Source organism: Anopheles stephensi, chromosome 2, assembly GCF_013141755.1.
Source record: "Anopheles stephensi strain Indian chromosome 2, UCI_ANSTEP_V1.0, whole genome shotgun sequence".
Classification (NCBI taxonomy): Eukaryota; Metazoa; Arthropoda; class Insecta; order Diptera; family Culicidae; genus Anopheles; species Anopheles stephensi.
In genome coordinates this window covers 83,839,804-84,087,399 of record NC_050202.1, presented here as the reverse complement: position 1 = coordinate 84,087,399, position 247,596 = coordinate 83,839,804, and the positions used below count along the sequence as shown (strand labels likewise).

The 247,596-nt window shown below is 48.3% G+C and overlaps 24 protein-coding genes across 45 annotated transcripts; 11 read left to right on the top strand and 13 right to left on the bottom strand.

Moving 5' to 3' along the window:
• Window positions 1-32,966: 32,966 nt before the first annotated feature.
• On the bottom strand, window positions 32,967-34,949 carry LOC118507592 (chymotrypsin-1-like). Its single transcript, XM_036046259.1, has 3 exons — window positions 33,979-34,949; window positions 33,338-33,912; window positions 32,967-33,257 (listed from the first exon to the last, which is right to left on the bottom strand). Exons 1-3 carry the CDS (start codon window positions 34,043-34,045, stop codon window positions 33,048-33,050), a joined length of 852 nt encoding a protein of 283 aa, XP_035902152.1. The 5' UTR covers window positions 34,046-34,949; the 3' UTR covers window positions 32,967-33,047.
• A 29,172-nt stretch (window positions 34,950-64,121) lies between these two features.
• Window positions 64,122-65,371, bottom strand: LOC118507587 (insulin-like growth factor-binding protein complex acid labile subunit). Its single transcript, XM_036046250.1, has 2 exons — window positions 65,200-65,371; window positions 64,122-65,133 (listed from the first exon to the last, which is right to left on the bottom strand). Exons 1-2 carry the CDS (start codon window positions 65,235-65,237, stop codon window positions 64,179-64,181), a joined length of 993 nt encoding a protein of 330 aa, XP_035902143.1. The 5' UTR covers window positions 65,238-65,371; the 3' UTR covers window positions 64,122-64,178.
• A 16,423-nt stretch (window positions 65,372-81,794) lies between these two features.
• LOC118507583 lies at window positions 81,795-83,759 on the top strand. The gene is made up of 2 exons (XM_036046244.1): window positions 81,795-82,960; window positions 83,026-83,759. Exons 1-2 carry the CDS (start codon window positions 81,884-81,886, stop codon window positions 83,098-83,100), a joined length of 1,152 nt encoding a protein of 383 aa, XP_035902137.1. The 5' UTR covers window positions 81,795-81,883; the 3' UTR covers window positions 83,101-83,759.
• A 13,622-nt stretch (window positions 83,760-97,381) lies between these two features.
• On the bottom strand, window positions 97,382-99,165 carry LOC118507584 (FAM172 family protein homolog CG10038). 2 transcript variants are annotated; one of them, XM_036046246.1, is made up of 5 exons: window positions 98,953-99,165; window positions 98,661-98,820; window positions 97,934-98,598; window positions 97,769-97,853; window positions 97,382-97,598 (listed from the first exon to the last, which is right to left on the bottom strand). In XM_036046246.1, the coding sequence occupies exons 1-5, from the start codon at window positions 99,007-99,009 to the stop codon at window positions 97,447-97,449; spliced, it is 1,119 nt and encodes a 372-aa protein (XP_035902139.1). In that variant the 5' UTR covers window positions 99,010-99,165; the 3' UTR covers window positions 97,382-97,446. The 2 variants fall into 2 exon arrangements, with proteins under 2 accessions (XP_035902139.1, XP_035902138.1); XM_036046245.1 differs by having other exon boundaries at window positions 98,661-98,823; window positions 98,953-99,161.
• Window positions 99,166-100,050: 885 nt separating this feature from the next.
• Window positions 100,051-105,076, bottom strand: LOC118507578 (integrator complex subunit 3 homolog). The gene has a single exon (XM_036046231.1). The coding sequence runs from the start codon at window positions 104,706-104,708 to the stop codon at window positions 101,100-101,102; it is 3,609 nt and encodes a 1,202-aa protein (XP_035902124.1). The 5' UTR covers window positions 104,709-105,076; the 3' UTR covers window positions 100,051-101,099.
• A 291-nt stretch (window positions 105,077-105,367) lies between these two features.
• On the top strand, window positions 105,368-106,943 carry LOC118507588 (vacuolar protein sorting-associated protein 37A). Its single transcript, XM_036046251.1, has 3 exons — window positions 105,368-105,778; window positions 105,857-106,049; window positions 106,115-106,943. Exons 1-3 carry the CDS (start codon window positions 105,735-105,737, stop codon window positions 106,838-106,840), a joined length of 963 nt encoding a protein of 320 aa, XP_035902144.1. The 5' UTR covers window positions 105,368-105,734; the 3' UTR covers window positions 106,841-106,943.
• A 957-nt stretch (window positions 106,944-107,900) lies between these two features.
• LOC118507591 (calmodulin) lies at window positions 107,901-124,932 on the top strand. 3 transcript variants are annotated; one of them, XM_036046256.1, is made up of 4 exons: window positions 107,901-107,983; window positions 116,160-116,690; window positions 122,637-123,327; window positions 123,421-124,932. In XM_036046256.1, exons 2-4 carry the CDS (start codon window positions 116,688-116,690, stop codon window positions 123,576-123,578), a joined length of 852 nt encoding a protein of 283 aa, XP_035902149.1. In that variant the 5' UTR covers window positions 107,901-107,983; window positions 116,160-116,687; the 3' UTR covers window positions 123,579-124,932. The 3 variants fall into 3 exon arrangements, with proteins under 3 accessions (XP_035902149.1, XP_035902148.1, XP_035902150.1); XM_036046255.1 differs by having other exon boundaries at window positions 107,935-108,083; XM_036046257.1 differs by having other exon boundaries at window positions 107,948-108,043.
• Window positions 124,933-125,083: 151 nt separating this feature from the next.
• On the bottom strand, window positions 125,084-126,477 carry LOC118507590 (serine/threonine-protein phosphatase Pgam5, mitochondrial). 2 transcript variants are annotated; one of them, XM_036046254.1, is made up of 4 exons: window positions 126,282-126,477; window positions 126,011-126,214; window positions 125,535-125,931; window positions 125,084-125,451 (listed from the first exon to the last, which is right to left on the bottom strand). In XM_036046254.1, the coding sequence occupies exons 2-4, from the start codon at window positions 126,190-126,192 to the stop codon at window positions 125,173-125,175; spliced, it is 858 nt and encodes a 285-aa protein (XP_035902147.1). In that variant the 5' UTR covers window positions 126,193-126,214; window positions 126,282-126,477; the 3' UTR covers window positions 125,084-125,172. The 2 variants fall into 2 exon arrangements, with proteins under 2 accessions (XP_035902147.1, XP_035902146.1); XM_036046253.1 differs by having other exon boundaries at window positions 125,084-125,454; window positions 126,282-126,476.
• Window positions 126,478-126,700: 223 nt separating this feature from the next.
• On the top strand, window positions 126,701-128,074 carry LOC118507595 (dihydropteridine reductase). 2 transcript variants are annotated; one of them, XM_036046263.1, is made up of 4 exons: window positions 126,730-126,993; window positions 127,095-127,615; window positions 127,690-127,777; window positions 127,932-128,074. In XM_036046263.1, the coding sequence occupies exons 1-4, from the start codon at window positions 126,910-126,912 to the stop codon at window positions 127,938-127,940; spliced, it is 702 nt and encodes a 233-aa protein (XP_035902156.1). In that variant the 5' UTR covers window positions 126,730-126,909; the 3' UTR covers window positions 127,941-128,074. The 2 variants fall into 2 exon arrangements, with proteins under 2 accessions (XP_035902155.1, XP_035902156.1); XM_036046262.1 differs by having other exon boundaries at window positions 126,701-126,993; window positions 127,690-128,074.
• Window positions 128,075-128,946: 872 nt separating this feature from the next.
• Window positions 128,947-130,882, bottom strand: LOC118507596 (polycomb group RING finger protein 3). The gene is made up of 4 exons (XM_036046264.1): window positions 130,609-130,882; window positions 130,350-130,502; window positions 129,993-130,276; window positions 128,947-129,908 (listed from the first exon to the last, which is right to left on the bottom strand). Exons 1-4 carry the CDS (start codon window positions 130,712-130,714, stop codon window positions 129,783-129,785), a joined length of 669 nt encoding a protein of 222 aa, XP_035902157.1. The 5' UTR covers window positions 130,715-130,882; the 3' UTR covers window positions 128,947-129,782.
• Window positions 130,883-130,976: 94 nt separating this feature from the next.
• Window positions 130,977-132,763, top strand: LOC118507585 (cyclin-J). Its single transcript, XM_036046247.1, has 2 exons — window positions 130,977-131,429; window positions 131,496-132,763. Exons 1-2 carry the CDS (start codon window positions 131,228-131,230, stop codon window positions 132,344-132,346), a joined length of 1,053 nt encoding a protein of 350 aa, XP_035902140.1. The 5' UTR covers window positions 130,977-131,227; the 3' UTR covers window positions 132,347-132,763.
• Window positions 132,408-133,939, bottom strand: LOC118507586 (threonine aspartase 1). Its single transcript, XM_036046248.1, has 3 exons — window positions 133,782-133,939; window positions 132,779-133,716; window positions 132,408-132,665 (listed from the first exon to the last, which is right to left on the bottom strand). Exons 1-3 carry the CDS (start codon window positions 133,807-133,809, stop codon window positions 132,585-132,587), a joined length of 1,047 nt encoding a protein of 348 aa, XP_035902141.1. The 5' UTR covers window positions 133,810-133,939; the 3' UTR covers window positions 132,408-132,584.
• A 246-nt stretch (window positions 133,940-134,185) lies between these two features.
• Window positions 134,186-135,586, top strand: LOC118507589 (ADP-ribose glycohydrolase ARH3-like). Its single transcript, XM_036046252.1, has 3 exons — window positions 134,186-134,497; window positions 134,571-135,250; window positions 135,311-135,586. The coding sequence occupies exons 1-3, from the start codon at window positions 134,335-134,337 to the stop codon at window positions 135,515-135,517; spliced, it is 1,050 nt and encodes a 349-aa protein (XP_035902145.1). The 5' UTR covers window positions 134,186-134,334; the 3' UTR covers window positions 135,518-135,586.
• A 310-nt stretch (window positions 135,587-135,896) lies between these two features.
• Window positions 135,897-184,203, bottom strand: LOC118507575 (1-phosphatidylinositol 4,5-bisphosphate phosphodiesterase epsilon-1-like). Of its 9 annotated transcripts, none has more exons than XM_036046225.1 (16): window positions 183,930-184,203; window positions 180,922-181,156; window positions 156,905-157,968; window positions 149,321-149,467; window positions 149,012-149,157; window positions 147,426-147,549; window positions 146,683-147,336; window positions 144,420-144,564; window positions 143,473-144,328; window positions 143,262-143,395; window positions 142,976-143,202; window positions 142,612-142,849; window positions 142,324-142,535; window positions 142,105-142,262; window positions 141,893-142,029; window positions 135,897-141,820 (listed from the first exon to the last, which is right to left on the bottom strand). In XM_036046225.1, exons 3-16 carry the CDS (start codon window positions 157,574-157,576, stop codon window positions 139,197-139,199), a joined length of 6,474 nt encoding a protein of 2,157 aa, XP_035902118.1. In that variant the 5' UTR covers window positions 157,577-157,968; window positions 180,922-181,156; window positions 183,930-184,203; the 3' UTR covers window positions 135,897-139,196. The 9 variants fall into 9 exon arrangements, with proteins under 9 accessions (XP_035902118.1, XP_035902119.1, XP_035902117.1 ...); XM_036046226.1 differs by having other exon boundaries at window positions 184,023-184,203; XM_036046224.1 differs by having other exon boundaries at window positions 180,922-181,159; window positions 184,037-184,203.
• A 9,089-nt stretch (window positions 184,204-193,292) lies between these two features.
• Window positions 193,293-194,068, bottom strand: LOC118507598 (probable trafficking protein particle complex subunit 2). The gene is made up of 2 exons (XM_036046268.1): window positions 193,787-194,068; window positions 193,293-193,714 (listed from the first exon to the last, which is right to left on the bottom strand). Exons 1-2 carry the CDS (start codon window positions 193,874-193,876, stop codon window positions 193,382-193,384), a joined length of 423 nt encoding a protein of 140 aa, XP_035902161.1. The 5' UTR covers window positions 193,877-194,068; the 3' UTR covers window positions 193,293-193,381.
• Window positions 194,069-194,245: 177 nt separating this feature from the next.
• LOC118507577 (girdin) lies at window positions 194,246-201,501 on the bottom strand. Its single transcript, XM_036046230.1, has 8 exons — window positions 201,002-201,501; window positions 199,040-200,052; window positions 198,675-198,972; window positions 196,831-198,600; window positions 196,495-196,733; window positions 196,342-196,417; window positions 195,988-196,271; window positions 194,246-195,921 (listed from the first exon to the last, which is right to left on the bottom strand). The coding sequence occupies exons 1-8, from the start codon at window positions 201,050-201,052 to the stop codon at window positions 195,426-195,428; spliced, it is 4,227 nt and encodes a 1,408-aa protein (XP_035902123.1). The 5' UTR covers window positions 201,053-201,501; the 3' UTR covers window positions 194,246-195,425.
• Window positions 201,502-201,548: 47 nt separating this feature from the next.
• Window positions 201,549-202,244, top strand: LOC118507599 (small integral membrane protein 8). Of its 3 annotated transcripts, none has more exons than XM_036046269.1 (3): window positions 201,549-201,671; window positions 201,819-201,987; window positions 202,061-202,244. In XM_036046269.1, exons 2-3 carry the CDS (start codon window positions 201,886-201,888, stop codon window positions 202,214-202,216), a joined length of 258 nt encoding a protein of 85 aa, XP_035902162.1. In that variant the 5' UTR covers window positions 201,549-201,671; window positions 201,819-201,885; the 3' UTR covers window positions 202,217-202,244. The 3 variants fall into 3 exon arrangements, with proteins under 3 accessions (XP_035902162.1, XP_035902164.1, XP_035902163.1); XM_036046271.1 differs by having other exon boundaries at window positions 201,570-201,670; window positions 201,802-201,987; XM_036046270.1 differs by lacking the exon at window positions 201,549-201,671 and having other exon boundaries at window positions 201,687-201,987.
• Window positions 202,242-205,002, bottom strand: LOC118507580 (eukaryotic translation initiation factor 2A). The gene is made up of 2 exons (XM_036046236.1): window positions 204,881-205,002; window positions 202,242-204,492 (listed from the first exon to the last, which is right to left on the bottom strand). Exons 1-2 carry the CDS (start codon window positions 204,909-204,911, stop codon window positions 202,574-202,576), a joined length of 1,950 nt encoding a protein of 649 aa, XP_035902129.1. The 5' UTR covers window positions 204,912-205,002; the 3' UTR covers window positions 202,242-202,573.
• A 390-nt stretch (window positions 205,003-205,392) lies between these two features.
• Window positions 205,393-206,589, top strand: LOC118507597 (UPF0687 protein C20orf27 homolog). 2 transcript variants are annotated; one of them, XM_036046267.1, is made up of 3 exons: window positions 205,393-205,541; window positions 205,607-205,853; window positions 205,963-206,589. In XM_036046267.1, the coding sequence occupies exon 3, from the start codon at window positions 205,972-205,974 to the stop codon at window positions 206,506-206,508; it is 537 nt and encodes a 178-aa protein (XP_035902160.1). In that variant the 5' UTR covers window positions 205,393-205,541; window positions 205,607-205,853; window positions 205,963-205,971; the 3' UTR covers window positions 206,509-206,589. The 2 variants fall into 2 exon arrangements, with proteins under 2 accessions (XP_035902160.1, XP_035902158.1); XM_036046265.1 differs by having other exon boundaries at window positions 205,457-205,853.
• A 334-nt stretch (window positions 206,590-206,923) lies between these two features.
• Window positions 206,924-217,729, top strand: LOC118507574 (mediator of RNA polymerase II transcription subunit 12). Of its 2 annotated transcripts, XM_036046219.1 has the most exons (11): window positions 206,924-209,193; window positions 209,269-209,960; window positions 210,056-211,756; window positions 211,962-212,018; window positions 213,033-213,117; window positions 213,188-213,916; window positions 213,989-214,176; window positions 214,242-214,524; window positions 214,588-216,061; window positions 216,129-217,316; window positions 217,383-217,729. In XM_036046219.1, the coding sequence occupies exons 1-11, from the start codon at window positions 207,304-207,306 to the stop codon at window positions 217,541-217,543; spliced, it is 8,448 nt and encodes a 2,815-aa protein (XP_035902112.1). In that variant the 5' UTR covers window positions 206,924-207,303; the 3' UTR covers window positions 217,544-217,729. The 2 variants fall into 2 exon arrangements, with proteins under 2 accessions (XP_035902112.1, XP_035902113.1); XM_036046220.1 differs by lacking the exon at window positions 211,962-212,018 and having other exon boundaries at window positions 217,383-217,698.
• A 276-nt stretch (window positions 217,730-218,005) lies between these two features.
• LOC118507582 (coiled-coil domain-containing protein 1-like) lies at window positions 218,006-231,574 on the top strand. Of its 5 annotated transcripts, none has more exons than XM_036046239.1 (5): window positions 218,006-218,146; window positions 218,407-218,507; window positions 229,066-229,155; window positions 229,242-229,478; window positions 229,545-231,574. In XM_036046239.1, the coding sequence occupies exons 3-5, from the start codon at window positions 229,077-229,079 to the stop codon at window positions 230,555-230,557; spliced, it is 1,329 nt and encodes a 442-aa protein (XP_035902132.1). In that variant the 5' UTR covers window positions 218,006-218,146; window positions 218,407-218,507; window positions 229,066-229,076; the 3' UTR covers window positions 230,558-231,574. The 5 variants fall into 5 exon arrangements, with proteins under 5 accessions (XP_035902132.1, XP_035902133.1, XP_035902135.1 ...); XM_036046240.1 differs by lacking the exon at window positions 218,006-218,146 and adding an exon at window positions 218,294-218,312; XM_036046242.1 differs by lacking the exons at window positions 218,006-218,146; window positions 218,407-218,507 and adding an exon at window positions 221,837-224,879.
• On the bottom strand, window positions 231,324-233,753 carry LOC118507581 (cell cycle checkpoint control protein RAD9A). The gene is made up of 4 exons (XM_036046237.1): window positions 233,640-233,753; window positions 233,348-233,554; window positions 233,048-233,283; window positions 231,324-232,972 (listed from the first exon to the last, which is right to left on the bottom strand). Exons 2-4 carry the CDS (start codon window positions 233,379-233,381, stop codon window positions 231,659-231,661), a joined length of 1,584 nt encoding a protein of 527 aa, XP_035902130.1. The 5' UTR covers window positions 233,382-233,554; window positions 233,640-233,753; the 3' UTR covers window positions 231,324-231,658.
• Window positions 233,507-234,668, top strand: LOC118507593 (3-oxoacyl-[acyl-carrier-protein] reductase FabG-like). The gene is made up of 3 exons (XM_036046260.1): window positions 233,507-233,631; window positions 233,696-234,291; window positions 234,367-234,668. The coding sequence occupies exons 2-3, from the start codon at window positions 233,739-233,741 to the stop codon at window positions 234,582-234,584; spliced, it is 771 nt and encodes a 256-aa protein (XP_035902153.1). The 5' UTR covers window positions 233,507-233,631; window positions 233,696-233,738; the 3' UTR covers window positions 234,585-234,668.
• On the bottom strand, window positions 234,609-235,597 carry LOC118507594 (3-oxoacyl-[acyl-carrier-protein] reductase FabG-like). Its single transcript, XM_036046261.1, has one exon. The coding sequence runs from the start codon at window positions 235,474-235,476 to the stop codon at window positions 234,718-234,720; it is 759 nt and encodes a 252-aa protein (XP_035902154.1). The 5' UTR covers window positions 235,477-235,597; the 3' UTR covers window positions 234,609-234,717.
• Window positions 235,598-247,596: the final 11,999 nt, after the last annotated feature.

The following is a 247,596-nucleotide window of genomic DNA, read 5'->3' as shown; positions in this document are numbered from 1 at the left end:
TTCGAACGGTGGAGTGGGGATCGAACCGTGGGGTGAAAGAGAGAAGAAGGACGCTGTATGCGAGAAAGAGCGCGAAAGAGTGAAGGGCACAAATCGAATTAGACGGGAAAGCCACCCTGTTTTACTCCTCGTGAGCTGGGGTGATTTGGGGCCGGGAGAGGTAGATCTGTGTTTTCCACGGTGGAGTGTCATGCTCTATGAGCTTTTCCGAGAGCTCCCATTTTTTACTCCCTCCAAGCGGGTATGCAATGCGTGGTGTACGTGTCCTGGCAAAGGCCGATGTTCTCTGGTCCTGGAGGTCCTCGGGGTCCAGCTTGGGGTTTGTGAACTTCCTCCCCCAAACGGTCCCGTTTTCTTGGCTGCCGTCCATCATGGCGCCTGGCCTGGCCAGAGATGGACATATCCCTGCTTATCTCACCTCCTTCAACCTTCATTCCGCCCTCTATCCCAAGTAGCATTTAAGCCTGCTCCCGTCAGGAGCCATTTTTTATTTGCTGTTGTTGTTGCACTCTCGACCGGACCGGACACGGAAATGGAAATCCTCCCGTTTTTGGAGCATGAGGACACCACCAATCCCACTTTCCTCAACCCCTTTTAGAGCATGTGTGATTTATACGCCCGAATCGCGCGGCCAGGGAATGGGGCTTCGGATTTAATTTTGCCTCTACTCCGGTTCGGTTTGTGTGATGGCAGGTGATGGAATTTTTGTTTTTCCTCTTCAACCGTGGACGCGCACCGCATCGCGTGGCCTTGCTTCGATTATCCGGTCAACGATGTGTGCGCCCCATGTCGACACGTCGCATCGGACCAAAGGCATCACAGGCTCGTCCACTTTGGCTCCATCATCGTATATGGGGCTGGGGAATTTATTCGATTCGTTCGCTTTTGTTTTTCACAACCCTTAAAGGCTGCTGCTGCTGCTGATGATGATGATGGAGCTGATGATGCACCATTTAAACTTGTTTCTACAAACCTCACACACACACACACACACACACACACATTCATCCATACAGAGCGCGACAGTTGGGACACATTTCCGGCGAGGGAAAAAAGGGCGCCGGCACGTTGGACGGTTTTGTTTGCAATTTTCCTAACGTTTCCGTTGCCACAAACCGGGAAGAGATTATCCGTTGACCGGGCAACCGACTGTTTTATGGGTGCGGAAACCAAGGGTGGTGGAGAAACGAATCTTGTTCTGTTCGTTTTTTTTTTGGGCACAAAAATTTGGCGCCATTTGTGTGGTCCAGATTTTTCTTCCCTCTTTTCGAAGCGCCGGAAGGGGCATACGTTTCTTTTTGTTCTTCTTAGTCACTCACTCAGTTTTCGGGTGCTTGTTGGCAAGGCTTAGGATATAGGTCTTTGGGATTTACCAGAAGGCCATTCTTTCCTGTCTATTTCGGTCTGCCCGTTAAAACGAAGCTAAAGGCTCCGCTCGTGACCGATATCAGTGAAATCGATCGAGTGGTGTCGGTTTTTTGTTGTTGATAATTCTACTGGCGTTTATAGTGCAAGGTTGTCGGCTTAAAACAAAAATTACCTCACCACTAAAAATAACTCCCATGCTCCCTCCGTTTCAAGTTGCTTTGTCATTTTCGATTCGTTAATGTTTAAAATAAAAAGAAAGAAAAGGGCAACTAATATTCCGAGGTATTATCGAAATTCAGCCTCTAGCCCGCTGACACATTCACGCCTTGGGGTCGTGTCATTCGATGGACCGCGGGACCAACAATTACCAGCCCGAGAGAGCTATCAGCTTCCCTACCAACCACTCTGCTCCCAATCTCCTACCCAGCCTCTGCCGGTTGAGGTGCGATAAGGGGGCACGGTCCACTTTTTGAAACTAGCGCGAAAGAGAGAAGCCTGCAGGAAAAACGGTGACCGACTGAAGCGTACGTGCTCCACTGATAACGGACTGTGACGGAAAACAATCAATGCCCCACCCGGCAAAATCATAAACAATTGTGGGTTTTTTTTTTACTCCCTCTATGTGCTACGAAGAAGCTTTGGGAAAGACCTTGTAGGGTTGGAAAATTTTGTCAGAAGTCGCGAAAAACAGTCCTCGGATATTGCACAAAGTCTAGGCAAGAGCAGACAACAAAATGGTGCCCCGGTCCAATGTGACCGGTCTGGTGTCGAGGCGACAGGGATCGTCTGCTGACCTCGTGTGACATCCGACAAAACTGCTCCACCCCGGGGACCCGCAGTAGTAGTGGCCCGTGAAAGTGTAAACGATATTTAACCAGGCCGGAAAGCCTACGACTGCTGCTGTTAGTTCGATAACGAACCGTTGTTGAACCGACCACGCGAAGGAATGGTCGATTCGGAGATCTCCGCGCAGATTCCTGGCCTTGTCAGAGTTGCTTGAATCAGGCGGCTAACCTTTTTTCCTGGATAACCAAGAGAAGTTTTTAGCGGCGGACTCGCACAACACTAACTCGGCGTGGACAACGGGAATGCCGTAGCTCGATCAGACGATTAGCCTTTTTTCCTGGATAACCAGGAGAAGTATCTAACCGTGGTTCTTGCTTGGCTTGATTTCGCCTAATTCTTCCGACGGAGTGGGGAGACACCAAAGTGCGTAACCAATTTCCGGAGGGAAGGCAAAGGTGAAACTTTCCCGATTCTGTAGGATACCCAAACAATGAAACACAAGTTTCTTCGTTGAGGTTTGGATTACAAGTCAATTTTTATTCTCAAAAATCCTATCTTATATACTAAAATTCCGTGGGAAAAAGAACGTGAAATAGCATTACATCGATCTCCTTTTTCCTAATTCGGTATGCTGATGCGTTGACCCCTGCCAGGCGTCGGCTAGTGTAGGAGGTCTGTAATGTTACAATATCTGGCAATTGTTACCCTATCGTTTTATGACCACGGGTAATGCATCGCGCATCTGTGGTTCAAGTGCGTATGCCTATTTTCGTATCGCCTATTGCCTGCGCGTCGTTTATTCTATTCGTCAAATTGGTCTTTCCTTCACTGCCCTACGACCGTGCCTTGATCTTCGCGTTGATCGTTTTTAATCGCGCAATGACAATGTATGCATTGTGTTCTAATGTTTACCTCGTTCAGCCCATGCTCTTCACTTTCATTTTTATTACACGGCTTGAGTTTATTTATAGTTTTCATATGTCTGGATATTGTCCCCTTTCTGATATTTCCAATAACGCACCATACTTTCGTTTTCCTCACGGTATGAGGCCTCTCTGTGACTTAAGGTTGTTTTCCTAAGATAATATTTTCCGGTGAGAATTTATCCTAAACAAAGATATTTAGTTATTTAAAGTTTCTCATCTAACTCTTGCATGCCTGTCAGTTTAGCTCAATTTTATTTTGTCGCGTTCGCAACATTCCGGCCCTCGTAAAACTACAAGTTTTACCAAATAAACGCGACGTATTACTACCGAGATAAAATTTAACTTCTCCTTTTGAGTTGATTTTCCTTATATTTTAATCAATTGAATTGTCTCGCGCTCTCATTATACGACACCTGATTTTAATTGCACGCATTCTGCCGTTGACGGTTCATCGATGCTTGCAGTTGGTTGTAGAAACGATTTACAGATGTCTAGCCGGTGAGGATGCGTTAGTGCTTGTAGGTTGTCGAGGCGATGACGAAGGAGATGATAGTAGTGAGGCATAATTCACTGTTGTTTGTATATTGGACTACTCGTAGGGCTGCGCGTTGGGCGTTGAAGCTCAGATACGATTTCGATTGACACGATTTTCAAAAATCTCTACAGGGTAAGAGATGTTGTAGTTGCTTGTTGATTTCACACGTCTTCGTCTTTAACACGATGACTTCAGTTGGGCGATTTCTCAAGTGGTTACGATGTGAAGAATAGTCGTCATTTTGATGCTGGATTTTAAGATTTAGATATCGATAGTTGAAGATGCATTGTAATCAGCTGGTCGACCAAGATTATAGTTTAGACCGCAGTAAGGCGTTATGCGGAAACTATTGTAGACTTGGGTGTTGTTCAGCTCTGATTTAGTTGCACAGAAGAAGTGATTCTCTCATCACTTTGTATAGCAGGTTTTCATCTTCTGGAGATCTCAGCATCTTGACCTTGCTTTCCATCAGACTCGGCCCATATGACCAAACAGTAGTCTCTCGATGGTGTTAGCAAGACATATAGCATTTGTTCGACCTTGAACGTTTGATAGTTGAACATTAGCTAGCTTTCTTCGTAGATTATAGTTGTGACTTTGCACACCCTTTGAAGTTCCACTTTTTTGTTGAGATAGCCAAATTCGTATCTAAGCACTAGCCAACCGCATATTACCGCTTGGTAGTTCCCTTCGACGTTGACCGTTGTCATCTAATTGTTCATAGCAGACCAACTGTTTCTGCCGGATGAAGAATAACGCTCTGAAGACTTCTCTGATGCTGGTTGAACTCAGACGTTACTGATGAAATACCTTGCCCTTGCGCGGTTGCGTAGCAATTACAAGACTTTTGATATAGAGAGTCATAGTCGATTTTTTCTAACGTTTGAGCTAATCTCTTCACTACTACTCTTTTAGAAAACTAATGTGTATTTTTTCTCGCAATGTCCATTTGACGATCGTTTTCTACTTAGAATTTTTGAAAGTTAAAATACTTGAACGCTTCATTTGTGTCGATTTGATTTGATAGATTTTCTTTTCTTCTTATATCATTTGTGGCATGCAAGAAGCTATTTTCTTTTGCGAATAGTTTGTTGGTTGCAATCAAATATGTAATCAATCCCGCTGGTATATTACCCAAAACTTCAGCTGAAAAGAGAAATAACATGATTAATATAAAGGTCGATAAATTGTGGAACAATACCCTGAGGCCTTTGATTAAACCAATAAACCCTTTTACCATAGGCTTAATCGTTTGTGTGATTGCAGTAGCTTTCGTTGAGCTGGTTGTCAAAACCTCGTAGTTCCATGCATCAGAAATTATTTTCTTACTTTTCATCTTTATTGTCGGTAATTCTTTATCAATTACCTCTTCAATTATATTTTCTTTATGAATTCCTATGAAACTACATTCAATTGGTCCTTTATTGGGTAGCCTTTGTTTCTTGTTTAACGGTGGTTCAAACTTTTGTTTGCCGTAAACATTCAAATCCGCCAGTTCATTGACTGGACGGCGGTATTTCCCGTGTAAAGTTTTTACAGGTGTAGATCCTTTTCGATCTTTTTTCATCTGTACTTCCATAAAAAAGTTGGAGTTTGCGTTGCAGGTAGAAATCCTATTTCTTTTCTTTTTTGTAGTTGATGCCTGAAGAACTGAATTTTCATTTATTAATTTGCAGCCCTTTTGACGAATCTCTCCGGATTTGTCTCTTTTTGACCCATGGCCATTGATATCTCTGCAAATCGTTTTTTCAGATTTTATTTTCCTTCTTTTTGCTGATTGTTTTAAGCTTGACTTTGCAATATCCGTAGAAAGAGAAATTTGATCACCTGGTTTTAATCCACACTTTTCTACTGAAAATTGGTTGGATATTGGTTTACGAAAACTTTCTTTCTCTTGTACTATCATGGAATATTCTTCTTCTTGGCTTTCGGTTGTTTTTCCGTAAATTAGCCAACCTAATCTTGTCCTCATTGCTATCGGTTCTGTGGGTTTACCATATTTATGTTTAAACCCCATCAATAAATGATTGTTATTCAAGCCGATCATTATAGTGGGTCGAATATTTTGGAATCCTGAAACTGGAAGATTAGCAAGGTGAGAATATCTTTTGCTTAGATTATCATAATCTAAAGATTGAACAGGTAATTTCAAATCTTTAACCGTTCTCACATTCTTCAGTTGAAAACCCTTTTTAGTTGGACCCTTGATTCTTAATTCCACGTTTTGGCTTTTAACGTGTTCAGTTTGTTTGCCTTGTGTCCATAGTAATTGGAGCGGTTTTACTTCCCCATTTAGGTTAATTTGTCGCGCAACCTTTTCTTCTAATAGGGTCGAGGATGAACCTGGGTCTAATAGCGCATAGGTTTTTATTTTGTGATTGCCGTTTATCAATTCAACTGGCAACACTTGGAAATGCGTTGATGACGTTGCTTCTAGTTCTTGATGATTGTTTACTCCTGCGATTTCAAAATTTTGAGGTACATGAAGCATTTTATGATGCCTATCGGTGCATCCATTTATCCCGCATATTTGCGCGGATCTACAATCATGTATTGTATGATTGTTAGATTTCAAGCAACCTAAACATAAACCTTTATTTTGAGCAATTTTTATTCGCTCAGATGGCACCTCATTGACCAATCCATAACATTTGATCGTTTCATGTAGCTTATTGCATATTAAGCATTTGCTTGCTTCTTTCGAATTCTGTTCGAAATCCTTACCCCTTTTAATTGGTTGTTGAAAACCTTTGTATGGGATTTTTTGTTCGTGAAGATGAACGCCTCCACGTTGGGTATGTGCGGATATTGTTTTTAACATGTTTGCCGTTTTAGCGAAAGGTCTCAACCAATCGCATAGGTTATCTAAAGTCTGAACCTTTAACGGTGATTCCGCTTCAGCCATGTACTGGGCTCTTTTTTCCTGAATTTGGTGTGGTAGCCTAGCAGTCAACTCCAACACCAGAGTGTGATCTTTCAGGTAGTCCGGTTCCCTCATCAAGTTTACTGTTTGAATGAGGTTTTCTAAAGCGTTTACCATTTCCACGACAATGCTTTTGGAATCTCCTCGGATTTTATACAGATTATTACGTAGTTCAAGATACACTAAATCTGTTCTCCCGAAGGAGTTCTTTAAGCGTGTCATTATTTCTGGCACGTTTGAAGAATCCAGCATTAGTTGTTGAACGCTTTTGAGGGCTGGTCCATATAAGGCCTGTTTAAGGCGGTTTAAATTCTCTAAATTAGAGAATCTTCCCTCCTCATTAGTATCATCAAATGTTTGCTTAAAATTTGGCCATTCTACAGGATCTCCTCCAAATCTCGGCAACTGCATAAGCGATTGTCTTTTCAATAGCGTTTCTATGTGCGGCGATCCTTGTTTGTCGCCCGCAATAGTTGTTACTGCTTTTAAAAATTCTTGTAACCGTTCCTTTGATTGTTCCTGTTGACCAATCAATAGTCGTGTGAACATAGCCTCTGTATCCTTACTAGTGGATTTCTTGGGCAATCTATTAAGTTCATATGCTATCTTTTGACATTTTACGCAAAGCCAGCATTCTTCCGGCTTTGGTTTACGTGTTAGTTTGGCACATGTTAAATGAAACCACCTATCACATTCATAGCATGAAATCATGCTTTCTTCGGAAGTGTCTTCCGCCACGCACAATCGGCAACTGCCGGAAGTGTTCGTGGTAAATTTGTAAGGCATCTCGGCGGATCTTTAAAATTCCTACTCTGAGCTATAGATAAGAAAGTTTGACTTACCGTTTTCGGTGTTACCTTTCCTTGACGTGCCCGATAGTTCAATGTGGTCTCGATCTCGCTGATACTTCACTCCGGAGTCGTACTAAAAAACCATCTGCGCCGATGATCACTGACTTACTCCGTTAAGATACGCCTTACGAGAACTCTCTCCCACGTGCTTATTGCTGATAAGCTTCTTTTATGCACTGGTGTTTATGTCCTCAATTTGTTTAAACTCGAGCACTTCAAAACGATCGAAACGTCATTAACTCGGTTAACTTATTATTCCGCGGTTGTCCACGTACTGATTGTTAAACACGATTTCTTTCGTAAGCATAGACGTCTTCGCTAAACATTTAAAGTTACTTTCGAGTTTGTTTCGGATGTGAACTTATTTCGTTAACTCCGGAGCCGTATTGTAACACTATTGTTCTCAGATAGTAAAATATCGTACTCCTTTTAGTTCTACCTTTTTGGAAGAACTTTATTACCCTTTGGTATGGGTTAGTTCGGAGCCGTGTTTATTGCTTATATATAGCTTATATCACGCACTGGCACTCACTGATGCTCTCCGATTTTGTTCTGCACTTGTGCACATTGATATGATCGCAACGGCACTCGATCGGTTCACTTATAGCACTGTAGTTCTTACGTGTATTAATTGTAAACCGTTTCACTTGCTGCAATTCACTTTATTTTTCACGAGCGCAGAAATTGAATCTGAACCTTTTTGAAGCACTGCTTGGTGCAGGTTCAGTTAGAGGCTGTTCTTTTGGCGACAGCACACCACGAACGTAAGTTCGCTCGAATGAGTTGTTAACGCGCGCGGATATTAACAACTCCTCTCTGGAGCCACCATTTGTTAGTTCGATAACGAACCGTTGTTGAACCGACCACGCGAAGGAATGGTCGATTCGGAGATCTCCGCGCAGATTCCTGGCCTTGTCAGAGTTGCTTGAATCAGGCGGCTAACCTTTTTTCCTGGATAACCAAGAGAAGTTTTTAGCGGCGGACTCGCACAACACTAACTCGGCGTGGACAACGGGAATGCCGTAGCTCGATCAGACGATTAGCCTTTTTTCCTGGATAACCAGGAGAAGTATCTAACCGTGGTTCTTGCTTGGCTTGATTTCGCCTAATTCTTCCGACGGAGTGGGGAGACACCAAAGTGCGTAACCAATTTCCGGAGGGAAGGCAAAGGTGAAACTTTCCCGATTCTGTAGGATACCCAAACAATGAAACACAAGTTTCTTCGTTGAGGTTTGGATTACAAGTCAATTTTTATTCTCAAAAATCCTATCTTATATACTAAAATTCCGTGGGAAAAAGAACGTGAAATAGCATTACATCGATCTCCTTTTTCCTAATTCGGTATGCTGATGCGTTGACCCCTGCCAGGCGTCGGCTAGTGTAGGAGGTCTGTAATGTTACAATATCTGGCAATTGTTACCCTATCGTTTTATGACCACGGGTAATGCATCGCGCATCTGTGGTTCAAGTGCGTATGCCTATTTTCGTATCGCCTATTGCCTGCGCGTCGTTTATTCTATTCGTCAAATTGGTCTTTCCTTCACTGCCCTACGACCGTGCCTTGATCTTCGCGTTGATCGTTTTTAATCGCGCAATGACAATGTATGCATTGTGTTCTAATGTTTACCTCGTTCAGCCCATGCTCTTCACTTTCATTTTTATTACACGGCTTGAGTTTATTTATAGTTTTCATATGTCTGGATATTGTCCCCTTTCTGATATTTCCAATAACGCACCATACTTTCGTTTTCCTCACGGTATGAGGCCTCTCTGTGACTTAAGGTTGTTTTCCTAAGATAATATTTTCCGGTGAGAATTTATCCTAAACAAAGATATTTAGTTATTTAAAGTTTCTCATCTAACTCTTGCATGCCTGTCAGTTTAGCTCAATTTTATTTTGTCGCGTTCGCAACAGCTGCTAATCTCACTCGCGCGCGCGCGCCGATAGTGAGACGTTGAGACGGTGGACGGATTTTGCAGGCTAAAATGTCTAGCGTTACCTCCCCCCCCAAGCATATTAAATTTACTGCAAAATGGGATTTGGTTTGCTGTTTTTGCTTGTTTCACTAGACTTACACTTGAACGCATGTGTGTCTTAGACAAGCGCACACGCCGTGGAGGCAGCTAGTGCCACGAGCCGACTCGAGAATGTGTGAGACTCTCTATCTATCATCACAGGGGTGTTTTTTTGTTGCTTTTAATTGAAATGACCTAGAAAATCGTCACAGAATGCTCGGGGTACAACAATGTTAGTGCCGTGATGATGAGTCGCCGATGATTGTGATAGTGGAAGGTTGGAATGACGAAGACGTTTACTGCGCTGATGGTGGTGATCAGATGGGGCCTAAGATGATAGACGTGACGTGAGATACCAGCTCTCTCTCTCTCTCTCTGTCGACTTCGGTGGTGCAAGTGCAAGTGCTCGCCTCAGAACATCATGAACTTTAATTCCCTTTCATTTTCGTTTGTTGCTATTTAATCTCCGGGAACAATTCCAGAAGCATTCATTTGGAGCTTTAAATTCTATTACAACTCCTCCATTGCTCGGCAAACCGAATGTCTTCTTCCAGCGCTCCCGTCCACGATCACTTCAAATCAAAATGGCCATTAAATCAATAGAATGCAAATAAGCGGAGTCTCGCCAGACCTGAGGGGAGTTGGGGGGGGGGGGGGGGTTAGCCGCACAAGCTCACCAGCAAACGGTGACATCAATCAACGAGTTGACGTCGTTATCATTTCCGACTTTTGCCGTCCATTGGGCCGCCCGTTGCCGACATGTGTGCTTTCAGGGACTTGATTGGCTACGGAACGTGCTGGTGATGGAGAGCTGGCGTTTGAGTGTGTGCGTGATGTTAGTTTCTAGACTGTGATTTTTTTTCCCTCACTTGGCGCCATCTACAACCCGGCAAGTGTACACTATTGTTCCCTAGGTATGGGCCGCTTGTCTTGCATGCCCCGTTCTTTGGTTTGGTTTGGTCGTGAGAAATTGGCCGATCTCGCATACACGCATCCACCACCGCGTAGAGTGCGCAAGACGAATTGGCAGGAATAAATTATTCGATTGGAAACAACAGTGGCCGCGCAACTGCATGCGTCGTCGTCGTCGTCGTTTGCGCAATTCGTTTAATTAACACCTCGTTTTGAAGGTCGGTTGACTAATGAGCGCGCCGAGTTTCGTATGGTAGGTGTACGAAAGGAGCCAAAGGGTGGCAGCCATCTCATGATTGCCGTCGCTAGAAATCGGTTTGGTAGCGAGCTCTTCTACGGCAGCTCATTAACGCAAGCGCACGGTACAAAAGTAGTAGATCAAACAGCTCTCTAGTTTGCATTTGCGAGAATATGGATTCATCAATGTCCTGGCTGCCTGTGTGTGTGTGTGTGTTTATGAAGCTAAACACGTACACTTAAATCTTACGTCAGGTGGTTAATAGTCTCGGGCAAATGAAATCATTTGTAACCGATTGAACTATTGCGGGAGACAATCGACAATCTGTGTACGCGTGAATGAGTAGGCGGCCGAGGTGCTAATTTATGCCGGGCAATGAATGACAAGAAATGGCACGTCGCGTTACGTTACGGCTTGAAATTAAAGCTGATCTGGTCATGGTCCTGGGTTGAGTAGAGTGAGCTATTAAAAAGCCGACGCCAAAGAGAAGGAGACTTAAATAAATGTTTGTCTTTAATTCTTGTTAGTTATTGAAGTGCTAGTAATAAGTAGATGAGAAGGAAAAATTTATTATTTCAAGTGTGATATTGTTTAACATAAGAGCTTAAGGAATTCGAATTCGAAAAACCCTCAAACGAAGTAACATTGGTGATTTATTTGAAAACGAAGTTCTAGCCGATCTTCGAAGTTCTCGAAGTTCTAGTTGAAGTCGAAGTTCTAGTCGAGCTCATATGAAACTTTTAGAAATGGTTAAAAAAGAGTCGTTACCTGCGTTAGGAGATCGTCGACGATTCTCCGCAGTCCAATCCTAAATTATTAAACAGATTTATCATGTTTTACCAATTTTAATACTTTTTTTCTACATGTAGTCTACTGTCTTTCCTCGTTTTCTTATGCTTGTGTAGGGTTATTTGCGAGGTAATCCGGTGGCAGAGGCGATAGCAGCGCCGGACTTCACTCGAGACAGGACCGGGGTTCAAATCCCATCCAGTGTAAAATCAAGTCACAGGAAGCCAGAAATGGCAGGCCGAAACCTTTGTTGGAGTTTTTTAGTGCTATCGAAGAAGAAGAAAAGTTATTTGAGTCGGTTGAGACAGTCCGATGGCCGAGGCAATGAAGCCAACAAGAAGAAAACAGTACGGATAGTTTATGATGAACGTTTACTCCGTTCTACTGATTTTAAGTATACTTAAAAAATCTAAAAAAAGCAATAAAACGTTATTTTACCGTGTTCTGCTCGCCATAAACTAATGCTAGACGTATTAATTAATATTAACTAATGCCTTACTTAAGACTATCCATCGTATTTTCCAAGGAATTCTGTCCAAATAGTTTATGCATGTATCGATGAGTTGTCGTTGGATTTGTGGACGTTTGCAAACAAAGTATTAATATCACATCAGATGAAGAACATTTCCTAGTAAATCTACAAACATCCTAATTTATGCTTCACCGATCGCTCGCTGTCGCGCTGACCTGTTGCCGCCGTACGTACTAAACAACTCCATGCATCGTTAGTGAATGAGTAGAGATTTTCCTGGTAGCTAGAAATCAAATTAAGCTTTGTACCGTGAATCACAAAACCAGAAACATCAATTCACAAATCGAATAATCCAGTATACGCGGTACTGGGAAAACCACAGTGAAAGCACCCGGAAAATGGATGCACTACACTCCCGTTCGGCGAAAGGCCACAAGGCAACGTCTCTCTAATCACAGCGGTGTGAAAAATGTCGCCCTTTGTGTGTGTGTGGAAAATAGGAAAAAAAGGAAAATCTTTCGCCCAGCAAGTAATCCGAAATCGAAATGGTATGGAAACCCCCCGAACTATATACAGACACACCGACACACCGAGGACACACCTAACGCTGCTAACCTTCCCCATCTCGTCAACGATCTCTCAACCCGAAATGGGTGGCAATGTCTGACCTTTTGACATGCGCGCGTGAATTTTATGCATCGTTCTCGCTCTCGCATTTGCTTCTGCTAACCTAGCGTTACCCACCAACGGTCGACGACGGTCGTTCTTTTCTCACTTAATTTCGAAACCAATCCGATGGTTGGTGGTGACTTACACACACACACACACGGGGTTTGTTGATCCACAGCAATCTCTCAGTTTGTGTGTGTTCGTTGTGTTGGGTAACCGTTTAGTACACCCAGGATCACCCCGGTAACGTAACGCCTTGCTACTTCGTTCGCCCAAGACGTGAATGACATTTATGCTCGTGCTTTACGTTTTTCTCTCACAATTTCCCTCTCTTTTAGCATACACACACACACAGACACACAGTAGTGCTCCACTTGCAAGAAACAGGTGTAGCAGTGTGTCTGTGTGTGTGTGTGCGCGCATTTTTCTTACCACCCAAGCAAGCAAGCAAAGGGTGAGAAATGTTAACAGTTTTGTAGGGTGGATACATTTTTTTCCTCACTTTCATCAAATCCGATACCACCTCAACACTCGCACACACACTCGCTTTATTGGTTTCTCATGTTTTTTTCCCCTAACCAACCTCCCCCCCCCCCTGCCATTTGATGGCTACTAAGATGGCGCAGCTTTGCCACCATGAAAATATAACGCCGAACGAAAGAAACGAGCTCTTTACCCGCTACATACTTTCTTATATACACAAAGGGGTTCTACACACACACAGAGTCGCAAAGGGTAGAAACAAGGAAAGAAATCATCTCCTCCATCCCCGGAGTGGGGGGGGGGGGATGTTTGGGGTGCGCAGACGACGGGTGGCAGGGAAGGTGAATCGCGAAGGTGGAGTTCAATCGGAGCAGCAGAAAAGACCGAGTCCTCACGAACCCCGGGGGCGAGCTTGGTCGAGTCATACCTGGGTGGGTCCTCCTTTGGCCTCCCGGGGGCGAATAGTGGGTGACATCATCGAGTCGTGGACGGTTGCTCGGAGAACGGGGAGGCTGAGTCTGGTGGGTGAACCCGAATGCTGGTAGTAAATAGGAGTAGCAAACTCAGCGCAAAGTATCGCTTAAGTATTTGAGCACTTTTTCCTTGGTTTTAGGGGATAGAAGAGGTATTATGAAACTTTTCTTTGTGTTACTAAAAGAAAGAAAGTAGATTTCAAACAATTGATCATTTTTTTTAAAAGAGCTTTAGGACTTCATTTTCACTGTATAAAAGTAGATTTGTAATTTTTGTTTGTATCGGTTGGATTTTTTTGTGAATTATTCTTTTGATTTTTTATGACTTTCTATATATTGTTTAAATTTTAGTTTTGATAATGATTTCTAACATTCTGTTTGATAAGATAACAATTGACTATCCTTTTTTTATATTCTTCGTTTGGCAGTTATGCTTTTGACCTCTTTTATTGTTTATTTTTATGATTTATTTAATCTAACTTGTACTTTTGTTTACATCTTTTAATAAATATGAAAACTGTTTCCCTATTAGAATAAAAATTTTAACATTGCAACTAAAAGTGTAGCTTTTTGCCTTACAACAACAACAAAATAATACAAGTTTACAGCGCACATATCGATTTCTTGAAACACAACGTCGAACAAAGAAGAACAAACGTTGCCAACAGCATCGATTATATACGATTTGACCGCCCCGATCTTCGTTACTGGGAATGTACGCTCCCGTGCACATGTGCCCTTATCTGTCCTTCCCCGAGTGCTCCACCAATCGTGTGGGCGTTGGCATTCGATTACAGCTCGAAACTTTCACCACAAGCTCACTGTGGCAAAGGCAGAAAGAAGCAACGCAGAATCTTCCTTTCGAGCAAGTATCGATTGAGGAAGGATATTATAGCCTAAACTTCCAAGTAACGGTTGGGGCACTGTGTCCTGTGGAATTCGATTCGACTTGACATCGAGAGAGATAGAGGGGGAGAGCTAGGGGAAGAAAGAAGCTAGGGTTGGGGTAAGCCCACAGCTTAAAAGCTTAATGGTGTCCTGTCCGTGCTCTTGTGTGTGTGTGGCTGACAGCCTCTTAGCTTTTATGGGGAGGTTTGCTGCCCGATAAGGGTAAACTGTGAGCGCGAGCTCAGCAGTGCTAGAGCAGGAGAGCGCACTTAAGCCTTGCAGGTCCTGTGGCCTGGCCTGGCCTGGCTTGGCCTGTCACTTTTTCCTCGCCAGTTTTTGTTGGCTCCATCGCTGTTCCACCGCTCCTTGGGGAGTTCAGATGGTTCGGTTCGGTTCGGGTCGGGTCGGCCAAGGTTTCGCAGCCTTTTCGGGTTGGGCAAAGTGACACGAACCGAACGACCGCCGGAACGCGACCCAGTTAACCGAAGGGAAACTTCAAGCTATCTCCCGCTTTAATTCCTGGGAAGCAACCGGTAAGGAGGGCTGGATCCTTCGGGGCGTGTGTTCTTTCTTTTACACGTGAGTAAGAATTAAAAGGAAGCTTCGCCCGAGCTTGCCTAGCTAGTGGCCGTTTGTGTCTCGCTCTAGCGGAATGGAACAAGCCGGCAGGCAAGATGAATGATAAACAAGAAAAGCAACACTTCTCAACAGCGTTTTTCGTCCTTTGCCCCTGCGCTGGTGCGTGCTGGGGGTTCTTCCGTGATCTATTCCCATTGGTGGAAATTAGTATCGCTGGCAAGAGCCAGAGCTTAGAGTTCGGCTTGGGGTCCTCGTGTCGCCACCCCCGGGCCAACCTGACGATGTAACGAACTGCGAACACCGACACACACATGCACACACAGTTACAGGAGAAAGGAGACGCCTGGTTGGGACGAATCGCGCACCAGGCCAGGCCAGGAAATCCATTCTCGATGATGTAGAGCTGCTCCAACCTTGGGGCTAACGTCATCATCCATCAATCCACGGGCGGAACCGAGTGCGCGGGTGTGTGTGTGTTGAAAGCCTTTTCCCAACCCCCCAGCAACCGCGTAGAGAAATGGGCTTTTCTCAGTTTACAACAGCGCACACACTCTCTTCATCTATTCGCGATGATTTTCTTGCCCCGATAAGAAGAGAGAGAGAGCGAACGGGTGGACGTGCGCGAAAGAGAGACCTAGGCTGTGGGAAAGCAGTGAAACGGATTCTGTGGTAATTTCCGAGCAGCGCGGGAAAAAGAACCCCGCGCCACACGTCCGTCCTGGTCATTGCGAAAGAGCGCAAGAGAGTCTAGGCAGTAAAAATGATTTATGAAAGTGCAAATGATAGGAACAGCGGTGTGGGAGTCGTAACGCTGAGTCTTCCCTGTAGGAGGTGATTCTATGAGTTCTACGACTTTCCTCAACCGGACTGGAGATCTGGTGATGCCGATCCTCGATCCCATTGCGACCTTTCGGGTTGGCAGAAAAGGGCCAAAGGACAAGCAAATTATGATTTCTCTCGATGATGCCACGCAAAGGCGCACGCAGTCATGTGTCACATTTTTCGCATGGCAAAGCTGTACAAACTTTCAAACGGTTTGTTAATTATTGTGGATATGGACTCATCACGATAAGAGCTGTTGTGCCCGCCCGGTTGACCCACTAACCGAGTGACAGATTCGTTTCCAACGGACCATCCATATTAGCTCGCCAGCGTCTACCAAGTTGGTTGGGTGAAAAAGATGACAACCAAGTGTAAGGCCCCTCCCGGCCCCATATCAAGCCACCCAATTAGATCACTATCTGAGTCGTTTTCTGTGTCGGTCGGTGAAGCAGAATTTGTTCCTCTTTCGTCACGGCAAAACAGTTTCGTGCAGCTGCCTGCCAGCAACCCACTACCATCTAAGCGCAAGCTGAGAGCATGCTGAGAACTGTGACAATTAACCAGCTCCAAGCCAGGCTCTACTCAGGCGGTCGTTTTTTTCCTGGCTACGCTTTTGCTTTCGACTGCATGATGCATGCGGAACGCTAACCTGTGCAAATGTTTCGTATGAGTTGTGTGTGAAACTAGAACTGCAGAACGCTGTTTTACCCTTGATGATGAATCACATTTTGAGTGAAAATCACTCTCACGCCGGAAGTATTGTGCGCCATCCCCTCCCGGGGTTTTGATTCGAGTGTAGAAATGGATTCTAACTATTCTTTTTGTCCTTGTGAAGAGTTGGTGCGTTTGTCGCAAGCATTACGGAGTCTTATTGCGATGCAAACCTGGTGAAAGAAGGCTTGAGGTTGGCAGAAATAATTAGCGATTGCATGCTAAATGCGTGCTGTCATGTTGGGTGGGCATAAATCCGTTTTAGAGTCAAATGTTGTTTAGTAGAATAATATAAAAAGCTAATGTTCCTTGAGCTTCCTCAGAGAGAGTCTCTTGAAGATCGTGAGAACTCTTGAGATATTAACTCTTATTTTGGGTTATAAGTAGGGAAGCTATTTCTCAAACTTAAAGCTTAGGACAACTATGTCTTTTCTTTCACATTAACTTCGACAAGTCACAATCGTCTTCGCTATTAGTCGCCTGTCTGATCAAGCGAAACCAATCGCGCGGCATCGTTGCCTTTTTTCCCAATATTTTCAAAGTCCTCAGCCGCAGTAGCTAAACGATCGTCCGCAATATCCGCGCCTAATGCAGTACGCAAACAAACGCACCATTACGTCGAACTGCTGTAATGATCACGTCCGTCTAGGAAGGGTAGTAGCTTCTGTTTTCAACCATCACCACCACCCCTCACTTCCCACGAGCTGGCCATGCACTTAAAGCGCGCAAAGCGGGGGAAAAAAATGTGTCACCGCGTGGCGGTATCTTTGCGCGAGGAACATAAATCGTACCGAGTTATGTGCAGGTTATGACCGGGTGCTGTCAGTGTCGTCAGGAGTGGATGGGCGAAAAAGAAGTGCACCACCGGTGTCATGGTAATGTTAATGGGGTCTAATTTACGGTTGGGCCGGACCTCTCGGGGCCAGGTAGTTTCATCCGTTACGCGTTACGCAACGGGATGGTGGGTGGGCGCGTTACGCGCCAGGTGGGTGCCAGGTGGAAAACTAACGTTAACGGCTAGCTTTCGTGTGTGGCGGTGGTCCATCTGCCCGGTCTTGACGGTGCGTCGGTTCTGGCAAATTGGGACAAGCGGGATCGTAGTAGCGACCAAGGCGAGATGCGTTATGATATGCCACTCGGGAAGATCTTACTGCGTAATAGTTTATTTTTAACACCAAGTTTGTAGTATTTTGTGATGTTTTGGTGGATTTGTATGTACAGTATCTATGCTCTGGTTGGGATGGATGTGTAACTGTCAAAATAACCAAATAAGCGTCGGCAGCCTATTTTAAGCTCTTCTGCTGATTAATCGCTGTAGAGAAAATGGTTGCTGTTCAAAAACGCCTCAACCGTCTTCCTGTTCTTACATCTAGTGTTCTAGTGTTCAAATATAATCATGTCTACTAATAAGCGGAGGAGTTCATAAAAGGAGGTCGTGCGCCTGTTAAACAGCTTAAAAGTTCACTTTAAGAATACAACGACTTTCAAAGAGCCTATTTCGTTCAAGCATAGGATTTATTATCCTCCATAACTAAGATGCAGTTTACAGTAGAATTTCTTCGGACTATTCCAATAAGTCTTTGAGATTTGATCTGTAATAGAAGTTATTCGGTAGAGCATTCAAAATATTTTCTTATCTTTTCCCTTTGGTAAAAGAAAGTGAATGTGTGTGATGCTTACAATGTGACGTCTTCGGAGTTTGGTTGTACTTCGCTCAAGAAAGCGGAACCGTACAGTGTTCACAACTCACCAAAGTGTTCACGTGCGCACTCTTCACATCTTCAACATCCACAGCTCGGCCGTTTTGTGAAGTGCCAATTGCCAAAAGTGGAAACAAATCACTCATCAACTTGAATTCGACCAAAAAAAAAAGTGAGTCCCCCGTTACATCCCATCGGGCGTCGTTCATTTAGGTGCAATTCAACTCGCTAAAGTGGCCTCTCATCGATCTTCCAACACCCCCCCTGTGCCGATCAAAGTGCTCGAAACACACACACACGGATTCCTTGGTGTTCTTCCTCACCGGGGTCTAAATGGCGATCGATTGGCAAGGTTCGGGTGCAGTGATTCATGCCTTGTTGAGCCAAATGTTCCGTACGAAACGGTACCCGCAACCGGAGGCCGGCTAAAAATGGACTCAAATTTCGAAGATTTGGTGTGTGTGTGTGTGTGTGTGTGCGGGGCGAACGCCACACGGTACGCCGCGGCACTTGTTTCGCGCGTTTCGAGTGTGGCAAGAATGCCAAAAATGTGGAATTTTGCGTCACGTCTTGTGCAGCCGGCGGTCGGTAGGGCCGCCGCTGCACAGACAGGTTGGATCCGCGGCGGCTCCAACGCACACACCACCCTGGAGGGTCATATTTATAGCGGACGGCAACCGCGGCAAAGGCCCCAGGGGGCGAGAGAGAGGCAGTTTAAGGTCTCTGCGAGCCGTTTCGATGTACCGTACGGAATGTGGAGCCGCTTTTTTCGCTCTATCTATCACCACGGACATGTTGTACAGCGATTGATTTAAAGCCTTGAACGGGTGGAGTGGGTTCCCTGATAGGATGGGAATGCTCTTGCCAAGGGTGGCTAAATTTAGCTGCTATCGACAGCGGTTTTAATTACTTTTTATTTGTCGATTGCGAAGAGTACGTTCGTTTAGCTCTTGTTTTTTGTCAAACTCTCCACGGCTTTTGGTTTATATTTATACACTACTCCATCAACACGCTGTGCGTTGCTTCCTCAATGTCGCAGCCGTGTGCAGCACAATACATTATTTCTGCTTATCCTAGCGATAGCACATCGGTAGACGATTGGGAAACCTTTGGCTGAGAGCGCGTAGGTTGATGAGATCAGGGCTGATGATAAATCCAACCCAAAGCGGCGGCTCAAATCAAGAGGGGCAATCCGAATGGTAAGCCTCACCTTATCATGCCAAAGGACACGATTGCCCGGATCCCTTCACTCGTCGCTCACCATCCAATAACTCTCCGTCCCTTGGGGATATCGCGGCCGGATAGACGCAATTTCGGAACCCACCGTTATGACGACGCTGAGAGTATGATGATGATGATGATGATGATGAGCCGGTAAGGCCACACACAATGCGACTCCAATATCATCTCCCATGGGACGATTGATTTGACGAGCGGAAAAATAGTTGTAAAGATTCGCCGACAGCATTCGCCCCCATTTTTGGGCTGTGTTTTGATTTCGAGTTGCGAGGGACACTTTTGTGTGAAGCATATCGAGAGGACTCTGCGTCGATTTTAATAATTTTCCAACAAAATACTTTTTTTTATTGAATCGTCTAACCGCAAAATCTGGCCTCCGACAAAAGTGGAAACCCGCCATAAACTTCAATACGCGATTGGTTCGAGCGAGTAGTGAGGACACGAGGACCTACCCAAATCCTCGCCCAAATTACCAAAAATCCGTTGGCAAACAAGCTCTTTCCTGTGAATCCGGTACGGTTGAGCTGTTGCAAGAGGAACCGTCCCAACCAACGTGCTCCAAGTATTATGTGCCTCAGTAACGTCCGCTTTGGTTGGGAGTTTTGGCGAGAGCTAGTTCCCGAAGGCCACCTTCGTCTAGTTGTCGCTATCGATAGCTAATTACCGAATCCACAATTTTATCTAGCTCGGCTCGGTTTTTCCGGGTACGGTCTCCACGGCAGCAAAAGGTCACACGATCCGGTGATGTTCCGCTTAATTACCAAAAGCGATGGTGGTTCTCGGTGTGTGGTCTGTTGTCCAGTATTCCAGAGACCAGAGTCCCGAGAGTTTGCATGCTGCGGTCGAGAATCGACCACAAAGTAAAGCGTTGGGGATTTGCTCTTTTGATCGTCGAGAATCGAGCCGTTGCCGGCCAGGGTTTAGGTTATTGGACGCTGGCAGCTGGAACGGGATTAGGATGTAGTTGTAATTAGCAGCTACGAGTTTGACCACTCGTACCACATGCCCTGGGGGGAAAGGAAAAGGATTAGGGACTCATTGTTTGCGATGTTATCCAATTATTGTGGCGTACTTAATTGAATTGTAAAGATAATTTGGTGGCCTTTTGCTGAGGTTGCTGAGCGCTCGTGGGGAGGAGGCTTATTTGAATGGCGCATCTTGACATCTCTTGACTGGGGGGAATTCCTGAAGCTCTGCAATAGCGAAAAAAATACTTCCATCCAACCAGGAATGTGAAGACAACACTATCGCCAACATCTCGTCTCACGCGCACACTGTTGTTGTCTAGTGATTTCCCTGGTCGTCTATACCTGCCAGCGAGTGAGATGCTAATCGGGGTATAATTTCTATATTTACACGCCGTGTCAATTAAACAACAATAACTCACTTAAAACCAATCTTGCCTCGCGCTGTGAGACTTGGTTTGGCGGCGGCTCTTGACATTCTCATTTCGCGAGCTAATCACCGGCCAAGATAAAAAGGGGGGTGGGGGGGGGGAGGGAGGAAAGCGAAGGAAAGTTTCTCATACATTGTGAGACATTGAAAATGTGGCTCAAATTAATGAGCGTTTTATATGCTGATGATGTGTTGCTTCCTGAGCTAATTATGCGTTACGCGCACGGGAAGCGACGAATGACGAATCGTGGATTCCCCACACTTTGTTTGGGAGGGTGTTATTTGTTTTCCCGGAAATGGATACGGTAGTGGAGATTGCCTTTCGGGGGAGGTATCGTATAACACAGGAAACAACTAGCAATTCCGCTTCCGGTTGAGTGAGTATTTGGAGGAAAAATAATTCAAAATAACCAATATTTTATACTTTGTGAAATAAAGTGAGCTGCTTTATGCCTTATTTTTTGCCATCAACATGGCTGACTTCCTTTACAAAGAGCCTTATTTAATGCTCACTGACGCTCGAGCACTGCTCACCGCTTAACCACTTCAGCTCGCTAAGAATAGCCGCAGCTTAATTTACGCTCGCTCGCGTACGTACGTCGTTCCCGCAGTTGCGCTTGGCTTAGAATATTAACCTTTTCCCTATGACTACATTAACCCTAATTTAAATTTAAGTAGCGCGATACTTCTGGCTGGCACGGTTCAGCCGGAGCGTCTCCCGAATCGGGTTGAGGTCCACACGCGACTCGCTATATGGCGATGGATGGATGGATGGAGTCTTTGGCGCGTTAGTGGTCCACAGCAAAGACAAAAAGGCCCCCCCCCCCCCCCCCCCCCCGTTCGCATATGTTGGAGCGGCAGGTCAAAGTGCTGGCATGACTGCCAGGAGTAGCATAAGGGCGCACAACAATTGGAGAAGTTGAGAATGCATGAGCGAGTCCATTTGGTGGTCCAACACGAGCAACGACCAATGCGACTTTTTGCCCTCAATTTAAATAGTTGTGTTTCTGTAATGCAAAAGCTAATGGATTGAACTTCAACATAAAGTAGTTTTAAGCTGCTTTGATTTATTAGCAACAAAGCTGACTATTGGAGGACTGTTATTCCTCGAAAAGTAGTAACAAACTGAACCTTATAAAAAATCGAACCAAAAACGGAACCCCTTCAAGCGTATTAGCTTTCAGAAAGAGAGTTAAAAGCGTGAGACACACATCGTAACATTGTTTGCACCTGCCGGTCGTAAAACGGAACTCTCATCGGTTTATCGGATTTCACCTTTCCAGTGGTACAAGCTCTCACACACATCCTTCCTACACTTCCACGCAAGACGTAAAGAAAAGGCCGAAAAATCAGTTTACCAGTTATGATGGGTTGGAAATGTGTGCTGCCGATGAAAAATGGCTTGCCTGATGGTTGACGACGCGTCCGGATGACATACAAGTCGATGGGGGAAAGGAGTGCGGAAGGAGAGGAGAAGGGGGGCCATAACTCTTCCGTCTTGGGGTTGTGTAACGAGTGGAGAGAAAGAGCGATACTCCCGAATATGAAATTATGATGTTTACAAGCACGATTAGAAGCAGGGACTGTTATTTATAGGGAGCGACAGTAATACAGAACTGGGGGAAAAATTGTCCAATGTTCGGGAGGGGTTTTCCAACCAACAACTCCACCGAGAGTCGCGTGACGATCGTGTCGCAAAGATCGAGACTGATAGGATGGGTAAAGTGAGCAATAAAAGGCTATTTATACAACGATCAGATCGTTCGGGGAGCGTTTGAGGAGCGACGGCCAAGAGATGCTGATCACCTGTAAATGTCCACTCAAAGCATTTCTGTAATAATTTTCACACAGCTAAAGAGGTTGTAAGTTGCACGTGCTCCGTTTCGCAAGCTGTTCGTCTAAGTCAGCTGCAAACCCCTCTCGAGTTAATCAGTTCTTTCGGGAGCGTCTCACTAAATCTCGACTCTTGAGTAAATCGGCTTTTTTATCGGGAGCAATCCTTCCTTCCGAGGAAAACAAGTGTGGTAACGGTTGAATTATGCTCAAAAGGGCGCATCCTTCTTTTTTGGTTTGGCGGTGAGTGTCTGCCGACTGCGAGAACAGTTCCAGCTGAGCGCCTTTTTGTGTGTGTGTGTTGTTGCTCATAATCCTGTGGAATGCTTTCCGGGGTTGGATGGATTACATGAGCAAATCAGGTTCCGTGAAGCGTAGTAGGAACTCCCGAAACAAGTCGCACAATAAAATGTGATAAAGCAGCCGCTTAATCTTGTTCGTACGAGTGAAGCAGACCTGAGCTGGCGCTGAGGATGGGGGTTTGGTCGGAAGAAACTACCTCCGGGAGAGTTGAGCTGAAAGTTGTGCTGAGCGTTACAGTGAGTTGCTCCTTTTATTTGGTGTCTCATACAGGATTGAGTTAAAGTTGGGGTAGAATTGCAGGTTTTATTCAACATTTTATTTGAAATATTTTTTTCAAACAATCTATCCCATTTTTTGAGCATCCCTTCCCTTCACTCACAAAGCCTTATTGCACTTGATCACGGTCCACTTCTACCGCCAGCCCGATGATGAGTTGCAGTTCCCGCGAATCATCTTAAAAATGGGCCAATGTTCCCATACACACTCGCACAATCCATTTTCTCGTACCATCGCCAACCCTTCGGTTGCGGCGACGATGATGATGAATTAGTGATGCGTCGATGCGTCCGATGAATGATGACAATCCGCACGGAAAGCGAGCGGGAAGGCAACGCAAAAAAACAAACGAACAACAGGCACCCCACAGCAAAACGGGGCGCACCACGCACTGACAAATGAGGAGGAAGCCGCAGGGAGTGAGCGCCGTCGTCGGTATGCCGAGATGAGAAAATTAAAGGATTTTTCATCCTCGAGCAGCACGCCTGATTACATCGTCAAGTGGCGCGTTGGCCGATGGTGGATGGTTGATAGAACCCGAGTTAAGAGTCCGTGCTGTCGGGAGGTGATCGAGCGTAGCAAAGACGGTGGGGGTATTCATTCATGAGGTGCGAGAGAAATGGAGGATGAGGTGCTGTAATGTGTTGGTTTGCAGAGCTTATCCGGTGCTGGGATACAATGTTTCAATTGGCTGGCGAATGTTCGGAGCGAGTGAAATCGGACGAGAAAAGGTATGTAAATTGTGTCCTGAAATATATAAACTTCTTATGTTTGTCGCAATTCTTATTTGTTTTGTTGTATCTTTTAGGTTGGTGATGGCTAGAAATGCGGAAATGATTGTCGAGTTGCAAGACCTCCTAAAACTGACGCGAGAAAAATGATGATCACGAAGAAGAGACGAGCTGTGCGAAGAATCGTCAAGTCCTTGTCAGTAAAACGTCCAAACCCATCAAAGCTATTGACGCTCAACTAGGCAGAGAATTAGTGGATGTAAAGGATATTTTCTTAAAAAAATTTATCACAGACGCATCCCCAAGAACTCTTCTTCATATCACTCTTCCAGGAATGAATTCTTCTTCCTGTTTGGCACGAAAACTTCACACAGAGAGTTCTTTCGTTAATTCCTCAAGGCATCAAGTAGTCCTCGCTCGTAATTCCTTGTACTACATCAGCCCTAGCTGGATGAGTTCTTATCTCGTAATTCCTTGACTTGACTTCCTTGTTATTCTCAAAACTGAGTCTCAGCTTTTCTATTCCAAAAGCACCGTATTCTCAATAGCATTCCCTTACTGACATGATAAAAAAACCTCTTTTACATGCGTTGGATACTTTCTTGCTTATCAAAACGGAAATCTTGATGTCATCAAACCATAAACCCCATGCTCTTTAACTGCTCTTTCCAGGTAACGGAACATATCTAAGACTCACTCGGTTACCGATCGGTTAGCTTACCTACCAACGCATTATTGCTCTCCCACCATCGAAAGACCACTTTCTGTCCACATAAATTCATCCTTATCCAAATAATTACGACCGACACAGGAACCCTGCCACAGGACACCGCAAAACGACAAACGAATCGAAGCTAAACTAATGAAAGATAAACTTTCTTTCCGTCCGACTACCGGTCAAACAAAGGGCGAAGGACCCCTTGCGCCCGGCATCCTTCGGGAGGCGTCGGTGTCAGGGTCCTTTGTTTCGGGAAGAGTGATGTACTTGAGTGAAAATATTTGTATCCCTTTTTGCGGTTAACGGTTTGCTTCGGTCGGTTCCTTGCTTGCTATCGACTCCCGCAACTTTGCACGAGGGTTCGCCCGGTGTCCGACCGTCCGTGCCGGGTGCGAGTTGATCAATCACACGCCACATTCGGTAAGCCTCGGGACAACCGTAGGGATCTCGTAGGAAAGGACATCTTAAAGTTAAATCACGTACCTTGTTAGCGTGTGTCTTGTCTTGCGGCACAACAACCACAGCCACAACAGCTCACCATGTCTCCGTGGGTGATCTTTTGTGTGCGTCGAGTACGAACGCTGTGGGTCCTTCGGTTTTTGGACATTGGAACATTGGAACTGCGGTCGCTAATCAGACCCATGATTGATCTGGTTGCGGTACGGAGTTCCTTCCTTCTCTCGGAGGCGCTATTTCCCACGCCTAGGGCAGCACCTAGGCTGCCATCTGCTCGGCTTGCGTTGAAAGTTTTGCACGCCGGGAACACTCGGTGCGAAGGTACGGGGGCCTCAGAATTTATTCATCGGCAATATACACCCATAACTGCGAGCGAGCTGCAGTGAGCACTGCAGCCACAACCAAGCGCCGCCCGTTCGCATCGCCAAAGAAAACGGGGTGGAATATGGAATTAGGCAAGTAAATCAATTTGATTATGCAAATTAGCCGAAGGCAGAGGTTTGATCTTTTGTGGTGGGCGAATTATTGCCTTCCGCGTTACTTTTGTGCGGAAGAGGTTTGGAAAGGGTATTGAAAGCGATCTTACGGTTGGTGTAAAATTATGAGCAGCCCGACTTCAACAAGCCGCGCGCTTAAGACAAAGAAAATTAACCAACAAAGTTGTGTCCACAACTTCAGTTCTTAAATCAACAGCACGGATAAAATCATAATTTAGCGCGTAAGTTGATATCGCAACGACCGGAAAGCAAACAAAAATGTTCTTTTCCCTCAGCGGTGTTCCGCCGGAGGTACTTCGAATTTTAACCGTCGCCACCCTCGCCAGGATTCACGTTCGGGTCAGGGAGAAAGGTTTTAAATTATTAATTTATCACTGTCAAGTAGCGTGGGGAGAGAGCGAGCGGGAGAGAGGTTCGGTGAAAGCGACAACAACTCTCCGGTTACGTACGTGCCAGCCAAGGATTTGAATTATGCCCAGGAGACTCCTCCGGTTTGCGGTCGCGGCTACAGAGCTGGGTGAGAAAAGTTTAGAAGTGATAACTAGCGAGGAATGCCTGCGGTAATTGATACCGGTGCAAGCCCCTAAGGGTCCCTTAAAAAGGGACACTCGCACACGAAATTATTGTCACAAGTCTAATTACAACTTTGTTTTAAAGGTTGGCAGAGAAAATGGATAAGGTTTTCGGGGCTTTAATTGAAATATTAAACCTCGCTTCGGTTTGTATTTTAGCGATCTTATTATTAACTCTTTCGTAGTCTCACTGGGAAACGCTACAAAACAGTGACAGCGCAGGACGTTGGTCATTAGTTAGGAAAGTTTCTCAAATGATCGATGCGAAGGCAAACACAGCTCGGTTCTAAACTGCACAAACTGCGGTTGATGTTGGTGCGTGTGTTTTCGCTCAAAATAGGCTCGAATCGGACACCGATTTTCCGAAATCCCTACAAGACATTCTAATTGCTCTAATCCTTCTCATTTGCCATCTCAGAACGTGCTAGAACAAACAACCGGGAAGCATTAGTTCGCCAGCAAAGGAAGGCAGCTTTCCTTCCTAAACTAAACGATTTCCCCGATTGTTCCACGTTCTGTTCTGTCCGAAAGCATCGCCTAATCGCCTTGGATCGATCCGTTCCGGTGTGGTGTTCCGTTTGCTTCCACAAGCCACAAGACGTCATTCCCGGCACTCCGAACGGCGGAGGAAAAATATTTTCTCACGCAAATGTGTTTGGCGCATCACGGCATTTGCACGGTGTCCGGGTGACCGTTGAAAGGATCGCCTTCGATATGCGCTCGTCCCCTTCGCAACGGGCGAAGATCGGTATCGAATCGACCAGACCGAGGGAGCTGAAATAGATGGTCAGCCTGACAAATGCCTGACGATACGACGGTTCTTCGATGGGTTTTTGTTTTCTTTGTGCCGTCCCCTGTACCGTTCCCCTAAGACTAGCGAGTCCTTAGGGATGGAGAGCATGGACAAGCAACCCGGGGATAGAAACAGACTGACCAGTGGTCATTCGGAACATCAAATAAAGGGTCCTCGTCGCAAAGCCGTCGTCTATTCTACGTCGTCCCGATTATGCAACTAGCTTTTACTGCAACTTCAAGCAAATCTTATTTATGTTTATTTTTCTCTACCTTCTCTCTTCGCGCACTCCGACGAGCCGAGGGGTCAAACTCATCGTCGCTGTTGCATCTGCAGTGCCTCAAACTGCGAGGCAAAAGAAAAGCATCAAAATTTGAATGCAATTTAAATATTTCCTGCGTCCCTGATGTCGCGTTACGACGGACACACAGATTCACCAGGGACTTCCTGGCCAGCTTCCCAAATGCAAAAGCTTGACAATAAGAGCGCGCGCGCACGCGTGTTTGTATGCGTGTTGACCCCTATTGTGCTCGGGATGTCATCAGCGCGCGCTTTCTTCATTTCTTCGCAGGACCAGTTCGGCGAAGATATTCTAATTTATCACTTCGGCATGATGACCGTCTCTTGAGTCTCGCTGGGGAACTGGAAGAGCAGGATGACGATGGTGATGATGCTGTTCCTGCTGAGATAAGGGTGGAAAGATGATGGGGGGGACCTCGTCTTTCGACGGAAGCTGAAGATCACGAACTTATGTTGAGTAGCCAGTTTTGGGTACAGGAAGATGTTTTACCGGGCGAAAGGTCGTTGTCCAGAAGCTGCTGCATGATCGCTTGACCGGGTGTTCGGTCAACGGTTATGACCGAACCACCCGGTAATTGATGTCAGGATGAACTCCAGGGGTTGATCGGGGGATTTTTTAGATGCTGTTCTGAGAGCAATCTCCCGGTTTGAAGAAGTGTCTGTTATTTTAATGTTTGCATGCATCTCGCTTGATAGGTCAGTGTGTCGATTTGGGAGGAGGACGCGTAAGAAGAGGTCAATCCGGTAGCTTGCGCATGTCCGGTTTGACAGCCAAAAACAGGTTCCCTTTCGAGTGCAAACAAGCACAGATGCTTCAGAAACTTTGTCCATTTGGCCGTTATTGAAGACCGTGGAGAAATGAGTCGTTCTAGTAGTTACATCCAAGTCCAATTACCCCGAAACTGTTATGGCTGGGGTAAAACACAAGCTAGCCAGTCCTTAACGACACGACGCTCTAGGTGCGATCCAGAACATTCAGCATAATAAGAGTGAAGACATAACATTTTATCGCTTTACGTCTGGAGAGCTGCCACCGTAAAACAAAAAAAAACCAAAGCCCGAGATGTACATCTCTCGCTGCCTAGTTCGGTGCGGCACTCATTAGAACCACTATCGCAACTTCAAACAGCGGGTCAAACGAGTCGGGGTCTGGTGCTGCTCGGGCTATAAATTATCCAAAAAACATTAACTTCACTTGAGCTCTCGCTGTCGTGCGAGGCGAGCTTTGGCCACTTGGAAGGATGTAGAACGCTCGGAGCCGAGCAGAACCACTCAATTTGTTGGACCAGGACATCCTGGATGGAATTGGCCGAAGTTTTTTGTCTGGAAGGTTGCACCCCAAAACCTTCAAACTCGTGTCGCTGATAGCGAGTGGCAGTGAAAGATAAGCAGGATAATTATTTTTAATTTACGACCCCCGTCGCCGATCTTCTTTTGTTTTGTTTTGTTTTTGCGCTTCGCTCTGTTTGTTTGTGCCTCCGGTGCTTTACATACCGCGATACATGCTGAGACTTACCCGCCTCGTTACGGTTTACCTTAAAAAATGGAAACGGAACCACAATTCCGGCGAATCCGATCCGTTGACCTCTCCTGCTGGAATGTCGTGTCTTACGTAAGGCACCGAAGGGACGGATCATCGCGATAAGCAACGCACGCCCATTTGCTTAGCTCGTCGGTCGCCCGGCGTTGCGGCCTTTTATCGCGCGAAAAACTACGTACGGCAATCAGGGGTTCTGGTGGGGTTCGATCGATCGCGCGTTAAGCGTTCGTGATCGGGCGTTTTGCATCGGTCGTGACGGTGACCACGTGGCGCACGGCCCGGCAATGGGAAGTGGAACCAATCGAACCGCTCGCGTTACCTCATGCTGCGATGCATTTCTCGTGTGAGCGATATGGCGACAGCAAACAGCCAACAGCGCCTGCACATATCGATCTCTATTCTGCCAAGGAAAGAATTGGGCGCTTAAGTATGGCTCCATCCCGAGAGAAGGTTATCTGGTGGGTAATTAATCATGGTACAATTTTCTAGCTCCTCCGCCATCGAGCCTTAGCCCCTAGCGAACCCGTTCACAAGTGCCACTCTATTGAATGTAGAACATAAATCTTGGCTTTGTTTTAAAAGCTGTAAGCAACGAGATTAGGGCAGGGATTAGAAAGTACAGGAAACATTGTCGGAATTGGAGCTAAGAACGAATGGTTATGGGTGGTTAAGATTATCTGAGATTGGTTGATGATCGAGAGAAGAGAATGGGAATCTTTATCTCAGTAATGGCAAGATACTTACCAGTTAACTAGCCAAAGGAGGACTAATAAGAGGACGAAAGCTGTCACAAGTATCCCATACGAATTCCGATTCAAATTAATTTTATTTCTAACGGTCATTTTGAATTTTTTTAAATATTTTTTGTTTAATATAACCAACCATAAGGCCCCAACCTTATAACAAAAATACCTCCAGAGCGTCCAGACCTTAAAGTCACAGCTTGTTTAGCCGCTTTAATGCATATAAATTTGCCATGAAATTGGCCCTGTTCTGTGCTGTGCTGTCCCATTTCTCCGATGGGTTTCTCTACGTGCAACGCTGCACAGATGCATTGCATACGCGGAAATGCATTCGCTGGCAGGCCCTGGTGAAACCGCCGCAAGACATAAGGACGATAAGGGGGCAAGATTGTTATCTGCGATGGTGAGATTGGGCTTGCGCTTGTCACAGTCACACATACACACACACACACACACACACACACACACACACACACACACACACAGCAGGGTGAGCATAATGGCGCAAGCGATGGGAACAGCCCGGCCCTTTCATTTGGCCGTGTTCGCTGTTTTGTTTTATGATGTGACCAATGCATGTATTATGTTCCCTGGTGGGTTTTTCGCATGTCTTCCGTCTTGACTTCAGACTCGTCTTCCCGGCTCCGGGGAAGGGGGCTCGGGAACACGCGAAAAGATAGCTATCGCGAATGCAGTTGTGCCGGATCGTGGCGACACCTGTTGAGATGGGCCATGTGCCATCTGTGCGCTTACATTGTTTGCTCGTGATGATCGGGGTCACCGCATGTGGTGGATTGATTTTGCGGAATGGCCAGGCTACAGTCACAGCTTGGTGAGTGTCTAATAGAAATTTATTTTCTTTAAGAGTTTTCGAAATAATAATCGTGAAAGGGAATGTTCTCACGACCGTTTTCGTCGACTGTTGACGTGGATCGGAGTTCTTTTTTTTTTTTTGGTTAATGTATTTAGGACCTTCCACCTAAACCAGATTTTAAATCAAAAAGTTGTTCTTCAACTAGCCCGAATGCTTACGGTGTCCAGGGTCCGTGAGAAAGGTACCCGATTTCCCACCGACACAGGGACCAAACCCAACCCAGAGACAGAAACAGGTTAGACGGGAAAACCTTCGTGGATCGATTTTTCGGACAACATTTTTCAAAAGTTTTCATCTTTTTTGCACCCAAAACAAGCTTTCCTTTCCGAACGAGTTTTCTTCGGGGATTTCCGTTCCGTATTTTTTCTTCTTGGACACACTCTTGAGGTGGTTTGGGTAATTTTTCTTTCTGGAAGTCTCACTCGAAAGGTAAAACGTGCATGGTCACACAGTACAGCACAGTTTTGGGAAGGATTAATCCATTCCGCCATTGGACGAGGACCAGGACTTGGTGGCTCGTATCATTACCCCCTTCCCTTGCGAGTTCGGAGCTCGGAACGGAAGTTCAGGGGTTGACCATGGCGTACCGCTTTTTTTTCTTACTCCTTACTCCAGCTCCTCATATGTACCTCTTTTTTTCGGTCCCATAGGTCATCAGTGTCAGCACCGGTCAGTTTTGCGTCGAGAAGGGGTTAATGCTGTGTCCATGAATCCATTAGCACAGCACCGAGCGCGGAAAGGCTTATGGAAGTCGTGGTCGTATTTTCTGTGTGTCACATCCGCTTCCTGTGTGTTGCAGTTTTACACAGCGGGGAAAAGGGTATCCGGTCCATGCTGCCGAAAGCGATCGATCATAATATTTTAAATTAAATAGCCAAACGTTTGTGAGAAAGTTTTCAACGCGTTCCGATGGAAAGAAAGAGTCCGAGTCGGTTTGATAAGGGATAGTGAGTCTCATGTGAAGGACACACACACACACCAGAAGTCACATTAATGAGGAAAGTCTTGTAACGGATTTTCTCGATGCTCGTAAAACCTGATTTCGCAACGGACACGATACGCAGCTGGGCAAGAAAATATCATTTAAAATGTTTAAAAATTAATATCCTCCCGAGTTCAGCTTCTTCTCCCTATTTTCTTCAATCTCAATCTTGAGCAACAGATAAATTTGCAACTCTATTGTACGTGCAAAGTGTGCCAAAAAATCTATTTTCCATGTCAGCAAGATGAATCCGTAACCTGCCACGGGCCGAGTATTTTTTGTCGCTCTTTGCGGTTTCCAATTTAACCACACAATCAGGACACACCCGAACGAACCTGCGACGGTTTGGCGCATTGTGCTGCTGTCAACCTTTTTATCTGCCCTTCAAATGGTGCCGTGCAAAGGAAGCGTCGGTTCTTCATTCAATCAAAATTCTCGAGCGCGTGGCCCGGCCGACGAAAATAAAAAAACGACCGGGCCTCCTCTAACCTCACGCACGCACGCACGCACGTTTTGAGCGAGAAGAAAGGATTCAGGGGTTCTTTTTTGCATACACACACCGAAAATGAGACGCTCTCGTCGATATGCCCCGGGAGAGCATACGGTCACGAACTGACAGCACTTTGACATCTGTAACATTTTACCCAGCAGTGATGCTGCTGCTGCTGGTGGTGGAAGTCCTCGGGTGACTTTTCATCTCATTTGGCCGCTCATCTTCAAATTTTCCCCCTTTTTTTACACACCACCATTTTCATCCCGGAGGCTAGAGATGAGATTTTTTTGTGTGGTTGTTGGTTCTAGCTACCAGTCTCGATCCCTAAACCGGGCAGGCCCGGGAACCGGCAGCATCTTGGGATGTTGAGGCTCAGACATCTCATCAACCGGGTCCGAGGCCACCAAGCAACAACCACGTCTGCTCAGGGAGCAGGAGAGCGAGGTCACCAAGTCTTCCAGCAGAAAGGGGTCCACAGAAGGGTAAGAAGTCTCGCATGCAGCGCATGCAACGAGTTTGAAGTTCACCAGCTCCCAACTGCCGAAACGCGCTGACGTTAATAGGTGCAAAAGTTAGTTCTCTCATTTAGTTTCGCCTCGGGGTGATTGGTTCTTCCCGTTTTTATGCCTCCGCTCACCATTCCCATATGACCACATTTGTTTCAATTCGCAAAACACGAGCCGGGGTTGTGGGATAAAATTGAACCCCTTCGGGCGAAACGTCGAAGCGAAACGAGAACGGGGTTGAAGGTGTTGCTAGGACACCACCACGCGGTCGTTCAAATTGAAACATACCGTCAACAATCCGGGCAGGGCGCAATCCGCCGCGAACAGTCAGTCCTATTGTTCACCGCGTCGCGGTCAGAATACGCACACTGGAGCGAATCGAATCGAACTTGGGCTGTAAATTGTGTTAACTCTTGTACGAGCTAATTATGAGGCTGAAGTGCGCCACTGACGCCGTTTCGGATTGCGGCGATGCCCCGAGGTGAGTGAAAAATTGAAATATTATATTACGTTTATTAACAGCGGTTGCTTTTTTCACGCTCTCACTCTCTGACTGAAGGGTACGTTACGCGGCTTTTTTTGGAAGGGTTTGGTGAGTGTTTGGCAGATCATCACTTCACGGACGGATATATCAGCAGACGTACGGCGATCGACCTCAAGCTGGCTGTGGCTCTTCAGCCGGTGATGTACTGCTGTTGCCACCACCTCCACTGCTTCCACTGTCTTGCGTGTTTTCCTGGATCCACGAATCAAACTCCGAAACGCGCGTGTAGACATCCGGAACACCGATACCACAGTACCGCGTACCGTACGACACGACGCCAGACAGCTGATTGTTGCACACCAGCGGACCACCGGAATCACCCTGAAAGTATGCAATGTGCGTTACTAGCCTGCTCTAATTCCACTCTCCCCAATCTGTCTTCTAGCAACTCAGCCACTCACCCCACAAGCACCCTGCCCAACGCGGGTAAAGGTACAGATCTCGGTCGGGTTAACGGGCATACCACGCTCCCGGCACTGCTCGTTCGTGATCGTCGTCAGTTCCGCTTCCTGCAGATCCTTGGGCGTCGATCCGATACGGATCGGCATCGTGTAGCCCCAGCCGGTCAGCAGACACATCACACCACCGCCCACAAAATCGGACGAGTAGCGAATCGGTTGCACGTTCTCGCTGAACGCGAACGGTTCCTTCACGCGCATCACCCCAATATCGCTCCGGTTCAGCTCGATGTAGTCCGGATGGATGAGGTACGACTCGAGAAAGTACCGTGTGCCCTTCGAACTTTCGTTCCGCAGATCGTTCGTGCCGGCCACGATCGACATCCGGTTAATGTCCATCCCGTCCAGACAATGGGCCGCCGTCACCACGTAGTACTCGTTCACGATCGAGCCGCCACAGTTGTGCATCCAGCGCTTCGGTCCAAACCCGAAGAACGAGCTGACCAGCACTTGCAGCGAAATTTGGTACGGAATCCGCTCGTTCGCGGTAGTGCCGCCGACGATCTTCGAGTCATCCGCTGTTGGCGAAGGGGAAGAAACGTTAGGTCAGATTGCTTGTAGCGTGAAGCAGCAAGTGTCATTACCATGCGTTATGGAACATCCAACGGTAAGCAGAACCACCCAAGCACTTAGACATCCCAACGAAGTCATACTGCACTGACCGTTTGTCCGTTTGTTTTTCGTTTTAGGCACACTGGAACGTGATAGGAAAGCGAGCCAACAACCTGCTGCAACACACTCTTCAATCGGAGTCCCACCTTCCGATTCGATCGACACGCACGCAATGACGGAACGCAGTCGGGGTGTTACGCTTTTGTATTATATTTATATTGTTTTACGATACATGTACCGCACACGTCTCCGCCGCCCGACGACGCCGGTGCGCCCGTGCGAAAAGGGTGGTTCATTATCAAACCGCGCACCACACCGAAATACATGACGTTCGGAAGCAAGCAGTAGCGGCAGTAGCGGAGCGATATCAACCCATTCGGCGGATCCCGTTTTCCGGCGTTTCCCAGCTCTCCTTGAATTTATGGCCCCAAAAGCGGTACACATGATTAGCGCGCTGTGTTGTTAGTACTGTCATCACTAGCGGGCGTTACTTTTAATTGGCCGTTTTTCTTTTTAAATGTCCTCAAAATGGTGGCGGCGTTCATCTCGGATGTTCCGGTATTCCTTTGTTTACTTCCGGCGAGACTACAAATGTGCGGGTCCAAGCCAGGCCGGGTTTGTTGCTCTCTCCTTCCCCGCATTGGCACATGATCGATTTGGCGACGCGTGTTGCTGTGACCTCGCCCCGGTAGTGGCAGTGGTGTCAGTTGGCCTAGAATTCCACGAGTCGCCCGGAACGCCACCCGCAGGAAGGTCACGGGTAACGCACGCACGCACACTTGATTAACGCGACGCGTTTATGGGGCCAATATGCATCAGTGCGTCATCATCAAACAACCAACGTGACGGGGTTGACGGATCGGATCGGTTCTTCGCATTGTACCTTATTGGCCCCCAAGCTGTACTGCCACCCTCCGGCCGTTGTGTCTGTGCCCGCAATTGACGATATGCAAATGAGGCGTCCCTCCCTACGAAAACACAAAAATGCATCGCCAAGTGTTTCTTGCGCCCATTTCTTTCAAGCCAACAACTCTGACAAATTGCATTCGCCGCCGCCGCCACCGCCAACGTTATCGGTGGACAGCCCATGGACGGTGCGCTGCCGGGAGTTGGTTGCTTTCAATGCTGCCATTAATTACCCGTCGAAAGTGATCGAAAAATGGCAGCAACGCGATGTACAGGTGAAAAAGTAATTTGCGGCAGCGAGGTTTAGAAACGGTCGGTAAACAAACCGACCATAAATGCGTGAAGAGTGGGACCAGTCAACCAGGCTTCCTCCCACTTCTAATAGGTGTCGATTTGTGTTGTACCAGCTTAAACGCGATCTATCTCGTTGCAAACAAATGGTGCATTGTGTTTGGCAGAAATGTGGTCATAATTTAATTAGGCGCTGTGTATGTTTCGATTGTCCCATCAACCGGTTCGCTACAACTACTTGGGACGTGATTACAGATTCTTGCCATATCTTATTGCTAATTAGCGCTTGCTTTGGACGAATTCTTCTTGCTGCTTTCAGGAGAACTATTTTTAATTTATTTAAAACCCTGCCTTAAACAGCGCCCATTTTTCTGAGCAGCAATTTAATATTCAATCTTTGCTGAGTGCCTTTGTTTTCTCGATATTTCGGCGAGCACGTCTTCATTCATCTTTCACCACCCGTGGTGCTAATTTCCAAATACTTTGTGCTAATTCATTGCAGTTTTTTCGTTCCTTCCGTAATTAATATTCATGCACGCAACGCCGGCCAGTGCCATTTGAATGTCATTTCCCCCCTTCGGTTGTTGACCGGTACTTCGAAATATGTTTCCATGCCCAGCTTGATGCGCACCCCCCCCTCCTCGTCAGCTATTCGATCATAAATCGTGTTTGTTTTCCCCCGGTTTTTCTCATCCAATCGACGACCGGACAAGGTCCTGCTGCTTCCTGCAAGTGGACGCCTACAACGCTTTTGATAGGAGGGGGAGAAAAATACGCCCGGATATCTGAAACCTATACACTTCGTCGCCTACGGCAGAAGGGTAAGGGTGTGTGTGTACTCAAGTATTTCTGCTTTAAATTATGACTTCAATAAACGAGCCTGAGAAGGGTTCGTTGATTACCCCTCTTGGTCAATCCTGTGGCGAGCCACCCTTGACCGTGGTTCCGAGACCACACTCGGAGTCCGCAAACGACTACACTTCCGTGGCTACCACCTTCAACCGGTCCGACACACACACACACACACACAATGCCCCGAAGAATGGCCACGGCCATCCATCCATTCATCTCGTTTGAGAGCGACATGAATGGCATCCGGTGCGTGGTAGCCGTGCTAGAGACAAAAGAAGTCTCGAGCTCATCGAGGGGCGCATCAATCGGGTTCTGATTTCGCAAAGATGTCCCACCGGTGGTGGTCCTTTGATGACAGGCGGGGGTGGTATAGATCCTGCCAGTCTTTTGCCGGTTTGAAAAGCATTGAAACAGGATATCAGAACTGCTGCAACAACGATTGATGCGCGTAAATGAATAGGATTCTTGTGACCGGACCGGAAGTGGTCAATTTCAGTCCACGATTGCAGACACAACAGCATGATCGATGACTGACGTTGATAGTTGGTCCCCCGCCAAAAACCGAGCTCCCCTATTCAGAGCGAACTCTCTCAGCAAGGTGGCATCGTTGCGTGAATTTGATGATTATTGGAAAATTATAGCTTTTCCACCACAACAAATAGTACGACGACGACGACGTGTTGCGCAATTTGATGACCATCCGTCCGGTGACACGTAACAACAATTGCACTGTGTCGAGCCTCCTGTACGGGTGGGAAGTGCTGCGCCAGCAAACAAATCATCACGACTGATTGGAATCGTCCCTGGAATCCAGGGTGGGAGAAATAGTGCGTGCCGATAGTGAGCCAACGATTTCCTGGACAACACCACAGGGCCCACAGGTTCAGGCTTATCAGCTTTTCTAATTCAATTTCGATGGCGGACGTAATTGGCTTCATCGGGCAGGCAGGATTTGTTTGCATTAATTGTTTGCTAAATTGGATGATCATTTGCCGCAAAATTTCCAATTCGATGACAATTGCTCAAATCCTATTAAGTTATCATTAAACAGTTCAGTGGATGCGGAGTTCTGGTGTTGTTGCCAGTGCAGTGAACTTTGAGCTGCCATTCATTTGAATGTAATTTAACGGGCGCGACACTATGAGCATCGTCCCATTGACTTTTGTTCTTCAGTATAAAAACACACAGTTAACTCTATTGTTGAACTCTCGGGTTAGGGAGTTGTTTGGAAACCGGAGTCCTCCTGTGAAGTTGAGCTTAAAAATGTGACATAGGATAAAAAGAGCATTCGTCCTCTGCAAATAGTATCATGATAAGTATCGGATTTATGCTCTCCCTCTCTCCGTTGGGCTGGGCATAAAAAAGCAGGAGGCCGCACATGGCACGCGCGCCACAAAGGTCAACAACACGCATGGGATAAGATGAGGCCGAGATGAGCAGCATCTGATCACCAGTTGCGTGAAGCTGCCGGCTTTTAAAGCGAGAAGAAAAAACAACCCAACCGACACACACACACACCCCGAAGTCGTCCTCCAAGCGAAACGACCCGAACGCTGGAACCAAACAAACAAACAGGAAACCTCGATCCTGACGCCAACCTTACCTCTGGGTCCGGAACGGGAGGAACAAAAAAAAAAACGGGAGGAGAATCGAAAAAAATACACCCTGGAATGGAACGTGACAGTTCACGAGGCTGCCTTGATCACTATCGGCTCCTATTTCCGCATTTTTAGGCCGCCTGGTCCGCAGTTCCGGAGCCGAGCGGCCGGAGTACCGACGCCGGTCTATTATGTGTTTGCCGCTGACGAAGGAAATGACGAAACGAAGCAGGACGAACAAAAAAAAAAAAGTTAAACGTCACAATAGGCTGGCTGCAGCTTCGACACGGTTATCTCACATGCGGCCTGCGTCGGAGAAAAGTGAAATCTAATTAAAAAATATCAATTCCTTGATTGACAGCAAATGGGAGGCGCGCTGACTGACTGTTGGTGTCGATGTCCGCTCGACGATCTAAAAGCCGAGAATAAAATACCATTACGAGGATCGAAGATGACGGAGATTCGGGTTTCGGGAAGCGGATTGCAAAACAAAAAAGGATCTTCTTCTGGATGTTCATTGACCTGTCTCTACCTACGGGAGAAGGGAAGCCTAAGAAGGTTGCATCTCTGTGAAGCTGCACGGCTAAATCAACAAAGCCTAGAACGGGAGAAAATGGTGCATCTTTCTCCTGCCACAGAAAGCATCAAACATCATCTGTGTGTCCCTTTTTGTGACACTTGAAAAGAATGCTTCATTATGCAGGAGCCATTCAAACGCGAGCGGACCATATGCTCGTTTTTGGCGCACTTTTTCGGTTTCTTGCTCGCATGTCCAGATTTCTTCATACAAGCGGAGCATGAAAATTTTCCTATCAATTTAATTCCTTACACTCACATACGAGAACCCTTTCTGTGGGGTTCAACAAAAAACGGACTAGAACGCATAACTTTTTCCCCAAATGTCAATAAGTCAACGGAACGGTCCCGTAAGTATACCTCTCCGCTGAAGAATGTGCATTGAATTCGAGCGTCATAATAAATGACCAGTAATTTTAAACTTTACTCCGTAGGAAAATATTTTCTCCCGTCCCGCTTCATCGCTCGCTCGCTCGCTCGCCTTTCAAGTGTCCAGTGTCCGGTGTGCAATTGCCAAACATTATCCCTGAACCCGGGGGCTGGGTTTTTGTCTTCCAGCGAGCGTCTGGCAGGGACACAACGAAGTACTCGCCTCGATATGTCTTACATCGTCTTGTCGCAAGGTCTCACACACCAGGTCCAGCGATGTCCTTCCAGGGCTTTGGATCCGCATTCAACAAAAGGGAACACAAAGTCTTACCGTTTTCGAGTCGTGCCGGTCGTCCCGTTTTTGGGCAGGATGAGGATGTGGATGTGAGTGTGTCTCTTTCGATATACGCCTCGGACAATCATTGTAATGCATGTGTTTCTGTGGTGTGGCCGCGTAGATGCGAGGAGAAGGGGCCCAACTTTTCTTTTCAGTCGGTACGAGAAAAACCGGTACATCCTTCCGCCTTTCCGACTTAGGACCAGGGCCACCATTCGAGGCTTTTGTTGGTTGGGTCCGTGATTGTCTGGCTGGCTCCGATAGGAGGGGAGGGATGTCGTAGGATGGGTTTTAGGGTTATTAATTTGTGTGAATGTTTTGCCATTCCAAGCGGCAGAAATATGCTGGTGATGGTATTCCTGCGTGCATGTGATTTTTCTCCAATCTTCTCCAACAGCCACAACTCGCTTGGAAGGTGTAATAAATTGTGTGGCCTTTTAACGGCGCATCGTATCGATCGAAGGCTAATCACCGTTTTGCTTGGTGTTGCTTGGGTGAAGTGTTTTCCATTTTAATGGACCTACCTAGGCGCACACAAAAGCGGGAGGACAAACTTTTTTCCCATTGGTCAAACAGGATGCCTTCCGGGATGCGCATAAATCATTACAATAGTTTAGTCTCGGGCGCTTCTGCCAAGAAGCAGATTTATCCTGACACCACATCTCTCCCGCAATTCGATCAAAAATCACTAATGAATTCGTTTGTGTTTCCATTAGGAGGTTGATAATGTTTTCGGGAAACAACAACACAGCCGTTATTGAATTACCCACAAGTCCCACAAAGAAACCCTTTGCTTGGCAAAAAGTTACAGATCATATTTAAAAACCAGAATTTCGTTGCTAATAAATTCTAGCCTACTCTTCTTCGTTTTATGGAATGGAAATTGTCTCCCAACAGCTCGCAGCCCGACCCCCTTGTCGAAGTGCTCACAGTCTCCGGAGCGAAGACACTGCACAGTAAATCCCTTTCTGCCAAATGGTGGTAATGTCACCGTCGGCCCCCACCGGGTTGCCATTATTATGCCATAACAAAGTGCCATTAATTAGTGCGCCAGGAACTCTGGCGGAATCTGGCGGTGAACGCCGATGACAGATAAATGTTACAAGTTCGACCATCATCATCCGTCACCCGGCGAACGGCGGGAAATGAAATAAAATTAATGAATATTCAATCCACCCGGTCCCTGGACAACGGCACCCAGTCGGTGGCACACTAATTGCTGCCGGGTGCACACTTACACCAGGACGCTCGACGCCGGTCCCGGTCCCGATGATTGTCATAGATACCGCGACGGGGTGATAATTAATACTCCGTTACGGATCGTGGACCGAGTTGGTAGTGCAGACAGCAAACCAACCACCAATCACGACACATGCCGACAGCCTTTGATCGAAGGATTTTTGTGTTGTTCTTTTCCGGTGTAAAAATGTGACACTTTTTTGTGGCGCACGAGTGATGGAGTTACCACCCCCCTTATTGGGAGTTTTAAAAATGGAGGAATCGCCCAGATTCCCTTTGACACTCGATACGCTTATAGTGAGTGTGGTACATCAGGTACGTGCGCGCCTCCACATGTGCGCGTGTTTAATTATTTCTCAAAAATCCTTCATCATCACCGTGTTTGCCTGTTTCCCTGAGCGAACGAACGGAAATTATAAAATTCCCAGACCGCAACTCCGGAAAGCCGCACGACGTACCTGGGAGAGAGAAATGCTTTATCGCCTGGCTGCAGTCTCTCACATAAATAACGATTTGATATAAGACCACGGATCCACCCCCTGCACGCCTGCTTGTGTGTGTTCGTGTGTGGGGGTTGAGGTCGAACCCACTCCTATGCGAAGAAAGGTTTTTGGCGCTAGAAAGCCATAAAGTTATCGTGCGGCACCACCCGGCCGAAGACTAATTTTCAATTGAATAATTTCATACTTCATTAGGCGCGTGAGGACGGTGGATCCGCGTGCAAACGATCGGTTTGGGCGAGCCACAGCTCTTTCCAGTTTGCCATCCGGGGCAAAATCTCGCAAGGTGAGCACAATTCCTTTGGAAGTATTATGACAGCCATAATTCATTCCCCGGCTGCTGCTGGGAAGAAAGATTAAAGAAAAGGGCCCCACCACCGGCTGCACCGGGCTTGGGTTTTCTTCGGCATCCCAACCGAAGAAGAAGCACCCGGCCAACTCCCAACCCTTTGTTGTGCTGTTGAATCGCACACTTGTGAAACAAATAATGCCTACATCAATTAGATTTATTTATTATTTGCGTATGCCCGTGGCTGCTAAGGATGGATGTACTCAGCGCGCATGCATCTAGCGAAAAGTTCACTCGCCCGCGTAAGATATGTGTTGCCGACCGCGCGGGATATTAGAAAGCAATGAATCAGCGAACGGGCCCCAACGGGGACGCCCAGAATTGGTTTTGCTATCCCGACGGGCATCCGCGAACCATTCGAAACGATTATGTTAAAAGTCATAAATACGAATTGAACATCGGCGGGTTTTTTTTATTAACCCTACCCTCTAGTTGGTCCAAACACGAGTTAATGAATTGTCAACTGCAGCGGGTGAATTATGGCAACCATTCGCAGCCGGAGCAATAATCATAATAATCCGCCATCAGTGTCAGTGTGTTTGAACAAAGCAAGGCGGCGCGTCGACTAGCCGGTGTTGCCTACCTTCAGGCGTGCGGGATAAGAAAGATGTAAAAATATAAGGCAAATCAAGCCCAGAAGAAAATACCAAGAAAATCATGAATAAATTTAGCGATGGTGTGTTGTGTCAGCGACGGTGTGCTGCTTCCAGAGCGACACTCGGCAAAAAAAAATATCAATTATTGTAGATCTGCCGGTTTTTTTATTAGTAAAGAAGCTCCCAAGCAACCGAAAAACAAAAGATGGCCGGGTCGTGGCCATACGCTAAATGATAATTGCTATCATATTCTGCCTGAGTGCCACACTGACACACACACCCACCGGATTTATGATTAATATGCTAATTTTCGGTGGAAATTAATGATTTTCTTCTTGGGCACGGTGATAAATCTTACGCGAGCAGTGATGGCGGCACGAATCTCGGCCAGACAAGCGACAGTCAAGTGTGTTATTATTTTTTAATTTTGTTTCTAAATTTTTTGTTTTTATCAGCAGTTTACATTCGGGGAGTATGATTTAGACGCCGTGGCTGTTCGGCGGGTACCATATCTTCAAACATTGGCCGCTCTTTAGCGGCGGGATGCGGGCTTTCTTCGCTCGGATGCTGGTGGCTGCGAGCCGCTTATCGAGCATGTGTAATTAGTTCCACTTTTGCTCGTCACCCTGGTCCGTCCGCTGCTGTTGGGCCGGTAGTCTCAGTGAATTATGTTTCAATTAAGAGTTTCATCATCGGTCCGTGCCCCACAGTGGGGTGAGATGTTTCTTGGAGAAAATGGAACATTTTTATTACCCAACCCCCTTCCAGTGTTACCACCACCGTTAAAAAGGCCCCGTTTTAATCGATATTTATGCTTCTCTTTATTACTTGCTCTACTTTGGTGACAATTAACGAAAACAAAAAACTGAACCGTCGCTCCTCGCACCAAACCCAAACGAATTTACTCAATTCTAACTTCTGTTTCGTTCTTTTCTTTTTTCTTTTCAGCCCCATCTTGTAGGTGAAATTCAATTTGCTTCAAAATGTCAAACCAAAAACCACACAATCACCGGGGTCTAATGATTTTCCTTTTTTTGGGAAACCGTTGCAAGTCCTGCTGGCTGCTACTGCTGACGGGACCTTTTGGCATCACGTTCCGGTTACCCGCAAGGATAAAACCAGGCAAACACCAGCCAACCGCATCGACCACCACCTTCCTACCTACTCTAAAAAAAAAAACGGGGGAGAGGAAAAAAAGATTGTCCTTTAAACTCGCTGCCACACGAGCAGCAGCCAGCAGACAATTCAACCAACCTCCCGGGAGCTTGCTGGCTCGATATCATTTCACGACTGTACGCCCAATTTGATTTGATTTGTGCCTTAATTTCTTTTGATATTTCTTGCGCTCCCGACCCTGGAAGAAAACTAAAAGGGTGGATTGTGCTATTTTTACTTTATTCCCCACTTTTTTTTTTTGGTTTTTGGGAAGGTGGGTCACTCACTGGTAGCCTGGTTAAATCCCGCTTTAAATCCGTTCCGCATTAAGGGATCCGAGCCGAAAATCCATATTTTGAAGTAGATGATCGGCTTCATCATAGGGTAGCCGCAAGTAGGGATAAAAGAACATCTTTAAGAATCCTTTTTTTTAACTTTAATCCCATAGCTCCTGACAGCGCTATGCGAAAGTCACAGGGAGAACCCTACAATTTCCTCTTAGTGGATGCTATAAAACGGTGTGCTATAAATAGTGATCCTATTTGAAATTCTAATCGCACCTCAAACTGTCCGGTTTTTGTTTTTCTTTCTTCTTCGCAGCTAACGTGACACACCACCACACCCTTGCGGACATTGTTACAATCGGATGACATTTTCTGCAACTAGGAGCTCCCCGCAAGGTTAGTCACACATTTGCGCTTAAATGTACTGTGCTGATGTGTCAGCTTCTGCCGACTGAAGTCCGCCGTTTGGCGTTGGAGAAATTCGATATCCTTAAGTGCATCGGTTCAGCAACCCGGGCCTCAGTTCGGCCATTTGGACACCATCACCATCAGGCGTGATGATGGCAATGGTCACAGTTTGTTTTGCTTTTTCCCAAAAAATCGCTAGCCCCCTAACATTGTCGTTTGGTGATCACTTTCCGGTCCGTGCTATTGATGGTGACGTGAAAAACTAAACCATTCTCCAAATACAAAAAAAAACCCCGACCAACAGCAGCACTGTAAGAAAATATATTCTACACCTACCCAACTGCTAGATGGCCCTGGGCTGTTGGACGACAATAAAATGAATGGCATACCGATTCTGTTTTTTTTTTTCTTGTGTGGGCCCATTCTGCCAAAGTCCAACACTATTCGGCCCAATGTTAAATGACACTTCATCGGATCATATTTTATTGCCGTTGATCGAAGGGCTACACCGGCTGCGTAGGCACAAGGGGTCAATCAAATACACTGCCGAGCTTTTCCATTCCAGGAGGGAGGCTTGGAAGTCCTTTCTAAAGGGGGCAAACAGATTTTCCCTCCGAATGGAATCAATTTATGGTGTGGCGTGTGAGTGGTTCTGTTTTAGCAAAGTGTTTTATTTATTTGCCAGCCTTGATTTTCGATCAATTTTCTTGATTTTTTATCGTCTACAGAGAGGGATGGACGCAGCAGCAAAAGGCGCAAAAAAGAAGGTTATTGGATGGTTGTGTCTAACGCATGCAAACGTTTTGAGCACATGGCGTGTGTGGTTGAGGGTTGTGCATATTCATGATAAGACATTTGTTTTACATTTGTCTTTCCCACACACGCAACTCCCTCGTTGCGCTTATTGATTAATCTGAACGTTTAACCAAGCCCTATTTCTCTCTCACTGTGTGGGGTACAGTGAGATGCGCACCTGGAACACCTTGACCAATCATTACCAAACGGTCCAACGTGTCCTGCGTAGGACGAGAAAGAAAGTTTTCAAATCATTTTCCCAAACTTTCCCTTCCAGCTCGATGACAACATTTCATCAATCACACACTGCAAAAAGGAAAGCAATTTGCCAAATTAGCTTTCCCAACCAAACACACAGACGCCAGAAATTTCTTCCCACATGCCATCGGACGGACCACCTTCCTTTGTTATCACCGAATCACAGACAACGGCCGAAAGGCGGCCTCCTCGGGAGGCCGTTAGGAGATAGTTCTCCCAAGACGAGACCCGCACAAAGGGCCCAAAATTGCATCGCTCCTACGTGTGCAAAGCTGTTTGATTTGCATTTGATTGATGATGGTGAGGCTTTGCTTGACCGGAAAAGGAATTGTGGTGCTGTCCGTTGGTCAATATTTGCAAAGGAACCGATCGTAGCGATTGGTGGCGAATCGAAGCTCGAACCGAACCCTGGTTGCAGCTAGAAAAAAGGGGGAAACCCCGCTATCCTTCTGGTCAATCCGGAAGATAGATGTTTTCGGGTAGGCTTAACCAGTAGCAATTCAGTGCGTGTGAGCCTTCCCGAGCATTTACCCAGCAGGACAAATATTAACTCTAGCTTCGGGTTTGCTGTGGCTTTATGCAAGCATTGCAACCATTCGTCATTTTTTTCTGCTGCTGCTGCTGCTAGGTAAAATATGCACTGATTGCGGGTCCCGTAACAGGTCGCCAGCCAAGATTGGCCCTAGCTAAGAGCCGCCCGGCACTCTATAGTGTAAGGTGTCCCAAATCTAATTTACATTTGCCGCAAATTGAATATTTCTCCACCGGTGGTGGTTCGCTTCTCGTCCTCGGCTAGTCCATTGCGTCCGACGCTGTCAATTTCTGGTCCAAGTGCAACAAAACGAAACACTGAAAAAAAAAAAATACGACCAATCTACCACCTACTTCCAGCGCTGAGGGTGTGGCGGATGTTGTGCCAAATGGGCAGTGAAATGATACACCCGTGGGGGAACACCTCACCAGGAGGCGGATTGGGTTGGACATGAATAATTTATAAGTGTACACTCAAAAGTTAAAGAACTTTCCATTTTGGTACGGTGGTTGCTACTTAGCTAGAACGCTTTTCACCTTGAGAAAAGGCCGGGAAAAGGGCCATTGTTTTTTTTTTTTTTTTTGAGAATGTCCCGCTGAGCAAAACCCGTGGTGATGATTTTTGTTTTATTCTTTCTCTATCGGTTCAGTGGTTGAGGCCATAAAGTTGGAAATTGAGTTTTATGGGCGAGTGAAAAGATTGCGCGAAAAAGAAAGCATTAAAGCTTATTCTTTGGAGAATAGAGCGAGGTTCATATACTCATATCAGTACTCGAATGTTTGAGATTATTTAAGGTATTTACAATTACTTAGCTTACATACATAATATTCATCTAGACAAGATAATGAACTACAGAATGGACTCGAATGAACCCCAATGAGTAAGTTGAAAATGAGCAAAGAAATAAAGAAAATTAGTAAACATTTTCATTTCCAATAAACTTTTTTATTATACTAGCTCCCATGTTAGCGCCTAAATGTATGCAATAATTAATTCCTGCTTGAAGTTCGATTAGAATAGTGTTATTTTATACAAGTACTTCTAGTATTTCTTAGTATTTAACGTTGAAAGCCAGTCTAATTTTTTTGTGTTATTAAAAGAAAAGCTCTACATTATGAAAATCAGAAAGCCGAGAAAAAGATGTAATAGATACCACAGCGAATTCTAATTATTCCAGATAACTTCTCCTTCCCACCTCGGTCTCAATACTCATTTATTCCCATTTTGTGCGCCCTTTTCCCATCATCGTGCACACTCACTTGTAGGAAATCGCTCGTCTAAATGTTTACCCGTTTGCCGGTATTCCCCGTGGGAGTTGTTCACATGACAATAAGAAGCAATACATACGTTCAGACAAATCGTTCGCGATTTGTACTACGAGCGCGGGACACACACACCCAAAGTCCCGCGCTCCACCAAACCTTCATCGTCTTCATTCCACAATCGCCCGGAAAGGAAGTACATCGCGGTCTGATGCCTATAAATTTGTCAACCCCTTTTCAACCCCCAACCCACATACGCACACCCACCCCACACCAATGCGTGTGTGTGTGTTTACATTTAATTCGTTCCGCGGCGCATCGAACGAACCGCCAGCACATTTTCCCGTTTGGCTCAACCGAGGATGAAGCGAAGAAGCCAAACTCCACAACCATCATAAGCATAATCCACAACGCGTCTCAACCGATTTCCCGTGGAATTGGAATAATTTACATCAAACCGTCCGTCCGTCCCGCATTCGGCCACAGTCTGCCCTGCCCGCGTGGAAGTACGCCGTATGTGGTGATATCGTTTATCGAAGTGATCATGTTGAGCAGCGTCGGCAACCCGAGAAACCCGGATTCGGCGAGGCCGGTTGTAACAAATTAAATAAATAATTTCCAAGATTAACAAAGACGAATTGAAATTCAAACATTTTCATTATAAATTACCACCCCGTGCAACACACTAATTTATGGTCACGGAGGCACACGATGGCTGTGTGCTTTCGAGCGAACTCTTAGTCGCATCTGGGTGGACTGAGGTTTGCGACCATTTACACCGGCTTTTGTGCGTTCGATTGGTTTATGCTCGCGCATATAAACGTCTCGCACTGCTTGGACGGGTTTGGATGATAACAACCTTCGGGGCGAACGGTTGTGTGCGGTTCGTTCGGGTGCTAAATTCCTGATCACGGCTTCAGCGACCACAGTACAAAGCGCAGGAAACGTGTGTGACACGCGAATGTTTACGAGACGATCATAATTCTGAATGGAAGGAAAAGCACTGCTTTTCCGCGCTAGTTTATTGGGTGCGGTGAATGTGGATGTGAAGGCAGTTGTAATTGGGTGATATGAAAGGTACAATTCTATTATCCTTCGGTTTGCTTTGAAATTCTTGTACAGGGTATGTAGGTGGACATTTAACGGTGATTTAAATCTATATTGTATTTTTATGTCTGTGAAAAAGACGTTATGAAAAACAGTGAAAAAGTATCTAAAAATCAAATCTAATTGATGAATGAAAAACGATTAAAAAATAATTGAAAAAATCATCACAGAAATGAATAAATAAATAACAAATAAATAACATAATTCTTCAAACTATTTCCATATCAAAAAACCTAGAGCAAAATATAACAAAAAATCTATATAAAAGATCATAAATAAATACATAAATGTGCAACTCAAAAATGAGTAATTCAATAAATGACCGAAGAATAAAGTAAATAAATAAATGAATAAATAAATAAATGAATAAATAAATGAAAATGAACAAAAAAATCCCGGAGACATGATAATGAAGAATAAAAAATAAAAATAAATGTATAAATATGGAAATGAACAAACATGTAAATGAAAAAAGAGAAGATAAATAAATAAATAAGTAAGTAAACATAAAATAACTAAACAAACAAACAAAAACATTACTAAAAAAAGTGATTCAAGAGGTCAAACAACTCAGAAACTAAGGGCAACAAAATAATGTAGAAAACAACGAATATAGTCTCTCATTTCCTTGTATTTCGTAACTCATTTTCTTTAAAAGCAAACCCCTAATTAATGCGCAACGATTTGTGCACAGTACTGTTTTGATAATAATGACATCCAGTGCGCCCGAGTGACAATAGGACCAACCCCCCCGACCCTTTCTACCGCCAACGGAAACCGCGAAGAAAAATCGGGAAAAATGAACCCCTTTTTGCGGCTCGGTACAGTAAACCGATAGCCACCTTACCACCGGAGAAGAAGGTGTGCGCAATATTTCAAAGCTGTCACCGTTTATTGACTGTTTTTGTCCGCCGAACAGTGCCAGAGACTTGGTTTGCAAAGCGTTGGGAAGAATTTGATATCCTTTTCCTGTTCCGTTGCGGGCGGGGGGAGCGCAAACCGCGCTGATTATGATTGCTGGCTGTACATCCAAAAGGGGGAGAAACCTTTCCTGTCCTTCGAAGGGGCACAGCTCGACCTCCTTCAACGGTAAGACTGTGACTGTGTGTAAGATTAATTAATGACTAATAAGACATTTGTTAACTCAATCCTGCAATGGCGCGCGAGTGTGTTTGGGGTGTGGTGCGAGAACTCTTTCGCTTCACTCGCGGAAATTTCGAATGCTCGCCGAAGTGTTCATAATTTTTCTCCAGCAAACATTAAGATGGTGGTTTAATATCGCTTTTTAATTTCCCTGTTTCATGTTGCATTTATTGCTTGCCTTTATTATTGTTGCCTCCGTGCGGCCCCGTTTCGAACGAATAATTTTTCGACGGTTTTTGCATACAGATACCGGGAACAGTGGAACCAAAAGCGGCACGTGGAAAACTGGAAAATTTTAACCCATTTCCTACGCGCGATAATACTTTTTTTAATGGCCCGTACCGAATGGCGCTCCACTTTTCCGGTGTGGCACAAGGCACACAGCTGGCGGAAATGGCATCGCACGAGGGCGCAAACTTTTTGATTTGCAATCCCCCGAGCAATGGCAATATTGCGGTTGCACTGCGGTTGGCCGAGTTGAGTGGGACTTCTTAAAGCTAAAGCCTTACTGCGGAAGGCGGAAGGAGATTTGCGAGCAAGGATTTTCAAAGTCTTCTGCGCGGGAAACCCTGATTCGAACGAGATTGATTTTGCTCGCCGGAAATCATTGGGGGGATGCAAAGTTAATTAAAAGATTCATCCGGTCCCTGCTTTGAGCTAGGAATGCAATAAATAGCACCGACTAGTAATGCAGAGCGATAATCCGATGTAAGGATTACTCGACTGCTCCTTGACCAATCATCAATCTTCGGCTGGCACGACTGATAGGGGTGGACAGCCGTAAGGATGCGCCCATGCTTGATTCATGGCGGAATAATTGAACCTCAAAATGCTACACTTAGTTCCCAGTCACCAGTAGTCCATCTGTCAGTGGGAGAGATTTTTCCCGGCTGCGCGATGGAAAATTCGAGAGTAGAATCGCGTTACTGGCGCTCAAGGAACACACGGGGTCAATTAATCGACTGTTGCTGACCTTTACGCTTGACAGGATTTAGTTTCTGTTCCTTTTTTTTTCTCCACTGTCCTCTACACCGAATCCTTGTCAAAGAAAAAAGAAACCCCCGTGCAAGAACATGTCCTTAAGAAGGACGAAGCAACGAACTGTACATCGAAACTAGTTTCTTCGGCCATCCCCTTCCCGGGACCTTAAAGCATCGACCTTAAAGGTCATCGATGGGAATTGATAGGAGGACCGCTGGAAAAACTTGTTTATTGGCAGCCGGCCAACACCGCCCGGGTCCCGGGGTATTGTCACCGGGGATGGGCTTCGATTATGTCCCTTCTTTTTGCAGGGCCGATCGGCGCCCTCTTCCCGTCCGCGCGGTACATCTGTTTCTGAGCACCAGGAAGCTAGGCTATGAAGGATCGGTGGGATTAGAGGGCAAAAACTTGAGCCACGTCCAACGGTTTCGTTTGAAGAGCTCAAGGTGCAACGGCGGAGGGCTGTAAAGATTTATCAAAACCCGTTTCTTGTTGACCGTTTGTTTTGATAAATATTTGCTTACGCTTCCTTTATCCGTTAGGATGCTTGCTAGCTCTTGTGAGGACTTAGGCGGGGGAACTTCTAGTGACAGAAAGTTTGCGAGCTCCAAAAACTGCGTCCAGAAGTCCAGGGCTCATATCTCCACCACTAGTTCCCGGTTTGGGTCTAACGAAACGTCCGGAACATATGCTTCTCGGACTGCTGCTGGCGGACGTGTACCGGAGAACACAGAAATGCAAATGAATGGATGGACATAAATTTAAATTAAAACTTATTGACCATATCGCGTCCGTACGAATCGTTCGCCACCGAGCGTTCTCGTTCTGTTTCAACCCCTGTGCAGCCTGTGGCTGAATGTCTCTGCCTAGGGTAGGAAGACGTCTTTGTGTGTCTTCCTTTCCATGCGAAACCGATGTCCGAAAAAGCCAAAGTCCCCGAAAGAAACGGTACACACGTGGGATAGTCCCATGCAAAAACCCCCTTTGGCATCGGACCGGACCGTCTTGACCGATGTCTGTGTTGCACACTCTGCCAAGCCGTGTTTTTAGACGAGAAAGAGAGAGAGAGAGAGAGAGCCAGAGTGGCGAGCGATCCAGCAATGAAAAATCTTTGATTAGCAATTTTACGGTTTATAAATTACCGTCCGTTTCGCTTCCCCCCGTTATGGTCAGTTCTGAGGGAATTTGATGTTGGAGCAGGCAGGAAAAAACACACACACACGGTATTGGAAAAATGGACATCAACGCTCGGGCCCGTGTGCCGAATTTGAATCGTGCAACGAATGTCATCATTCGTGCAAAAGACCTTGCCATCCTTGCACGCCAACAGCTTTATCATTGTCAGCGGCATGTTGCGGCCGGCACGGCTAGTGAGACACATTTTTCCGATCGATGGAAGAAGCATCCTCTTAAACAGCGTTAAACAGGATGGCAGACATTGCCATGGTGATGTACGGAATCGGTGGTGTGTCCTGTGTGTATGGAAATGGATTCGCTGCGGACATTAAGCGCATTTCGTGGGAAATTGGAAGTGAGAATGGGAATATGAGTATCTGGAACTATTCCTTGAGATGCTCGGTTCGAGCTCTACTTTAAGTTTTATTTTAAAAAATCCTTAAATCTTTTTTTGTTTCTCAATTTAATGTAATATATTCAAAATTGAGTATTATTAATACCATTCTCAGGAATTACTGTATTTTATCTCCCATACTGACTAATAAGCGTCTTGAGCTGATGAATATTATAAAGGAAAATTTTAACGACCAGCAAGTTTTTATGAGGAAACCTTCAGGTTTAAGCCTAATCTTCCCTCTGAAAACGTCGTCTGGTGGGATCGCCTAAAAATTGTTTACTATGAGCCGCAACCAGCTTTAATAAAGCACAGCCAATATAAAATGAAACGGCAGGATTGATGATGTCGAAGGTCTCAGTGGTTAAAAAGACTTCACAATTCAAGGTCCATTGTACTAGATGTTACATAAAATTTTATCGATATCCGGTTCAAATTTGTTCATATCAGAAGTTCTGCAAGCGGATCTGTCTGGATGGTATTTGGTCCCCGCTTTTGAAGAACGCTTTTGAAGCGCCGCTATCACCTCGCTAACAGAAAGTTAGTTGAAAACACTGTCATCTCAGTTCCATCTCTAGAGGATTCTTTCCAACAATATTCAATTTGAAACCCATCATATGGGAAGTTAATCAATCTCATTTCTCAGATTTATTATCTTCATAAAAGACAAACAATTATGTCATCTGGAGCACCTTGCCTAAAAACAAACAGAAAACAAACGCCACCAGAAAGAAGAAGAAAAAACTCTGTCCCCGAGAGTAATTTTCATCCTCACATCAACCAATATACCTTCCGTTGGTGATTCCACTTTGGTTATTTTTTGCGTCTCTAATTGCCATTTTTATCCAACAAACAAAACCACAAACCACCAAACAAAAACAAACCAAAACAACTCATCTGCGGAGCAGAAAGGAACCCCTCCGCGCGAGTGTTTGAGCAGAGAAGCCAAAGGAGACCAAAAAACCCATCAATTACGCACGATTTGGAGGAACCCTTTTTCTGTACGGGTTCAACAAAAAAAAAAAAGGCACAACACAAAGGGGCATCATCTCACAACCTTCGGAGGGTTTTCTTTACCAGCCGCAGCAGCATCCCTTAATCCTGTTACCCTTTTCGGTGGTGTTTTGCCAGAAATCGTCCGGGTGCGAAGGGTTGTCGTTGCCGTCTTGCTGCTTCAAACATCCTGGGATGCTGGATTGCGTGCGCCCGATTGTGGTGTAAATCTCAACCCCGAAGCAGCCAATGGAATGGGTCAGAGCAATGCCCGTAACCCAACAGCAGCAGATCATCGGTGAAGGATGGAGGTTACGAAGATTACGTACGAGCAGCACCGTCTAAAGAGTCGGGTGGTCGGTCGCGTGCCCGAACCAAATCCTTTCATCGGAATCCGAGCTACAGCACTGATCCTAGCTGGCGCACGAGGTGAAGATGGGTGACACTATTCCTGATTCCGTTTTTTTCTTGCTGTTCCTTTCCTGTTAGGGGTTAGTTTTGTTTGTTCTGTTTATCACCTTTCGCTCAAGAACCGGGCCGAGATCGTCGCCGATAGCCGGGATGAACATCTTCCGGCATCCCCGGTAACTCTTCCATTTCCGGCCACGAGGTGGATTGCTTTGTTTGGTGGTGGCACGAGAGCTCGGTCGCGGCTCGTGCATCACTGTGGGCCCGTGTGGTCGATAATACCTGTTTGTTGATGCTAATGTGGGCCTCTAAGGATGGTGCTTATCGGTTGCGGAATGGGCTTAGCGCTTGGGCGATATTGTGCGTAAATCCTTGCAAATGTCCTGCTGCATAATGTTGATGCTATCAAATGTTGGAATGTAAAATCGGAATGTCCTCAAAGTCTTGCCCAACACAGCAACATTAAATGGCATGGCCGATGGAAGTTTCAAAACAAGGAACGAGAAGCACAACAAAATAGCCGAGAAGCACTCTCAACTGAAATATGTTTCTTATTTTATGGAAACGGCATTTTTCAACCATATTGAGTTTTCAAAAAATTGAAAAGAAATACAAAAAAGCAGCGTAAAACAAATAACTGGAACTAATTTTTATATCATTCTCTTTTCTCTCCTCTCATTCAGGGATGTATGGACGCATTGCTTAACGAATTTTTTAGTGGGAAATCAAAAGAAAATTTAAAGGTGGCCATTTTGGTCGTGAAATTCCGGTAACGGACAAACAGTATGCTCCGGAAACTTCTGCTGACACTAGGTTCAGTGAATGATTTTTTTCTGTATTTCCTTCAACTAGTCCCATTCCATTCTAGCAGCAGCTAACTAACGCTTCCAACGGTCACCGTCGCCATGGTGATTATATTCAAATTTTCAAACAAGTTTCCGCCTTTCACGCGCCAACTGTCAAACGTCGACGCAGCATGGTCTACACAGCCTTTTTCCTTTTTTTCTATCGCCTCAATCCCACAACATTTCTCAACGATTTTTCGGGATGAAAAAGTGCACATTAAAGTGCTTTTTTTGGTTCAAAGGCAAAGATTTGGCTTCCTTCGCCATTTCATCCCGCGGGAATGCTTCAACATGTCACACCGTGGCGTGAGTGAGAAATGTGTGACACGCATACAACAAAAAAAAAGGTGGTTCCAAATCACCAATCTGGTTAAGACGTTCTGTGCCGCTTGCCTCAAAGCGTGTGACGACTGTTCCACCATGATACATTGTTTTGTGTGAGAGAAAAATCACCGGTTGAAAAATTGCACACCGGAAAAAAGAAACGGCACGAACGGGACTCCAATCGACAGCGAGGCGTGAATTGCTAACGAATCAGCGCGAGCTCTATGCAAAGGACATGCAAATTGGATGTGATGGACTAGAGACACAGTTTTTTTTTTTGTTGTTGCTTGCCATCCCGTCAAGGAACGGCTGGGCTAAGAAAAGAACTAGGGTGAGGTAGCAAAAATCTTCGTGGTGGTTTTATAGGCAAGAGAAGAAACAAAAAACACGCCTCAGTGAGGGGTGATCACTTGCAAACGCAAGGAAAGCACTCTTGATTAAATGTTTTCGTTGCTCTCGAGAGGATTCCGCAGATTGACAATTTGACGAGCATCAGGCAGGATCGATATAGGCAAATTTCGGGAGCCATTTATCCCGCAGTCACTTCTCCGTGGAAGCGTGCTTGTCCCGTGACGGGAACGAACGAAAGAAAAAAAAAAAACAAGCAAATCGTCCCATTCTAAACAGTAAGGGAAGGAGACAATCTGTGCATTATTTTAACGGTTGAATAAGAATCCGGCTTGTTTGACGAGTCATGCCCGGCTAATTATCGTTACATGGCCACACTGGGACCGCCGGCTCGTTACGTTGACGAGGCAGTTAGCTGTGGAAGCGCAACAGCGCAGGAAAACAAAAAACGAACCCTTAATGCCCATCATTGGCCGTTAAATGGAAAACTGCGCGGTTTCTGGCGTTTAAGATAAAGAACAAATAAGATGTCTTACCGGCGTAGGTTCAGCCAGCAGGCTAGTTTATGGGGTGAAATTTATTTACTTATCTTTTTTTTCTCCTGTCTCTTAACGATTTTTTGATTATTTGCTTGCGAAAAGATATCAATTTTCAATTAGGATTCTTATTATTCCGTTCAAAATTAGGTTGCCTTATTTTAGTTCGTTTTTTTAAATATTCATTCGGACTTTAGAAAGTAAATTATTACATTTTAGTATAGTGAAAAAAGAATCAGAAATGCTCTGACAAATAATCGATTGAATTTTAGATACGTTTTTACCTGCTTGCTCACAGGCAGTTCAAATAGGTAAGTGAATAACGTACGACCACGCAACCCACGAGGGACAGGGTTCAAGTCTCGATTGTGTATGTGTCTCCTTCAACTTTTCTATATAGCTCTTCTTGATTGCTAAACGTGCATAATCATAAAAAATCGCCCTAAATTGTAGAAGCAATTTACCAGAAAATGTATTTTAAAGCACAATTTTTTGTCTATCTTAAAGGACATTTGCAGGACGTAAAAACCTACCCTACTTAAAACAATATCATTTCAAATGTTTTGTTTACTATTCCACAATAAAACAGTATCTGTCCCACATTTTACGACGCATTCACCGCACAAGTGCTTTCGATTGAATGCTGCTTCTCTTCTCTGGAACGTCTTCCGTTATTCTTAAGAAAGAATGCCTACGACTAACCACACGAATTCTGGGTTGTAGAACGCGTCGGATAAGCGCGGACGCCATTTTGTTCGAAAATGCGAACGAGGTAAGTAGTTCTGGCTAGCTGCGCGCTACCTTTTACCCATCATCACATCAAACAAAGGCCACTTGTTGAGAATGGTTGTGGCTGAGCTGATTGTGTAATGGGATCCGACCATCATCCATTAACATATTAACATTTTACCATTCACTCAGATTTTTAGTCCCGTCCGTCCTTAAATCCTTGCGGCCGCGTTGTGTGCCAATAGTTAGATGCATTTGTTCTGTGCACTTTTTACACCACGTGTCGGTGGCGAATCTGGCGAATGGCGAACTTTTTCCCCGTGGTTTTTTTTTGTTCGAGGCCGAGAGTCACAAAAACGCCTCTTCAAAGAGATTTCATTAAAGGGCTGGCTCACTTACACGGATCGGGATCCGGATCGTTTCGAGGTGCACCAGCCGATGCCGTGTGGATCTGTGCCACAGTGCTCATTGTGTTATATTACACCGCGAAAGTGCTGCCGAGTGAGAATCCATCCGCCAAAAAAAAAAGTGGAAAAATGCATATCAGTTGTATCCTTTTCCTCTTGACTGTCGGTTGTAGAGTTTCGTCGCGAGCACTTCACATCAACAATGCGCTTTTTTGTCACTTGCCAGAAGGTCCACACAAAGGCGAGTGTGTGAGGGAGAGGAGAGAGAGAGAGAGGGAAAAGAAGGAGGTTGACATTATGATGCAGTTTCCGCGGTTCCACGCAGATATAATTGCAGATATGCATCATCGGCCATCCGCACGGTCGGTCGGAAAATGATTTAATGGGCTTCCGAAGAAGAGGATAACGATTGCAACGACACACACACACACACACACAAAGAACAAAGTGCAACCGCTTAGAGATGGAAGGGAACGATAGACGCACAACACAACGGTGCACTTTTACTTCACTTCTCGCGTACGGTGGCATTCAAATGGGTTTATTATGAAAATCGCGCGCGCTTTCTTTGCGTTGCGTTGATCCACCGGGACCAATTTTCCCAAAGCCACTAAAAACAACGGGCCTTGGTCTTGGTAGATGCGGGAATGAAAATTGGAATCGACGTACGGTGGATTCGTCGTTGCATTGTTGCACGTGTTGCTGTGCAGGTTAAAGTGCAACCGAGCGCGTAACTGATGTTGTGAGGCGTTAGAAATGCACCACTCGTTAGAACGTGACCCGTGCAACGAGGGGGCATGTTTGCCGAAGTCATCAATCAAAATCAAAATGGGGAAAAAAGCTGGAATAAAATTCAAATGATTTGCAGAAAAAAGATCAATCACAGCTGGCAATTAAAAACTGTGCTAACGATGGGTTATAATGGTTTTTTTTTATGCTGATCGTTTTGTTCGAAATAAACGATCGTTTGATTTGATTGGTTGTGTGTGTTGAAAGGAGGACAATTATTTGCTGTGATAAATGAACTCGTTCCATGAGCAGTAAGAGCAGGGAAAAAGGGGAAACCCTAGCATAAACAAAAAAATTCTCCGCATTTTCCGCACCCGCAATTAAAAATTAATTTACTTTAAATTAGTAAAAATTTGCCAGCATTTTAAATTTCATAGCATGCTACTGAATTGAGAAAGCCCCGCACAGCGAAATCTCAATGTAACGTATGTAATGTAACGCTTCGTAACGCTTATTTGATTGAGGCCCAACGTGCTTTACCATTTTATTATTTTTATATTTTCGTTATATTAATTTGATACGTTTCAAATAATCATTTTTTTTTTGCTACAAAGAAAGCGTTACAAAGCGTTACATTTGAATTATCAACAATCTACTGTTGCCTATATATGGTTGCGGCTTTACCTTGGCTCACCAAATTAGTCTTCTTGCCCATTACAAACGGTCACATTTTATGCATTTTCAATTAACAATGTCATCTGAGGCACCGATAACGACCATACGCTGTAATTTTTATCTGTTTTATCAACATCCGCTGATCGCAACACGAAACCATCTCCTATTCCCTCACCCTACTTACAAATGCGCGTACGTTCCTTTTTTGGAGGTAATTTGACTCTCCTTACCGCACTCGCACTAGATTAGATCAGTGTAATTCCTTCCGCATACCGGTGAGATGAAGTGGATAAAGGCAGAAAAAAAACATAGAAACCGCGAACAGACGGTCAGAAGCTACGTCCACATGTCCACATCCCGAGCGGCGAACCTGATAAGTAAATGTCCCGCACCACATGTCCCGGAGGACATCCCTCAGCTTCCACCGATGTCATTGTGTTTAAGGATTTAATCATGACGGGTAATGCTATCCATCGATAGCACGCAGATAGCGACAAATCGACACAAATTCCACCATCTCCCAAGGGGGGTGTGTACGCCCAGCATTTTTGTTTGGCGCTCACCACCCAAAGGGAAACCGCAAAAATCAACGCTATCATGTTACGAGGAAAGATTTTAATTACTGGTTAATATTCAATGAGCCGGCCACATCGCGTCGGGCGTGCGCCGGATTTAAAGAGCACCACACCCCACACACACACACGGACGGTAAACCGAACCGTGAGAGACATCTGACTGATCCGGCTGAACCGAGAGGTTAAGCAAACACGGAAGTAGCGGGAAGCTGTGGCCCACCGTTGTTTGTCAGACACAGAACGGAAGCGAGCGGGATGCAAACAGACCGCGAGACACCGGTTTTCTCAACGGGCAACAACAATCGGGTTGATTGTTGTGGCAACGGCGTTTGGCCAACGTTGGAATTGTGTCTTGCCGAGCGATGCAACGATGAGAATGCACTTTTGGTGAGAAAAGTAAACAGAGGCTGGATTTACTCTCATGAGAATGCGTTGCGCTGTAAGACGCTTGGATGATCAGATTCAGCGGTGAAAAAGGTATGTAGAACCTGTGAAATTAATCTGGTTCAACTTTACTAAACTTAAATTAATTCTCTTCTTTCTTTTTTAGGATGACTCGTCCGATGTCGATCAAGAGCCAGAAAACCGTTACAAACACCCCAAATCGATCGTTTGCTAAAGATCGCATCCCAAGCCACCGCTAGAAGTTGCCCTTGTTTTGCAACAACAAATCCATTGATCCCTGCAATTTCCAGCCTGTGTATAATCCACACAAACAAAACACGGCACCCAAGGGAAAAGGTGGTCTGACTTCTGGTGCCTGCGAATGCGCGTACACCGAACCAAAACAAAAGCTGCACCGAAAATAGAATTATCGTAACATTGTTGCACTTATTAAAGCAGGGACGAACTGCAGTACGACGGTGGCGGCGATGAGGGTGATGCACAACAATAAAATGCAATAATCTTCTGCTGCCGGTTGGAAGGAAACACTCGCTAGCCAACGGTGTTAAAGGTTGCGGAATTTTATTTGCTTCTTGCTGTGCCGTTTTTTGTTTCCTTGGACTCAAGGCTTCGGCTTGACTCCTTTGTCCCCGGTAGGGGAGAACTCACCGTTGGGCCCGGTTTCATTGAGCCAGGACTCGAGGCGTGAAATAGTGAATTAGATTGCATTTTTCCTCAAGATTGCTGGTAGCAGTGGCGAGGATTCTCAAGTAGACGCAACCGACCAAAAAAATCTGGAGAGGACCAAGGGTGCAAACAAAAAAACGGTCCAGATTGGTTTCATTTGTAGCAAAAATCCAAAAAGTAGGGAGACAGCCAAAAAACGGTCTCAAATTAGCAAACCAGCATATCGCACGTTTTACGAGGTCCTGTAAGGAGATGGACACCGAAAGTCCTCTTCGGGTTTTTGTTTGAAGAAGGCGCCGGTCGCCATCCATTTTGGCGCGAACAACAAAGAAGAAGGAACGCACAACAGCCAAAGTGGCGTCCCTTTTTTTATTGAATCCCGATTCTTTAGAAATCTAGATCAGTCTCTCTGGAGGAGAGTGGTCCGTAAGGATGTTCCCTCTTGATGCAAGTGGTCTAATTTTTTACTGCGTTCTTGTTACTTTTTTCTTTTCGCATCCAATAACTCATCTTGCCGATCTTCGTCTGCTCCTGGACCTCGGGGTAGAATATGTGAATATTTATTAACAGCTAATCGGAACAATGTGACAAATCAGCCTGCCGATAGAAGATGCCCTGTGCTGGAAGGAAGCGATCGATCCTGTTCAGGCGGTCCCCTGTTCATGTAAATTAAATGTTTATGTTCGTAGATAATTGGATTTCATTGTTGTGTTGTGATCGCGGCGGGTAGGTTTTGTTTTTTTTTTCGGAACACTTTTAAATCTTTTTACTTGTCCATCTCCCTAAGGGAGTGTTGTTTGGGATTAAGTTTGGGTTTCTTTGCCTTCGGGTTTTTTTTGCGAGAGGGATTTTTTGAAAGGCGTTTATTGAGATCACGTTTTTGCTGCTACTGGTCGTTGTTGCATCTTGCATCAGCACACTGATTTACATGTGACAGTTTCGCTCGACTTTTTTTCTATTCGGTCACGCTTTTGAATTCCGTTCTGGGATGGCAGTATGGCGCAGATTAGCTAAACCAGCTGCAAACACTGCCAATTTTAATATTTATATCCCGTAGATAATTGGATGCGTATTGTTTTGGACTGTTGTTTTTTCGGGGTAAAAATGGTGGGAAAATCCAGAAACCAGAAACCGGGTCGCGTTGAGAGAAAAGCTGTAACGGAAATTGGAGCAGTAACAGGCTTCGTTTGGATATAATTATTTCCGCGTAGAGTAAGACAAAACGCTGCACAAAGAACGTGATACTGATTTATGCAATAACCTCATACAACCAAACACCTTAGAGGGTGGTTAATTCCGTCTCAACTTTACACTTGAGCCACACGACGCCTTGGGCCACAAATTTGATAAATTCATCAACGTCAATACAATCTCTCGTTCCTCCCCCAACTAGGTACCGGCGACAACTCATCCTATCTGCGGCTCATTTCCTAATGACTTCCAATCAGCTTCCATCAAACCCGACAAAAGCCACCACTAAAACTCCCTTCCTTTTTTGCCGGCCTTCGACGGATGGTGCGGATTTATCCTGTTACCACACCAACGCCGCCATTACATCAAACATTCGGCCCGCTCTGTTGTCTAGCGGCAAACAGTTTTGGGTGGTGGTGGCCACCGATCGGGTCGGGTAACTGAACCGTAACCGCATCCCTTTTGTTCGGTACGGCCTGTGTGATCCGCTTTGTAAGTCCTTTAACCGGGGCGTAATCCCATGTCGTTACGGCTGGATTACAGTCCCGCGTCCTGCACGTTCCGAACTCTTTCTTGCGCTGGCTGCTTCCGATGCCAAAAAAAAAAAGCCCGTACCATCGTTTATACGGACCGATTATACTGCAAGACACCCATCGCCTCTCGAGGAAGGATCAATACTTTCTTTTCCAATAAAGGGCGAGAACTGCGTATGTCAAGTCAAGGGTGAAAGTAACGAATCAAACCTTCTTGTGTGTGTGTGTTTTTTTTTCTTCACTCTTTCGGGCTGGAATAAGGGGTCCACAGCATCCCTTTACTCCTCGCACAAAGGGGTGCGGACGAGTGAATCAACCACTTATTGGTTAAGGAACTTCTTTTAAACTCTCTCTCTCTCCCTGTGCTTTTCTTTACCAAATCCTTAAAGAAGTCCTGGCGAGAAAGTGTTCTCCTTAATAGCACGTGCTGAGGTAGAGGAGGCACGGCAAAACCAAGAGCGCACCGCCGGAATCGGATCAATAAATATTATTAAATTTGATTTTTATGTCAAATAAATGTTTCCCATTTTTTTATGCACCCTTCCCGTCGTCGGGAGCTCGGGAGTTAAAGTGAAAAGTGAAAGGATGTTGTTGGCACTTCCGCAATCGATTCGGGAAAGGAAAAACAACACAGCCAAGATTTTTTTTGCCGCTTTTTGAGTGTGGAGTAATATGTGGTGACGTTTTATGGCCGGTTTTTTTGCTCTAGCTAGGGGATGAAGTTGTTGTTCTGAAGAAAGGGGTTATCTAGGTGGATGTTGTTATTGTTGGAAAATTGAGTCATAGTGGGTTAATATGTGAGAGCCTTAGCTGGATATTACAAGAGATTTAAGTGTAAAAAATATTTACATTTGGAATTATCTACTCCTTAATACTAATAATATTCTTTTAAAATAGTATAGCATTTTTTATAGCACCGCTTAGTAGCTGCTATAAAATCTCAACCTTTTATACCATAGTGCGCTAGCCAGTAGCACAATAAAATTTATCGCCATGATTATTTGCACGCTTCATAAACCTAGTGGAAATGTCGTGTTCGTTTCACCACTCCACAATGGTACGAACGTTGCGCGTATGACGTTATGCTTCCTGTTCGCGAAATAACAGTCTGTGGTGCTATTGGACGTTCTTCTACTATCCATCGTTGGCATACAAGCTGTTTGCAAAATTTAAATTTTGCACGAAACCAACCTCCCCTCGGCGTGGCAGGCAGTGGCAAAGGTCATTCTAATTCACGGTTGGCTACTTCCCGGCCCTCATCGTCGTACCACAATGTGTGCCTTAATGCGATCGGAATTAGATTATTCTAAGGAGTTTCTCCTTCCAAAACTACAGCCTACCCTATGCAAAACTGGAGCGGTGAGAATATTCTCACCCAACAATACGGTGCATAATTTTCTTGGCCATCGATTTCTTTTCCCCCGTCCCTTCTCCGATCAGTTCCGATCGGTTTCGTTATTGGCAAAATTTAAATCAGCAACGTTCGATTTGCATTTGCCTTCCAGTACACTTCTTCCAGTGCGCTTATTTTGTCCAATTTTGCGCCTGCTGTTGTTTAGGGCTTGATTTTGGGACATTCAAAGAAGGACAACGGCCTGCTCGAGAAAACCACCCCGGGCAGGTATGACAACAGGGACCACAGCGGCAAAGAACAACCCCTACGTATGGAGATTTATTGAGGTGACCTTTCGCTTGTAGCTACATCACACTTTCCGTGTCCGTATGTGGACCTCTCTACCGCGCTACCCTTAGGCTGACAATTTCTTCGATCGATTTCCGTCCACCGAAAGGACGAGCGAAGGGGACCTCGGGATATTCAAATCGATTCACACTCTTCTATGTCGAACCGAATCGAACCGCGTGACAGCTGAGAGCTCGCTGAGACTGTTGGCAAGGCAACAAACAAAACCACCCAGGAAAAAAAGGATAAGGGGACCCGAACGAAATGGTTACTTTGACCGAAAAATAGCGACACACTGTACGGTTGTGCACCGAGCGAAAGCGGAACAATGGACGGGCATTTATTTTCGGTAAATAAATTAAATCTTGCGCGCTCTGGATTGTCCGCACACCTGGAGATGTAGATTATGGTTGATTTGCGCCGTGTTCGGGTAAGCGGATTTTATGGAAGTGGACATTGGGTGTTCGTGGGAATAATTTGTGTGAATATTCCACCTAGCGTAGAGGTGTTCTCACACAGCTCTTCTGGGGTGTAGTACACGCAAGAAGTCATCCAGATAATTCTCAGAACTCGTAGTTCTTGCTGGCTGCAGCAGCAAATCTTTGTCCAAAATACTTTTTTAAAATTGTGATGCGATGCTTGATGGGCTTACTTGCAGCCAGGAAAAGTTTTATCTCTAAAAATGATTGAACAACTCACGAGAAGACCCTTCCTACTTGACAAACTTCCGCAAAAATCTCCCCATAAAGTAAATCTTTCCTTCTTGAGCTTTATTACTTATCATGAATTCAACTCTTTCTGGTGTTGGTTTAATTACGATGGCCGAAGTTGTTCTTGCTGTGGAAGGTTGCAACTATTTTCCACCAGCAACTCTGCACAAAACTTTTCGACTCTTTTTTTTTGGGGAAGTTCTTTGCTTTATGTTTGTTTACCATAAGAAAAAACAAACTCCCCCTAAATACCTTCTTTTTAGGACTTGGTTTTCTGTTTTGCAATGTCTAGAAGGTCCTTTTATCGGAGATAATTACGAAGAAAGAGCGGCTGTGCTCCGGGGTCTGGTGGATGTCTGTTCGTCTGCATGATGATTTCTGCTAATGTAAAGCCTGGCCGGCCGCTTTTTGTGCGCCATTCCAGGTTTGTTGATTAGTAATGAGAGTTGTTCGACACTGGTCAAAAGCTGCGTCCGAGCTCATTTCAGTAATGGAAAAAGATGGATGTAATCATGGCGACGTTACGGCAAAGTTATTCTACAGTTTGGCAGACTTTTTACTGTTTGTTTTCCACAACCGAGTTTCTTTACTTGCGGGCATGGACAAATACTTTGCCCGCCGGTCGTTAATAAAAGACGGCTTAATTAAATTCTGAGCCTAGGAATGTGAATGATTCCCGGCCGCGGTGCGATCCAATCGCACCCGATAATGGTGCTGCGGGTCTGATCGGTTTGTGCCGTGACAAATTTGACCTCCGGCAGTGCAGTACCGCGACCAGCGCGACAGAACCCGTTCGAATAATTTTTCCCAATTGATTCTCAGCACTAGACTTATGCTGGCTTTGATTGTTCCAAAAGCCAAAAAGCCCACACAGCGATCCGCTGTCCAAATCGAGCAATCAGCTAGGGGTTTTATTTTGTTGTTTTATTCCGTTCCATCTGCAAGCCCCGTAGCTGATTATGGCCCGTGTGATTGGGCCGGTTGCTTCTTTCGCTGACAGACATTCAGATTTGTGTAGCAGCTTCGTGAGGTTTCCTTTATTGAAATTAATCCATTTTTCATTACGCTCGATCTCGATCGTGTTGACTTTTTATACTCCCGGAGAATGCCCTAATGGACACTTTTAGAAGCGAATGGTGGTGGTCTAAATATGGGTTATCGCTTCAATAATCCCTTCAATTAAACTGGCGATGCTAGATAATGGTGCTGCAATTTAAGCCTTTTCCCAACAAACTTCAAACATTGGTAGCGCTCCTTAATAGTAATGTAAACAATTTCTTCAAAGGAGTTTATTTAGCACAACATTCACTCACAAAAAGATCTCCACATCACCGTACCGTACGCCTATCGGTTCTGTACTTCGATTCGATTCTCGCAGCGTGAGATCATCACCGTTTGCCGGTTGCGTTCCAATCCCTGTATCAAGCGGCGTCGAAGTCGTCGTTTGCGCTTCTTCCTCACCGAGCACGTCATCAGCGCCGCCGTAGCAGCAAAGTCCACCCTGGCGCTCGCCGGGACAATCGTAATCAGCCCCGAAAGCCGTGATCCCGTGACGTATGATGTTGGCCCGCGCCCGGTCCACCCATGCACAGTGCCACGCATTGCCTATCAAGCGCACCGTGTCTAGGGCCGGGAACGCACCCGGGAAAGCCCCGAACGAGCGCAATCGGTTGTAGCTGACCCAGAGGTTGCGGAGGCCCGCCAGCTGCAGCTCGGGCGAAGCGTCCAATCGAACAATCCTGTTCACAGACAGATCGAGATCGCGCAGCCGTTGCATCGCTCCCAACACATCCAGATCGACGTACGCTAGTTGGTTCTGGGAGAGATCCAGCCGTTTAAGGCCCACCAACAGTGACAGGTTCGATGTGAGGTGCTCGAGCTTGGTACGCGTTATCTGAAGGATCCGCAGCTTGGCGTAAGCGACTTCGGAAGGAAGCACATCGAACAACTTCAGCCCCGTCGCATCGATCACGAGTGTATCGAGCGCGTGCGAGTTGAATGTAACGGTGGGAATGAATCCACCCCGAAGCGTCAGACATTCTGTCCGCACCAGCAGTCCGAACAGTGCCGGACCGAAGTTCTCGATTAGACATCCCTCCAGGGACACCTCTCCGCCTAGTCGTCCTATGGGGGACAGCGAAGCGTTCGTGAGCGTCACATTCTGCAGACGTCCAACCGATGCAGCTCCTCGAAGCCTGTGATGCGGTACTGCTCGGCCACACACCTGACCACATCCGGTCCCCAACAGCAGGACCGCCAAACACCTGCATCGAAAGAGAAGCAAACAGACATCAGCCAAGCCAACAGTACACCGGAAAGATTCGTCTTACATCAGCATCACGTCGCGGTAGCGTGCCGTCATCAACATATTGCTGCTGCGTTCGGGTCTTTCGTTATCAATCTCGGCTCAAAAGCGGGCAGTTGACGATCGACGACGATCGTTTTTGGAACGAATCGTGCGGTTGGCGCTGGTTCGCTCTACATTGATCGCAGGGCGCGGAATTCTGGGTCTATTTATTGCCTTCGGGCTGTGGGTGCCGGGTGCCGCTGTGCTAGATTAAAGTATAATCCATCCTATCCATTGGGCGTTGTTCGGTCGGCAGCAAAACAACAACGTTATTTATTCGTTCGCTTGTTTTGTTCGCGTGTTGTTTGTGACATCTTGGTGAGGATGGCTTGCTGCCCTGGACACTGTTTGCGTCGTTCGGGTTGGGTTTGTCAAAACAGACTTCAAGGAATATCCCGATAGAATTCTCGTAAGAACCATCTCCGAATCGACTTAGTCGACATAGTCGACAAAAGGCAACTATTGATTACAACAACCCTTTAAACACCCATAATGACTTCTGCTGCATGTTTTATAAGCACTTTAAACCAACCATCTTCTAACAGCTTCTTGAGTGCTGCTATCAATTTATCTCCTTTCCTAGACTACGAACCTCATCCACCGTGGAGTGGGTGGACCGTGGAGGTGTTTATTTCATTACATTTCCGGCCAAGTTCCTCCTCATCCTTGATCAAACAACACTCGTCGCAAGATGTCATCGCTCGGTAATTAAGACAGTGTCGTTCGCCCCGGTCTGTTTGTCTCCGGTTCCTTCCCTTGGTCCTCGTGCGTGACCAGTTGTTAATGGTGAATAAATAATAGCACCGAATCAACCGAGTTGGATATCAAAGCCAGAGCAAACTCTCCATTGGAAGGAGAGATGCGGTAAAGTTTTCTTAAGATTTTAAAGATCACACAAAACGACGGTTCGGTTCGGTTCGATTCCTCCCGCTGTCGTCTTTAATGTTTTGGGGGGGCAGCCTCGAAAGTCTCGGAAGTCCTGGTGACACGCACGGAAGGAAAGGGGGATTTATTTGATTTGGTGCCACGTGACGTTGTGGCGGGAAGTTTTTGAATACTAGCGATGTCTTTTCTTTGCTAAGTGCACACACACACAAACGCGCGGCTGTGTGAGTTTGGAACAGGAAATTGAATTTTTGATTCTACACGAACCACAACAACATGGGTAGAATTTTTGCACAAACCACCACCATTCCCATTTCCCGTTCAATACTTCTTCAAATATCGATTTTGGGGAAGACGGGAAATCAAACGTTTACCCATTAACACGATACGAAATATCATGTACATGTTCGATTCTATTTCCGCCCCAACCCGGAGCTCTCGTGTAGCTGACCTCCAGAGTCCTGAGAAGTTTGAAAAAAAAAACTACCCAACGAAGCAACGAAGTTTGTACGGGGTCAAACGAACGATCGAACCCGTCCGGTCGGTGTGTTTATCGCCAACGAAACCCCGAACCATTAGCTAACAGCTTCCGGCGCCTGCGACGAGCTGCCCGAAATGTCGCATAAAACTGTCACTCGATACATGCTGCTGTCTGTCTGCCTTACAAGGGTCTTACGCCTTCTCTGCGCTTCCTTCATTCCTTCGTACCGAGGTCGCTTTAAGCCGCTCACGTCGTCCGGTCGCTGGAGGTTCTTTGCTGCTGCTGCTGCTTCCTTCCGAGCGCGGTACGGAACTCGGATCGGATCGCGGTATCGACTTTCCAATAAGTTCGGCTACTTTACGACCACCCTAAGCGGGATCAGTCGTCGAGTTTGGACGACTTCCGAAAGTGCAAACCTTAGTCGGGCCGGTGTTTCCTCTCGACGTCGGCGGGTGCCTAGAGCCCCCGTGGACTTTGTTTTGCATATTAATTAATATTTTTATTGTTACTTTATCGCACCTGCCAGCCGCAACAGCCTGCGGTTGTGGTGTGTGTGTGCCGCCAGGTGATCGTGCCAGCCCGGGGGGAGACCTTTTGCCGATCGTAACGCTTGCAGTATGCCACAAACATACGAGACACATGGGTGACGTGCTGTTCAAGGCGCGTTCGGTTAAGGCTGGGTCGTTGACAGTTTTATGCGATCCATAAGCTACCGGAGGAAATTCTTGGGCCGAAGCTTTTGTGGAGCACGGTGAAGGAGTTGCCCATTACTTAAAGTGAAGTGATCTTAACCCTTGCGGTGAATTCTGTTAGTCAGTTGATCACTGTTGAAATTTGGATTTTCTGTCAAATCTCAGAACATTTTGACAGGTCAACAACAAACCTCAATTTGACAGCTAACCACCAAATTCGGTTGACAACCAATTCGCTCTCATAGTAATCGCACACACTCCTCAAGGGTTAGCGGGAAACCATTCCCAGTGTCCACCATCAACGTCGGTTGACAGTTAACGTTGACAGTAATTGTCATTCGGTGGCGAACCGCTTTTACCTTAAACAGCACTCACACACTCACTTTGGTCTGCGACCGCGGGAACTTCACTATCTCCTTAACTGCTCACCGTGCACTTTAATCTGTCCCGGTTCTGCTTTTTATTGCAATTTTTGGCATTAACACATTAGAGAGCTTGAGTTTCGGGTGGAGAGCAAAAAACGATCCGCTCCACACACACACACAAACCCACCCTACTTCAGTATCGAATATCAATAAAAGTGATTTAATGGTATTGTTTTCCATATGGAAAAGGGATACTACTCTTAATGTGAGATGATAAGCGCACGATACACCGACCACACGGCAGCGTGTAATGCCATAATAAACAGCTTCCGGAGGTCGCACGGGTTAGTTGGATGCGTAATTCGGGGGTTTTTGGAGCGATTTGGAGAGCGAAAGAGTTATGCGATCCGGTGACTGAACTTAATTTCCCTAATGACGCTCAATTTGCTCCGATTCGAGTTTAATTGATAGTGGGAAAATGAGGGGGATATATTTTTATGTCCGTACTTCGCTTTGGAATGTTATCAAAATGGAACAAAATGGTTGTGGGAAGTCCTGCTGAGAATTTCAATTTAAAAATTAATATATCTTTTACTATCTTCCTGATGCAATAATCGACAACGTTTGTAGAATATTTTTAAACCTTAAGCATTAAAGAGTAACCTCCAATCCAAAGTGTGTCCTCATTTCATCAAACTTAGCAATACTCTTGAATGGCATTTTACATTTGTTTATCCTTCCCTCTAACATTCTCTCAACTCCTCCTCAAACCAACCATCGCCAGCTGCCCCATTCGAACGTCAAACAGATGTTGATTTATTTCAAAAAATCTCTGCAAAGGCCAACCGGTTGGTGTTCTTCTTGCCACGGCCCAGCAAAATCGATCGCGCGATCTTCGACGGGTTTGTCTGTCTAATAATCACTCGGCCGACTCTTGGTCAGGAATTCCACACACTCCGGCACGCATCAGTCATTCGTTTTCAATACATGCTCACAGCGTGTCCCCGGCGGGATCAAGCATGTGGTAAAATCAAAACAAAACCCCCGTACCAGGATCTCCCAACCGTACCAAAGGAATGCTCCGAAGGTGATCTCGACCAGCCGGATCGGCTCCACCGCTAGTGGTGGTGGTCACACCACGAAAAGGACCCAGTTCTAATCACATCCCCTCAAAGCACACGGAGCTCAGCTGAGGAGGCGAACAAATGATCGAAACAAAATTAATGTATCGTTCACAGCATCCGCCGAGGGCGTCCTCCACCCCGGCACGAACAGTCCCGGAATTCTAAACTCCCCCCGCCTTCTGGACAGTAACGAAGGTGTCCGAAACGAATAATGCATAACCAATGGAGCGTTCCTTCACCGTTTTTTTTTTCGTCTGTTCCTGTATAGTGATTGTAGATACCTTCATATGATCGGAGGCGCGCGCGCGCCAGGCGCTTCAGGCGTAATTGTTGAACGCGGCTACGAGAGAATGGATGGATTGGAGATTCCACCCGGATTCACCCTGTCCATCACATAACTCACGCAGTCGCTCGCTTCGCGGCTTCTTCTCATCAACCGTGCTGTGGGGTGCGATCGTCGGTGTGAAAACGGTGCAAAATCAACATAAATTAATCATTGCCCTGTTTGCTGTGGCTGACGGAGGAAATGAAGGGACAAAAAAAGGTTCCAAGTGTGCTTATTCTCTTACGCCTGACGGCTGTACGCTTCAAGACGAAAGTTCCTTGCGCGCACCGTACGCTCGCGTGTGTTTGTTCGGAAGCGTCGTCGAAACAGAACGAACCAAAAAAAAAGAGCCAGGTAATGGACAAAATAAAAAAAACACGTTAGCTGAAGGCTGTAGGCGATGGAATGTTCGATCACTCCAGGACGTGCTTTCATCTTACCTCACACAACACTAATGAGCAAGACAAACGACTGACAACTTGCTGTCCTCTCTTTAGCTGCTCTGATCGGTTTGCTTTGCCCGACTTGCGAACGACGACTTCATGAAGAACTCAACGTTGACATCTTCATACTTTCCCGCACCCTCGCTGCACCCCCAGAACCGTCCTGGCAAGAAGTAATTGAAGACACACGCGAAAGACACAAAACCGCCTGCAATCACTCATACACCGCCTGCCGGCTTCTACGCTCGTGCGCCATTTCTTGCTGCATCCGCGCTCAGGTGGCTCTTGACGTGGCCAAGTCATTACGGTTAATTGCGGGCGTTTCTATTTGATTAAGAGCATGTCATAGCTGTTGTTTGCTCTTGTAGTTCTGTTCGTTCTATTTTGGTTATAGTATTAGAAATTACGTTTATAATGCTTCCCTTAAGAATTTGATAGCCGACGGCATCAGTGTAGAACTTTCGAACTCCACACTATAAATCGTATGAGTAATCAGAGGACTCTGGGAGACTAAGTAATCAAGAGCCATAGGCAGTTTCAGGAGCTTCAGGAGTTGCCTTAGAGATAAGAGTCAACATGGAGAACTATTTGGAGACTCTGTATTCAAAATATAAGAAAATTATGTTCCATCTCCTTAACCGTCCGCACAAAATTCTGCTTTAATCAAGCGAAACGCGGGGTGCTAAGGACTAATGAATGGCCAACGAACTCTGCTCTAATCCTCTCCGACAGTAACCATGACCGTGATGATGATGATGACTAAAAGCTTTTACGAAAAAAATGTAACGTGAAATTAAAAGTGTACCACCACCACCAGCAGCAATCCAACCCCGGGTTCTTATGCACTACGACAACTCGTTCATCCGAGCATGAATGAGCAGGAGTTGTTGAGAGACTAGTGGTTGAATAATTGATGTACTAAAAATGGAGTTTGTCTCGGTGTTGCACACGGTGTACAGCGCAAAGGGCGGACGGCTTTGTGCTGTCGGTTTTTGGAGAGTTGATTGTCCTCTTGGCAGTTTTCCCTTTGTTTTTGGTTGGTAGTAGAGTTGCAGAATGGGGAATAGACCACGCTCACCTGCTGCCTCGTCGATCTAGATTCTAGGTTCGTTGTCCTATTTATAATATTGTTTTAGCTTTTTTTTCGGCAAAACTCCATGATCATATGAAATCACTCAAATCGATGGATGGGAAAGTGTACATTAATGTTTGGATGGGGAAGAAAATGGAAAACAAATTTCGCTTTTTTTCCCCCCACAACCACATGCAGCTAAATGGCTTAGGAGGACGCGTCACATAGCGTGTACTTAAGCCTCCGTCATAATCCCGCACTCAAATCACACACCGCCCGGGCCCGGTCCCGAGGACTGCTCATCTTCAGCCAGTCATAAATCACCTTCTATCGCGGCGGAGCCTGGGTGTGTTTGGGCCGGGAAAATATCGCCAAATGCCGGCCCGTAACCTCCGAAAGTAGATGAAGCTGTATTTTGGTTTTTTAGCTCCAGATTGGTAACGTGAACTGAAAAGTTTTAAAAAAACACACACACCAGTCGCCACCGCCGAACCAACAACTATCGTTAAGATATTTTCAAACATTTTTAATGGTCTTTCGTTCGTTCCTTTCGTTTTTTCCGTCTCTCGCAAACCTTGCACACGATCGCACCCTCGATCGGGCCGTCGCTGTAAAACAGATGTAAAACGCCTTAATGAGCTTGGAGTGGAGGGTGGAAAAACACACACACAAATTTCCCAAATAACAACACCACGCCACCCTAACTTCGTTTGATATTTCGGTGTGTCTTGGGGTGGTGGGGGACGCAAAAAAAAGACCTACGAATTTGGTGCAGCAGAAGAAGGGGAGGGCGATTTGCAGATGATGGTTTGTCAAACAAGGTTCGCTCTAATCTGTTTATTTATTTACCATTCCGAGATCGTGGCATCAGGCGGACCGACTCATGATCGTATTTTAAATAACGATAGTACCAATCCCGCTCTACGCGCCCGGTGCCTGTGACTCACTCGGAGAAAATGTTCTAAATTTTGGGCTGGCTTTGTGATGTGATTAAGTGATGGATTTTGTTTTTGTTTTTTGGTATGTAGAGGAAGCATTCGAGACCAGCTCAAAACAATATTTATGTGTTTGTGATAAACACCGTCGCTATTAGCTGATGCTGTAATGTAATGGATTTCGGTGGGGGAAATGTGGTCCATAAATTTCAAACCGACAGCTGATAGATTGCGCATCGTAAAGCAAATGCCTGGACCTGTGCAAATTTTCTTTGGAGGTTACTGTAGCAATTCACTAAAGGTATATGTGTTCAATCTTGCTGCTTATACTAACAACTTGCAAAGTGACGGAAAAATTGAGAAGAGTGATCGTGACTTAGTCGTGACGTTAGGAATCCTCTTCAGTTCTACTAAATACAGAACGCTGTACGCTGTTCCATAACTCATTGAAAAGTTGAAGAAATATTTCTGAGAGTTTCTGAGGATTGGTTCTCAAAATTAGAGCATTTTTGATTGAATCTTCTAAGAATTAGACATCGACATAATCGAAGTCTAACTCCACCAGTCCAGTCCAAGTTCACCGAATTTGGGAAAAGAGTTGCCCCTGCTACTTACTATCCTCTAGGACTCTCTAAGCAACTAAGGTGGGATTTTTACATCGATATTGTTGGATACTTCCAGATTTACACCTTCCGAAATCATATCTAATTACCTCCAGGACATAGAAGATCCCAGGATATATCCTGAAGAGGCCATGATAGGCTTCTTCTTCTTCTTCCTTGCTACTACGACCTCGAAATGTCCCGGCCTGCTATTTCTGGCTTTCTGTGACTTGGTTTTCACCCTTAGCAAAGTAGTCAGCGGACTGGATGGAATTCGAACCCCGGTCCTGCCGTATGAAGACTGGCGCTGCTGTCGCCTCGGCCATCGACCCGCCCAGGATAGGCTACGGAGGATATAATAATTTAAATTCAGGATATAGGCACTTCATCGATTTTAAGATCTTTTAGGACACATCTAAGATACATATAGAGACTACTTTTTTCGAGCAGTTTCATGTACTAGTAGGTTTGCCACTATTCAAACTAAAACGAATCTTCCTGTTCCTGTGGCAGAGCTCTCGACTATCTCAATGCAGCTCTTTTTCTTGAAGTCCTCCATTTTCTACAGCCACCAGAACTCTTCATTCCCATGATATATTTAAGAATTGATCACCATTTTTCCCCATATCCTGCATGGGTCTCCTGTCAGCATCTTCCCTTCCCTGAAGCTCATGTGTTTTCTTATGTGTGCATGCTTTGCCTTAAAATTTTCCACAGAAAACATGAAAATCTACACCGCTCATCCAGCGGCGAAAGCATTAACCGGCCGGTAAACGGTCGCGCATCACACTCCTGCCCATCGTCAGAAACTAATCCTTCACTGTCAATGAGCCTGTCATGCGCGCATCAATTGTTTACCGTAGCGCGCCAACCAGTGGTGACCAGGTTTATGATTGCTATTGCTTCAATCCCGAAACCCACCAAAAGGTTCAAAGCACACGCAAAGAAACACGAGCCCCGATGTACGCGCTTCGACGTATCGATTTTCCAGTGGCCCTTCCCACCGGTTGGAGCATCGGTTTAAAGGGTCTCTCGATCTGCTGGCAGCAGCAAGGGGTTGACGTGGTTTTTGACACATGTTTGTGTCCCGTAAAGCGACGATCAAAAGGCAGGCGTACTTGTTCCGGCGGAAAGCAATCAAGGGGAGCGATTCATACTTTTTTTTTCGACCCCTTTTTCGCTCCCCCTTTCGAAAAAGAGTTTCAAAAGAAAAACAGGGGCTTTTTGAGTATAAAATTTGTGCTCAATTTAGAAGAATGTTTCCGCGCTGGTTCGGTGCTTTATTCGGAGGGCATGGCTTGGCAGTAGCAAGGCAGCAATTAATACACAAAAAAAACAAAAAAAAAAAGCTACAAAAAAAAGGAGAAACCAACAACCATTCAAGTCAATTAACACTCACCGCCCTTGTAACACCTTTTCCGGAGGAGTGCAACTCATGTAGCCCAACTTTACGATCCCAATACTCCACCGGAAGGTGACAAACTATCAACAACTGGATGACAAATTTGTATCTAATAGATCGTTGTTGATCTTTTGTCCCCTAGTTTTTTTTTTTTTTTTGGGGTTGAGGGAATAAAATCTCGAAAAATATGCACTCTTTTTCCCATTTTCTTCCAAAAACGACGTAACCCACTCACTGCTGCAATTAAGTCGAGGAACGATCCCTCGAGGGGGTCGTACTGCCGGGGTCCCACCATTATTTTCGGCACCAATTTCCAACGGTACAAAGGGAAAGGATTTCGTTTCATAACTACGGAGTAACGGTGGGCTTGGTGAAGTAATTCAATATTATTTATTTCCTGCAAGTCGGGAGGGTCTCCTCGAGGGGACAAATGCATTTTAGATGCAATTTAAAAATAGCCGTCCGGTGGAAGGATTTTTCCTTAAAGATCGTTGTTTGCGTTTTGTAATTTATTACCAATCCAAATACCGCAGGTTGGTGAGCGCGGTTTTTGCTTGCTTATTGACTGTTTCCGTTTGTCGTACATCATAAATGATGGCAGTTGTCGTCGTGTTAAGTCATTTGCTGGTGGCTGCATTACTGGTGCACCTTACTCAGGAGCTCAATTGAGCTATAAATTGTTTGCTATAAAAACTGGGAACACGTTTAGGAATTTTAGTGAATTGGAGAGACGATATGAGTGTCTGCCACAGCTTCTTGAAGCTAGCGGTAGTCCCTTATCTCCGGAGGTGGTCTTCACACGGCAGGACTGGGGTTCAAATCCCATTCAGGCCCACCTCCCTGTACGCTACGGGTAAAATCAAGTCACAGAAAGCCAAAAATGGCAGATCGAGACCTTTCAAGAGGTTTTAGTGCCAAGGTAGAAGAAGAAGGAAGTCTCTTATCTATTGACCACTCCTTTCGGAGTAACGATCTTGATAAAGGGACATAATGTTAAATTATGGGTACAATCAAGTCCGGAAGATCCAGAAATGGCGATCCTAGTTCTTTTGAGGATCTTAGAGCCACAAGAAGAGAATAAGTATTTTGATGACTTCTTTTCGTGTATCTACCCCGAAAGAGCTATAAAGACCACAGATATGATGCTGTTGGTCAATTTTGCTATAATTGTTTTGCCATAATGCTCTCGATAGCTCATAACCTAACGCTAATACCACTATTAGTCAATAGTTATTATGAATGAATTCTAAGCGAACATGACACACCGTCCATTTGACAAAATCTATCTCCAATTACACCACCATTAGGACGCCAAAAACCAACAAATACTTCACAAAAGCGCCTCTGCGTGTCCAGCTGGCCGCCGGTAAAATCAGTACGCCGGAACGAACCTTGTGCCTTACCGTGAAAAAGGGAAGGAAACAATAAACTAACAGTGCCCAACACTAGCCATAATGGGACGTGATTCGATTCAATTAACAGCTCGTTATGGCCACTGCTACACACCGGACCCGTACCTAACTCCCTACGCACACAGCTGTTTGTGCGGCTCGGTCGGTCCCTCTGACTTGCACTTTTGCACACACGCCCCACAATGCAACAGGAACCCGCCCGAGGTGTACGGCAGAAAGTCATCCCACGTATCCCGCGGCGTGCCGTTGTCGTACACACGATCGAAACAGGCCAAACACACACACAGGAAGAAAGCGAGAGGGGGCAGAAGGACGACGACGAGAAAAAAAGGATCCAGCAGCATTCTTTAGCGGCCGTTTGAAGGCGTTACTTCCTGGCGTCGGACGCAAGGTGTGAACAAAAGCATTTTTATGACTTTATTATCTCTCACTCACAGTTGTCTCTCCTGCTGTGTTGAAGAAAAAAAAACCCAGGATCGTGTGTTGTAGAAGGCCACGAACCGGGCTTTTTCGGCCACGTGAATTTATGTGCCTCTGAGGTAGCCTCCGGGCGGGAGTCACATCATCCGGAAGTTGGAAGTGGTTCAGTGTGTATTATATCGGGCGGTTTTCCTTTCCTTTCCCTGGGGTTAGTTCGCTTCGTTTCATTACATCGGTCGCGAAACAATGCTTTCTCGCTGTGACCGTTTGTGGTCATTGTCCCTTTTTTTTTTTTTTTTTTTGATGGGCCAATGTTGGACCGTTTATGTGAGGTGGCGGAATACAATACAAATCCCACATGTCCACACAATTAACGCGGCCAGCATGTCCACTTTCCATCGTCACGCCGCTAGGATGAATGGGTGGACGCTCTTTTTCCTTACCTTTCTGCTGTGTGCCGAGGATGAGATAATTAATTTGTTAACGAGTCCATTATTAGCCACACCGGGGGTATTGGCCGACCACACCGGAAGCGTGCGTGTGAGGTGTCGGCGCGGTAAATGTTGTCCTGTCCTTTTGCTCATCCTATTGTGGTGAACCACGGAAGAATTCTGGCATGGTAGGAAGCTTCAACAATAAGGAATATATGCTCAGTTCAACTCATCGGGTATATTATTATTGCAGAGCTCCTTCCTTGCAAGTCCTTCAAGATATCCTGAACCTGAGGTTTCGTATAGTACGGATGATTATCTTAAGCTTTTCCCCAGGGATCGATCGATATTGGTGTTGAGAAGCACGTGTCCCAACGAAATTTTATCACACTTGTGATAGTAGCCGGATTGGTGAAGGAGCTCAATCAACTGGAGATAATCGGAGGCGAACACGCGTTAGAAATCGATCCATCATCCGTCTATTGCCACGGTAAAGAAATTTATGATGAAATAAGTTTATACAATATTACGCCTTTGTAGGATTAAGCTGCTGAGATAGGTGCCTATTCGAACTGAAAATTATTGCCTAAGCGCTCACTTCAAGCGAATGAACTCAAAGTCAAATTCTTAAAGTTCGTGGCGTTAGAGTTAAGCTATAGCTTCTTCACCTCTTCCAAATAAAACACTTTGCTACAGAGAGACCGTCTAGGTGATCCAGGAGTTTTCGATGCCAGATTGCCAAGTACAAGACCTTGAAGCTGTCTAGTAGTTTACTATCTAAGGTGTCCCATATAGAGGAGTCTAATGAGGCCACAGCCAAGAAAGACTCTGGCAAGAACTCTCTGGAGATCGTCACATCCAATGTCTTCAAAAAATCCGTTTCAAACAATTTTTAAAATATTTCTGAAATTCATTTAACTATATTGAGCTGCCATTCCGTTACAACTCATACAATGCGTGGACATAAAACAAGAATTGAACTGGCTATTGAAGATTTTCTTTTTATGTATCTCCTCCTTTTTATCTTCTTCTCTTTTCACCCTTCCTACGGTTCGTTCTGCTCCTAGGGTGGGCCAATTATCGCGAATTAAAACATCGCCGGCCGATAATTTACGCACCATCGGGCGCATGGCAGATCACCATCAGCATCAGGCTTCTGCATTACGGTGTCGAATTCGGCGTGCAACTTTTTTTTTTGTAACGTGCCGAAAGCGCAAAGGAGAAAACGAGATGCCGAAAAGCCATTTGAATAAGGAAGAAGCATGCGAAGAAGGGAGAATCACTCATGCATGATCAAACTCATTCTCTTCCTACATGGTGCGTGGAGTGGAGTAACTCTTCCATTAATGATTGTTTATTGAGAAGATTATCGATAAGAGAAAATATTACACATAATTGAAAGTACTGATCCGCACCAATGCTAGGCTCATAATTATCGTACTCTGTACAATATTAGGGAATTATTTTATTCCATCTTCCATTCGCTCCTTCCCTCCCATCGCACACTGTCCCGAGGAGAAGCTCCCATTCAAGCGCATAAATTTGCCCACTAAATGTCCCACCGATAATCATTATAATTATCCATCACGATCGCGATCACACACGCTGAATGCAGCGTACGGACAACGTGCAGCGTAATGGACCCACAATTGCCGACCCACCGACGCCATCGCGCGACGGGACACGATCGGCGCAGAAAGCCATGCGCGGGTTCGCGATCCTTGTCGGGAAAGCAAAATAAATACAGCACTTACCCCGGGAGGTGGATGGGTAAGGCGTTGTTTTGCGTCCATCCAAATGCACCACAACCGACTCCACGGGGAAAAAGCCACCCAAAACCTAACCAACCACACACACACACACATGGGCCGGACCGGGCACCACCGGGCGATAAATTAATTAACCCAATCAGTGGCCAACGATCGGGACCGGCCGGCCCGCGAACCAAAGCCGAGAAATTAATAGTCTTAATTGAAACGTGTAAATTTATCACCGACAATCAGCCACACACATTGTGACAAAATGATAATTTTTCTTACCTTCCAGAGGCGCACGGAAGCCGAGCTGCCGAGTTGTTCTGCCAGCGTTGGTTGCCTTGAGTCCTTCGGTGTGTGTGTGTGTGTGTGTCTTTCGCGAATGCAAATGTGTCAACACTAGTGGGGTAAGGCAGCACTTGGTGGACGAAGAGATCGAAAGCAGATTGGGCGAAAGATTTGCAACGATCTTCTCGATGCAGCAGTAAGCTGCACAGTAGCTTCCTCCGTGGGACTATGGGCACGGCTGGAAGTCAAAACTTTCGGTCGTTAATTTAAGTCATGATGAAAGTTAGTTAATATTCAAATTATAGTATTAATTTTTTATTTATTTTATTTATTTATTTATTTATTAATTATTACGCACTGATGCCGTATTGTCACCACCGCGTGTGGTGACTGTGAATTAGATTCACGAAAACAAACAATGAAAGAAAATTAACTAGGCATTTCCTCCTAGTCATTTGCCATATCCCGGGCATGCTCGGTTGAAGTATTAATTTTTTCTTTATAATAAAAATTGCTTATTAAACTGATAAAGCTTTATAGTGATCTCCACTAGTCACGATGAAACAAAAGTTGGACAAAAAAAAAAATCTAAAAAAGAGTAAAAAAATATATAAACATTGTAAAATATTGTAAAACTATTTTTAAAATTCAAATCAAATTATCAAATATGCTTCGAAGCGTTAGCTTTCCCACTATCTCACCACATCTGGGTGTCCTCTGCTCGCTCGAATGCAAATAATCCAACCGAATGCATCCAGCCGCTCTAGATGCATGCATTTTGTTTTATGTTGCCGTTTGTTTCTTTTCGACCGAATCACAATACGCAAAAGCTCACCGAGCATCGATGCACATTGGCAAACGATCCCACCCGCACCTTATCCCACCCACTCAACTACCATCACCCGATGCGAAGGAGGAAACGAAGCGAAGGCAGTAACAATAAAAGGTTAAAATAATAACATAGAGAAACGCGATTGCATCAAATTAAGATAATAATTACCGGCACACCATCGGCCGGCCGGCACGGAAGCTGGCTGGCCCAGAAATCGCATCGACCGTCCACGTTCGATAATTTGCGTGCGCGATTTTGAAAGGGAAGTGCTGGTTGACGTTTCTTCTTCTACTTCTTCTTCTGCTTCTGCAAAGGACACACCGCAAACAGTGAGCAGAAGCAAAGATCGGCAACGGGAGGGGGATACCTCGATCCTGGAGCTTCGACATATCGTGCACGGTCGATAAACTTGGTACACTTCCGCGCGCGCTGCCACTAGCAATTACTCACCGGAGAATCACGGCACCAACGGGCGAGACCTCCGCTCATCACCGGTGGTGGTCGTACTGGGTATGTATGTGATCCTCACTCTTTCTCCCCGCCGTCCAGCCCAATCTCCGTAGCTGGAGATAATTTAATTCAATTAAATAAGACAACAAGCGAACCAGAATTGGAATATTTTCGCGAGGAACAGCGAGCGCCATCTCGTTGGGTTTTCTGAATGAAAGTTACCTTCCACGGTGGCACCGGTGGTCCGCGGTCCAAAGTGCGCACAACCTTCGACGCGCGATTGCACACTGATTCGCGTAAAAAATCAATAAAAGATAGCACATGCACGCGCGATCGAGACTTCAGGTGTGGGCGCTACGCGATGTCCGGAGTCCGGAATTGGCATTCGTTTCGGTGGTGGTTTGTTTTGTCCTTCGCTGGTAATTGGTAACGCTGCACGAATCGTTGGGAAATGAAGCCATTCGGAAGCTGATCATCGTGACATCGTGGGGTTGATTTTAAAATGTTTTTGGGCAGGACATGGACCGCTCGACCGTTGGACTGTATGACCTTAAGGGAGAGTTTGAGAGTTCATTCCCATGAAGTATCCTGAAGGTTTAAGAAGATGAGATAAATCCATAAGCATCAAGTCCGCGATTATTACCAGCAATAGAGGTCCGTTTGATGTCTTGAAGTGAATATCCATAACTAGACTTCCAGTTCCACATATGAGCTCTGCTGATCGAGGTGTGAATGTGATTTCTACAAAAAATTCTTCATCAAGAAAGGACTCTTTGTGATCTAGCTAAGCACATCATGAATACAACACCGAACAATCCAATCCAAATCGTTCACTGGTTAATTCTCACCACAAAAAACCCCTATTTATCCCTCAAGGACTTTAAAATCGTACCACCACCGTTGATAACAACCAATGCCACCAATTCTTTATCCTCAATTGTGCGACAAATAAAATAAACCACACGAGCTAATGGTGAACCTCTTTCGTACGGTTTCTCCGACCGCCGGAGCCTGAAAAAGAAAGCGTGAAAAAAGTCGCTTGCTCGAGACGAGGGAAAGAAAGAAAATAAATCACCGGTGGTGAAAAGTTTGCCAAAATCTTGACACTCAGATCTCCGTCCCCCGACGTGACGCCCGGAAGTGCCCCGGACGACCAGTGTGCCCCTGGGGACTCTTCAGCTGTCATTGAGCGGTCTTATCGGGGCTGTCGATAAGGGAAAGCGTATAAAAGCCTGCTGTAGCGGCACTGCCTCCACCCAACATCGATGGAATGTGACAATCACCGAGCGATTGAGAGATTTATCGCCGGCATGCGTCGGCTGGAAGGGGAGATATCATCCGCGTTCAAGATTCGAAAGGTAGGTGACATCGTCCTGCCGTACCACGGGCGAGCTGTCGTGGAATCCTTACAAGCGTATGCCAGAAGCGTGATTTAAAATTCAAATCAACCATCAAATGTAAATCGACAAATTATTTCCACGTTTGGTGTGTGCGCTCCACTCGCGGAAAACTGTCTTCAAGATGGTGTTCCTTTCGTCCACCACTTCCCCGTACAATAACAGTTTGTGTTCGTGAAAGCAGTTCCGACAAATCTGATAGGACGGTCCTGCGACCAGAAGTCGATAACCTGCACGCCCGTAAAGGTCATCTCGCCACACCACAACTTGTCTCACGCGGCTAGATAGATCCCTGTGTATATAGTATCCCCACACACACATTCCGGAGAACATTTCGGAAAATGCCTTTTTTATGTTTCACATCAAGGATGAACTCCAACAGAGAGAAAAAAATACAACCGATGGAAACACACACGACAGACTTTCCGTGACTTCTCGGCCGGAAATGATTTATGGTGTTCTTATTGCCCGCGACCAGCGGGCACCACGCCAAAGGAATCCATAAACAGTAGAGGTAGAGTGCCCCAAAACAATAATGCATGAGCCGAACAGAGGGGTGGCAAAGAAAAACATTGTCCAAAAATCATACGTCGCATAAAACACTCACAGCTACCAGGCATCTGCCCACTCCGGTCGGTTGAGTGTGGTATCGCTGAGAGGAGCTCCAGAATTTCTGAAGGACATACACACACACGCATCGCTTAGTTTTTGTCCTACGAGTTTATTCCGGCTGCACGATGATGTATGGTTTATTCGGCTAGCAAACTATAATGCAAAAGAATACATTTTAGTTTTACAAACAAATTTTCATCTGTTTCAATCTATTAGGTTTAGCGGACTTACCTACCAGCAGCCGGCAAGACGTTCCCCTTCGCACTGGCGCATCACTCAGTGGTTTAGGTAATTGTCCAAAACATGCCCGATGTAGTATATCATGTCCAATAAATATTTATGAATTTTCTGCCCTCATCACGCGTCGGCCCACTCCAACCGAAGGGAACTAACTCCCTGTGGAGAAATTCCTACCTTAAGTGAACCACATGGAAAGGAACTTCCGCCGACTGCTTCCGAGAACGCGAGGGTACGGTGAGGTCTCCCTCGCATGACTGTTGTTGGCTGGGAAAAAAAAGTTTCATACTTTAGGGTACGTGGTTTTGATTTTTCCACTTTCCGTTTTCACTTCCATCAATTCCCTGGGATTTATCGAATTCTAATCACCTTTTCTGGTGGGTTTGGTATAAATAAAACTGTCAATCAAAAGGCAGCAATCGACAGCATCGCAGTAGGCGCTGTGGGAGTGTGACGTCGTCCTGTACGTCAGGCAGACAGCAGGCAGGTCTCATTCAGTACGAACGAAATGAACTATCTCCTGCACCGTCAACGAAGTCCCGGTGCGGTCATACCGATCCCGGAGGAGCTGGAAGAATTGATGGGTGAAATAAGTCGCGAGGTACTGCGCAAACAGCCACCGAACGTGATCCACTTCCTGGCGGACTATCTCGAAGAGAAGCTAGCGCGCCGTGAGAACGCTCGGATAGCGGAAAAGATTGTCGATAATGTGCTGGACTTTAGCTTGGACATTGTGGCCATGCTGGAGTCGGTCGGTATAGATTCCGCGCGTGCCGAGCAGGCAGTGAAGCGCATCCGGGACGAGTTTCATCGCCATTTTGAAACGAAACCGGACAGTGAGCGTTTGCGTGAAACGTTCCGAGAGCGTGACGTACTGGAGCGGTTGGTTAAGGAGTGCCACTTTAGCGAGCAGGAAGCACGCAAAGCGTCGCGCATTATTGAGCATGCGTACCAGACATTCTACTTCCGAAATGCGTACAAGGAGCCGCATCCTGTCGGTAAGGATAAGGATTGGCGCCAGGCAGCGAAACATACGCTGGGTCTTTACGCTCAGACAGGTCCAACGAAGGAGGAGATGGAAGTAGCGGCACGACGGATTCAAGTGGCTTACCGTGCGTACTACACGCGGAAGCGTCAGGAACTGGATCGGAGTGCTAGAATCATACAGCGAGCTGTTCGCAACCATCGAAGCCGTCGCTTGGAAGAAGCGGATATGCTCGGAGTTCCATCGGTAGTTCTTGCGCACGAAATTATCGATGATGATGATCTGTCCTACACACCTTCGGAAGATATCCACCACCTGATCGATGTTGCGATCGGATCCGAGGAGGTTCCAGCTCGTGTGCCTTCCACATCCAAAGACTTGACCACCGACGATGCTGCCACCTTGATCCAATCGGTGTTTCGTGGACATCAGGCTCGTAAACAGACCTTGCCAAGGACTTCCACCAAGTCACTAACCGAGAAGCCCGTAGTGGACGAGACACAAGCCGCCATATTGCTCCAATCTACAGCCCGTGGACATCTGGCACGGAAGCGTATCCAGTCGGAGAAGGAGAAGCACCAAATGGCCACCATGCTGCAGGTAAGTGACATCGGTCGGCGACATCGCACTGACCCCGAACTAATAAAGCCATCCCAACTTTACAGTCCCACGCCCGTGGTTATCTGGCCCGCAAGAAGCAACTACCGCGGAACGATCCACAGTCAGACCCGAAGCCGTGATTGTTTCGCCCTCCTCATCAGACGGTTCCAAAATTTCCCGGAAGCCATTCCACGGTGTACTTTCTCACGCTCTTCTCGCCACTCACCGTAGCATACTGGGGCGACGGGGACTTTACCTTCGGCGACACTTTCCAACTACCGTCAAAATTTAATTAATTAAACCATCCCGTCTCGGCTGCATCTGTTTGAGCCCCCGGGTATTATGTATTCCACGGAACTGTTGGGGCGCACGTCACGTCAAAGTGCGCAAAGTAGCGCGAGATCGTCCCAATTTAGGCTACGCTCATATTCGGTTTCCCATCTTGTTTTTTTCTGTCACCGCTAGCAATGCTTGGCGTTGGACTACTGGGATGATGTGGTTGCTATGGCTTTTTTCTCAAGAACATCTCCACGGGAGATGGTGTGACGGTTTACGACTTTCTGAGTGAGTTTATTTCCATTTTCATAAGTGTCCTCCGAGCCGGATGGATGTACCTGTCCGTCGGTGTATCGCTAGCGGGACCTCACGTTAAACACGCCACCGTATCATAAAGCGGCGCAGAATATCTTGTGCGTCAACATAAATAATTTAATTACCTTTCGTGTGAGAACCTTTCGGGTGGCTTCCAAGTGTTCTTCTATCCGTGTGTAACACACATAAAACCGCTGGCTGGCCAAAACTGTTTCGGTGTGTACATTCCGCTCATAACATCGTGATTCATCTTTTCATCCATCCATGTTTTCTTTTGCATTCGCTTTTATCTGCAAGTTTTATGGACGCTCCGGCAAGGAGCGCGTGTTAGATTCGCGCTAGATGGACCACCAACAACGGTGGGGCACCAAGAAGCAATATTAATGACCTCACGGCTGGACCCTCTTCGGCTGGTGAGGTTAAGGCCTTGGTCTGGGATCCTCTCCCCCGTACGTTCCGACGGGGTCAGTTCAACGCAGAAAGCTTCAGGTGTCAAGTAAGGTCCTAACCCGTCCTGTGTGGCCAAACACTGCCATCAATCGAGGGATGAGCCGGGTCACCGGTGTTTCGGTTGCTTCGCCAACCAACCATTTCCCAGTAAGCAAACAAAAACGATAAAGGTTGGTGCCATTGACTTGCTGCTTGTTTAACAAGCTCGGAAACAATCCCGGGGATACTCTGACGGCGCTTCCCGTATATCCGAACTGTTGCTCGGAGATTTATGACGACTTCCGACTAATTACGGACACATGTAGCGCCGGGTGCGTGCGTGTCGTTGCGGTTGTAAACTAATTGAGATGAGATGCGTGAGAAAGTTCTTCGGCTCCTGGGAGTGGAAGCGCGCACAGCTGGCAGATAAGCTGAAAATTATACCTTTTAAAACCTAGAAAAACATTAAACCCAAAATTTACTACCATTGTCTGTGGTATTCGGTTTGTCTCGCGAAACACTTGCTGGTGAGATTCAAAAATCTTACTCTACATATGGTAGAATTGTTATCCAAGAAACAAGGATCTCTTTTGGAAAGAAGCTGTTTCGGGGCGAATCTTTATTAATTACAAGAGTAGCTCCATTTTTGATGACTTGGGACATATCGATCAAACTAATCTTCTCCAAACTGGACCTCTCGTTTGTGGTGCTGTGTGCGGAGGTTACTAAATTGATAGTCCAATGCCACCCTAATGCCGCCAGAAAACAAATGGGATAACATTTGTCGTCTAGCTTCAGTGAAGGCCTATTCCCTTGGAAGTAGAAATTTCACTTGTCCAAAAGTCCTCCCGCTCATTGGTCAGCCAATGTCGACCAACGAATCCTGAAGGATGACCGTTGAATCTAGCCCGTCCAGCATTAGCTGGATTAATTAAAATGTCCTCCCTTTGTACGATGCCATTGCTGGTGGCATGATGTAACCCACAGTTACCGGTCGCGCTCTGTTCCATTCTTCCAGCAGCCCTCCTGGAACGTTGGAATTCCACCAATCCTTTGGAAATAAATACTGTTGCGGTAAGGTTGGAAAAACCACAAACCGTCGCCCCGCGTCACACGTGCACCATTATCTGTAAAATTTAATAAAAGTTATCACTCACCACAACACACACACACACACCAAAACCCGCCCGCTATCGATCATTGTCAACCGGAATGTAATTATGCACGGTGGCCGGAACCTTGCGCCTGCCACTGCTGGCTGAGATGGATGAGCCCAACACAAGTGGTCACCCACCATGACACCATCCTGCAGGGGGATAATTGGGATAGTCTGTTACGTACTCTCGCTGATCTGTTCTCCGTGTGGAATGTACGTGGATAGGTGTTGAAGCGCAACGACGACCCCCACCCGGGAAAAATCATCCCAAAATGGACGCGCGTATGACAATATCCGGGTACACAGCACGTGATAATTGTTATCTGCCCATTGGAACTCATAAATGTTTCATAATCACATTACGCTTAGCGGCGATGTCCTGCGAGGGGTTGGTCCCATTGTACCGAACCGACGTTCACACCCGGTCACGGTTGTTGTGCATCGGTGCACTTGTATCGTATGCCGTGTGGCGGACGTCTAGTGCATTTGTTCTCGTTTGCTGGTTGAAATTGATTTTTGATTACACCCGAAACCATACCACACAACAGACACAACGGGTAGCAGTGACGATTAGCGGACGGACCCGCAAACAGAGACACATATGGGAGGTTAAACGGAATGATTAAACTTCGTGGTTAGCCTGTCATAAAGAAAGGAGTATGTCTCGTTCTACATCAGCACCAGATATATGTGAGTATTTAGAGCTAGAACGTGTTCTGATTTTTATTCACTTTTAATTTCTTTTCATTTTAGGAAGAAAACACCCAGGAATAAGCTCAACGCCAACAGCGACAAAATCACGTCACCCTTACGCCGAACGACCCCGTAATTGGACACTCCCGGAGCAATACAACACCGGAAAATGATTAACATATTAAGGAGTCGACAGGACTGTAGACCATACACACCCCCCCACACACACACAGTTCTTGCTGTGTTGCTTTGTCCCATATTTCCTGCTCTTAAGCGTTTAAGATACGTTCCCTCTGCGCTGCGCTAGAGAAAGGAAGCGACCCAACCCGTGGAATGTGTCTCCAAGGAGGGAGTAAAGATTATCGAACTAACCGTGTAGATAAAATGACGTGTCCCTGGGCGAAACCTCGCTAGTTATGGGTATCCTCCCTGCAAGAAGCGTAAATCACACACACACTAATCGTTGCTTCCTTTTCGGCTTCACCAAAATCTCGACGAAGCGTCGGTGAACAGTCAAGTTCACACGGTATCAAGTATGCCGAACAGCCCGAACTCGGAAGCCTATCGCGCGCCGCACCCAGTAGGCAGGAACATCTGGAGCAGTGCTAGCAGTGCCCGGCTAACGGAAGAAGGTCATAGGGTCGTCGGCCAATCGGTGGTGGTAGCGATGGCACCAGAGGATGTGCTCAAGTGTTTACTGCTAACTTCCTGAATGCGATGGGAAAATAATGGTTCAAGAATTCGGAGACGACCTCAGGAAAATTGCACTCAAGTGGGCGATAATTTAGGTAGGGGTTGAGGATGGGATCGCTCAGAGTGCGTTCCCAGGACCTGCACAGCGGGGGAAGTCAATCAAACTATCCTGCCGCTGTTATTGTTGACGGTGATGGACGAGATAAGCTTTGGCCGTGTGCAAACACGTGTATCAAACCACCAAACACGTGGGTCGTTACTGGTCTTCTTTTTTTTTGAAACTATGTATCCACGATGTCAGCTAAAACCTCTTAAAAATTCACCAAAATGCTCAACTTGTATCACACATGGTCCTCGAAGCATTCAAACTCCAACATACCGCAGCCTCGCCATTTTTCGCCATCTCCGTGCTTATTTATGGCAAAGTGACTGTACTCACGGCGCCAACACCTGTGCCCTGGTTGGCTGGCTGGCGACCGTAAAGAGCAAGGACACATTACCCTCCCAGAAAACAAAACGCTCCGAATCCTAATTACAACCATTTCGGCAGAGTGTTCCAGACGGTTGGTAAAACAATTGATGCCCAAACACCACCGCAACTGTGTCGCGTGTTGATACGAGCCGTTTTTAGTGTCCTCATCACAAGTGCCGTCCGCACGCATACGCACAGACGGCGCTCGTGCTCATCTTAATGAAGCAAGTTTGAGGTAACGTTCTGTTCTGGAGGGTTTTTGGGAATGCGCGTGATAATAAATTAGCCTAGTGGCTGTTATTTATTCACCGCTTGTCAAAATTAGCTTTTAGCTTACTAAAGAAGAAGCTTTAAAAAGTCGACACACGACAAAGCCAAAGCGGGGATGTGCCCAGTGTATTGCCCGGGACGAAAATCGGCACCCCCTCAGATGGCTTCAATATCTGCTCCCCCACCACAAGGTACGATGGTCGCACCATTACAGAAGCCGCATCTCGAAAGCATCTACTGATTAAGTAATTACTCGCTTTCGCTCCACAACCACTCACACACCCGAATGGGCGTTGAAACATTTGCGATGGGCCAAACATTAATTCCGTCCAACGTTCTGCCTTCCCGCGGGCAGGAAGGATCACGATTAAAACAAAGACGCGACGCTTTTGCCAGTAGCGGTACTAACGGGAACGGTACTTAAATGAAAAATAATGAAGCGCACCAGCTGAAGAAGCACACACACACAGGTAGGATTCGAGCCCGATCTCAACAACATGGGACATGATATTTAATTCCTATTCCCCTCCCTTCCCGGTTTTTTTTTTTTTATCTCTCGCAACGATTATACACTTAGTAAGTTTGGAGCGGAAGGGACAAACGGTGGTGGGACGACGAAGAATTGCCGACACAAAAGGTCCTCGTTAATCTTTGGCTGGTTTTGTTGTATTTTTTTCTATACTCCTCCAGAGCTCACGCCGGCGTTGGGGATGTGCCCGCCCGGTGACGGACGATCCTTTCGCTTATCATAAATATTGCAACACCTCTCCACACCGCGGGAGACTTCACTCCCAAGCACAAATCATAACGTGCGAAAAGGGCGAAAAATGGCGACTGGAAAGGCATCAGGGACATTCGCTTAATGCGCGCTCTCAGTATTATTAAGTACTTAACATAATGACCATCGGAGAGAGAGAGAGAGAGAGAGAGAGAGAGAGAGAGGTTGGGTGTTTCTATCACTAAATGATGCACTGGGGTTTTTTTTTCTTTGCACCTCAAGCGACCACATGACTCGGAACTCGGAAGGAAGAAGATGCGCTATGTTTAGGGTAGAGACAAGGACACCAATAGCTCCATGAGTGACCATGGGGGTAGATTCTAGTGCGGATAGCCGTTAAATGATTATTATGATTTACCGAGCACCCCGATGTGCAGCAGAGGGATGTGTGTGTGTGCAACCTGTGTATGCCTTTAGGGTAATTATTGTAATGGTCAATTTGTCACTCGATGCTTTTGGAGGCCCCCTTCAGAACCAGCTAGTAACGGTCCGCCACAATTAAACCGAACGCGGACTAGATTAATTACCCACGGGCAAGATCAAGTGTGGGTCCCTTCCTAATTTAATAAGCTAAGCGGTTGGCGTTGTCGGGCAAACCCGTTCCTCGGTCGGTGATCGTCTCACCCACGAACCCCAACTTCGTCTACACTTGTTTTTTTTTTTTTTTGAGGTCAGCAGTGGGAGCTTTTGTCCAGGGAGCTCCTCTACCCATGGTTGATCAGCTCATCTGCTGCTGCGGAAGGCACCGGAGCACAAAACGAAGATAAACGATCGATATAAATCGCGCATCGACGACCGTAAACGTGTGCGTGTGTGTGATGATGGAGCGCGGGTTTTCCCATTCGCGCGCGCGCGCACCATGTCCAAAAACTTCACCGATCGCTTGAAGTTTGTTCGATCGGTCCTTTGTGAAGAAGGCTTGTGGGTTGTGCTACAATGAAAAAAGAGAGAGAAAGGTGTACTGATCGGTGATAAATTACCGCACAAGTAGTACGCGATTGCGCGATAGATTACCGACTGGATTAGATAACTACAAATTTGTTTTATCCAAAGCTCAGTAAAGTGGATAAAACAAACAAGCGTTATATCAATGTCTCTTCGAACCAATCGAACTTTACCCTTTTTCTGAATCTAAAAGGTTCCTATTCTATTGTGAGCAGGTTCAGGTATTATACAACTCACGCTCACCCTTACTGATTGCCATCAATAACCACCGGCGATTCCGGCCGGCGATTCGCACCTTGCCCTGTTGCTCACCTGCAGCACCAGACCCACATCGAATCGGCGTGTAAATCCAATTAATGGACTCTATTTCTAATTGAAATGTTTATAAATCTCCTTTCTCGCCCGAAACACCGAGACCCGCGTCGGTCACACCTTGCACGCTGCCGCCGCCGCCGATCGCACCATCATTATCGCCGTCGTGCCAGCGCTTATTGGCAGGACCGAACCCATCCATCCGTCTGTCCGTCCGTTTGTCTGGAGTGCGCTGGAGAAAGGAATCCGCACGCACGAATGGGCCACGGATGGTTGGGACCGGGAGAGGACGTGCAACCGATATTGGAAGACGTCAATCATTACTCATCCAGCGCGCATCCCGCGAGAGCCAGCCCCCCCCCCCCCGATCCTCCGATGCTCAATCACAGGGCACCGCCACGGCCAACAATCAAGAGGCGGCCACGACGAGCGACGCAGCGAGAAAGCAAACGAAGTGTTTTCATAAATTCATTACCGTGTATCATTTATCATTTTCTCGAATTTTAAAACGATTCGTACACACGCGCTTGCCCGGCCCCGGTGCACTGCCCTTCTTCTTGATGGCCACGGGAAGATGATTTGTACGCACCCGTGGCGAACCGTTAACAATATCAACCTTGGAAGAACACACAGCCACCAGGGAATGTTGGCCGTAAAGCGTCCAACCGTCCTGTCTGGGGAGTGGTGGTACGGTTTCCAGGGAACTGGATTCCTTTTTTTCTCTGACGGCCTGTCCGCAGCATCTCCCAATATCCTGGCTGGCTCTGAGGTTTTGTGTGGATCGTTAAAGTGTGTGTTCGTGTTGTTTTGTCCCGCGTGAGTTGTCGTTGTTGTTCGGCGGGACGGGCATAATGGCCGACGGGCAAAGGTGCGAGAATGATAATTTCATCACACGCCGGTCGCTCTAGGGGTGTCCAGTTCAATGAGAGGCCAGCCAAGGGATGTTAAGAAGGTAGCAAAGGAAGCAAATGTTCTGTCACCGATATTGATTGACAAAATCATTTGCAAGAAGGATGATGGAATGTGGTGTTGATTACAATGAAGATACGAGCATAATTGCAATACAAATACGAACGCAGGACAAGGAAATGGAGGAGTTCTTCCTTTTCTGGCCGTGAACTGCATATTATCGGTTGTATCGGAGGGTTAAGTAGTACGGTGTCAAGTTCATGACGTGATGCAGGTATCAGACATTGGTTTCTTTATTCTTCTTAGTGGCTTCAACAATGTTTGACCTTAAAACTGGAAGCTCCAAGAATTCTAACAGAAGTCTTTTAGGGTTGAGGTGTTCCAGTGTCTCATTCTAATGTTATGCGCATCTCCAGGGCCTGACCAAGCAGCTTCATTATCACACCATTACTTTTCAGGGTAGCTTCCTCACAAGTTCTTTAGAAAGAGCTCCATATACTCAGCATTAGGTAGCGTCCCCGTGTTAGACTCATACAGCAGTGTTGGAACTCTTTGAATGTTTTCGTCCTTGGCACTACAACTTTGAGAGGTCTCGGCCTGCCATTTCTGGCTTTCTGTGACTTGAATTTACCCGTAGCAAAGTAGTCAGTCCTGTGTACGGGGAGGCGATCTGGATGGGATTTGAACCCCGGCCCTGACGTGTGAAGACCGGCGCCGCTGTCGCCTCGGCCGTCGGACCGCCCCTTTGAATGTTTTGATTGGATAAAATTTCTCTGGCTAAAGTGTGGCGACGAGTTGATTCCTGACACCTTATTTAAACATCATTACCATTGTTGAATCCGAATTTCGGTCTAATCTATCTAATGATTTATGAATAAATTTTTTAACAAGATTTTTCAGGCTCAGGCTCTAAAATCGCTTACACGAGGTTCTCTTCCGTCTGCTTGCGGTTTCGGTCGTATCTCAAATCCTCTGCTATAATAGAGTGGATCTGAATAGCCTGGTAATTAATAAACTTGTAATACAGGTCTTGGAAATTCTGACCTGCGAGTCTCAGATGGCGATTTAGCACAAGCCCTTGGTGACATAAGTAAATCCTTGAGTATATCTTTCTATATGTAAGAGTTATTATCGCGTTAAAAATGAGATAACTGAGGCCAATGCGAGAGTATTTACCGCTGGAGTATCCCGGTGATAGAAGCGACACGACAGGAGAGAGGTTTAAGTCACATCATGACCGTCGTGAGGACTATCCAACTACGTGGTATCAACAAATCCAATAAGCCGGCAATGTCAGGCATGCCCTTAAGGATCGTTAGACCAAGAAGAAGATTCTTCAAAATTCTAACTCCCTGAAGTCACTTCTCTTTCCCTATTTAACCCACCATAATCGAAAAAAACCACTTCTTCCCGTCTGGAATCAATTGCTGAAGCGAAATTCGATGTCCAATGCCACTAGAACGAAAGGAAAAACATACCTTAATTTGCTCCGGTTTGTTGTTGTCCATCACCAACCGAAAGCTCCAGCTCCACACCATTCTCCACCACCGATCAATCAGCGTTTGCGCGACCAATCCTGTCCAGAGAGATCGTTTACCGTGGTACCAAGACATTCCAGCTCTTGCCAGAGGGAATTGCATCCAGTGAAAGGTAGAACTGGGATGGGCGAACTGTGCAAAAGTGCACAGTTAGCAGCTTCCAGCAAATTAGTTTGCACCTTCGAGCGACTTGTCATGAGGAGACCTCCCTTCGTTGGCACCTTTTTTTTTTGTGCGCACGGATCAACCACATGGAGGAGGACGAGCACGACGGGACGGGAAAGCGAACCAAACCATCAAAATCTGTTAATTTATTGAATAAAATTTATTATATTTTGATCATTAGTTACCAGCACCGCCACGGACCGGACCAGGCGCACAGTACATCGGGCAGCGCAGAGGAACCGGAGCTCATCAATCTTTCTCCACTATTGGTTGATTACTGAGCGCGTTCGCTTGGGTGCCTTTGGTGGTGTAGTGAGATGGGCTTTGGGCAGAATTATCGTTGGGCAGCCCTTTTCTCGCTGAAGACGCACCCGCCGGTGGACGGCCTCGTTGGTGTTGGTGATTTTCGTGGATCATCATCATTCACACACAACCTGCTCGGAGGATGGTCGGATGGTCGGGAATGGTCCTTCCTATGCTCGTCAGCAATCTCCCGTTTACTGGTGTGTGTCTGTTTCTGTGCGCCCGCGAATCGCGGAGGTTATAATCAGCACCGGAGCGGTATCGAAGCGGGCATCATGTGGCACACGGGAAGACTACTTGCTTGGCAGCAGGAAAGGTGCGAACGCTTTCGCACGCACCGTTTTGCACCGTCTCGCCCGTGCGCGCGGGAAGCCAAACGGTGATCATGTCAAGGGCAAGCCCATTTATCAGCCCACAAAATCATTAAAACTTACCGTAAGCTTCCTCTCTACCTGTGACTCTTCTCTCCCGGCGTTGTCGCTCTTCGTTCTATCACATTTTAGCTCGCGATGTGTGCAGCAGCAGCAGCAGCAGCACCGGCATTGTTTTAGGATTGTTAGCAGATCGAGGGAAGGGAGCAGGGTGGCAGTTGCATCGGGGACGATCTTCGCCGCTGCAGCAAGTGTTAAGAGCTTTTACTTATGCACATGGCCCCCAACCGAACCGGAGGGTTAAAGGTGGAAAGGCCCTGGCAGCGATCTTGGTTCGTGTGCAGTAATGAATAGGCACAAAGCTGACAAAATATTTATTTCATAGAATTATGGAACTGAGTGCAATGGGACGAGGGTACGCACGGAGGCTCATGAATCATGTTGCTCCCGATGTAGCAAAGAGGTGGGTGGTGTGGGGCCAACCTGTGCTTGCTCGAGAGAGGAGTTCGTGAGGAGATCAGCGAAAGGTTACAGAAATAATTGTTAATCGGACACTGTTGTTTGCATTGGAATCGAAGTTGAAGATCGATAAAATGTGGCAGGAAAGTTATTCGTCCAGGACTTTCTAAATCTCCAGCTCCAGTACCTTGAACTGAGTACTCTTGGAGGATTAGGGACTTTCAAGTTACCATATCAAGTCATAAGACATTACTTGAGAGCCTGTCCTTCTAGAAACTCTGCTGCCGCTTCTGATGGTCTCATTCACACCTTCAAACTGTCATTCTAATGACGTGTCTAGCCCACCAGAACCGATTGCGTCTTGTGTGCTACACTATGGAAAGATATCTAGACGCTTAATATTTTGAGCCGTCAAAGTTCTAAATACTCCCTGCTTAATCCTATCCCGAATACTCTCGCTAGAGAATTGCGGCCGTTGCTCCTGATTTCCTTGCAAACTAATTTCTATGATTCAATGGGAAATTCTCCAGAAATTTTAAGAGCATTCGATGACACTTCCAGATAATCGACATTAAGGCGATCTCGACGATCGGACAGAGATATGGAAGATCGTTTGCTAAGCTAATGGAGTGCCGTTCGAGTCTGACCGAAGAGTTGTTGAAGTGAATGTGATCTCTCCAATTTCTTGATATCGTTAACGAAATCGTCATAATCCTACTTATGCAGACGCTCAGAATTTTATTGAAGATCAATGCGGCGAAGACAAAGTATCAGTGTCTCTCGGACGGTCTTTGACCACCAAGCCACCAGCCCGAGTTGAGTTCAATTATAATGGAGGATTGCCTTTGATCAGCCAAGGAGTAAGAAAGGAGACACATATGTAGACCATGTGCAGTAGTGGCATCCTCCAAGTTTGAGGATTGTCTAGAGATACATCAGGTACTTGAACGTTGAGTAGAGTTGCTAGTTTAGCCCAGAACTTCAGAGTCCTAACTAGCTATCCCCTGTACTAACCACAACTGATTTCCCATCGCTTCAAAACTAAGCATCGCAACTACGTACGTTTCCCACGCAATCACATCCAAAAAAAGGACATCTGTCCTTAACGATTTCCTCAATCGAGGACAGGAAATGGTCCCGTACTGTCGCACCCCTTCCGTCGGTCAAGCTAATCAGTTCCCAACAGGGGTTCAGAGAAATCAAAATGTGCATCAGGAAAGTGCAACTGTGCATCAGGAAAAAAACCTCAAAGTCAAGCTATAATTATCCCACTGACCACTGGAAACAGCACCAGGGGGGGGGGGGGAATAAATTCCCACACACTGATTCCCCGGTTTGCGCCCCCTATTGTTTTAACCCGATCGTCACTTAAACGTATCCAAGCGATCATGGCACACCCTTCCCTCTCCCGCCGGAACTAGTGGCCACATAATCAAATAACATGATCAACCGTCCGATTGGATGTCCTGGAAAGAACAAAAAAACACGGGAGTACTACCCGACCGCACCGCGTAATTACACCTTTAAGCGCAGATTTAACGTCAATCGGGTAAGTGGACCGTGAACGTAAATTACGAAACATGACAGGACAACCGACGTTGAAATGGTTCCGATTTGTGTCCAAATAAAACATCCTTCACCGTCTCCCCTCCCCCCTCCGGATATGCGGCAGGATATGGCGATTCATTTTTATTCGGCGGACAACACATCCTGCCTCTACTGTCGTCGTGGCGTGGTGGTGCGTCGTGGCTGCTCAGCCACCGGAACGGAACCGGAAAAAAACGCACTCCTCGACCGAAATGCAGTTGCTGCACACGGACACGGCGAGCAGCGAAGCGTAAATTGCAGCGGTTTGGTAAAGGTAAAGTGCATTTTTTGTTTTGGTTTTTGTCGAGGACCCTCATATTCAATTTAACCGCCGGGGCCGGAGTGCGGGGGTGGTTTGTTTTTTAACTTCCGACCACTTTTGCTTCGATTAATTCTCAATTCGGTGGCAACTATCAATCCGTGGCCGGTTGCGAGTTGGGAGTAGCTGATCGTGTGAATTTTATAATTACGATTGGTCGACTCTTTTTTCTGTTTGCTGCTGCTGGCGGATGATGAATGGATTCGCTCCCATAAATTTCTGTGACACAACGCTGAAATGCGCCTGTGAAGGTGTGTGTGTGTGTGTGTATGGCAAGTGATAATTTACTGTTCAACCTTTAGCTTTTTTAGGCGATGCCAGTCCGCCATTGCAATTTAACATACATCATAAATCCTTTCTCCCCCTATTATATCCTTTCGGCGGACAGTTCTGCACACAATTATTGGCCCTTTTTTTTTGCTGTGTTCTTTTTTTATCGTCGGAATTTTAACGCTACGACGCGGCACGACAATCGCCGGGCAGTCGTTATGGAAGATTTTAAAATACGATTCAATTGACGATTTCGTTAGGTGTTGAGTGGGAGAAGAAGCTTTTGTCCAGAAGGATTGTTTTTTCCTGCCATTGGGAAGTTGTGTCTGTATGTGTGAGGTAATTATTTTATTTTAAATTGTAAAACAAATGAAGTACTGTGATATCATGAATAATATCTCTTTTTGGACCTTCGAAACCTGGACTATTACTTCAAGTCAATCTATATCCACCGTTTATGGCTGCAAGATCTCGCAGAGCTTGATAAGCGATAGGATTCCGGGGGACTACTTGAGATGTGATGCTATGCTCCTAATACCTCCTAAAACACCTCCTAAAGTGTGATGTTTTTGCTTCAAACTGTTCTTGAAAAAGAAGACTTGGAGAAAATATTAGACTCTGTAGAATTGTTCGTATTTTGGCTACAAAAATGGAATTGTCATGTCATGAGAATGGCACCGGACGACCTAGCCCGTTAAGTCTTTTCAAGTCGTCTACATGGACAGAACAGACCAAAATTGGGATGAAGTGATGGCGTTTATATGTCCACTAGAAAGACAGACGATAGCGCTAGACCATGGCCGGTTAAGAGGACTTATACAGCAGATGTTGGGAATACTACAGCAAGTAAAATAACTAGTTGGCAATTAATTTTCTTGGCATCAAGGTTACTAAGTTCGCCATATTGTCAGCCCACTCTTCTTACAGTATCTTGCCTTCATGATCTTGCATGTTAAATGGAGTCCTTACAAGTCTATGTCCTGATGAAAAAAGAAGCAATTTTACAGAAGTTGTCTACATAAGAACTGACTTGATGTAACCTTGCCATATAAATGTGCCTAGAAAATCTTTTCCTGGCTGATTGTTCTGCCCAAAAGCTAGACGAATTCACCGTACAAATCCACTCCACAACGCACCTGTCCACCCCATCTCGGTAAAGGTTACACGGAACGCGAAACCGCCACTGACTAAACGCTCAATTAGATGTCGCCCCAGGATGATTAGCATTTTTCGCCCTAATCCCCACAGCTTTGCCGCGACGATTTGTGCCACTAAATCGAATCCTAAACAAATGGGCGCGGATCTGTTACCGGCGGTCGGTTTACTAACCGAATTTTGTGTGCCGTTCTTTACCATTCGCCCGCCAGGAGGGATGCGTGTTTGTTTGTCCTTACGGAGAAGGATAAAGATAATGCGATCCGATAGCAGACGCACAGCACCATAGCGAGAGGAAGGCATCTTCGCTGTAAATCTTCGCCGAGTGGCGCAAGCCAAGCGACAATCCACAATGGAAAAACCCACACACACACACACAGGATGAGATTCTTTATCCTTTGGTGCGGGGAACCATCAGATCCTTGCGGTCTAGTAGAAGATTTTCTTCCACTACTCCATCCAACTGGAAGTAATACAATAGGAACCCGACTGCTTGCAAATTTCCTTAAGAAGATTGAGCTGCTTTCAAAATTACACCCCGCTCGACGGCACTTCTTGTCGAGCGGCACGAATAATCAACTTGTGCCAGCTGGTGGTAAATCTCGGAGTCTCAGAACGGAGGGCGCGGAAGCAAGCTGTAATCTACCATTTACAATCGGCATCAGATTTATGCCGACAAAAGCGTGGAATGTAAAATAAACTCGGATTTATTTAGTGCCGAGATCCTATTCTTGCGCTCCACAAGGTGTTGGTTGGAGGAAAGGTTAGGTTGAGCTGGATTCTTTCGCTTGGTGCGAGATTCGCTTTCGCAGGATTGATTCTTGGCGTTGAAGATGATTGTAAACAAATGCATCGATTAGAAATTATTCTTGGAAGTTTTTGCAGTTGAGTTGAAGAATGTGTAGATTCAAATTGAATTGCAGAAACGAGCTTCGGCTGAAGCTAGAGTTACAGTACTCCTTTTAAGATGGTGATATAGGGTGTTATTGAAGTACTACTTCGCGTGTTCTTCCGTTTCAATTTGAAGCCGGTTGATTTATTCTTCCGTATTCGACCGCCGCCTCTTACCTCTCACAGTTCGTCTCCCTTCGCCTTCTTCGACTGTGGTTCACTGGCGCCACCCGTATCGGTTCTCCGTCCCCGAAATTCGGTATAACGGCTCTCGAGAAATTCGAAAAGTGCACTCATGCAACTGTACGACGTCATTTCGTGCTTAGTGTGGCCTGCAAAGAGCAAGGAAACAAGCGGGCCAATTAAACCGCCGCCATTCAATCGTAGCCAATCACCATAATCTAGTTAGCCGGTGTTGCTCTGATGTGTAGCTAAATATTTTTCAAGTACCGCCTTTCGATATCGCAGCAGGCGCAGACACCTCTTGACAGTATACACTTACCAGCCGAGTGCCGGGGAATATCGTGCTTTGTGATGGTCAGCGGGGTGTCGAGTGGATCCTTTGCCGTCACCCAATTGCGACCGATCTGTGGAACGATACGGAGAAACAAACCAGCTCTTAGTGCTCTTTAGGCTAATGGACCGTCTCCCTAGAGCTACGAGCTACCTTCTTCAACACCTCCGGCACGAGCGAACTCGCGTGAACACTGTCCGTGAACCCTACGGCGAACACTTTGTCCCGGAAAAACTCCGGATATCGTTGCGCTAGCTCTACCGTTACCACACCACCGTAGCTGTGCGCCACGATCGCTACCGACTCGGGTTTGCTTGCGAGAATGACCTGCTCCAGCACCGTCACGGCATGCTCGGTCGGATTGCGACTGCCACGGATCGACTTCCTCGCTCCCTTAACCGTCCGATAGTTGTCGTTCGTGTTCAGCAACAGCACATCATACCCAAGCTCGCGTCCCTTGTTAATGTACGGAATCTGCGTGCCCGAATCGAGACAATCGTTGATGATTAAGCTACGAGCCCACTGGCCGGCTCGCACCACCCCGCTCCCATGAATCAGCACGAGCAGCTTCTTCGGTTGGTCGAGCTCTTCCTTGCTGCTAAAGATAAACGTCGCCTCCTCGCGCGGAACATCGTCTGGAACGTACAGCTTCTTCATGCCTTCCTTTTCCTCTAGCCGCTGGTACACGTAGTCCGTGATAACGTCGCCCAGCGCTTCATAGTGCGCCTGGTTTTCCGAGAGCGATGTGTACACCTGATAGTCGAAGACACGATCGGTAAGCTTCCCCGTTTCCTTATCAATTTGACGCAATTTTCCATCTGAAACGAGTAAAGCGATGCGCTTTAGCGATTATCGAAGCTCGCCAACCCCTCACTCTCACCTTCATTGAATCCGTATCCGAATCCTTCCAAAGTGGTCGGATAAGTGCGTTCCTCGGAGGCCGCCATTCGAACCGGAAACCGAACCGCAAGCGTTGTCCAACGGAGCAATCCACTCGTATGACCACCACCACCACCACCGTAGAGCGCTAGTTTGGCGTGCTGCTGGAACAGACGAAGCAGAACCCTCATAAGCTAATGCCGATGGCGCCCGGTTTTCCGGCTGCGGTTATTTCGTTTGTTTTGGAAGATTAACTTCAAACTTCAACAAACACCACTACACCAAGCACTAACGTTGGCCAACTGAAAAGCACCGAGAGCGAGCGGGATTATGTAAAGCACAGGATACATTGATTGAATAACCACCGAGGTAAGCGCCAAACCCGGGTGTGTGTACTTTGTTTATGTCCTCGAACTTTTGCGTGTGCTCTTGCCACCGCCGTCGCCGTCTTGCTGCTGCAGTTCCGCTTTCGGGTTCGCGGCTACATTTGTTTTGAAAATCCGGTTTCGTTGTGTTTTGTTGCTGGTGACAGCTGGTTTCGTTAAAAATTGTTTCGGCAAGTGACGTTTCGTTCAAAGCGAAGCGTTTCTAGCGTTAGTTCAAACGAGCCGTTACTGAAGCGTCTGCTTTTATACTTTGGGCTGGGCAAAGGACTCGTTTTAAATCTTTGCTGCAATATTCCTCAGTGGCTATCGCTCATCTGTGCTGCAGCTGCAAGGACCTTCACTTGCTTTTCAACACAGATCCTCCAGCATTGCTCCTGTATTTCTTCCCAGGGAACATTCCAACGCAAGAAGCTCATCAGATCTTAGTTAAGCTAAGGGACAAAGATAGCCATTTGAAGGACAGTAAATAAAACTCAATAAGCTATGAGTCCTGTCTGTAAAAAATCTCTCATATTTGTAGCTAATAAGCCCTCCAAAAGTAACAAGTAAGTACAGCAAATACAAGCTATTATTTAAAAAAAAACTGTTAAGGCTCCCTTTCAATATCCTTCCAAAAGGGTAATTACAACATACATGGATTAGATAAAGTTCAAACGGATTTCTCCTAAAGCTTGCCATTATCCTAGAAATGCATGAATGCATTCCCTTCATCAGTGATCCTTGAACGAAGAGTCCTTTTGCGAGGCCAGACTCCTGGAGGAAAAGCTTTATTCGAAGACGATGCCACTTGCATTCCCTGCGTACGGGATTCGATACACGGTACCTGCCGTGTGACAAATGCTACTTTAATAGCAAGAAATTAAAGATTTTCCCCTTAAATTACACCACTTTTCCCTGTTCCCTGTACACCACATAAAAGCTCCAACAGGTCGGCAGAGTGAGCGGAAATGAATTATTCAACTACTACCACTAGTGCATGCAAAGGTAGGAAATCCCCGAAGGTGGTGCATGTTTTACATCAATGTTTCGCTTTATTTAATCTATAAACATTTTTTTAGAAATACTATTACATATTTTACGCAATTTCTAAGTGTGTATATTCTTTTGTAGCCGTGTGTTTCCTCCCGTTCGTCCCTTCCCCCTGCCCTACAGACCACCCCGCTTGGATCCCGTCTTTGTCTCTGTATCCTTCAAGCCTAGAGGATCATTTGTCCGGGATTTTGATTATGCGACACTCGGCGGAGAGACACAGAGCGAGAGAGAGAGAGAGAAAGGGAAGCACTTCCGAAATGCTTCCAGGCCCGAAGGATCGATTAAAAGGAGTAGTTTGCTTACTCGACGTCTGTCCCGCCCGCTTTCCTGTCCCATCATGATTGATCCCTCACCCCCTTGATGTGTGTGATGTGTGAACAAGTTCTGCGTTGATTCCGCTGCCACGATTAAAAACAAAACTATGTATAATTTAAAACACAATCAGGCGCCATATACATACAATACATACACCATGAACATTATCACGAAGAAGAAGAAGAAGAAAGAAAGAAAAAACGAAAGCCCATCTCGTTCAAGCCGACCCCACCAAGCAGACGGTCCGTGGTACGAGCCAGTGCGAGAGTGAGAGCGTGTCCTAGTGATACTGATAACTATCTATAACGATATTTTACAATATTGCATCTCAGGTTCACCGATCCGTCCCACGCACGCCCACCGCTCCGTTTAGCATGGCAAACGGACGGCGCCGTGTGTCGTAAAGCAAAACTCCACCAAGTCCCTCGCCGATCGGCGCATCGACAACCGCGCCGAATTTAAAACAAGAACGTCCGACACCGTTTGTGGGACAGCGGGGCACAGACGACGTACGAGCGGGCGAGCTACCCCCCCCCCCCCCCACTCTTCCTCTCCTCTCTCTCTCCCTGCCCCGGCGGTTCTACTCCGGCTTCTCTCTTCCCTCAACAACACACAGGTGCGGTGGTACGCGGTAGTAGGGCCAACTGTACACAATTACCTTCCCGCCAGCAGCGACAGCAGCAGCAGCAGCGCAGCAGCGAACGGTGTCAATCGGAATCGCTTAGCGTTTTCCTTCGCTTCGAGGCTTTCTGCTTGGACCAGTCTTCGTCGCTCGAGTCGTCGCTAAAGTGAGCCGCGGCCTCGGCCGCCGCCTTCTTACTGTTGTTGGCATGTGCTGCTGCAGCGGCCGCGGCCGCCTTCTCCGCCGCCGTTTCCTTCTTGTTCGACGGTGCCTTCCGGCCCCGGCTGCTCGTACCCCGCCGGCCGACCGTGGTGGACGTTTCGTCCTCGGCCGCCAGCGCGAACAGATCGCTAAACTGCTTCCGCTGGCTCTCGGCACTGTGGGCGAACGCTTGCTGCAGGGCGCGCTGCATGTCGTTCTGCACGAACAGCCCCGTCCCGGTTCCGTTCCCGTGCCGGCAGCTGCGCCGGAAGTGTTCCAGGTGGTTGAGCAGCTGTTCCGAGGTGGGGGCCGTATTTTGCTGCGCACTTTTCGACGGCCGCTTGCGTTTGTTGGGCGAGTTGGAGGGATACTTGGACGTGAGGAGGGCGGCAATCAGCTCGGACAGCTTTTCCTCGTACTCCTGGCACCAGTAGCGCAGGACGGAGGTCACGAACGGGTCGCCCCGGTGCTTGCTTTCCGTTTCGCGGCTCAGCAGCAATCGGACCAGCTCGGTGGTCGGCTTTTCCGCGCGCAGCAGCAGCAGGATGGCGGTGAGCGCTTCCGCGTGGGCACCCGACTCGAGCTCCGGTATAATCTCCTGGAACGTTTCGAGCGGGATGTCGTGCGCCTGGACCAGCTGCCAGATGCACACCTGCTCGAACGTTTCGTACTCGAGGCTTTTGCGCAGGATGTCCACGATGCCGTCCTCGTCGAACAGGATCAGCTTGCCCTGCGTGATGCTGTAGATGATGTCGCCCAGGTTGCTCGCGTCGATACAGCCCACCAGCAGCCGCAGCACGGTCGTGTTGTTCAGCATCGTCTGCTTGAACTCCCGGTACATGTCGGGCAGGATCCACAGGAACATCTGCGTGTTGTGCTTCTCGAGCAGGTTGAGATCCTTCTCGATGCATTCGTCCACCGAGTCGACCGCATCGAGCGCATCGCACAGCACGCCGTACACGGACGACTTGAACGCGGCGCTCGAGCCGGCCCCCTCCTTCCGCCGGCTCTGCAGCTTCCCGTGCACCTTCAGGAAGTACAGCAGCATATACCCGGCCACGTTGACGCGCGTGACGATCGCGACCAGCAGCGCCATGATGCGCTTTTTGCACGACTCCTCCTGCTGGTAGAGGATGCGGTACGCCGCAAACAGCGGGTAGTTGATGCTGTCCGACAGATTGTCGTCCGTTTTCGACGCGGGGAAGTAGCTCTTGTCCGGCAGTGTCTGCTTGATCACCGATATCACACTCTCCGTGAGGTAGTTTTCCTGCTCCTGGTTGAGGGCCGCCTTCCCGCAGCTGCCCAAACACTGCAGCAGCGGCTCGAACGACTTGACGCTCTTCTCGCGCAGAAACTCTTCCAGATGGCCGTTCAGTGTGTCCGGCAGGGCGACCTTTGCGATTGCCGGTTTCTCGAGTAGCCGCACCTTGGCCAGCGGCAGATCGTCGTCATCCGACACGTCCTCCGTCTTGGTGGCCGTCGCTGTGGCGGAAGTTTTGGATGTGTCCTCTTCGTCGTCACTAAATTTGGGATCGTCCGCCGTTCCCGCTGCTACGACGCCATCTGTCCGTGGGGTGGGTGCTTCAGGTTTGGCAAAAGGCGCACCGGCAGCGGGCGCACCCGGACCACTAGGGACGCCGCCCGGACCACCACCGCCGCCGGCCAATGCCGGTCCTGCCGATCCTCCTGGTGGTGCACCGCTGGGAGGTACACCGCGCGGAACAGGCATAGGTCCTCTTAAGGCGAGCCAACCGGGCCCCACTCCTACTCCCCCTCCACCACCACTCCCACCTCCTCCTCCTCCTCCTCCTCCACTGTCGTGTGCTTTCCGTGAGGGATCCATTCGATTTAGCTGTGTGGTGGTGGTGGTGGTGGCTGTGCTGGTGATATCGGTCTGACCCGGGTGAATCATCGTATGCGCCATCGGCGGCGGCAGCGGATGCATTAGATGGGGAGGTGGTGCATGCTCTGCCGGCCCCTCACCCCCACCCAGCAGCGGATAGTGCATCTGCATCAGTTGCGCCTCCATGCCGGGCTGCGGCGGATGCGGCTGCATGTACATGCTGTTCGGCGGCACGCAAAACTCGCGGAAGTTTTCCCTCAGCATCGCTTTCAACTCACGGTCCAGCTTGGGCGATTCGAACAACGGCACCAGATTGGGGATCACCTTCATCTCCAGTATCTTCCGCAGCGAGTTGTAGATACCGGTCCGGATGCGATCCTCCCACTTGGGGTAAAAGTTCTTCATGATGCGACACAGAAAGTCGAGCAGCGTGCAGCTCACGAGCGGATGGTTCTTGATCGAGTGGTACATCACCAGTATGCCCGGCTCCACGTTCATGATGTTGTCTTTGGCCGGGTCGAAAAACAGCCAATCGTAGAACAGCGCCAGCTTCGCGTTCGCCAGCGTGACCGCGTTCGTGCACGACGTCAGCAACCACCCAATGATCGCCCAGCGCGGTATGATGTCCGAGCAGAGCATATCGTTCGTCGGATGAATCGCACTGATGATGAACCGGATCAGATCACACCGCAGGCTTTGCGATTCGGGTGTGTTAAAGTACCGCTCCTGAAACCAGTCTTGGTAGCGCTTTTGATTGCCGAACTTGACGTTGCTCGTGAGAAAGTGGATCTTGCGCTCGATGTCCGGCGTGATGCGGCCCCGCAAGAACCGTCGGCTTGTGCGCGTCTGCAGCAGCTGCCACACGCCGTTAAAGCTGGGGCACAGGGACTTCGGGTTGTACAGCATGTCCTTCCACAGCTGATCGAACTCCGGTATTCGGCCCACGTTCTGCAGCAACCGCACAAATTCCCGCCCGAGCGGTATGATGTCCATGAACCGGTCCCGTATCAGCGAGATTACAAACTTCACCTCCCTGCTTCGTAGATGCACAAACTGTGGCCCACAGTGGTCCTCGATCAGCCGCACGAACGTGTACGCCACCGTGCCGACCAGAAACGGGTCCTTCTCCAGCCACGCCCGGTGCTCGGTGAAGATGTCCAGCAGCCCCTCGATCAGGGCAACGTTTTTCGGGCTAATGTCACCGCCGCTGGCCTGCCGCAGAATGTTCCACGCGAGATTGTCCACGTTCAGCACCTGGTTCTTGATCAGCTCGCGCAGCAACCACAGCAGCTGCTTCCGGCTCACGTCCGTCAGCTTGTGGTACTTTTCCGCCACCAGCATGGCCAGATTGGCCGTCACAAAGCCGAGCCCGTCGCGGGTCAGCAGCGTCAGATCGCGGTACGTCTTCGGTGCACCGTTCGGGTCGGTCAGTATGATATACACGAGCGCGAGCGAAATCTCCTCGTGCTGCTTCTCCTTGCTGACCAGCGAGGACAGCAGATCGTGAAAGTCCTTATCGCTCAGGCCCGCCGTCGTTTCCTCGAACGTGCGGTACGCCCGCATATACTTTTCCTCGTTCTCATCGCGCGCGTCGATCGTCTGCACGAACAGCTTGCTGCCCTCGAAGGCGGCCTTCCCGCTCGGGTCCATTTGGTGTGCCGTTCGATCCGCCGCGCGTCCACCGTGCCCGGATCAATCGCGCCCTCAGTGGAGCTGAAGCCTCCCTTCTTCTTCTGGCGTTGTGTACATTCACAGACTGCCCGTGATATGTGTGTGTGGTGTGTGGCGCGCGACCAACACGGTACAGTGCACGCACGCAAGCACGCACGGCAGCACTCCTTTCACGGTACGCGTACGCGGTGAGCTGGCGTGATGAGGGCAAGCGATTCCGTCGTTCTCTCCACCGTCCGTATTCGTGTTGGCCAATCGTTGCTCGTTCCCGTTTACCAAACCAGCAGCAGCAACCCGTTTTTTTGCCGTGCAACTAGAGCTGTCAAAACGAGACCAAACCGAGAGCGATTCCGAGTAGAGAACGCGCGGTGCTAAACGCGTGCGTTCGAACTTCAAACGGCTTCGAAAACAGTCGGTCCGAATTCGAATGTCGACCATTTGTTGTCGAACGATGCAGTTTTGAAAGTGCATCACAGAAATGTGCATTTTTTTTTAAACTGTTTTGTGTGAGTTTTTACATGATTTTATTTATTTTGGAGCTAATGAAAATGATTCCTTGAGAAGAGATACTCCTGCAAAGCAGTTTGCATTGGAGTTTTGTATTTTGTCGAAAACAAATAATTTTAAAATCCAATCAAGCAATCCTGTGATGTTAACAGCAGGAGGTATTGCAGTGGTTTATAAAATACCCCATCTGCATACCCACGATAATTATTTCTCAAACCCCCCAAATCTGAAAAAAACGGTTCGAAATTCGCCGTTTGAAAAGCTTTTCGAACACGCTCACTGTCTGAACTTTGACGTTTGGCGTAAATAAAGCAACACAATGACGTCACAAACGTAACCAAAACAAACCCCAATCTTTACCATCGTTTTCCTGCGCTTCGCTTCGATCCACGGTGTGTAAATCGGATTAACGATAATAAATGCGTTTCTCGTCGTAGGCCGTACTGGTTAATCGGTGCTGGATCGTTGGCACGCCCCAGGATAGCAACATTCGGAACAATGCGTAAGCGGCAAATCGATACGCTGAAGATATTCAATCACAAGTGAGCGTTAATCATCAAGGCAGCAGCCAGGTGTGTTACCATTATCTGACGATGTTTTCCCTCCCCCTCATACGCCAGCGTACAGGAAGTGAAAGAAAATGAAGAGTATCTGGTCAACTTTGACTGCGGTGGACGTGAGATCGCTATCAACATTCTACTCGGCGGTGGATTCCCGAATGAAAAGCCAAAGCTAATCGTCAGTCCAATTCTTCGCCATCCGTGGGTTAATGGAACGACCGGAGTGATAGAAAATGCGCCCGGAATACTGAACGTAAGCAGACCAGCAATGCTCCATTTCGCTTACGTCAATTAAATGACTTTTGGTCTTTGTTTTAGTACACCATTCATTCCGATCTAGGCCGGATCGTGCAAGCGGTTGGTAGGGAGTTTGAAAAACACCCTCCCAAGTTTGTCAATGAACCCGCCACCTCTACACCGCAGCACCACCCGCAACATCATGCCCCTGCACCAGCGCATCAGGCAAGCCGAAACGGAAACGTTCAAGAGTTCGGTTCCGAAAATCGTAACGCCCTCCTATCGCCATCACACCACGAATCGGCGGATCAGTTTGGACTGCGAAATCTCACCACCGACGAACTGAACCGATTAAACACGGACGACGATTATCTGGAAGAGTTCATCACAAAGCTCCCATTCGTGCAGCACCAGAACGACGAAATGGATCAACTGCTGGCCGGGATAGAGTCGCTCGCCGTGGAAAATCTTGCCCGCAAAGAAACGGTCGAGGAGCGCAAAGCGAAGGTGGAATCCCTTGCGCTCGAGTTCAAGGAACTGGGTCAGCAGTGGGAAACCATGAATCAGCGCTACCAGCGAAAGGCGGAAGATTTTTCGCCCCAGCACATCAAGGAACTGTTGCAGATTGCCGTCTCGACTGCGGACGGCAAAAGCGACGACGAGGCACAGCGCTTTCTTGCCGGCCACAGTGACGTTGGCACGTTTCTGCAAAACTTTATCGAATCCCGCAAACTGTACACGATGCGTAAAGCCAAAGAGGACCGCTTGGTACAGCAGCTGACCGCGCTGGAGCGGGCCGCCTTCTAATGTGCGGCATGCTTGTGATAATTGCTACCTAAAGCTAATATATTATGATTTGTGAATAATAAACAATCCTGCCCGAATGATGATGCGTTCGGTGGTAATGTAATGCGTGTGTGTGTGTGTGTGTGTGTGTTGTTGCGCTGTCTGTCCCTTCACTGCGCAGTCTCGCGAACAAAGGGGGTCTCGTACTGGTGCTCTCCATTCTCGCGAAGCTTCATTAGCGATAAGCAAGTGGTTCTCTCTTCCCGAACGGCGGACACAAAGGCACCGCGTGCCGTATTGTGTGTGTGCACCCCGACGACTGCCTCCCACTGGGCGCGCACGCAACAGTGTTGTTTAACATGGTTGTCCTTAAAGGATTACGATGTGAGGACACACAATGCGTTAGGCATGTTCAGCATGGGTTAACAAAGTTGGTCGCAAAGTAATACAAAGAAAGCGAGAGAGAGAGAGAGAGAGGACGAGCGTCTCCCTTGCATGTATGCCCTCTGTCCTGTTCCGCCGGAACATGTAGCCTAATCAGTTCAATGACGCCTCAGGGATGTATTCAAACGGTATTCGAGGGGGTAACCGGTGAAGATCCTGCAACAGCTGTTATGTTTTAGAGCAAGGAATCCAACATAGAAATCCATCTACTATGAGCGAGTTAAAAAATATCCCATCGCGAGTTTAAAACACTAAAATTAACTCATTCAACCCCATTGCACCGAGACGATGAAGTTCATCATACATAGTGGACAAACTATGATGTCCCTCGCCCCAGAAGGACTACCGCTTTCATGTCGCTCCAACGACTGTATCCCTGTGGGAACTTCTCATCGCACAAACACACACGGTTCGCTCTCACACTGCACGAAGCTTCTCGGTAGGGGCCACCGACCACTCGGGGCGAGGACACACACACACACTCCACTCTACGACCTTTGGGAGGATGCATACCCCAACCCCACCCCACCCACATCGAACCACCGAAGCTGGGGAGAGCTGTGCGAGAGCTTCCGGAGAACGAACGAGAAGAGCAGCAGCAAAAAAAAAACAGCACCTCGGGCAGGTCGTCGGGCAGCCAGCTTTATAATAAACAGTCCCCACTCGGGTTTGATGCTCATTCACGGTATAAAGTGCGCGGCGAACGGTGGCCACACCACAGTGAGTTGTTCCACGGGAGTTGTTCCATTCAGTACCTCACCAAAACCGGAAGCGCATCCAGTGTGTGAAGTGATAGCAATCGGGGGAGGCACAGACACAGGTTGTCACCACCGTTTCGATTAGCTTCAGCACACCTTGGCACCTTGGTGTGTGTGAGAAGCTTGATGAATTTAGGGACAGCAGGATGGATTCCGCGAGGATTTGTTTTGGAGCCAAGCGCCAGTGTCGCCGGAGCACAGGACATCGTAGAATCAGTGTCAAGTGTGTTGACTGTGTGTGGTGCAGGTGCAGAAGAACTCACGGAGCAAAAACAAAGGACAAAAGCACGTGAGAAGTGGTGTGCTGGAACTACAACAAACTCGCAGAACGCTTGGCGTTGGTGTAGTGGAGATGCAACTCCTATTAACCTTCGCCAGTGTACCAGTGATTTCAACGTCGAAGTGACATTAAAAAGGAAGGACACCCGCTTCGATGCTGATGAGTCTGGGGGGCAGTGAACATCTCGTGCCAGAATGGAGGAACTCGCCTTCCACCCAGAAACAGGAGAGCCCACAAACAGCAGCAGAAGGGATGCTGCAGTGTAATGAAATTCAAATCAACCTTCCCTCTACAGAGCAAGTTCTCGTCTTTCTGCTGCGGTGCCCGTTTGTCCCCAATTAGTCGGTGTTTGGGCCTTCCCTAGAGGCATATCTCATTGCTCTAACCGCTTTGCTTTCTCGGTCATGTTTTTTTTTATTCTCTCCTCCCCTTTTTCCCTAAACCCTAGCCAGCTAGTATTTCTTTATCTTCGTGGAAAACCCACAATTTTCGCCAACCAACAAACGGACAAACAAAACCGGACCATCTTTTTACGGCCATTCCGAGCAAGGCAGCAAGGGCCACAACAACAACAATACGAACAAAAAATGCCTCCGGATGATGCCTTTAGCCTTCTGTGTGTGTGTGAACAGAAGAAGAACCTTTTTATGCAGCTGTAAACGAAGGCAAAAGCGTAAAATACCATCCACGCTTGTTGGCCACATTATGCCGTAAAACGGTCCGCCGCGCTTACCAAGCATCCTTTCTCTGCAAAATGAATCCAACTGGGGGGAGGACAATTCGTGGATGGTAATCGCATCAAACTGGGTGTCCGATTCGTGCTAAGGACGCGCTCTGGCAAACTGCGACTCCCAAAAGTTCCGACGGAGAAAAAAAGCTGGACGTTGGGGGACGTTAGTCTTTGTGTATGCACTTGTGCGGGTAATCGTTTTCCCTTGGCTTGGGAATTTTATGCATTATTCAATCTTGCAAGAAGCAAACGAAAAACATTCTTGATCATCATCAACCAGGGTTTTGTGGCATTTTAAGCCTTCCCCGAGGAGGCATTCCTGATGCGCTTTCTTGGAGAGCATAAAAAACACATCCTTGCACGTTTGCGTAATTTTTATCCAAAAAGCATTCTCGTCGCTTTTACCTTCAGTCGTTATCGAATTTAGTTGACTCGAATTTCCTGTCCCATATCCTTCAGTCGAACGCGCCCCGGGAGAACAGCAACCGTTCGCACCAAACCCACCAACAGACGGCGGTGAGGCCTGCCAGATCGCTTAAGAGGCTGCGAGCAAGGCCAGAAGTTTCTTTTATTAAATACCCCATACCCATGCCCGCCGTGCGGAAAACGGAACTTACGGGTGTTGCCGTAAAATCCGCCGCATCCCCAGCCCTCGCTCCGGTTAATGCCATGCGAATCTTTCATATCTTGCGAGTGCCGCTTTGTTCCGGCAGTAGTAAAGATAAAGTCTCTCTTATTTGAATATTGACTCTAAACCCCACAACGCCACCATCTGTACCGGCTTCCCACCTCCCCCAGGGTTATATGCTGGGTAGGGATTTTAGTAAGGTTGTTGTTTTGCGTTTCCGTTACATCTCTTAAGACAACAACCGAGCGTCCGCTTCTGCCACCTGCCAGCAATTTGCCTAATTTTCGGATGCGAAACAATCACGGCAGCGCGCAATCACTACCGCTCTTTAGTCAAGTGGTGCTCTGCTCCTTATTGTGTTTTGCGATGATGTCCTTGCCTTAGTCACTCGCTTTTCCACCGTTCAGCACAATTAGCTGCTCGGCCTCTTTACAACAAACATTTGCTTCCCATAAGGAGTAAGTAACAGACCCCGGATCCTGACAACAGGAAGGATATCCAATCCCCAACCGTAGGAATCTATTACGAATCGCCGTTTTCCCCCTTTTGCCCGTGGCCAGTCAAGTTTGTTGGCTTATTATGATTGATGCTAGCCATTTTTAATCGAACCCACCCACAGAGTGCCACCACCGTGGGGGCAGTAACAACACGAGCCACGCTTAAACTCTTTGTTCGACTTGTGCTCGTCTTGAAGATGCGGGTTCACCCTGCGTTTTTTTTTTCCTCTACATTTGGCATGATAAATGACCGTCCGCTTTTTGAGCTTATGACGAGGACGACGACGATACCACAAAAAGAAGGTTACCATTCATTTCCACCATATTCCATTTCATCCATGCAATGCAACAGCCTTATTTCTGCTGTGTCATAGATAAGTGTTGCGATATGGTGTTGCGTCTGGTGCTGTAACAATAGATTTAGAGGGTGTTTGATGTACTAACATTTGGCTTATTAGTATTAGGAAAGTGTGGTTGTCTGGTGATATTCACATGGCGTGACCATCAGGTGAAACAACCATATAACTCCGGACGGATTCATAAGCCCGATTGCATGGTGTATATCTCATTACGTGCCTCAGAGACTCCTGACGTCTGAGTCATATTAGAATAATTTGAAGCAAAATTAAGAGATCTTATTATCCCTCGCTTGTTCCTTTACAATAACGAGCTCTACGAACTGTACGATGATGTCACCTTCGGGCAGCGAATTAGCCTCGCCACGCTCTGGTGGGCTGGTCACGTCATGAGAATGACACCAGACGGCCCCACACGGACAGAGGAGGCGTGGTAGGCCGTGATGATTGATGAGCGGTATCGAGGATTGTTGCAGCAGGCCAAGACCGTAAAGCGGTTGTAGCGCCTGAAAAGTATTCCTATATATGCTTCGTCGGTCTAGATCAAAGAACTTTTGGTCTATGGTGGTCAGCCTTAGAGCCAAAGAATTAAAACACTCAAGGTTCCAATATCATTTCTATCCAATCCCTAAGATGAAGACAACCCGGTTGGAAGCAAAAGGGGTTTTTTAGTTCCAGCTAAACCAGACACACAACGTTGGTCGTGGTCATTCTAACACGCCAATTGCTGCAGATTTTTCCGCTACAGTTTGTTCCTCTACATCGACACTAATAAATCGTGTGACCAATATCCCGTACACGTAATCGTATGATCGGTGTCCACGGTAACTTTGTAGCAGAATGTTTGTTACTCCAGCAGTTAGTTACATTCACTCGATAAAACTCAATCACAGTTAACGCATCATCGAACCCTTCGTCCACTATTGCTAGCTTTCCTGCCAGCTACCATCCCGATGGTCGTAAAGCAATGGCCCCCTTGCCTCCCATTTCTTCTTCAAACGGAAAGAAAAACTCCCAGAGAAACGCAACACAAATTTTCGGTTCTGCTTGACCGGCGTGTTAAATCTCATAAGTCCTGTCGAAGCAGATAACTCGTGGTGTTGGGGCTGTTATGGTGAGAAAATGTAGCATCGGACGCATTTGCGAAACTTTCCTCGTTTCGATTTTTCGGCACCAAACGAACGGCACCACAAACCAACATGACGGTCACAGTCGATGGAATGATAAATGTGCGACAGCTGGCTATTACGGCGAGACAAACATCAAACAGGTTCGCCTTCTGCTGTGGGGACTCAAATTTTTCCTCGACACGCAATAAAATCCCTCGTGGACACGTGGACATGTATGCCGAGCTAAGCTCACACCAGCTAATACCGGGGGCTCATAATCAAAAAAGGTGTTGACAAACTTTGATCCCATGAATAGTGTGGATGCTGTGATGCTGATGATGGGGGGGGGGGGGGGGGTTTGGTGGGTGTGCCTCTAGGAACATGACAGGAACAAAGTTTGATTACATCCTTCATCTCCCCGTCAACTCCACCAGAGGTTTGCACCAGCGAAGTGTCTAGATTCACCAGGGCAGTAAGATAAAAGTGTGAAACGAAATGGCGGTCCGAGTGTCGGACGAACGTAGGATAAGTGTCCAAATATGTCAACAGTGACGGTGACTCGTCGATGAACTTCTCGTCGGAAAAGGAAGGATATGGCCTGTCGAGTTGTTTGACAACACGAATCACGTCATTGCCGACCTGCCTTTGTTCGAGCTTTGTTAAGAGGATTGACAAATCGACAAATCGAGATGCTGCAGCAGCACGGGAACACATCTCGCCGTCGTTCGTAAGGATATTTCTTACGAAAGAGCACGTTCCGCAGCTTGGGACGTGGGCGAGCAACTACTAGCAGGGCGAACGATTTATGACTTCTGTTGTCGATACCGATGATGGAGTTCTTGGCAATCAAAGCGGCGAGTCTCTCAAAGCAGCATCAAAGACATTGCATGTGCTTCCTCCGGGATCGGGATTATGCTAGGGCGAAAGTTTGCTTTGATATGTTGGGGGAAGCAGTATTCTTTACGATAAAGGAACAAGTCCATTTATGAATCTCGTGCCCTTGGAATTCTCATCCTCACTTCTTCGAATAAAACTCAAGATTATAGAACATAAATATTAGTATAAACTCAAAGCGAAAACCGGGTCCACCAAAACCAATTTTCCATTTGCCACGCTCGACAGCATCAGTATGAATGGGACGGTACACACACCGGCGGGTTGTCCAGAGTTTAATTTTGTCCTTTGTCAGGTGGCACATAAGTCAGGCGCAAAATTCTGCGATATTAGGATTACCTTTCTTGCTACCTCTACCACAGCGTTCTTTATACACTTCAAGCTAAAGGTGGAAGGTTTTTCGGGGGTCACAAACACCCCGAAAGTCCTTCTCGTTGTGGATGATAAATATCAAACTTAAAATTGATCACAAAACTTTATCCTCTCTACTACTACTACTACTACTGCTGCTGCTGCTGAATTCATCGTCACAGATAAAACACAGCCTAATGCAATAATCGTAACTTCATTTTGTAATTTTATCAACTTCAAACTTCGCCAAATCTACCTCCATCGGCGTGGCGGCGTGGCTCGGTATGTTGGAGTAAGTTAATTTATCCCATTTGTTTCGGCAATAAAATTTGCACGAATAGAGCTCTGTTGCTCGATTATATCGCCATCGTCTGTACGCGAGTAGCTGAGAAGCAATTGAATATCCTTGCGATACGCGTGTGAACTAGCACATGTAGATGGTGGCGGTTTTGTCCAACAGGTTTTGAATTTATAGCTCTTTTTTAAATTTCCTTCCTACACAGGAACTCCAACAGATTGTCTATCGATCCGGGGAACACCGTTTTGCCCTGCTCGGTGCGATTGCGAATCCAACTGGGTCGATCACATTCCCGAACGGACGCAATGATAGCGCCCTGGGAGCAAGTGCACAACCGAAGCCAGAACGAAATGGAGACGAAGCGCAATAAATTGTAGAGATGCAGCTTTTTCTTTTAAATGTGCATCACGTTGCATTTCTTCTTCTTCGTTTTCTGACCAACAATCGAGGTTAATGCAGCTCCGGGGCAGCGATGTAGCTGAACGTTGGAAGGGGCGGCGCTGCTTACATTGCACCCTGCTGTTGCTGCTGGGCAAATCGGATTAAAGCTCCTTTCCCAGTGACAAATTGACTTCAATTGATGTTAGTGGGGGGGCAAAAACGATTGACACTGCACAAATCGTTTCAGTGCTAAATCAATGACTGTCAATGGGCTATCTCGCTGCGAGCTTTTAACCCGCCGCTTCACAATGTTTCATGTCACCGTTTGTTTGACCCCGGCCAAATGCACTAATTCCGTAACAAAATCACACGAGCAACAATTCCACGTTTGTAATCCTATTTTCCAGCTTTGTATGTACTTTGCAGATGCAGCGCTCACCACAATTCAATTGCACCGAATCGACAAACCAAACTAATCGACCAGCCACCGTACCACCCGACCCGAAATTCGTCACGCTTTAGCACCGTTGTATGCGCTGATAGATTTGAAATTAAACTATTGTATCCCCGTTCCTTTTCCCATTTTCTCTCTCTCTCTCTCTCACACACACACTCTCACTCCAACATTCCCTTGAATGTCCATGCGTCGTCGGTCCGATCGTTCCACCGCGGCCCGTCCCTGGTCAGAGGACGGTGGATCGCACTACTCCGCAGACGACTGTCAGGTAACGCCCGTCATCCACGTGCTCCAGTATCCGGGGTGCGTGCCGAAACCCATCCCATCCTTTGCCTGCATCGGCCGGTGCGCCAGCTACATCCAGGTGTCCGGCAGCAAGATCTGGCAGATGGAGCGCTCGTGCATGTGCTGCCAGGAGTCGGGCGAACGGGAAGCGTCCGTATCGCTCTTCTGTCCCAAGGCGAAGAATGGCGAGAAAAAGTTCCGCAAAGTAGGTGGTTCCGGGCGATGATGATGATGATGATGTTTCGTTCGTCCGTCACACTATTACTCGTAACGCATGCCATGTTACGCTTCCGCACGATAAGATCCTCCAGCCCCCCCCCCCTCTCCTGCCCTTCCTTCCCCAAACCGGGGAGATCCCCTAGAATTTGACTTGCCGATCCCCTAGAATTTGACTTGCGTTTCTCAGCGCTCGGGAAAGGTGCTTATATTGTTCCTGCCTGCTTCCTGCTAGCACTTCCGGGGTGGTAGAAGCGTTTGAGGTAGAAAAAAAACTTTTCAAACTACAACTTCCCGACTTTCATCTACTTCCATCCCACCCTCCGGAAGCTGGAAAACTAACGCTAACATAATTCCGCCACACAATCTGCCGCTAACGGGATGAAGGGAAGCGTAAAAGTTTCGCTCGCCGTTCCGTTCTTGCCAAGCCCCAAAATTTTTGCCAACGCGTTATCGTAAAGCAAAAACTGACCTGGATAACTTAAGCTTCCCAACCACAAATCGGCAGGGGCACACACTTCCCCTTCGTTCACCGTCATCCTTGTTCCAACAGAGCGCAGTGTGAAATGTTTCGCTTTTTCCTGCTTTTTTCCTTCCCTCCAACAACCTGTTTTTCTCTCAAAAAGCTCATTATTGTTTCCGTGTTTGTTGCATCGCTCTGGGTGTGTATGTGCGTACTGGTTTTTGCCTAGTTGTGCTTCAGTAATTATACTTCAGCTTGTTCGGTGTTAACGAGAACACAGGGTGCTGCTAACTGTTTGGTTGGCCAAGTAGCTCCAGAAACCTTTCTTGCTGGCTTCCTAATTTCCAGCCTGGGCTACATTACATTAAAAAAATCCAATCCACTAACGATAATGCAAAACACGGGTTGGATTTGGATGAAGCTAAATAATTTGACTCGTTGCAGCAGTTTAAACCGGATTTTTGTAAGCTTCCAGCTCATTCGCTCATTCATCATTCGGCCCAAGCGTCTGTTTGGCGCTTATTTACGACACCATTTGTCTGCGCTGATTACAATCTGCTGTACTAAATCTATTAAGCAAGCCATAAACATCCAAAAACGTCACCGTATGAAAGGATCTACGGGCATCCACTCCCGCCGTGCGCTGCATTCTGAACAGCAGCGGGCGCAATATGTTGTCCGCTCCAACAACTATCGAAGCGGGCGGGGCGGGCCTCTACACCTTAAGCCGATAAAATATTACCCATTCATGGACGGTACAACAGTGCGCTTGCTGCTGGCAGTGGCTGGCTGGCTGTAGGTAAAGCATTAATAAGAGCAAAGCAAACGAAGAATCGCAGACCGCGCGAAGGCCCGAGACAACACGACAAACAACAAGCGCTGCAGCAGCGGTGGAACTAGTCATCTTCCAAACAAACATCACTATCGTCATCAGAACATCAGAAATCTGCAACGAAAAGTAGAAAAATCCCCACTGTTAATCACTCCGGCAACGTTGGCCCATGTATGCGTCATATGGGGGGAACTTACTGCCGGACCTGTGCTCCTACGCGGAATGATGATCAGTAGTAGTCTAGGTCGCGTCCGTACGTGAGCTGTGATAAACAAAGCGGACGGCTCTTGGCAAACCTCCTTGGGTCCTCCTTCTTTGCGCTTGCCTCTTGCTAGCTTGTGATGTGTGTTTTCTCTTGCAGAATGTGTTGTTGATTGGTTCCCCGTGCGATAGTAGTGCAAACAGAGTCGATCTGAACTGAGATTTTTGATCGAAACTGGCAGTAAATCGCTATCAAAGCGCGAAATTCCCCGATACATCTTCGGGCCGGCGTGGTGAGCAGCAGAAGCAGTGGTGCCCGGTGGTTGCTGAATCCAAACATTTGGACGTGGTTTGGTTTTATGTCGCTGTAAACGAGCGGCAACCCCAGAACGAGCGCAGCAAAACCGGTCAAACATCATAATCAGCTCATCTCGCCACCCAGCAGCAGCAGCAGCAACACCATCAATCGCAATCATCGTCAGCGGTGCCGAACCCTTCCCTCCAGCGTCTGACCCTTCCCTCCACCACCTCCTTCCCGGGGACGCCGCCACCAGTACGCCGACATCACGGATTCTACGTAGGCTACCCACACCCCAAAAACCGTTTCAAGTTGGAAGGAAAAATCTTCTCGGCGGTGAACAACTTTCTCACTGCATCGACCTTCGTCAAAGACATCAGACAACTGATCATGGTGAGTATACTAAGGGGTGGGAAAGTATGGTGAGGGTCCCTCGCATACTCACCTTATTCCGGGTGAGCTCGGTCGATCTCTTAATAATAATTCCGTCATCCAAATTCGAGGTTTTGTTGGTAGCGAGGGTCGGTATTGTGAGTGCTCATCATCTCAACCCGTTTGTTTTTGGGATATGCCATCCGTCAGTATTCTGCGTGGCGAGATCCAGCGTCCTTCCATCCCTCTGGCTTGTCTGCGTTCATTGACCGTTGCAACACGGCATTTGCAACGGTGTATTTGTTGGTCCTGGATCATCCAGGATATTCCGCCTATACGCTGGAGATGCGCACCCAATGCGAAATGATTAGACCTACGCCTGGACATCATTCGAATGAACGCACGATCTCCTGAGATGCCTTGGACCCAAGGCTTCAAGCTAACTTGGGGAGTGATCGGATATAAAAACCTCCCAAGCTCATCTGTTTCCCACATACTCTGCCACCGAGCCAGAGCAGAGAGATTGTGGGGCACGCATGTGCTCGTGAGGTAGGATCAGCCTATCAAAAAGAGACCCTTCCGATATTCGGAAAGATTTTTCAAACAAGGAGCTTAAGACCTTTAAAATTTCTTTCACAAAGTAGTCAGGGCTCTTAATTGCCGTCACAGACTTTAGTGCTTCGACAGCGCTTAAGCTGTCGGAGAAGATGAAATATTCGTCTGGATGACAAGCACTTATGATCAATAAGGCGTAAAAGATTGCGGCAAGCTCCGCTATATAGATTGAACATGGTCGGCGTAGTTGAAAAAATGATTCGGAATCGATGTTTTATACGCCAAAACCGATGCCCTGCTCTGAGGAGGATCGGTCAGTATAAAATTGGTTTCGGTTCAAATGGCCATTCCTTTCCACAAAAATACTGGGAATTATCGTCCTGCGAAGACTATCGGAGATAGACTTTGCACCCGCTTTTAAAGAGGTGTCTACCATAGAACGAGAACTGCAGGACCCTGGCAAGCTGGCACGATTTTGATATTTTGGAGGGTGTAAAGAGGACCTGTAAAGAGGCAAAATCATGATATGTGCTCATGATTTTGCATTTAGCTCCTATATGTCATGCAGTTGAAGTTCTCGATTATCGATGGGTTTGCGACAGTAGAGAGTAGCTCAAAACGGAGCGCTAGCGGCATCACCACTCCACACTCTTTATGGTCACAAAAACACATAACGGCCACGCCACGGTCGTGCGCAAAATGGTGTGAAATGTGTCAGAAATAATGGGGGAGACTGGTGATCGCAACTTTTGCTCATTGTTTGAGACGTTTCCGCTGTTTGAAGGGGCGCTCCGGGGGATGCTCCAGGAACTGGGCAGAGTGTAGTATAATGTGTTCTCCCAGACGGCAACCTAACATAATTAGATTGCAGACAGCAAGAGGGAAAGCCATAAAACGAGTTCATTCGGCGACCGTTTTTGCTCTGGAAAAGCAATGAAAGCGATTTCGCCGTGCTGTGCTTCCCTCGGACATTTGCAAAGGTTCACAACTGTCTTAATTACTAAACCGGCCATTAATTAGTGTCGCAGACTAAACTACGCACGAATGGCACCGGTAGGGGATGGACCTGCGTGAGATCGTTGTTCCCGAGCCATCGTCAGATTAATAAACCTACAAAGTACAGGATAATGCTAATTACATTATGCTATCAAACAAGAGCGCGTCTTATCGCGATACTATCGCGTGAAGTCACTTCTTGGCACCTGACACTTTCCCAGTTCCCGCGTATGTACGGAACGGATGTTGCCAGTGTCCCAGCGTGGAGGTACGGACCGCAGAGCAGTTCATTCGTTTGACATCAGCCCAGCCAAAGGTTGATACATCCTGCTAATCCGCCATAAATTAATCCACCTAAACTGATTACCGGTCGGTCGGTCGGTCGGGAATGTTGGTTGGTTACATGTGTTACGCACCACCATTCCGTCACCGTCCTTTATCAGGCGCATACCAGAGAAGCAAACAAAGCGGTTATAATTTAGTCATTAGCAAACCAGGCAACCGAGAGAAAGAGAGAACAATTCTGCAACAAACCCCCATGGCCCCCTAGGCTTTTAACCGCCCCCACCACGGGCAAGTTTTCCGATAAAAGCGCATTGTTGGTCCCGTTTAGCGCGCACCACAAAGCCATATGGGGTGGCTTGCCTGCCAGTCTTCCGGCGGGTGTCAAAGGGTCGGGCATGGTTTTCCCGCTGCCGACGTACACTGCGATCGTCGTAATTCGTATGTTAATAAATTCACCGTGCCGAGGAGGATCCGTTCCAACGAGAAGCGAGCGTTGTTAGCGAACTTTGCGGTACAACTTACGCAACCACATCCACGGGGGGAAACCGGTACACGGGACTAGCTAATTTTACGCTCATGTAAGAGATTTTACGGGTATCTCAAAGAGGCTACATCCTTTCCTACTATTTCCGTCCGAATGAAAGTTGTGTACGCCTTAAGACACTCACACCCACACATCTCGGTTCCCTTAAGCTCCTCGTTTGCTTTAATGAATTCACGCCCAAAATTCTACATCTTTCATCGAAGAAGCTTTGTCGCACAGCTGGAATCGTAGCCTGTAAGAGCCTCTTAGACAGGCGAATGGTGCAACGCGGCACCGGCGTAAGTGTGCCGCCGATTGTACTGTGGCGTGCACGTCGAAAACCATTGCTTCTTGACACATTAATCCGCTCCTCGAATCGCCATTACCACGGTAACTTCAAACCGGACGCCCAGGACAAAGGTCAAGCGATTGGATGGGAAAACACTGTTTGACCATTAGCTTTTATCGTGTGACTCCGCTACTCTCCTGTGGCGTGCTGCCAGTGACACGACATGGCAATTTAAGCCAGTACGACCTACTGCCAACTTAATGTGTCTGTCATAGCAGTTGGTATGTCCTTCGGTCCGGTGTCTCGGCAAGGGCGGGACAACGATCCACCGATGTTGCATAAGTCGTAACACAATATTCTCCTCTGCAGATTCAGTTTGCTATCCTTGCGGGTGTACTGACCTCGTGCTAAAACCGAAGAAAAGGAAGGAAGTGAGTAGATAGCCCCGGAGGTCCATTACCTTGGCGATCATGATTGCGGTGCGTGTGATGATGAGTTCCAGGAAGCATTCTCCTCACTTTTCCTTTTTTTTCGCACGCAGTTCTGCTGTCCTTTCAGATATCCGAGATGCTGAACGTTCCAAGCTCTTAAAATATGCTGACTGAATGCGCCTACAATGCTTCAATAAAACCTCCCCCTGCTAAGATGCTCCTAATGTCCATCAAATTGAATCTTATGCAGCGAACTTATTAAAGTTTCAAGACTGCCGAGTGTATCGCATTCAAAAGTGAAGTTAAAAGTCAGTGAAGCACTTGGTGCGAATTTTAATGAGACACAAGCGAGCCCTGCAAGCGTTCGCACGAGTGTCTATACAATTTGCCAAACTGATGCCTATCGTCGAACCAGTGATTCGATTGCCATTAGCTTTGACTTGTTGCGCACCGTCCGTGTTCCCGTGCCCGGTGGCCGCGGCATTCGACGATAATAAGGATGCTCGGTAGCCGGTCGCGTATCGCCTACGTAAACCGCCTTCCTCAACAGCGTTGTCCTCTTGATACCGGATCGGTCGTGCCGGTTCCAGTGTTTCGAAAATTGGAACGGAATGCGCTACAACAGTGAATCGATTTTTGTCAGCGTGACGGTAATGATGTTGATGATGATGATGAAACGATTAACGGTGCTGCCGTTGGTTGGTTGGAAAAGGGACACGTGATGTCGAAATGGTGCCGCAACCAGATGGTGCAACCTGACGCGCTCGCTACAATGTGATAATTGGCTGCGGCGTGCGTGCGTGCGGCAAGTCCCGCTTGAGAGGTTCACAAATTTCCAAAATTAAAATTTTGTTAAAAACGTTCGCACGTTTAGCGAGAGTGGTTCGGGGGCAGGTACTTCATTTCGAACGTATCAATTACACCATCTGTAGCCTGGTGCTCCCGTAACTAGGTTCTCCCCTTAATGTCCTTTGTGTTTCTGCGACGCGGAGTTGCTTTCTTAAAGCTTCCGAACGCTTCCTGGTAAGAAGCGAACTTTAACTTTCCTCCAGCCAACGTATGGGGCAACAAGGATAAAATTAATTCCATCCGACTCGACATCCCGAACACTGGAGGAGCATAATTATCGACAAAACGAACCCGCGCACACTACTGTTCCTGTGCCCTGCCCGAGGGGGAGGTGTATGAAAACATCAAAAACTCGTCAAATATTTGCCAACAATTCACTTTGAAGCAGCAACCCACCGCCGCCAGGAACGACCTGTCAAGCTCGGGTCTCGCCATTAACCAATGGAACATCACTACTGGTGAACAAAATCTGAAGCAAAAATAAAGTTTGTCCTTAAAATATGGACGCGAAAATCAATACCATTCGCACAGCTCCTCGGGGATTTTAATACTACGCGAGGTAGCTGGGTCAGTTCGATTCTCTTGGGGATCGCAAATTATACTTTCATTGTTTGACTGCTTGACCGGAACGTCGGGAAAGCCCCCGCCAGAGTTCATCGATACCACCCTCATCATCGGCATCTCAACTGTCATTGGCAAACATTGCAAGACCATTTAAAAGGATGTGTCGTTTTTTTTTTTGGGCCATCGATAAGAGCATGAATAAAAAATGAGCGATATTAAAGAGAAAACGCTTTTCTTGCACCAGTGTGAGTTGATGTTGCTTTGTCTCGAGTGCAGTTTCGAACCCCTTTTTTCGGCCATTAATATCAGATGTCTCCTTAAAAGAGTGTTACCTGTTTGCATTTGATTGCGTTTTCTAGTCAATCAATTCTACTAAACCACAGCTGACACGTGAGAACGGTACGAGATTCGCTTTTCCGACGCTTCCCGAAAAAAAACCCCTGATGACATGTTTTCCGTTTTCCCTTTTTTCCACCGGAAGGGAGTAAAGTGAATGGAATTGTATACATTAGTGTTTTATGGGTGCTGTACACGCTATAAAATATGCTGATGCAGGAGAAGACAGGGATGATTTCAATTTCAAATTCACATTCACTAACGAAGCCTCTTTCGATCGTAAATGGTAACAAAGAAGGTTCACTTTTTGTACAGCTATGTGCGAACATAAAAAATTAAATGGATACAATTTGGCGATATGGTGGGTTGGATAAGCATTTATCTTTTAGCGAATAACAAATCAGATGCTTTAAAACAGCTTCATAAAAAGGGGAGCGATGAAGATCCGTTGAACCAGAGGTAATGACGCCGGTCTTTCACACGCTAGCACCTGTTATCGAATCCCATTCGAGTCGTCATTTCATACACAGAACTAGCTGTTCAGCTTACGGATAAATCCAAGTTAAGGATATCAGAAACGATATCCCTGGACCTCTTGATGTCGTTAGTGCCTAGAGGATGAAGCAGCTTGGACGTGTTATGTCTAGCTTTTAAGCTCGCTGCATAAGAAATATCCTTGACCGCCACCATCCTGGCCCTATCGATGGTGAGGACGCTGGATTCTTTTTCGGGCCCTGTCATCAAGTCGAAGAGTAGTTTTTGAATAGTTTTTGTGTAGGTGTCCCATATTCGAGCGCCTCCACATCAAATAACACTCCAAATGGCTTACAAACAATAAGCAAGGACTTACATTTGTGCGACTTGTTTGCTTGATGTGATCCTCAAATTACCACTTGTTAACGGTAGGATTAAACAAAACACACACAGGACACCACCACACACGAAACCCCTTTGCCACCCTCTGTCTGGTCATACGGAATCGATTGCCTGCTACCCACTCATTTACCGTGTGCGCAATCAGATAGGGTTCAGCAGTCGAGCATAATAAACCGGGCGGAAAGCGTTACCTCCCGTCCTAACCAAATATTATCCTTCCTTGGAATTTTGACCCACCACCGCCCCGCACCGTTCACCGACAGACCCGTCAGACAAACAACGACCCTTCAACGGCACCGGAAGCGGGATCGAACGCGACGGGCGCTAACGAGCAGCAGCAATATTCGCACCGGCCCGAATCCACCAGCGGCCACAGCGGTGGCCGGTCGAGCTCACGGTCCCCGATCGATCCGTACCGGCAGGACAGCCTCAACCAGCCGCCCAGCGACAGTTCCAGCCTGGACGGGAACGTGTTCGTCGATGGGGCGAACGTGCCACTGCACAGCAGCAAACAGCGCCGGTCGCAAACCACCGATTCGCTCACATCCGGCAACAACATCAGCTACAGCCTAAACAAACGCTTCATCTCCAAGAACCAAATGAAGGAGTTCCGGGAGGCGTTCCGGCTGTTCGACAAGGATAACGATGGGTCGATCACGAAGGAGGAGCTCGGCACCGTGATGCGTTCGCTCGGTCAGTTCGCACGGGTGGAGGAGCTGCAGGAGATGCTGCTCGAGATCGACGTGGACGGCGATGGGAATGTCAGCTTCGAGGAGTTTGTCGACATTATGTCCAACATGACGGACACGGTGGCGGAAACTTCGGCCGACCAGGAGGAGCGTGAATTGCGCGATGCGTTCCGGGTGTTTGACAAGCACAACCGGGGCTACATTACGGCGTCCGATCTGCGGGCCGTGCTGCAATGTCTGGGGGAAGATTTGGACGAGGAGGAAAGTGAGTATGGGTGACAGCTTGCAGCAGGAAAGCGCACGTTTTTTTTTCATCTTGGCTGTAATTTTTGCTTTTGTTTTACCGGCCGCAACCCAGTCGAGGACATGATCAAAGAGGTGGACGTGGACGGTGATGGACGGATCGACTTCTACGAGTTTGTGCACGCACTGGGCGAGCCGGAAGATTCGCAGGAGAACGACGAGGACGATGAAATCGTTTCGCAACGCTCCCCATCGTTTGATGTGCAAGTTTAAGCCGCGCCTGGTACCGGACACACGCCACAAAGAAAAGTCTACTTCTCTTCCGATCGAGAAGCGAGAGCGCAAGTTGCAACGGACGTTAAGAAAGAGGGAAGTATTGAATATAATCGTATTTTTGCTTCATCATAACTTGAACCTAGGTGTGACGGAAAACCAACAAAAAAAAAAAAGAAAAAACTCGCTCGAAAGATACCATTTTCAATGTTCTGCAAGTGCACGACGAACGATAACGAACGATACACAGACAGACATCCCGCACTGCTAGCATAAAACTTACGAAATGCCAAATTTTTAATGCTCTTTTTCAATCGTATTTACTACCGTTTAAAAAAAACCCCAACATAAAAGAAGAAAAGCAACAAGTATTAAGGAAATCCACAACATTCAAGACAAAAAAAGCAATTACTAAATACTACATATTTGATAGACTAATTATCGGAAGAGTATATATATATATATATGGAGTCGGAAAAAGCCAACGGAAAGATGATGAGAAATGCGACACGTTTTCCAACATCTTTCACTCGTAAACTTCTTTTCGGGATATGTAACAAGCATGTCTACATGTTTCAAACAATCTAGTTTCGAATTGAGCATTGTTTTAAGCATGTGAGCAAGTCCTAAAAACAATGAAAGCAGCTATCTCATGCGATTGGACACTCCCTGGGCACATGGTACAACCAGATGTACTAACGGAACACATATCAACCGCAAGGATGATGATGCTGATCAAACGGTGTGTCGCGCCGAGCCGGTAGCTCTATTTAAATGGAATTATTTCGATCATCTTTACGTATCGTTCTCGTTCCGATGGTTGAGCTGTACATTTCTCTTATTTAGTCCCATCCCAGCGATCGTGCTTGATCGTGCCGGGGGATCGGGAAGGTAAACGTAACGGAAACTATTAGCTGATAGGTATGGAAAAATAAGAAAAGAAATAACGCGTACGTCTCACGATACGACACTATTTTACATGCATTCGTTGCGTTGTTGCATTGCGTATACGTTGTACTTAAGCTTACAAAACTCTACCCCATTTCCTGCTGGAAGCAGTTGCTGCACATTTCCCATTATCTGTTTCGCTGTGATGCTCTTACACTTGTTGAAAGCATATTTTGCGCATTGTGGCGTGAAGTCGAGAGTAAAAAGAAAATACACAAAATATTCACAAACCAAAAGTATATACCTTCTCCACTACTATTATCGATAAAGATTGCAAATCACACATAAGCCCGTGACCAAACTGTTTGCCAGCAAGCATCACAACACCGTTCTCGTTGCCGCATTATTTGCCCATGTACAATCTTAAGCGTAACTCTGAACATCAAATAAAGGCTAAGGGATTTTATGTATGTTTAAATTCGCTAAATGGATCGTTTTCCTCCATCCGAAACGTTTTGTTGGTTTAGTAATGAAAATAAATGTGCCACTTACCTCATTATACTGATTCCCGGCATCGATGGGGTTCTTTCAGTAGTCAGCAAATCGTTTTTAAAAGCTTCGTTTTAATACATTCTTATTCCTACCTCCCTGCGTCACGAGTTTCGCACAAAGATTGCATCTTCACTTAACACTCCACTCAATACCTTTATCGCGTAAGACATTCCTTCGGCATGTGACCACAATCGCCCAGCGTGCGCAGTGACACCCGACCATCCGGGTAGATCGATACCCAGGATAGTGATGCGTGGCCGAGCGAAATGCGTAGCCATCCTTCGGCGGGATACTGTAGAGCACGGCAGACGAAATACCGTATCACATTGGCGTGACACACGATGATGGTGTACGAGTCCGACTTTTGGGACGGATCGGCTCGGTAGAAATACTTCCGGAATGCACCTTCAATTCGGGCACCGTCCTGGAAGAACTGCTAAAAAGGCACACAGAGTGGGTGGGGGTTTGTTAACAATATAAAGCTATCCTCTACACTCGTCGTTAGCTGATCATTACCGATGCTTCTGGACGCCAGTGACCGACCGGCGGTTCCGGTGGTATGGGCGAACCTTCCTCGAGCAGTGGGCAGTTGACGAGCTTCAGGTGCGGCAACGATTTGCCTATGATTGCTGCCGTTTCCTGTGCGCGGGTCATCGTCGAGCGGACGATTTCATCGTACGGCAGTGCGAGATGCTTCAATCGCTCACCACTCAACGCAGCCTGCTTCCGTCCCAGCTCGGTTAGTATGCGCTGGCTATCGGTCATACCGTCCAGATTGTACTGCCCGTGGCGGACCAGTATCAAATGGCGTATCGCACGACCCTTCTTCATTTCCACCGCCTTATTGTAATCGTTCTGCGATTCCGGATCATCAACCTTTTTCAGTGGTTTTACCAGACTCTTCGGGTCACGGCTAGTGGGTGGGAAGGTGAAGCAAAACAATCATAAATTCAAATGATATACAAATATTTCCGCATCGAGATCCGGCTTACTGGTCCCAGTTCCAATCCCATTTGGCGCAAGGAGACGGTTCATAGTTGGTTGTGAAGGAATTATGAACCGTCTGGCGTTCAGTCGCATTCGTAACATACAAATAGCCAGACGCACCAACGACCAAACCGATCGCTGTGCCCGAGATCAGCTTTTTCGATATAAAACGACTCCAAACCACCATGGTACTAGACTTGTTCGGTTTTCTGGAGGAAGAAAAAAAGTGTGAGGTTAGAATACGGTTGCCGGCGAACAAACGCAAACCGAGCTTACTTTTAAAATGAATACAACTTATTGCTAGTAGATTGTTCTACACACGTTCGAGTCTTAATGCTTCTAAATTAAAACAATTATCACAATGAAATGAACTACAAAGTAAACAATTAAGTACGGATTGGACAAAACACCACGGAATTCGTGGTTCGCCTGCGGCTGTTTTCTTTTTTCTTTGCCTTTGAACTGACAGTTTGAACTCAGCGCGTTTATAGCGTGGGGCTGAGGTGTCTGCTCTTAACCCTTCTGGTGTGCTGCAATAATAAATTCGAAAGTTGAGGATTTTTTAACTTTTTCAAGGTTTTCTTAATATTTTTCACAATAATTGTATTGCATTTCCTCTAATAAATAGTTTCCCAATACTGTACTACTTATTTTATCACATTTTTGGACGTTTTGAAAAAATAAATCACGCACGGCCTCCAAGAATTCCCCCCACTCCTAAGGAAGCTGCTGCAATCGCGAGATAGTTTTCCTTACTTCCGAGCGGGCAAGTAACCTGTTGAATTTAATCGCTTAGCAACCACCAGAGAACATAAACCTCTCCACTCCCGGAGCAACTCTCGCACGTTCGATCGATCGAAAAAGAATAGTAAAAAAAAAAACTCCCCGTCGTGATTCACAGAAAATGGCCTCGGGAAAGATTCTCATCTATGGTGGCCGCGGTGCTCTTGGTGCTTCGTGCGTGCAGTTTTTCAAAAAGAACAACTGGGTAAGTACAGATTTTCCACTTTCCATCATTCGCCACCGGTGTGCGTGTGGAAGATTATTTAACACCTTTCTCTCTGTCGTCGTCGTGGTGTGTCCTTCAAGTGGGTGGGTTCGATCGATCTGACGGAAAACGATGCGGCCGACGCCAACATTGTGGTGGACCGTGATGCGGATTGGGTGGCGCAGGAAGCGGCCGTACTGTCCAAGGTCGGCACCGAGCTGAAGGGCGAATCGCTCGACGCCATTATCTGTGTTGCTGGCGGTTGGGCTGGTGGCAACGCGAAAAAGGATCTCGCCAAGAACTCCGACCTGATGTGGAAGCAGTCGGTGTGGTCGTCAGCCATCTCGGCTACGGTCGGTGCGAACCATCTGAAGCCGGGCGGTTTGCTTGTGCTGACGGGTGCCAATCCCGCCCTGGAGGGTACGCCCGGAATGATTGGCTACGGTATGGCGAAGGCAGCCGTGCATCAGCTGACAAAAAGTTTGGCCGGTGAAAAATCGGGTTTGCCGGATAACTCACTCGTTGTGTCCATCCTTCCGGTGACGCTCGATACGCCGATGAACCGCAAGTGGATGCCGGATGCGGATACGTCTACCTGGACGCCGCTCGAATTCCTTGTCGAGTAAGTCTGCTGTCTGCTTCGAATATAGCCCTGGTCGTCATATAGTAAATCCGTCTCCTTTCTCTCCTATCCAGGTTGTTCCACAAGTGGTCCAAAGGAGAGGAACGTCCCGCCAACGGTAGCCTGGTGAAGCTGATTACCAAAGACTCCAAAACCGAGCTGGTAATCGTCTAAGCGCCCTTCCCGGCTGAAACAAACCCCCCCAAGCCATTCCATGTCCTTTCGAATCTCAACCGGTATGCTCTTTTTCTTCTTTCTCTCTATCTTCATTCCATGACACGGGCGCTTGCACAAACAAACAAAAAAATCATTCCAGAAATCGTAAGCAAATGTAGCCACAACTGTTGTTTAATTGTTAAAAGTGGAGCATGCATCGGATTCGTTGATCGAAACAAACATTCAGTGAAAGTAAAGTGTAAAATATTGTTGCTGCTTGAAAATATAGAACATGAAACATGAGCAGAACAGGTGTCGTGCGTTTGCAAAATAACATTGACCGAAATGCCGCTTAACATCATTCACACAGCGCAGCAAGCAAGCAGCAGCGTCACGAAGATCATAGAATGCCATGACGAACAATGCTTCGCCGAGCCACAGCAACGGACGACCTTGAAGAAAACATGAACAAAACAACGCTGTGTGTGCAAATCACACCGCCGCAATGAATGTGTATGGAGGCTGAAGGGACCTTGACTTTGTTAAACGCACGATCGCGCCAATGGGCTCCAATGCCCCCACGAAGGTATGTCTGTATTGACTCACGCGATCCAGCCAGTCCGTCTAGTCGATTTCTCCTTCCTACGGCCGTGACTCTCTAGTGAAGGGGTTCGTTCAGAAGTCCAAAAAAATACTTTTAGCTAAGCGCCAGGTAAAACGCGGGAAGGAAGTTCGTACTCATGGTCCGAATCGAAACCGGTTCAATGGTGTGTGTAGGCGCGCAGATCGGAAGTCAAGTGCCAGGCAGGAAAGCATATTCCGTGACCGGTTCGGAACAGGAATGACCAGTCTGAACGAGTAATTAATCAAACTACGCGAGAACTAACCCTTTTCTCATAGAATCGAGCACACATATTTCTTGGGTCACTGCAACAGCTAATTGACGTAGCAGTATCAACCATGCACTGTCCTAAAACACGCCGAGCATAACCGATAGGAGCATAATTAGGCCCGACCTACTACCCATCGCACCGTGAACGCCGATAAGAGCTAATCGCTGGTTGGGTTTAGCGATAGGAGGTTGCGCCGGCGGGTCAAATATGCTGCCGGGTATCATCATCATCACTAGCTTTCTCCCATCCTCATCGAAAGATAGCGACGCAGACCCCCATCGCTTAATGTCTTTAGAATATAAATTTATTATAATACTTATACAGATCATCTTTTCTACTACACGTCATGCTTTTGAATGATCTCTTGTGTGTGATCCCGCTGTCGCGCTCCATACATATCCTCCGTCCTACCGTCGTCGGCTTTCTTCTATTTGCAAATTGAGAATTATTACACGCACAAGTGCATCGGAGGTGCACTGCTGCAAACTGCCGCTGCCCCATGGCCGCGCTTTGTTCCGTTCCCCGTTTTGTTCTGTACACATTCATCGCCAGCCTCAACCAGCCTAAAACGCGGTCCTTTTGCTTTTTTTGTTTGTTTGTTCTGCTGCGGTGTAAAACCTTCTCGTCGGGGTGCAAAACACGCGCGGCACGCGGGGCAGCTCGTCCTTATGTACAATCATTGCTTAAATAACACATAAACATATAAATCCTAGATGCATAAAACGAATCTTTTCTATACCTTTCTCCTTTTGCTCGTTCGCTTCAACACGATGCGTGACCATGCGATGCGATCTTCTTTGTTGCACATTTCGGTGGTACACACAAGGAAGGAAAGGCGGGGAAAAATGCAAAAGCACCGACTCCTCCACCTACTCCTGCCCTTACCACACTTGGCGCCATTGAGGCGCAAAAACCTTCCTGATATCACAACGCTCCGGGGTTTACGCATCAACTGCCGAGGGACGAACGCTTGTCCACAAACCACGACCCCACGCACGTCTACAAATCTCTTATCTACACACCCTCCGGCCCTTTCAATCTCTTTGAAACGCACAAGAGAGGGAGCACAGATAGCAAAATGCACTTCCCTATCGTTGCACCGCGCGAGGCACACACGCTTAAAGATCAACCCGGGGCCGATACTGTAATCGGAGCGGTGGGTCTTTAAAGCGCCACCGCGTCACGTACACAAACTTTAACGTGTGGTCCTTTCCCAGCAGCTCGTCATTGCACAGGATGTCGATCTAAAAGAGAGAAAGAAAAGGGGGGGAAATGGATTTCATGCTCTCTCCGAGTTTGGATGGATTTTCCCGTCTGCTCACACTCACATCTTTGTATCGGTCGATACCGTTCAGTACTTTTTTCGCGAGGAACTTCTTCAGGTGCGTTATGGTGGCCTGCGAACTACACCGGATGAACCGTCGCTTCAGGTTGCGCAGCTTGTCGCTGATACACTCGAGGCACACATTAACCTGCTCGTCCTGCCGGTGGTAGTCCGCTTCCTGGTGCGCCTGCTCGTTCGCCTTATCGTCGGTGTCGTGCACCTGCGGCATATCCTTCGGACAGGGCAGGTTCCGCGTTTTGTAAAACTCTCGCTCCCGCTGCATTTCATCTGAAAGGATGGGTGACCGTTGTTTACTTTGTCCCGCAAACCGGTAAAACCCTCTCCCGCCGGAGCCACTTACTGTCCATAAGGTTCGGCACCAGCTTGTAGACGATGTCCTGCATCGTCCGGTCGAAGCTGATGTACTGCAGCGGATGCGACTGGTGGATAACATTTTCACACGTTGGGCAGGTATTGTTTTCCTCTAAGTGTTTCACTAGGCAGCTTTTGCAGACTGAAAACAAGAGCAAAGGGAAAAATGGTCGCGCGCGCCGGGTTGATGATTAACACCAGCAATATCTCGGTCAACCACGCAAAGGGCCACCCCAACAATTGCTTACACGTATGTAAACACTCGGTTACGGTCGTCGCATCGATGAAGTAGCCCCGACAAATTTCGCACGTGATGTGTTCGTTCAGTGTTTTCAGCTTGATCCGTCTTTCCATGGTCGGGGGACAGGCACCTGGCAGGCCCAGGGATGACGAGTTTTTCCACGATCACACACACGAATTTGTTGGTCGCGATTTTAGAAAACTGCTTTTTTATCTATTGTTGCTTTCCTTTCCTTTCCGCGACACTTCCAGCCCATTCCAACTCGTTGCCTCACGGCTGTCAAACTTCGGCCCGCACACCTGTCAAACTTCGGCTTTGATGCGGAAAAGTTTCACAGTTCACGCGAGTGAAATGTTTCACGAAACGATTCAGACCGCCGGTTGATGCCATTTTGAAGCGACCATTTGTACCGGACCGGCGATGAACACTCCGTTTTTCTGGGAACGATACTAATTGTACTAGTCGTGTGTGGATTTGTGCTGTGCTTTGTCGTGTTGCGTCGTGTTTGGATGTGTGTTGAAAATCTCGATTCTGGGTTGATTGCGAGCTGTAAACGAACGATAAGATTGATTCGCAATGCTGAATCCTTTGGTTGAATTGAAATAGAGCCAAGATAAAGGAATATAATGGATCGTTGGAACACTTTTTGCAATGCGGTGTACTGCACGGAGTACGATGAAGACATCCTGCAAACGCTGAAGGAATGTGAAGAGAACCGAGAGACCGTGCACTTCGGTTCGCCACTGCTAATCCATCGAAAAGCGACCGTGGGGCTGATAGAGAAGGTGTGCGAACAGCAATCTTATCGTCGGGCTACCGTTCACTTAGGTAAATTCCGATGTCCACTACTGGCAACTAGCAATCTTACTAAGTTTCTCCTGTGTGTGTTTGCAGCTGTTTACCTGCTGGACGTGGTAATGTGCAATCACATGATTGCGGAACGCACCTTGAATCTGGTGGCCCTCACCTGCCTTTATCTGGCCTGCAAAATCGAAGAAAACGAGCCCAATGTACCTTCGCCGACTAAGTTGAACGGGATTTTGGCGAACACATACACTCCGGCCGATTTTATCGCTCTGGAAGTGGCCATACTGACCTACTTCAAGTGGCACATCACCATCCCCACGGCGTCAACCTTTCTGGACATATTCGCGCAGTACTGTTTCGACCAGGAGGATTACGACGGCATGCCGCGCGATTTGCAGACTGAGCAGACTTCCGTGCAGCAGTTTACCGAAACTATAACCGAGAACTGTGACATAATTCTGAAGAATACGTTGCAGCATTTAAAATTCTGCAACATCAAACCGTCGCTGCTGGCGGCTGGCTGTGTGGCAGCTGCCCGGTTAAACGTGAATAATTTACCCGCCTGGAATGACCGGCTAGTGCGTGCCACTGGCTACGAATACACCCAGCTCCAATCAATTTGTCTGGTGCTGCTGTTCGATGCACTGCCACGGCCACGGTCATCCACGTCGCTGAGCTGTACGCCCAAACATTCGACAGTCAGTGATGCAGGCTATCTGTCGGAATTGGACGATACGGATGAGGATGGTGATGTGTACAGCAATGGCCGCCAGTCCAGCAGCAGCCACAGCGAGAACAGCGACGACCATGCTACAAGCTCTCCGATCGGGGACGAAAGTAATGGCAACAAAAGGCTCATGGATTCCGGAACCTTTTCCGACGATACTGCAGAACGATGCGCCAAAAAGCGAAAGATGCTGGATCAGACTCTCAAGTAGGTGTGCAGGCGTGTGCTGTAGAACGGTACACGCGAAGAAAGCACACACATACACGTACAGGTTAGCATTTCGTAGGTTTAATTGAATCGTTTGGCTTATCAGGCTTTATTTCTATACAAGGAATATCGGAAGGTAGCATCTCAGGTTATATTTCTCTGGTGAAACTAACTAGTAACTCTATCAGATTGCGAATCACGTTAGGTTTGAAGATTAGACTGTTCGGTGTGCCCGCCACGGTCTAGATCAGCTTGAAATGGTGTCCATTGATGACAGGCTTTGTCCCACAGGTGAGATTCTGTGGAAGTTTCGACAGAACGAACTGTCCCGCCGAAAGAGAAGAGTGAAAAGAAAGGGGAAGAGTTGGATTAGGGAATAAAATGCCAGATGGATGCTACGCTACTATCACTACATCGCAGAGGCATGGTGGTGTACCTTCGGTTTCTTCTGCTTAGTTGACATGAATCCGATGCACATGGAGTTGGTCGTGTGTGCCCAGAGCAGATCGCCATCCCCGCTGGCAGTGTTGTAGATGATCGAAAGCGACCCGGCATGGATTGCCTTCTGCTTTGACAGGAACGGCGATTCAAGCAGCTTCTTCTTGTATGTCATGTGCTGGGATGTGATGGGACAGTTGCAGCCGATCAGATCGTCTACCAGTTCCTTGGCGAACAGCGTCTTCATCAGATACTCCCCATTGCCGGTCGTACAAGAGGCGGCCGACATGCTGGTATTTTCGTCCATCAGCGCCCAACACCCAGCCCCGTACGTTGCTGCCTGGCCTACGCGTCCACTCAGCTTAAGCATCAACCCGCCGGAACTACAACCGGCCACAATCGACCCTTCCGCATCGACACACACCGCTCCGACCGTATCCAGCGGCGAAAGCTTCGAGCGATTGATTTCCTCGTATTGCATGATTTGTGACCGGTAGTGGTCGTACTTTTTAGCCGCATTGGCTGAGATCATATGCTCCGCAGGAACCATCTGTAGTCCGATCTCGCGCGCGTACGCCGACGCACCCTGGCCCACCAATACCATCGGTGGTATCCGGCCGAAGCTGAGCAGTTTTGATTGTCTCTCGCAGAGGTGGCGCGCCAGACTTATCGGGTTCTTCACGTCAGTCACATTGGTGCAGGCTCCAAACTGTAACGATGCACCGTCCATGATGCACGCATCGCACTCCACCCGTCGATCCCAGTTTAGGTTCGAACCGATGCCCGCATTCGTGGCGGTCGAGTTTTCCAGTAACACGATGGCACGCTCACAAGCATCTAACGCGGTTCCGCCAGCGTACAGCACGTTCACTGCTTGACTGCAGGCCTCTCGGCATACGTGCTCGTACAGCGTCTCATCGAGGAAGTTCCCTGCACCTAGTAGCGAGTCGGTAAAACGGTCATTAATACCGGGTGGTAGTAGAAACGGGTGTCCGTGTTACCTGTGTGCACTGCTACGAATCCGGTCATTGTTTGAAACAGCACAGTTACATTGGAATGACTTTACATTGGCACATAGGGACGGCTGGTGTATCGATTTTAGAACCGTAGCGTTCCGAATGCAGAATGTTTTGTTTATTTACATACGCTGCGGATGAGCGATGACAGTTGAAATGTTTTGTATCAGGAGCAGTGTCATACATTTTTCATTGGGCAGACATGCTTTAGAAAGTTTAACGAAATATTCATTAATTTGCGATTTGCGATGTTGCGTACTACAGCTAAAAATGAATCAAAAGTAGCTTTTTGTTATTATTGTAAGTTTTTTTTTAAAGTTGTAATCTTTCAAAAGAACAGAAATAGTTTAAAAATGGGAATGTTTGTTGTGTGATTGTGGCAGTATTTTCACTGGGCATTTGTATCAGCTGGTGCGTTTGTTTACCTACAGTTTTGCCGGTTTGCCTGATTCGCGCGCACTAAACCAATTTGGTGGATCAAAGCAGTGTAGTTTATTGTGCATTTTAGCGTACGATTGTGCACTTGAACCAAACAACAATGTTGGAAAAATCGCTAATGTTATCCAAGTTCCGGGGAAGCCTGCTGGGTGTGCTGGTAGGCGATTGCTGTGGAGCACCTTTCGAAGGTCAACTCATGGACAGTGGAGCAAAATTAATTTTGAGGAAAAACCTAGACAAACTCGAAGGACCCGCTTTCAATGGTACGTACACGTCCAGCTCCTCGATTAAATTTCCTTGATATACCACAATAAATACCATTTCTGTCGTTTGCAGCGCCTTACAAAAAGTACACGGACGACACAGCAATGACCATACAGACGGCGAAAACGTTCCTCGACCCGAAAGGATATTCGCAGAAGCTGCTGGCAAAAAACTACGTGGTCGAGTTCTTCAAAGAACCGAACCGTGGGTACGGTGCAGCGGTAGGGGAAGTGTTCCGCAAATTGAGGCAAACAAAGATTGCCGACCCAACGGGTCCCGCCATGGCACAGTTCAACGGCAGTGGATCGTTCGGCAATGGTGCAGCGATGCGAGTGTCCCCAGTGGCGCTGTACTGCGTGAACAAGAGTATCGATGAGCTGGTTCGGTTGGTAAAGGAATCGTCCGAGGTAACACACACCAACGTGCTCGGCGTGAACGGTGCCATCCTGCAGGCACTAGCTATCCGGCAGAGCCTGCTGCTGAATCCGAACGAACCATTCTGCTGGAAAACGTTCCTTGCCGAACTGAAACAGCAGATGGTGAAAATAGAGCAGGAAAATGATCCCGATTTGGATGCAAACCCGAACGCGTACGAGAAACAGCTGGTGAATATGGAAAAACTGCTAGCCAACCAGATCGAACCGTCGGATGAGAATGTGTTGAACCTGTTGGGACACAGTGTGGCAGCGTTATACTCCGTCCCAACGGCCGTTTACTGCTTCCTGCGACACACGCAGGATTTGCTGAAAGACGTAAGTACCAATGATCGATTATTTGCTGCTTGAGATCGTTAAAAGAATTTGCCCTTTCAGACGGACCGTAAATCGTTCCGCAATACGCTTGAGTATGCCATCTCTCTCGGTGGGGATTGTGATACGATCGGGAGTATGGCCTGTGCGATCAGTGGCGCCTACTTTGGCGAGACGGTGATCTCATCCGCATTGCTGAAGCATTGCGAAAGTGCCGAAAGTGTCGCCGGGCTTGCTGAGCAACTGTTTGAAGTTGCCGGTGCAAAGTAGGCTGTTGGTAGATTGAACCGTTTCTAAAATCAAGGTAGGCGTTGATAAAATAAAGCAGAGTCAGTCTAACGACGGACCATTTCGCTGCACACAGTTGAGAAAGAGACCGACAGGTTCATCCTCACAAAGAAAAGGTCTAACGAGCGGGAATAAACTAAATGGGACCAATAAGGGGCCAATTTGTGTTCCACCAGTTCAGCAGCCTGTCCAGAACAACAGCAGTAAGGTAAGTGTAGAAGTGTGCTAACGTGTTTGTGTGATGAATTGGTTGCTAGGACGATTCCCGGTTGGGTCCTTAGATGACCATTAACAGTGGTGGTTTTTGGCATTTCTCCTGCCCACACCCTGAAGAAATGAATTGTTGTCTTATTTTATTTGGTTTTTCGTTTTATTATTTAAAAAAATCTAACCTGTTGCACTTGCTGCACTGTTATTAAGTTTTAAATTACTCTCTACTAGTGTTTGTTTTTTTTTCCATTTTACTATTGTTATCCGTTACCGTTAATATTAATTTATCATAATGTCTGATATATTTATTACTTTGTTTTTATTTAGTTTTGTTTGTTTGTTTTGTTTTTTTTTGCATTATTTTCATTAGTTTATTTGTTAATATTAGTATTATTATTATTATTATTATTCTTATTATTTTTGCAACTTGCAACAACTAATGCATTGCTTGCGGGAAGTTTCCCATTTTTTTGTTTTTTGTTTGTTACCCCTTATCGTTTTATGCATGTGTGTGACGTGTGTATTTTTGTTTGTGCACGTGTGTGTGTGTGTTTCGGTGTTGCTTTCCCTCTTTCGTTTTCTTGTCTCGAGCATTTTGTCGCGAGCTTTTTCCTCGTGTGATCGCTCCATAATGTGTTGTATATAAATATTCGTACAAATCTCAGATTGACACATATAAACATCAAGAATAAACTGTTATGTATTTTATTTTCCTTTGCTTTTCAATTCCGTGTAACGCTAAATTTGTTAATTTGTTAGTGGGTTAGCTTGTTGGTTTTCTTGTGCCGTTTCTTTGTTTTTTGTGGGTTTTCTTTTTTCTTTCTTTTATCGAAGCTTCTCCATGCTTCGTCCGTTTTCGAAGTACCGGGTCTGGTGTAGGATATGGCTTGTTTTCGGCTTTTTTTGTCGTGGTTCAGGTGTGTTTAGCTATAACTGTATATGGGCTGTATGTGTACGTTTTTTGATCACAAGGGATATGTGGGGGAAAGTGGGTGGAGGGTGGGTGGTAAAGGGGGGAGGGAGTGGGGGTTGACTACTTGTTATGAACAGTACACTATGCTAGTATCAATCGACCCCGCGATGCATCTAAGTTATCTACGTTACGTTTGTTTGTTTTCTCTTGTTTTCATTAAATGAAAGTAAAGCGCATTAGTTAATTATTTTCTTCAAATACGTTTAACTTCTATATTTCTTTGCTCGTTTGTTTTGGTTTCTTTGTGTATGTATTCTTTCTTCTTCTTCTTCTTTCTTTGCTTTGCTTTGCTTTGTTAGGTTTGATTATTTTTTTTTGTGCTTACTTTTCTCATTTGAACAACAAGTTAAAAAAGAGAACTCCTCTATTAACATTGGCGGCAATTGGCGGTTTTTTGTTTGTCTGTTTGGGAAGAAAGAACAGATAGCGGTGGCTAACGCTGCTGCCACCCGTGCCACCTGGGCTGAAGAATTTTACAGTTAATTTGCTCCTTTTTTTTTTTCGGGGGGGGGTTTGTTTTTGCAAAATGTTATTAAAATGAAGCAGCTTTTTTGTTTTATTCACTACTAGTAATTCATTTTTTTTTCACTATTTGAGTGTATATTTCGCATGTTATTTGCTTTGTTTTTTTGTTTGTTATTGTTGTGTTTGGTTGTGGTTGTCCCCTTTATTCTTTTGTGGATATGGTTTCATTCCATTTTGTTATTTTGTGTTTGTTTGTTGTTGTTGTGGTTGTTGAGTTAATTTATGGCTCCCCGATGATGATAAAATGTAGCTTTACAATGGCGTCTATGGCGTGTATTTTTTGGGGTTTCCGTTTACTTTTCTTTTCTCCTACGGGAATATTGTACACGTGGTTCAATCGGTTTGATATACAACAAGAGCAAGTTCTTCCAACAACAATGAATCGTTTTGCTACTACGGTACACTATGGAGAATATGTATTTTTTTGGTTCGTGTTTTTTGTTTGTATAACTGTCCCTCCTGTTTTGCAGAGAGAGCGAGCCTGTGTATGGATATGGTGTGCCTGTGTGGTGGTAGTGTGCGTGTGTGTTTCTGTAAGTAGGTGTATACAAAATATAACACTTTTTCCCTCCTACTTTCCTACTATTCGTTCAATGTTCTTTAGTTAGTTGGTTTTGAAAGAATAGGTCAATCTGATACTTCAAAAATGTATATCCAATTTAAACTTTCTTTCTTTTTATTATCACATGGTTTGTTTCTTCTGCCTTCTGTGCATACACTTCCCGACGATTGTTTTTCCTTCGTTTCTTTCCGTCCATTAGTTATTTTTTTTGTTATCATCTTGATATTATTACTGCACTTTCACTTCTATTCTATAGTGTTTTCCTCCTGCCTCCAATATATCTTTTTTTTTGTGTGTTTGTGTGTTTTGGACTCGGTTTCCGGAACTCTCCACGCTAGCTTATTAAATATTTATTAACGTGTTATCAACATGCGTGTGTGTGTGTGTGTGGGTGTGTTGCTTTCTCTTGTTGCTATTATTCTTTCTTATTATTTTCTGCCTTCTTCCACGGATGAGTGGGGTTTAAGATTACTGTTTCAATTACTGCTAGTACTATCATATATCTTCGTCAACTGTCAGCGTCCCATGCGCTAAAGTACTACGGTCGCCATCTTTATTTTGTTTTTTTTTTTTGGTTGCTGTTTAGCACGGACATTGAATCTATCATAGTGTCGCAAAACGAGTTTGTTAATTTGTTTGCATATCAGACAGGCTAGTTTTAACCGTGGGGTGAGGTGAGAGTTAGTGTGAGAACATGATTAGAATATGCTACGACTGTTTGTTCCTTCTCCGTACGCCACGCTCCACGCACGCCACCCGCTTGCCAATGTTGTGCGCCTAGAGTTATGCCTATAATAATCGCGTGTAGTTGTGCGCGCCGTTTCCCTTCATAATATTGCTGCTGCTGCTGCTACTAGCCATTCGTTCGATTAAAACATGGGGAGGTGGAGGGCGTGAAGAACAGCGTGAAGATGGGCACAAAATCACAGGAAACAGTAGTTTGGGGATGGTCCTACCCTTACAAGACATAGGTGTGAATGTGAGTCTGTGTGTGTGTACATAATCCTACTGGAGGCGGTATCGTGCTATCAAATGTCCTAGTGATTGAAGCAAGAACCAAGCGCGCCATTTTCTTTTCATCTCGCTCCTTTGCCGCCTTCGAAGCTTAAAGCCTTTTACAAACGCAAGCGCGATATAATAGTGTAGCAATAGATGGGTGTGTTGTGCGCGTGCGTGTAGCTGATAGCAGTAAAACGAGTTCCTAGAGTATAGGTGTTTGTTTTGCTTAGAAGTTTGGTTGCAGCTCTGCTGCCATGTGTGTGTGTGTGTGTGTGAGAGAGAAAAGTAAGTAACGTGGCGCAACTTTGCGTTTGTGCACTGTGTTCACTTCCTCTTCCGGGTGTTTAGCTAGCCTTCGCCGAAAGGAACGGAACGCTCCACGAGGTACCGAGTTACGATTTCCAGGACTTTAGCTTCTTGATCGACATACGCTTGAACCGGGACATCGTTGACATAATGTCCGATTCCTTCGTTTCCTCGTCGCTGAGCGTTTCACCCTCCGAGTGAACCTCCCGCCGGTTGACCGACTTGGACCCAGCATTCCCGGCACTGGTGCTCGAGAACGAGGTGTCCTTTTCCGAGCAAAACTTTGTCCGTCCGTGGCCATGGTGGCGTGACTTTGTCCCCACGCCCGATCCGGATCCGGATGCCGATTCGTGAGCTCCGGCCGATCGTGATTTGAAGCGTGACGAAGAGGCGGTAGGATCACTCAGCGCGACCTGGATCGGTGATTTGGACGCTAGCGAGTGTACCGAGGTAGAGGAGGACGAAGATCCACGGCTGATGCTAAACCCGCGGCTAATCTTCTCGATCGGCAGGATCGTTTTGCGGATCGTCGACGGCGTTAGCTGGCTGCGCTCGTGGATGACGAAGCGACCGATCGTTTTCCAGTTCGCTTGCGTCACGTACACATTCTCGTCGTCCAGCAGGATGCGCTGCATCGTGTCGTTGCTCTTGTTGCTGTAGTTGAGCTCCTCCACCAGCACAAAGTTGTTCGGGTTGTCGAGCCGGCGGGCTTTCAGCAGCGCCTGCGCCAACACGTCCTGTGCGGTGGACTTCATCGGCACACGCAAGATCGCGTACGGGATGTCCTGCGACACATTGTACACGCACACGAGGAAGTTGTCCACGTTCTCGAGCGCTAGCAGATCATCCGCCGTGGGTTCCTTTCCGGTGCCAGCAGCACCGGCCGCTCCGCCTACCGCTCCGGCCATAGTGGCAGCGATCGAGGCACGCCGATCGGTCGTTCGCCGGATGGACGTAACCCAGGCACGGCTGCTCGGATCATTGCCGATCTTCTTCAGAATGAAGCGTCCCTCACCCTTCCAGTGGCCTTGCGCCTGGAGCGGTTTCTCCGTCATGTCGAGTACGCGCTGGCTCGGTGGGAGCAGCCGGTCCTTCTTCTCCCAGCCCCGGTACACCTCCTCGATGAGTATGAAGTTGGACATGTCCTGCGCCGACTTGTTCATCTTCTGCATCGCCTGCGTCAGCACGTCCTTCGTTGTGCTTTCCTGTGTGATCTTCAGGATCGTGTACGGTTTGTCCGGCACCACGTCGTACACGGTGAGAAAAAACATTTTTCGCTTCAGCTGCGGCACCTTGCTCTCCAGACTGTTGGCCACGTCCAGTCGACTCGCCTCGAACAGTACGGGCACATCACCGCCGTCGCTGCCACTGTTATTTCCACGGCCGCTACGATTTTTCTCGCCCCGCTGCTGCAGATACTGCTCGTCGATCTCGTCGTACGATCGGTCGAGGCTCTCTTCCTCGACGCGCGTGTACACAAACAGTGAGGCCATGTTGAGTGGTTGGTTCGTGGGCGACCGGAGCCGCACGTGCCGATAGCCGGGCCGAATGCACTTGAGCGATATCACACGTTGCGCGATCACGAGCCCAGTTTCCGCATCGTACACGCTAAACTTGAGGAACGCCAGATCGTGAAACATGATCTTGAAGTAGAACGTTTCGTTCCAGAGCGGGTTGAACGAGTTCTTGCGGATGATCTTCGTCTTGCGCTTGCCACAGTCGACCGGTATCCCGAGCAGCTCGATCTCCACGAACGTGCTCGAGTACAGGCTGGACTGGTTCAGGTACTGGCCCGACACGATGTTCAGCACGAGCTGCGTCACGTGCAGCCCGTCGAACTCTTTCTCCAGCGGGCTGTACCGTCGGTACATCAGATGCGACCGGTTCCACAGCACATCCGGTTTCCGCACGTACCCGCAGCTATTGTTTTCCTCGAACATTGCCTTGTTGATGTGCATGGGAATGTCCTCGGTTTGGTAGTTGAGCGCCACCATCTGTATGCCGAATGCCCAGAAGAACACCGGATTAAAGTTGGACGAGTCTATCCGCAAGCCGGCCGGGTAGGTGCGCATCAGCTGCGACTCGGTGTGTGCGATCAGTCCCAGCGGGTCCTTCCGGCACAGTTTCTTCGCACTAGCCTCGTTGATCGAGGAACACTGGTAGCACGGATGGTTCGCGTTCGGTAGAGTGCGGTTTCGAGTCGAGTTCGATAACGGGGGCAGATGCGATTCGCTGCCACTGATGCTGGCAGCATCGTAGCTCAGCGACAAGCTGTCCGACAGATGGCTGGACGAGGGCAAGCTGAGCGTGTCGCCGGAGCTGTTCTTCAGGATGCTCCCAACGGTCACGACGGACCCGCTCGTCTTCAGCACATTCTGCTGCTGTTGCGAGATTTGCTGACCAGTCGGCAGATTCTGCTGACTTTGCTGGTTCTGTTGCTGTTGCTGCTGCTGCTGCTGCTGCTGCTGCTGCTGCTGCTTCGGGTTGGCACGTATTGAGTTGTGCGGGCTGTAGGGGTTCAGGCCGCGAAATTTTATTGCTTGCACGTAAATCACCAGGTCGGAGAGCTCTCGGGCAATCTGGTTGCTGCGCTTGCGGGATCGTTCGTCCTGGTCTTGGACTTTCGACTTTGTCGGCGTGATGTTGGAATGGCACACACTATGCCTATACTTATCTTCTATTGATCCCCAAGTTGTATGATATGTTTTTTCTGCCGGTAAAAGTGAACGAGCGAATTAGTGAGAGATTAAACGGAAGGCGGTGGCACAAATGTGGAACTTACCATCAATATTGTCAAAATCGTCATCATCCTCGTACTCGTCATCGCTAAACTCTTCATTCAGCGAACTACCGCTAGTGTTTGATATAATTGAACTGGCTCTGCTGGATAAATTCGATTGTTTGAAGGTGTTCTGTCGTCTGCAATGGCAAGTTGTCGACGTGTAAGATCACAGCTAGCTTTTATGGCAAGAAGGCTCTTCACCGGATACTTACGTTAAACCGGTTGATAAGGTTGCCGGTATTTCGACGATAAGCTTTTTGTTTTTGATCAGTATCTTGTGCTTGAGCGATAGCGGCGACGGTAGGTACGGTTCATCGCTGTAGTCCTGATCGAACATGAAGTTAGTCACCAGCTTCTCACCAAAGATTGCCTGCAATGGAACGAAGTGTTATTGGTGCTGACTGAGCCACCTTAACACGAAGCTGACGCACCTGAAATATGTTAGCCATCCGTTGCTGCTGCTGCACCGAGCAGTGGTTCTCGATGGAAAGTATCACGGGGTAGGAAGATTGAATGAAGGCAGATTTATTTATTGCTTCTACGACGGCTCGGAAGGGAATCTTGGTGGTGAACGTGTGCCCATGGTAGATGACCGGCGTACCATCGTCGCCATCCCAGCAATCGAGCTCAACGCAGCGTGCACCTGTGACCGGAGCGGATATAGGTTAGCCCTGCAGGATCCAGGATTCTGGCCAAAGCATCAGAACTGAGGAACAAACCTGTTAGCAGCACCTGACTGTACAGCTCGACCGAGCTTTCACCCTTGAGCTGATGCCCGGTGAGGTACGTATTGTGCGAGGACGCAATGTAGTAGTGGGACATCGGCAGGTTCATGTAGGTGCTTTCCGGCATGATTTCACTCAGAAACGCGTAGTTGTCCTTATCGATCATGTACCGGGCGAATCCTTCAAAGCTGAGACAGTTTTCGATGCGATGTGCCGCCTCCGGTTCGTGACGCTAGTGATGTAACGAAGAGCAAATTAATCGCATCGAGCAAGTGTGTGTGTGTGTGTGAGAGAGAGAGAGAGAGAGAGAGAGAGAGAGAGAGAGAGAGAGAGAGAGAGAGCCGGTAATGCAATTTACCTGTATAATGGCTTTCACATCCTCATCGGTTTTGATTTCCATCTGGCGCGTTTCGAGAAACTTTTTCAGCGTCGATATCGTGATAACCTTGTTGCTGCACGACAGGAAATCGTTGCTGGCGGCAATGTGTGCGATGCTCGAGGCCGCTATTGCGTCGAAATACTTTTTCTGCGTGTGTTTCGCCTCGGTCAGATCCATATCCAGTGAGCAATTGCGTGTCAAAAGTCCTGCGAAGGGAGGGAACGGTTAGCTGAATGGCACGTTGGGAACCTAAGGGGGGTCTTACCGATCTTTTTCTTGACCATGGCTTCCGATAGCTCTGGAGCACTTCGGCTCTTCTCCCCGTTCAGCGTCGTCCGCGATATGGTGGTCACCGAGAGCTGGTCGAAAATATCACGCAGGTCCTGTCGTGCAATTAGGCTGAGGGAAGAACGGAGAAGGATGGCGTTAGGTTGACTCGACGGGCAACTAACCAAGACCAAGAGCTGTGGCCTTACCTAAACGATCGATACAGTGAGACGAAGCTTAAAAAATCTAATTGAGTATCGTAGGTGACCGACCCGATGCGAAGATGCTTCACGTTCTGCCAGAGCTGATCGTTCGAGCCGTTCCGTTCGCGCCGTCGCTCGATGGACCGCGTCCGGTAGTCGCGCGTGTCCAGCAGCATCGTATCGGAAGGCGTTGTGTCGCCTCCACTACCGCTACCGCCTCCACTGCCACTCCCACTTCCGGTCGGGTTGGCGGTTTGGGTGAGCAAGTTAGCAACGGATCGCTTCTTGCGTATTTTGGTCGTCGACGAGTCCTTCTTCGTGACGGCAGGGCTGGGCTCGCTCGCATCATTTATCTGCGAGCCGGACCACGACTTGATGGATGACAGGCCGTAACAGCGACCGCCGAACGCTTTGATAGCATCGGCCACGCTCGGTTCGCTGCATGCGCCCTCCTCGAAGTACAGCTGTATGTACAGCTCCTTCAGCCACAGCATCGACCGGTCGATGAGTATCTGCTGCCGCCGGATGCCGCGCAGCATCCAGTTCAGCCCGACGTACCACGCCCGGCACAGCATCGGCGGGCAGAGGATGCACAGTATCCGGTTTTCGCTCGCCGAGTTACCGTACAGCAGCGTCACGCAGCACTCGACGTGCGTGAGACCGAAGCGCTTGCCGGCCGCCAGTATCTCCGCGTCGTACTCGTGGTTCCGCGAGCCCATATTGATTTCCTTGATCGTGCCGAGATCCAGCATGCCCTCGTCCAGGTTCTGGCACTGGCCCTCCAGCTCGCCGACGTTCGATGCATAGCGATTGGCAAACTTCCACGCCACTATCTCCTCCGGGTTGACGTTAAGGCTAAAGTCTAAAAATTGTGTGTGAAGCAAATTGGGGCGAAGCGAGAAGCGAGCGTGAGTCCCATGTGCGGTCGGGGTCGGTTTGCTAATGGAATGTACCTTGTTGGGATTTGATTCGCCGCCAGGCCGTCCGCTGCCACGAAACGAACGAACAGGAGCGCTCTAGCCGCAGGTATACGTAGGACGACCGGTCCGACGGTGTCTCCGGTTCCCACAGTACACACGTGGTGCCATGGTGCAGGATCTGCCGTGAAGAGAGCGAAGCCCCATAATGTATTGATATGTATTTATGGTACGGTGGTGGTGGTGGCGGTGGTGGCAAGCCACGCACACGGCAAGCCAAAATGATTGAATGTTGTCCCCGTTTGCCCCCGTATCGGCATGCGGTACGGGAAAATGCCATAATTTGTAATTCATTAAATCGCCGCCAGGCACTACCGAGCCCATCGCATAACCATTGCCTCTCTCTCCCTCTCTCTCTCTTTCTCTACAGAGACACACTCACACACGCGCATGGCGTACCACCCGTGGTGGGCACGGGTTCGGGTAATGATGGTACGACGTTAAGGACATTAATGTAGGTCACACAATAATTCGATATTTGCGATGATTGAAATTGATGTCGGTTTATAAACGCACACGAGCACACAAGCCGCACACACACAAACGTGCGAAACACATCGGTAGCGTACCGACAAATGGGATTGATGTGATGTGACTGCCCCGTGAGGAGAGTGTTGTGGACGGGGTCTGGCGAAATAACTGTGGCAATGCCCCGCAGAGTTCGAAAAACTGTGACAAATAGCGTTCGGACGAGGTTTCAGCGTTTGTTGCTGGTGACGCTTGCTCAAGGACCGTACACACACACACACACTGACACAGGCGTACCTGTGAGTAACAATAGTGTGGCGTACTCTTCATCGCAATGGAGTCACTAGCAGGTATGAATACTAACGGCTCGCCCTTGCCCGAACTGACAGGTGTCGCTTGCCTCGGTTAGACGGTCTTTGTTTACCGTACAGCTTGGAGGAATGGGCGTGTGTTTGTGTGTGTGCTGTGAAGAACTTTGGCCAATCGAGTGGCCATTGAGTGGCACCACTTGAACCTCGGCGTGAATGTGAACGATAGCTTTGCCCGAACGAACGAACGAACGATACGCACACGGATTCTGGACATTCGAGAACCGAGCCCAAGGCCTGGCATGATCTTATCATAATGATACATCTAATAACTGGACGATAAATGATGCGTAGAATGGAATGGCTCTCGCTCGCGCGTACACCGTCCACCACCGTCATCGTCCGTAATTGATTCCGGAAGCTGTGAGCGCTTTCACAGTTCGGGCCGCGCCTGGCCGGACACAGTCGTCCGCATGTCCGGCGTTTGCTTTTGCCGCGCCATCATCGGGTGAAATATTGGCGTAATAAATTTCAACATTCCCGGGGACACATTCCCTGCGGAAGTGGAAGTGTGGAATGTGGACGCCAAGTGTTATCGCTCGGTTCCGCCAGTTCCGGCCGCATTCGTGCAACACAAATTGGCGTCAGTGCAGTGCAGTGTATCGGCAGGGCCAATATCAATTTCGCTTCGCATCAACTCTGGCGCCAAGTACTAACCGGTGTGGGGGGGAGACGGGAATGGGAACGGGACGGGAATGATCGATTGTTGATGGAAGGAGAGAGAGAGAAAGAGAGAAACCTTTTCATATTTTACATCGATCGACGCTCGGAGTAGTCGCATTCAATTTGACTAAGTAGCTGATTCTTCTCGCTGGGAATGTGTGCGTGGTCTTTGAGCTGATTGATGAGGAGGACTCGAGTCTGGTGGGGTTTTATAAATGGATACGCTAATTGCACCTCCATGTGGCATTGCAGCGAGTTAAAAGTGCAATTTTATGTTCGAAAAAGTTCGTAGCAGTGCTTAAAGGTTGCCTAAATTTAGACGTTAAGGCAATCAAGGTTGAGTCCCTCGATTAAGTCCTATTCCAGCTGGAACACTTACATCGTCCAACACACCAGAGCAACTTTTTTCTTATCCACCTTTACCCCCCCCCCCCCCCCCCCCCCCAATACTTAGTGATGAACTCATCTCACGTGCGGGTGCAGCAAAAGCATCGTCTTTTGACTAACTTTTGACATTCATTACGTTAATGCTCCGTTAAGGCTGATATATTGGGGGTCTTCTATCTGCCGTAGCACGCTCCCTTTATGCACAAACCCATCGAGCACGTGCTCATCCTGCTCCATAAAAGTTTCTCCCGTACCATTGATGGACACGTGTAATGTCTTCATAAACAAAGGATTCTATCGCGCATCACGTAGGTTGAACCCAAACAGAACCCAACCGCCCGATATCTACCCACCTGCAGGATGTGATGATCGATGGCGTTGGTTTGCTTCGACGAGAGCGGTATGATGCTGATCCCGTGGTCGTAGAACAGTGGCTGCACCGGATTGTAGTTGCCGATCTCCACCTCGTAGTCCTCCTCCTGTTCCTGCAGGTTCGAGGGCTGGTAGATGTAGAGCGGGGTTTTCGTTTGGCGCGGGCTGTTGGCCGCCGCCCGTAGGTACTCCAGTAGGCTGTGCGGTAGCTCCCGGCACAGCTGGTCATGGTGCTCGATGAACGCGCCCAGCCGACTGACGGCCGGTTCCGCCCTCATCTGTATCTGCTCCACCAGCTCTTCGCGATCCTCCTCCGCCGCTGTCACACCGCCCCGCGACTCGTCCCGTTCGTCGGGCAGAAGCAGCGGTTCGGTCGATTCGTCCGACGGGATGTCCGGCGGGACATCGGTGGGAACCGGTGTCCGCACCCGGTAATCGATCGGCAATGCCAGTGGCAGTAGTCGCGCAACGAACTCTTCATCCTCCCGCAGTGGTAGCGCTTTCACCTCGCCGAGGAAATACTTCTCCACCGGGTGGTCACCGACGTCCGTGGACTGGGGCACGGTCAGTAGCAGCGTTTTGATCTCCTCGACGTGGTTCCGGAAGTACGGTATCATGCGACACGTGGGTATGGCCTTGTTTTGGGGGAAGGAAGGATTTCAACGTACCAAAGCTATTACTATTTAACGGCCATCAGAGATGGAGAGTGAGAGAAGGAACCTACCAGGGCCCGCGTAACCGCATTATCATACTCGAAGCTATCGAACACGGTCGTAAGAAACTCGTACACCGTGTTCCGTCCCGTGCGATCCGTGGCCGACGTCCAGAATGCTTCCTTTTTGATTGATCTATAAATAAAGCGCCCAAAGAGAGTGGACCCCGAATCGTTATAGAAAACCGTAACCGTTGCCAAAAAAAGAGTGAGGTGATTGGTACGGTCCCGCCAATTTCCCATGAAAATGGCGCCGGGCCACGGTCAACTGTCCGTAAAAAAGCACCAATGTCGAGAAATGGCGCGCCCTCTAGTGAGTGATTTTTTTTCTTCGTTCTCCTCGTTGTGTTTGCCAATGAACCAGAAAGGCATCCAATGGAAGTAGCGGTGACCCGATTGGATAATGAAATTATAATTCACATTTATAGACTGCTTTCGTTGGGGGAAAAAATAGCCAGCCAACCACTCGCTCGACAGGACACCAGTGGAAAGCGTAACCGAATAATGTCCACTCAGAGAAGCGTCAGAGGGCGAGCCTTTTGGGAAGTGAGGTCCCGCCCGGAAGATACGTCCTGCAGAGGTGATGGTTAACACAGATTGAAAAGAAAAACACCCAACAACGGATCGGCGGAGGGGCAGAAGAATAGAGTGAGCGGCTGCTTCGCCCGGCAAGAATGCCGTCCCTTCACCCGAGGCTGTGTTGTGTACCGGGCGATGGTTTTCTCCTTCACCGACGCTCGATGTAGCTGGACGACGGAAGCAAGTAGTTTCCGCCGGCCTACAACGGTCAAATGCTGCTGGAGGCCGAAAGAAACCCCTGCATCCGGTGCGTCCTTTCCTGTGGTGTTCACGCTGTCGATGTTGGTGTTTGTCCCTTGGAGCTGTTTTCCCGACACGACACAAAAACGGCAAACAAAAAAAAAAAACCATCAACAGAATAAGACATTGGCGAAGGCGGCTCGGGCTCGTCCAGTGGGCATCGTGTCGATTTAAAGTAGATAGAAGCGTAACCGACTTAACCGACATTCCCCGGGCAAGGACTCTTGACTTGACTTTCGGGTCGGTTGATGCTTGAAGCTGAACTAGAGATTCTACCGTAGGCTCAGCAGGCTCAGGACGGGTTCAAGGAGGACCGAAAAAAGGAAATGGGGGAAAAAACAACAACAACAAACTCCATTGAATTTGAAATGCAAATCTTCCTCATTTCTCTCTTTGAAAACGCAAGGAAGCTTCTTTTGTGTGAGTAGTGCCCAATTGGCAGAGAAAATTGACCGAGGTGAAAATATAACCGACCTCGTCAACCTCACATACACACACGACCACACAAAAGCGAGGACTGGAGGACTCTACAGGCCGTTGGAGCCTCTCGAGCCTAATTAAATGATGTTCCGTGTTGCCAATCTTCTTCACCAAATTCTTCGTTGCCGAACGTTGCCACTCAAAAGAACTCTACACTCTGCTACTGTTATAAATAACATTTTTAAAGCTTTCCCTTCTTCTATCTTCTTTGCCGAAGTCGGGCTAGAAGAATATCAATGGTTGAAATGATGATGATGATGATGATGATGGTGATGGGAAACAGGGAAAAACCAACTCACTTCAGACCATCCACTATCTCTTTAGCACCATTGAAGTTTCCGATATTCCAGCATGAAATAGCAACACGCAACAGACATGCAAAGGCCGCTTTTCGTTCGTCTTGTGTACCTTGTGAGAGCACAATATAGTTGGTCCACGCGCTGGTCTACGTTGGAGCCGTTCCGATCGATGTATCGTATTGAAAGGTAAGAAGGAAAAGAAAAAAAAGAAGAAAATCAGTATAATACATGCAGATATTCGGTTTTCGTTTGCAGATGGCGTTGCTTTTTTTTTGGTGTGTGTGTGTGATCAGCAGTGATCGGGCTTACCTCATCGAATCGTTTGCGTATGGGATTCAGTGACGATATAAAGCTACTAAAAGGCGACTGGAAGCTTCCGCCCTCACGGCCACCACCGCCGCACCGTTCCTTCTTCAGCTCGAGGATGGCCTCGTTGATGAAATCTATCGGCGATACCTACGGAAGGCAAGCAAGAAACAATGGTTGAGCCGTTGTTGTCGATGGTAGGAAGAACTCCACTGCGCCCCGTTCAAGCAGACATCAAGGCACGGGGAAGCTGTGCGACAAACGAATCGATATGGTCGCGATACCGGAACCGAAACCGAGCGGAAAATCGAAGCGGAAACAAAGGTACGGGATCCAAATTTTTCACCCCATAGACGCCCGCAGCCGGGGAAAAGGGAGCAAGTAAGCGCTAAAGTGTACGAAGAAACCCCTCTTGGAAGCGCAATGAAGCGTTGCTTAAACCGTCTTTTACGGCACGCTTTCTGCATATACGCGGGCACGTGCAGGTCCCGGCAAGATGGAATCGGTCGCAGCCCGTATGCTTGACGCTTAAGAAAGGCACCTTTCTTCTGCTTGAGAAGCAGTAACCAGGCGAACGCGGGCAAGCACGCGGAAGGGGAACCGAGAGAATGTAATAAAACGAGGCAGTGAAGTTTGTTGTAAATTTCGGCACGGTTCCACCGTTCCTCGGTCGGTCGGTCGGTCGTTTTCATTATGAATCATTTGTGTGCGTTGACGACACCGGCCGTCCTACCACGACGACGCTTCCGGAACGTGACCGAGCCGGAAAACGACCATCCGACCGCATGGTTCCGTTTGACTTATATTGGTTTTTGTCTGCCACGCCACACACGGCACACGGATGGCCATTTTGTCATTTTTGTAACAACGCCGCACCAGCGATGGGGGGGGGGGGGGAAGCTAATCTTCGGGCGCTTGTGTCTTGTGGGGCTAGCAAATGGACGAATTTTAACACATTTCGGGCAAAGATTTTAGAACCCACCAGGGAGTGTCTGGTGGGAAAGAGACCCGAAACCCGTGAGGGAGAGCGAGGAGAAGGTCATGTTAGTCTTCCTCATGATTTGAGATTTCCATTTGTGGTGAAAGCTACAGTATGCTGAAGGGCGTTGAGATTGTGCTGAATGAGCACGGCCAAGAAACGACAAAGAACCGTTCGGAACGTTCCGCATGGCAGCAGCAGCAGCAGCAGCATGTATGAGTCACGGCACGGGAAAGCATTGGCACATTTACAACCATCCACCAAGTATGAATGAATGGAGAAATGTGAGGGCAGGCAATGTTCCGACTGGAAGTCGCAGGCGGTTTTATGGCAGCCTTTCCCGGAACCCAGCGCCAGAGCCTTGCCGTTTTGTAGTGGAATAGAGGCTGCAAGCTTAACGAAACAATGAAACCGATGAAATTTAGCCTCTCGGTTCGCTTATCTAGCGCCGCTTCCTGGTGACGCCACCCGAGCAGAGACCAGCACCAGCATAAAATAAACTGCAGTAAGCCTTTGCCTCATTGGAGACAAAGTGATTGGCCATTATACGCGTGCGTACATCGGTGGGGGGGTCTATGCGCCAAACTATCAACCAGCTTTAGCGAAAGAACTCCATTATTGTAGTTTGCAAAGTAACGATAACGGTGCGTTTCCCTTTAGAGTGGCGCACGAAATGATTTATCTTTTCTGGCCAGCGAGTGTGTGTGTCAAAGGGGGGAAATGAATAAATTATGCTTAAAATTTAACAACAGCCTCAGCTCCAGAGCGTGTTCATTCCGTTTGACAGGTGCTTCAACCACTTCCGGGCTGCCGGTTGTGGTTGCCGTTTATTTACCTTCGAAATCCCACGCCACCCGAGTGCTCGGGAAACGGTGACGGTGACGGTGTAAATGATTTTTATTTATGGTAGGCTGATGATAATTTCAATTTTTAATTACATTCAGCTGAGGGAAAGGACGCTCTCATTAAGGAGAAAGCTTTATGGCGGAACCCGCTGGTCCGGGGATCGATGCTGTTGGGGATAATGGGAGTGACCTTTTTTTTTTTGTTTGATTGTTGGCACCCGGAAACACCTTGAATCGGGGAAGTTCTACCTTCGGGCGCAATCAGCGGAGGGCATTTTTTTGTGGTAATTTTCGAATGATTACCGAGAAACGTTTAGAGAAGATGGTCGGGTCTGTCATGGGAGGTGTTTAGGTATTTAGTCTTGAATACTTGGAATGTCCTGGGCGAGCCTCCTGAAGCGTGGACTTGCTATCTGATTTTTCTTTTTTCTTGGTCTGCGGCAATCACCTTTGTCCTATCGTGCCATATTAGAATTATACTTAGCATCATCTGGCTTGGCTTGTCCTTCAGATCTTCACTTAATGTCGTGCTACTTTCACTTAACAAATGGTTAAGCCGTAAATAAAGCTATAGCAAAGCAGGCACGATATGAGCTCTTTTGGAGTCCTGACCAAGCTTACCAGCGTTGTAAGAATGATAATAATCAACATCACATGTCAGGTGAAAATGTATAGAAAACTCTCAGGGCCCTATCAACAGAAGCTTGCGCTAGCGAGATAGGCTTGTCTATCTTCTATTCGGTCTGGCGCTAGTGAGAGCTATCCGTGACTCGGAGATGGAAACTTCGGGTACCATCTTCTATATTCAGATCCTGGTATACGCGGATAACAACGACATCATTGGGTTTAAGCTATCCTACGAAACAGAAGCTTATGAAAGGGTCATGCAAGCGGCATTTAACCATTAAACTGAAGAGATGATGGCATCACCAGTGGTCTTGATAATCAACACAGATTAACGGACAGAGACAGAGAGAGACAGAGACGGACCTATGGGTCTTCACACGGCAGGACCGGGGTTCAAATTCCATCAAGATCGCCTCTCAGTGCTTACTACTTTGCTACGGGTAAAATCAAGGCATAGAAAGCCAGAAAGGGCAGGAAGAGACCTTTCAAGGTTGTAGTGCCGGGAAAGAAGAAGAAGATTTTCAGTAGCATTTTTGAACCCAGATGCGTGGTGCCGCAACGATGATGAACTATACGAGCCGTTCAGTAATCTCACCATCTTCTAGCGAATTGAACTCGCCAGGCTCCGGTGGGGCTAGTCATGTCATGAGAACGGCACCGAACATCCCAGTCCGTAAAATCCCTTCAGGCCGTCTACATGGACAGAGGAGGTTCAAATTGAGATGGAGTGAGTTCGTTGGTGCGTCCTCATGAAAAATCTCATTAAGACAGGACACATCTCTACCGGCCTTGGAAGCAATTCGACGAAAAGACCAATTTCTAGCCAACATATTTTGAGAAACGAACATTATCGTTTAAGGGTATTTGGTTCGAAGCAATATGGTACACATTGGCCATGGCCCGTGTGTGTTCCCAGCCCAGGCGAGACGTTTGGATAGGAAAATAATTCTTGAATTTATCACCAAAGCCAATCGAAAAGTTCACCGAAGACCGAAACCTTCTTGACCCCCTTGCGGCCCCTATTTTTGGCAAATGGGCTATCAATAGAAGGGCCTGCACGGATGCAAAGCAAACAAGAGCAACACAGCATAAATTGCAAACAAACCATTATGTCGCGACCCTGACCCGAGAGCGGCCGGAGAAAGTCATATATCATCATAAACTCGTGCCTATGTTTGCACGATACGATTCGCTCTGCAGACACACTTTGGCGAATAGTTTAACCCCTCGGTAAACGTATCGTTCGAGTGCAATTATGTTCGTTCGTTTCAATTAGCCAAAGCCACAGCTTAAGCTTCAAAAGTAGCTATCGTTTCGAGATAATTCATTCTAATCTCTTCTCCTGTTCCTGCACGAAATTAACAGCCAATGATAAGATAAACATTTCTTTACGAACAAACGTTTATCCCCCAAAGCGTAAATCCCCTTTACGGCGATTAAATACGCGCTTTTGTTCGAATGGTTCAAGTCAAGCACAATCCGGGATGGCTTGCTTTTGCCACCAAACGGGTGCTCGTTACGATTCCGTTCGGTTTTCCCAGCGTCCGCCTTAAGAGAATACAGCCGGGTCCCAATTTTGCAGGACGCTTTTCGATTGTCCGCGCGTAAGTAGGACAGCCTGGAGCCTCGGGGGGTGGAGTAAGGAAGCTAATACACAAAAAGGGTGTGATTGAATTGATTTTCGGCACCGTTTATGAGGCCAATCCTATTATATCCCTCGGCATTATCGAAAAGAGATCCGGCCTGCCAGCCTGCCAGCGTGCTGGTCATTAAATCAAGCCAAACAAGCCCTTTATGCAAGGGATTCCTTCCCCTTCCCCCCCTCCCTCCCCCCGACACCTCCAACCTTCCCCTCCTTTTGTAAGGCTCTCTCTAACGACCGATTCAATTGATTATCGTCCATTGGAGTATGCAACAGCAAAATTATCTTTCCACCTTGCCACGGCCACTGGTGCCCAGACCCCGTATGGATGCATATTTTTATTCGACCTTGCTCCCTCTATTATGCCCACCCCCCCGCCCATCCTCCTCCCCCCCGGGGCAAGAAAATAGGACAGTCTTTCGCTTTTCTTTCCAGCCCCAAAACCAGAGCACACCGAAGGGATGGCATTATAATGGAACTGTTTCGCAACCAATCGAGCGCGCGCTGCGCCCGGGGTTTGGATCATTTCTCGTCCATAATTTTGTTGACACAATTCAACCGGCCTTCGGTCGGAACGGGTCACCCGGGAACCGGAGACTTTCGTTGCCAGGAAAGTGGGGGTGGTTGCGGGAAAGCAGCGCAATACAAAATAGAAGGAGAAGAAAACGATGAAACTGATTAATGATCTGGAAACCGAATCTTTTCCATGTCAATTTTGCATAACCAATCCACGTGCGCCAACCGCTGTGTGCTATTGTGAGTGTGTGTGTGTGTGGGTGGGTGCAAGGAATGGGGGGAGGTAAAGGGACGAAGAAATAGAAGGGTCGGGGAACGATTTAAACGAATAAAACTTTTCCCCCAGCAAGAGAGACCACACAATCGGGGAGGGCGGTGATGGGCGGCGAACGGAGGGCGAGCATGCGGACAAACGCGTTGGTGGCTTTTGGCCATCGCTCCGGTTCGTTCGTGGGTTATTGATTGCATGGGATGTTGGTTGATTTTACCTCGCCCACCTCGCTCGAATGGCTTCATTCCCAGCGCGAAAGATGATCCGATAATCAGAGACATAATGAAGCTAATTAGTTTCACATTTAGTATTGTGATTTATTAGAACCGGATTCCAGACCGGACCGAACGGGATCGGGGCGTAACGGTTCGAGGAATCGAATCTTACTCCCCGGAAGGCGGGAAAGTTTTTTCGTCTCCCCCACACACACACACGCGCAAGCTTCAAACGCCGATCTGAAGCGGCCATTGATGCAAACAGAGCATTGGAAAATTCGCTACTTTTCTTTAACTCTGTTATGCGAAACCTGCGGTAGCAAATGTGTGCTTTGGGGGAGGTAACTGAAACTCTTTTAACTTTTTCCGTAAGACGGTTCATACTCGCCGCGTTACACAACGCTGAAATAGATCGGCCGGTGGGAAGAATACACCGTAGCTCAGCAATAAAGCCCGATTTCTGCTTTCGCATCGGAAAAGATAATTAATTTCGAGTAAAATACGACCTTCTTCTGCTAGGAACGGTGGAGTTTGCGCCCGGGAATTCCGATCACCAGGACGTTCGGCGTGCCGCCTGAGTCCGTGCCCGGACGTGATAAGAAAATTGAGCATCGAATAGTATGCGCCTTTGCGGAATGGGTGTCTGTGCCGTTCCATGGTGTCGCCTTTGGTACGGCGTACCGGAAATATCGATCGTATCCGAGATCGATATGATGGGCCTGTGCCTTCCTGTTGCTTCGAGGAACGGACCCAGGAGGGTCCGGGTGGTGCAAAAAATGATCCAACTCGGCAGCAATATGTTGCTCCGGGTAATCGATACTTCGGTGCTTTATCGTGCCACGTGTCTACTAAAGTAGCGAAAAGGGGCAGTGGGGGCCAAATTTTCGGAACTAACCGATCTCCTCTCCCCACACACACACACACACACACACACACACACATTGCGGTTGGCGGTGGAAGCGAAGGAGGGTGAGGGTGAAAAATCCAAACCAAAAAACGAAGGAAAAGTTTTCCACTGGTCGGTCATTATCGTGATGTGGTACGACGTGATTGAGCTGTTTGAGCCGCGTGCGTGTGGGGCACATGGGGAATGAGAGAGAGAGAGAGAGAGAGAGAGAGAGGGGGCAAGTCCTGTTGAATTTTCTGACGGAACGAGAACTTTTACCTACAGCCGCCCTGGGTGCTAGGAAATAAAAGTTTCACTTTCGAAACTGTGCAGCAGCAGCAGCAAAAAAAAAATCCCCGTCATTCGCCACGGATTAAAAAGCAACCGAAAATACGCTGGCCACACATTTACCACGTTTGTTTTTTTTCTCTCCCCTATTTTGCTTTTTTCAACTTCGGTAGAAACACAATTTGCCTAGTAACGATGGAGCCGCCTGGTTGCCGGTAGAACGTCTAGTTAATGGAGGCGCCTGGTTAATGACTGCGCTCTCATTCTCATGCACAAACCACTACAGTTCCGGGACCCGCTGTCAAATGATTGTCAGCGTTGTAGTGTGCTTTTGTTTGTTGCTTGTTGCTTGTTGAGCGGAAGGGGGAGCGTGCTGTCAAACTCTCTCCTTCCTGCTCTCCTGCGCCGCGGTAATCAACGAGAGAAAGCGCACCGTTGCCTTTCAATGGCTACTAGATGAGCGTCCCATTTTCCGAACGAATTCATTTGAAAGCTTCTGCCACTGCTGCTGCCTGCGCTGTAAAGGCTCATTTATGTCCACTGCAAACTGTGGAACCACTTTTTCCCCGTGTCAGTCAATCGGAAAGGGGCGGCCCATTAATTGACCATGAATAAGGTAAATGCTGCGTGCGAAATGAAAGTCTGCTGCTGCTGGTGGAAAACTGATTTCCCGGCGAATCGCTCTTTGTCGGAGAGATTTGAAGGAAGCAAAAAAAAAAAAAGAAAACGATCCAAAGAAACCGGAAGGAAGAAGATAAGTTATGCATTGAAAAGTGGGACCAAAGTTTTTGCATGGTGGGGAGGGGGGGGGGTCCGAGGAGTGACTTGGAGAGGGGGTAGTAAAAGTTTTCGAAATTAAACTGAATTTCAATCACTCCTCCTGGTTTCCGTGGCTCTGGTCTTGTCGGAAAGTTGATGGAGGATATCGGGACATCTCGTCCTTCATCGACCCCCATTCCCTCCTTTCCCTTCCCCTTCCTCTCCTTATGCCACTACCAGAGGTCGTCTGGTCATGGCGGTTTTCATTCAATTCAATTCATCATCCCAGATGATGACGATGATCGTGATGATGGAGAAGCTGGTGAGAGTTTTAGTGAAACCCGTTGAATACTAAGCTCGGGACGGCGATGCATGCGATGCTCCGGCATGAAGGCAAAACTTGATTATGTACGCCCTCCTCACCCCCCCCCCCCCCCCCCACTATTCGGGAATGCTCGCCTTTGGATAAGCCGTTGGATAAGCCGTGTGGAAAATGAATAATAAGCCCGCGCTTGTTGTTGTTGTTGTTGGGGTGAAAGGCGGCCAGGCCCTAGCGTACCTGGTAGAACAGCTGATACTCCATGTCGGTGATGCGAAGCGCGACCTCCTCGGGAAAGTGCAGTATGTTCTGCAGCTCCTCCAGCTCGCCCGAGAATGGTACGGGGGCCACCGCTAGTGCCGTGCCGCTGCTGTTCGAGATCGAGTTGGCGGCGGCGGCGGCGGCGGAGGCTGTCGTGGAGAAGGTGGCGGCCGCCGCGGTGGCCGAGGCGGAAGCCGCCACCGAGTAATGCTGCTGCTGGTGGTGATGATGGTGCTGCTGCTGGGTGGTCGAGCTGACGGAGGGTGAGGTCGTGGCCGTCGTCGTCGTTGCTGCTGCTGCTGCTGCTGCTGCTGCAGCAGCCACCGTTGCTGTTGCTGCCGTGAGGACTGCTGCTGGCAGATGGCCAGCGTGGCTTTGCGCTGTGTCGTCAGTATCAAGTACAGCATTCTTCTGGAGCGTCGGCTGGTCGTGCTCGTTATCCACCAATGTTTGCTTAATTGTTTCACCCTCACGATTAATTATTATCTTTTCACCGATTATCGTCAGCTCGTCCGGCCGCCGGTCGTGGTCGTCGTCGTTCGGCGGTTCGTGCTGCGCCGTCGGGCTTGGCCGGGCCGCTAGCAGTAGTAGTAGTAGTAGCTTCTCTTCGGTAATGTTATCAAATGGAAGACTTGGAAAAGCTTCACGCATGTTACGCTAATCGACGCCGGGAGAATTTAATTTGACATTGTGTGCGTGTGTGTGTTGGTGTGTGTGAGTGGGTTGGTGTGTGCTGTGGGTGGGTGGGTGAGTGTACTTTGAACTTGAAGCTGCCGTTTAGTGCTTTTCTTAAGCTTTCTTTTCTTTGTGTGTTTTCAGGCTCTAGCGATGTGATTTGTGATGCGCCACATTCGGAAGCACACTTTAAGATGGACGACGACGACGAAACATCCAACCGTACCACGCCAAGCGCACAGCTATTACGTAGCTAATTTTCCAGCAGCTCTCGAGTGAAAGTTGTCACTGCAGCTATTCACGGCCATTGCCTACACGCCTCGGGAAGCGATTCCCCCCGGTTAGTGCTTCAAGACGGTGCGTCCAACCTGGAAGGATGATAGAAAAAGTGAAGCAAAAGTTAGAAGCACATTAATTAATTATGCACAGCTGAGGCGCGACAACCGTACACCGTTCGCGAAACATTACACGCGCTTCCCGTTCCAAAACAGCCCGCTCCAGGTCCAAAATCGGTAGGAAAGCGCAACAACTTGTTTACAGCCTCTTGAGAACTGGCTCGTAGTTAAACACTTAGACGCGCGCTGTAATTGCATTTGCTTGCAACGCAGTACGAGCACGGTTCCAGACCAGACTGTACGGAAGTGCTTTCCACCGAGAACTCTCAGCAATTCCAACTACCGGGTGGTAGGCTTTCCAGGTCCCACTTAGCTTAAACTAGCTGTTGCTGTAAAAGTTGGCCCTCCCAACCAGTCGCGCGTCATACTTCGTTTGGCATTAATGAAGGATTTCCGCGACCCATCTGTGGCGGTGGGAAATGTGGTGCGCCGCCCGCGTGATAGAATTATTCATCCCCCAAAAAAGGATTTGCGTTCCTAAAATTCATCCCCGTCTAATCTAACAAAGTTTGCATCTGTTTCGCAGCGCAGCGCCCGGTCCGTTCGCACCGCACATTAACCCAATCGAAAGCCTGACGGTGGAGGTGCTAATAGAATCAACTTGAACAGCAATCCAGCACCAACCGCACGACGATGATGATCTCTTGCACCGCTCTCCAAACGCTCTTCGGCAATGGTCACGAAAGGGAGCTTTCGAAACTTTTTGTTTTTTTTTGGGACAGGGCGAAAAACGGCCCGCCGATCAATAAAACTGCCCCGCGAACTGTTCGCTCGGCCAGCAGCACAAAACGGGATAATCTGGCCGGGTTGTAGTGCGCGAAAGAGCGCGCCCACCACCACATCCCACGTCCGGAATGATGGCGACGAGTGGGGCCTTTTCGAGTGAAGCCTTTTTCGAATCGAATCAAATTTATCGATTCGTGGAACGCAGTGTGTGTGTGTGTGTGCGGTTTTTAGTGTGAAGAAGAAGGGCCCTTACGGTTTCGACTTTATTGACTCGCTGTTCGATTGCGGCGAAAGCGATTGCCGGGAAAAATTGGGACCGACCGGCTTGCCCAGAGCGAGAGAGCGAGAGAGAGAGAGGGAGAGAGGTTGAGAGAGTGTGTGTAATTTGTGAATGTATAAACGTAACCCCTTTAATAATCCGGAATCAAATCGAACGCTTTCGGGGGTTTCGGAGTTTCTGGTCCGGCCGGGTTCGGAGGGCGAAAATAAAACAAAACGTAAGCCCTCGACTCCCTCTGGTGCTTGAAGCATATCATTCGATTGAAAGTTAAACTGATTAGAGCTGAACCGTACGGAGTGAGTGTATTTTCACCGGAGTTGGACAAACAAACAAAAGTGTCGATCGAGGCTCTCGAGGGGGGGGGGGGGGGGTTGGTATCCTGCCCGTCCTGCCAAGTGCAATTTAAATAATCCTTGTAGCATAAATTTCCCGGAAGGCACCTATGCGCTGGCAGTGGTGTGTGTGTTCTGATATTACATTTTCAAAGAACTTCACAGCAGCAGTGGCTGTAGAGCAGCAGGAGTTAATCGATTTCTAAGGCTGAAAAAGCACCAGCTTTAGCTTCCACGTACCGGAAAAAGAATTTGAAATGAGCTTCCCATACAAAAACACACGGACAGCTCCATGTATGCGCCAATCTGGAGGCCGTGGAGAGTATCATCGCTTGTGGGATAATTACGGTGAACTTGTCTTGAACACGTAAAAGCACTATAACTTGCAGAATGACACTTGTAGTAATGAGCTGGGGTTAGGTATGATTTGTTTGAAGGTTGTAGCACTTTTCTTGTACGTTTCTTGTGTGTGTGTTTTTTGTTGCTGTTGCTTTTGATTTAGCTACTGCGGTTACAGGCCGGCCGACATGCCGCTTGCTTCATACGTGCCCGATGGCCACCTCAAAATCCAGCCCCCGACCCAACACACTCTGACGCTAAGAGGCTGTGGAAAATGAAAATCTCACCCAACCGTTACACTTCCCGCTGCCGGTGGCAATGAACAAACAGAGCGCCGACTCTGGGACACAGTGTGTGTGTGGGTCGAAGAAGGACAAACACGTTACAAAAAAAAAAAAAAAACAACAAACGAAAAAGCACTTCTCACTGCACTTTTCCGTGTTTGTGTGTGAAAGGACACACGACGCCGTAGCTGCGACCGTTCATCCGGGTAATCCTTGTTTGGTTGGGCTCAGCGAACCAATTCATTGCCTTTGGCAGTAGCGAGACAAGTACAACAACAACGACCAAAAAAAAAGCACGCACACAAGAGCACCTAACTGCGACAACCGCCACCGATGTGTGCTGGTCCGTCCGTATCGTAAGCGACACATGGTCGAAGCGGCGTCGTGCGAGAAGGCAACGCCGGTGCTACACCGCCGGCAAAGTGTGAGCTGTCAACCGTAGAAGTCAACCGCAAGTTGAGAGTGGGCAAGGACAACTGCAGGCAGCAAGAAGAAGAAGAAGAAGAAGAAGAAGGTAAAACCCCGGCTTGGCCACGTTGGGACTCGACTCGATGGGACTGCCACCAGTCCCTCGAGGGGACTATTGCGATGTGTGTGTCCTCCTCGGTCATGCAACATCCTTGCGTCGAGGTGCGATGGAGTAGTGGCAAAGATCCACAACTAGATCCTCCACAATAATCGCAGTCAGTGGTGACGGCTTTCCATGTGTGTGTGTGTGTGTGAGCTACTTGAGCGATTCCGTAAGGTGTGCGTTCTGAAGTGTCAGCGGATTTTGACGTTTTCGTGGCGCAGCACAAAACACTAATGAAACGATCGCCATCCACAGTGTGGTGTGGCGTGGACGGGCGCATTCTTCGTCATCCAGTTACTGCAAGCAAGCAATCAATGAAGCGTTTCCTGTTCTAGCGCTACTACGCCACGATGACTTCATTCGTCGTAAACGAAGACCGGAAGCCATCAATAAATGTTGAATTGTGCTCGGTTGTACGCGATTGCACTATAAAACAAAGCCGTCTCTCCCCGGCATCATCATCATCAGAATGGACGTTCCTTCCCATAGGGGCACACTCACACACACACACTCACGTCCTCGTGTAAACATATACAAATACCCCGATGGTTTTATAATGGTTTCAGCTATTGCAAATTTCCTTTCGCATTATTTCCATTTCCGCCACGGGAAGTGCATCGAGACCGTCAACAGGTTCGGGTTTTATGGGGCGGTAGCTATTTGCCTCTGTACCACCACTAGCACAAAATGAAATGGCACAATTTTACGAGCTCCCTTCAGGACGGTGGGATTCACGTATAATGCACACGGGAGGGGGGGGGGAAGGGGAGGAAACGAGGAAGGCTCGTGTGCCACGCCTGTCACTTTCATTTCCATCGGGAGTTTGCCATACTAGGGCGCATCGCAAGAATTCCGCTGCCAATTTGTCCACCCATTTTCCTTACCGCGTTTCCGCGAAACAACAAGCGAGAGAGACTGAAGGAGAAGTTTCCTCAGGGGGGGGGGGGGGGGGAGTGGCTTTTTTTTTGTAGTATTCCGATTGAAAGTGATCTTTTAACCCTGGAAGGAGGAGGAGGATGATGATGGGAAGCCGTTTTATTGGATGTCATATTTTGCGGTCAGTTTTAAAGCTACGATGTTTGCTTAGGGTTTTACATGGTGTGAATGATGTAGGGAGATACTTTGAATATTAAAGTATGTTGTAAAAAATGTTTTAAGAAATGAAAGTCTATCGAGATGTGGTGAGGCAGTACTAACCATTTCTGGATTGCGTCCAGCATAAAGTGGATCAATGACGTATCGAATTGGAACCTACTCGACAGTCATTTCTAGACCGAAACATGCCGAAGGCTTGTCAGTGATCTTTAGGCTTCTGAATCCAAAGTTATTGGATTCTTACTTTGCAAATTTTTAGTGATTTTCTGCTAAAGAAAAAACCTAATCGTTGACTCAGAGGCTTGTGAGCCTTATCATTATTATTTATGGAGTGTTTTTTTCATATTCAAAATTTATAGATTCTAGAAGGACAGGACAGAAATATCTCTAATCAGAATTGGTGTTCAAAATTTTCAGAAAAAAGCGCTCGGCTTGCATTTCATCTCGAAACCCCCTGTAAAACCCCCCGAAAACGTCAAAACACACTCACCTCACGAAAGTCATCCATCAATCCCAATAATAATCTTCTCAAATACCAACAAAACCCCCTCCACCACAACGAGAAGAAACTCCAACGGTGGCTTTGTTGGTAAATTTCCACGAATTTCTGATACGTTAACATATAATTGATATTCCGAATCCGGTGCGACACCGCATCTCCCTCGCCGGTGGATCGTAGTAGGCGATATTTCCATGCCTCTTTTTGTTTTTGCTTCATCTGAACGGTAAACATGTACATCTATTAACGTGAACACGCCGCGAGCAATTCCATGGAAATTCTTTGTTGTTTTCTTCTTCGAACAAAAAAAGGGGAAAAAAGCAAAAAGCCTCAGAATTCCACCGAATCATAACAAAAGGGCATCAAACATCAAAACACAGCAATGATGTGATGCTTCGGGCAGCGAAGGGTTAAGCGTTAAGAACAAACGACGGGGCAGCAGCACCAGCCAGCAGCTTTCTTTCGCCATCCGCAATATAATGCTCGCAGACGGCGGCGACGCGTTGCTCTACATTCCTACATAACGCGGCGTAAACAAACTGGGCGCTGGGAGGGAAAAATGTGACAAGACTAATGAGCTCGCTCGTTGAAGTTTTCTATCCAAACCCAACCCAACCTCCATTACATGTTGGCTCCAGCGAGAGAGGGAGAGAAAGAGAGAGAGACGTGACGTACAATTTAAAATTGCAGCTAGAACAGCAGTAAGGCTAGCCGCGTGCAGCATACTGACAGCTGTAGGAATGAAAGGAACTCCACAGTAGAACAGTGCACGTATTCAGCACCTTGACAGAGTGCTGCCGGCCGGACTGTTTTACACGCCACCCGGGCTGCCTACTTGTAAGCACACCGTGTGAAACAATGGGGCCTCACTCGCGGCGCACACGCGAAAGGCACATCGTCGCGAAAGGCAAACGGCTAGGAAAAACCGAAACTTCTCGCCCTTGTTGTTGCTCGCTTACCCCCGTTCTCCTTCTTCCGGATGCCGGATGTCATTTAATGGTCGGTAAGTCCCGCCAAACTTTTCCCTCAGCAAGGAGCATTCCCCTGGCGGGCGCGAATGCATGAAAATGAGTTATTTCTTATTGGAAAAGCAGGTGCGTGTGTGTGTGTCTAAACGCGCGCGCGAATCAGGAAGCAATAATGAGGAGGAGGAGCAGGAGAGAGCCCACCACCACCCCACCGAATCAGATTTGATTTCGCTGGCTGGCTGGCCCAGGTGAGGGGCCTTTTTCGCTGAGTAAAAGTTTCCGAAGCATGTGAACGCGAACTGTGGAAAGAAACAGTCGAGTCGAAATAATATGCCAAGATAAACAACAACATGTGTACAAAAGTTGGGCTGTGAATGGGTGTGTTGCTTTTTCCCCCCACACATACATTCACACACACACACACACAAAACTCTAGACAGACTTGTAATTGTCACCGTGACTCTCCAAAGAGGCCGGCATGAAGGAAAAGTAATAAAATGGGGAAAAAAAAGTCTTCCCTTCTCTTCCCCAATCCTGCGTTGGGAAAACTTTTCAATCCGATATTTTTGAGATGAAGCAAATTGGATTTGTTTGCGTTAGGATGATGATGATAATGGCGATGATCGTTAGAATGATGATGCAGTAGGCAACAACCAACAACAGCTGGTGCGCTTTGTGATGGTTCTCTTCCCTTCTTTCATTTCCAGCCTGCCATCCTTCCTTGCCCTTGGTGTCGGGGGAAAAATCCGATGGAAAAGCTTTGATGGGTGAGTAAGACAAATTTTTAATTTTCGATTTCGATGTTTGCGCTCCACATAAAACCAGTTGACAGGCAGATAAATAAGACCAACAAAAAAAAATCATCAGACGCAGAGACCAAGTTATGCTTCGGGAAATCCCTCGACATCATGTTCGACTTTATGATTACATTACCGATAGACGAATGGTAAATGCGGATTGATTGCGAACACGATTCTCTCACGATCTCTGTGTGCACCGCAAATCACACACACACACACACACACACACACACACACACACACACACACACACACACACACACACAGAAGAAGAGTTAATTCCACACATAATTCCTTCTGTAATTTAATAGTTCCAATAATAATTGGCTTTGAAGTAGTACGTCGACGTGTGTGTGTGTTTTTGTGGTTAGGAAACCCTACACCACCACCACCACAAACCACAACCGACCACCCGATCCTGAGTGTGTTCCGAGAACACTGGCATAAACGAGGTATAAAATGTAATTGTGGCAAGCACTTGCGAAAACAATCGTACAAATGAAAACGGAAATCCTTTACACATTGCATAAATGATTGCTCTATCTCTCGTGTGGGAAAGGACAAAACCGGTCCCCCCCCCTACCTCCCCCCAACCCATTGGGCCCGGACTCGCTCCATTCCAGCGTGGGGAGTCTCCATTAGAATCATCATCAGCATCATCATGAACCCATCAAGAGTGTTAGTCAGGTTCGTGCTCGCTCGCGCAGTGCTTCCATTTTCCATTTTGCTAACCTGCCAACACACCAGTCGTCCTCCAGGACTCGGCGGCGCGATTTGCCGATCGGTCGGTCCGTTGGTTTGTGAAAATACTTAAAAGCTCTCTCGGTGTCTCGCTCTTTTCATTTAAGGTAAAATTTTGGGGTTGTTAGGAAGCTTCGGAAGGAGTCGCGCGCGCGAGTCGAGCCGTCGAGGTGTCGTAATGTGGGTTAGGGAGAGGGGAGATGTGTGGATTGAAGGGGAGGAGGGGGGGGTCGGTGGCACACCTTTTCCCTCCTCCCGCCAGCACAAATAGCCAAAGGGCGAATGGTAATCCAATTATAAGCAGCAAAGTGCCATCCATACAGCGCCACACAACACATCCTTAGACGACGACGATGCTGGATGCTGTGTAAGAGGACGCTCTCGTTCGCTCTCTCTATCTCTCTCTCTCTCTGTGCTTTTTTTTCTTCCTATCTCTCGCATCACATGCATAGACATTTCTGCTTTCTATGGGTGGAGTTGCCAGGCCCTGTGCGGCGTTGTTATGTTTTCCCCGGGTTTTCTTCCCTTGCTATCCGTCCGCTTCCGACATTGCCAACCGAACCGGAATATATTAGTCGCGCACGTGCAGGTGTAGAAGGGAGGGGGGGAGGGGGTTGGTGGGTAACCAAGAAGAGTGGTTTCCATAGAGTTGCCAGTGGCATTCTTTCGCACGCTTTCACGGTCGAATGGAACTGAGGAGAAGCAGCAGCAGAAAAAAAGGTCGACTTGGCCTGCCTGCCCAGAAGCGGATGCTGTTGGTTAGCTTGGCTCTCGTTTGGAAAATGACATTACAAAACACGGACGAACAACCCCCTTCGTCGCGTTGGTTGGCGAACGGTGGCGACCCACGCACAGCCGACCGACCCTTTGGCAGCCATGCCAGCCCGACCAGGACCTGGCAGCGCTAAACCTTCAACCTTCAGAAACATATCATTCGCATCCGGTGGCTGTGCGCGCGGAACCGTACGGTACCAGCCGCTCGGTGACAGTGACAGTTGTCGCGCTGGCGTTTCTTTCTCCCCCCCCCCGCCCCTTGTTTGTTTTACTACCTGTCTCCTTCCCACGCGTCCACCCACCGGAAGCGAGGAGCGGATCGTGACGGATCGGATGTCGGATGTCGGATGAGGCTTCCAGGAAGTTCACCATTTACCTTCACCCGTCTAAGGTGGAAAACCAACCCCCCCCAACCCCCCCTCGCCAACCCCTCCAAATTTCAATAAACACCCAGCGACAGAAAACCTTTATCTGGGTCAGTGAACCGAATGGGGGGGGGTGGGGCCGGGAGGGTCTAGGGTTCACATTAGCAACATTAACATCCGAAAAACACTCACTCACTCACGGGTGTCATCCATGCGATCTAGTGCGTGCGTTACGTACGGAGAAATCAGTGCCACCTTTGATTAGATTTGTTAGCGTGACGTTCCTTCCCGGAGGCGGGTTTCCCTGAGTGGGAAGTGGGGAGATCTAAAACAACCACTAATCAATGCCGTCGACCCCATTTTCCACCTCTCGTTTCGCGTTACCGTTTTCCTCCCTCTCTTTATCCCTTCGAGGACTGGGGGGAAAACTGTATTCAAAACTAGGTTTCAAAACCGAAAACGATCGAAATGAGATAGTTTGTGTGTATGTCTGTGTGTATGTGTGGGGAGCTTTTTTACGGTTATTAGCCCGGAAGCTGTTTTTCGTGAGGCGCTTTTTGACTTTCCCGGCTCGTCATTTGCCACGTCGTGCATCGATTTCGCCCAGGTATGGTGTATGTGTGCAAGTGGGCGTCCGTGGGCCACCGATAGTCATGTGTGAAATGTTTGTGACTTGCCCAAGGGGGAGCAAAACAGAAAATGGCAGCAATCTGATCCTTTCCTTCGGTTCTGGTCCTTCGGGCAAGGTCGCAGCTGGATTTTATTTTCTCCCCACAGCGTCCAATAAATCAGCACTTTATACGCCTGTTCGGGCACGCCGGAGAATGATGATGTTGGCCCGATGGCGCTACCGATTTTTTTGCCCTCCTTTTCGGGGGGGAGCGGGTGAAAAATGGGGACGCTAGAGGAGTGCAGCATGATGCAGAAAAAATAAATCCCGAATGGAGTTGATCCGGTGAGCTTTCGCTTTGGTTGAAAGATTTGTTCTGATTCTTTTCTCCCGTAGCTCACAGGGACACACCGGTGTGCGGGCATGTGTCTGTGTGAGTGTGTGTGTGTGAAGGATTTGAAGCACAAAAACGATTGAAATCGAAGCAAATTCTTTGCTGTGCTTTGCTTTGGTTCGTTGTGCCATCGTCACCGGTGGGTGTCGTACCATCATCATCATCATCGCCACCGGGGGAGGAAAGCAATTGACTCGCAGAACGTCTGCTGGTTTTCCCAAGCCCCCTCCCCCCCCAATACCTCCCCCTTCCTTATGACCAAAACACTCCCAAACGATTGGAAAAAAGCCAATACATCAGAGAATCAGCAGAGAAAGATAAAGTTCCAACCCTCGCCCACCCCGGATGCACGAGTGGTGGGAACACGTTTGGCCAAGTTCAGGGAAGGAAAAACCCACACATAAGGTGGAAGAAAAAGGGAAAAATCGCAACAACACCAAAAACCGGTCGGATAACTCCCTGACTGCCAGCGTTTCGAGGGTGAGGTTTTTCCACCTTGGGATGTGGAACCGAAATTGTAAGAGGATTAGAAATTAAAAATATATCATTTCGGTTTTCCCTCCACACACACACACACACGTATTTGGGGTTCCATTTCCGGTTACGGTGCAGCGTGTAAACGAGCGTGTAAAGGAAAATGCGGGAAAATAACAAATCATGATGGCGCTTCGTTTGTGCGATGGGGTTCGGGCAGCAGGATGAGTTTCCGCGAGGGGATGATTCATATAAGTGGAAAAGACAGCTTGTCCATCTTCATAGAAGGTATGCGGTCGTGAAAAGTCCGTGTGTGCGTGAGAGAAAAAGCAGCTTCTTCAGCCGGAAGCATTTGTCCGTCGGATGGACAGACGAGGGGTGGAAAATTTCATCATAACTGACGGAAACACGCCAAATACACTTTCAAACCCACGCACACACACACGGACACAAAGGGACATTTTCTTAGAACGTATCTTGAACGTTTTCATCGTGCAAGCGAGAGCCCCGTCGAGAGGTTTTCCGTCTGTGGCATACTAATAATGCTGATGCGCTCTACCTGTCCTCCGTGGCTATTAGATCGTATCCTGTCAGGGCTGGCTTGGCTGGCTGGCTTATCATTCCCTTGCCAGCAGACATGATGGCTGACGGTTCCCGGTGCTTGCTTTGCTTTTAAACGGCACGGCAGCGAGCGTCGACAAAATTCGAATCTTAAAAGAAAAACCCAACCGCTCCCCCCCCCCCCCCCCCCTTTTGGTTGGAAGTTTCCTCGATGCAGGTGAGGAGTGACTGCTGCCCGTTTGGAGAAAAGAAACGAGCCAAGGATCACCACACAGAACGAATGGTTTGGGAAAGTGAAAAGCATCACGCTGGAAGATCCTGCCGGTTTCGCACGGCCACGCTGGGACAGAAGTCATCCTGACTTGGGGCGTGTTGTTAGTACACAGCAACAGCAACAACAACACCATCATCCGCACGCCGTGCAAAATCTGCCAGTAATGAAAAGCTTCCGCAAACAACGGACAGAAGACGAAAAAAAAAACGGCGAGAAAAAATGAAACGAAATGGAAAAACCGATAAGAAAACTCTGGTCGGTGCGCTGCACTCGTACACCACCAACCACTACAGTGTACCGAACCTGATGATTCAATCGACGCGGCCACCTCCCGTTTGTGGCCGTAGAAGGATCGAACAAGCGTACGGAATTGCTTTTCTTACGACAGATAAAGCTGGGTGAAAGTTTTCCCCACCCAGGTCGGTTGGGTGGAAGCGCTTTTATTCAAAACGATCGGAGTTGGTGGAGTTTTTGCTCAAGTGCACCGGTGTGATTATGTAAAGGGAAAGTCGTCTTTAAACAGCGTTTTCTTCAAACTCGTGCAGAAGAACGCCGGCTCGCCGCTCGATATAATTGAAATAATCTTGCGCTGGGTATAATATTGATCCAGCTGCGTTAAAAGTTTTTTCCTTCCCCAACCCAACCGAGTGCTTTATGCGTGCGCCTCGTTCGTTTCGTTTGGTTCTGTTCTCCCATCCGTGTGGTCCGCGTTGTTTGCTGTGTTTGATTGCGTTTTGCCACCGGCGCACAACACAAAACCCACTGCCCGAGCCGAGGCGCCTTGGTCCGCTTGTTTCTTGGCGTGTGGCGGCCGAGACCCGATGGGAGAAAATCCAACCTTCCACGTTATTTGGCGCATGAAATGAAATTTAATCCTATTTTAAGCCGTTTGCCCTTTGTGTCCCCACCTTCCGCTTTTCCCTTCTCACCCCTTCAATTGGTGGATTGGGTTCGACTCATAATCCACCGCAGGACATGGATTTTGATGTGTTTGCGTCGTGCAAACTAAATATAAACACCCGAAAATCTGATCCTCGTTCGCTCGCTCGCTCGCTAGCTTCAATTCGACTTTTGGAGTCCATTCTGAGCCGACCACGACCGAGAGCGCGAGAATTAAAAACGTTTGTTCCGGTTCGAGCTGACGTTTGTTTTGTCCTCCTTTTTGTCCACCCACCGTTTTTTTTCTGTCGCCATCGATAAACCTCTAAACCCAAACCAAATCAACCGTTAATAATGTACCCTCAAGCCCATTTTGTTTTGTCACGCTTCGGGAGGGGTTGGTGGAAAAACCTGCGAGAGAGAGAGAGACACGGAAGCTTAAAAAACAGCCAAATGCGGCTCGGAAAAGCCATCGCGCGCGGCAGGCCTTTTTCCCTGTGCCGGGCCGTTTCCTTTCGCCCATGAATAAATAATCACCGTACCGAACGCAAACGCGTGTGGCCGCCATTTTCTATTTTTCCTATCAACGGGCGAGCGAGCGATCCACCTTCCACCAAGAAGCTTTTCTGTGCCAGTGAAAAGTGACTTTTACTTACGAGGCAACTCGATTTTCGTACACTTTGGTTCATGATGCTTGGTTCTTATCTTTGGGTGGAAAATTTTGGCCACCGATTTTTTTTTATTGTTTCCCTTTTTTGGATGTGATATTATTTTATGGAAAACCCCTCCGTTTTATCCACCGTTTTATTCACTGACGCCAGTTTAGCGATGGGGTTTAATAGCAACAAAGGAGTGAACAGCCCTCCCGACGCTCACAAAACGGGAATGGCTCCCAGCAAGCAAAACTGGGTGGGTGGGGGGGATGAGTTGAGGGGTTGGAAAAAACGGGCACAACAAGACACCGTCATAACAACGACTCACAGTCAGTGTGCCCTCGGGTGGCTCGGTCGGGTGCTAGCGAGCGTTCCGTGTGGCTGCTGCAAGATAATTGGTTAACTGTTGGGTGGGCGAACGGGGTGGAGAGGGGTTTGGTTCGTCCCGGACCAGCCCAAGGACCCGCGGACGGTTAATTTCATGAAAATGTACCATCGCCCGGTGGGCGATATAGCGGCAAGTAATGTTCGGCGAAGCGCGAAATTGGATAATGAAAGCGACAATGGTCATCTGGTTGGCTGTCTGTGTGACTGTGACTAGGCACAGGCGGGGTGATATTTTTCTTATTATTACACCGTTTTTCTTTTCCCGAAAAATAGGAAGAAAAACCTGTGCGCGCTAGACCAATAATGCGGCGATGGGCCGCGGTGTTCAAGGGTGCAGAAGCTTCCTTCCTTTCGGAGATGTGTTTGTGCGAATGGTTGGTAGTTTTCGGTGGAATACGGTGTTTGCCCTTCGGCACCACTATTTACACTTCACTCAATCGAACGGTTGGATTGGGCGGACGGGTAACGGGCGTCGGTGGAAAATTAGTCGAAATCAAGTGTCACCGGGCGGGCGGCGGCGATCGAACCTGGATGATGTCACGTTGGCCGGGATGGATATCGGGAGCTTCGTTCCATTTTGACAGCTTACTCACCCGGACCGATGGGATCGATAAACTCGCGCCGGAACGCCTGGCACGTCGGTCCCCCTCCCTTGGATCGTTCGTGGATCTGGAACGCTGTTCCAAACCGTTTCAAGGCAAATGTGTGACTCGAGCGTCCTTCATTCGTTAAGCGTCAGTTTTCAACGTTTAGCCAGCGACGACGACAACGACGACGACGAACGTCATCATCCATTAATGGTAGCCCATTGGACGTCCTTTCACGGGGACGTCCCCATCCCCTCTTCCCCCCCCCCCCCCCCCCCCTCTTTGAGAACTCACGAAACGCACGCATGTCTGAAGCGACCACCATCCGCCCGGTGATGGCTTATCACGCAATTTCGAAGCAATTACATGTTCAGGTTTTATTTCCATTTCGGCTCCACCGACCGACCGGGGGTTGCGTGGCGTAAGGCTGCGTGACGTTTATCAGCATTATTATGTGACGGTGGCACGGTTCGGTTCGTGGTCGTCGTGTGCCGTACGGTCTTCTATTAAAACTTCGTTAAAATCAACCCTTTGCCGGCGGAACGCATTCGGCCAGCGCAGCTCACCCCCCCCCCCCGCCTTTTTTGACGTTCCAGCCTCGGGAGAGTTGGTCCAAGCATTCCACTCGAATTGTCAGGGTGGAGGAACTGAAGCACAACAGTACAGTACGACGCACTACAAATAACCTCTGACTGCGCGGTGGCTAAATAATAGCCCGAGCGGGTTGGTGACTTTTAATGGAGGTTTAGGGGGGATAAAAATACTATATTAATTTAAAGCAGCAAAGGGCGCTGTTCTAAGGACGCGGGTTGGAATGAAACTCAAATCATCAACCGCCGATCTACGTCATAAACTACAAGCGCTCATTCCTATCGGAAATATTAATAGCTTTAGTTATGTAGATGTTTTGAAAAAATAAAGTTGTCTAAACTTCATGCTTGTTCATCAACTTTTGCACCTGCCTAATCATCGATAATCGCTTTTACTTTTTTGGGGGATTCTATTTTAAATTATTGATTAAGTCTTCTGACTAACTGACAAGTCTTTCCAATTTACTTTCGACAAAAAACTAGAATGTTTACAACGTAATTTTAGCTAGTTACAAAGACTTTTCGAACGCTCGCTAAGGCTACCGGTGAATAAGCAAATAATAATTTTAAAATAAAAAAGAACTTTTTGCCATTTGCTTCCTACAGAACGTGAAGTACCAGGCGTCTCCATCGTGCTGGTCGTTTGACAGCAATGGCCTCCTGCACTTACTCAACAACTTATGCGTCTATACGTTAAACGAAATCAAAATTATGGTAACCCTTGAATAATTTCTAAATAGATACAACAAAATAATCATTTCATAGCTTTTTGTTCGGTCATGGTAGTACAAGTTGGATTTCGCTTCGTAAAAACATTAAACTAATTAGAAACTAGAAGCTCTAAAAAAACGTCGAACGAACGATGCATTCGTTGCATTCTGGGTATTTTGTTAAGGCAACAGAACCGGCATCGAAAATTTCAAGTAAAGGAGAAAAAGCCACCCAAACCGTGTGTTCCACTGATCCCAACTCCATAGTGCTTTAATTCGATAGCTGAATTCGAAAGCTTTTCACACAATTTAGTACCACCTTTTATTTCTCTAAAACACACCCCAAGCTGCACATTGCACAGCACTGTTTTGGTTTTGCAAAAGTCAAACATTGTCCATACCAAACCATTAGCTTGCTGTTTCAAACAACAATGATGCTTTTATCCTTCGCAAAGGGGGTTCCGTCACCCATTTTCGCCTGCTGTTCATCCTGCTCGTCATCATCACACCGTTATTGAATTCAAGGGTTAACTTGTAACGTTCCATCAGCGGGCAACGGTTGGTTGATGGAATTGTAGTTTTCATTCGTTATTATATCGCTTTTGTTTTTTCTTCCCTTTGTGTGTGTGTGTGTGTGTGTGCTTTTTTTTTGCTTTGGCTATTTTTGCTGTTGGTCAAACTAATAACGATCAAGCCTATGATTTGCGCTTGATTGCTTTACAGCACCAGTCGGCCACGCCGACGGTGGCGTTTCACCCGAAAGCAAGCTGTTGCTCATGGTCAGCACCCGGCCGCCGACTGGTGGCGCTGACCGACCCTGACTTTCGATACGCGAAAACGAGACAGCGGAAAAGAGAGAGAGAGAGAGAAAGAGGGCCAAGTGGCTCAGTTTGTTATGCTTTTATAGAAAAATATGCTCTAGCCTTTTAGCAATGGCAATAAACGCGCGGGGAAAAACCTTTCCCATGGTGGTCCCAACAACGCCGAGGCTCGAGGGTGGTGCACGGGTGGTGGTGGATTGATAAATGGTCTCCGGCATGACCATGAGACAGCGAAAAAGTTCCGATTACGACGATACTCGACGTGAGAGTATCGGGGAACGACCCGGCCCGTGCGCAGTGGACCCGTCACCCGGGTCCGAATCAATGTCGCCTATCGCGCTATCGCCATTTTTCCACGAACCACCAATCCCCGACGGGGTGACACCTTCACCATCCTTCAACTCCCCCATCGACTCGTGGAGTATTTTGTTAAGCATATTATAAAATAACGAACGCCCATTGAGAAAGCGATGTGCGGTGGGGTTGGGTGGAAAAAAATGTGTTCCCCGAACAGAACGAACCTTCGATAAAAAAGTGCCCTTTCTGCCAGCACGACGAGAGAAGGAAAGGGGAGAGGGGGGGGGGGGGATGAAGGGCGCGCCGTGCATTATTCATGAGCAGCCCGTGCGCGACTTTACGGGCGTCTAATGGTTTAAGCTTTTTGATGTTTTCATTTTTTATGACGAATCCAATCGACAAACCACAGCCGCCGTCCAAGCCGACGACGACGACGACGTTCGCTCGAGGGAGCGGTGCCTTCCGGTTCCCGGAGGCTTTGAACCAACACACGCGAGCGGCGCAAAAAAAAGACACAAATTCAAAATGGAGGGTTAGGAAGAGGGCGTTGACAAACTGTTGAAATATTTAGAGCATCCTAAGCATCGGGATGACTTGGAGTATTTTTCACGCCACCGAAACACCCGTAAACGCGGGCGCGCTCACACACACACACCAAGAAAAGAGGGAAGGTGTGTTGGGCTCAGCCGATCTCTTTTCTTTCCATGTCCCTAGAAAGCAATCTTATCTACTATAGCTTCAGCACTCTTCTTCGTCGTCGTAGGGTGACGATAATAATATTCACTTTGTGGCGCTAGCTGCAAGATGGACGGGGCGCAATTCGGGTGGCTGTGGTTCAGTTCCGTTCGCGCTCAAGAAGGGCTCAAGGGATCGGTACAAGAGTTGATCCACACCCACCCCGACCAAGGGTAACTGTTCCGCGAAATCGCTTCTTAAGCAGCTCACTTAGTCTGCTCCACGCGGGTAGGATCTGTTTCACTTTACGGCTGATGAATGGACGGCAATCACAACAACGGGCGTACAATTATGGCTTTTGGAGGCGTTTTTAAGGCGAAATAAAAAATACGCACGCACTTTTTGCCGCAGGGGAGCAACTGTGTGGAAGAAACTAATTTTTCATTTGCCCATCCCCGTCGCGCTGGCAATCACGGGAAACTCGGGTGGAATGGCTAAAATAAGCTTAACTACTTTTATTAGTCCAATGAGTTTCCTCGCCACGAGTCGCACTGTTTTGCCTCGAAACTTGCCTCCAAAAACTTTTGCGAGCGACCAAGAACCGCGAGAAAAAAGCAAGACAGACGAACGATGGTCAAACAGGTGCAAAATGGTGAGAATGGCGAAATGGGGCGAAAAAATCAATACCCGAGTCCACCGGTGCCGAGAGACGGCGGAGAAGAAGTTCTCTTCCCTTCATCCACACAAATTTTGGAATGTTTTTTTTATGTGGAGGGAAAAAAAAAGAAATGATTTTTCGGTTGGTTCTTTTCGCCGGTCTCATCATCATGGCTTAAACTTTCACCACCGGCTGACTCGGTACGTGGAAAATGTAGCAGTTTGTCACAACTGTTACCAGCAAGTTTTGCGGGAAAAGCTGCTCCGGTACCTGGGCAACGCATCTCGCTCGCTCTCTCTCTCGAGAGGGGTGATCATCATCATCATCATGATCATCATCAGCGTCGTCGCCGTCAGCAGAAATTTGTCATTTATACTCTTTTCCCCCGCTGTCTAAAACGAAAACAAAACTGCTGAGCACGTGAAGCAGTTTTGGAACGTTTCAATTTTGACGTGACTCGGTCGAGCTGGCTTTCTAAGAAAATACGTTGGTGTGTGTGTGTGTGTGTGTGTTTCTTTTTTTCACTTCGTTCGATGTCCTGATATCCTGTAGTTAAGTCATAATGGAAGTATAATTCTTTCTGGATCAAGGTCAAACGGCGGTGAAGAGTGAACGCATCATGCGTCCGTGCGTTCATGTCGTCCATTTTTCGCAAGAACTTTTCCGCAACTACACCACAGGAAGGAGTGGGTGGGAGGGGTTCCGGGGCCACCCACTTAGCCACATCCTTGGCAAAACCGAAAACCCCCTTGAACTCGCTGCACATAAACACACCCATCGTAGTGGCATGGCGAGGCACGAAGGACACAACTCACAGTGTTTGTTTACCGCCTTCTGTTAGTTTGCTTTATTTTTGGATCTTGTAGGGGTTTTTTTTTTTCGCCATTTCGGGGCCCAAAAAAAGGAAGTCCAGACCTCCGCCCTAGAAAGGAGCTGGAGGTTGAACTGAAAAAAAAAACTCATCGACCACCATCAACCCCGGTAAGCCCCGGCAAGGGGCTTCCAAAGAAAAAGCGGCCTAGGTTCCATTTTTGTACTTCACTTAAATTTTTTTGGTAAGTGTTTGTGTGTGTGTGTGCGTGAGAAGAAAAACAAGACAAAAGTAAAAAAACATTAAGTTAAGTTCAATTTTCCACCTAATTCCTGCGACGTAATATTGTACCGACGCGTAGGTTTCTGGATTGTAATTGGAAGAAGCTATTTTTCGTGACCACAAGAAAAGAAAGACGAAAAGGAGAAGTGCTTTTTCTGCGTCTTATTCTTCGCAGACGCCTTGTGCGTGCCTCTCACTTGCGAGGTACCGATTAGGCGTTCGAATGGAATAATGGCGTTTTCCGGTGGGTTCCCCTGTTAGACGAGCGCGCCCGGGGTGATGGGTGGGCCTGACCTGACACGGAGCTCCAGCTCCCATTGCCCGTTCCAGGTGTGTGTGAAAATTTAATTTTCCCCCGTTTGTCTCTGACTCGCTCGCACCACACTTGCAATTAAGCTGACATTTTATGCCTTAAACACTGTAAAACCGAAATGAAATGAATGAAAATTCTGAGGTCAGACCCGGTTGGCTGCTGGTAGCAGTAACACACACACACACACACCCACAGAATGTGCACCCATACACAGCAGAATTAATGGTCGGAGGTCGGGAAAACCGCACCCGAATTCGACAAATTTTGAATGTACTACAAATTTGCAAAACCAATTTATGATGCGCGTGGGACTGCTACCGCTAGCTGACCCGGTTAAGGAAGGGGGAATGGGGGGAGGGATGGGTTTCATTTTTCTCTATCGGTAAACGCGCGTGTATCCTCGCGGGCAAACCCTGGCTAGCACGGCTAGCGTTAGATAAAGCCGCACGCACACACACACGTAACTCCTGAACGGCAAGAAGCGACCAAAACGCACACATAGCGAGACATATTTTTTCAAACCTCACGCACCTCAGGAAAGGGTGGACTTGGGAGGGAGAGAGGAGGAGGAAAAGCGAAATATAAAACCGAAATATGGCACATAAAAGTGAAGCGCATTTTTAGCGGCCCGCAGCAACGGCAAGCAGCAGTAGCGCCTTTTCCAGCGGTTGGCGGCCATTTATCGTGTACCGGTGCTCTGTTGCCAGTTTGCTGCTGATTTTTTGTCGTTTTCCAACACAGCAAATATGGGGAGGGAGAACGACCTGGAGGGTATATTGGTTGCATACATCCCGGCGTACCCGGCGCGCCCAAGCCAAGAGATTGGTATTCCAAGAAAACAGCGGAAACATTACCCGATCCTTTGCCATAAAATGTTCAATATTGTATACACCCTTTTCTTGTGTTTGCTTCTTCAACAAACCGAGGCCCATTTTCCCATTCGTATTGTTGTTGCTGTTGCTGTTGGTGGCCACCCAGTGGAGGGCCGTGAAGCATTAAAAGTGGTACCGTTGTCGGTCGTTTGCCGGCAATAAAACGACCTTTCCGTGGTCACAATTAACGTGAGGCGGGGTTGCCTCGTCGTCGCAAGAAGAAAACTCACGGAGAACAACTCTCCCTTTTCCCTCCCGTGGGGATGCTGCTCGGCAAGTGGAACCAATCGAACAGAGCTCACCTTGATTCGAACTGCTCGTTTCAGCTGGATGAGTTTTTGTTTACCGATCAAGCATTTTTTGTGCGTGAAGCTTTTCCGATGAAAAACGCATCCAGTGAAAAGCGGCTCGTAATGCAAAGCGACACACAGCTGCGAACGCAAATATTGAGGTGATATTGATGTAATTTCTCGGGGCGGGAGACGGTGTGGGAAAATACCGTCAAAACGTAAAGCAAAAGCCAACCTATCGTCAGCCAATCCACACCAATACACCTATTATCCCCCCGGGGTCCAAAAGCTACAGCGATAGCGCGTATCGGGAAAGCGTGTGCTGGAGAGAGCAGAAAAAGTAGCACACGCACGCACGCACGTTTGTCCCCCGCGTAACGGTAATGGGATGCGAAGCCGGGAAATCGATTTTCCATCGACCGGCGCTTTTTTTCGCCCCCCTTATTGGGTGGGGAGCGATTTTGCACACACACAGAACACCGCACCGGTGTCTCTTTCGCCTAGCGCCTTTTAATGATGGTTGAGCACTTTTCGCCTAATGGTTCGCCGCCCACCCCCCTCTCCTAGCTCTGCTAACTTGTTCGTCCCAAAACTTCTGAAGAGGAAAACAAAAAGCTACGACCCGGTGGAGAAAGTCAATACGGTCTAGCGTAACACAACAACCAGCAAAAAAAAGTTCACAGCTTCGCAAATGGAAGCACGTCGGATCGCCGTGGGACCGAACGCGAAGTGGAGGTGTTAGGCATTGGTCGTATGGCGGTATGCGTATCGCTTTTCCCATAAAAGGGGTGTTTGCTTGCTTCTGTTAATGCAGTGACTTTTTTTTTGTTGTTTAGGCAAGAAACTTTTGCTATTGTTTCATCCTGTTTTGTGAGTGCGATGGTGAATCCTTTAATTTGCATATTCAAGGTGTGCGTGCAAACCGCCTCCCGGTTAGAAAAAATGTCTTCATTCACTCCGAAAAAGACTGGGCGTCTCCATCGAAATTTTTAAAAACGACCAGGCGTCTCCATCGCTTTGCTCGAGAATGGAATTCCTTTACGATGCGATGGAACGGGTTTTTTTTACGCTACGAAAGTAAAATTCCTTAGATTTCGAGATATGCAGCAAAAATTCTTCAATCCCACCTGGAAAAAAGAGGCCTGGCATCGTACGGTACCGGTAGCGAGAGGAAGAGAGAGAGAGAGAGAGAGAGAGCAAAGCTTCCGTTCCAACGAACGACCAGGCGTCTCCATCGTTGAATGCAAATTTTTGGAGGAATCAAAATACTACCACCCAAAATCAGAATAGCTTCCGAACAGCGATGGTATTTGAACATTCGCGTTTATAAAAAGAAATTTACGCTAAGCGAGAGATAGTGAAGGAGAGCAAGATAAAAAAAATAAACACCACCCCTTGACAAGAAAGTAAAGATCAACCCCACCCACCGACTCCCCCCCTCAACAACCGGTGCCAGCGCAGGAATGTGTGGTGCTATCAAAATCCGCTTACGGACGTTTTCGCGCGTGTATGAATAATATTTGAATGTGGCGAAGGCTTCTGTTTTTTTTTGTGCCGTTTTGCGCCGCTCGCCAGCATAATCAGCAGTACATGAAATCTTACCGAAGCTTTTTTGCGTGGGTTTTGGGGGGGGGGCGGTTTGAAGTGCCTTCCAGCTTCCACTACTTGAGCGTTTCATCGCTCGCGAAACGAAAAAAAAAAACCGACTACTGACCCGAGCACAATGCCAGCCGACCGGAGTCATCGAGTGAGAGGGCACGGAAAATCCTATCCTCGGGAGCTCCTACAACACCCCATATGTCCATATGTGTATGTGTGTGTGTGCGTCCATCCAGCGGACGAATATCTAGTGCAACCAGGGGAATCGTCCACGCGAGGATCAGCCAAACCATATTGTACAACGAGCGTTGTGTACAGGCAAATGAAAAGCACAAAAACGTGAGAAACGACCCAACATGTAGTCCGGCCCAGCGGAGGAATCTCTGGTTTCCCCACTCCCCCGCCATCGAAGCCCTCGAGGCCCGTTTGCGCTGGCATGACTTTTCATTCACCGTGCTGCTGTACCGTGCGGCTGGATGTAGTTTGGTGTAATGCAACACAGCACAAAGGAGCGCACTTCTTTCTCACCGTTGCTTACGAAGGTTTTCCTTCTTTTTTTTGTCTGCTCCCCATAATACCCCACCTCACATCCCCCCCCCCACCCCAGATTGTAGCTCATTCATTCTAGCACGGTGAACAGCGCGTTCGTTATCCTTTTGGCCGTGCCGGGTCAGTCAGCGTGCTCGGCAACGCCACGCTGGATGGATGATTCGTTTCGATCGCTGTGGGAAATGGTTGTGTGCCTGGCGTGTACCCTCGCAGCTCACCGAAGGGCAGGGCAGCAGCGAATGTGGGGCGAGAACACTCTTACATTATTTTGTACTCGTTTCAGTTTACTTTTCGCTTCTACTCTCCCCCGTTTTGGTCCGTTTGGTGGCGCTCGGCTTGTGCCGCCTTGTGTACAGAACGCACTGCTGGCTTACATGCATGGCCATTCAGCGTGTGTGTGTTTGTGTGTGTCTAGAACACGAAAAGAGGAAAACGAATATGTTTTTCCTTTAGCACTAAAGGGGCGAAAGCTTAATACGTAAACTAGAAGGGAAAAAGAAGGCTCAAGCTTACCCGGTTGGCCGTATAGTTGTGCAGCTCATTGGTGGTGTGCTCGGGCTATCTGTCTACCGTGTGTTTGTATTTGTGCGGCAGACTGTATGTTTGTGTGCGCATGGAGGGGGCAGGGTAGAAAAGGATCCACCATTGCTGGCCCAAGTGTTATGGAAAAGGTAAACATCGGCACCACCAGGGTGTAGTACTGGGAATATTTTAATGGATATTAACACTATTCCTGTCCACGCTGGTTTCCATTGCGCTCGTTTCGTCCAGTTTGTATTTTAAGGGTCTGCTTTTCCCTTCCCCCCCCCCCCCCCCTTTTTCTTCACATACATCGGGCCCATGTATTTAGCTCAGAAGAATTTTTCGGTCGGTAGCAAGCCTGGTAAGCCCCAAATTGAAGTGGAAATTCGCTCGTTCGCCCCATCCGAGCTGTTTGCTCACACTCACGGCGTGTGAAGCCGAGTTGATGATCGTTGTTTGGGGAGAAAGTTTTGGATAATTGGCACAGGAACAGCCCACACCCGCCCAACACAGCCGAGCAGCGGGTCAAGCGACGTGCAAAGCCCTTTTGTCGCATTAGTGCTTCCTCTGCGCTCTACAATAAAGTGTGTGCGAGTGTGTATATGTGTTGGGGAGCGGCAAACAATAAACGGAAAGGGGATTTCCAGGTGAGCACTGTCTTTCCGTCCGTTCGTCGTTCGTTTGGCAAACATCATCACCTCGACCCAAGACGCCCGAAGAAAAAGCATCTCGTTGGATACGAGGTTGGCGCCCTTGGAACTGAACTCTTCCCAAAAAACCTTCCCTTTTATCTCTCGACGGGGTGCGTTTGTGCGTGTGATATGGTGATTTTTCTTTACGCCCCCCTGCCCCCCCCCCCCCATTCTTTTTATTTCATCCTAGTTACAACGGGGGAGTATGTGTGAGGAAAGGATATAAATTTTCCATCACAAATAGAGCCGAGTTTGGGGCCCAGCGTGTTAGAAGAGGGCGTCGCATTGTGTCACACCTGGGGTGGAATTTTTATTTCCTCTTCGCCTTCACCCATTGAACGCCAGGAACCTAGTATCATCGAGCGTGTAACATGTTCGATTAGAGAAGCAAAACCCACACAAACGCCAGCAGACAGGGCCACAGTCCGTGTCAGGTGCAATCAAAGAGTGAACCAACCGTGCACTTTATTGGCACCCCCAAAATAAAATGTACTAAAACATTGACTGTAAAGCATTCGGGCCGGATAAAGGGATATGCACGGTTCTGTTTGCTGAGCGAAGGGATGGTTCGAACATATTCCTTATTTCTCATAAAATTGTATCGTTTTCACGGAAAAGCGCTTGCGGGCGATGGCTTTATGTTAATACTTACAGTGCCTTTTTTCCTGGTTTTCCTCCGGCTTTTGTTGCTAGCGCACCGCGTACTTCTGCGCAGCCCTTTTCCACCGTTTAGTGGACACAGCTGGGTAGTTGCGAGTTACTTTGCTTTTGCTAATATACACTTAACTCGATTGCACGCGATTACTTTAGAAAACTCAGCGTGTAACAGTCAAACGCGAAACACTTAACTCAAAAAGAACGCACGCACTCGCTACACTTGCTTTTTACTGCTGTCAGCAACACAAAGGAATAGAAAGAAGGCGATGAAAAAAGCACACACACACAAAACAGACACATAAATACACATTAGCATCGCAACAATGGGGAGAAGGAATTTCCGTTTGTGGTTTGGGTGGATAAATAATTGTTGCATCCGACGGCACAATAATGAGATAATCGAGCTGATAATTCAAATGTTCCCGAAAGCGTTCGCCAGCACTCGGGAAAACTCCCTTAACGCTTCCATGGGTGGGGGGGGGGGAGGAGGTGGAGAAGCCGTCAGTAAACAAACAAACAAAGCAGGATTTTAATCAAGAACAGAATGGAACGCGGTCGCCCAAAAGTTCGTCACAGCACACGGTGTTCCTAACGGGAGAGGGGGGGGGGGGGGAGTATGGTCGCGCCCGTGCAACAAAAAGGCAAAGACGGTTACCGGATACGAGGAAGAACGCCCCCATTCTTAGCTTTTCCACGTTCCACGGCACACCAAAAAGACGGCTGCATGCATCTCAATTCATCAAAACTTTTCGTTTATCGTCAGGCATGAGGCTGTTTTGGCTGGTGGAACTTTGTGCTGTCTCTTTTTCCTCTTTTTGTCGTCTCGCCCTTGGTAGGCTTAAAGTTGTGGGGGGGACGAGGCCATGTTTTGTTGGCACTAAAGCGCCAGTAAAGTAAGTAAACGTTCAGGTTTCGAGCGTTCGGCGTCACCAAGCGTTATCTTCTCCCGATCGTCGTCATAGTGTACATTTCCCGTTGATGTTGAACAGCGTTGCTAACAACTTTCGGAAACACCCAAACACGCACACAAACACACAGAGCCACGCACACTCGCACACACGGAGAAATACACGCGTCCTATTCGATTAACTATTTATGGGCGAGAATGGAGCAATAGACACGACTATTGTGTGCAAAGTTGCTTGTACTTTTGTGTGTGTGTGTGTCGAGGTTGGAGTATTGGGGTGGAGAGGAAAGGGTTGAGGGGAGGGACACAAAAATGAGGGAAAAAAAGACTGTACAACAACTTTGCCATCTATTATGCATGCAGGTGTACTGGCTTCTGATGATGAAAATTTAATTCTTCCCGTCTCATTCTGGCACCTGCCGAGCACGAGACGGATACGCACACACACGCACACAGGTACACACACTTACACCCGTCGAACTCGAACTCGAACTCTTCGTCGGGGGGAGTCTGACTGATCGAACGAATAAAACACTTTCATCCCTGCTAACGGTTGCCCATTTCCCTTTTTTCTGTTGCTTTCACTTACATGCTGTGTGAAAGTGTGTGTCTCAATGTGTGTATTCTTATTGTGCTGTTGTGTGAAAAAAAAAATGGAACACCTCCATAGCAACCAAAGAAAAGGTGACTTAGTTAATGTCCATCTTTCTGTGCGATTCGGTTACGAAGGCGTTACCAAGCGTTACGCGATGTAATGGACACGGATGTAAATGGGAAAATTTCCACTTCAACTTGTGGAGATATTTTTCTTAGAGCGTTTTATGTCGAAAGTTGCTGGAAATACTTTGGGTAAAAAAAAAAACATAAAGGACACCATCCGGCTATTGGTGGAAAATACTTTTCGCCAGCCAGGATTTTCCCATCTCGCACCAGAATGACCCAACGAGCGCACGGCACCAGCTCCCTCTTTTTATTGTGCTAATCTGAACGCTCCATTTGACCACCTGCCGTGGCCCGGCCAACTTGCACGGGCTGAAGGAAAAAGGGGAAACCATGAAGTTCGGGGATAGAGGTAGGAAAAACTTTCATTCGCAAGTAGTTTGAGTTTTGGCGTGGCGCGCAAGGAAGTGGAAGGCCGACCAGCGTCAGGATGCACTTCTTTAACAATGGGAGATTGTTTTTTTCTTCCACCACACTCTCGACCTCATCCACACGTACCCTCCCCCCCACCAACCCTTTCCACCCTAAAATTCACCTGATTGGAAAGATGGAGAGTTTTTTGTGTTGCGATTTCGGTGTGTTTTTTGCACTCCCTACTGCCTTGGTTGCTTCTCCGTTCACTGTGCTAATGGTTCCATTGTTTCTGTCACTCTTCTGCTTAGGAAATGTGTTTGCCCCCACCCTGCCGTTCTGTAGCTGAGGGCAGTCCGCGGAGAAGGAGGGCACAAACGGTGACGACACCAGAGCACACGGAACACGGGGCCACACACGCCACACCGAGCAAGCTGATTGCAAAGAAAGGACTGACTGGTTTGGTTTGGTCCGATGAAAATTCCATGAGTCGGTCGTCGTCGTTCGTGCGTCGTTTTGGGGCCGAGGTTCGGAAAAACCGACGACACGAACAAAACCTCACCAATACCGTTTAACCCTTATGGGACGATGACGATGAGATTGTTGTCCGACTTCGTGACCGATCCACACACAAGCAAAGCGTGAGTGGGTGGCAAAAGGTAAGAAGGAGGGAGATGACGTGAGGGGGGGGGGGGCAGTAATGGGGAGCTAGTAGACAAACACACCAGCTGGACGGCCCGAACGATCGTCGCTCTGCAAAGCACACCTATTTTTTATTAATGAGTACGCACACACACACACACAGGCACAGAAAACACACGTACAGCAGGATGGAGATTAAACCCACCCCCTACCCACACATACAGACAAAACACTTTACATCGCTAACGCGTGCAGAAATGGCTTAACCGAACGATAGAAAACTCTTTTGTAAAGGGAAACTCTTTTTTCTCCTTTCAAGAATTCTCAGCGAGCATCAGTTTGTTATCAGTCTTTTTTTGGGGGGGGATAAATTCCCAACGTACACAATCACGTTCCGCTTAACATTTTTCCTCGGTAAAAGAAGACAATTTTCCACGAATTTACAACTGTTCCACTTATGCAATACAAAGAATCACCGTTTTACACACACTTTTTTCTTAAATCCTCCCAACGTTTGTGGGCGAATCGTGGGGGGAGAATGAGCCGGTGGCAAGGGTGCGAAAAAATGTTGCCAAACCGGATGTCACGCGGGACCGTAGTACGTTTGTTGCGTAGGATGCGCCCGATCCGAACCGTACCGTCCGACGGACACGTGTGCAATGCGTCCGAGTACGCTGGTGTCGGTCAGTTTTTCTATCCGATTTTCCACCCACCCATCACCCATCACCCCGCTTGACACGCCTATGCGATGTCCCCCTTCCCGTTTTGGGTGGGGAAAATAGAAAACCAATTAGGGAAATCATAGCAAACGGAGCGTGTTTTGACCAGCGAGGTTCCTGTGTGCGGCCCATAGTGCCCAAGCATCTGATAAAACAAAGGTGGTTTTTCCGGCGAGCGGCGCATGCTTCTACGAACATCGTTTCCGACACACCAACACACCGACGTCGGCGGATGGAGAAAAGCAGCTGCCTATGCGTGTGTGTGTGTGTGGAGCCGAACACGCATATACACACTGGCAGCACACCTGTTCTGCTCGTGTGTAGTAAGCAGGGTGGATAGAGTGGTGTTGGTGCGAATCGCAAAGGAGCGGGTATGGAGTTTTCGCGCTCGCGTGTTTTTTCTCTCCCGCTTTTTCATTGGCATTTTTTCCAAAACTCACCGCCAGCAGTGTGAGCGATCTAAGTAGACGGTGGAATGGCGTACAGTGTGTACACCGCACTCCGTTCACGACCTAACCTTGTTTGTTGCGCTGTTCTTGTGGAGTTCAACACCACACGCCATCAACGATTGGAACACAATCGTGGAAAAAAACCACTTCACTTGGCGTTTTATTTTCACTTTTCTTTTTTTTTGTCTCAATCCGATTGTGTGTGTGTGTGGCGGTGGGTTCGCGCGAAAATGGCCAGAGAAAGAAGCCAGTAACGCTCAATTTCGCCGAAAGGAAAAGATGTTATTCGAACAACAGTTTTGTTTATTTATGTTTGCTTTTCCCACCACGCCTCCCCCCCCCCTCGCTCCACATTTTCTTTCGTTTCACGATTTTCGATTTACCTATTTTTGTTTTCATCTTGTGAGGCGGTCGGCCGAGGCGTCTTCGCCGGTTCGGTCGCGCGCTCATTGTCACTCCCGGTTGTCGCCAGGATGTAGCAAAAAGCGCAACAAAATGTTCCCGTCATATTTCACTCGCGTAACCTCCGGGCTTTTTAGCTTCTGTTTTGTATTTTCCATCCCCCCACAACCCCCTCGTCTCATTTATTGTTCCTCTTCTTCTGAACACAGAGATGAGGTTCAGCGTGGGACGGAAATTGGTGTATGGTATGGTATGAATTTACAGCCCTCGGGCGGCAGTTTCCATTCGGGGTGGGGGTTAAAGATCGACCGAACCGGCCAGGTGAACCAGGTGAGGTTCTTTAAATGCGGACCCAGCAAAGCACCGAACATGTTCCCCTCATTGTTCCCAGCAAGCATCATGCGCCATTTTCGCCACAAATCAATCACGACCACGAAGGCCCGGTTTTGGATTCGGTTTCTTGCATGTACCGCCAGTTCGTGGAAAGGTTAATGCAACGGAAGAACGTGGAACGTTGTTTTGGGTGAAAAGTTTTGGAAACGCTAATCATAACCTTTTTGCTAGAAATTGGGCTACGATTCCGTGATGTTTGTGGGAAGCGATGTAAAGGAGCAAAAGGGTTGTTGGAAGCTGGTCGCGATACAGCTACTGAGATGGTTAATGGGTGTGGAAAAAGGGATAATATAGGCATTGATTATTTGTCTAAAATAATGAATAAGCATTTATTGGAAAATATTATTAGAAACTTAAGTATTATGATAAAACTACGACTAAAAAGCCAGAGTAAAGTCGGTCAGGTATATAAATATTGAACAACATCCTTTTTATAGCTCGATCCAATGTATTTCCGATCAAACAAGTCCACACATATTTGGGACTTAAGAGTGTGCTTTGCTTTTCTCCCCATGTTGACCGTATAGTTTGCAGCAGCAGTCAAGATATTTGAAGGCCCCGAGCGGAATGGCAGTTGAGCCACCTCTAATTGTCACATTATTGGGAAACAACAGGATTTCCCTCACCGATGAGGCCCCCTGACCGACGAGGCCCCTTCTGCTCCTGTGAAGCAGGTCTAGCAGGACACTTGGTGTAGTGTCGCTTCGATTCTTTATGTTTGAAAACGATATCCTGCTCATTCATTCAGGTCTTTCTAGGAGTAGTACAGTATAATCTGGTCGCCACAAGTCAAGATCGATATCAATTTGATCGAGCGACTGTAGAGATTCTTCACACTCCGAGAATTCGAAGACGAATGCCTCTCTCTGCTACTCTGTTGCGATGACAGATGTTAAGTACTTGCTTTTCAGAGAGATCTTTGATCTCAACCTTCTTTTCTTCTCGATCAGCATTAGACAAAAAAAATGAAATATCGTCTGCCCAGTTCTTGAGATCTTATGCATCATACTTGTTCATATACCTCATACGGTTAAATAGAGTTTCCGATTCGATCTTCCATGGCGAATAGTTTTGATTAGTTTCCCCAATCATATCCCACCCAGATCACATCTCCGAGCATAGGACTTATTATTCAGCTTCAGCAGGCCAGAAATTGTCTGGCCAAGACCTCCCGAGGTTGCAGGGTCAAAGAAGAAGAGCAAGACCATGAAGTAGGCTAGACTTCTACCTCCTTTTATTCGACGAATCACAATTTTCAAAAAAAAGTGATCTAGAAAGTGAGCATGGATCGCCGACGAGCCTCCCGGTGAAAATATTGTTTTCTCAAGGCATCAGCTTTCTCTTCTTGGCCTTGCGACCTAGGTCATGCTGGCCATTTCTAGCTTACTAGACTTAATGATACCACGTAGCTGGATAGTCAGTCCTCACTAAGGGGGAACAGTTCGGATGAGATTTGAACCGGAGTCCTACCGTGTGAAGATTATTCTTCATTATTTAAGGCAGATGTTCTGAGCTATGGATTAAATTTTCTGCACAATAAAACGACCAGGGCACAACACTTCGGTTCGCTTCAATAGTTTCTGCGGCATTAGAAGGATTGTGGAACCCTGTTGGAAGGTTAGAATCCATACCCCATTGGACGTTTTCGCTGTTCGACAGAGGTGAAGAGCTATTAGAATTCTCGAAGCAGTTGTGATAAGTCGTCAGCAAGTGCTTCTCGCTGTCTTTTTTTAAACTTTCTTCTAAAAACTTCACTAGCAATTCCTCCAACTGATGATCAGTGATCCACCGACATACACAAATCGTAAAACGAAGGTAAATGCCATAAGCTTATTCTACAGCTGAATATATTCAATTTGCAATACTTTTTTATGCTAAACTTTTTTTACAGATACAGAGCATAAAACCTACTTAAAAATGCTCAAAACTCTGCCAAGAAACTCCTCGTTCCATTCTTTTATCCGTTGCTTTGCGTACTCCGCACCCCGGTGTGTGTGTGTTTTTGCTTGGCCCAGCCTTGCTACGCTCACACGCCGAGCAACATATTTAGATCGGCGACTAATGCCATTATTTTGCTGGGCTACAGCACAAAACGGCACACAGCTCCCGTAGCGTTCGACCGGCATGTCTATTATTAGTCTTTCCAAAAATCCTCCAAACCCTTTCCACCTAATTGGTTTTTGTGTCGAATTGATCGATTAGTCCCGTTCGCTAAATGGATCAGGGGGAGGGGGGGGGGGGGAGTTTTTTTTTTTCTTTGGGAAGGGAAGCAAGAAGCGAACAAAATCATTTTTAAAATTTTGATAATATAAAAAGCCATTTTAATATTTACAATCTCCCGGTAAATGTGTTCCCGTGACAGGATAAATGTACGCAAACTGCCTCTGGCGGAGATGCGTCCATTTTCCCGTCGCGTTTTCCCTGCTTCATCAATTAAATATTCATCTTCGCACGAGCAGCACCTTCACATGAGCCGCGTTGTTACGCCACGCTCGCGCCCGGTGCCGATTTCGTATGCAAATGAAAATGCTGCACCACCGTTGGGTAAACATTTCCGCGAGCGCATCCGCCAACGGGCCAACGTTCAGCCTGCGGCGAATGAGCGTTGCATTCCGGGAGCCACTTGCCGCTCGTGATGGCCTCTGATTATGCCTGATCGTAGTAACGTCGATGGAGCTAATTCTCGCGCGTGTGTCTGTGGCTGTTTTAGCGCGAATTAGCCATTTGCAGCGTTGATCTTGAAGAGCCCCCATCTCAAGTGCTCATCGAACTAATTAGGCGCATCATGCTGTATGCAGCCAATTCGAACCAATCTCTTAATTACGGGGGCGGTTTTTGATGGGGCGACTTGTTGTTTTTTTGGATGTAAAATTAATCCACAATTGTGTATTATCAATCCAACAATAAATAATATATTATCCTTACGCTTCAACTGACACTTCACGCGTGCACGGTCCGGCGATGCCGGCGAACCGATCCGGCCAACCACCAACAGGTGAACAACAACAAGTGACGGACAGAAAAAGGTGCGAAAATTCGTACCCACGTTCGGGCTCGTACTGGGCTATCGATTTCATGCACAGCTAAGCGTGTAAACCGGTATGTCCACCCACCCGTCCCCAACACAACACCACGCGCCAGACGAATGATAATTAATCAATAGCCATTCTCCCCGGCAGCTCACTCCAGGGCTTGGCGTAATGGCCAGTTCAAACAGAACTGCAGCCACCTGCCAGTGTCCTGGCGGGAGTTGGAACCTTCATGCAGCTCCGTAACGATTGCACATGCGAACCGAACCGGAACCGGAAAAAAGGACAGGCCCACAGGCAAGGTGTAAAAAAGGTTCGCCAGTCGGAACCTTTGGGATATTAGTTAATGAAGTGCTGAGTGATATTTTCTTCTTCACGCACGGCGGTCACGGCTGGCCAACGTTGAATGTGGCGTGGTGCTTTGAAAATCGAACCTATTGCGTCGTCCCTTTTTCTGATTGGGGAGCTAGGGTGGTGGTGGTTCCGGTCGTTTGAACGTTCGAGGCGAGATCAAAGCAAAGTACGCACGCAACACGTGGACCATAAAACCCTTCACCCGTCCGGGGCGATTCTTTGGTCCGAAGGGTGTGAGACCAATCTGCCCGGGCTGGGAATATGTGGGGAGGAGGGTGGAAAGGGGAGCGTGGGTTATAAAAATTGCAAATGCAAGAGCCGCCATGTTGCGACCGGGGAGTGCCGGGAGTGGTTCAAGTGCGAGCAGGCCATAAAAGAATGTTTTGTATCGCAAAGGAATCTCTGCTCTGTTGGCAGATGGACGGCAATGGACAACACGGTTAGTACCTTGAGTAGCTACGCTTGAAGCAGTATCTGCTCGAAATGGTTCTTTGAGTGTGTATTGTTTAATAAACTCTTTTATTTGACTAGAATTGTTTTACTTTAATAATCAATCTGGCCACTTAAAGAATTTTCTTCAGGACTAATGCTTGTTTCAAATTGGCTATTAATTGTCGTCCATCGGTTTTCGATTAATAAGTGGAAAATGGCTTGACTGGCCCTCCATAGCCACGGTTCGTTCTACGACTACAAGATAATGTTGCATTTCTCCTTTTCTTCTACAACCTCAGGAGTTCTAGGCCTAAGACCTGTTTCCGGCTTTAAATTGCCTTAAACGATGTTGCTTCTGTTCTTTCCATCTGACAGGATGCCTTCGTGTACCTTCGTGGAATTGTCGTAACCAAGAATGTTTAGTGGAGATGCAAGACTTAAGAAGGACACAGTGACAGGAAGCATGAGTCCTGGAATCTTTAGGGCCCAGCACACTACAAGACTCATTACACGACAAGCTCCTTTTCCTTTTGACGATGAGGTACCTTCCTTGGGAATTCTTGGACGGTGAGGCCTCTAACAAACACTGATTTACGCAGGGGTGATGTACAGATAGGTGACTGCACCTTCACAGTCGTCCAAAACTTCACCTATCTGGAGTGAAAAGACAGCCCACCGACAACAACATTGATGTTGAGTTACGCTCAAGGGCTGGTTGGCTGCCAACCGGTCATACTACAGCCTGAGGAAGCTTCTCCACAAAGCTGGGACTGTACAGAACATTTATAGTCCCAGTACTCACATACGCCTCTGAGACATGGACTTTGTCCAAAACTGACGAAACCCTCTTAGCCGCGTTCGAGAGGAAGATGCTCAGAAGGATTGCTCTACGACCTGTACGATGATCTCACCATCGTGCAGCGCATTAGACTCGCCAGACTCCGGTGGACTGGTTACGTCGTGAGAATGACACCGGACGACCCAGCCCGTAAAGTCCTTTTAGGCCGTCCGCACGGACGGAGGAGGCGTGGTAGACCCAAATTGAGATGGAGTGATGGCGTTGATGTGCCCGCGTGCGCGGTATCGAGGACTGTTGCAGCAGGCCAAGACCGCAAAGCGGTTGTAGCGGCTGATCAGTAAGTAACTAAGGTCTCGCACGACTCCTTGATCTATTGATCAAGCTTGATTGGATTGGATGTTGAAACCATTTCGTGGATGAGACTTCTTTGAAGGCGTGATTCTTCTTCTTCTCTTTGAGAGGATATATGACGGTTCATTGTGGTAGTCCAGCTTCCTGGGCCCTTCCACACTACTCTGCAATCGTGGAACATAATCCTCTTTGGATATTTGATAACGAGATAGATGTCTTGTTGATAAAAATATCTCTTGTAAGACAAGTATCCTTGAAAGAGGCGTTCGGTCGTTGTGAGTTGAGCCACGAAGTCTCTTCGACTATGAGTTCTCTAGATACACGCAGCTTAGACTACGGGACCCTGTTTGTCTGTGTAGTTTCTTAGTAAGACGTATTTCTTGGCCGACGAATCCCTTGGTCGACGAGTCAGACATAATCAGTCTGACTAGCGGGGAGTCTGATAATTGGGGCGGTCCGGTTGTCGGCGCCGATCTTCACACGGCAGGACCGTGTTTCAAATCCCATCCAGACCGTCTCCAGACTGACACGTAAAAACCACAACGACCCACCCGTTGGAACCTTTGTAAAGGAATGCTAAAGGTCTTAGTAACGTAAGAATCCCTGTAGTTGGTTTATTTTTCCATGGAGCTATCCTTAGAATTGTTGGGCAGAGTAATTTGCACAAATAGCAAGGATGAGTTCACCAGAACAACAGAAAAATAGTTTTATTAAGCTAGACCGATTAGCGCACGCTTTAGACAGTTGACTCGAAAGGAACCAGTCAAAGTGTATCCGCGTGATGGGAAGTTGTTAGTCTGTCAGAAAAGACAGTTGCTATTGTCAGCCCTTGCAATGGTGAAAATAGCATGGCACATCTGTTGCTATCACAACAAGAATCCCTGTTTGTTCTTCGCCATTGAAAAGTAGACACTATTTTAAATATATCCAGTTGAACAGTTCTATGGCGTCATCTATTGGACAGTAGTTAGGCTACAAAAACGGCAGCATTCGAATGAAGGAGTTTAGGAAGGATCAGTATACCTACCTACGCTTGCTTAAAGTTTGATACAGTTTCCCAATCTTTTTCCTTACCATCTCATGCATAAGATAATGCTGCTCCTCTTACGGTCGTTAATTATTATCCAAAACGCCATCCACCACCACAGCATTCGAATACCGCAAATTATTCAATCGCAGCATTACATGGTTTACCCTCTCTGCCATCTATTTCTAGCAAAAACCCACTTTGAATATCCCATTTCGCCCCCCCGCCATTTAAAATGCATCGATGCAAGAGGCGCATCGAATACTTTGCCCGTTGCATTTTACACGCTTTCCACTCGGATGGTCAACAGTGTGTATCGCACCGTGAAGCGTGTGATCAATCAGTTGAATAAGCATTCCCGGGCGGATACATCGAACGCATCCTTACGCGGCTCCCAGGTATCCCCGTCTTTCCCTTTTTCCGCCGACGGTGAAGAAAGGTGCAAACCGAGTTATGGCAACCCGTTATTACTCAATATAAAAGGGTTTCTCTTGCTGCTTCTGGGACACAGACCAGGGGACTGAAAAAAAAAAAACGCGTGAAAACTCGCTACACGGTCCACGTACATTGGGGTTGATTGATGAAGGTGGCCAGGTGGGTTTGGGGGGGGAGGGGGGAACGCAATAAACAGGACGACAAGGCTCCACAGGTTGCCGTTGAGGTGCGCACTGCTGCGTATTTATGCACTTGAAAGGCCGCCCTCGAGTGATCACCATGGCGGAGGAACTCTCTCCCCCTCTCTCTCTCTCCGTCACTCTGTGGACGCAATTTTTCCGGTAATAAACGATCCACTCCCACCTGGTTTCCCTGTGCAATGACGAGCGTGGGCATTAGTACGAGCTGCCACCAACAGACACGACCGGGCCTGATGTCCTTTGCGCCATTTTTTGTTCTTCTTTCTCTGCAGCTCGATGCAACAACGTGCTTCAAGCTAGTGCCGGGAACAGCTCGGTGGGTAGATTCCTATTGGGAAAAAAGCCGCAATATACCGCTCGAGCAGCACCAGATCCCAAAGAGAGGGAACTGTTTCATCATAATAAAACGGGGCCTTTCCCATCCCCCACCTCGGGGCGTTCCGTAACCTCGCGGCCTTCTATCCATCGTCATAATCGTTTGATGATTTTAATCGTAGCATAATGAAAATTTATCAAAGCGTTAACACAGCGCAGAGTTACCTGTTGCCGGCTGACGGAATTACATACACCATGTTTCCCCCGAAGCCTCCTTGGCTTGGCCCCGGGCGATATATTGGAATCGTCAGGGTAGAGATTTTTTTTCTTCGCTCCGAACCGTAACCGGATAAACCAAATTAGTCCTGGTTGGATGGGCAAGACCAAAAGGGACAGACACACACAAACAGCCCCATGCACGCGTCGTCCTAAGCTTCGTGACCGCATGCATCACCTGTTCTCGGGTTCGAATGGGGTTTATTTTTATCGTTCTCATCCCTTTGCTGGCGGGAAAAAAAAACGCTACGACCATTTATCGAGCATCATCATACCATGATGGTATCGATGGGAAAGGACACTTTTTATCGTTTCGTTTCCGCTAGGAGTGTGATACGAGCAACCATGCAAACACTCTTCCGGACACGGACGGAAGGAACATCGATGCGTACGCTTTCTCTCACCCGTAATGGGTAGTTTCCGGTGCACTAATTGCTGTAATAATGTGGTGTTTTTTATAAGTAAATTTGTTATCTCTACTTTAAATAATTAATAACGGTTGAGATTGCAGTTCCCCAAAGTATTTCGAATGTCAACTTACAAAACTCGCAGATGAATGAGCAACTCAAGTTAAATTAGATTCTTTATAAGCTATTAATAACAATGTCGAATGTATCCGAAATTCACCCCATTACCCTGCCGATAGCAGCAGCCCTACGTGCCGAGGAACTTTTTGCCGTACAGCTGGGCCTTCTTCTCGAACGCCAGCGATTTGATCGGTGTGTTTGGCGTGTAGAACGGATTCATCAGATACTTTATGTACGTTTCGTACATCTCGTTGAAGAAGTTCTTGATGCCATCGTCGTTCCGGTTGTCGTGCACCATCACGAACCGCAGATGGCTCGCCGTCACGAACCCGGACACGAACCATTGGTTAAATTTGTCGATCGACTTCAAGTACGTGTTGTTTGTCTTCCATTTGTGCTCGTCGATCAGATCGAGCGCCGCGTGCGCAATGAACTGGTTCAGATGCCGATGATCCTCCTTCTGTGTGCGATAAGAAGTTGGGAGGAAGTTTTACACACTTGCTGGGTGGCAGGCCCTTATAGACGGACTTACCTTGGCTTCCTTGTTTACGGTGACGAATTCCGTCTCGAATATGGGATTGTCGTTGTGTCCCACAATCGCAAAATAGTAGCTACTGCTCATTTTCACAACGATTCCTTATCCAGAAAGTGGGTATCTTCCCCCACGGCCACGGGTAGCTTTTTTCGCGAGGGCGATCCGCTTTTGTTTATTTACATTTGTGGCAAGCGGTGAGCAAATCGCTTCGAGTACAGTGACGCGTGTGTCTTTTCGGAGAAGAAACATACATGAACGCGTCTTTTGGCTGTGTTCGTTTGACTGCGCATGGTTACACGTTTGCTGCAGTGAGAGACACGAACGGGCAATTATAAACGCGCGGCTGACAGGCATCAGGGGTGCTTCTACTATCGTATGGATATTATTTATTTCAAACTTTTAGTAGCTTGTCCACGCGCAACCTTTTTTTGCAAATAAAATACAAACAGTTCATCGTACAAGTATCTTTAATTTACTCTTTTATTTCATTTAAAATCCTCTCACTCTACATCCTTCTCGATGCTTGATCATTAGTACCTAGAAAAAGGATTAAATACAAATGCTAATAACGGCAATGGTGAATCTTCTCCGCTGTTCATATGTCTGTCTCACAAAACTATGATACATTGCTACCTCCGAACGCATTCACATTTCGTACGTCCTCACAATGCGAAAGGAAGCATGCTCTATCCTAGTGGTATAATTTTGATTTGTTTCGCCTGTCCCGTTCTTGAACCGTATCGGTGTATGAACCGGTCTGTGTACCCAACACTCCACTGCGGTGGACGGGATTTCTGCACACAAAACCAAGCTTGTAAAGGAAGCAAACAGCATAAAAGCGCGGTTAAGTGTTATCACAAGACAAAACGAAAATATGTTAGTGGTATTCGTTGTTGGTTGGTTGGTGGTGGTTTGCGCTACCTTCCTTTTTCATCGAGCCCAATGATAAGGCCGGTGGGCAGCAATGATGATGGGTAGTAGCGCGATGAAAACCAAAAAAAAATACTTACATCTAAATTAATACATTAGTCGAAAAACAAGAGAGAGAGAGAATTGAAACATGTAAAGCAGTCACAGTAAACGGTAATAGTAATGTTTATAAAATAATTTTAAAAAAAGGTTGGAGATACTTTTTGGAGAGATTCGTTTACGTTTCGTTGTATGGATGGGGGGGGGGGTGGTAGATAACGTTAAGCACTCGGGACAGAAGCTAACCGGTAGCTGCCGCACATCTGGAGCAACAACCATTCGTTGCGCCGGTACTACTAGTCTTATTTAAACTAACCTTTGTTCTTTACACGCCCGTTTCGCGCTGCTATGCCAATAATTTGTATGTATGTGGTATTGTATGTTAAAGCACTTGTTAACTGGGTAAATATGCTACGAACGGAATGAACGAACGAACGTTCGGGCCGCTTAGCGTTAAGGAAGTACATCCGCCTTGCTGGGTGGGGGGGGGGGGGGGGTGGACATCGAGAGCTCGAGAGTCCGCTTTCTTCCTTTTCATCGTCAGCAAAATGCGCCGTCAGTCATTCACGCTCTCCCTCTCTACTACAATACTGCTCGTGTGTGTTTCGCTTGCAATGCGTCGTTTTCCAAATAAATGCTTACACCGGGGAAGATGCATACGGCCTGCCTACACACACCCATACTCGTACCATATCGCACTGTCCCTGTTCTTCGGTTCCGCCTTCTTCTTGTTGCTACTGTTCCCGTTCGAGTCCTTTTTGTTGCTGTCCTCCATGCCACAGAGTGCCGTCGAACCGGCATTTGGTGCGCCGGACGGGTTGCCGCTAACCTCCATCTGCTGTGCGCTGCCCGGCAACAGATTCGCCGTTGTCTCCGTCTTGAGCGTGGTCGTTGTGGTGGAAATTCTGTTCAACAGCACGAACGTGGGTTCGTGGGTCGATGCATTCGTCTGGCTAGCGGTGGTTGAACCGCTGCTGTTCTGATCGGTACGGGGCGGTGGAGGAGGTGGCGGTGTGGAGATGGATGGAGGAGGAGACGGATTTACGGCCACACCACCGCCGGTCGGTGTGCTCGAGCCGGAGTTGACGATCTTATCGTCCAGGTACACCGTACGGCGAGTACCAGCCGTGCCAAGGTTCAGCGCATCGGTGGCCGTATCGAACCTAGAAAGAGCATCGCATTCAAGTTCACGCATCACGTGGTCATCCTTTTTTTTCCCGTTCACTTACCCCTGGAAGCTGTTTCGATGGGCAGGATTCACTTCATCCCTCCGCGAAGCCTGAAGACTGCTGCGAATCCCTCCGCGCAGCAGGGTCGCATTCAGCGCTTCATTGTTGGGCTTTCTCTGGAGACTTTGGCGCAGCTGTGAGCCACGCTGCAGCAGGTTCGTATCGGACGCGACCGAGTTGGGCTCCTCGATACTGTTGTCCGACTCGTTGCCACCCGATTCGGAGCCCATGGAAAGACACTGGCTTTGGGTGAGCCGTTGCTCTTCCACCCAGGAGCGGCGGTTCTGAATTGGAAAGGCATTCAAACATCAGGACAGAAGCTCGCTGAGGAAAAGAAGCATCCACATTACTTACCCTATTTGGGACACGATTCATCAGCTCCGATCCAGCGCGACGCATTTTCTTCACCAGATTTAAACCAAACGGTTTCCTGCAAATGGGCATATAGATTTTTGGTCAGCTTTATGTGAAGAGCTGTGAAGAAACCGAATGCTCACAAATCCTTACTTTTTCGGTGAGCAACTGTCCAGCTTGCGGTAGTGTTCCATGATTTTTTCCTCCAGCTTCTCCTTCTGGCGGTTCAAGTTGTTCAGCTTATCGGTGAAGTTCTTCTCCTCGTCATGGTAGTGCTGCTTGTCCTCCAGCGAGTGGGCCAACAGCTCCTGGTACTGGGCGAGAATCTGGGACACGTGGTCCATCAGCGTACGCCGATCGATGTCCAGGCTGGCGTTCATGTTAAGCAACATCTGTGTAAGCAAGCAAAAACCACATTTTGCATTTCAATTTTCCCACCCAAAACCACAACCACCCAATCAGTTCCGGCGCCGCTTTCTCCACCCTTACCTCGCATCTTTGGTTTATTTTGGTGTACTCAATCTCCAGATTGCTGATTTGCTCCTTTTTGTTCGTCAGCTCCCCGGACAGCTCGGTGTTGCGCAGCTTCAGCCGGCTGTTCTCCGTCCGGAACGCTCGGTACTGATCGTGACAGTTCTTGTAGTCCTGCTTCAACCGCTCGCTCGTCGTAAACAGACACCGGAAGTCATCCTTCAGCTTCGAATGTTCGGCCCGCAGATTGTTCAGGTTGGTCAGACCATCCTTCATCGAGTGCTGCTCCGTCTGCAGCTCCTCGATCTTGCGCTCGAGCGCTACCGTCCGCTCGCGGAGATCGCGATTCTCCGTCTTCAGATCACGGATCGTGTTTTTCAGCAGCTCCTTCTCTCCGTTCAGCGTGTCGTAGTCGCTGCTGAGCTGCTCGTGCAGACACTGCAGCGTGACGTAGTCGTGCTGCAACGATTCGTACTGCTGGCGCTTGGCTTCCACCTGCTTCACGAGCATGTCCTTCTCCACGGCCAGCTGCGAGTTGGCCAGCTGCAGCGCTACGTGCTGCGTGTTGAGCGACGCAATCTGCGACCCGAGCGTGGCCACCTTTACCTTCTGGCGCGCATTTTCCTCCTGCAACGATTCTTGTGCCGCAAGCAGGGAAGCATGCTCTTGCCTGAGTTGATCCAGCTTTTGCTCCAGCTCGGATGCGTTCGTGGCGCTGAGTTCGGTTGGTGCTGTTTCATCGCAGTTGGAAAACTCGATGTTCTTCTCCACCGTGTAGATCTCCTGCCGGTGGCAAAGTACACAAATGTCCGCCGACTTGGTGCCACCGGACAACGCCCCACCCTGATCCTTTCCCACCACGTTCAGCACGATCTCGCGGACCGTTTTGAACGATTCCGGATTCTTGCACAGCTTCTCGACAAACACCTCCACGTTCATGTCGTTCCGCTCGAGCTCGGTATCGTTCAGACCGAGCCGTTCGAGGTTTTGCTTCACCTTCTTCGTTGCCATCGTGCCATCGTACAGATCCTTCTGCAGCGTGGCGATCGTGTCGGAGTGCATTTTCTGCTGGGAAAGCAGCTCCTGATTTTCCTTCTCCAGCTCCTGCAGCTTCGCCTGCACGCCCGAATCTTCCTGCACCTGTTTCGCCAGCTGTTCGATCTCCTTCTCCTTCGCTTCCAGCTGGCCGCCGACCGTGTCGAGATCATGCTCGCACTTCTCCAACACCTCCTTGTACTTGACGAGCTCCTTGTTGAGATTCACGTTTTCCCGCTCGACGGACGCGCACTTGCCGCGCAAATCGTACACCTCCTTGCGCACATCCTCGAGCTCCTTCAGGCGTTCGTTGAGCTGCACGCTTTCCTTGCTCTTCGTGTCGATCGAACGCTCCAGATCGATCGTGCGGCGCTGAATGCTTTCGAACAGATTCTGCACCCGCTGCTTATCCTTCGTGAGCGATTCGATTTGCTTTTCCAGATCGATCTGCCGTATGCGATCCAGCTCACGGTCGTGCGTCTGCCGGTCGATCATTTGCTGCTTCGAGTCGATCGCGTCTTGCAGCTTCTTGTTCTCCTCGAGTGCGTTCTTAAACACGTTCTCTAGCTCACTGTTTTGCTGTACCAGTCGGTTACAGTTTTCCTGCGTCTGGTCGAGTCGCAGCGAGAGCTTTTTCTTGTCCTTCTCCAGCTCGAGAATCTTGTTGGAGTTTTCGTGGAAGGAAGATTCTTTCAGGCTGTCCAATGCGGCCAGCAATCGCCGATTTTCCAGCTCCAGCTTGAGGGCACGAGTCTAGCAAACGGGGTAAGCACAAAGAGAATGCATTAAAGCCGTCGAACCGTCGCTAAAGAAATCGGATCACTTACTTGGGCATTCGTGGTTAGCTGCTCCGAGAGGCTGTTATCGTTCGATGGTAGATCGTCCGTGTCCGTATCGGATTGGGCCTGATTCGCGACGTTCGCATCCGGTCCGGCCATAAGATTCTTCGTCGCCAGCTGCAGCTGCACATTTTCCTCGAGCAGTTCCTGCAGCTTGCTCTTGTCCACATCTCGCTCCAGTGTCATGTCGTTCATCAACTGCTTGAACTTGATTATTTCCGCCTCGAGTGTCATCACCTGATCGCTACGCTTGCGGGACCGTGCCAGCTGTTCCTCGAGCATCTCTCTGGAGGGTGAAAAGTTTGATTAAAAAGCTTCCCTATACTTTTTCGCTTCATTGCACCGGCACTTACTTTGTTTCCAACAGCATCCGGTTATCTTCTCGCAGCTCCTCTACGCGCGTCTTGTAAAACTCCGCGTCGGACAGCTTTTCGCGCAACTTTTGTACTTCAATCTCGAGCCGATCGGCCCGCTCGGAACGTTCCCGGAGCACGTCTACCTCGTCCCGGTAGGCGGCCGCTCGGCGTGACTCCGAGTACCAGTCCTGGCTTTCGGTGCGCAGCTTTTCGTACTGATTGCACTTGTGGTCCAGCTCTTCCTTTACCTCCATCAGAAGTTCCGATTTTTCCTCCAACTCTTGGCGCAACTTTCGAAGCTTCGATTTATAGTCGGCCAACTCCACCGCGAGATGGTTGTTCTCCGATGTGGTGGACGGTGTGTTGGCCGTACTTGTCGAGGCGGACGACGCATTGTGGAGGCTCGATTTGGAGCTGGAACTGTTCACGAGCGCCTGCTGCTCACTGTCCGTAATGAACGAGGACATCCACTTCCCGTGGTACTGGTCGCGTTCCTTCGCCAACCGGACGATGTGTTTGCACATCAGCTCCGGGGACAGCTGATCGAGCGATTCCTGCGTCAGGACGAGCGTTTGGCTGTCCGTCACCTGCTTGATTACCTCCACGATTGCGTGCTGCGTGTTCACGTCGAGCTCCTTAATGCGGGCGATAAAGATTTCCTTGTTCGGACACTGGACGGCCGCACCGAGCAGCAGGGTAATGAGTAGCTTCATCTGTTCCAGTCCGGCCCGCGATTCGGGCGAATGGCCCAGCACGGAGCAGTCCGGTAGGGCCAGAATCGTTTGGCAAAGCTCTTCATCGTACAGGTTGCGTAGGTTCTTGACGATCGCGTCGAAGTTGCGTGTTCGGGCGGCGGCCAGCGAGGTCAGCACTTCCGCGGTGCCGCGTATCTTTGCCGGATGATGCTGCGGTTCGGGGTCGATCTGTAGGTACACACTGTGCAGTATCGTGCCGTCGAGCAGTGACACGTATCCGGCGATTATTTCATGCCGCGGTAAGCACGACTCAATCTACGGTGAAACCGAAGAAAAAAACGACCGAAAAATTGAGAAAACAGTGATAACAGTCAGGTTTTTTGGAAGATTTAATTCGGTGTTTGCGTTGCGAAATGGCATTCGAATTTTTAATTTTCTTCGCGCAATCCGACCCCGAAAGCGCGACAAACCACAAAATACGTCTTTAGCTTGTGTATTTGTGTGCGTGTTTGTGTGTGTATCCTCCCCCACTTCTTTACCTTTCCATTTCGGCACAAGTGCATTTGTTAGGAAAAGGGTCAAACACCATCGAACGAACCGAGGCCGTTCACCACAAAACGAAACCATGCTGCTTATGTTGTTGGTTCAGTGTGAAGTGCTTTTGAACAGCAAGACATTACCCAGCTGCTGCGTCCGTTTTGCAGCGCCTGCCTTGCTGGAGATTCGAATGCTGTGTGTTTTTTTTTTTGCTCCTCCCTTTCCTGCTTATTTACCATTCGGTCGAGAATGGGGCTCTATTTTTAATGCCGTAAAGACCGTGAAGAAAGGAAAAAAAATAAACCCACGCAAGGGAGAAAGAATTGCGAAAAAAGAAACAAACGCGACTCGTCCAAAGCGGTGGAGATTCATGCGGGCAGGCATGGGAATATTGGCACATTCGGTGCAATTAATTGCGTTCGAGACGATGGATTAGCGAACCTGGAAGTATCGCGCGTTCACTAAACGCCCCAAAACAATATGCAAAACGAGGGAGTTTAATTTGTCTCACGTATTGTGGAGCGCATTCCCGTGTGAGAGAAGCCGAGAGAAGGAAAAAAATATGGGAAAAACTGGCCTGACATGCCAGATCCGGGTATGATGGGAAGGGGTCGGTCGGTTGGTTAGTTGGTTGGTTGGTTGGCTGCAAAGTAGGCGAGCGTGGAGTTTTTTTTTTTCTTCGCTTCTCCCGTCTTCTTCTCTCCGGCCCTAGCTGCTCTTTACTTACCCACGAAACGAGCGCCCCATTCACAAATTCTTCAATCTCACTGGACGACATTTTTCTTCACCACCAAAGAAATACGACGCTCGCACACGGAATATACACTACTCGAGTTGTGGATCAAACGTATCGAACGGAAAAATCACACACGCACGGAACAAAAAACACACTCATTAAACAACAACAACAACGACGACGGCGAGGGCCACACCAAATCTTTCTCTCCCTTCGACGCTACATTTAGCAACTCCCTTCGTCGATCGATCTCGCTGCGAAGGTAACTTTGATGACCATATTTCCGGGCTGATTGCGCGATTCTCGGATGCACTGCACACAGCACTCACGGATCACAGGTACGCAGCATTTTGCCCGTGCACTGACGATGCGTTTGTTTTTCCACTGCACTTTTTCGGAGGTGTTGTTGGATCCGCTTTTCGATTCCGCAAGCAGCAGCAGTAGTGAAGCTTTTCGTGTCTGCGCGTTTCTGCCTCTCCGCGCACCTTTCGCTTTCTGGCACGAGCAAAACCTGTTCCACAAGGTGCGACCAACTGTCAAATGGGGGCTTGTGTTGTGACAGCGAACTGTCAACCTGGAATCGCGATGTGCGCGAGTGTGTGTGTGTGTGTGAGTGCGTTTGTTTGTGAAAAGTGCGGAAAATCAAAATAATAGCGAACAGGTGAGTTACAGCGAACGGAAAAGTGGATTCTCAGTGGATGGGAAATTTCGTTTCAATCGTGTCGCTTTATCTAGTAGCATAATTACTCAATACACATTAAATTAAGCTACATTTTTTGCTTGTTTTTATCGGCCACGCAAATCAAAGCGTGGAGCACAGTGGAGTTTGCTGAGTGGTGCGATTGAATAATCATCATACGGTTCCGCAGGGCAGGATGAGCGAAAAGCCAAAGGAAGCTGCACCCGGCGACGGAATCCGCTCCATGCGTTCGACAAACGTTTTCCGGGCCATTAATTTCGAACTGTACGCTAAACCTGTACGTATGAAGCTCGGAAAGTAGCGTGAGATGCAGCATTAACAGCCCTTCTCCAACCCGTTTTTTCCTGCAGAATGTCGTTGTGATGGGAATCGGTGTCGTGTGTCTCGGGATCACGTTCGGTTACATTGCCTACATGCGATCCAAGTACGAAGGTTTAGGATACTACACGGCGGTGCAGGAAGACGGCAAGGAAGTGTTCGTGAAGCGGAAATCAAAGTGGGAATAAAGCAACACCAAAACACTGCCAAGGATTAGTTGCGCTTCCGTTTTCTTGTAAAGTTAGCTTTATTTCACCCATAAGACTTCCACTGCCTCCGAACCGTGTGCTTGGATGTTGAAGGAAGGAAAAGTATTATCAAAAATATTTGCTGCACGTTTCGATGTCGATGCTGCGGCTGCGACGGCGGCGGCGGACATTTTCTTCTTCCGGGAGCTGTCGTCGTCATTAGGTACCATGTGGCTGGGGTTTGGCTGCTGCTGGCCGGTGGAAAAAACTGTACACGAAACAGGCTTCGTAAAGCCGCACCATCCATCCCGTCCCGTCGAGGAAGGCGAGGTGGCTTCAAAAGTGTGCGTCTCCGGCTCAGGCTACCTTCAGCTCTTCCAGCTCCTTCCGCAGCTGGCTTTCGGAATTCATTTTTACAATCTGCGTCTGCACGAGCGTCTCACCGCGCTCGTGCTTCTCCTTCAGCAACTTGATGTCCTTCAGCTTCTTATGGATTGCTTTAATTTTTTTGTCCTTGTTCGGATCACCCGTCGGCGATGCTTTCGGTGGTCCGTTTGCAACGTCATTCGTCGATGGGCCACTTGGCTTGGTGGTGGCCGCGCCATTCCCATTGGCCAGCTCACCGGTGCCGGCGTTGTTAGCGTTTTTCTTTGCCGCCTGCTTTTTGGGTACGGCGGGTGGTGGCGCGGTGGCAGTTTCTCCACCCGTTTCACCCTCACTAGCAGGGACAGCAGCAGCCGCACCACCACCAGCAGTCGCAGCCGCCGCCGCCGCAGCAGCCGCAGCTTTGTTGGCAGCTTTTTTGTTCTTCCTGCTGGTTTTAATCTGCACCGAGGAACGGTACCCGACAGGAAGTCCCGGGATCGGTGGTCTCAAGTCGATGGTTTCGCCACTGGCCGTCACGGTGACATTGCCCCGTGCGCCGGGCGGAATGTATTTCTGCTTGCTGGCTACCGGCGTGGCGGATACGATGCCTTCAATCTTCTCATCCGAGATGGCCGGTACCTTGTACGTGCCCGGTGGGTACTTTTGCCAGATGACTTCCAGCAGCTCCCCGGACCAATCGTACTCGCCGAGCAGGGCGCCCGAATAGTGCCACACCTTGAACCCGTTCGACATGCGCAGACGAGGAGCCGTCGTGGCCGTTAGGAACGTATCGCCAGCCGGATGCCACTCGAGCAGCGTCGTATCTGGCGCCTTAAAGCTGGCCAGCTTCTTGCGTCGCGCCAAATCCCACGTCTCGATGTAGCCCGGCAAATTTCCGAAACCACCGAAAAGGACCAGATTGCCGAAATCGTTGTAGAAGATCGAGTTCCTGTTGCCCGGCTCAAAGTCGTACACGATGTCACACTTCAGGTTGAAAAGTGTAGCCCGGGCAGGCATGAAACCGTACACCACGCAAAACTCCGTCGACTTGGGGCTCCAGGCCACATCGTGGATGGGTCCTTCCGCTTTCAACTGGATGCCGCACGAGTCCCCCTTGGGAGTCATGTAGTGTAGCGCCTGCTTGCCGTAGTAGGACACTCCCGACGTGTCGACATCGGTGCTGGTCATCAGTATCAACCCGGTGCCCTTCCGGTTCCACATCATGTCTACCTTGTCGGCCTGGAAGAAGCTTTTCGACGCGACAGGTTGGTTCAGCTCCAGGTTCGGGTACTTGAACAACCGGCACATCGACGGGGCACCCTTCGTGCCCGGCATGTAGACACCGATGTGCGGTGGTGAGGGTCCAGGCGCGACCGAGATGCCTCCGTTCCGGAGGCCTCCGAAACGCTTCACCACCTGCTTAAAGCCGGGCCCGGATGGGCCATGCTCGTAGAAGAGTGCCTCTCCGCCGACCAACAGAGCGGCAATGGTTTCGTCGCAGCTCCAGTGCATCTGCCAGTCCTGGTGACGCTTCTGGATGATGGAGAACACCTCCTCGCCCGTGTCCGCCCGGTAGATGAACAGATTCGGTCTCTCCTTCGGCAAATCCGTCGCCGCCGGGTTCTCGGTGTACGTTTCCCACGTCATTAGGTAGTTGCTGAGCGGGGAAAACCGCAGATAGCAGGCCTTCGGTCGGGGGAGGGACGCGAGCGTCTTCCAGCCGCCAGCAACCACCCGGCACAGCTGCACCGTCGAACCATTGGCCCAGGCCAGAAATCGTCCGTCGGGGCTATAAACAATAGCGCGGCAAGATTTACTCTGGTCGGGAGTAAACCTCGCGTCCGGAAGAAATGTGAGCTGTTGTTTCTGTTGCTCGGGCTTCCACACTTCAACTCCTTTCGCGGATCGCACTATCGTAGGGCGGGAGGGAGGGAGAGAGAGAAAGAGAGAGAGCCACGTTAGTGTGAAACTTTGTAGGTTATAACAAGGTCAGTTGGGCGGGAGGTCAAAACCCAACATTTCTGCAGCGAGGACACGATCGAGCGGAACATTCACGTTCTTCGCACCACGCTAGAAACGATCGTCTGTGACGTCATCGTGAATGTGAAGCACCCGCAGCTTTACTTCAAGTCTGCTGCTACTGTTGCTGGTAGCGTGTTTCCAAGTGAGGTGCTCCCGGCATAACAGTCGTGGTCCTACAAATCCGACAACAAGGGGGATTCCGGCATCGTCCTGGCCGTTAGAGCCTTGCAAAGACATTCCTGAGCATGGTGAAATCCATTCAAAAAGGTTACTTACACGCTAGTGTAGGAGTATTTCCGCTCGCCATTGTTCACGTAGCCCTTTGGTGACGATTTCGATTTTTCGACTGAAGTTTCTTCTTCTTGTTCTTGCTCGCATCAACTATGGGAATGACACCGTGCGATTTCGGGGGCTCGTTTGGACCGAATGATCCAAATGGTGAGCATACAAGATAGATGAGAGTCGAGATTTATTGTTTAATTTTTACAAATCAAGTGTTTAAAATTTTGTTGAAATATATTCAGAAGAAGTGGATGATATTTTTCCGTAAACAAGATTTGTTTTGCCAAACCGTCGTCTTAAATCGTCATCTCGATGACAGTTGGCACGTATGGGTATGTTTACTGCATGCAGTTGGATGCTCGGAACGGACCCAATTTGAACAGGGTGGATGAAGAACAATGAAACTAATGTTTTTTCGTTTTTTATTTTTCTTCAAGAAAATTAAATCAGTTTCGTGAGGTGTTTTTCTGAATCATATAAAATAATAACGATCAACTAAACATCCACGGAATGTGTGAAATGAAAAACTACTCGCACCTTTTTTCGCGTCGTTCCAGTTTCCGATACGTTCCGCGTGTTGTTGATGTTCGTTGAATCACAGCTTAATTTGATTTGGCAAAAATACATACGATATCGGCCCCGATCAGTCCCGCGGGTGTGCATAAGATAGTGATTTATTCAAAGCATCATTCACGCTTTACTATTGTTCTTCTTCGATAGCATTCATTCCACTTCAAAGTCAACAATGTCTCGGTTGGGCCACCTACAATCACAAACCAGCGGCGCGTCGACGAGGACGGTGTGCGATGAGATTGCGTGTTCTTAAAATAACCAAATACACGCTGCAAGAAAAGAAGTCCGGCAAAGAGGTCATCAACAGCGAGCAGAACAACTCGGCAACGGTCGGTTCTTCACAGCGAATCATTCCGCCAACTTGACCGCAGCTCAGGACGCACCGATACTTAAGGTACGGTAATGGATAGCATCAATCAGCGTTTGGCCTCAATTTGGGGCGCGCGTCTTCCCGTTGTCCATCACGTGTTGCGCTTTTGTTAACGAAGATATCATATTTGCAGCTGACAAGAATGGTTGACTCGCCCCATCATGTCCATTTCGACCAGGCGGTGATAAACGACGGATTGCACGATAACAGCATTATCTACCAAGTCGCGCCCGATGGAACGTCCCTGACCGTACACTTGGGCTTTCTGCAGATAAATCATCGCTACCGCATCGAGCTGACTGTGCCGGCACAGGCCATAAAGGATGCGGGTTTTACGGTCGACGGCAACAGCGCGTTCGTTGCGCAGGATGTCGCCGTGCCGAACGTGCACTGTCGACTGCTGGAGTTTCCCTCCCGTACCGTCGATGTGAAGGGAGTGGACCACTTTGCGGTAACAATCGAATTTTTCGCTCACAAGGAGAAACTGCTGAAGGAACGATTGCATTTATGTGGTAAAGAGGACTCAGAACGCCGGTTGGAATTGATCCTGGTCGCACGTGTGCTGGGCAAGGGCAAAGGGACGCCAATGCTTCGCAATGGAATTCACTGCATCGGGGTGGAGAAAACGGACGAAGAATCGGAAATGTCCGATTGGCAGGGATTTGCGAAGGAAAAGTAAGTGACGCGCAGCACACCGTTCGATTGTGTACTTTTACTTCCTATTGATAGCGTAATAAATTTCCCAAGCTCTTTAAACAAATCCTCCGCCCGCAAAGATTTTCCTTTCCACCGCAAGATTGATTGCGCGAAGTGCCGCTTGATTGGCGTACGCGAAGAAGAAGAAAAAACCCTTCTAGGTGCAAAAAGCGAAAAAGAAGGAAAACAGGGGCTTGACCTTGTTTACTGGCCGAGGGGAGGTGTACCGCGCGGATTGAGTGATTTGTTTACAAAACGGCACTCACGGTGCGGGGAGTAACTCAGTCTGTCTGTTTTATCCGGGCTCACGCCGTGTTTTCGTTCGATTATCCGGGCGCGCTACGAAGGTAAACAATACCGTGGAATAAATGAACGCATGGTCGAACCTGGCCAGTGCGTACAATTGCAACTGTCATCATCCGGCAGCCATATTTTGTTTTCTTCGATCGCCTTCTGGCACCAATTTGGCTTTTAATTTGTCGTTTTTCTTGTGTAATCCCTCGAATCCGGCGAAATGTGGTAATTAGTTAGGAAGAAAAGTGTTCGTCAATTGTGTTTTGCGTGAAGTGGCGCCCCGGCCGATGGTGGAAAAGGGTACAAACGCGAATGGGGTTTCCCTTGGGAACTAGCACCCGCTGCTAGTTCGTCAGACGCCCGTGTGAAGAACGGAAGAACCTTCGCGAGTGTAACCTCCGGAGGGGCATAATCAAACCACCCCGGACGCTTTCCTTTTTTGCAATTAGCTGAGCAGTATCTGCTCGCCCGCGACGCTTCACAAATGAATATGCGACCGTTGAAACGGCCCCGTCTGGGGCCGCCGGACGTTTACCCGCAGGAAGCCAAGCAACGCGAAGATGAGTTAACGTCCACGCACGTTAAACATGGTTTCGCGACCGAACACAAACTGTCCGAGGAGTTTGGCACCGCGCGCAATTACAACGTTTCGGCAAGCAAGGTCGGTGCGTACTTTAACGCGATCCTGGCGAAGAAGGAGGAACTGATGACGCTCCCGGACTCGGGTCGGAAGAAGCAGCAAATCAACCCGAAGGACAACTTTTGGCCGGTGACGGCGCGCAACAAAACGACGCTCGATACGTGGTTCAAGGATCTGGCCGGAACGAAACCGTTGAGCAGCTTGGCAAAGAAAGCTCCATCTTTCAACAAGAAGGAGGAAATATTTGCCATGCTGTGCGAAAACCAGGTCACGATGCAGCGGGCAGCTTGGTTTATTAAGCTCAGCTCGGCGTACACGGTGGCCGTCTCGGAGGCAAAGATAAAGAAGCGCCAGATGCCCGATCCGGCCACCGAGTGGACGGGCACGATGATAAAGTTCATGAAGGATCTTATACCGAAGCTGCACGAACACTATCACCAGGGTCCACTGCAGGAGAAACCGTCCGCCGGCAGTACGGGAAGTTCGGGCGGAATGGGCGGTGCCAGCGGTGGTGGCGGCGTCGGCGTCGGCGGCCTTGGAATGGGTGCGGGGGCTGGAGGAACCAATTCTTCAACCATTCCGCCTCCATTATCCAGCCCGGCGGGCAGTATGCATAGTCCGGCCGGTGGCAACCCGGTCGGAGGATCAATGCACGGCCAGCAGCAACAGCAGCAGCAGCAGCAGCAGCAGCAACAACCGATTTCCCCACAGGAAGAGCAAAGGATAGCGCAGCGACAGTGGAACTACAGCACGCAGCTGTGCAAGTACATGTACGAGGAAGGATTGCTGGACAAGCAAGAGTTCCTAAACTGGATTATCGATTTGCTGGAAAAGATGAAGTCTTCCCCGAACGCGGACGATGGTTTGCTGAGAATTTATCTTCCGCTGGCCATGCAGTACCTGCACGATATCGTCCAATCGGAGCGCTTCTGTCGCCGGTTAGCGTACGCCGTGTCGAAAAAGTTGGCCCAACTCATAAATCAGATGGCCGAGAGCCATAACATCAATTTGAGCTCGGCCGATCCGGATGGGAACGGAAAGCCGGCGTCCAGCGAGCTGGCCGAGAGCAAACAGGCCGACAAGCAGCATGACAAACCACCCAAGGAAGGGCCGAACGGATCGGCAGCTCCGCCTGCCGACTCGGGCCCTCCGAAGGTGAATCCGTATGAGATGATTTTCACCGAGTATTCGCACTGCTCCCATCACCGTGATGTGGTGCAGCAGCTGTCGTCCATTCTGCAGGTTATAACGCTCGAATGTCCGACTGCCCTGGTGTGGTGCGGGGTTGGTGAAACCCGCTCATCGTCTGTGCTTTCCGGAAGTCCACTGGATCATCTACCGGTAGCACCATCCGCGCTGCCGATGCCAAACCGATACGTAAAGTCGAACGAAGATATTCGCCGGCAGCTGTTCGAGGCGGAGGAAAGCATTAAAGTGCGTTCGCGACATGCCGAATCGCGCTGGTGCATCGACAAGTGGCAAACGGCTGCCGGCAATGCTAGCCTCAAGATACTGGCCACGCTGGATGCGCTCGATGGACACTGTTTCGATCGGATGGATTCGAACAACTCGCTCGACTCGCTGTACTCGAAGATATTCCCTCCGTTTCAGGTGCAACAGATTAAACCGGCCGAAAGCACGGCAGGAGCGGGTGGCAGTGGGCAGGGCAACGGTGCGTCTGGAGGTGTTAATGCCCCTGATGGGAAAGATGCGGCCACGAAGCAGTTTGAATATGTACGTTTTGATTACGTTAACCACTGTCTCGCAGGATAAACATTTTATTTCGATTTCTACAATTCTCCTTTCCAGAACGTTGAACAAGATTCATCGATTGTGAAGATTCTTTGCGAGTGGGCCGTTTCGTGGCAGCGCTGGGGAGAACACCGGGCGATGGTAGTGGCCTGGCTGCTCGACAAACGGCAGAACGAAGTGCTGACCGCGCTGGAAAACGATAGCTACACCAACAATCTGAACAGCTCGGACGACAAAGACTCGGTGCTGTCGGGCAGCGGTTTGAACGGTGGCCAGCCCGTCTTTCAGCACATACTGATGAACTTCCTCGACCATGACGCACCGGTCCTGGAGGAAGCGGGCGGCTCGCAGAACAAATCTCAGTTTACAAATCTCGTGCACCTGTTTAGCGAGCTTATCCGACACGACGTGTTCTCGCACGATGCGTACATGTGTTGCTTGATATCGCGTGGCGATCTGCTGACCGGGGCCGGCGGTATGTTGTCACTCGATAGCCACGGGATCTGTAACGCGGGCCTCGGTACCGGGCCAATTTCGAACAAACCGGCCACCAGCTCCTCGCCCAACAATGGTGGCGGAATGGAGGACGATGTGTTGCAGACGGATTTTAAGGCGAAGCTGGAAGATTTGGACGATTCGAACGTGGATGACGATCTGGACAAGCTGTTGCAGCACATTAAGGAGGACCAGCAAAACTCGATGGATGCACCGGACAGTCCGAAGGATCCGGAACATGCCGCTCCCTCTGTGTAAGTGGTGTTTTTTGTCTTTGATCGTCCTGACACACGCCAGGTTCATATATGTTGACTTGGTTTTTCGATCTCTATTCCACCCCCTTCTACAGCACTGGCTTAGGTAAAGCGGAGTCGTCCAGCCGCCACTTCCTGTACACGGAGCACTTCCCGCTCTGCCAGGACGATCCCATTTCCCAGCACGATTGCAACCAGCGCTACATCCTGCTGTACGGCGTGGGCAAAGAGCGGGACGAGAAGAAGCACGCGGTTAAGAAGATGTCGAAGGAAATCTGCAAACTGTTCTCGAAAAAGTTCAGCATCGATGTGGCCGAGGGTGGCAAGGTGAAGAAGCATTCGCGCAGCGAGTTTAACTTCGAGTCGACCTCGAACAAGTGTCAGGCAATGTCGTACTTTGACCAGCACGTCGTCACCTGGCAGTGTGCGGTGCAGGTGCAGGAGATGCTGAATGCGTTCGCCATCGGCAACAGCAACTATCTTCCGGTGCAGGAGCACGTGGCGTTCCTGTTCGATCTGATGGAGTCGGCGTTCAACATTTACGGGCTGATCGATACGTGCATTCAGATTTTGCGCGAGCTGCCCGAGGTGGAGTTGCAGCTGATTGGCAAAAGCTCGATGGCGCTGGTGCGCAGCTACACGACCTCGCTCAGCCTGTACGTGGTGGGCGTGCTGCGACGGTACCACTGCTGCCTGTTGCTGTCCCAGGAGCAGACGACCGCGATCTTCGAAGGGCTGTGTCGAATTGTGAAGCACGTGAGCAATCCGAGCGATTGCAGTTCGGCCGAGCGCTGCATTCTGGCTTATCTGTACGATCTGTATTCGGCCTGTTCGTCGCTGAAAGCGCGCCCCCAGCAGGAACCATTCCACAATGCGTATCCGAAGATTAAGCAAGCACTGTACACGCCGCTACAGCCGACTCCCTCCGCGCACACGTACAATCCGCAGTTTATGATCGACATCATCACCAATCCGCGGCGCGGTGGCAAGATCGAAAGCGCCTGGGCCAGACAGCTGAACGAGTCCGCCTCGAACCGGTACAGCTTTGTGTGTAACGCCGTGGTAGCGGTTACGCGCGACATCGACAACGACTGTCTGAACGACATCGCGGCGATGTGTGCGGAGCTGACGGCGTGCTGCAACTCGCTCAGCACCGAATGGCTCGGCGTGCTGATTGCGCTGTGCGGCTCGAACCGTGATGCCGGCTACTACGTGGACGTTCTGACGCAGGTGGACGTGCAGAACACGAACATCCACAATGCGCTGTCCGTGTTCACGAGCATCCTGGTGGCGCGCCACTGCTTTTCGCTCGAGAACTTTGTTGCGCACGTGGCCCTCCCGTCACTGGTACAGGCCTGCAAGGGGCGGGGCGAAACGACGCCGGAAATTGAAGCCGGCGCCCGACTGTCCTGCCATCTGTTGCTGCGCCTGTTCAAAACCATCGAATGCCCACAGCCGGGGCTGTACTCCGTCAGCACCTCGCCCAACCCGATCACGGTCGGTAACGCGCACAACATCAAGCTGAGCTGCGATCGACACCTGCTAGCGGCGGCACACAAAAACATTGGCGTGGCGCCGGTGCTGGCCGTGCTGAAGGGTATTCTCGTGGTGGGCGATGCGACCGCCCACAAGGTGTCGTCGATATTCGGCACCGGGAAGCGCAGCGGGCTCAACACGCCGGTGCACCCGGGCAGCACGCCGAAGAGTATGGCCGGGTCGGGCGATCTGAGCCACATACTGGGCACGAGCGACCTTTCCATACTGGGGAATCCGGACGAATCGATGCTGGACGTGTCGTAAGTACCGCGCTGCACTGCAATTACTTCTCCTCTGCGCGCACCCGGGTTTGGGGCCCATGGAGCTGGCCCGGCAACTAGAATCGATTGGAGTTCGATACCGTCATTGGCTTTCCATTGCCGTCCCGTCCGTCCATTCACCTTGACTTGGTTAACTATTATTTTCAAACGATTTTTTCTTATTTTTCTCTGGTTTCCGATTTAGGATGATCGAACTGGGGGAACTCTCTCCAACCGCCTCCGCTCGATTATACTCTAGCAGGTGTGCGAATGGGTTTGTTTGCCGTTTGAGTTCGTTTGGTTATGTTTTTTGCTTTCGTATTATTGCCTCTGTACCGTTTGTTTGTTTGTTTTTCTTTATTGTTTGTTTGTTTGATTTTGTGTATGTCCCATGCTGCTACTACACCGCCCATGCTGTGTGTTGTGTTGCTTTCGATCATTATTTTAATGGGGGGGTTTGTTTTGCGCACATCATTCATAGGTTAGAGGGGCGGTCAAAGGGTGCGCTAGAGACACGGGCAGTCGGAAGGAATACTCTGCAAAAGCACGTCGCTTGCACTTCACCCTCATTCGGTGGTTTGTTTGCTCTTTGTTTGATGCTACAATGATTCGTCCACTACCACCCATCAGCTTTCATTCCCATTTGTTGGCATTCGTAGGCGACTCGGAATCGGTTCGGGTCGTACTCCTAGCTCCAACGAGTTCGGGTCGACCCGTGAGTTCGACGAGTTCGGTCTAATCGAGGGTTCAATTCGGAATCGGAACTCCGGGTCGATCCGTGAATAGAGTCGTATGACCCATCACTAATACTTAGTCCCATTGCACAAAGCAAGGAGGTATCGAATCGTATTCATTAAGAACTCATGAATGGTCCATTGCCTGTTATTCCATTCTATACAGTTTGTTCCAAAACAAGAGCCACACGTAATTATATCAACTATGAAGAGGTGGTTCTGTGGTGAGATCAGCGGTTAGAACGCCAAAGGGGCCAATAACGTTACATTAATTCAAACTCCTAGATGTGGCCCCTGTTTTGGAACACACTGTAATGGATAGTGTTGCTGCACTGTGGGAATTGTCCTGTCTGTTGGTTTCATTCGATTTCTTTGGACTTTGGACCGGTTGTCCTTTCGTTCTTTAGCATCCTCCCCTCACCTATCGTTTTCCAGTCACCGTCACCGTCATCAGTTTCATTTAATTGTGCTAAAATATGTGTACAAAAACTCTTTATTGTTCGAAATTTAACGCTATGTGTTTGTATCTTCGCATCCTTTAGGCAACAGAACTCACATCTTAATCAGGAGAACGCGACAAGTCTGTCGGATTTCGCGCAGCATGTGCTCCGTCAGATATGCTCCCAGGTAAGCGATTCGAAACCAATCGCTTTTTTTACTTCTTTGAAGTTAACCAGTTTTCTCTTCTGTTGTGTAGGAATGGGTCCTGGAACGCTGCCTACAGCACGCGGAAGAACTGTGCCAGCACGGTATGCTGATCGATAATCTGCTGACCGCCAAGCAGGCGCAACGTTTGCTCCACATGATCTGCTACCCGGAGCACGAATCCAATCTGATCGCCGAACTAGACCAGAAGGCGATCATTGTGCGCATACTGGAAAATCTGGAACAGTGGTCGTTGCGCATATCCTGGCTGGATTTGCAGCTCATGTTCAAGCAGACGAACTGCAGCTCGCCGGATCTGTCCAACTGGTTGGATATGGTGGCGAGGGCCGCTATCGACGTGTTTCGCGTCAACGAGTTCGTGCTGAGCAATCCGGAGCACGTGAAGCAGGAGAAGATCAAACCGTCCACCTGGCTGGTGGCACCGTTGGTTTCGAAGCTGCCGAGTGCGGTGCAGGGACGCATTCTGAAAGTATCGGGCCAGGTGCTGGAGAGCACGAGCATGTTTAGCAAGCACAAGGATGGCAGTGGGGGTAACAGTGGTGGCAGCAACAACAACAGCCACAACCACGGAGCGAACAGTAACAGCTCGGTCAGCTCGAACGGTAGCACGTTTGGGAGCAAAAAGTCTTCGCAGCTGAATCATCAACCGTTCCTGGGGTTGGTGCTGACCTGCCTCAAGGGGCAGGACGAGCAGAAGGAGGGTTTGCTGCAATCGCTCTACTCGCAGCTATCGCAATTCTTGCAGAATCGGGATCAAAGTGTGAGTGTGGAGGTTCTTATTTGTTGATTTAACACGGCTTTATAATTGCTCTACATTATCTCGCTGCTTTAGCTGGAAACCATTGGAGGCATTGAAGATCCTTGCGGGTTTGAAAAGATGCTTGATGCGCTGCAACTGCGCTACTCGCTTGTTGGAGGACTGTTCGATGCAATCATGAAAAATGCCACCTCTACCACCGACTGGGCGATACTGTTTGCGCAACTCATCAGCCAGGGTGTGATTGATTTGAGCAACAATTCGTAAGTACATTCTTCCGTTACGAAGAGACCCATTTCAAGCTCACGAGGTATCTATATTCCGACAGGGAATTGTTTACTACCACGCTCGACATGTTGGCCACACTGATCCATTCAACGCTCGTGAGTGACAGTCAGACGGAGCGCGACGAGAACAAGAAGCTGTACACGAATCTCATGAAAAAACTGCGCAAGGAGCTTGGCGACAAGAACGGTCCCTCGATCAAATACGTCCGACAGCTGTTGCCACTGGCGAAGCAAACGTGCGAGGTACTGACGTGCGATTCGGCCGGTTCGTCCACCGATGCCAAGGGTAATAAAATTGCAATTGACAGCATCGAAAAGAAGAACGTAAGTATTGGCTGAGCTGTTGTGCAAAAAAGTTAGAAAGGTAACCGGGTTCCTTCCGTTTAGGGTCTTCGGCTAGGCGATAAGCAGCGTGTGAGCGTGTGGGATCTGTTGGAAGGTCACAAGAATCCCGCACCCCTGTCCTGGGCGTGGTTTGGAGCGGTGAAAATCGAGCGCAAGCCTTTAGCGTACGAAGAAACGCATCGGCTGCTAAAGTATCACACGCACAGCCTGTACAAACCGAGCAGCTACTACTACGAACCGCTGCCCTTGCCGCCCGAGGAAGTAGAACCGCTGCCCGATAAGCTTAAGGATGACATGAAAGCCGACACGCCTTCATCGGACCAATCGCCGGCGCCAAGTACCGGCTCGAAGAAGAGCAAAACGACGCGCAAAAGAAAACCGAAGGCTACGCCCGCCGCACAAGTGCAGCAAAGCCAACCGCAACAGCCGATTATGCCAGCGATCGTACCGCAAACGGCTGCCGGACCTCAGCAACTGCAGCAAATGCAACAGCAGCAGCAACAGCAGCAACAGATGCAACAACAAACGCTGCAACAGCAGCAACACCTACAACAACAGCAACAGCAACAGTTACACCTGCAGCAGCAACAGGCACAACAGCAGCAGCACCTGCAGCAACAGCAACAGCTGCAACAGCTACAGCAACAGCAGCAGCTGCAGCAACAGCAGCAGCAGCAGCAAAATCAGATGATGATGCAGCAACAGCAGCAACCGAACATTCCCCAGCAACAGCAATCAGCGCTCCAACAGCAACAGCAGCAGCAGCTCGGCTCGCAGCAACCACAGCAACAGCAGGTTGCCATGACACCGCAGCAAACGCTGCAGCAAATGCAAAACAACAGCATGGGATCCATGCAAATGGGAGGACCGATGAGCTCGATGAACCAACAGCATCTGCAGCAACAGTACGGCCAAGCCAACCCGGCCCAACTGGTCGGGCAGGGAAACATCGGAGGAATGCAGGCGGGCATGGGTGGACTCGGCACCGGAATGGGTGGTGGCATGTTGGGCCAACAGCAACAGCAGCAGCAGCAGCAGCAGCAACAACCTCCCCAGCAACAGCAGCAACCACAGCAAGCTCAACAAGCACAGCAAGCACAGCAGCAAGCTCAGCAGCAGCAGCAGCAGCAACAGCAACAACAGCAGCAGCAACCTCAAGGCAATCCAAATATGGGCTTCGTGGGCAACGTAAACCCTATGGCGCAGTTGGCTCAACAGCAAGGCGGCAATCAGCAGCAGTGGGGTGGTTACGGTTCCATGCAGCAACAGCACCAACAGCAGCAGCAGCAGCAGCAACAGCAACAACAGCAACAACAGCCTCAACCACAAGCACAACAGCAGCAGCAGCAGCAGCAACAACAGCAAACGCCACAGCAATCTCAGCAGGCAGCGCAACAGCAAGGCCCACAGCAAGGCCCCCAGCAAGGATCACAACAAGGTCCTCAGACACAGCAGCAGCTGCAGCAGCAACAGCAGCAGCAACAAATGTTCTACTCCAGCATGGGTCAAGCAACGAGTAAGTACGAAAGGTTGCCGTTTTTTGTCAATAAAAGACTGTTGTCCATTTATCCTACTCCTTCCAGTGAATCGCTTCGATCGGCCACAGTTGAACAACTCCAAGCAAGCACTCTCGAACATGCTGCGCTCGAAGCTGCCCATCAATGCTGGCCACCCGGCCAGTTTCATGCAGCAACAGCAGCAGCAGCAGCAGCAGCAGCAACAGCAACAGCAACAGCAGCAGCCGCAACGCAATCCTCAGCAACAGTTTATGCGTGGTCCACTGCGGGCCGGTATGCCGGGCAATCCGATTGTCGGTGCACAGGCGGGCATGGGTCCGATGAATCCGGCCATGGCTGGTGCAAATGCCGGCATTGGGGCAACCGGGGGTGGTGCGGTAATGGGGGCGCAGGGTATGAATCCTGGTGGCATGATGGGAGCTCAGCAGGCTGCCCAGGGCCAGCAGACGGCCGGTGGTATCATGAATCAGAATGCTCCGGCCATGATGAGCACTGCCGGGGGCTCGCTTATGGGCCAATCCGGTGGCAGTATGATACAGACGAGCATGATGAACCCGCAGCAAAACCCAACGCTCGTGGGGCAGGGCATGGGCAGCGGCGGTGGCATTGGCGGAGGAGCGGGCGGAATGACCGGCAATAGTGGCATGGGCGGAAGTGCGACCGGAATGGGCGGGAGTGGCAGTGGAATGGTAACGTCGGGCGGAATGGTCAGTACCGGCATGGGTAGCGCCGGAATCGGCAATGCCGCACCGATGGGTGGCGGACAGGGTGGTATGGGCGGAAACAGTGGAATGCCGAATGCGGGCGGTATGGGAAATCCGGCCATGGGCAACCCTGGCATGGGCATGCAGAATATGCAGCAATCGGGCAGTATGCAGGGAGGCATGTTCCAGGGACAAAACGTACCGTACCAGAATGTCAACCAGAACTATCCCAACTACGGCAATCAGGGCATGGGACAGCAGGGTGGGCAGGGTGGCGGTATGATGGGAAATTTCAATCAGATGGCCCAGCAACAGCGCAACACGCAGGCCGAGTTCCTGGCGCAACAGCGTGCAGCGGCAATGGCGGCCGGCCGGGGTCAGTACGGGCAGCACGCACCGAACGTAACGATGGGCAACATGGGCGTGAATCAGGGGGCCGTTCCACCGTACCCTCGGCAAGGTGGCAAACCGGGTGTAGGAGGTAATATGGCTCAAAACCAGCAACAGTTCCAGCAGCAACGGATGCGCTTGATAATGCAGCAACATTCAGGTAGGCATATGGTTTTGCGGTTGATTCAAGTGCTGTTTGCTAATATGTTTGCATGTACGCTTCCAGGTATGGGACAGGGCGGTAATGCGCAAGGTATGATGCAGAATCAAGGGCAGGGTATGAGCACGCAGCAAACGCCCAATCTGGTGGCTCAGCTGCAGCGCCAGATGCCCAACCAGAGCAACATGATGGGCCAGCAATATCCTCATCAGCCTCCGCAGTATTAAGCTGGGGACCGCAAGCAACAGAACCAAGCGCGAAAGAGCAAACACAATTGGGTGAAGAAAGACAACACACACATCTTCATACTAGTGCATATATTTATTACCACTGTGACTTGACGTTAAACAGACGCATATATTTCTTAGTAACGGAATAGAGACATCGCAATAAACTGAGTAAAAGTAACGATACTCGGTTTGTGGTTGTGAAAAAAAAAATATTACAACAGGATCCGACTAGCAATAACGTTACATTCAAAATGCTCCACCCAGAACGTGCTTTGACAGTTGCGTTCTATGACAGCTGTCAGAACCGCCAGAAAGGATGTCAACAAACCATTCCCGTTTGTAAACAAATCGTGCTTCACGACGACTTTGGTACGTTTGCTTCCCTTTTTCTCTTAACAGGTGGGAAATTTGAACCGATAGCACCTGCTACCGCTTATCCCACAGTGAAATGGAGTGCAAATCACCCAACATTGTTGCCGGAGAAGCGTCCGAAACGGATGACGATGAGACTGAGGTAATTCCGGAGATTCCGATTCCCTTGGCAGAGAGTGAATGTGCCGCGCGAGATTCAAAATGCTTACCCGCGCAATGGTCTTGCAGGTAATATCGATCGAAAAAGGTATTCCCCATTTATCGTCATCCGGCACGGCGGCCCCGCCATCGTTTACATTTGCCCGCGAAGCGGTTGAATCATCGACATCAACACCACCGCCGACAGTGGTTTCGGATGAGGAGATGCAACGGTTGCACGTACGGCGCACGATGAGTAAGGCGCAGGGGAAGCGGGTGGGGTGGGAATTCGTGCATTGGGACCTTCCCCGAAGCAGCCTCTTAATTAGTGGCTTGTGTCTCGATTCCAGATGAAAGATGCATTTCGCTGTTGAACGAATTCATCCACAACACGGTGATATCCGTCTCGAAGCAGCTCAATGAAACGGACAACTTTCTCATGAAATCACAGGTAAGTGCGTTTATTGTTTGCTTTTTTCTTCTCACCATCGCCTCCGGGAGCGATAGTGCGGGGGGAATGTTGCTGAATCCTGTATGTGTTTTAGATGGTGCTCCAGAACACGACCACGTCGGTAAAAAAGATGAACGACAACACGCACCAGATGCAGAGCAAACTGCACGACATCCTTACGTTTAACTTTGTACCGAATATTAACATTTAATGTAGCCCGAAACTCGAAGAAATGGATATAAAAAGAAGCAGAACGAGTAACAACAGCAAATCCCATTGGGACTCCTCTAGCAATAAGCGCAAAGTCGAAAGAAAGTATTTTGAAGGGTTGTTTCTCGGCAAGGATTAGGTTTTCGATGGGGCAGAATCGAGCATTGGAAGGGGGGGGGGGGGGGGGGGATGTACAAGTGCCGCTTCACAAACGGCACGATTGAGCCGTTTTGGAAGGAGCGGCGAACGAAAAAAAAAAACGGCACAGTACGCTCAAAAGCTCGTATGAAAAATACAAAACTGTACTGCGTGCAATCAGCACGAGCATATATATCTTCTCTCGGCCTCTGCGCTGGCCTCTCCCCCCCCCCCCGCGAGTGCCATCGGTGTGCGACGGGGAGTAAAAAAAGAAATCACCGTCGACAGAGAAATTGACCATGCATCACGCCTCGCGCCATTGAAGCAGGTCAGAGCCTAGGCAAAAGCAAACAGGTGGAAACAAATGATGTTTTCTGTGCGGCGCGCTGGAATTTACTGCCGATGTTTATGTTTTCTTCATTTTCACGCCAAACCTCGGGTGGTGGTGGGCCTCCCAGCTGTTGTGTGCAAAACAAAAAAAAAAAGAAGGTTTCTGCCATCCACCCACCTAGACCGGCGTACGATTGGAAAAGAGGCACAGAGACCGTAAGCGCAGCACAAAACCCGAATCACAAGCGTGGAATACCACACCCTGCCCATCATGACACTTGGTATGCTTTCCGCAGCGGCGGAGGTTCGATGTGTGCAATTAGGGGGAGAAAATTAGACGCAAACACGGGGCAGGGACAAGATTTTCACGCCAGTAGGCGCTGGCCGCGCTGGACGGATTATTCGCAAACGCGCCACGTATCGGCGACCGGCTGCCGGTGTCGAAGTCAACGTACTGTGGACCGAAACGCTATCGCGCTATCACCCAAAAGCGGTACGGGGCCACCGACCGGGCGCACACGAAGAAGCGCAGATTATATTCGGAACGTCGTTTTCGGGGTGTCCTCCGCTCCCCGTCGTCTCCCAGCTCCCCAGCCCATTAATCGGTGCGCAATGTGCGCGAAAGTGGGTGGCGCGGACTGGTGAAGTGAAACACAATTTATGACTTTCTAATGAAACTTCCTGTGCGTTTTCGTATCGGAATTGGAGTTGCTGTATCGGGTCGCTTTGAGCTATTCGCTGCGTCATGGGGCATGGAATTTCTGTATTGATAACAGGAAAGCGAGCGTCCGCATAGCGTCACGCCTGTCCCCAGCACCGTACGTTGGATAGGGTAGAACGCTGGGAAGATTGGATCAGATGAATCTTGTAAAGCAAGAGAAAGCGTACACGCCTGCTCCTAATTCTCGGCCATAAACCCAGCTTAGCTTACGTCATGGCGTCGTTTGCATAACCCGGTCCAGCAACGTAGAACGGAAGACATACAAACACGCCCTGCTGCTAGCATCTCTCATATTGATCGCCGCCGTTGCCAACAGCACTGCAACGATGCTGCATCGTTGGATAATAGTTTTCGGTAGCTTGCATAAATTCATGGCACCGCGAAGCGCGAGGCCAAGTCTCTCGAAAGTCGAAGAGCGAAGAGACGAACGTGCCGCTGCCCTTCACCAGTGCACGACACCACCACGCGAGGAAAGTGAAACTTTTCACACATTATACTTTCGGTCTGGGCCCACAGGCACACAGACAAAGCAAGCAAACAACAGGCGGCAGTTGCCCGTCCAACCACCGGAGATTTGACGCCAAAAGTCTTCCAAACCGGAACTGCTCGTACTGGTGTGAAGCGTTGGGTAGCGCTGGATGAAGATAGCGGTGAAGCCCCGGGTATGAAGAAATTTAGGATCTAAAGCATCGGGAGCTCGGGAGCCATTTTACTTACCCGGGTCCGGTGATCATTAGCCCGATCATGATCGATACAATGTGGTTGTGCTTTCTGGACCGGTTTGTGTGTCCAACCGGTGAAAAGGCCAACGCTGGAGGTCACGGTGAAAAGTCGAGACAGACAGCACGAGATGCTTGTCCGTACGAATTTCGGTACGGACGATAAAGATCTTCTCCTACAGCACATCAATCGAGCTCCAAAATCGACCGTACGGCAGGAATGGCATGGGGTTCCAGGGGTTTTGGAGAGGCAATCGATTCGATTGGAAAAGAAGGGAAGGACGATGCCGATGATGAGGTCGTGCTTTTGTGAATGTAAATATGCAACACTTTCTCTGCGCTCGAACACTTTTCGGCGGTTGAGGACTCTCCACGGGGTCAGGTGTACTCTTTTCCTACCGCCGGTCCGAGCACGTGTCAAGCGTGCTGATGGCGGGTAATGATGGGCAACCATTTTCACGGCGACCCATTCCATCCGGGAACTGATCGAGACTCGGCGGGGGCTTTTGGGTGACAGCCGTGTGACGGGAGGTGGACAGGAGACAAGGGAAAACACTTTTATTTTCATGGCGTACTCGCCGTGGCCGTACCCGTTTTTGCGTGTCCATTTTCGGGGGGCTCGGTAGGTGCCAGTCGACTTTCTGTGCCGTGGTGTCAGTGACCAGTTGGGTTTGGTTTCCTCTCTACAGCTTGACACTTTGCCGTCCGATGAAGACGCACGTTTGGTGAAATTGTGGTTGAAAATCTGAGATTAAACCAAGATCAAGATGCGGCCGTTTGGGATCAATTTGGAGTGCGTGGGGAGAGGGGGGGCTCATTCGGCCAGAGAGAAAATTTAATTATTCATCCGAACCAAAGTGTGTTAATGTTATCTGTAGCACCTTGATGGCTGGATCCGGTTCGCGTGCCTGCTCGCGAGAAGGAAGCCGAGTCGAGTCGAGTCAACTGGATCTCCACCACGGCAACGGTATCGTCCGCGGGCCACACTCCTCGCCCATGCCCCCCCATCTCCCCGGGGAACCTTGATAAGGAGACGTAGAGAAATTAAGGCACAATTATGTGGGGCCTGCCTGACGTAGTTAAATAATCGCCGACTGATTATCGACCTTTATCCGAGCGCTTCAACGCGAGCGATGAGGGTGCCGTGCACGTGGTAAAACTCTCCAGCCCCCCCCCCCCCCCCCCCGGGAGCGACGTTTGCTTCCCTGTGCACCAGGATATTGTGGGATTATCCGGCACGGAATACCGTATGCCGTTGCAGCCTTGGGGAGGGGGGGCTTAACCCTGGAGCCCGCGCTCAATGGTGCTGCCGGCCAAAGCTAGCGGAACGTGCGCGTGCGCGGATGAGTAATGCGAGGATGCTGCTGGAAACCCACCACCGGTGACCTGGTGAATCGCGCGTCCCGTGTGGCCGCGATGGCGGATGTTGGCGTTGGAAAGTAACGGCATTGGAATCTCGGAATCGAATTATGGTAATGAGTTGTTTGCGGACATGGGGAGAAAAAGATGGCGAGTGAGCGAGTGAGCGAGTGTGAGCAAGAGAGAGAGAGAGAGGTCCATTCGCGGGACCACCGATCTGTCATTGCGCCTTTGAAGGAGCTCGAAGTCCGGCTCGGTGGGTTGTGGGATATTGTCATCGAAATCGGTTAGCTTTAAATATTTACTTGTCGGGATCGGTGTTGGATGAGTTTTTTTTTTATATTCCAAAAAGAAAAGGGACAGTGTGTCGCCTTCTCTGATAGCATTCCTCTCCCCGGTTGGAATGGAATTCGCATTCCAAAAGGTAGGACAGCACGAAATGACAAATAATTGAGATCTCCCAAATCCGGGAACTGGTGGAGCAGACACAGATTGAATTCATCTGCCATCAATTTTTTTTTGCTTTAAAAGCTGCATTTCACCTCCCCACAATCGGAAGCCTTCCGTTTGCAGTGGGCTGCAGATTTTCCGCACTGATTATTTTTAACTGCTCCGACGACAATTGGAACGCCGTGTCTCGCCTTCGCGCAGCAGTCGCGCCCAGGCAACGAAGTAAGGAAAACGTGCTTGCCGTGGTTTTGGGGCGAAAATTGGAAGGTGGCAATTTGTTAGCTCATTACCGGCCCGATACAACAGTTAGACGCTGAATGTGGATTAGTAACAGTATTCGGTGGTGAATAAAAAGGTGCAAACGCATACCAATGACTGAGATGTATTTTTGACTTTCGGCAAAAGCAAAGATGGATGCAGTTTATTTTGGGGATTTTTCATGAGATTTGTTACGCTACTTATAATACGGCTTCTGATTGCTAATTAATCTTCTCGAGTGCCTGCGACAGGACGATCAGGGCGAACGATGACACGATGAAGAGTGATCCAGGAATTGAGTGGCGAATCGGGACATCCTCAGCTTCGTTTGTCGCGCAATGCTGGTGAAACGTAGCCATTTTGATGATCGCTGCTGGAGACTTACGACATCAACTCTTGTCTAGATGTTGGGCTCCGTTTTGGACGAGATTTGCTTTCACACTGATGAATTCATCCCTTCGATCAATTCTATATAAAGCCTTGTTTATCTACCTGGTTCTAGCAAATTTTAGAAAAAATATTTTGTACCTCCTTTCAATAAAATTACCCTTAGAGATAATGGAGTTTTATAACCCGGGTACGCTAAAATAATTGATGCTAGTTTATAGACAGGCAGGTAACTTGCCGAACCCCCCGTTAAGAGGTAATCTTTTCAAAAGCCCCGGTGTTGGATGTGATAAACTAGGTAAAGAGTATTCCAAGGGTCAAGCATTTATTGCAGACAAACTTGCCGATTCGCAACTATTTGTATAACAACTCCTATCTTTGGACAACTCCAGGACTTCCTAATCTAAGCCACTTCTGCACACTTCAAGCATGCACAGAAATGGTGAAAATAAAAAGAAATGGTTCGCCTTTGCTAAAAAAAAACACACCCTACAAAACGACACCTTGACCCACGACGATTCCCGATGAGGCTAGAGCTTTTAAAGAAATTACCAACGAACGAATCGATCGATCGGCTTGAAGAAGCAAAAGGAAGAAGGGCACCGAAGACGAACGGTGGAGATGGGAGGTAGCGCTTATTAAGAAATCTCAAGTGGAGCTTCAAGTGCCACTGCTCCACACCGGTCGGTCCGGCCACAAGAAAAGCGTCCATGGAAAAGCGGAAAACGGACAGCCTAGGCATGATGGGTGCGCGTGTTGCTGCGCCTTGGCTCCCCACATCCCGGGATCCCGCAGTTCGATGATCGTTTCGATGGGTGCATGAGGGGAGAGGGGTGAAATGTGCCAGTTCCTCTCGCCAGGGCTGCTGTGTGCTCGTGAGAGGGACCGTACACAAACACACATACGCACGCACGCACACCCGCTGATAATAACGAGAGCGAGACTCCAAAAACGAAGATAGGAAAATTGTTAGACGCGGTGCAGCGAAAAGAGAGAGAGGAGGGAGCGAGGAGGGAACTGGGAAGGAAAAGCAAGGGGGTGAAGGTGAAGAAAACGTGAAAAGAAAGAGTGAAAAAAAAGGCCCGAGCCGAGGAAAGAAACGGGCGAACGAAGGAAGTCTTCGGACGGTGCCCGGCAAGCAGAAGAAGCGAAACGGCAAATCGACGAATCAACGGCACATTGGATACATATTTGTAACACTTTTTTTCTCTCTTCTTTAGCTCTTCTCCCCCCCCTCGACCCCGCTCCATTTCACCCTCATCCCCATCCCGACCCGGTTCCAAAACGTCTCTCCCCGAACTTCTCTGCTTCTCTTCCAGCTCCAACGGGCACGAGTAACATCGTTTCGGCATCGCTGAACAGGCCCAGGCCCCCATAAGATGCGTCGGTCTTGGGTCTTGGTCGTGGTCGTGGCTCGACACAAAACCAGCGCCCACCCCGCTTCGCTTGCCTCTCACCCCTCGCACACCATCCACTTCAGTCGGCTGGCTCGGGCTGGCGAAGCGATCGCGTGAAAGCGCCTGCCTCCCTATTTTTTCCTCCCCGAACCAAGACGGACGGAATGAAAGTCGACGGGCTGGCGGAGGGAAGGCGGGTGGTGCGCGATCTCTCTCGCGAAGATCGGTTCGCGCGCGTTCGCGGGCCGCCAGCAGGCGCTTGGTTCGGGCCCGTTGGTGGCGGTCGGTGGAAAAAAGTTTTCATTAAGAGTTTGAGAAGTAGAAACAGTTCAGTCAGTATCGAGGTGCACACGGTGGAAGAAAGTAGTGTGTCTACGCCCCTACATTTGGCCGTTCAATCCTGGTGCGTTAGTTAGTGACATATAGCAGAGACTAAAGCAGCATCAGCAGTAGTTCGTTGCGGGTTTTTTTTATTGGTTTAGTGTTGTAGCATTCTGTTGGCCCGGCGGTTGGTTCAGCTGGTAGATTGTCCCCCCCGGTATTTAGTTAGTCGTTTCCCACCTGTTCCCAACCCCGAAGTGAGTAATCCAGGGCCAGGGTCCGTTACGTTCTTAAGCTGCGCTGGCTGCTGTTTTGGTTGCGTGTTGCGTGGACACAGGCGAACGAGATATCGCTGAACGCTGCTTGCTCAGTGGCTCAGTTGGGAAGAACGGCGACAGGTGATAATTGCTATCGCGCACAAGATGGCGCCGGTACAGAGTCTTCGAGGTTTGAGCCCAAGAACAATCGTTACGATCGTTGTGTGGAAAGTGTGGCTATCGTTGGCAAACGCCGATGAGCCAAAACCAAGCATCTCAGGACTAATAATTGGCATGATGATAAGCTAGATGACAAGTGACAGCGAAGAAAAAGGCCAGCCCAAGGCACAGCATCCGGGGGTGCCAGAAAGTGCAAACCAACCACCAAATGGACAGTTCGAAGAGTCTTTGCCCCAATCGCCGAACAACGACGAATCCCATCCCCAAACGGGAGGAAAAAACGAAAAGATGGGGCGAAATAAGCGGGGGACCAACCCGCCCAAAAGAAGCAAAAAAAGGTGGTGAAGTGAGTGTGGTGGGTCCCACTTCTTTTATGACCCGGTTTTCCGGATTTCACTCCACCCAGCCAGCCTCTCCGGTCGGTCAGCGTCCGAAGCCCTTAAGACCTCTCCCGGGCCTATAATTTTCGGTTGGTTTGTGTTGTGGTGTTGTGCGTTGTTTTGTTGTTGTTGTTGAATTTCTTGAAAGTTTTTTCGTTCAAGTTGATTTTGGGTTCGATTCAAGCGAGGAGAGAGAGAGAGAGAGCGTGAGGTGCTGGTATCTTTCTTATTGATTACTTCCTTCGTTTTTTTGTTCGGGGTGGAACTGTGGATGGACCATCTCACCTCTGCTTCTTCGGCGGCCACCAACAGGGAGGAAAAGGTTTTTTTTCGGATTCAGATTCGGATTGGAGAACTGTGTGCTTTGTTGTGTGCATTTTTGTGTGAGAGTTGGGATGGGAAAACGTGGCAGGAGATAGGAAGAGGGAAGGGTAGGTGATGGAGAAGGGTTTGATCGAATGCAAATTCATGCTCCCCCCCCCCCCCCCCCAACAGACCCACTTCCTGTGTCGGGTTTTGTTGTCGGTCCAGACGATTCCGCGGCGGCCGGGCCGTATATCGAACAGATAACGGTTCCAAATTGAGGAAAGAACCAATATTAATTATTATGCTGCTTTTGACCTAGAAATTCCTATCCGGTTGGACTCCGTTGGCTCGAAACTGGCTGTCCGCTATCGTTAAGCTGACGGAAACTGTTGGAGATCGGGTTGTGGGGTTGGCGTTGATTTTGGACCGGTGTGAAATGAGAAATTTCGCCAGAATGTCAGCGGGCGAAGATAAGAAGGCGTTTGTCTTCAATTCCCTTATTTTTATTCTAATATCATCTGTTAAAACCACTCTTTTGGAGGGTTTAGATGGATTTATGTGGGCTATAGCGAGCTCCAAAAAATATAATATGTCCATTCTGATTTGCACATAATCCTCGAAGAAATATTAAATTACGAATTAAATTGCAGATAAATTAATATTACCAATCAACCTCGTTTATTGCTTGCATTGCACCTCGAAGATCATCAGCAAGATCGATACGATCTCAATCATTTCACACCGTTTTCTTTTCCAGCCGATGAAGCAATCACAATTGGTTCATCAACGCACGAAAACCACGAACCGGGAGGAACTTAATCATCTTGTGTTTTTGTGTTTTGTGCTGAGAAGGAACGGACACATTCCAGCCAACCTCGCCTTCTCACCGTGGAACCATTAAGCTGGCCTCGTACGACGGGCCAGCCAGCCAGCAGGGCAAACTTTCTCTTTTCTTTTATCACTTTCATTTCGAATGGATGGGACGGGACGTGCGCGCCCGCGAGCCTTTTCAATGAGCTCATCTCCCTCCGAAAGAGAAACCGCGCCTACGTGCGTGTGTGCCTTTTATTTAAGAAAATACGCGCGCACACACACACACGGGCACGCACATACACACTTGTCTTAAGGTCGGCCCGGACACGCGGCCGAGGTACGCTCATCATTGGTATAAAAGTGAAAATCCCGTGTAATATCGTTGATAAGACCGGGTTCGTCGCTTGTCCGGTGACGGTTGACGGGTCTTTCGTTTGTTTCGCCGCGGAAGCTTCATTTCGGCCGTATTCGAAGTCGTTAAAGTAGGATTTTCTGTTCTGCATTTTTTTGGGGGAAAATAAATTAACATAATTCTGCCTCACTTAATTAGTGTCCAGCGTAAACAACCGCTCAAGGTTATTTGTAAATCATGTTGGCGAATAGTATTAACCTCGATCCACGGCGCAACGGGCATCGCATTTAGAGCTCTCTGCGTTGTCCGTCCGGGAAAAAGCATCCGGGCCTTTCCGCGGGCCTAATCACTGGCAATTGAAGCGATTAGCATACTTTCCTCCGAACCGGGCCGAGCGATTCCAATTAGGTGGCCTGGGGGGTAAATTTAAATATGGAGATGAGGCTTCCTCCCGTACACCCCGAGCTAGATCGAAGTAGGCCATTGCTAAGAGCAGCAACAGCTACTGTTCCTTCTGCGAGCGATCGATCGGGGCAGGCCGAGCGATCCTGCTATTGGTGATGATGAGTTTCTATCTCCAATTTTGTATCCTCCTTTGATTTCTGTTTGCACGATCAATTCAAGATCATCGTCTCTGTACACAGCGGGGGGGGGGGGGATGATGTTGTTTTTCCTCGATCAAGATTGGTAGATGAAGAACGAGAGAGAATTGTGCTGGGAGAGGAAACAACCGGCGGCGAAAGTTGCTGAGAAAAGATGGTTCGGGAAGGAGGACGGAACGCTTTTTTTGGGGGGGAGGGAGGGGGGGAAGGAATCGACCACCGACCGGTTAGATTAGGTTTGCCTTCTATTTTGATAATCTTGTTTTATGCCCCTGTTGTTTTTTTTCGGATGGGGCTTTGACCACACGCACAAGGTCTCGAACATTTCGATTCGGTGCTGCGGTTGACTGTGGAGAAAGTTGATTGAACTATAATCGTGGTAACCTGTTTGAACTTTCCATTTCTTCAAATGCTGCTCGCCACAGGTTGAACAAACCTTTAGAAACGTCAGCCACGCATTGTGCTTCGTGCGATCGTCGAAAGCAATGGAACCTCACGAATGAAGAGGCTCTCTCTCTCGCTCGTTTAAGAGTCCCACTGCTAATAATCCGTCGGAAAATAACAGCATAATGGACATCAATATTTTATTCAGATTTCCTATCGAGAGAAGGGCGAAGGCAGCACAGAACGAATGGCGCATTTATGGGCGCAATCAAAACGGCGGAAACAGGTTTATGCTTTTGTGATTCTCACCCACATTTCGGCAGTGAGGTGAGCGAAAGGACCAACAAAGCTAAAGGCTGCAAGAAAACATTCTTTCCTTGTTGACCGAAAAAAAAGTATCTTCGAGAGACGGTGAAAAAGAAAGTTCACTTTCAGCAAGCAACCAACCTGCTGCTGGAGGTAGTTTTTGATGCTGAGGAGAAAATCTCGTCTCCACCAGCCAAACCCGGCAGTCGATTAATGATGACGCTCTTGACGGTCGTTGAACCATCGAACCTAACCCGATGGGAGCTGATGACCACACACAGACACGCTCGCGGGTCCACGGTCAAGGAGAAGGGACCGTCGTACGCAACCTTTCTCCCACTGCAAGATGAAACAGTACGGAACGGTTTTGTGGCGGATGGAGAGGGAGTGTTGTGAGAGAGGAGGAGGAGGAGGAGGAGGGGGCTTTATGATGAATGAATAATTAGCATACCAACAGTCAGTGCCGCGCGCTCACCCAGAAACACCGTTTGTGGCGGTTTCACGCAAAAGAAAGTTTGCGGAATTGAGTTCAGCTGCGTTCACGCAAGACATAGCAACAGCAGCGGCAGCAACACCAGTAGGCTTTGCCAAAGTAGTCGACCCAGAAGAAGTAGTACCCGTTGCTAAGCATCATCACTAATACGATCCTTCGTTTTTCGTTTCTTGTTTTTCGTTGTCCCTTTTTCAGAACATATAAAAATGAAAGTCACATTCCTGTTGGAGCTATTACTAATTCTGATCATTATCGCATTTGCCGCCTCCAAACCGGTCAAGGATGGTAAGTTGTACGAGACGCGGTTGTGACCGTTTGTGACTTAACTTCATTATTGGTTGTTCTTTTTCTCCTGTTTCCTGTTCCTTTAGAAGGTCGAAATGCACACAAAGGAACGCTCATCTCGCGACAGGCGGCAGAAGATCTGGCTGCGGCTGCAGCACCGGTAGATGGCGGAGTTGCTCCCGTAGTCCCGGCTGCCGGCGGTGATGATGATGACGACGATGATGACGATTCCGATGAGTTCGATCTAGGCGACGACGACGAATCGGCTGAGGACGATGATGACGACGCGGATGACGATGATGATGATGAGGAGGACATCATCGGTAAGTGCATCGGATCGCTTTGATCGATCAATTCCGCCACTGATGAATTTGGGCACGTTCGTACAGGATCGGTCGAGGACGAGATCGACGACGATGACGACGATGATGATGATGACGATGATGATGAGGTGGCGGCACCGGTAGCCCCGGCGGCGGTTGTTGACCAACAGAAGCAGACGGCCAACCAGGTGGCACCGGCGGCTGCGGCGGCTGCTGAGGACGACGATGACGATGATGACGATGATGAGGATGATGATGCGCTGTCTTTTTTTGGTGATGACCTACTAGGCGCGTTCGACGACGATGACGACGATGACGACGACGACGATGATGATGACGACGATGAGGATACGCCAGTGGCCGCCGTACAGCCCGCCGTCCAGGCCGCGGCCGCCGTCGCCCAGCCCGTCGCTCAGGCCGCCGCCGAACCGGTGGCCCAGGTTGCCGCTGCCGCACCGGCCGCCGCCAAGAAGACGAAGAAGAAGGTCGCGGCCCAGAACACGCAGGCCCTGCTGGATCTGGCCGATGCGGCCGCCGCCCAGAACGAGGTGGACAGCAGCGCGGTGAAGAAGCCGGCCGAGGAGCTGGACGTCAACAGCGAGGTGAACAAGATTGCCGAAACGCTCGCCAACCAGGGCACGGGCGACAGCGCAACCGAGCCGGCCGTCGAGGAGGACGAGGAGGAGGAGGAGTACGAGGAGGACTCGCCAGAAAAGGTACAAACTCAAAACACGAATAACAATAAAGTTGACGTTGTTGCGAACGCTCCAGCTCAGCCCGTAACCGTGACGAAACCGGAGAAGAAACCGGCGACCGGAGACGATGACGACTACCTGTCCGCCCTGGTCGGCGACGATGACGATGACGACGACGATGACGACGATGACGATGACAGCGAGGAGGCGCCGGTTGCCGCCGCCGCAGCTGCCACGACCGGCCAGAAGGAGGACCAGCAGACGGCGGGCGGTGTCGCCGCGGACGACGACGCGGAAGACGACGATGACGACGATGACGACGACGACAGCGACGAGCTGATCGACGAGAGCGCCGTGGAGGATATTGCCGAGTCGGATGTGTGAGTGGAGCCGGGTGCTCCGGGCCCATCAGCCACCCTTCCCGCCACCACGCTCCCCAGCCTTCCCTCCACCACCTCCCACCTCTCCCCCTCCTCCTTACCTGACGACGCAATCGTCAACCAAGCCAAGGAAGAACGACTTACACGTACACACGTACACACCGCACCCATTATCATCACACACAAACACGTAGAAACACAAAGATGACTGAGATCGTGGGTGAGGTGATAAGCGCGGGCGGGGAGAAGCAAGGGAAGGAAGCAAAGGCTCCACACTCTAGCAGAACTTGTGGGGCTCAAAACCAAACTGTAAAGAAGATCGACGGTCACGATCGTACGATCCTCTTCCCAGCCAGAACTCCCTTCTCTCTCTGCCTCCTCTCCTTCTGGGGAGGCCCAACAGGCCCGGCGCGTACTACCTCTGAACCCACAGCAAAATACCCGACAAACTCCGATGCGAACCCGTGATGTCCGTGTGTCCACCTCGTTGAAGGAGGTGGAAGCTTAGGCGAGATAGACAGAGAGAGAGAGAAAAAGAATACAAGAGTAGGGAGAGAAGGATAGGAAGAAGAAAAAAACGATGACTTTCCCCGGGTGTGTGCCAGCGCCGTGCAAACACCACCACAACCGTCATCGATCCATCCTGAATGAATGCGAGGATGCCGGCAGCACTGCACTGTCACATGCCAGGATAGTAGCACCGTCACGAACAACAGCCGACGGACGGACGGAGAAGCAAACACACTCACACAGAGCAGAGAACAACTGACTAGGAGTTTTAAGATAATTTATTTATTTATTTAAATTATTTATTTATTTAATTTATTCGTACTCGTTGTGTACAATCAGGACAACCGACCTTACTACTACTACTACTACAACAACCGCACCTACTACTACTGGAACTTTTTTTGCGAGTAAAAAGACAGTGATAGCCGCGCGACATCGCTCAATCTAGAACAGTACGAAAAGGACAATAAAGAGGAAACAAAAATACGGACGAGATTGTAAAAAATCATAACGATGCCCCGATGCGTTCGAGTGTGTGTGTGTGTGTGCTGTAGCTTGTAGGTGTCCGAAAAAAACGGTCCGACCATCATCGCGGTCACGCACCCGCTTCCTCCTCCGAATCGGAATTCGGAGCATAGATTTGGCTACAGCCCAGCTGAAAGGCAGGATTAAACGTTGGCTCGAAGCATCGTCGGAAGATGTGTCGTAGTTTGGCCTGCTTCCGTTTCCGCTCCTCGATCACATTCGGTGACTCGGGGACACTGTCTTCCGGGGGCTTTTCGTGCCCGGGCGAGCTTGCATTTTGCGGTCGTTTTCGGGAAAACATTGTATCGCTGCTGCGTACCGCAGTAAGGTTGCTGGCGGACGGTCCTTGCGGTTGGTGGTCGTTGATGCCGTTCAGCGTGAACGAATCGTCCGTCGTCATGGTTGGAATCGAGTCGAGCCTGTTAACGGTCGGCTGGCGAAAGTTTAATCCCTCCAGGAAGGGAAGATTTTCCGTATTCTTCTCGCCAAACATGGCCTCCGAAGCGTGGGCTTCACTTGCGCTGGATGCGACCGTGCCCGATCGTTGCCGGACCGAGTTTGCTTCCTCCGGTCGATGCGAACGTTCGTTTCGAACTGCATTACAATCGGATTCGTTGCGTAAAGCTTGAAGGCTGGAGTTCATTGCATCCCGGGCAGTTTTACTACCAGCAGGAGGTGCAGGAGTAGCCTGTGAGATGCCTTTTTGAGTGACGAGTTCCGACGCTGCTTCCGTGTTGCCGTTGCTCGTGATGTCTTCGGTAAAGTACGTGTGGATTCCTTCACTGTCCATTCCGACGGAACGGTTGGGAACGCTTCGATCGAGTGCTTTTCGGCGGTTCGCTCGTCTACTGTTCAGCTGGGCGGAAGGTTTCATCGTACCCATGATGAACTTGGCGTGCACGATCTCCCCTTTACTCATCTCCAACATCAAGGGTGATCCGGGCCCGGAGAAGCTCATCCGTATGTTTAGCTTGTTCAGGGCCGCGAACATGGTGACGGCTTTGAACTCTTTGTAGCAGAAGATAAGGTTTGCCTTGCTGGACAGCTGGTACGTTTGAAAGGCAGACGAATCGATCGAAAGCGTCGATCGCAGCGTGGAGCGATCGGACTGATCGTTGTCTACGTAGTTGGAAACTATCGTCTTGCTGTCGTTCAAATCGAACGAAATCTCATCGACCGAGTGGTACAGATGCACCAGAATGTTGGTAAACACTTTGTGGTTGCCCACGATTTCGCTCGGAAACGTTTGGGACAGATTGAGCGAATTGATGTGTTCGCTTTCTAGGAGGTATATTTTGTGCGTCTTCAGCACGTCCGACTTGCACCGGAATTGGAATATGATTTTGGATTGGTTGACTTCGAGCCAGATTTTGCACGTTTGGATCTAGAAGGGAGGGTGGAAGAGCAATACCGTATCAGTGAGGTAACAACGTAACTAAGGCAACAGCCGAATCCGTACCGTAGCAAGGCTCTTGAATATCTTGAGAATCGGTTTCACCGATATCTTACAGCAGTTCTCGTCGGGCGTGTCCGAGCTGCCCTGCTGGAAGCTGATGAAAAAGTCGCGCCGAAACTGAACGACCGCGTACGCCGTGTTGGTAGAGTTGATCGTTTTCAAATCGAGCCCATCCGGGGTGGCCTCGAAGAACAGCTCGTTTCCGATTTTGGAAAAACAGTTCACGGCACGGGCCAACACTGAAACGAGCACATTAGTATCGTGTGGCACAAACGGAACTCCGGAGTGTGTTTAACTACATACTTTTCACGTTGGCACCGGGAAGAATGAAATTCATCGTAAATTTACTGTTTTTAGTCTCCGCGGAGCAATAAGGAACCGCTTTTGGTGCGAAAAAAAAACCAAAACAAACACAACCCTACTTTGACAGGTCGCCTGTTGCATGCCGGCAAACAGCGGGTAGGCGTTTATACTGCCGAGTTGAAAACTGTCCCACACGGTTGACAGTTGCTGGAAGAACAAAATTCCACCAATCGGGAAAGATAAGAAGCGGTCGACACTCGTTGCCCGTAGATAAAAGACCAATTGTAAGTACTTAAAGCCAATTATCGCGCGACGAATAGATAATTAAATCATTCCCGCCCTTCGCAGACGCTTCGTTCGCTTTCCCGTTTCCCAGTGTGCCTTTTGAGGAATGGAATTTACCGGCAAAGTGGTGCTGATTACCGGGGCATCTTCCGGCATCGGTGAGGGTACGGCCATCTATTTCGCCAAGCTTGGTGCGTCGCTCGCGCTTACGGGACGCAACGAGGCCAATCTGAAGAAGGTGGGCGATGCGTGTGAGGAAGCTTCGAAGAACAAACCGCTGCTCATCGTCGCGGACGTCACGAAGGAGGAGGACAATAAGCGCGTGCTGGACGAGATTGTCGCCAAGTACGGAAAGTTGGACGTGCTGGTCAACAATGCCGGCATACTGGGCAATGGATCGATCGAGAACACGAGCTTGCAGCAGTACGACGAGCTGATGAACACGAACGTCCGCGGCGTGTATCATCTGACCATGCTGGCGGTCCCGCTGCTGATAGCCACCAAGGGCAACATCGTGAACCTGTCGAGCGTGGCCGGAAACCGATCGTTCCCGGGCATTTTGGCGTACAGTATGTCGAAGGCAGCCATCGACCAGTTTACGCGCTGCACTGCACTGGAGCTGGCCCCCAAGCAGGTTCGCGTGAATGCCGTCAATCCGGGTAAGGGTGCTTTGGCGCGATCGCGATCTGAGGGTACGTGAGATTCATTTCCGCAATTGGTCTCTCCCTGCACAGGTGTCATCATTACGGACATTCACAAGCGCGGTGGAATGGATGAGGAAGCGTATGCCGCCTTCCTGAAGAAATGTGAACAAACGCACGCCCTGGGACGTCCGGGTGTGGCGGAAGAGGTCGCCAGCACTATTGCCTTTTTGGCGTCGGATAAAGCCAGCTTCATCACCGGTGTCACGCTGAACGTGGACGGCGGAAGACACGCCATGTGTCCTCGGTAAAGCGGAACTAAGGGCGACACAGTATACTTTCAATCATTCGAACGGTTTTATTCGAAGTAAAACACTTTTATCACTGTATCATAATGGATGAGAATGCACTTTTTTTCCTTACAAAATAACGGTCGGCGATCCTCTAGCGAGGACACATCGCATGACGACCACCATCGACCGGCAGGCTAGCGCCGGTGATGAACGACGAAGCGTCACTGGCCAGGAAGACGATAGCGTCGGCCACCTCCGATGCCTGTCCCGGCCGACCCATGGCGTGCGTGTTTCTGGAATGCTCCAGGAACTTGGCGTACGTCTGCTCGTCCATACCGCCACGCTTGTGCAGGTTGGTAACCGTGACGCCCGGATTGACGCAGTTCACTCGCACACCTTTGGCCGCCAGCTCGAGCGCAACGCAGCGCGTAAACTGATCGACGGAAATCTTCGAGATGTTGTACGCCAGCACGCCCGGGAACGATCGGATGCCGTTCACGCTCGAAACGTTCACCACGTTGCCCTTCGATGCGATCAGATGCGGTACGGCCAGCATCGTGAGATGGTACACCGACCGGATGTTGGTGTTCATCACCCGATCGAACTGCTCCAGGCTGGTCGTTTCGATGGTGCCGGTTTCGATAATGCCCGCATTGTTGACCAGCACGTCCAGCTTCCCGTACTTCTCGATGGTCGCCTTCAGGATGCGCTCCGTATCGGCCTCCTTCGTAATGTCCCCAGCAACGACGAACGGTGCTCCGGAACACTGTTTGGCGACCTCGTTCAGATTGTCCACCTTGCGGCCGCTCAGCGCAAGCGAAGCACCGAGCTGGGAGAACTTTAGGGCGGCCGCTGCACCGATGCCACTGCTAGCACCAGTAATAAGCACCACCTTACCGGCCAGATTCATAATGGACACAATTTATTTTGATTGTTATATAACACGCCAGCGACAATGTTGTTGTTCCTCCGGCTGTTGGGTTGTTGGGTTGCACTTGGTAACGGTATTAAAATATCATCGAAGCAGTCGACGCCGCTGCGGCACAGCTGGTTCAGCGCGATAAGATTGGCTGAAGGTGCGTGTACACGAGTGCAGTTTCGATCGTACATTTGAATAGAAAATTTGTTGATGCACAGGGGGGCCTTAAGTGAAGAATTCCCTTTCAGAGCAAGAACGTTGTCCAGCGATCAGTCCTGCTATCATTATGCAGAATAATGATCCAGCCTAGAACAAGGCTCAGAAAATAGAATAATTACCATCAAAAGATGTCGTTTGCGATGCTTTTAGGAAGTAACCGAAAAAAGAACGGACGCTCATTATTCACACGCCATTTCCGGGAACAGCTTCCGGAGACCGTTCGTTCCGTTTTGAGTATTTTTTTTATTATTGCGCTCCGGCTTTCACTGCATTTTGATGACCATTTTGCTTGCTCTAATGACCGTTTGCTGGCAATGAAAAATGTCCTTCACGTGCAATTTGCGCATGATGCATGGCCCAGTGCCTTAATGAGACCTTTTGTCGCTTGCTTTCGCCTTAAAGGAGAAATTATCGCACCAAAAATTCAGATCCAGAATCAACAAGCGAGCTGTTTGTTGCCGCTACTCTTACTTCTTTCAAATCATCCAAATCTTTGCACTCTCATCCGACGTCGGGACAAACTTAGGATCAACAGATCAACCACATAAGAAGCCAACGCAGGGGGGTTTAAGGTAAACGTCGGTGTAGAGCCGTGTCGAATCAAGATCATCTGTTTGCCTGTTGTTTTGTCAAGTTTCTCGGAAAGTAGCCAGCATGTTTTGGAACAACTTTTCACTTAAACTCATCGCCCTGGACACACACACACCCACGCTTGCATAATCCTCTCGTGTTGCTATCACTTTGGAGTTTGGCAAAGAGGGACCAATGCCAAATCAAGACGCTGTGGACAAACCCTCCCGGGATTTTCCTTTGCCGAGGGACGGGAGAAACTATACAGTTTGGTCAGCTCTTTGTCAGTCACTCGCATCCACGGCATGATTTGCACGAATTCACAAAGTTTTCCCGCAGCCCAAGCTTACTTGCCTACTTGCGCACCGGTTCCGAACCGGGGCCGAATGTAACTCTGTTTGCACAACTTTTTATTACATTCCCTTTTTCCCAATTGAGGCGAAACCAAATCGACGCAAACAAAAAAAAAATCGAGATAAGGGTGTTGAGTCTTCGGATTAGAACTTGTTAAAAAGGGCTTCGGTTCGAAAACTGTCGGTTAATGCTTAAAGTAAATAAAACAGCTTGTTGTTTGACCCGTTTGTTTCGTGATTTCGTGTGTCTCCCAGCTCGGTTTGACCATCTGCAGGATAGCGCCGGCAGTGCTCGAAATGATCCGTAATTGAATGTGCTGTAAAGTTTATTTGTACAACGCTGAAACAACTCCTTTCAATTGGGCAATTATCGAATTAGGAAACTTTTCGACCGAATTTAAATGAGTGTGTGTCCGTGTGGAGATAACGTGATTAACCGTATGCCCTCGGAGCTAAAGTGAAATGTTGAAAAACAGTGATTCGACTAAAAAAGGGTCTAAAACTCGGTCTCCTCGGTCCAGCTTACTTACTTACAGGATGTTCCTTGAACAAAAAAGGCATAAACGGAGCATTGGATCAGCGGCCGGATTTGCGGGAAGAGAAACCAGACCAGAAAAAGTGAAGCAAATCCCAACTTTACTGATAAAAAAATATTGATTATGACCTCCGCCGGTCGGCTAACTTTCGCTATAAATATAGGACCCAATTACCGTCAGCGTTGCTTTCATCGCAGTACTTAGGATTGAGAACTCGGGGTGTATGTGTGTGTGTGTGCGTGTGTTTGGCGGGATGGAAGTATGATTGCGCTTGTTTGGTTGTTTGTTTGCTTGTCTGGGACTCGTTTACTTTCGCTCATTCCCAGAAGTGGTATGGTTTTGTTGTTTTTTTTTTGGGTCGGATATTTCCACCATTCTCGAACGGAAGCGAGATTAATTGCTTTGCCAAAGTTTTGAAGAAAGAATGTGGAAATTGTTTTCGTGCGTAAGTGTTCGGCTTGGTTTTGGGTGAAAATTATGAAAAGACAATGAAAACTAGACGCTTTGAAACGAATTTCCGTTGGCTAAGAGCAGTTCAAAATGAGTGCAGTACGCGCATTGCATACATTTAGGCGTGGTGCAGCGTGGATTGCATACCTCATGAATGAAATTCGAGAATCGAACAAACCCTTCGAATCTCGATCGCTTCGGTGACGCTTCGAAAGCTCCGTGCTAGTTTCGCTCTACCACCTTCAAACAACTATAAATAGAGCCCAGTAATCAATTTACTAAATCTTTCCCAGCAAACGAATGATTCCGTTTATCACAGATTTGACACGTTCCGGAAATAATATTGGCTTCCTTATCAGTCAAACGGGCATGAATGGGGTTTTGCGTGAAACGATCCACCGGGAAAGATTAGACCGGCAAACTTGCACACACACACGCACTCCCACACGCACACGCATTCCCGTATGTGGTTCGGGTTCAGTTCAGGCGCAGCTAATATCGTAACAGAATTAGCATTACCGGTGCCATATTTCCAAAAACTTGTCGGTAACCTGTCGATTTCGACCGATGTCAGTCGGAAACGCCGGCCCGGGGTTCCAGGGTTCCACAGCGAGTGGCAGCCAGCGGCAGCAGCCGATAACCTTATTTTCCTTGCCTAATCCGGAAACGGGGCTAGAACACAGGGGGGGCCGTGTAGTTCACGCATCATCAATTTTGTCCATGTTTTGGGTGCAAATTATGTTGGCCCCGGGTCAGTGTGATGTGATACAGGCTGGCATCTACAGGCATCCGCAGTAAAGCATGCAAACCATTATGGACGCTTGGGCCGGCCACAGCTGCCCATCTGGCGATCGATAGCAGAGGGAAGCAGGGCAAAACGTCCGGATCTATCCGAAAGCGTGGGAAACCTGACAAAACGGGGCCCATTTTAGCGATTGAAAGAGCAAACCGCGTTCGGCAGTGCCGGGAAGATCGAGTTCGATGGGAGGGAAATTTATTCACCCGACACACACACACACACACACACATACGCATAGACACACAGCCGCTCCATGATGGCGAGTGGGAGTAGATCAGCCGGCTTTTCGTCGGACCAATATTTGCAACTCATCAACGATACGGCCACTCTCGGGGAGCAGACGTACGATGGCTAGCTTTTCGGCATTTCCTTAAAGATAAATCGTTTTCGGCGCTGACAGGGACCATGTGAAAGTGTCCGTTGGCTTGTAGGGAAATTGTTGAAAATTAATACAAATTGGCACGCCTCAAACAAGCGAAGCGCATGATGTTCGTCCGGTTCCGGCCGGTGTGTGTATGTGTGCGGAAAAGCGGAAAATTTGGATAACATTTTTTATACCACCCACGAGCGGGCACGATTTTCCTATCGGAAGAAATTTATGTGCTTTGAATATTCCTTCCAGCGGTCGTTTACCAATACCTGTCAAACAATGGATGTAATGAGCATTTCGTTATTGTTGTTACCGTGTTAATAGAAAAACAGGATCAAATTCCGTGTTTCTCTTCCCCACAAATCGCACGAAAGCAGGTGAGTAGGTCTAGCAGGACGGAGGCCGCAAATTTTACATTGGATACACCGTACACCCTACAGCTAACCATAAATTAGCCGATGCGTCAGGAATGAAAATTTAATCACCCTAGCGTAGTAACTGGGGCATTTTTCGATCCATCTCCTGCCCCTTTTCTTTCCTGCCCGTAGCGGATGATGTTCCGCACCGATTCAAAGATAGGGTAAACACGAAAAGGATCCGAGAGAAAGTAACGCAAAGGAGACAAAAAAAAAAAACCCTCCAAGCAACCATGTTTTACCTTTCGGCCTGTTCCGAAGCCACCTGGTTCGTTGGGCGGTGTGATTCATGGGTACATTTAAAGCATGAGTTTAAAATTATACAACATCAAGCAGGCGGTGGAGTAAGCGTGTAGTAAATGGAGTAGATGCAGGGGTTTTCAGATTGAATTCACAGCACTGTTTTAGTCCACGGTAGCTCATGATATGAAACAATGCAGTTTATGTCCTAAATTTTCGCCAATTTTCTTTTGCTTCTTGTCATGAACGTTTATTCTTCTAAGCTTTAATTGAAACATACAAAAAGTGTATCGACTAGATTTTTGCAAATACATCGTAAAAACATTATATCCCTACGCGATCAAATTGACCGATTTTTAAGCTATGTAACACAATTGATTTGCTTCGATAATTCTTATTATATTGTGTTGCTGTCGCAAATTTTTGCTCTAAGTATACGTACAACTCCTGATACAAGACTGCTTAAAACGGTCTTGCAGTGTCTTATACCAGTTTTTGGGCTCCTGGTTTTTGCGAAAATAATGGAGAAGTATATATTAAAAATAATGGTTTTTTTTCTTGAAATTGTTAACAGCTTAAAATATCATTGAACTTTTGATAAAGACTCTTTACTAACATTATATAGGTGGGTTGCTGCATTTAGAAAAAAAGCTGATGTCGATCATCTGAAGAACCCTGTATGTTTCAAACCGAAGTAAACTAATCTTTAATTTCAGCTTTTAAGCTACAAAAAAACAGTGTCGAATTAATTTCCTACTTCATGGAGTTAAAAACAACTTTCTCTTCAATTAACGTCGATTCATTCTGCTGCTGGTGGTGAATGTAACACCATACCAATTTAATCCAAGCTTAACCGCCTGACGGATGAACCATTTTAAATTATTGCTCACGTCTGTAAGTAAACGAGCATACTTTCCCACGTGCTCGTCCGTCCACTTGCACGCAGAGCAACAACAAAAAAGGCAACACAAATGCGGCTTTAGAACAACACCAACCGGCAACCGGGGCCGGGCGACAAAACAAGACAACCACAACACGAACAAAAGCAGCAAAAAAACTCACCTCCGATCGATGTTCTTGCTGTCCGATGGCGTGTGTTGGATCGTTGCGCTGCCCGAGCCCGAAATCAAGATCGATGAAGATGAAGTGGTTCCGAAGGACAAACCCATTAATCCTGCACCAGAAATGAATCCGTTGCGTGGTAATACTCGCCCAGCTTTTTGCTGGTCTCTCGCGGAGCTTTTTCTTTGTTTTGTGTGAAGATTGTCCGCACGAACATCCGCCATGGCCATGGGTAGCATGAAACTGTCAGCTCGCAGCATCTCACCGACGCTCTCGTGCTAGCTACCAGAACGTAGCGCTTGTACGCGGAGTTTGAAACAAAAGGAGTGACTTCGTAGTGGGCGGTGTGAGTGGGCAGCATAAAAACCGGACATCGCTACCGATGAATTGCTGATGATGGCGGGTGCGGACGGTACGGATGAAAAACGGCGAACCGTCAAACGAAAACTCATTATTCATTCTTTGCGTCGTGTAGGGTACGGCCTACTCCGGGAGGGGGAAGGAAAAGGATAGACAGTACGGCCTTTGGTGGTGGTGGACCGGTACCGGGAGAGAATCAGCAGCGACCGTTGGACACTGCCGAAGAGATCCACTGCTGGGGAAGGAATGGCACGAGTTGATGGTGAAACCAAGCAGGCCTCGTGCCAAGGGGGGAAAGGAATGGTGAGAACCGTTGGACAATGCCGAACTGGTCACACACCAGGAGTGGAAGGGAATGATGAAGACCGTTGGACAATGCCGAACAGGTCAACACCAGAAGGGAAGGAGAAGGAAGATGTAGCTCGAGCTCAAGGTGGGGTCGGAGAGCGCTAGAGAGTGTCCAATGTTGGTTGCCCGTCAAGGACCTTCAGAGGATTCTTTAGCTGGACTACCTTGGGATGCGAAATAAATTTCAATTCCTAAGCTCTTTGCCGTTTGTCTCAGTCTCCCCTGAATCGCATTTTATTTTCACATAGTCGCTCGAAGCAGCCGTGCTGTACTAGCGATGTTTAGTAAATTACATTCAGGTTCTTTATGGTTCCCTAATCGCACCATAGATGGCGCGACTCGTGTTTAAACAACCCCGGTGTAATGCGGGCGGTCTAACTTTAGGCGCGTTAAAACTCGAACATCCTGCCACCTTGAAATTGAGAAATTTCAATAATTTCCTACTGCCGTGGGTATAACGCATAGCTTTACGCGAGGCCTAACTACCTTAGTCTTGGTACTGGTTTGCAGTGTAAATACCCTAGCCTTTCCATCCTTTCCAGGATGGACCTCAACTACTCGTGCTAACAGCCAAGAAAGTGGTGGTACATTATCTTCCTTGATGATCACTAACGTACCTGGAACGATAGCCCTTTCATCATCCTTATACCATTTCGAACGCGGTTGGAGTTGCTGTAAGTACTCCTTATGCCATCGGTTCCAGAAGTGACGCATTAGTTGTTGAACATGTCGCCAATGTGTCAACCGATTTTCAGGAACGCCCGCTGTCTCGGCATCTGGAACATGTTGGAGGTGCGATCCAACCAGGAAATGTCCGGGTGTAAGGGCAGTCACGTCAGTGGGGTCATCGGTCAGCGGTGTTAATGGCCGAGAATTGAGGCATGACTCAATTTCGGTCAGCAGCGTCGCCATGTCTTCGAAGGAGAGAGACGTTTTGCCTACAACTCGTACTAGGTGGTGTTTCATCGAGCGCACAGCCGCCTCCCAAAGCCCACCGAAATGGGGAGCTCGCGGTGGAATGAAGTGCCACGTAATCCTCCTGTCCAAGGTCCATGTCCGGATGCTCCTTTGATGATGTGATGAATGCAACAGCTTGTAGACTTCATTTAGCTGGTTGCTTGCTCCCTTGAAGTTTGTTGCATTATCTGAATGCAACTCTGCTGGAAGTCCACGGCGTGCCACGAATCGACGTAACGCTGAGATGAATGCTTCCGTCGTCAAGTTGGAAACAAGTTCGATGTGAATTGCACGAGTGGCGAAACACACGAAGATGGCTACATATGCCTTTGTAGCAACTGCTCGCCGGTATGCGCCTTTCACAAAAACTGGACCGCAGTAATCAATCCCCGTGATTGAAAAAGGTCGGTTGGAAGTCACTCTCGTCGAAGGGAGATCTGCCATTAGTGTCTCTGATGAGATAGGACGGGCACGGAAACAGGTGAGGCACTGATGATAAGTCCTTCTCGCGTGGTTTCTGCCGCCCAAGATCCAATATCGTTGTCGGCTCGTACTCAGCATCAGCTGTGGTCCCGCATGTAGCAGCGTCTTGTGGAAATGATCCATCAGCAGATGGGCTAACGGATGTCCGTTGGGAACCACGATAGGATGTTTGGTGTCCTCTGATAGCAATGCGTTGCTAAGCCTGCCACCAACACGAATGATGCCGTCTGCTCCCAGCTGCGGATGCAGCCACTTCAGCTTCGATGACGAAGAAATTGATTCCTTCCGTTGTAGTGCTCTTATTTCTTGTGTGAAATAATCCCTCTGCGCTAATCGGCACATTACTTCCTCTGCTTCCTTCAGGTCTGCTGTCGTGATACCAGGGCCAGTATACGATCGACGTTTTGAACAACGGTTGAAGTATTGAACCCAATACGCCATCATTCTTCTGAGCTTCGAGAACGATGAGTATAACGTGAAGACGCGATGGTGCGGTTTCTCGACAACTGCACAGGCCACTGTAGAGGCGCGTCTTTCTGCGGCAGCGTCGTCGTCAAATGACGATATCGATGATTCCGGCCATTGCTCTTCCGGTTGATTTAGCCATGGTGGGCCCTGCCACCATAACGGATTGTTGAGGAGCTCCTTACTCAGGCAGCCGCGTGATGCAAGGTCCGCTGGGTTGTCTATTCCAGCAATGTGTCGCCAAGCACAACCAGTTGTAAGCTGTTGCACTTGCGAGACACGATTGGCGACGAACGGCTTCCAGCAGCTTGGTGATCCTCGTAGCCAATGCACCACGGTGGTTGAATCCGTCCAAAATGTAGCTGGAGATTGCAACTCGACAGCTGACTTCACACGATTGTAAAGCAAGCTGGCTAATTGTGCTGCGCACAATTCCAGTCGGGCGATGGAGTGCTTGCTGCTTATTGGTGTCACTTTCGTCTTCGAGGCGAACAGTTGAATCGTGACGACTCCCTGTTCGTTGCAGCTCCTGATGTAACAGCATGCTCCATATCCCTTTTCTGACGCGTCGCAAAAGAAATGGAATTGGCTAGAGATGCTGTCAGGTCCAATTGCTACACGAGGAATGTGTAGCTCCTGTAGATGGATCAATTGGTTGTGGAAGTTGATCCATTGTCCTTGAAGGTGATGCGGTAGTTCGTCGTCCCATCCCCAGGGATGTTGCTGGTCCGTCTGAAGAGTCCAGATACGTTGGAGGAATTGCTTCGCCATGGCTTTCACTGGGTCAACAATTCCCAAAGGATCGTAGATCCTGGCGATGCAAGAAAGGACCTTCCGCTTCGTTATTGGCCCAATAACGTAGGGCGCGTTGATTTTGAAACTCATGTTGTCGGAAGATGAGTCCCAAACTAAACCAAGAGTTGCCAGAACTCCTTCGGCTCCCGATTCAGCAGATGGAGTGGCTGCTAACTGCTGTTGGTCCACATGCTGTAGCACGGATGGCTTGTTGGAAGCCCATTTTCGTAGCTCGAACCCCGTCTTCGCGTACAATTCTGCCGTTTGTACTTGTAGGGATTCAGCCTCTGCCGGCGAATCACTTCCAGACACGAAATCATCCACGTAGAAGTCACAGGATCGCGCAGCTGCAGCCGGATATTCCTTCCCATGATCTTCTACCGTTTGTTGTAATGATCGTACTGCCAGGAACGGTGCAGATGCTGTCCCATACGTCACGGTGTTGAGCTCATACTCCTCGATGGGCTCGTTTGGTGAATTCCGCCACAGGATGCGTTGCAGGGATCGATCGGTGGGATGTACCAAAACCTGCCGGTACATTTTAGCCACGTCTGCTGTGAGGGCAACAGCCCTTGTACGGAACCGCAGCAAAATGGAGGTAGCATCCTGTTGAATGGTCGGCCCGACCATTAACGTATCATTCAATGATACTCCCGTTGATGATTTGCTCGATGCGTCAAAGACGACACGGCACTTGGTAGTGGTGCTGTCGGCTTTGAAGACCGGATGATGAGGTAGATAGAACGTCTCAGCGTCCATCGATGTGGCTGCCACCTTGCTCATATGACCTAAGCGAAGGTACTCGTTCATGAAATCAACATAGGCTTGTTGAGTTTCCGGTTCTCTTTGAAGTCGTCGTTCTATTGCTAAGAACCTTCTTAGTGCGCTGGTCTTTGAGTCCCCAAGTTTGCCGATCATTTCGGCTTTCCGGGGAAGTCGAACCACGTATCGACCGTTGATGTCTGTGGTAGTTGTCGCTGTATAATGCTCCTCACACGCACGTTCTTCGTTGCTCCAGCTTGATGTGCCGCTCACCTCTTCTAGTTCGAAGAATCTCTTCATCAAAGAGTCCAGCTCGTTGGTGTGCGTGACGACTGCACACATTGAAGATGACAATGGTTCCTCGATGATGGTGTTTCCGCTGACAACCCAACCAAATTCGGTTTCTTGGAGCGTTGGCATGTTGTCACCCAACGATAGCCGTCCGGTCCTCAGGATCTCGTAGAAGAGTGATGCTCCCAGTATCAGGTCGATAGGCGCTGGGTTGTTGAACGATGGGTCAGCCAGAACACATGCTTCAGGAATACTCCAGTGGCTGATGTTGATGTACTGTCGTGGCATTTCCACCGTCAGTTTGGGAAGCACTAACATTTCCACCGTTGCATTGTAACTGGAGCATCGGGAATGAATGGTAGTAGTCACGGTGTGTCGCACGTTCGATCCTGCGCTGCCACCAATCCCTGACAAGGGAATGTTTACCAATTTGCGTGGTAAACATAGGAATTGGGCTAGCCTGCCAGTGATGAAGCTGGATTGTGCTCCGCTGTCCAGAAGAACACGTGCCGGATGGGTGACTCCTGCGCTGTCGGTGATGTTGAGCATTGCCGTCGAAAGCAACACAGTGGATGACACAACTGTGGTTAATGTTGTCGTAGCGGTTGTAGATTGTCTTCCAGTAACAGGTGATGGACCAGGTGTTACACGTGAGTTCTCCACATGAATCAACGTGTGATGCCTGCCCTTGCAGTGACGACACGACCATGGTGAGGGACATTTAGAAACTGCATGTCCGGTACCAAAACAGTTGAAGCAGCGGTTCAATGTTTTCAGCTTCTCGATCTTATCCGTAGTCGTCAGTATTAAAAACGTGGGGCACTTGTGTAATGGATGTTGCTGCTTACACAAAGCGCAACAGAGCTGCGGAGGGTTCGGAGTCGATGACACAAATGCCTTGGTGCTCGCTGGTTTTCCCGACGGTTGTCGTTGTTGAGGCTCCTTCGTTGCACAGCTTTCCAACACTTCCGTCTGCCGAGTGATGAACTCAAGAGTTTTGTACAGCTCAGGAAACTCTCCATGCTTTAACGAGCGTTCCCACAACTTCCGAGTTTCCGCATCTAGGCACGATGACAGAATGTGGGTGATGATGAGGTTGCTGGTTCCGTCGATGGGCTTCTCCATGAAGATGAGACCGTCAACATGCGCCTTACAAGTCTCGGCAAGGTGACGAAGATCCTTTGCAGACTCTCGGGGTAGCGCCTTGAGGTGTAACAACCCGGCGATGTGTTTGTCGACGATCAACCGGGGGTTCTCGAACCGCTGGACTAAGATCTCCCATACACTCTCGAAGTTGTTGCTGTTCATCATTGAGGCGTTGATTATGCCGGCAGCCTTTCCTGTCAACGCCTTGTTCAAATGATGAAGTTTCACAGCATCAGACTCATTGGCTCGGCTCATGATGTCCTGGAACATAGCCTTGAACTTTGGCCACTGTTCGTAGCTACCGTCGAACGTAGGCATCGGGATGTGGAGACGGTGTTGCGGCATTACGAGTTGTGCTGCCACCGGCGGAGGCTTGACGTCCATGCTCTGAAGAGATGCCGCTTTCACCAAATATTCGGCCTGGAACACTTCGTCCTCAGCGATGTCCTTGTCCAAATCATACGGTAGCTGCTCGATGAGTTGATTCAGCAGTGTATGTTGTTCAGCCTTCAGCTCTTCCAGCATTTTGGATTGCACTTGTGCAAGTGTTGGATCGGTCTGCATGTTGATCAGCCTTTTATGCACGACCTTCAACTTGATGCGCAACACTTGCACTTGCATGGACACTTCTGGTTGCTGCATTACTGCAGTTTCTGCTCCAGATAACTCCACGGTGTCCATGTCCTTTGTCGACGCACGTGTCACTGGCATGACGTTTCACTGCACTAGCACTGATGACGAAAATACACACTGATGCACAAACACCGATGACGAATTCGGAAACTGCTTGCAGTGCGGCTCCACCTGGTGGGCTGACGGTTGTAACCCCTCGCTGGATGAGCGCCGCTGTGGAACTAATTCGTCAGATAGTTCATTCGATGACAATGGTGGTGCTGGATGAAGATGGCGACAGCTGGAGGGTTGGCGATGTAACTTCCCTCGCTCTCTGCGCACCGATGTGGACCCAATCTGTCCGATTGGTCCGTCGTTGAAGATGGTGACGCCTGGAGGGTTGGCGTTTGTAGCTCCCTCGCTGGACGAGCACCGTTGTGGAACTGATCCCTCGGATCGTTCCCTCGATGAAGATGGTGACGCCTGGAGGGTTGGCGTGTGTAGCTTCCCTCGCTCGACGAGCACCGATCTGCGCACAACTTGCAGTTGGTGCTGGATGAAGATGGCGGCAGCTGGAGGGTTGGCGTTGGAGCTTCCCTCGCTCTCTGCGCACCGCTGTAGAGCGAATCCGTCCGATTGCTCTCTCGATGACGATGGTGACGCCTGGAGGGTTGGCGTTTGTAGCTCCCTCGCTGGACGAAGCACCGATCTGCTCACAAGATGGCGGCAACTGGAGGACTGGCGTTGGAGCTTTCCTCGCTCGCTGCTCACCGATGTGGACCCAATCCGTCCGATTGGTCCGTGTAGACCGGCTGCTCACTGCACACTGAACACCGCGTTTACTGTGATCAACGCTCGATCGCGGACTGAGACGCGG

Coding starts and splice junctions, on each gene's coding strand:
- LOC118507598 (XM_036046268.1), bottom strand. CDS start 193,876: ATGAGCAGTAGCTACTATTTTGCGATTGTGGGACACAACGACAATCCC. Junction 193,715..193,786: donor CCGTAAACAAGGAAGCCAAG/GTAAGTCCGTCT, acceptor TATCGCACACAG/AAGGAGGATCATCGGCATCT.
- LOC118507578 (XM_036046231.1), bottom strand. CDS start 104,708: ATGGACCCGAGCGGGAAGGCCGCCTTCGAGGGCAGCAAGCTGTTCGTG.
- LOC118507590 (XM_036046253.1), bottom strand. CDS start 126,192: ATGGTGGTTTGGAGTCGTTTTATATCGAAAAAGCTGATCTCGGGCACA. Junction 125,932..126,010: donor TGGGATTGGAACTGGGACCA/GTAAGCCGGATC, acceptor CCCACCCACTAG/CCGTGACCCGAAGAGTCTGG. Junction 125,455..125,534: donor ACTGGCGTCCAGAAGCATCG/GTAATGATCAGC, acceptor GTGCCTTTTTAG/CAGTTCTTCCAGGACGGTGC.
- LOC118507585 (XM_036046247.1), top strand. CDS start 131,228: ATGGATCGTTGGAACACTTTTTGCAATGCGGTGTACTGCACGGAGTAC. Junction 131,430..131,495: donor TCGGGCTACCGTTCACTTAG/GTAAATTCCGAT, acceptor GTGTGTTTGCAG/CTGTTTACCTGCTGGACGTG.
- LOC118507594 (XM_036046261.1), bottom strand. CDS start 235,476: ATGAATCTGGCCGGTAAGGTGGTGCTTATTACTGGTGCTAGCAGTGGC.
- LOC118507575 (XM_036046225.1), bottom strand. CDS start 157,576: ATGCGTGAAGCTTTTCCAAGTCTTCCATTTGATAACATTACCGAAGAG. Junction 143,396..143,472: donor TCACTGTATCGATCGTTTAG/GTAAGGCCACAG, acceptor TTCTTCCCTCAG/CCTAATTGCACGACAGGACC. Junction 142,030..142,104: donor ACCTTATCAACCGGTTTAAC/GTAAGTATCCGG, acceptor TTGCCATTGCAG/ACGACAGAACACCTTCAAAC.
- LOC118507586 (XM_036046248.1), bottom strand. CDS start 133,809: ATGACCGGATTCGTAGCAGTGCACACAG. Junction 133,717..133,781: donor ATTCGTAGCAGTGCACACAG/GTAACACGGACA, acceptor ACTCGCTACTAG/GTGCAGGGAACTTCCTCGAT. Junction 132,666..132,778: donor CTAAGCAGAAGAAACCGAAG/GTACACCACCAT, acceptor TCGGCGGGACAG/TTCGTTCTGTCGAAACTTCC.
- LOC118507593 (XM_036046260.1), top strand. CDS start 233,739: ATGGAATTTACCGGCAAAGTGGTGCTGATTACCGGGGCATCTTCCGGC. Junction 234,292..234,366: donor CGTGAATGCCGTCAATCCGG/GTAAGGGTGCTT, acceptor CTCCCTGCACAG/GTGTCATCATTACGGACATT.
- LOC118507581 (XM_036046237.1), bottom strand. CDS start 233,381: ATGAATTTCATTCTTCCCGGTGCCAACGTGAAAA. Junction 233,284..233,347: donor TCCCGGTGCCAACGTGAAAA/GTATGTAGTTAA, acceptor TGCTCGTTTCAG/TGTTGGCCCGTGCCGTGAAC. Junction 232,973..233,047: donor TATTCAAGAGCCTTGCTACG/GTACGGATTCGG, acceptor CCTCCCTTCTAG/ATCCAAACGTGCAAAATCTG.
- LOC118507599 (XM_036046269.1), top strand. CDS start 201,886: ATGAGCGAAAAGCCAAAGGAAGCTGCACCCGGCGACGGAATCCGCTCC. Junction 201,988..202,060: donor TCGAACTGTACGCTAAACCT/GTACGTATGAAG, acceptor TTTTTCCTGCAG/AATGTCGTTGTGATGGGAAT.
- LOC118507584 (XM_036046245.1), bottom strand. CDS start 99,009: ATGTATCCTGTGCTTTACATAATCCCGCTCGCTCTCGGTGCTTTTCAG. Junction 97,854..97,933: donor TGCCGGAGGTGTTGAAGAAG/GTAGCTCGTAGC, acceptor ATCGTTCCACAG/ATCGGTCGCAATTGGGTGAC. Junction 97,599..97,768: donor TATTCCCCGGCACTCGGCTG/GTAAGTGTATAC, acceptor TGCTCTTTGCAG/GCCACACTAAGCACGAAATG.
- LOC118507580 (XM_036046236.1), bottom strand. CDS start 204,911: ATGGCGAGCGGAAATACTCCTACACTAGCGT. Junction 204,493..204,880: donor AAATACTCCTACACTAGCGT/GTAAGTAACCTT, acceptor GCCCTACGATAG/TGCGATCCGCGAAAGGAGTT.
- LOC118507595 (XM_036046262.1), top strand. CDS start 126,910: ATGGCCTCGGGAAAGATTCTCATCTATGGTGGCCGCGGTGCTCTTGGT. Junction 126,994..127,094: donor TTTTCAAAAAGAACAACTGG/GTAAGTACAGAT, acceptor GTGTCCTTCAAG/TGGGTGGGTTCGATCGATCT. Junction 127,616..127,689: donor CCGCTCGAATTCCTTGTCGA/GTAAGTCTGCTG, acceptor TCTCCTATCCAG/GTTGTTCCACAAGTGGTCCA.
- LOC118507592 (XM_036046259.1), bottom strand. CDS start 34,045: ATGACTTCGTTGGGATGTCTAAGTGCTTGGGTGGTTCTGCTTACCGTT. Junction 33,913..33,978: donor TGGATGTTCCATAACGCATG/GTAATGACACTT, acceptor CTTCGCCAACAG/CGGATGACTCGAAGATCGTC. Junction 33,258..33,337: donor TTGGGCAGGGTGCTTGTGGG/GTGAGTGGCTGA, acceptor GCATACTTTCAG/GGTGATTCCGGTGGTCCGCT.
- LOC118507583 (XM_036046244.1), top strand. CDS start 81,884: ATGAACTATCTCCTGCACCGTCAACGAAGTCCCGGTGCGGTCATACCG. Junction 82,961..83,025: donor AAATGGCCACCATGCTGCAG/GTAAGTGACATC, acceptor CCAACTTTACAG/TCCCACGCCCGTGGTTATCT.
- LOC118507587 (XM_036046250.1), bottom strand. CDS start 65,237: ATGTTGATGACGGCACGCTACCGCGACGTGATGCTGAT. Junction 65,134..65,199: donor TACCGCGACGTGATGCTGAT/GTAAGACGAATC, acceptor CTTTCGATGCAG/GTGTTTGGCGGTCCTGCTGT.
- LOC118507588 (XM_036046251.1), top strand. CDS start 105,735: ATGCGTAAGCGGCAAATCGATACGCTGAAGATATTCAATCACAA. Junction 105,779..105,856: donor CTGAAGATATTCAATCACAA/GTGAGCGTTAAT, acceptor CTCATACGCCAG/CGTACAGGAAGTGAAAGAAA. Junction 106,050..106,114: donor ATGCGCCCGGAATACTGAAC/GTAAGCAGACCA, acceptor TCTTTGTTTTAG/TACACCATTCATTCCGATCT.
- LOC118507574 (XM_036046219.1), top strand. CDS start 207,304: ATGAATATGCGACCGTTGAAACGGCCCCGTCTGGGGCCGCCGGACGTT. Junction 214,177..214,241: donor ATTGATTTGAGCAACAATTC/GTAAGTACATTC, acceptor ATATTCCGACAG/GGAATTGTTTACTACCACGC. Junction 214,525..214,587: donor ACAGCATCGAAAAGAAGAAC/GTAAGTATTGGC, acceptor CCTTCCGTTTAG/GGTCTTCGGCTAGGCGATAA.
- LOC118507596 (XM_036046264.1), bottom strand. CDS start 130,714: ATGGAAAGACGGATCAAGCTGAAAACACTGAACGAACACATCACGTGC. Junction 130,503..130,608: donor AACCGAGTGTTTACATACGT/GTAAGCAATTGT, acceptor TCTTGTTTTCAG/TCTGCAAAAGCTGCCTAGTG. Junction 130,277..130,349: donor GGTGCCGAACCTTATGGACA/GTAAGTGGCTCC, acceptor CCATCCTTTCAG/ATGAAATGCAGCGGGAGCGA.
- LOC118507582 (XM_036046239.1), top strand. CDS start 229,077: ATGAAAGTCACATTCCTGTTGGAGCTATTACTAATTCTGATCATTATC. Junction 229,156..229,241: donor CTCCAAACCGGTCAAGGATG/GTAAGTTGTACG, acceptor CTGTTCCTTTAG/AAGGTCGAAATGCACACAAA. Junction 229,479..229,544: donor TGATGAGGAGGACATCATCG/GTAAGTGCATCG, acceptor ACGTTCGTACAG/GATCGGTCGAGGACGAGATC.
- LOC118507591 (XM_036046256.1), top strand. Junction 123,328..123,420: donor AGATTTGGACGAGGAGGAAA/GTGAGTATGGGT, acceptor GCCGCAACCCAG/TCGAGGACATGATCAAAGAG.
- LOC118507589 (XM_036046252.1), top strand. CDS start 134,335: ATGTTGGAAAAATCGCTAATGTTATCCAAGTTCCGGGGAAGCCTGCTG. Junction 134,498..134,570: donor CGAAGGACCCGCTTTCAATG/GTACGTACACGT, acceptor TGTCGTTTGCAG/CGCCTTACAAAAAGTACACG. Junction 135,251..135,310: donor CGCAGGATTTGCTGAAAGAC/GTAAGTACCAAT, acceptor TTGCCCTTTCAG/ACGGACCGTAAATCGTTCCG.
- LOC118507597 (XM_036046267.1), top strand. CDS start 205,972: ATGGTTGACTCGCCCCATCATGTCCATTTCGACCAGGCGGTGATAAAC.
- LOC118507577 (XM_036046230.1), bottom strand. CDS start 201,052: ATGTCGTCCAGTGAGATTGAAGAATTTGTGAATGGGGCGCTCGTTTCG. Junction 198,601..198,674: donor AGCTAACCACGAATGCCCAA/GTAAGTGATCCG, acceptor CCCGTTTGCTAG/ACTCGTGCCCTCAAGCTGGA. Junction 195,922..195,987: donor CATCGAAACAGCTTCCAGGG/GTAAGTGAACGG, acceptor TGCTCTTTCTAG/GTTCGATACGGCCACCGATG.